This window comes from Thalassophryne amazonica, chromosome 10 (genome assembly GCF_902500255.1).
Source record: "Thalassophryne amazonica chromosome 10, fThaAma1.1, whole genome shotgun sequence".
Classification (NCBI taxonomy): domain Eukaryota; kingdom Metazoa; phylum Chordata; class Actinopteri; order Batrachoidiformes; family Batrachoididae; genus Thalassophryne; species Thalassophryne amazonica.
In genome coordinates, this window is record NC_047112.1 from 91,263,373 (window position 1) to 91,531,846 (window position 268,474).

At 42.4% G+C, this 268,474-nt stretch overlaps 1 protein-coding gene across 2 annotated transcripts; it reads right to left on the bottom strand.

Moving 5' to 3' along the window:
• Positions 1-58,311: 58,311 nt before the first annotated feature.
• kita (KIT proto-oncogene, receptor tyrosine kinase a) lies at positions 58,312-184,181 on the bottom strand. Of its 2 annotated transcripts, none has more exons than XM_034180502.1 (21): positions 183,830-184,181; positions 143,577-143,831; positions 132,467-132,751; positions 132,236-132,375; positions 126,398-126,569; positions 114,352-114,538; positions 104,256-104,371; positions 103,965-104,079; positions 94,142-94,326; positions 87,077-87,183; positions 86,790-86,916; positions 78,934-79,038; positions 74,749-74,859; positions 74,518-74,659; positions 74,264-74,358; positions 74,028-74,158; positions 70,833-70,955; positions 65,391-65,502; positions 65,215-65,314; positions 64,904-65,009; positions 58,312-59,346 (listed from the first exon to the last, which is right to left on the bottom strand). In XM_034180502.1, exons 1-21 carry the CDS (start codon positions 183,882-183,884, stop codon positions 59,164-59,166), a joined length of 2,952 nt encoding a protein of 983 aa, XP_034036393.1. In that variant the 5' UTR covers positions 183,885-184,181; the 3' UTR covers positions 58,312-59,163. The 2 variants fall into 2 exon arrangements, with proteins under 2 accessions (XP_034036393.1, XP_034036392.1); XM_034180501.1 differs by having other exon boundaries at positions 126,398-126,590.
• Between the last annotated feature and the right edge of the window lie 84,293 nt (positions 184,182-268,474).

Genomic DNA, 268,474 nt, shown 5'->3' on the forward strand with positions numbered 1-268,474 from the left:
AGAACATATCAGTCAAGGTTCTGGGTCTTCCTAATCTTGCGTCGTCTTTGATGCTTGTTGTGCCCCTCTTGAGTTCAGCTGACCAGGGTTTAACTGTAGCCTAAGACAGGGTAGCCTCCCCTAATGTCATTATCATGTCCTCATGGATCTCCTTTAGAGACATTACCTTTTTCATGAGATACTGAATCACAGTATTCCCAACAGCTTTGTCCATTTTGCCAATCTGACCACATCCCTACTCACTGAAACAGAGTGTTTGCAACATTGCACCTAGTGAGTCAAACTTTCACACATTCTTAAGACAATGCTGGTTTCTCACAATGCAAAAAATAGAGAACACACATTTTTGGGTCAGGTTCAAAACTTTTCAATTACCACTTGTAGATCAAGTTGTCTTTTTTTAATCAAAGAACACAAAGAGAAATATTCACTCAGTAATTTCAGGCAGACAGCCAGCGAGGTAGGAGCAGTCGCTAAAGTAATATAGAATAAGATCAATTTCAAGCAAACAGCAAGAACTGTAGTAACAAGAAGAAGACAAGAAAGTTTTAGCTCTCCAAGAAATATATAGTTTTTCAGTTTTCATTTTTATTATAAAGGGGATTTGAATTTATATGTATGTGTATGAGTAAAACAGTTCATATTTAACAGCTAGTGGGGTAATAGTTTTTTAAGTTTAGAAGTTTTTCTTCAGTTCTGACAAAATTTTGACATCTCAATGAATGGATAGAACATTAGTTTGAAAAGGAATGAATGGAATGTTTGACAGTGTCACATCTCAGGAAGCATCATGATGAACTTGGAACGTGAAAGGAAACTGGAGCTCAAAATAAACTTAATACCTTGCTTTTGTCAGCCTCACAGCACTAGTTAAATATTTAAAGAGCGAACAGCCTTTTGCCCAGTGGAATGTTCAAGCACACAAAAAGGCTGTGGAAAGTTATCACCTGCAGAGAGCAAGTGACCTAAACCTTCCTGTGTCATTCTTACTGGGTTTAAAGCCGGTCTCCCATTGCCTATTTTTGACACCCAATGTTTTTGGCTTACACCCCCAAATTATATACCCAATTGGGTCATGAAAATAGTTGCATTGTAGAACATAGTAACCAAAAGGGAAGTGTTTGAAGTTGTTCAAAAAAAAATTTGTGACATTGGGACACAGTGTGGCTTCATAAAAGTGAGCAATCTGACATAGTAGGCGCCAATAGTAACTCCCTTCGGCTGCTCCCTTGTTTTTGCACTCAGGGTCGCCACAGCAAATCCAAGGTGGATCTGCATGTTGAACTGGCACAGGTTTTACGCTGGATGCCCTTCCTGATGCAACTCCACATTACATGGAGAAATGTGGCAGGGGTGGGATTTGAACCGGGAACCTTCTGCACTGAAGCCAAGCGCATTAACCACTTGGCCACCAACCCTGCACATAGTATGTGACAATCAGATGTAATATTGTTGAAAAGTAACTGAAAATGGACAATCTGGCAGAATATGTCATAATCGGGGAATTCTGGATTGGTGAGTTGTAGTAAAATAATATTAGTCCCTGTGTCCTCCTGCATTTCTGCATGCAGCAGCCTCTGTTTGCTATTCCTTTGTGAGAGTTTGATCATATCACTCTGTTCCACATCCAGAGCAGCATTAGCTGTTTGGACAAAGCCGGAAGAAGTAGCGTTTTGTGCATTTGCCAGTGTAGTGGCTGTACTCTTCTGCGTTGTGTTGTTACTCTTCCCACTCGCTCCTCTCAGGAGACAAACTCACGATTTCCGGCATGGGAGGCAGACACTCTAACCAGAAGGCCCTGTTGCCAGAGAGTCCTATTAGTGGTTGGGGGGTGAGGTTTACTGATTACTATTGCACAGTGACTCCTGGTGGCCTCCATCACACTCACCCCCCCTAAACTTCACTCCTGTCAGCCATGATAACATAATTTTACAGATACATCTTCTAAATCATGAGGTGGACTGATAATGTATCTGTAATATCATGCTCATTATGGATGCAACACCGTGCTCACAAGTGCTGTGCTGATGTGCATCTCTATGACACGCTGACTTGCAGTGCAGCCGTCTGAATGGGGTCTTACAGCCATGATAACATAATTTTCCAAATACATCTTCTAAATCATGAGGTGGACTAACAATGTATGTATAATATCATGCACATTATGAACGTAATACTGCGCTCACCTGCGCTGCACTGATGTGCATCTCTATGACATGCTGACTTGCAGTGCGCCCATCTGAATGGGGTGTTACAGCCATGATAACATAATATTACAGATACACCTTCTAAATCATGAGGCAGACAGACAATGTATCTGCAATATCATGCTCATTATGGATGCAACACCGTGCTCACAAGTGCTGCACTGATGTCATCTCTATGACATGCTGACTTGCAGTGCAGCTGTCTGAATGGGGTCTTACAGCCATGATAACATAATTTTACAAATACATCTTCTAAATCATGAAGGTGGACTAACAATGTATGTATAATGTCATTCTCATTATGGACGTAACACTGTGTTCACAAGCGCTGCACTGATGAACATCTCTGTGACACACTGACTCGCAGTGTACCCGTCTGAACGGGGTGTTACAGCCATGATAACATATTACGAGGTCTATTAGAAAAGAAACCGACCTTTTTATTTTTTTAAAAAAACTATATCGATTTGAATCACGTCAGACAAGCTTGAACCCTCGTGCGCATGCGTGAGCTTTTTCACGCCTGTCGGTTGCGTCATTCGCCTGTGGGCAGGCTTTGAGTGAGCACTGGTCCACCCCCTCGTCGGAATTTCTTTGTCTGACTTCTTCCTGAGAGACTGGCGCTTTGTTTGATCCAAATTTTTTCAGAAACTGTATGGCACATCCAAGTGGACACCATTCGAGAAATTCAGATGGTTTTCGGTGAAAATTTTAAGGACTGATGAGAGATTATGGAGTGTTACTGTCGCTTTAAGGACTGCCCACGGAGCCGGACGGCGCGCTGCGCCCCGAGCTGCTGTCGTCAGCCTGTTTCGAGCTGAAAACGTCCAAATTTAAGCCTCTGTTGACCCAGGATGTCGTGAGAGAACAGAGAAGTTTCAGAAGAGGTCGGGATCAGCAGTTTATCCGGACATTCCACTGTTAAAGGAAATTTTGGAATGAAAGACGTGCGGACGGATTTGCGCGTCGGCAGCCAGCCGCTCATGGCGCGGCGCCACAGCAAAACACCTCCGTGTTGATAGCCATTCGTAAGATTCAGGCAGTTTTTGATGGCTTTCAGTCGAGTGACTATCCGAGAAATTGTTTAACAGCTGGGCATGTTCAAACTTGTCCTGTAATGCTTCCAACGGAGGTGTTTTGCTGTGGCGGTGCGCGATGAGCGGCTGGGTGGTGAAGCGCGAATCTGTCCGCATGTCTTTCATTACAAAATCTCCTTTAACAGTGGAATGTCCGGATAAACTGCTGATCCCGACCTTTTCCGAAACTTCTCTGTTCTCTCACGACGTCCTGGGTCAACAGAGGCTTAAATTTGGAAGTTTTCAGCTCGAAACAGGCTGACGACAGCGGCTCGGGGTGCGGCGCACCATCCGGCGCCGTGGGCTGTCCTTAAAGCGATAGTAACACTCCTTAATCTCTCATCAGCCGTTAAAATTTTCACTGAAAACCGTCTGAATTTCTCGAATGGTGTCCACTTGGATGTGCCTTACATTTTCTGAAAAAATTTTGATCAAACAAAGCGCCAGTCTGTCAGGAAGAAGTCATACAAAGGAATTCCGACGAGGGGGGTGGACCAGTACTCACTCAAAGCCTGCCCACAGGCGAATGATGCAACCGACAGGCATGAAAAAACTCACGCATGCGAAAGAGGGTTCAAGCTTGTCTGACGCAATCAAACGTGATTCAAATCCATATAGTTTTTGAAAGAAATAAAAAGGTCGGTTTCTTTTCTAATAGACCTCGTACATATACACCTTCTAAATAATGAGGTGGACTGACAATGTATCTGTAATATCATGCTCATTATGGATGCAACACCATGTTCACAAGTGCTGCGCTGACGTGCATCTCTGTGACACACTGACTTGCAATGCAGTCATCTGAATGGGGTCTTACAGCCATGATAGCATAATTTTACAAATACATCTTCTAAATCATGAGGTGGACTAACAATGTACGAGGTTTGTGAGAAAAGTATCCGACCTTTTTATTTTATGCAAAAAATATATGGATTTGATTCATATGTGTTTACGTAGCCAAGCTTGAACCTTTGTGCGCATGCGTGAGATTTACATGCCTGTAGGTTGCGTCATTCGCCTGTGGGCAGGCTTTGAGTGAGCACTGCTCCACCCCTCTCATCGCTGTTTCATTGCGAGGAAATGGCGGAATGATTTGGCTTTTTTTCCATCAGAATTTTTTCAGAAACTGTTAGAGACAGGCAGCTGGAAACCATTCGAAAAATTTATCTGGCTTTTGGTGAAAATTTTATGGGCTTCACAGAGAATAAGGAGTGTGACTACAGCTTTAAGGACGCCCCACAATGGCACACGGTGCGCCATGCTCCGAGCCACCATCGAGAGGCAGAAACCACCACATCATTTCTAAACGGATCGCTGTGTGGAGCCGGGACTGTCGTGTGCAGTTTCTCTGGTTATCACAAGAGCTGGGCATCAGCCATTTTCCGGCAGATTTCACTTTTAACAAGAGATTTTGTCATGGAAAGCCGCGCGGAGGCTTTGCTCATAATGACAGATTCGCTGATGGAGCGAGACAAAGAACACCTCCGTTTCGGAGTGTTAGAGGACAAGTTGGGACATGTCCAGCTCTCCACAATTTCTCTTATACTCACTTGAATGGTAAGCACTGAAAGCCGAGATAGGCTTGTCCCAACTTGTCCTCTAACACTCCAAAATGGAGGTGTTCCTTTGTCTCGCTTCATCAGCGAATTGGTTGTGACACGTGAAGCCTCCGCGCGGCTTTCCATGACAAAATCTCTTGTTAAAGTGAAATCTGCCGGAAAATGGCTGATGTCCAGCTCTTGTGATAACCAGAGAAATTGCACACGACGTTCCCGGCTCCACACAGTGATTCGTTTAGAAATGATGTGGTGGTTTCTGCCTCTCAATGGTGGCTCAGAGAGCGGCGCGCAGTGCGCCATTGTGGGGCGTCCTTAAAGCTGTAGTAACACTCCTTATTCTCTGTGAAGCCCGTAAAATTTTCACCAAAAGCCAGATAAATTTTTCGAATGGTTTCCAGCTGCCTGTCTCTAAGAGTTTCTGAAAACATTCTGATGGAAAAAAAGCCGTAATCATTCCACCATTTCCTCACAATGAAACAACAACGAGAGGGGTGGACCAGTGCTCACTCAAAGCCTGCCCACAGGGGAATTACGCAACCGACAGGCGTGGAAAAACTCACGCATGCGCACAAAGGTTCAAGCTTGGCTGACATAAAAACATATGAATCAAATCCATATATTTTTTGCATAAAATAAAAAGGTCGGATACTTTTCTCACAGACCTCGTATGTATAAGATTATACTCATTATGAACGTAACACTGCGTTCACCTGCGCTGTACTGATGCACGTCTCTGTGACACACTGACTCGCAGTGCTGAACGGGGTGTTACAGCCATGATAACATAATATTACAGATACACCTTCTAAATCATGAGGTGGACTGACAATGTATCTGTAATATCATGCTCATTATGGATGCAACACCGTGTTCACAAGCGCTGCACTGATGTGCATCTCTATGGCATGCTGACTTGCAGTGCACCTGTCTGAATGGGGTGTTACAGCCATGATAACATAATATTACAGATACACCTTCTAAATCATGAGGTGGGCTGACAATGTATCTGTAATATCATGCTCATTATGGATGCAACACCGTGTTCACAAATGCTGCGCTGATGTGCATCTCCATGACATGCTGACTTGCAGTGCAGCCATCTGAACGGGGTGGTACAGCCATGATAATGCAATATTAGAGATACATCTTCTAAATCATGAGGTGGACTAACAATGTATGTATCACATCATTCTCATTATGGAGGTAACACTGCGTTCACAAGCACTGCACTGATGCGCGTCTGTGTGACACACTGAGTCGCAGTGCACCCAACTGAACGGGATGTTACAGCCATGATAACATAATATTACATATACACCTTCTAAATCATGAGGTGGACTGACAATGTATCTGTAATATCATGCTCATTATGGATGCAACACCGTTCTCACAAGTGCTGCGCTGATGTGCATCTCTATGACACGCTGACTTGCAGTGCAATCATCTGAACGGGGTGTTACAGCCATGATAACATAATATTACATATACACCTTCTAAATCATGAGGTGGACTGACAATGTATCTGTAATATCATGCTCATTATGGATGTAACACTGTGCTCACAAGTGCTGCGCTGATGTGCATCTCTATGACACGCTGACTTGCAGTGCAGCAATCTGAACGGGGTGTTACAGCCATGATAACATAATATTACATATACACCTTCTAAATCATGAGGTGGACTGACAATGTATCTGTAATATCATGCTCATTATGGATGCAACACCGTGTTCACAAGTGCTGCACTGATGTGCATCTCCATGACACGCTGACTTGCAGTGCAGCCATCTGAACGGGGTGTTACAGCCATGATAACATAATATTACATATACACCCTATAAATCATGAGGTGGACTGACAATGTATCTGTAATATCATGCTCATTATGGATGCAACACTGTGCTCACAAGTGCTGCGCTGATGTGCATCTCTATGACACGCTGACTTGCAGTGCAGCCATCTGAACGGGGTGTTACAGCCATGATAACATAATATTACATATACACCTTATAAATCATGAGGTGGACTGACAATGTATGTGTAATATCATGCTCATTATGGATGCAACACTGTGCTCACAAGTGCTGCGCTGACGTGCATCTCTATGACACGCGGACTTGCAGTGCAGTCATCTGAACGGGGTGTTACAGCCATGACAACATAATATTAGAGATACATCTTCTAAATCATGACGTGGACTAACAATGTATGTATAATATCATTCTCATTATGGACGTAACGCTGCGTTCACAAGCACTGCACTGATGCGCGTCTCTGTGACACAATGACTCGCAGTGCACCCGTCTGAACGGGGTGTTACAGCCATGATAACATAATATTACATATACACCTTCTAAATCATGAGGTGGACTGACAATGTATCTGTAATATCATGCTCAGTATGGATGCAACACCGTGTTCACAAGTGCTGCACTGATGTGCATCTCCATGACACGCTGACTTGCAGTGCAGCCATCTGAACGGGGTGTTACAGCCATGATAACATAATATTAGAGATACATCTTCTAAATCATGACGTGGACTAACAATGTATGTATAATATCATTCTCATTATGGACGTAACGCTGCGTTCACAAGCACTGCACTGATGCACGTCTCTGTGACACAATGACTCGCAGTGCACCCGTCTGAACGGGGTGTTACAGCCATGATAACATAATATTACATAAACACCTTCTAAATCATGAGGTGGACTGACAATGTATCTGTAATATCATGCTCATTATGGATGCAACACCGTGTTCACAAGTGCTGCACTGATGTGCATCTCCATGACACGCTGACTTGCAGTGCAGCCATCTGAACGGGGTGTTACAGCCATGATAACATAATATTACATATACACCTTCTAAATCATGAGGTGGACTGACAATGTATCTGTAATATCATGCTCATTATGAATGCATCACTGTGTTCACAAGTGTTGCGTTGATGTGCATCTCCATGACATGCTGACTTGCTGTGCTCCCAACTGAACGGGGTGTTACAGCCATGATAACATAATATTACATATACACCTTCTAAATCATGAGGTGGACTGACAATGTATCTGTAATATCATGCTCATTATAGATGCAACACCATGCTCACAAGTGCTGCGCTGATGTGCATCTCTATGACACGCTGACTTACAGTGCAGCCATCTGAACGGGGTGTTACAGCCATGATAACATAATATTAGAGATACATCTTCTAAATCATGAGGTGGACTAACAATGTATGTATAATATCATTCTCATTATGGATGTAACACTGCGTTCACAAGCGCTGTACTGATGCCCTTCTCTGTGACACACTGACTCGCAGTGCAGCCATCTGAATGTGGTGTTACAGCCATGATAACATAATATTACATATACACCTTCTAAATCATGTTCATTATGAATGCATCACTGTGTTCACAAGTGCTGCGTTGATGTGCATCTCCATGACACGCTGACTTGCAGTGCAGCCATCTGAACGGGGTGTTACAGCCACGATAACATAATATTAGAGATACATCTTCTAAATCATGAGGTGGACTAACAATGTATGTATCACATCATTCTCATTATGGATGTAACACTGCGTTCACAAGCGCTGCACTGATGCCCTTCTCTGTGACACACTGACTCGCAGTGCACCCATCTGAACGGGGTGTTACAGCCATGATAACATAATATTACATATACACCTTCTAAATCATGAGGTGGATTATTTAATGCTTCGATCTTAAATTTGATCAATCTATCTTTATTTGTTGGCTATGTACCACAGGCTTTTAAGGTGGCAGTAATTAAACCATTACTTAAAAAGCCATCACTTGACCCAGCTATCTTAGCTAATTATAGGCCAATCTCCAACCTTCCTTTTCTCTCAAAAATTCTTGAAAGGGTAGTTGTAAAACAGCTAACTGATCATCTGCAGAGGAATGGTCTATTTGAAGAGTTTCAGTCAGGTTTTAGAATTCATCATAGTACAGAAACAGCATTAGTGAAGGTTACAAATGATCTTCTTATGGCCTCGGACAGTGGACTCATCTCTGTGCTTGTTCTGTTAGACCTCAGTGCTGCTTTTGATACTGTTGACCATAAAATTTTATTACAGAGATTAGAGCATGCCATAGGTATTAAAGGCACTGCACTGCGGTGGTTTGAATCATATTTGTCTAATAGATTACAATTTGTTCATGTAAATGGGGAATCTTCTTCACAGACTAAAGTTAATTATGGAGTTCCACAAGGTTCTGTGCTAGGACCAATTTTATTCACTTTATATATGCTTCCCTTAGGCAGTATTATTAGACGGTATTGCTTAAATTTTCATTGTTACGCAGATGATACCCAGCTTTATCTATCCATGAAGCCAGAGGACACACACCAATTAGCTAAACTGCAGGATTGTCTTACAGACATAAAGACATGGATGACCTCTAATTTCCTGCTTTTAAACTCAGATAAAACTGAAGTTATTGTACTTGGCCCCACAAATCTTAGAAACATGGAGTCTAACCAGATCCTTACTCTGGATGGCATTACCCTGACCTCTAGTAATACTGTGAGAAATCTTGGAGTCATTTTTGATCAGGATATGTCATTCAAAGCGCATATTAAACAAATATGTAGGACTGCTTTTTTGCATTTACGCAATATCTCTAAAATTAGAAAGGTCTTGTCTCAGAGTGATGCTGAAAAACTAATTCATGCATTTATTTTCCTCTAGGCTGGACTATTGTAATTCATTATTATCAGGTTGTCCTAAAAGTTCCCTAAAAAGCCTTCAGTTAATTCAAAATGCTGCAGCTAGAGTGCTGACGGGGACTGGAAGGAGAGAGCATATCTCACCCATATTGGCCTCTCTTCATTGGCTTCCTGTTAATTCTAGAATAGAATTTAAAATTCTTCTTCTTACTTATAAGGTTTGAATAATCAGGTCCCATCTTATCTTAGGGACCTCGTAGTACCATATCACCCCAATAGAGCGCTTCGCTCTCAGACTGCAGGCTTACTTGTAGTTCCTAGGGTTTGTAAGAGTAGAATGGGAGGCAGAGCCTTCAGCTTTCAGGCTCCTCTCCTGTGGAACCAGCTCCCAATTCAGATCAGGGAGACAGACACCCTCTCTACTTTTAAGATTAGGCTTAAAACTTTCCTTTTTGCTAAAGCTTATAGGTAGGGCTGGATCAGGTGACCCTGAACCATCCCTTAGTTATGCTGCTATAGACGTAGACTGCTGGGGGGTTCCCATGATGCACTGTTTCTTTCTCTTTTTGCAACGTATGCACCACTCTGCATTTAATCATTAGTGATCGATCTCTGCTCCCCTCCACAGCATGTCTTTTTCCTGGTTCTCTCCCTCAGCCCCAACCAGTCCCAGCAGAAGACTGCCCCTCCCTGAGCCTGGTTCCGCTGGAGGTTTCTTCCTGTTAAAAGGGAGTTTTTCCTTCCCACTGTAGCCAAGTGCTTGCTCACAGGGGGTCGTTTTGACCGTTGGGGTTTTACATAATTATTGTATGGCCTTGCCTTACAATATAAAGCGCCTTGGGGCAACTGTTTGTTGTGATTTGGCGCTATATAAAAAAAATTGATTGATTGATTGATTGATTGATTGGACTGACAATGTATCTGTAATATCATGCTCATTATGGATGCAACACCGTGTTCACAAGTGCTGCACTGATGTGCATCTCCATGACACGCTGACTTGCAGTGCAGCCATCTGAACGGGGTGTTACAGCCATGATAACATAATATTACATATACACCTTCTAAATCATGAGGTGGACTGACAATGTATCTGTAATATCATGCTCATTATAGATGCAACACCATGCTCACAAGTGCTGCGCTGATGTGCATCTCTATGACACGCTGACTTACAGTGCAGCCATCTGAACGGGGTGTTACAGCCATGATAACATAATATTAGAGATACATCTTCTAAATCATGAGGTGGACTAACAATGTATGTATAATATCATTCTCATTATGGATGTAACACTGCGTTCACAAGCGCTGTACTGATGCCCTTCTCTGTGACACACTGACTCGCAGTGCAGCCATCTGAATGGGGTGTTACAGCCATGATAACATAATATTACATATACACCTTCTAAATCATGAGGTATGCGCAATGTTCACGTCTAGTTCATTAAATGAATGCACGCCACAGACATTGCACATTACAATATTTCCTTTGTGCACCCCAAATGGAATGGACTGATAGTGCCGTCTGGCATCTCTGTGTGCCATTTGGTATATTCTGATAGGAGCTGACATGCCTGACCATGGCGAATGTCTCTCGAGCGAGATCAGACTGTTCCAAATGCTGTTTTGACGACGTGAGAGCATTTAGACAGCAGTCGATATTTTTCTACTTCGACTGCGCCACAAATATTTTGAAGATGACCAAAACATTCTTTGCAGCCGCATGACCGTGCCCAACTGTTTAAACTGCTCTGAGAATGCTGTCCGATGTTTCCGAATGCACCTCAATACTTCTGGAATGTGGGTTGAATTTTCATTTGGATGATTTGGGCTAATTCGGCCTCGAGTGTGACGGAGGTATTAGTAAAAAGAAGTAGTTTCAAACTGCATTGGAAAACCTATATAAAAATTTGAATATAACATAATTGTTGTGTGGGCCGCCAGAAGAGGAGGTACTGCTGGCCCACCACCAGAGGGCGCCTTGCCTGAAGTGCGGGCTTCAGGCACGAGAGAGCGCCGCCGCCACGGACACAGCCAGGGGTGACAGCTGTCACTCATTATCTCATGACAGCTGTCACCCATCTACACTTCATCATTCCACTCCATAAAAACCGGACGTCATCTCCACCTCGTTGCCGAGATATTATCTACCTGTGAAGGTAATATCCTCAGCCAGAATCTAATTGTGTCTTAGTCTGAATTCATTTTGCAGCTGCTTTCCTGTGGAGTGCCTTATCAGTGAGGTTGGCGTAATCAGCGACGGCTTCGCTTCACACCCCAACCAGATAAGTGTTTAAGACAGGAGCTGCACGAGTGTGTGTGACAGGTGGAGGTGGATTCTCCACCTTTGTTGTTACTGGGTGTGCACGCACCCACATCTTATTGTTTTTGCTCCTCGCCAGCAGTACCAGATCCGACATTCGGAGACAGTGGCCACCTGGGGACTCGGGACTTGGCGGCTCCAGTATTCTCCAGGTTCAGTGGTGGAGGAAATTGTGTGGTTCCGGTTCTTCTCAGGACAGACGTCTTCTATCCTCGAGCCTGCCCACACGTCACCTTTGTGGATTGACTGTTTTCACAAATTCTGTAATCCGCTGTGTTTTGGTTGTGTTCTTTCACAACAGTAAAGTGTTCATATTCGACTCTTTCATTGTCCGTTCATTTACGCCCCCTGTTGTGGGTCCGTGTCACTACACTTTCCCAACAGGATATCTCGGCCAGCGTCATGGATCCCGAGGGGCGTCACCCATCTGTTGAACAGCCAATGGAAGAGCAGGGTGCACAGGCGTCTGCAGGAGGCGTGATTGGTGAGTTGCAGCAAATCCTCACCGCCTTTACCGCTCAGTTGGATCTGATGACCAAGCAAAACGTCATCCTTAATCGCAGGATGGAGGCTCTCACCGCACAGGTGGAAGCATGCTCTCAGGGTGCTGCTGCAGCCTCCTCCTGCCGACCCAGTGCAGAATATAGACGTTCCACTGGTCGTTCAACGACCCCCCCCCCCCACCATCCCCTGAAGCATACATAAGTCCCCCAGAGCCGTACGGAGGTTGTGTGGAGACGTGCGCGGACTTTCTTATGCAGTGTTCGCTCGTCTTTGCACAACGTCCCGTAATGTACGCGTCTGACGCCAGTAAGGTGGCTTATGTAATTAACTTGCTTCGTGGTAAGGCACGCGCTTGGGAGCAAAATTCACGGCTCCTTACCACTTATACTGGGTTTGTGAGGGAGTTCAAAACGGCCTCAACGCTCCGTGTGGCTACAGCTCCCCCTACTGATGAAGCTATGGACACGAGCAGGGCCACATTTAGTTCACCTATTAGACAGAGGAGGCTGGCCCACGGGAAGTGCTTTGTCTGCGGCTCGAGTGAGCATCAGTTTAGAGACTGCCCCAATCGGTTAAACACCAACGCCCGCCCCTAGAAACTGGGCTTAGGGTGGGCCAAGACATTCACGTGGGACACACACATATTTCCACACGACTCCCAGTTACAATCCTTAGCGGGGATTTAACGCTTCAAGCCCCAGCACTGGTGGACACGGGGTCAGAAGGGAATCTGCTAGACAGCAGATGGGGTAGGGAGGTAGGGCTCCCTCTGGTGGTGCTCCCTTTGCCATTGCAGGTGCGGGCACTAGATGGCACCCTTCTCCCTTTAATCACGCACAAGACACAACCTGTAACTCTGGTGGTGTCTGGAAATCATCGGGAGGAGAGTTTTTTGTGACTCCTTCTACCTCCCGCGTGATTTTGGGCTTCCCGTGGATGTTGAAACACAATCCCCGGACTGATTGGCCGTCTGGGGTGGTGGTTCAGTGGAGCGAAACCTGCCATCGGGTGTGTTTAGGTTCCTTGGTTCCTCCCGGTTTACATGCTAAGGAGGAGGTCAAAGTCGCTCCCAATCTGACGGCGGTGCCGGTTGAGTACCATGATCTTGCTGACAACTTCAGCAAGGATCTGGCACTCACCCTTCCCCTGCACTGTCCTTACGATTGTGCCATTGATTTGATTCCAGGCGTGGAGTTCCCGTCCAGCAGGCTGTACAACCTCTCACGACCTGAGCGCGAATCAATGGAGACCTACATCCGGGACTCATTAGCTGGAATTCCACCTCCCTGATGGGTGCAGGTTTCTTTTTTGTGGGCAAGAAAGATGGCGGACTCCGTCCATGCATTGATTACAGGGGGTTGTATGAGATTACGGTTCGCAATCGATACCCATTGCCCTTGTTAGATTCTGTGTTCACCCCCCTGCATGGAGCCAAAATCTTTACAAATTTGGATCTTAGGAATGCGTATCACCTGGTTCGGGTCCGGAAGGGAGACGAGTGGAAGACGGCATTTAACACCCCATTAGGTCATTTTGAGTACCTGGTCATGCCGTTCGGCGTCACTAACGCCCCCGTGACGTTCCAAGCTTTGGTTAATGATGTCTTGCGGGACTTCCTGCACCGATTCATCTTCGTATATCTGGACGATATACTCATCTTTTCTCCGGACCCTGAGACTCATGTCCAGCATGTACGTCAGGTCCTGCAGCGGTTGTTGGAGAACCGGATGTTTGTGAAGGGCGAGAAGTGCGAGTTCCACCATACTTCTTTGTCCTTCCTGGGGTTTATCATCTCCTCCAACTCTGTCGCCCCTGATCCGGCCAAGGTTGCGGCGGTGAGAGATTGGCCCCAACCAACAAGCCGTAGGAAGCTGCAACAGTTCCTCGGCTTTGCAAATTTCTACAGGAGGTTCATTAAGGGCTACAGTCAGGTAGTTAGTCCCCTGACAGCCCTGACCTCTCCAAAAGTCCCCTTCACCTGGTCAGATCGGTGCAAAGCCGCGTTCAAGGAGTTGAAATGACGGTTCTCGACTGCACCAGTTCTGGTGCAGTCCGACCCTGGCCACCAGTTTGTGGTTGAAGTGGATGCCTCTGACTCAGGGATAGGAGCCGTGCTATCCCAGAGCGGAGAGACCGATAAGGTTCTTCACCCATGTGCCTACTTTTCTCGCAGGTTGACCCCGGCTGAACGGAACTATGACGTCGGCAACCGAGAACTCCTTGCGGTGAAAGAGGCTCTTGAGGAGTGGAGACACCTGTTGGAGGGAGCGTCTGTGCCGTTCATGCCGGTCCCATATCGGCCTGGATTTCATCACGGGCCTCCCGCTGTCCCACGGCATGACGACTATCCTCACGATAGTGGACCGATTCTCCAAGGCGGCCCACTTCGTGGCCCTCCCGAAGCTCCCAACGGCTCAGGAGACTGCTGACCTCCTGGTCCACCACGTCGTCCGTCTGCATGGGATACCAACTGACATAGTCTTGGATCGTGGTCCCCAGTTTTCCACTCAAGTCTGGAGGAGTTTCTGCAGAGAACTGGGGGCCACTGTGAGCCTCTCGTCCGGGTACCACCCACAGATGAACGGACAGGCAGAACGGGCCAACCAAGAGTTGGAACAGACCCTCCGCTGTGTGACATCCACGCACCCGATGGCCTGGAGTAACCATCTGGCCTGGATCGAGTATGCACATAACAGTCAGGTGTCTTCTGCCACCGGCCTCTCCCCGTTTGAGGTGTGACTGGGGTACCAGTCCCCATTGTTTCCCGTGGTGAAGGGAGAGGTCGGTGTGCCCTCGGTCCAGGCCCACCTGCGGAGGTGCCGTCGGGTGTGGCGCACCGCCCGTTCTGCCTTGTTGAAGGCCCGGACGAGGGCTAAGACCCATGCAGACCGCCGGCGGTCCCCGGCCCCTGCATATCAGCCCAGGCAGGAGGTGTGGTTACCAACAAAGGACATCCCCCTCCAAGTGGACTCTCCTAAGTTGAAAGACAGGTACATTGGACCATTTAAAATCCTCAAGATCCTCAGCCCTGCTGCAGTGAAGCTCCAACTTCCAGCTTCACTGCGGATCCACCCTATTTTCCATGTGTCCAGACTGAAACCACACCACACCTCACCCCTCTGTGCTCCCGGTCCGGTGCCGCCTCCTGCCTGGATCATTGACGGGGAGCCGGCTTGGACAGTGCGCCGGCTCCTGGACGTCCATCGAATGGGCCGGGGGTTCCAGTATTTGGTGGACTGGGAGTGGTATGGACCCGAAGAACGCTCCTGGGTAAAGAGGAGCTTCATCCTGGACCCGGCCCTCCTGGCCAATTTCTACCGCCGTCACCCGGATAAGCCTGGTCGGGCGCCAGGAGGCGCCCGTTGAGGGGGGGGGTCCTGTTGTGTGGGCCACCAGAAGAGGAGGTACTGCTGGCCCACCACCAGAGGGCGCCCTGCCTGAAGTGTGGGCTTCAGGCACGAGAGGGCGGCGCCACCACGGACACAGCTGGGGGTGACAGCTGTCACTCATTATCTCATGACAGCTGTCACCCATCTACACTTCATCATTCCACTCCATAAAAACCGGACGTCATCTCCACCTTGTTGCCGAGATATCATCTACCTGTGAAGGTAATATCCTTAGCCAGAATCTAATTGTGTCGTAGTCTGAATTCATTTTGCAGCTGCTTTCCTGTGGAGTGCCTTATCAGTGAGGTTGGCGTAATCAGCGACGGCTTCACTTCACACCCCAACCAGATAAGTGTTTAAGACAGAGCTGCACGAGTGTGTGTGAGAGGTGGAGGTGGATTCTCCACCTTTGTTGTTACTGGGTGTGCACGCACCCACATCTTATTGTTTTTGCTCCTCGCCAGCAGTACCAGATCCGACATTCGGAGACGGTGGCCACCTGGGGACTCGGGACTTGGCGGCTCCAGTATTCTCCAGGTTCGGTGGCGGAGGAAATCGTGTGGTTCCGGTTCTTCTCAGGACAGACGTCTTCTATCCTCGAGACTGCCCACACGTCACCTTTGTGGATTGACTGTTTTCACAAATTCTGTAATCCGCTGTGTTTTGGTTGTGCTCTTTCACAACAGTAAAGTGTTCATATTCAACTCTTTCATTGTCCGTTCATTTACGCCTCCTGTTGTGGGTCCGTGTAACTACACTTTCCCAACAATAATAATCACACAATGGAATGATTGCAAGTATAGAACCCAAATCTGTTTTAAAGTCTGAACATCAATCGGTGGCTGGATCTCGCAAATTTGAATGGATTAAAAAAAGAAGCCAAAAACATACTCAGCAATTTCATTTACAAACTGAACTTTAACCATATTTAGTCCTGACTGTGATAAATCCAGATATTTGAGCCAATTATGAGAAAGCAGAGAATTTGTCATAATATCCAATTTTGCACTGATACAAACACTGTCAACAAGGGCACATGAAATGAATAAGCATCTTTTTATTTTACAAGGCTGTTGACATTAGTAATGCGACTGAAATGTAGCTGAAGCTCAACATTCCTTTCCCAAGTTTTTCAACATGCACACACACACACACACACACACACACACACACACACACGCTTTGCATCTTTCACTCATAACCCGATTAGACACACCAAAAGTCTCAAAGGTATTGTTCTTGTTTTTGTCCACAAAAATGATATGACTGTCGAGTTATTACAAAAATTTATTTCTGTTGTTTATCCAAAGATTACAGATAATTTTTTTCATTATTTCGCTGTATTTTTTTGCGGTGGATTCCATGGCAAATGGCAAATATAGTGACTTCATTTCATGAGAGTTTGCAGACAAAACGGATGAAAATGTCAGTGTGTGCATGTTGACATTTTGCTGCTCATACCACATTCATTGGCACCTGGGAGCTCATAACTTCCAATTAACAATTAGGAAATAGTACATCTGAATTTTCTGTGACAGTAAACATAGTGTCTGTAGTGACTCATGGCAAACCACGTAAATGTGCAGTAATCATAATTAATGTTAGTACTGAAAACTGACACGACCATGTTTCTTCTGCTCTGGTGTTAAGACTGTCATACGTAGTGTCATGGTGCCATTCATCCCTCAAACAGCATAGTGTCACAGCATGCAGTTTGAAACACCTTCCCACGTCACCTGTGACATTGCCACAAAAAGATTGTCACTGTGTTTTATCAATGTATTTTTAACCCAGATGGCTCAACATTCCAAATGGTTTTGAAATACAGATATTCTACCCGGCTACACTCACAGTACTAGGGGGTGTAACAATACACTAGTTCCACAATCTGATACATATCACATGATATTTACTCATTTATTCACTCATTTACTGACAACAGTAAAAGAAGTCATTGAAGGGATCTCAAAACCTTTAACATACATCTGTAATTTATCATTTCAAACTGGTTCATTCCCAAATAAGATGAAAATAGCCAGTCATTCCACTGTACAAAACTGGGAAAAAGCATCATTTCAACAACTACAGACCTGATATATTCAATGAAAAGCACAAATTACTCTCCGATAACCAATATGGTTTTAGATCAAACAGTACAACATCATCAGCAATAATTCAAGCAATTGAAGAAATCACAAATGCCATTGAACAAAATAAATATGCAGTTGGAATATTTATTGACATTAAGAAAGCCTTTGACACAATCAACCATGAAATATTAATTAAAAACTGGAAAGATATGGCATCAGAGCTATTGTATCAGACTGGGTTAGAAGCGATTTACAACAGAGACACCAGTTTGTTAAGATAGGTGATGTCAGTTCTGAATAGGGATGGTATTGATAAGATTTTATTGATATCGATGCCATTATCGATTCCGGTTATCGATCTGATTCCTTATCGATTCCCTTATCGATACCTCTTGTGAATTTTCTGTGTACTTAAAGTAGGCTTTACAGGTTTTCTATGTCAACAACATTTTATTGAGTCTTAAAGTAAATAATAAATATGAAATTGGTCACTGGATGCTTGATCTCTGGACATAAAAAATCTGTAGTTTTTGCCAAAAGCATTTGATGTAAACAGCGTTTCGCTTTGAATTTATTAATTACGACTGGACTCTATCGTTCTAACTTGACTCGGCAGAGAGCTGCGCAGCGTTTGGAGCTTTGTGAACAGAACGGAGGACAATCCTCGTTTCTTTCTTGCAACAAGACAGGAGTCCCAGTTAGTGACTTTAATCTGCACAAAAGTGACTCACGATTGACATATTCATGGATGAAAGTGGTGAAAAACAAAAAAAGCTGTAACCCCAAATTACTCCCCACCACCACCCACACGAAAATGTTTGAATTCTAGAAGCCCTGAAATGCAAACTGGGACTATTCCAGACAATAAACTGCAGTGAGTGCAGCATCCATTTAGTGAGAAACCCCCCCCCACAACTTTCCTTATTCAAATTCATTCCAGTAGTATTCTGCTCTTACTAGGATGCAGCAGTTTTCTAGCTTGGCAGATAGTTCTGGAGGAAATCACTGAAGAAATTAACACAATGAAAATATGGTTTGACTGAAATGAATTGTCATTAAACTCAAATAAAACAGGGGTGAAGTGGAGGTGTAAGAGTCACTAGGTGTTCACAGGAAACAGTTATTTATTTATTTATGTTAATTGTTGTTAGTTGGTTTTCTATTTTCTGTAGTGTTTTATTTTATCAGATTCGTTTTGTCTGTTTCTCTAAAATTGTATTGTAGCATTATTAGTTATTATTACTAGTGTTGTTTTTGTTGCTATTATTATTATTATTATTATTATTATTATTATTAATATATAAATAAAATCAATTAAAAAAATATTACAATTTGTAATACATTTGACGCTTTCACAACAAACGCTGAGCCATTAATTATTACACAGAAAACAAATGCACACAAACATGCTGATATGTGAACAGCTTAATGCTAACTTTAACATTGAAAATGCCATAAAAATGCTAGCGCGTTAGCATTGGTCCTGTTTTTAAGTTATAAAATACATCTATTAACAGTTTCAGAAGACCATAACAGGTCGGTTTAACATAAAAAAGGTAAATATTTCTCACAGACATATGCTCTTTAGGGTTTTAGCGGGGAAAAATGAAAATAAAGCGAAATAAAACAAACATCCAACGAAGCAACAGGTCAGATCACTGCTTCATTGCTTCAAAGCTTCAAAGAAGAGTCACGCTGCAGAAATGTAGAGAAATTATAATTTTTCCGACAAACACCCCCCAAAACAATGGCCATTCTGAAGGAAGGATAAGGCAATCGTTAAGCGAAAAGGCTATTGATGTCAGTGGATCGAATCATTTCTTAACAATACCCGAAAAGAACTGGTTCTTGATACACATCCCTAGTTCTGAATGTTGATTGGACATTGTTTGTGGGGTACCACAGGGGTCAGTGTTGGGGCCCAAACTATTTATATTGTATATTAATGATATTTGTAAGGTGTCACAGATACTCAAACTGGTGTTGTTTGCTGATGACACAAATATTTTCTGTTCTGGGGTGAATGTAAAAAATGGTAGAGGAAATCACTGAAGACATGAGCAAAATGAAAATATGGTTTGACTGAAACAAATTGTCATTGAAGTTAAAGAAAACAAAACTAATGTTATTTGGGAACTGCAGAACCAATGACCAAGTATGAATACAGATAGATGGGGTGCAGATTGAAAGGGCTAATGAAAATAAATTCCTTGGGGTAATAATAGATGAGAAAGTCAGCTGGAAACCACACAAATATATACAAACCAAATTATCAAGAAGCATTTCAGTGTTAAACAAAGCAAAACATGTTCTGGATCATAAATCACCCTGCATCTTACACTGTTCCATTGTCTTACCATATATCAATTACTGTGTAGAAATTTTAGGTAATAACTATATGAGTTTAAAGAAATCACAAATTATCCTTCAAAAAAGGGCAATACGGGTCAATCATAATGTCGGCTATCAAGATCATACATCTGTTGTGAAAGCGTAGGAACACGGACCCACAACAGGGGGCGTAAAAGAACGGGCAATGGATAAGCCAAACAGTAACAATTTAATGTTGTAAATTGTGCACAACGGAATACAGACAACAACCAGTTTGGAACTACAGTCAATTACATTGGGTGACGTGTGGGCAGGCTTGAGGATAGGAGACGCCCGTCCAGAACCGAGCCGGATCCCACATGGCCCTCACCGCCAACGGATCTGAAGAACACCGGAGCCGCCAAGTCCTGGGTCCCCAGGTGGTCACCATCTCCAGCTGTCACACCTGGTACTGCTGGCAGAGAACAGAAACAGTACAGGTGAGTGTAAGTACGCACACTTAGTAATCCCACAGTCTGTGTTCTTTTGGGAGGGAGCACCTCCACCTCCAGTCACACACTTGTGCAGCTCCTGTCTAACCACTTATCTGGTTGGGGTGTGAAGCGAAGCCGTCGCTGATCACACCAAACGCCAATCCCACAGATAAGGCAACACCACAGGAAAACGGCTGCAAAGAAGTTCAGACTATTAGTCAGCGTTAAATATAGCAGAGAATATTACCTCCAAGGTAGCTGATTTCTTGGCGAGGAGGTGGAGTTGCAGTCCGGCCTTTATGGTGATGGTGATGAGTTGAATGAGTGACAGCTGGTGCTGATGATGAGTGACAGCTGTCACTCCCAGTGGCTCCGGCGCCCTCTCGTGCTTGAAGCCCGCACTCCAAGCAGGGCGCCATCTGGTGGTGGTGGGCCAGCAGTACCTCCTCTTCAGCGGCCCACACAACACACTCACTCTTCTTAAAATTAGAACTATTAAAATTAACAGACATAGTAAAATTCCAAACAGCACAGATCTTGTACAAGGCAAAAAATGACCTTTTACCAAAAAACGTACAGAAATTGTTTAAGGATCGAGAGGGGGGATATCAATTACGAGGGAAATACAACTTCAAAATGAACAAAATCTGCACAAACAAAACGATGCTGCATTTCATTCTGTGGGGTGAGACTGTGGAACGGTATGAATGAGGAGTTAAAGCAGTGTCCAAACATTCAACAGTTTAAACAAAATATAAAGAATGTGTTTTCATGGGATACAGGGATGAAGTGGAGGTGTTTTACGGATTTTTTTATGTTCATTGTTAGTTGGGTCTAGCGTTTCTGTTGTGTTTTGTCAGGTTACTTATGTCTTTGTCTTTTTTCTAAAATGGTATTGTATCATTGTATCATTATTATTGTTACTATTAGTATTATTGTTGTTGCTATTATTATTATTATCATGATTGTCAATAGTAGTATTTTTAAGGAAACAGGGATTGATATATAGAAAATAAGTATTTGAACACCCTGCGGTTTTGCAAGTTCTCCCACTTAGAAATCATGGAGGGGTCTGAAATTTTCATCTTAGGTGCATGTCCTCTGTGAGAGACATAATCTAAAAATAAAAATCCGGAAATCACAATGTATGATTTTTTAATAATTTATTTGTATGTTACTGCTGCAAATAAGTATTTGAACACCTACCAACCAGGATAGATTTCTGGCTCACACAGACCTGTTAAGTTTTCTTTAAGAAGCCCTCTTATTCTGTACTTTTTACTTGTATTAATTGCACCTGTTTGAACTTGTTACCTGTAATAAAAGACACCTGTTCACACACTCAATCAATCACACTCCAACCTGTTCACCATAACCAAGACCAAAGAGCTGTCTAAGGACACCAGGGACAAAACTGTAGACCTGCACAAGGCTGGGATGGACTACAGGACAACAGGCAAGCAGCTTGGTAGAAGACAACAACTGTTATGATTATTTATTAGAAAGTGGAAGAAACACAAGATGACTGTCAATCTCCCTCGGTCTGGGATTCCATGCAAGATCTCACTTTGTGGGGTAAGGATGATTCTGAGAAAACTCAGAACTACACAGGAGGACCTGGTCAATGACCTGAAGAGAGCTGGGACCACACAAAGATTACATTAGTAACACATGATGCTGTCATGGTTTAAAATTCTGCAGGGCAGCAAGGTCCCCCTGCTCAAGCCAGCACATGTCCGGGCCTGTTTGAAGTTCACCAGTGACCATCTGGATGATCCAGAGGAGGCATGGGAGAAGGTCATATGGTCAGATGAGATCAAAAATAGAGCTTTTTGGAATCAACTCCACTTACCATGTTTAGAGGATGAGAACAACCCCAAGAAAGCCATCCCAACCGTGAAGCATGGGGGTGGAGACATACTTTGGGGGTGCTCTTCTGCAAAGGGGACAGGACGACTGCACCGTATTGAAGGGAGGATGGATGGGGTCATGTATTGTGAGATTTTGGCAAACAACCTCCTTCCCTCAGTAAGAGCATTGAAGATGGGTCATGGCTGGGTCTTCCAGCATGGCAATGACCCCAAACACACAGCCAGGGCAACTAAGGAGGGGTGCCGTAAGAAGCATTTCAAGGTTCTGGAGTGGCCTGGCCAGTCTCCAGACCTGAACTCAATAGAAAATCTTTGGAGGGAGCTGAAACTCCAAACCTGAAAGATTTGGAGAAGATCTGTATGGAGGAGTGGACCAAAATCCCTGCTGCAGTGTGTGGAAACTTGGTCAAGAACTACAGGAAATGTTTGACCTCTGTAATTGCAAACAAAGGCTACTGTACCAAATATTAACATTGATTTTCACAGGTGTTCAAATACTTATTTGCAGCAGTAACATACAAATAAATTATTAAAAAATCATACATTATGATTTCTGGAATTTTTTTTTAGATTATGTCTCTCACAGTGGACATGCACCTAAGATGAAAATTTCAGACCCCTCCATGATTTCTAAGTGGGAGAACTTGCAAAATTGCACGGTGATCAAATACTTATTTTCCTCACTGTAAATCATTTCTTCTCACTCTTTTTTGAATTAACTTTAATATTACGTTGTCTGTTGTTTTATTTTTTCTTTTGTTATGTTCAAAATAAATCTTCAATTCAAAATTCAATATTCCTACTATCATGATGAGAGTCACATCACAATACATAATTATATTACTTTCCCCACTAATTATGTAGAAAGTAATCTGTGGTGAATGTTTTATCATTTTATCAGATTATTTTGTGATCTAAACTGTAATTCTTGACATCTGTTACTTTTTTATATACTTTGAAATAATTTATTCTGCATTCTTTTGCAAGAGGTCATTACTGTATTTCTTCCAAGCAGTAGATGACTTTTCATGGTAACACAAAACCAATTTAAAAAGAAAATGATTCAATACAGGATTCACGATGGCATGATCACAATTCATGATGCATTGTTACACCCCTACGCAGTACCTGTGTAACTTGTTGATGAAAATTATCTTAACTTTCAAAGATGCATGACTGGTATTTATGATTGCAATCTGAGCTAGGGTATGGTCAGTGGTTGACTTCTTGAATATGTATTAACAACATGTATAATTATTACTTATTCATGCATATAATTACTTATACTGTACAGTATTTTGAGGTTTCCATTCAACCCTGTCTGCATTTGGCCACAAATTCTCATCAACATCACATCTTAAGTTTTCTCCGGTGATTCATGCACTCATTCATTTTTTGAATCCACTTATTTCAGTTGGAGGAAGGGGGTGGTGCTGGAATCAACCTCAGCGTTCAGACCAAAATAACACCAAAGACATCAAATCATCACCTTAGTTTACTGGTTAATGTGCAAGTCTCACAACCATACACTTAAGACAGGCAACATCGGGACCCTAAAGACTTGGATGTTCATTCTCCTGCACAGATATTGGCATAGGCAAACACCACTGCCCAGCAGCCCAAGACTCAAGAAGCCAGTGGTGTCCAACGACATTCCAGATGGGGGCAAGAGGGTGCAGGTTTTCTTTGCAGCCACTGACTCCATCAGGTGATTTCACTGATTAACATCAATTTGAGCAAATGGGATGAGTTCATCATTGATTCCACAGATTTTGATGTTACCTCTGCTCTGACATGGGACATCAATAGCTGTTCCCTGTCCAATCACATTTTTTTACCCTAAGATGTGTTTTGCCACACTAAATACAGCTTCATCCACAAAGATGGAAGGTGCACTGTATGCAGTTTGTCTGCTTCCATCACATTACTCTGTAGAAAAAAAGAGTACAGTATTTTCTGTTATGTATAGCTGTGTATGAATATCTTACCTTCATGGACAGATACAGTGCATCCAGAAATTATTCACAGTGCTTCACTGTCTCCACAATTTGTTATGTTACAGCCTTATTCCAAAATGGATGAAATTCATTTTTTCCCTCAAAATTCTACATGCAGTACCCCATAATAACAATGTGAAAAACATTTCTTTGAGTTTTTTGCAAATTTCTTAAAAATATAAAAACTAAGAAATCATATGTATGTAAGTATTCACACCCTTTGGCATGAAGTTCAAAACTGAGCGCAGGTGCATCCAATTTCTACTGATCATCCTTGACATGTTTTTACAGCTTAACTGGAGTGGCCCTGGGGTAAATTCAGTTGATTGGACATGAGTTGGAAAGGCACACACCTGTCCACATATAAGGTCCCACAGTTGACAGTGCATGTCAGACCACAAACCAAGCATGAAATCAAAGGAATTGTCTGTAGACCTCTGAGACAGGATTGTCTCGAGGCACAAATCTGGGGTAGAGTACAGAAACATTTCTGCTGCTTTGAATGTCCCTATGAATTTTTTTTTTATTTATATAGCACAAAATAACAACAGAGTTGCATCAAAGCGCTTCACACAGGTAAGGTCTAACCTTACTAACCCCCAGAGCAACAGTGGTAAGGAAAAACTCCCTCTGAGGAAGAAACCTCAAGCAGACCAGACTCAAAGGGGTGACCCTCTGCTTGGGCCATGCTACAAACATAAATTACAGAACAATTCACAGAATAATTCACGGACGAATATACAAGAAATGCTATTGGCGCACAGGACAGGAGGGTCACCAACACAAATACAACTCCCATCTCTGGATGGAGCTGCACCTTAAACAGAGAGAAAAAACAGAATCAGGCATCAGAAAGACAAAAAATACTGTATAATTTGCCAGCATTAAACAACAAGAAAAAAAGAAGAAATACTAAAGTGATCGCCGGCCACTAGCCCTAAACTTCACTAAAAGACCCAGAATTTAGGTAAAGTTGAGGCCGCAGCCCGCTCTAATTACTAATAAATGAATTAAAAGAGTAAAAAGCGTAAAACAAAACTGTACAAGTATGCTAGCCATATGAAAGGGAAAATAAGCGTGTCTTAATACTGGACTTGAAAATCTCCACAGAATCTGACTGTTTTATTGATGCAGGGAGATCATTCCAAAGAACAGGGGCACGATAAGAGAAAGCTCTGTGACCCGAAGACGTCTTATTCACCTTAGGGACACAAAGTAGTCCTGCACCCTGAGAACGTAAAGCCCGGGCCGGTGCCAGTCCGTGAATAATTTTATAGGTTAGTAGCAGAACCTTAAAATCTGATCTCACTGGGACAGGAAGCCAGTGAATGGATGCCAAAATGGGTGTAATGTGGTTGTACTTTTTGCTTTCTGTCAAAAGTCTGGCTGCAGCATTTTGAACCAATTGGAGACCCCTAATGCTAGACTGCGGTAAACCAGAAAATAGAACATTGAGTAGTCCAATCTAGAAGAGATAAATGCATGGATCAGGGTCTCAGCATCAGCCATAGACAGGATGGGATGAATCTTCGCTATATTTCGCAGGTGAAGAAAGCAGTCCGAGTAATATTTCTAATGTGGAGGCCAAAGGACAATGTAGGATCAAAAATTACCCCAAGGTTCCTCACTTTGTCAGTGTGATCTATAACACACAAGCCGAGACTGAGCGTTAAGTGGTCAAATTGATGCCGATGTCTCACTGGACCAAAAACCATCATTTCAGTCTTATCAGAGTTTAAAAGTAGGACGTTTCCAGACATCCAACTTCTCACTGCTGCAAGGCAATCTTCTAAGGATTTTATGTGAATGAGATTACCAGCGGTTATCAGCATGTATAACTGAGTATCATCTGCATAGCAGTGAAAGGTAATCCCAAAACGCCACAATATGTGCCCAAGGGGTGCTATATAAAGGGAGAAAAGCAGGGGGCCTAAGACAGACCCCTGTGGAATCCCAAATTTCATGTCACTAAGGTTAGAGGTAGTGGACGTTACAAGATTTGTCAGCATGCCTAGTGAGATACTATCAAATTCTGTAAATCTAGATAATACCTCAGTAGTGGTGCCCACCTCAATAGCAGGGTGTAGTGGCTGGGTTAAGGCATGCCGGGATATGTTTAACCTGATGTCTTCTATTTTCTTCCCAAAGTAGTCCAGGAAATCTTGTGCTGTAAAAGGAGAGCGAACTGCAGGTGGTTGTCCATGCATAAGTGTTGCCACTGTGTCAAACAAGAACTTTGAGTTATGCTTGTTTTGTTGATCAAATCAGAGTAGTAAGTCCGCTTTGTAGCCAATAATGCATGCTTATAGTCTAAGATAGCATCACGCCACGCAAGGTGAAATACTTCTAATTTTGAACAACGCCATTTCCATTCTAAACCTCTTGCTTTATGCTTGAGGTCACGCAGATAATCATTGAACCAAGGTGACTGTGATTATTTTAACACAGGTGGTGCAATCATGTCAAGTGTCATTTTGAGCATTGAGTTTAAACTATCCACAAGTCTGTCTACTGACTGGGTATTTGTCAAATGTGAAGCTAAGACATCAGGCAGTCTGGCTTCGAGTTGAGTCTTAGTTGAGGAGTTGATGCATCACCGTAATGATATATAAGGTTGTTGTTCCACTCAACACGGCAGCGAAACTGTAAACTTAATAAGTGAGTGATCAGACACCACTGATGTAAGAGGCATGGTGTCAATATTCATGACAGCAATACCATGTGCGAGAACCAGATCCAGGGTATTTCCACTAATGTGCGTTGAATCCCGAATGCATTGCAGAAATCCTAATGCATCCACAATTTCCAAAAATGATTTGCAGAGGGGATCAGAAGGCTTATTTATATGAATGTTAAGTCACCAATGATCAGAATGTTATCTACACTAGTTGACAAGTTAGAGATGAACGCACCAAATTCATTAAGAATTCAGAATATGGGCCAGGAGGCCTATATACAGTGATGACTGATTTTTATTCTTCTGACCTTGGCAATGTGTAATATCCTGAGCAGAGCGGAGAATCAGATGCCCAAACGAGTTATATTTGTAACCCCCAACAGCTAATAAGCTAAACCTAGATTTATAAATAAGAGCAACACCCCCGCCTTGCTTTGCATCACGAGGGATGTGACTAAATGTATATGCTGGTGGGCAGGCCTTATTTAAGGGGAGGACAACTGTAGGTTTAAGCCAGGTTTCACATAGCCCAATCATATCTAAGTGATGATCAATAATTAGATCATTGATCAACAATGATTTTGAGGACAGTGATCTTATGTTAATGAGACCCAGTCTAAGGACCTCAGTGGGGTTGATAGTTGAACTGTTTGGGTTTAGGGGTGGTTCCAGAGTAGCATATATCAGATGCCATGAAGTAGGTTTTGGTTTGAGACATTCCATGAGTGTTGTAGGTAACAGACATGAAATCTTTGCTATTGCTTGAACAACCACTGGGCCATCCTCAATTTCATCATCATCCAATATAGTAATGGGTATTAAGTTTGGAAAGCATATCCCTCTATGATTTTTATGGACACGACTACGGAAGCAGGCCACAGTCTCAACTTGTTGAAATTCCCTCCCTGGCAAATAAACTGCACTATCACCATAGTGGATTTTCTGCACTAATTTCCCCGCTAAGTTAATGGATTCCACACCCACATTTGTCATAAGCCTTGCAGGGTCTCTAATCACCTGTTCCGTAGCCTGCTGTAGATTCCTAACGTTACCCTCCCTGTAGAGCTCTATCTATGTTCGCAGAAAAGATGGTGGCGCCTTCCCCAGTAGGGTGGAGGCCGTCCGGCATCAGCAAGCCACGGTGGCCCCAGAACGAAGGCCAGTTATCAATAAAGCTAAAGCCTTGCTGTCTACAAAACTGCGCCAGCCACCTATTTAACAATGTCAGTCTGCTAAACGCCTCATCAGTAGCCCGGGAGGGGAGGGGACCAGAGACTATTAATCGATGCCGACACATGTTTCTGGCAAGGTCACAAGTCCTCTCTATGTCCATTTTTGTGACTTCTGAGTGCTTCATCCTTATATCATTGGTGCCAATGTGAATAACTATGTGACTATATCTTATGCCATGTTCCTTCATCTGTCTTCCCTTCTGCAGCGTCACCACCCTAAGATGAGATGCAGTGTTGGGAGCTCTGGCCCCAGGAATACATTTAACATCAGCAGGCATCTGTAAACTGACTGTGCGGGTGATAGAATCCCCTATCACTAAAGTCCGGTGTTTCAGCCTGGAGACAGGAGTGGAAGTCACTTGTGGGCTCAGAGAATCCACATAAGGCAAATCCAAGGGGTAGAACCAATTCACAGTTCGCACTGGCAAGTGTGAGCGAAGTGCCACAACCGGGCACCAAGCCCTACGGGGCTTCCTCCGCCTAGCCACAGTCCGAAAGCCATCCTCCACAGCCGGCATTTCTAAGCTGATGCTAATGGGCTCGCTAGCTGGTCCAACACTAACCTCATCTGGAGTGCCTGTAACATCTAACTCCACTGAGCTAATAAGTTGCTCTAACTTACGGACACGGCTCTCTAAGAGAGTCACCCTATCTTCCAACATCACGCAGGATTTACAGAGGGTGTAAAGTAGGATTTGTAGTGTACTTTGTGCACTAAGAAATTCAAGGATGTAGCCAAGCAAACACGAGCTAACCAATAATGGATAAGCTAACCACTCGTAAGGCTCACACAGACGCAAATAAATGAATTAAAATTCACAGCAGTTACACTGAAAAACTAACAGAAGTATTAAACAGGTAAAAAAGCAGCAGCCATAAAAATAACGATGGGGGAGGGGAGGAGTCAACCTAGCTAAAGTAAGTCCCTTCGGCTGCTCCCTTGTTTGCACTCGGGGTCGCCACAGCAAATCCAAGGTGGATCTGCATGTTGAATTGGCACAGGTTTTACGCCGGATGCCCTTCCTGACGCAACTCCACATTACATGGAGAAATGTGGCAGGGGTGGGATTTGAACCCAGAACCTTCTGCACTGAAACCAAGCGCATTAACCACTTGGCAAACCTAGCTAGCGAGAAAAAAAAAACACTCCTAAAATTAACACAAGAGTAAAGTACTAAGCTAAAATTCACAAGTTACACTAAACAGTTAATTAACTAACAAAAGTATAAAAAATGAAATGAAAAAATGATGACGGGTCTGAAATAGCTAACACAAGCTAACCGCTAGCGAAAATGCTAGCTGCTCCTAAGATTTTACACAGGAGTAAAATAATTACTTAAAATTCACAGCAGTTCGACTGAAAAACGAACAGAAGTATTAAACGGGTAAAAAAGAAACAGCTATAAAAGTAACGATGCGGGAGGGGAGGAGTCAACCTTTTCAGTGACAGGAACTGGGGGACTAGTCAGAATTGAGGGAAAGATGTACAGAGACGTCCTGGATGAAAACCTGCTCCAGAGCACTCTTGACTGTTATGTGTCGACGCGGGTTGAGGAGCGGACCTGCGTCCGACGGAACCCAGCGCTAAAATAACCAGAAAGCGGTTCCAATAACAAAAACAATTTATTTTTTTCACCCTCTGGTGCATAATAAAGTGTAGAAACTAAAACAGCGTCATTCTGGTGGAGGGAAGGCTGGCACGCTCTCCAGTGCCCAAAAGGATCGAAGCCCGGCGCTTCTGGACTCACTTTACCGCCAAACACCCCCCAGGTGGACACGACAAACCGACTCTCTGCGAAGGATAGAAGAGGTGAGGTAAGTCAGCAGTTACAAGCAATATCCTTCAAAAGGCACACACTATCAGCAACACATTCAGGTCTGTATTTAAGCTTTATGTAAATGAGCAGCTTCTCACAACAGGTGGAGGATCAGTTGTCCGCACGCCACCGCAGTGAGAAGCGAGCTGCACAATTCTCATCACAATTCAAATATACTGCGTAACAAAATACCAAGTTACTATCAACAAGTAGTCAAACAATTAATCACCTCTGATGTGTGCTGACAGCATGTGTCCCTCACCCTTCCTGCTTCACAGGCACGATGTGTCAAACCCAGGCGCGGTCCTCAGCGTCTCACAAACGAACATCACAAGGTCGAGTTCCCGACAATTCTGCTTGAATCACACATGGCTTAAATGCAGAACGCCATCTCATTATCTGCTTCAGCTGAAAGTCTTTAAGGCTGCACGTGAGCACCATCCACAGGTGCTGCACATAATGTTGATGAGGGTGAAGGACTCTTCTGCCAGCACCTTCTCCACAGACAAATCAGTTTTCATACCACCTGGAGAGCAAAGAAAAGAAAAGAACACCAAAATGTCCAGCCACACCCCCCAACACACAACATTGACCTCAGACTGGGGCGACATTTCATCTTTCAGCAGGACAGTGACCCAAAGCCCACAGCCAACATATCAAAGGAGTAGTAGTAGGCATCCTTCCATCTTGGTAGATGATGGTAGTGCTCTGGAATTAGGTCCGTTGGCAACCTCTTGTATGGCTTTGGAGACCAATCCTGGTGTGGCAGTCATGACTACAGTTTGGACATACAAAGCCAAAGGAGTTCTGGGGTTGCTGTTTCTCTTTTTGTTTCTGTCTTCTTGATTCTACCTGTTTCTTCCATTTTCTCTGGCCCATTGCTAGACCCACCCTAACTGTATAGCGCCATCTATTGCGGTCTGCTGCAATCTTTTCCCAGCTGACTGGGTCTATTGCAGTTAGCCTCAGGTCCTGTTTGCAAACATCTCTAATGCAATGCTGGTCGTCCTACTGGCCGTTTTCCTGAAGCCAATTCACCAAACAGGATGTCCTTCGGGATGCGCCCATCCTTCATTTGGTATACATGCCCCAGCCAGCGTCGATGTCCCTGGCAAAGAAGAAGGTGGATACTTAGGGAGCAAGAACGTTCCAAAACAAAGGTGTAGGGTACTCTGTCCCTCCGGGAAATCCCAAGAATGTGCCTCAAGCAAGGTGAAAGCTTTCAAGGTGGTTTTCTTGTCTGGCATATGTGGTCCAAGACTCACTACCATACAGAAGAGTGCTTAGAACGCATGAATGATACACTTTACGTTTTGTGTTAAGTGTTAGATGTTATTGTTCCACACTCTCTTTCCGAGTTGAGTCATCACATTGGCAGCCCTGGCTATCCGTCTGTCAATTTCCTTGTCTAAACACAGGTTGTTTGTGACTGTTGAACCAAGATATGTAAAGTGATGTAAAGCACTTCAAGCGCTTCTGTGCCTATGGTGATGGCGGGTGGCTGGGGGACATCCTGACCCATGACTACTGTTTTCTTAATACTGATGGTCAGTGCAAATTCCCTGCAGGCATGAGCGAACTAGTTGAGCATCTGCTGCAGCTCATGCTCAACGTGTGCGGCCAGCGCTGCGTCATTGGCAAATAGCCGATCTCTCATTAGCACTGTGCGGACCTTGGTCTTGGCTCTCAATCAGGCCAGGTTAAACAGTTTCCCATCACTGCGGGTGTGTAGGTGGACACCCTGTGTGGAGTGACCAAATGCAAAGTTCAGCAGCAGAGAGAAGAAAATTCCGAACACAGTCGGGGCCAAGACACACCCTTGTATCACACCAGATGGAATTGCAAAGGGTTTGGAGGTTTCCCTGTCAAAACTGACCACACCCTGCATGTCCTCATGAAAGGAGATGATGATGCTAAGCAGCTGTGGGGGACAACTGATCTTCTGCAGTAGTTGAAACAGGCCTCTCCTGCTGACAAGGTCAAAGCCTTTGTAAAGGCGATGTATAATGGCCTCTGCTGCTCACAACACTTCTCTTGAAACTGACGCATGGAGAAAATCATGTCTGTGGTGGACCTGTTGGCATGGAACCCGCGTTGGGATTCCAGGTAGACCAGGTCAGCCAGTACCTGAAGCTGGGTAAGGACCACTTTGGCGAAGACTGTTCCCATAATGCTTAGTGGAGAGATGCCCCTGTAGCTGAGGCAGTCAGTGCGATCTCCTTTATTCTTATACAGAGTGATGATCTTGGAGTTATGCATTGACTGAGGTACTTTGCCCTCTTTCCAGCAATGACATAATAGCTAATATAGTGGTTTTGACAGGACAGGTTTCCCATGCTTTATAATCTCAGCTGGGATACTGTCTTCACCCGGGGCTTTCCCACTTGACATGGAGTCAATGGCTTTGCTCAACTCTTTAATGGTAGGTTCAGCATCCAGCTCTACAATAACAGGTAAGAGAGATTGAGAGATTAGATTTTTTGTTGATTAGAGGATTACGAATATCCTTCGCACTGTCAAAGGCAACCCATGGCATCCCGCTGTACGTCAATTTAGCAGGGACGTATCACCCATAAACTGCTGTCTTCCAGTTTATTACTCACCCCCAAGAATGGGTGCTAGCCTGGGCAGGTTTATGGAGAACCTGCACTGCCCAAGAATACAACACGACCCCCCTCTCGGCCTCTCCGACATGGTCCAAGGTAAAGCGAGGTGTGACAAGGCATTGGTTTGGCTGCACGAGTTGCCGGAAAGACGTCAGAGTTTGACAGTCGACTGCATTACGTAACCTAATCCGGATTTTCTGTCTGGGTTTACTTCCATAGCCTTACCCAGGATTGAGTATAGCCATAAGGCAGATGAGGTTTTTGAATTAGGGTTTACCTTCCCCTAGATGGACTGCCATCCAAGGCTGACGAGCTCCGTCTACCCGTGCTATTTGCACATAGCTGGGGGTCTGGTTCGCAGACATCAGGGTATGTCCACACACTGGTGGGCCATGCATGCCGTGCTTCTGGTGGCCAGACCTCCTCTGAGTTTCCTGCAGTTTAGCCTGGGGCCTTACGGTGCCCAGTTTCCTCCTGTAGCCGTGAGGAGGCATTGCATAGGACTTGCTGTGGAGAGGCTATGTACTGGCAGGAGAGACTTACGCACTTGGCTGTCTTTTCGCAGTCCTGCAAGCAGCTCCGCTAACCAGCAGTGAGGGCTGAAAGCGAGAGGTGGCAAGCACACTAATGCTACGCCTACACACTAGACACATCACACAGCCATTTACAGACACACAGCCATTTACAGACAAAGGAGTGGCTTCAGGACAACTCTGTGAATGTCCTTGAGTGGCCCAGCCAGAGCCCAGACCTGAATCCATTTGAACCTCTCTGGAGACATCTGAAAATGGCTGTGCACCGATGCTCCCCATCCAACCTCATGGAGCTTGAGAGGCATCAGACCCTCGTTGTTGTTGCACTTGTAATGACAATTACAATAAATCTCATCCATCCATCATCCATCCATTATCTTCCGATAAATTTAGTTCTGATAACTTTCAGTCCGATAACATTTTCTTTGCTGGTAAGGTTTAACATTTGCAAACCCTAAAATCAAACATTTTAGTCCCTTTATGGTGTGTTTATAGCCACTGAGCAGACTAGGTGCCTGTCGCTTGCTGATGACGTCTTCATTAAGCGCAACGCAGGGAGCATTGTGGGTAGTGTAGTTCAGGTTCACTTTGGAAGTTACAGTGACTTGTCCACTCGACACAAAAACAAAACAGACTAATTTTAACATTATTTTATTTTATTTCTTTGTGGCTGTAATTTAATTGCCAAGACTCAGTGGGGGAGAGGAGCTCTCATGGTGCAGCTGTGTGTACAGAGGGAGGGACTTTTCTTCATGTTTAGACACTGTTTTGGATTTTAAAAAAGGACGCTTTGTGTGGATTATTTACTCAGATGAATCCCACTAAAACTAACAGGTAAGAATTTATTTTTTACTATGTGTATTTTACTCTGACAATCAATGCATTAATGGTGTATTTTGATTGTTTAAGCTGCATGGCTCAAAGCGTGTGAAAAATGCAGCAGCTTTTAGTTCGTAAATGACGGTGTATTTAATACTGAGAAAAACTGTGACTTCTAATACTGTGTTTTACTGCTTTTGAAACATGATGACAGTGTTTGGGGTTTTATTTTTTGTTTTTTCATTTTTCATGTGTTCTTTGTGTTTGTGATCCTTGAATTTACCCAGCAGCCCCTGTTGTGCTTAAAATGAAACTGGTTTGTCAGAAGCTGACAGTGTAATCTGATTTGGCCGTGTCAGAATCAATACTGATAGTTATCGGTCATCTGGAATAAAGATAATTTTTTTAGCCGTTTATCGGTTTATCGTCATAAAAGATAACTTTTCAGTTATCTGATTAATGGTTATCGAAGTTAACTTTGTGGTTAGCTGTGCCCACCACTGGCTGCATGGATACAGGACGATGTATTTGAAATGCAAAAAATGCAAAAAAAAAAAAAAAAAAAAAAAAGAAGAAAATCAGGAAAAATTACTCTGAAAAACAGAAAAACTCAGAAAACAGAAATAATTATTCCAAAAAACACACAAAAATAAATTACTCAGAAAAACAGAAATAATTACTCTGAAAAACAAACCAAACAATAAATTTATCAAGTGAATGCAATACAGTTCCATAGTTGTGAGTAGAATTTTGAGGGGAAAAATGAATTTACTCCATTTTCGAATAAGGCTGTAACAAACTTTGGAAAAGGTGAAGCACTGTGAATACTTTCTGGATGGACTGTAGATTCTGGACTTTTTTCACAAGTTCACTGTTTCTTTCCTACAGTATACACCTGCTTCATCCATCTGAAGGACTCTGGTAATGTTGTTGTGCTCACCGTATTCACAATCCCAAAAGTGATATTGTCTGCCTGCACTCTGTCCAGATTTTCCTGCAGTTTTATTGCACTGTTGGTAATTACCATATCAATGCTGGCAATTTTCCACACATCTCATGATTTTCTGCCTCTCCCTCTTGTGGGAAACAGCCTTTGTGCGCTATTAAAAAAGTGAAGCGCTGCAAATACGTTCCGGATGCACTGTATATACAGTGTTAAGCAGGTGGTGGAATATGAATGAGAAAATGAACGCATTTTGTCTGAAAGCAATGAAACATGGTTCAGATTTTGCTCCACACAGATCTCTGGCATGCTGCATTTATGCATCGATAATTTTTTATTATTATTTTTAATTATATATATATATATATATATATATATATATATATATATATATATATATATATATATATATATATATATATATATATATATATATATATATATATATATATATATATATATATATATTCGCAGTGGCATTGCGGCAACCATCTGCTGCCGCACCGAGTGACCTTCTCTCCTCTCTGGGACTTTAGATTGTGACCTGTGAAAAGCACCACTGGGGAACAGAATGTCAGTGACAGGAGGAAGTGCAGTAAACTTTAGATAAAATTTAATGCGCAATCAACCTCCTCACCCTCACCCGTCCTATGTACCGCTGCAGTCTGTGCATCCCCCCCCACCCTTTGGGTTTGATAGCCGGCACACTGGGGTACATGTTTCCTGAACAGCTTGAGCAAATGTGGGAAGTGGTGATGACCCGCAAAGTGGCCCATATGTGGCACCCATCTTGTCCTCATTCTCACCCCGGCACTTTGTTAACTGCTAAAAGCTCAAAATAAATGTAGAACTGCATGAAATGGAACACACAGATCTGTGACTGTCAAAAAAACCTAATCTCAAATGCCTCTTTAATGACATTTTGTGAGACAAATGTAAGAACTGATGTGGGCTAATTTGTGAAATCTCCCTGCTTGGACGTGACTGAATCTACAATAATTCAACTAAATCAGCACATAGCTGGAAGTGAAACCTCCTCCAGGGCGGTTTAGGGGAGGTGATGGTCTAGTAGGGGAGGTGATGGTCCAGTGGTTAAGCGTTGGACTTGAGACCAGATGATCCTTGGTTCAAATCCTAGTCTGACCGGAAAATCACTAAGGGCCCTTGGGTTTGTGCCTGAATCCCCTAGTGGCTCCCGGTGTGTAGTGGGCGCCTTGTATGGCAGCACATTGACATCGGGGTGAATGTGAGGCATTATTGTAAAGCGTTTTGAGCATCTGATGCAGATGGAAAAGCGCTATATAAATGCAGTCCATTTACCATTTACTTCCTCAAATACAGCAACATGACCGGGATGTCAACAGTTTACAGCTCTTATTAAGATCAGCTTTTGTTTTACAAATTCCTCGAAATCTAAATAACAAATGCCCCATAATGTAATCATGAAGAATTCAGAAAGAGAAGGATCCAGAAGCTACATCCAAATTTGAACATGAGAATGAATCCACGCCAGAATGAGTTCGATTCTTTCTCATGTTCAAAATGTTGATACCACCAGATTCAGTGGTTAACTGTCCTGATCTGTCTGAGAAGTGCCTCCTCTAGACAGATTTATCGACATATTCACCGACATGAAAATGTTCATGTATTCATCCCCTGAATTGTCTAAAGAAAACTGGCTGTAAAAGTAATGATTTAGTTGTGTTGTGCTTAATAAGGGTGTGTATAATTGTGCATGTTGTTGTTTTGACTTTTATATTTTATTCGTCATGTTGTAGAGATTAGTTATTGTTGTGAGTTTAAAGCCCCTTTTACACTTGACCAACGCAGAGTTGCTTAATGCGGCGTACTGACTACAGTGAACTTAGGCAGCCTACGTGGCAATACGCTGAGGGACATAAAGGGGTCCGCGAAATGGATGCAAAATATTAAACATATTTAATTTTTTCGTGGACTTTGGACGCAGTGCTCAACACAAGTCTATGCAACACTCCGCTAATGTACAACATGCCTCCACAATTATACGCAACCCTACGCCAGTTCGGTAAAAAATCCTTTAGGTTTTTTGATCAGTACATACCCGCATTGCTAGATTTTATTCATCCTGCTGGACTCTGCTGAACTTTGCTGGCAGTGAAGAAGAGGCGGGCCATGGTTACAAAATGGGGGATTTTCAAGTTGCCGCTAGACCAGCGCCTATGCACATACGTGATGACATCACAACTCTGTCCAGTTAGGGAGATGCGGTTTCTTTCAACAACAACAACTGTCAAGAAACTTGTGGTCACTGTTTGGAGTTGTGTGGAGGTAGAAATAGCCTTTTGAATGCTTGAATAATGATGTCAGAAAGAAAGAAAATCAAAGAAATCAAATAATACTGAAAATATGTTCATTGCGCCCAGAATATTGGTATTTTGGTCGTTGAACTTTCCTAGCAATGAATGCAAAGCCCCAGTCGACGGACGCCAAAGCCAAAATGAAACAACAAATCTGAACTTAAGTTGACTTTCGGAGACCGGCGACCAGCTTCGATGGGTCAGCCACTCCATGAGACATCAAAACAACCGATTGGTTAGCTGCTCCGTGAGGCATCAAAACATCCAATCAGTTAGCTGCTCTGTGAAGTGTCATAATGTCCGATTGGTCAGCTGCTCTGTGAGGCGTCATAACGTCCAATTGGTTAGCTGCTCCGTGAGGCATCAAAACATCCAATCAGTTAGCTGCTCTGTGAAGTGTCATAATGTCCGATTGGTCAGCTGCTCTGTGAGGCGTCATAACGTCCAATTGGTCAGCCGCTCCGTGAGGGATCATAACATCCGATCGGTTAGCCGCTCTGTGAGGCATCATAACATCCGATCAGTTAGCCGCTCCATAAGGCGTCATAACAACCGATCGGTTAGCCGCTCTGTGAAGCATCAGAACATCCGATCGGTTAGCCACTCCATGAGGCGTCATAACAACCGATCGGTTAGCCGCTCTGTGAAGCATCAGAACAACCGATCGGTCAGCCGCTGTGTGAGGCGTCATAAAAAACGAATGGTCAGCCGTTCCAAGAGGAGTCATAACATCCGATGGGTTAGCTGCTACGTGAGGCGTCATAACAAGCTGTTGTTTCTAATGACGCCAAACACGCGAGCGAGAGGCTCCCTAACCGTAAGTCTCGGTTTCAAGATGGTGGCATAACTTGAAAAGTGTCCATTCAAGATTACATTATTCAGACATGTGCTCAAGGGTTCACAAACTTTAAGAATCACTATAAGTAAGGCCTGTCTGAGAACTGCAGGAATAATTAGCAGGAAAGCAGTGTGCAAGTACTTTCTGCTGCCTCACAATATAATTGCACCAACACTGCACCTGAACACACCTGATTTTGAGATAAACATACCTATGACTGCTCAAAGTGCAAAAGTAAACTTATTTAAAGAAGCTGGGCAGCGGGTGTGAAAATGACTTTTTCATTGATACCAAGCAGTGACACTGTGCGCTGCATCAGCCTGTATAGAAGATTGGGCCTATGAGGTTATTACATGGTATCTTACTGAAAAGTAAGATACAGCCACTGCATAATGCAGAAACAGACTTTATTGTGTGATCGAGTCCTGCACAGTTTAATGGTCTCTAAATATTTTATTAGGACAATATTTTAATTTCTGGGAATACAAGAAGTTAGTGTATTGACAAACGACAGGCAGTTATGTTTCCATCCACAGAAACGGTCTCTCGTCTTTGTACTGGTTATAGTAAACCATCGTATCTGTTTCCTTCACAATAAAGCCTAAAAAAAAGGAAGATGTTTTGGATTAAACTGCCACCTTTGCTGCTCACAACATCGGAAGGACAGTGCCACTCTTTTCAAATTTACGATTGCAACAGGTAACCACAGAAAGTTGAGCAACTGCAGCCACCAAAAATTTACAGGGGAGCTGTTGTGTAAAACCGAGGGGTCACATGGACACGTTTGCACAGATATTTCCTCTGATTAGTAGAACACACAAGGGACAAACAGAGTCACCTTTGGACTATGTTTGCACCTTTTAACAGACAGGATTATAATAATTTTATTGTTATCATTATGAATAGGAGCAGAGCAGCACAGTGGCTTAGTGGTTAGCACTGTTGCCTCACAGCGACAAGGTCACGGGATCGATTTCCACCTGTGGCCTTTCTGTGTGGAACTTGCATGTTCTCTCCATGTTTGTGTGGGTTCTCTTAACCCGCCTGCAGTGCTGCTTTTATGGAGCGCTTCTCTGTGAAAATATCAAGTAAAATAAATAAAATGAAACAGGCACACCAGCCAGAGTGAAAGTAAGATTATTCAATTATTTCCAGACCAAGTTGACCCACCAAATTGAGAGAAAAAACATTTCCATTCTATAAATTTGCTCACAGAATATCTCAGGATTAAAAACCTGATGTGAAGAAAAACCAGAGGCTAATTAAAAAGGGATAAATTGAGACTTATGAAAGTGAAACTTCTAATTGAATCACCAAAGGAATGGTGCGATATTTATCACGACAAAGCATTCAGGCAGTTAAACTGAAGTCACTACTTTACAGAATACAGATAGACACAAAAAATGAATGGATGACTGATAACTTTCTTAAACTAAACATTGACAAAACTCAAGCCATCCTCATCGGTACCCCACATCAAACCCAGTCCTCCTCCCTCACCAGTATTCCCACTCTCTGCCACAACATTCCCCTGTCCACCTCCGTCACCAACCTTGGAGTCAGATTTGACCCACATCTCACCTTTGACACCCACATCCGCCACCTATGCAAAATCTCCTTCAATTACCTCAAAAACATAGCCAAGCTCTGCCCCTCCCTTTCCCAACCAGATGCTGAGAGGTTGGTCCATGCTTTTGTCTCCTCCAGGTTGGACTATTGCAATGCCCTCCTCATCGGGACCCCTGGTAAAAACCTGCAAAAGCTGCAGCACATCCAGAACTGTGCTGCCCGGGTCCTGACGAGGAGGTGCAAGTATGACCACATCACCCCTGTCCTCAGATCCCTCCACTGGCTGCCCATCAAATACAGAATAGAGTACAAACTCTGCCTCCTGACTTATCAGTGCATGCACAGAACCGCCCCTGCCTACCTCAGTGAACTCCTCACCCCACACACCACCTCAAGATCTCTCCGCTCCACCACCTCCTCACACTGCCTTCACCAACCCAGGACCAGACTCTCCATCATGGGAGACAGGGCCTTCCAGGCAGTGGCCCCTCGGCTCTGGAACTCCCTCCCAGAGACCCTGAGGGCCCCACAAAGTGTGGAGGCCTTTAAAAAAGGCCTAAAGACATTGTTATTTCAAAAGGCCTTTTAGATATCTTATCGTTTGAAATGGTTTTTGAAATCTGTTTTAATTCTGTTTTTAAATCCTTGCTGTAGCACTTTGAGATTTCTTTGAAATGTAAGGTGCAATACAAATAAAATGTATTATTATTATTATTATTATTATTAAAAAATAAATCATTTTCTAACCTTTTAGTCATTTCCCCACATCATTTATATTACACATAATACACACTGATGAAAGCTCACTTCACACTTTATTATTATTTATTTTTTATTTATTTAACCTTTATTTAACCAGCTGATACTTCTTTGTCAGCTTGTCACTGTACCCGAATGCTGCACAAAACAGCATTTTTAAGTTCACTTTAACTTAAGTTTAAAGCAGCACCTCAACGATTTCTATTTAATCTAAAGCCTGACGACGCGGAATAACGCTAAGCAAGATGGCGGCTGCCTGGTAACTGCTCACAGGCTGCATCCGTCATCAAGTGGATTAACCCTCTGGAGTCCGATGGCATTTTTTTGGACAGTTCACTCGTCTGGCATAAATCTTTTATTATTGCTGTTAACAGCTCTCCCTGCATCCAACAATCAAGTTTTATGTCTCTTTTTTTCAGGACAACCTGTGCTTTCAGAATATACACTCAACAAAAATATAAACGCAACACTTTTGGTTTTGCTCCCATTTTGTATGAGATGAACTCAAAGATCTAAAACTTTTTCCACATACACAATATCACCATTTCCCTCAAATATTGTTCACAAACCAGTCTAAATCTGTGATAGTGAGCACGTCTCCTTTGCTGAGATAATCCATCCCACCTCAGAGGTGTGCCATATCAAGATGCTGATTAGACACCATGATTAGTGCACAGGTGTGCCTTAGACTGCCCACAATAAAAGGCCACTCTGAAAGGTGCAGTTTTGTTTTGTTGTGGGGGGGGATACTAGTCAGTATCTGGTGTGACCACCATTTGCCTCATGCAGTGCAACACGTCTCCTTCGCATAGAGTTGATCAGGTTGTCAATTGTGGCCTGTGGAATGTTGGTCCACTCCTCTTCAATGGCTGTGCGAAGTTGCTGGATATTGGCAGGAACTGGTACACGCTGTCGTATACGCCGGTCCAGAGCATCCCAAACATGCTCAATGGGTGACATGTCCGGTGAGTATGCCGGCCATGCAAGAACTGGGACATTTTCAGCTTCCAAGAATTGTATACAGATCCTTGCAACATGGGGCCATGCATTATCCTGCTGCAACATGAGGTGATGTTCTTGGATGTATAGCACAACAATGGGCCTCAGGATCTCATCACAGTATCTCTGTGCATTCAAAATACCATCAATAAAATGCAGACACCTGCCCATACCATAACCCCACCGCCACCATGGGCCACTCGATCCACAACATTGACATCAGAAAACCGCTCACCCACATGACGCCACACACGCTGTCTGCCATCTGCCCTGAACAGTGTGAACCGGGATTCATCTGTGAAGAGAAGACCTCTCCAACGTGCCAAACGCCAGCGAATGTGAGCATTTGCCCACTCAAGTCGGTTACAACAACGAACTGGAGTCAGGTCGAGACCCCGATGAGGATGACGAGCATGCAGATGAGATTCCCTGAGACGGTTTCTAACAGTTTGTGCAGAAATTCTTTGGTTATGCAAACCGATTGTTTTAGCAGCTGTCCGAGTGGCTGGTCTCAGACGATCTTGGAGGTGAACATGCTGGATGTGGAGGTCCTGAGCTGGTGTGGTTACACGTGGTCTGCGGTTGTGAGGCTGGTTGGATGTACTGCCAAATTCTCTGAAACGCCTTTGGAGACGCCTTATGGTAGAGAAATGAACATTCAATACACGAGCAACAGCTCTGGTTGACATTCCTGCTGTCAGCATGCCAATTGCACGCTCCCTCAAATCTTGCGACATTTGTGGCATTGTGCTGTGTGATAAAACTGCACCTTTCAGAGTGGCCTTTTATTGTGGACAGTCTAAGGCACACCTGTGCACTAATCATGGTGTCTAATCAGCATCTTGGTATGGCACACCTGTGAGGTGGGATGGATTATCTCAGCAAAGGAGAAGTGCTCACTATCTCAGATTTAGACTGGTTTGTGAACAATATTTGAGGGAAATGGTGATATTGTGTATGTGGAAAAAGTTTTAGATCTTTGAGTTCATCTCATACAAAATGGGAGCAAAACCAAAAGTGTTGCGTTTATATTTTTGTTGAGTGTATATGTTTTTGTTGTGTTTTATAAGTGTAATAAAGGTTTACAATCAAAAACAGGCAAGGAAAAAATAAAGCGAAACATAATTTTCCACACACATTTATTCAAAACACACAGCAAACTATAATAAACAACTGTTTTGACACTTTATAATGGTAATTTGAGGTATTGTGTGAAAGACTGTACAACAAAAAGCATCAAAGAATGAACACAAATGCACATTTTGAACAATATATACAAAATGGTCCATGCGTTTTGTTATTTTGATATGATAAACAGTGCTTTACGCAGAGAAAGCAACAGAGTTATCCAGTAACATTCACATGCAAACTAGTGGAGCAATCCTGATAGTTACACACTCTTTGTTTGAGCACGTGAGATTGTCATCAGAGGCTCTCCGTCTGCTCCTGCTTTCAATGATAGCTGTGTGTAATGGCGCAGGGCGCATTGGAATAGTATGTACTCATTGGAGCACCCAGGGGGCTATTCAAACGGGCCAACTAGTAACATATCACTCCTGAAAATGATCTTTGGCTTTTCACGTGAGGTGAATCTGCCCTACAATTGGATTTTGGAAAACCATGTGACGGTGAACCTATTCAGATTGGACACTCACATTGCGCACGTCATCGCACAGCTTCTATGAGGAGTACAAAGATGGCTAATGGCTGGCTCGAAAGTCCGCAGAGTTAACTTTTCAGCGAAAAAAAGTACATTTCTATCTTATATCATTAAAAAGTTATTTATAATTTAGTAAAGCTTGGTCTTAGCCATCATATACGATGGCGTCGGCCCCAGAGGGTTAAATAGAAATCAGTGATAAGGCTTCACAACCAACTGTATTGGCTTATGTGTCTTTAAATCAGTTTGCATGGTAAAAGATGCCAACATGTCCCAAAATAGGATGTTCACTGGTCTTTACCGGTATGGGGATGAGGTGGTCAAGTGGTTGGTGCGCTTGGTTTCAGTGCGGAGAGTTGCCATGTAATCTCCATGCAATGTGGAGCTGCGTCAGGAAGGGCATCCATAAAACTTCTGTCAAATCAACATGCAGACCCACTGTGGATATTCTGTGGTGACCCCGAGTGGAAAAACAAGGGAGCAGCTGAACTTTACCTGTATCAATCAGAACTCAGATTTACAATACTGATGATGAGTGATTCCATTAAGTATATGCTTGCCATGCTAATTGCAGTTTTTTTTAAATGGTTCATAAGCTGTTTTTTAGATGACATCCAAATGTTTGGATGAGATGACTGTCATATAAAGAATAATGACTACAGTAAAAAGAAATGCCATTGCAAATAAAACTCAAGCGTGCCTGCTTCAACACAAACACAGTCATATTAATTTTATGTTTCAGTGCACTGCACATCAGTTAGCCCTCAGGAAAGCTGGTCATACTTGCGCATGCAGTAAGATAAATGACACTTTTTTAAAGCAGTGGTGAATGAAGGGAAGTCTGTTCATTTCCCAAAGAACTGACATGTTGAAAGCATTCACACCGCTTCACTATGTCAACATTTTATGTTACAGCCTTATTCCAAAATGGAGTGAATTCATTTTTTCCCTCAAAAGTCCACTCACAACACCCCATATGACAACATGAAAAATGTTTTTTTTTTTTTTTGCAAATTTATTACAAATAAAAAAACTAAGAAAACACATGTACATAAGTATTTACACCCTTTGTTCAATACTTTGTTGATGCACCTTAGGCAGCAATGACAGCCTCAATTCTACCTGTAAGTGCTGGTCACTCTGCCATACAGACCTAATTGGTGGATTGCCAATTTTCCTTTTCTGACTTTATTGATACATAATTCAACTATTTCCTGGCAGTTATTATACTGCATGTTTGGGTGAGTCAAATATTCATTGTTTAGGCATGTTTAAAGTATGCTCAGTCTTCATACAGTCTCAAGTTTACGCACAAATTACTACAAAAGTCCATCTTGCAGTTTTTCTATTTTTACCTTTGACAAGTAGGTAACATTGATCTGTTAGGTTGTCAGCAAGCTATTGCCAGAATAGATAAATGGATTTTAGGGACATTTGTTGGAGAGGTTGGTGAAGTAAAATTTGGGATTTTGAGGGTGACTGGGCTTATTTTGTCTAAAATGTGCAAAAAAGTGTCAGATCAGTTGATTTCCCAGGAGGTTTTTCTTTGTTTTATTTGACTACTAGGTAATAGTAGCCATGGGAGTCAAGACAATAAGGGTTATGATATTCTTCTTTTGACTCCAGTTAAATCGGATTGAAAATCAAATTCCTTGACCTCGATATTTGCCCAAATTAATTATTTTAAGGTAATTTCAGGATCAAACTTCATTGACAAAATTTGGTAGAAATCAATAAAAAGACCTGTGTGTAGTAACCCAACAAACAGGTGATTGACCTTTGGAAAGTTAGACCTTGCTGGGTAGAGGTGGGCGGATCGATCCTAATATTGATAATATCGATACCAATGCTGGTATCGATATTGAACTATCCTCGTGTAAAAAGATCGGTACTCAAGCTTTTTTCTCTCCCGCATGCACTGACGGCTGAGCACGCAGATTCATCACAGTCTACTCTCTGTCTGTAAGAGCAGCACTGTGCTGTGTGACACAACACGGAGCAGCGCACCCTTGTCAGCCCTCCACCTCAGGAGATTTTGTTTTAAGTTGTGTTGAGTGCTATTTTTTAAACAAAAATGTTGATTGTAATAATAAAGTATTTTGTTGTCACGTACAATGTTTGGCGAAATTCTATCCTAGGTCTTTTGGATCCTTTGGATCTATGAAGCTTAAATATGAAAAAGTATCAGTATCGGTATTGATAACGGCGATACTGGGCCTGTATTTACTCGGTATCGTATCAATACCAAAATTCCTGGTATTTCCCACCTCTATTGCTGGGCAATTCTAAAACTCACCTCCATCTGTGTGCCATGGTTGGTGAATATCAGAGTGAAAACCTAAATTCTGATCTTCGGCCCCACTGACCTTGACTGTTGCAGAATCAAATCCCCTGAGAGCAATTTTAGGGTTGACTGCCATCCATATATTAAAGTTGGTGATAGTCAAATGACCTGGGAGGAGTAGGGTAATAGACAGACAGACAAACATCGTTCAAATTATAGTATGACAAAGATTTATTCCCCTCCAGAAGAGAGTCCCAACACACAACAAATTTTGCAGACCTAAATCAACTGTGTCTGAGTGTACTTGGTCATATACTCAAATTACTGTTAAATTAACTCTCTTGAAGCTGACTACCTCTCATAATATTGGGTTGATTGTGTAGATTCACTAGGGTGTATTCAGGTTTATTATACCAACAACCTGTTATCTAAAACATGTTCTTTAATTTCTTTTAAACTGCACAATGTTGCTTTTCTTTTCTTTTTACTTTTTTTAATTTACATTTTACACAATTTCTCAAAAATGAATCTTTTTATGTACTCGTATCTTGATGAATCCTGACACTTTTTGATGATTCAGAAAAGTTTCCGAATGTGTTGCAATGGAAATGACATTCAGGCAGGGATGATGTTATTGAAATTGCTATAATGGAATAAATGAAGTTCTAAATGATTCTTCAGTTTGTCAGTTAATTCATCCATAACAATGATGGACCAGGCTTGGACAGTGGATCAACATGCAGAGTATTTTCAATCACTCGTGGGTGTTTTTGCAGTTGAGAAATATTGCGAAGCTCTTGTCATTGTGTCGCAAGTGGAGATGGAGATATAGATACTGTACATGCTTTACTTTCAAGTCATCTTGATGATTGGAACTACCTCTTCACTTGCTTGAAGAAAACTTGCTTGGATTGTTTAAAAGTTGTCAAAATACTGCTGCTGAACTCTACAGTACACCAGGTCCTTCAAGAGGTTGCACGTGACACCAATTTTAATTGTTCTTCACTGGCTCCCAGTTAAGTTCAGAATCCAATTTAAAGTCCCAGTGATCACATACTGAACTGGACATAGTCAGGGTCCTGCTATATTGCTGTAGCCTGATGTCACAGGTGTCTTCAGTCTTCACTCAGGGAGAGGAGGAGTAACAGGAAGACAGAGGATGAGAAGGAGAGGAACAGTAGTAGCCAATAAACTAGTATTGATCAGTATGTGTGGTATTTATATTTATATTTGCAAACTTTTTTTTCACTTTTGATACTCTGTGTGCTTCTTACCCTATGTGCTGTTATATAATGCTGCTCTCTATTTCCCTATGGGAGTCTTCCCAAGGGATCAGTAAAGTTCTATCTAATCTAATCAGTTCTCCGACCAGGGTCTGCTGATTATTTCAAGCAGGGTTTGAATTACATTGTGGCTTTTGGGAAATCCTATTTTCCGGTGAACACCATGACTTCCCAAGATGCATAGAGATGCATACATAAGTGCACGGTTGATTAAACATTCTTAACGACTGCCGACAGTTAATACCGCCAGGGACATTTTGTTTAGGCACAATAACAACATAAGAATCATCCAACAAGTATAATAATTTAATCAGAGCAAACAAAATATATAGCAGATAGACACCTTTCTTCTCATACACAGTCCTTGATGGAAAACACATAGCTTACACAATAAAAACATGGAAAATTATTGAGCTGACTAATCCACATCTTTTCCCACAGTGAAATAAAACAGTGTCTGCTAACCTAATCCACAAAAGTAGTTATTTTTTTTAGAGCTCCCATAAACGTCTCTATGGAGGCTTTCCTGAGAGTTTGGTCATTTTCAGAGGAATCAAGCACACCTTAGTTCCCCCGTTATACAAAGGATGATTCCAAGAACAAAGTGACCAGCCAAAGGTGACTATCCATTTGAGCTCCTCAACTTTGAAATACTCTCTCATAGGTTTTAAGATATGTGGACACTGTGGACACTTTTACAAAGCAGTAAAAGACCTACTTTTTGAGGTGGACTTTGTGTAATTTATTTTATCTACTGTGTACTATGTTTTATTTCTGCTTTTTTTTTTTTTTTTAAATGTAAGTCCCTTTAGCTGTTCCCTCGCTTTCACTCAGGGTCACCACAGCAAATCTGAGGTAGATCTGCATGGTAAATTGGCACAAGTTTCACACCAGATGCCCATCCAGACGCATCTCCACATTACATGAAGAAGTGTAGCAAGGGTGGGGTTTGAACCGGGAACTTTCTATGCTAAAACCAATTGCACTAACCACTGCCATCATCTTTGACCATTGCTTTATTTCCAACACAGTGCAGCTTGGAATTTACAATCATTCACTGTACACTCAAAATAACAACAAAATGACAATCAAAATGAAATCTTACTAAAATTAGATATTTTATTTCAAGGCAACATATATTTATTTTTTGATTGCTAAGAATTTTCATCTTACAGTTTTTGTACTATTTTGTTCCTTATTCGTTGTCTTATTTTAAGTCAAGCTGTACTAGATTTAAGATAAATTACTTACCTACCTATATTGAGAAAGCAATTCATAGACATTCTCCTTGTTTTAAGTCTAAACAAATTTCGGAATGATCGCGGTAAGAAAAGGCATTTTAATGAGTGTGAGCTACAGATGGACTGGAGAAAATGAAGTAATGAAGTGGAGATATGCATTTATTTGGTACCCTGTCAACCACAATAAACATGAAACGGAAGCAGCGCACATACTCGGAAGTAAAAGAAATAAGAGGTGCTCCGCGGCTGACAGTGTGTGACATCCACAACTTTACACAGGCATGTATTGCCTTTATAGCAATATGTGTGCAATCAATAGCTCAGATTACATTCTAGAAACTGGCTCTCACTGTAAATTGTGCTTTAATGTTGGCCTGTTCAATAGCATTGTATGGGAATGTGATGTACCTGGATGACATTCAGATGATTCCATCCCACACACCTGGTATGGCTCAGCTCAAGGTTGACGGGCACACTTCTGACTGATCGGCCAGCTCTTGCTGGAATGTCCCTGTTGCCAGGAACCCCCAGCATGGTCAGCATCTGTGTGGGCACAGAAAACCTCTGGCTCCTTGCCATATTGTTCTGTAAGGCCGGCCGCAGTTCTGTGCACAACTCCAGTAACACTGGCCGTGGTAATCAAAATCAGCCTATGAGCCAATTATCATTATTTGCAAGTAAATCCTTGAGTCCCCTGAATACAGAATACAGAATACAATACAACACACTGACCTCGGGTTGCACCATTTGCAAGGTCCTTTGACAATGCTAATGCAGCCACTGTTAATGCCATTTCCTTCATTACTTTGTGCATGCTTTTATATCCACCCATATAATTACAAACACATGGGTGTGTTAATTGTTCACAAGTGTGTCTTTGGTGTGCACATCACTCTGATGACTTCTTGTTTTCACATTGTTAGGTTTCCCAGGATCATCTCTACAACAGCGGAACAATAGCTGTAGAAAAGTGAGTATGCAGCCATGAACTGCACATTTGCACAGTCATTTCACTTTTGATACATCTGAACGTTAGAAGGATGTATGCCACGTTTTTCAGGGCTGTGAAAACTCTGCGGATCTCAATTCAATCTCAGTCTCAATTTATTTATAAAGCACTTTAAAATGCATACCAACAACCAAAGCACTGTACACAACAAGAACAGGCAAGTTAAAATAAATAAATAAATAAATAAATAAATAAATAAATAAACCACAGTTAAAATCAGAAACACTAAAAAAAAAAAAAAAAACTGACTCTCAGAGTCTCTCTACACCCAAAGCGATCAAAAGGAATGATGTGATTATTAACCATCAGATGATGAAGCAAAATATTTTAAATCATTCTGAAGTCAGTTTTAAACAGAAACGAGGCCGTTTTAAGCAGAAACGCGGTGATAATCTATGAATCGCTTCTGACTCGTGCAGTGAAGGTGCAGTGAATGCAGGGGGATCGATTTTAGGGGGGACCGCTGGGTCGGCGACACTGGGCTTTTGGTGGTTGGTGCATTGGCGTTCTGCTTCTTCACAAGAACAAACCCAGATAGTCTAACTGCTCATTCACTTAACTGCGGCACTTGAGACGCGCCAGCTGAAACAACACAAAGCTCAGAAAATCATCTGTAAATTCAAGTTATTTTTGTTGAGTCTTGGTGGATGCATGTGCTCTCCAAGTGCCTCTTCCTCAGTCTGACTAATAAACATTTTCATTCAACTGCTCTCCTTCAATGGTGGGATTTCCTGCCTGTCTCTTATCAGTTCGATGCTTAAACAATGGCTCCTGCCCACGCACATTTGTGTCAGTGTGGCTGCAGTTATGTTGTCCTCCCCGTGGCTTTCCCCGTATGACCAGATGTCCCTTTGTGGACCAGAGCCAAAGAACTGAATACACAACAGCAAGAGTCATGAACTAAACCTCTATTTTTCAGTGACGTGTACGATGATCTTCATGAATTGTGACAACCTCCCGAGGGAAGTATTTGAACACGGAGGTTGCTGGCACTGTGCTCGGAAAAATAAAACTGATGTCATACTTGGGTGCACTGCCATGTAGAACTCGAATTGCACTGTGATGATGCAAACACTGGGAAAAAAGCTCATATTTTCAACTCAATATGCACATTTTTATTTACACTGACACATGAAATAACACCAAATATACACAATAGCACTAAAGCCTCAGATTTAATAAATAAGTACTGTAGCAAAATGCAAGATAGCTGAAATTTTGAAAGGGATTGTGATGACTCATGCAGAAATGTCACCTCTGATTTGACTTTTGATTAATGGTTGTTTTGGCCTTTTGGGCTCTGTGATTAATTAGCCAAAACAGAAGCATGAACCAAAAGGACAACTCTGTTTTTAAGTTACCACGGTGACACAAAGAGCTTTTCTGCTTTTAACTACAGTTGAAAATCTGTGAACACATAACAAAATACAGCATCATACAATTCTGTATCAATGTACCACGTCTTCATTGAGATAAATGTCTTCAAAAGCATTGTTACTTTACAATATGCGCATGTGGATATGTACAAAGACAAAGTGGTAAGACTGTGGGGTTTTTAGGAGCCTAAACTATTAGATTAATTCTTAGCAGTGGCACCTCTTAACAGTAAGTTTGTGAATTCTGCAATCGCACGCACGCACACACAGAAGGAGGACTGCTGGGAAACGGTCTACTGACTGGAGAACAATGAGATGACCAAGCGTCCGAACAGTGAGCCTTGAGGACTTTCTGTTTTCCTCTAGCTTGTGTATCCAGGAAACACTGCAGTCCACGGCAGGCATGGCATTTCCATCAAATATCACCATGCTGATGATCTACAGCAGTGCAAAACACAAGCTCCAGCCGGCTTTCAGACAAAATACACAAATCCCTGTTTCTCTGCTCTTCACAAACAGATACAAGGTGAAAAATGTGGTGAAATAGTATCTCATAAATGGCAGTACCTGTTTGATGTTTGTAAACAAAGATTATACACTGGAGAAAAAAAAGACATACAAACCTAAAAATTATTTACAACTTTACAACTCCAGCACTATGACACAAAAATGTGAAAGTACACACCTGCATCACCTGCTTATTAACAATAAGTTCAGATGGAAGTAAATGTGATGTCTGCTTTCAGGGACCATACTGACCATTTTGCATGTTGGAGCCCAATATTGTGCAAAAGTGTTATGCACATTTAATGTGAAATACACTCAACAAAAATATAAACGCAACACTTTTGGTTTTGCTCCCATTTTGTATGAGATGAACTCAAAGATCTAAAACTTTTTCCACATACACAATATCACCATTTCCCTCAAATATTGTTCACAAACCAGTCTAAATCTGTGATAGTGAGCACTTCTCCTTTGCTGAGATAATCCATCCCACCTCACAGGTGTGCCATATCAAGATGCTGATTAGACACCATGATTAGTGCACAGGTGTGCCTTAGACTGCCCACAATAAAGGCCACTCTGAAAGGTGCAGTTTTATCACACAGCACAATGCCACAGATGTCGCGAGATTTGAGGGAGCGTGCAATTGGCATGCTGACAGCAGGAATGTCAACCAGAGCTGTTGCTCGTGTATTGAATGTTCATTTCTCTACTATAAGCCGTCTCCAAAGGCGTTTCAGAGAATTTGGCAGTACATCCAACCAGCCTCACAACCACAGACCACGTGTAACCACACCAGCCCAGGACCTCCACATCCAGCATGTTCACCTCCAAGATCGTCTGAGACCAGCCACTCGGACAGCTGCTGAAACAATCGGTTTGCATAACCAAAGAATTTCTGCACAAACTGTCAGAAACCGTCTCAGGGAAGCTCATCTGCATGCTCGTCGTCCTCATCAGGGTCTCGACCTGGCTCCAGTTCGTCGTCGTAACCGACTTGAGTGGGCAAATGCTCACATTTGCTGGCGTTTGGCACGTTGGAGAGGTGTTCTCTTCACAGATGATGTGAAGGAGATGTGTTGCACACTGCATGAGGCAAATGGTGGTCACACCAGATACTGACTGGTATCCCCCCCCAATAAAACAAAACTGCACCTTTCAGAGTGGCCTTTTATTGTGGACAGTCTAAGGCACACCTGTGCACTAATCATGGTGTCTAATCAGCATCTTGGTATGGCACACCTGTGAGGTGGGATGGATTATCTCAGCAAAGGAGAAGTGCTCACTATCACAGATTTAGACTGGTTTGTGAACAATATTTGAGGGAAATGGTGATATTGTGTATGTGGAAAAGGTTTTAGATCTTTGAGTTCATCTCATACAAAATGGGAGCAAAACCAAAAGTGTTGCATTTATATTTTTGTTGAGTATATATTTATTATTTTTAAAGCTTAAATACAGTGAATCTAGAGCAGGGGTGGGCAGCCTGTTCCAGAAAGAGCCAAGAGGGTGCAGGTTTTCTTTACAACCACTGACTCCACCAGGTGATTTCATTGATTAATATCACTTTGAGCAGATGGAATCAGTTAATCAATTTTTCACAACCTTTGCCATGGAGCTCAAAATTGAGCTCAGGTGTCTTTTGTTTCCACTGATCATCCTTGAGCTGTTTCTACAGCTTAATTGGAGTCCAAATGGGTCAACTTCAGTTGATTAGACATAAATTGGAAAGGCACACACCTGTCTACAAATAAGGTTCCACAGTTGACAGTGCATGTCAGAGCACAAACCAAGCATGAAGTCAAAGCCCGCGGTGGCCAAGAACCCAATGGTTCTTGACAGGATTGTCTTGAGGCACCAATCTGGGGAAGGGTACAGAAACATTTCTATTGCTTTGAAGGTTCCAATGAGAACAGTGGCCGCCATCATCTGTAAGTGGAAGAAAGCCAGATCCACCAGGACTTTTCCTAGTGATGGCTGCCCATCTAAACTGACTGATTGGGCAGAGAAGGGCCTTAGTCAGGGAGGTGACCAAGAACCCGATGGTCACTCTGTTAGAGCTCCAACATTCCTCTGTGGAGAGAAGAGAACCTTCCAGAAGGAGATCCATCTCTGCAGCAATCCACCAATCAGGCCTGTATGGTAGAGTAGCCAGACGAAAGCCACTCCTTAGTAAAAGGCACATGGCAGCCAACCTGGAGTTTGCCAAAAGGCACCTGAAGGACTCAACAACTACGAGAAACATGTCATGTTTGGAGGAAACCAGGCACCATCCGTACAGTGAAGCATGGTGGTGGCAGCATCATGCTGCGGGAATGTTTTTCAGCAGCAGGAACTGGGAGACTAGTCAGGATTGAGAGAAAGATGAAGCCAGCAATGTACAGAGAGATCCTGGATGAAAATCTGCTCCAGAGCGCTCTTGACCTCAGACTGGGTCAACAGTTGTATCAAAGTGTGCATTGGGTTTCAGCAGGACAATGACTCTAAGCGCAGAGCCAAAGGAGTGGCTTCAGGACAACTCTGTGAATGTCCTTGAGTGGCCCAGCCAGAGCCCAGACCTGAATCCGATTGAACATCTCTGCAGAGATCTGAAAATGGCTGTGCACCGACGCTCCCCATGCAACTTGATGGGGCTTGAGAGATGCTGCAAAGAGGAATGGACAAAACTGCCCAAAGATAGGTGCGCCAGTCTTGTGGCATCATATTCAAGAAGACTTGAGGCTGTAATTGCTGCCAAAGGTGCATCAACAAAGTACTGAGCAAAGGATGTGAATACTTATGTACACATGTTTTTAGTTTATTTTTAATAAATTTGCAAAAATAAAAAAAAATGAAAAAACCCCAACTGTTTCATGTTGTCATTATGGGGTATTGTGAGTAGAATTTTGAAGGATGAGTAAATTTACTTCATTTTGGGATAAGGCTGTAACATAAAAAATGTGGAAAAAATACTGCTGTGCTGTGAATACTTTCCAGATGCACTGTATGTGTGCACTTTTTACCTTTTAAAATGTAATTTATTTTATACATCATCAGTTATTTTAAATGGTCATTGGCAATGCACAATATAAGAAAAATCTTGTTGAAATATTAAAACATGAGGCTTCTGCTTGATAACTGACATTCATTTTCTGAACCTGCTTATTCCAATTATGGGTCACTGGGGCAATGACAGACCGCCAGTCTATGGCAAGGCTTGATAACAAATTGCTTTGTTTGGACATTTCAGCTTGGGTTGTTGGCAGATTCATTTCTTTGGTCAGTACTGTGTAAAATTGGCCACTATTGTCTGAACCATAGATCTGATACTGCGACTCAAATTTATTTTTTCTACCATCTGTAGATGGGTTCAAGAATCCATAACAGCAAGCAAATGATGGCATTTTTTTAATAACAGCATCGGAAATGCACCACTGGGAAATGTTTTCTTATCAATCTGCACTGCCAAATGAACTGAAACAATGAACGTAAATGACTTTTAAAATTCTCACATCAAATGGCAAATGGAGTGCATTTAAATGGACTGCATTTCGATAGCGCTTTTCCGTCTGTATCAGAAGCTCAAAGTGCTTCCCTCACATTCACCCATTAACATACACTCTCACACTAATGTCCGGGTGTTGCCATGCAAGGTGCTCACTACACACCGGAAGCAATTTAGGGATTAAGGACCTTGCCCAAGGGCCCTTAGTGATGTTCCAGCCTGACGGGGTTTTGAACCAAGTATACTATGGTCTCAAGCCTGTTGTTTAACCGCTAGACCATCACCTCCCCACAAGTCACGTTTTGGAGCATGTGCTTGTGCCGCATTAGTCTGCGGTATCAGCATGGGGATAGACTAGTGGTCTGCCTGGGTCAGTGCCAAACAGTACCCAGGGTGGTTCTGTTGTGTTGTGGGTGATGTGTCACACCAGTGACCTTGACCTCACACTTGATTCCAGTTATGTGGCTTTGAAAACAACTGCCAGTACGATATTGTGTATAGTGATTCTTAAATTGGGCTACAACCTTAAAATAGTTATTAGTTACTTAGTATGGTCCCAAAATGGGCAGGATGGTCCTTTATCTATCATTACCTCAAGACATGTATATACAGTAGTGTTCAGAATAATAGTAGTGCTATGTGACTAAAAAGATTAATCCAGGGTTTGAGTATATTTCTTATTGTTACATGGGAAACAAGGTACCAATAGATTCAGTAGATTCTCACAAATCCAACAAGACCAAGCATTCATGATATGCACACTCTTAAGGTTATGAAATTGGGCTATTAGTAAAAAAAGTAGAAAAGGGGGTGTTCACAATAACAGTACTGTGGTATTCAGTCAGTGAGTTTGTCAGTTTTGTGGAACAAACAGGTGTGAATCAGGTGTCCCCTATTTAAGGATGAAGCCAGCACCTGTTGAACATGCTTTTCTCTTTGAAAGCCTGAGGAAAATGGGGCGTTCAAGATATTGTTCAGAAGAACAGCGTAGTTTTATTAAAAAGTTGATTGAAGAGGGGAAAACTTATATGCAGGTGCAAAAAATTATAGGCTGTTCATCTACACTCAACAAAAATATAAACGCAACACTTTTGGTTTTGCTCCCATTTTGTATGAGATGAACTCAAAGATCTAAAACTTTTTCCACATACACAATATCACCATTTCCCTCAAATATTGTTCACAAACCAGTCGAAATCTGTGATAGTGAGCACTTCTCCTTTGCTGAGATAATCCATCCCACCTCACAGGTGTGCCATATCAAGATGCTGATTAGACACCATGATTAGTGCACAGGTGTGCCTTAGACTGTCCACAATAAAAGGCCACTCTGAAAGGTGCAGTTTTGTTTTATTGAGGGGGGATACCAGTCAGTATCTGGTGTGACCACCATTTGCCTCATGCAGTGCAACACATCTCCTTCACATAGAGTTGATCAGGTTGTCAATTGTGGCCTGTGGAATGTTGGTCCACTCCTCTTCAATGGCTGTGCGAAGTTGCTGGATATTGGCAGTAACTGGTACACACTGTCGTATACGCCAGTCCAGAGCATCCCAAGCATGCTCAATGGGTGACATGTCCGGTGAGTATGCCGGCCATGCAAGAACTGGGACATTTTCAGCTTCCAAGAATTGTGTACAGATCCTTGCAACATGGGGCCGTGCATTATCCTGCTGCAACATGAGGTGATGTTCTTGGATGTATGGCACAACAATGGGCCTCAGGATCTCGTCACAGTATCTCTGTGCATTCAGAATGCCATCAATAAAATGCACCTGTGTGCTTTGTCCATGTCAGACGCCTGCCCATACCATAACCCCACCGCCACCATGGGACACTCGATCCACAACATTGACATCAGAAAACCGCTCACCCACACAATGCTACACACGCTGTCTGCCATCTGCCCTGGACAGTGTGAACTGGGATTCATCCGTGAAGAGAACACCTCTCCAACGTGCCAAACGCCAGCGAATGTGAGCATTTGCCCACTCAAGTCGGTTACGACTACGAACTGGAGTCAGGTCGAGACCCCGATGAGGACAACAAGCATGCAGATGAGCTTCCCTGAGACGGTTTCTGACAGTTTGTGTAGAAATTCTTTGGTTATGCAAACCGATTGTTTCAGCAGCTGTCCGAGTGGCTGGTCTCAGACAATCTTGGAGGTGAACATGCTGGATGTGGAGGTCCTGGGCTGGTGTGGTTACACGTGGTCTGCGGTTGTGAGGCTGGTTGGATGTACTGCCAAATTCTCTGAAACACCTTTTGAGACGGCTTATGGTAGAGAAATGAACATTCAATACACGAGCAACAGCTCTGGTTGACATTCCTGCTGTCAGCATGCCAATTGCACGCGTCCTCAAATCTTGCGACATCTGTGGCATTGTGCTGTGTGATAAAACTGCACCTTTCAGAGTGGCCTTTTATTGTGGGCAGTCTAAGGCACACCTGTGCACTAATCATGGTGTCTAATCAGCATCTTGATATGGCACACCTGTGAGGTGGGATGGATTATCTCAGCAAAGGAGAAGTGCTCACTATCACAGATTTCGACTGGTTTGTGAACAATATTTGAGGGAAATGGTGATATTGTGTATGTGGAAAAAGTTTTAGATCTTTGAGTTCATCTCATACAAAATGGGAGCAAAACCAAAAGTGTTGTGTTTATATTTTTGTTGAGTATACAATGATCTCCAATGCTTTAAAATTGACCAAAAAAAAAACAAAAAAAAAACAGAGATGTGTGGAAGAAAAAGGAAAACAACCATCAAAATGGATTGAATAATAACCAGAATGGCAAAGGCTCACCCACTGATCAGCTCCAGGATGACCAAAGACAGTCTGGAGTTAGCTGTAAGTGCTGTGACAGTTAGAAGACACCTGTGTGAAGCTAATTTATTTGCAAGAATCCCTCGCAAAGTCACTCTGTTAAATAAAAGACATGCACAGAAGAGGTTACAATTTGCCAAAGAACACATCAACTGGCCTAAAGAGAAATGGAGGAATATTTTGTGGACTGATGAGAGTAAAATTGTTCTTTTTGGGTCCAAGGGCCACAGACAGTTTGTGAGACGACCCCCAAACTCTGAATTCAAGCCACAGTTCACAGTGAAGACAGTGAAGCATGGTGGTGCAAGCATCATGATATGGGCATGTTTCTCCTACTATGGTGTTGGGCCTATATATATCGCATACCAGGTATCATGGATCAGTTTGAATATGTCAAAATACTTGAAGAGGTCATGTTGCCTTATGCTGAAGAGGACATGCCCTTGAAATGGGTGTTTCAACAAGACAATGACCCCAAGCACACTAGTAAACGAGCAAAATCTTGGTTCCAAACCAACAAAATTAATGCCACGCAGATGTGAAGAAATCATGAAAAACTGTGGTTATACAACTAAATACTAGTTTAGTGATTCACAGGATTGCTAAAAAAGCAGTTTGAATATAATAGTTTTGAGTTTGTAGCATCAACAGCAGATGCTACTATTATTGTGAACACCCCCTTTTCTACTTTTTTTTTACTAATAGCCCAATTTCATAGCCTTAAGAGTGTGCATATCATGAATGCTTGTTCTTGTTGGATTTGTAAGAATCTACTGAATCTACTGGAACCTTGTTTCCCATGTAACAATAAGAAATATACTCAAAACCTGGATTCATCTTTTTAGTCACATAGAACTATTATTATTCTGAACACTACTGTATACAGTGATTAAGCACTTAAATGAGAAGTCAACGTACCATGTTTGTTTGCGATCAACTTGTGAAGACGACTGTACTATATGTTTAAATTAAGCATGAGCTGACTGATTTTTGTCTCTATGTGATAATCAGATCTGGTGAAGACAGTTTGTTGCCCTGTAGGTAGCAACATCTAACATAAAAGAAGCAGACTTGTATTTACTAGTCAACTTAAAGCACTTATGGACTCTAATAGCTTATTAACCAGTATCTCAATACCTTAATTTAAATTGGCCCCCAAATGTATCTCCCTCACATGAACACAGAACTGAACAGATGAAAATAATACTGACATTAAAAGTGTAAAAAAGAAAGGAAGAAACTAAAGCTGCATTACATGGTGTGTATAACAATCTGAAATTCAAGTGCCTCAAGTGCTTTTCCCCCAATCAACTGCAACAGTAATTCATCAACTCTGCACCCCCTCCCCCTGAAAAAATCCCCTGAAATGATCATGCCAGAAAACAACAATGAATAGTACAAAATGTAAAAAGAAAAAAATCTTAAAAAAAAATAATAAAACAGAAATGTTTCAGTTACACATGGAGTGCCACAAAACAACAGGTTTATGAAATGTTTAGGAAAAAGAAAACCACAAATGAGATTGTAAAAAGTAACAATGCGCCCAAAAATCAGTTTAGACAACTGTTTGTTGTCTCTTCACCCACCATGTGCCTGAATAGTTCTTTCATGTGAGTAATGAGTTCATCCAGTATTCTTCCCTGTGACTAGTAGGCAATAAGAATGATAACAGGTGTCCTTCCTCCTTCCTGACAGCGGATGTTATTTTCCACTCCGCTCGTAGCATTACGACAACAAATACCACTGGTATCAAAGAAGTGGGTGGGTGTAGTGGTTGAATGATTTGTAGCAGAATATTACAGGCACTTTTTGAGGCAGCCAGACAGGTCGGGTGGGTCCTTACACCCGCTGGGATCTGAGGGTTGTCCCCTCAAGGTAGACCTCATGGTGAACCAGTAAGGGCTGGGTGGCAGTACTGTTACTGCCGGTTGAGTTACCATGGTGAAACGAAGCGATCTGTGGACTCTGCTCCTCCCTGGGCCTGGGTGTCACAGGAACTCGGGAGCTGAAGTTCAGATAAATCTGCAGAAAATGACAATATATAATATATAAGTATATCTTCACGCTTCACAATTTTCTTCCCCATGAACCTTTGGTGTTTTAAAGAATCATATTTTCAGATGGAGAAGAAGAACAAAAAAAATAAATAAATACACCAAACAAACAAACAAAAAACAACTCAGCAGTAGTTCCTACACTGACATTAACTTCCATTCCATCGCAGACAGTATAAACCAAAGATATTTCATGTTTTTTGCCGGAAAACTAATTTCACTGGTCATATACATCCATTCCTGCATTTAAGGCCTGCAGCACATTCCAAAAAGTTGGAACAGGGGCAATTTGGGTGTAGAAATGATGTTATTTCAAACAGTTGATCTCAACATGTGATTATAATCAATATTTGATATAAAATAGTATCCAAAAAAAGGCTGTCAACTATCCATCCATCCATCCATCCATCCATTTTCTTCCGCTTTATCCAGAGTCGGGTCGCGGGGGCAGCAGCTCAAGCAAAGCCGCCCAGACCTCCCGAGCCACACACACCTCCCACAGCTTCTCCGGGGGAACCCCAAGGCGTTCTCAAGCCAGCCGAGAGATGTAGTCCCTCCAGCGTGTCCTGGGTCTTCCCCGGGGCCTCCTCCCAGTGGGATGTGCCCGGAACACCTCCCCAGCGAGGAGTCCAGGGGGCATCCGGAAAAGATGCCCGAGCCACCTCAACTGACTCCTTTCGACGTGGAGGAGCAGCGGCTCGACTCCGAGCTTCTCCCGAGTGACCGAGCTCCTCATCCTATCTCTAAGGGAGCACCCAGCCACCCTGCGGAGGAAACTCATCTCGGCCGCTTGTACTCGCGATCTCGTTCTTTCGGTCATGAGCCAAATCTCATGACCATAGGTGAGGATCGGAACGTAGATCGATCGGTAAATCGAGAGCTTTGCCCCCCTACTCAGCTCTCTCTTCACCATGACGGTCCGATACAGCAACCGCATCACTGCAGATGCTGCACCAATCCGTCTATCGATCTCACGCTCCATCCGTCCCTCACTCGTGAACAAGACCCCGAGATACTTAAACTCCTCCACTTGAGGCAAGGACACTCCGCCGACCTGAAGAGGGCAAAGCACCTTTTTCCAGTCGAGAACCATGGCCTCGGATTTGGAGGTGCTGATTTTCATCCCGAACGCTTCACACTCGCTGCAAACCGCCCCAGTGCACTGAGGCTGTCAACTATTGCATGAGAAAATTATTGAGATGTTTAAAAACAATATTCCTCAAAGAAAGCTTGGAAAGGATTTGCATGTTTCGCCCTCGACAGTGCATAATATAATTAAATGAGTGAAGGAATCTGGAAGAATTCAATGTGTAAATGAATCTCTGATTGCTCAAACAGTAATCAAGAACCATCATTCATCAATAGCTGATATAGCCACGAGGGCAAGGCATTACTTTGGGAAAGATTTGTCAAGCACTACAATATGGAGTTACATTAACAAATGCCACTTAAAACATTACTGTGCAAAAAAAAAAAAAAAAAAGAAGCCTTATGTTAACCTTGATCAGAAGTGGTGTCAACTTCTCTGGGGTCTGATGCTTCGTCGGATCATCACAAGGTGGAAACGTGTATTGTGGTCAGACAAATTAGTATTCTAGATTTTTTTTTTTTTTTTTTTTGGAAGAAATGGACACTGTGTGCTCCAGACTAAAAAAAAAGCATCATCCAGACTATTATTAACAAGCGGTCCAAAAGCCAGGGTCTGTCATGGTATGAGGTTGTCTCCGTGTCCTTGGCACAGGTAATTGACAGTTCTTGTGGGCATTAACGCAGAAGAGTACATTAAGATGTACATAAGACAACAACCACCTTGAGGCAACCTTGTGATTTTGCACTATATAAATGAAAATAAACTGAAATCGAAAACTGAAGATTTTACAGTGACAAGTGCTGCCTTCAAGATGACATCATGTCAGGCATCTCAAGCCGTATTTCAACAAGACAATGCAAATCCACATTCTGCACACATTTTAAAGGCATGGCTGTGGAAAAAGACAGTACAAATACTGGACTGGCCTACCTGCAGTCCTGAACTGTCAACGAAAGAGAATGTGTTTAGAATTTTGAAATTGAAAAAAAAAAATCTGCAATGATGACCCTGTCCTGCTGCAGACCTTAAGACACCTTTGCCAGAAGAATGGGACAAAATTAAAGATGAAACACTTCATTGCTTGGTATCCTCAATACCAACATGTGAGAAGGAATGGCAACATTACAAAATGGTAAATGATTCAATGTCCCAACTATTTGTTGAATGTGTTGCAAACCTTAAATTTAGAATAGATGTAGTATATAAACAAATGAAATGAAGCTGATCACACAAAACATGAAATATCTCAGGTTCATACTGTCTGCAGTGAAACAGAAGTGTGTGCGGATGTGTTTGTGTGTATGCATATATGTGTGTGTGTGTTACCATTTACATTTTCACAATGAATATCTGATGTGTACAATGGCTGATGGGGCCACAACACTTCCAAATTAAGACACCAGCAAATGCAGAAAACACTTGCATCAATTTAACAATAGGTAGTTGTATAAAAAAGAAAAAAAAAAACCCACCTTGCATTGCAAACATATAGAATACAAACTTATCTTAAATAATTTACCAGGAACAACAGACATAACAGGAGCGAAGAGAGAGAGACACAACGCAGTAAATTACTGCATGCTTTGAAGTACATAAAACAACCAAATAGTAACACTATTCCTGATCAGAGTGTCAAAAGACATATAGGCCAGGGATCTGAACAAACAACTGCATGAATCTTTTTAATAATTACCTAAATGACATGTTTTCTCCTGCGAGATAGGAGGAGACACAAAATGAATGTATCTCTATTATTGTATGCGCATAAATTCTCAGTGTTTTGTGGGTGTAGGCGGGACTGGTCAGGCACATTGCGGGAACGGGCAGGAGTGTAACACACACATTGCGGGAGCGGGCAGTAACAGTCCAAAATTCAGCAGGAGCAGGACAGAGAAAATAGTCCTGTGCAAGGTAACTCAGGGTATCCCGGACACCCTCACACATACACAACAGTGGAAGATACAGATACCACTCCTTCCAGACAGTGCACCTGTTCATTCTTTCTTTCTTTTGACTGCTCCAGTTCAGAGTGTCAACAGCACATCATTTGTCACCACCTCGCCTCACTTTGTTATGGAACTCTGAATTTATTATTTCCAAACGTACACCTATAACCTGTAGCTTTTGGCTGCAAGTGAGTGTGTTACGTGTGGAACTCGGAGACATCAGCTGCACGTGTGTGTATATGTGTGCCTGCCCTGCACGTATTTACCTCTGGGCCTGTACATAATATACAACTAAAACTGTCACATGCCTCGATGAAATATGAAACACATTGCAAGAGTTTTGAGCATGCTGGAGCTCTTTACAGCATACATATTGCAATACCACCTGTGTTTTTATTTGAACCTGAGGTAATACACATTCCTGTCAGGCACAGACAAACACTGACAGTGTGTGGCAGCTGGCAACAGCCTTGTGGTTAATAGTCAATGTTTTCTGAACAGGTCCAAAAGTGTGAAGACCCTGCACCTGTTGTGATTTCACTGTGATGTTGATTGCATGGGATGAGCAACTTATAGTTATTTACAGCATTCCTTCACTCATTTTCTGAACCTGCTTAGTACTGTTCAGGGTCATGGGTGGGTTGGGGGTGGGGTGGCATTGAGCGAGATATTTTCCAGACAGGCTGCATGGCCGACACACATCAACAGACAAACAGTCACAGCTATGGACAATTTCAGAGTTCCCAGTTCACTCACCCTGAATGTCTTTGTTTGTTGGAGGGGGCTGTGGCACCCGGCTAACAGTGCTCACCAGTGATATACATCCTGCCTATTTATTTGAAGTATGTTTATCCCCAATAAATAGTCAAAAAGTAATGATTTACTTAGATCCCAGATAATGAGTCTTAAATTGCGTGGGCTTTCCAAACTTTTGTGCATTGGGATGAAAAGAGATTTGCAGGCGATTTACTAACACTAATTGCACAATTAACAGTGGGTAGTAACATGATGTAGACATCATTGTGTAAATAAGGAATTGGTGTGTATTTAATGCCCTTAAGCGCAAAATAAAATTCATTCAGCCACTTGCAAGCATGTGCTTTGTGCTTCCTTTTGGAGAAACTCTGCCACATAACTAAGTGTGTTCATGTGCTGGCAAGTCAAAAAAAAAAAAAAAAAAACAACAACAAATTCCTATTTCAAGCTTTTAAGCAAAGTGGTGGATTGCACAAAGACAACTGTGGGCAACAGTGGACGCACAGCGGTCTGTGTGCGCCCTGTGGCACAGAAAGCTGTGCATCGTCCCACACAAACTCCGTGCTGCTGGAACAACAGTCTGCCAAGTGTAATCAGTTAATGCCAAGGTTTCAAACACTCAAAATACAGACAGCACCAGCACCCACTAAATTTCCTTTTGACCTTGATAAATCTTACTGCATGTGAAAAATTAATGTATTTGCATGTTCCCTTTCACAGTTTTGCCCACTTGGGTGGACAAATCCAAAATTGCATATTCATGAAGGCAAATATGCTAAATGGACAATACGTGCTATTTTTACCCAAGGCCATCAAAATCTGGCCATCGGGTATTGCAAAGACTTTGCGTCCATCCGTCCATCTGTGCTCAGCATAAGTCCAGTCCTATTACTGCCCCAGTCTTTGAATTCACAGGGAACATTCTTATTTACACAGACCTTGGACAAGTTCAAAGGTGGCTAATCTTGAGCTATTGTAAGATGTCAAAAGGTCACATGCTGTTTCCTATTTTTATGCTATGAATCATGCAAATCCATTTTGGGGGAGGGGTTACTGCCAATCAGAGTAGAGAGGCACTGTGATGTCACTGGCTGGTCTCTCTCTGGCTGCTAATTTAACATGGTGGATCTGCTGCCAAACCACTGCGTTTGTGTGTAAATATAACATGTTTCTCATATATTGTGTAAAAGCTAGAGAGAAATAAGCACTGTAACCCGATAACACCTCTGGAGTGATTTACAAGACATTTCACAAACGTTAGCGTGCATCACACGCAGTCAAAGGTAACTTCCGCGTGTGATGTGGCCTGCCGCAGTGACAGGCCCACTGAAGGCATGATGGATGAATGCCAGCCTGCACCCCGGAGCGCTGGATGACCCCTGCCTGTGGCTTAAATGCTTGTGTGGTCATCTCAACAATTTTTTTTTTGCTTTGATTTCCTGTTTTCTGTTTCTTCACCTTTGTAAAGCTTTGTAAAAACCTTGTAATGGTTAGAATGGCCTAAGCAGTGGGTCACCCCTTTGAGTCTGATCTGCTTAAGGTTTCTTCCTCAGTATCATCAGAGGGAGTTTTTCCTTGCCACTGTCACCTGTGTGCTTGCTCTAGGGGTTGGTTTAGTCAAACCTTACTTGCGTTAAGTGCCTTGAAGCAGCTCATTTAGTTTTTTTTTTTTTTTTTTTTACAGAATTTGAACATTGTGTAGGAGAAGATTTCATTGAGGGTATGAATCCTACATGTTTAGTTGTATCTGACAGCTGTTCTTCGATCCTTTTGACAACCTTCCTGAAGGGGGGTCTCTTGAAGGGGTCAGCATCCCAGCATGATCTCATAACTTCATACCTGCAAAGCAGCATATGAAACACAAAATATTTATGTGCACTTCCATTTTTGGTTCTTTTTATGTGTGTTCTGTTCTCAGTTACCATGTTTCATCTTTCAGCACTGCCTTCTAAAGGCCAGATGGAACACGATGAAAGCTGCTTTTGCAAACCCCCACATTCCTATCTTCTTTTATCTGTCTTATCAAACTTCAACATGGACTCACATGTCACTTGGTGCAAACTCTGGAGCATCCATCCTGTATCCTTCTTTTATCATCTTGTAGAACTTGGCATCCACAGGCATGCCAGGATAAGGACTGTTTCCTGTGTTCATTGGAGAGGTTCACTTATATTACTTCTTAAAACACATGTTCAGACACACATGTGAAGGTATACAAACCTAGTGAGAAGATTTCCCAAAGTAGAATGCCATAGGACCACACGTCACTCTCAAAAGTGTAGACGCACTCGAAGATGCTTTCTGGAGACATCCATTTCACAGGCAGCCGGGCCTAAGATAAAAGCCCTCAGTGAATGTTGACAAATGCACTCAGTCGCAACTCAACTCATGACTTCACCCGGCGATTTTCTGCTGCTGTAAGCACCAAACCCATTTTTACCCGAAATATTTCCATCGGGTATTGCGACGGCCTTGTGTTCATCCGTCCATCCGTCTGTCTGTCTGTCTGTGCTCAGCATAAGTCCAGTCTTCAAATTCACAAGGAACATTCTTGGGACAAAGACCTTGGGCAAGTTCAAAGATGGCTAACCTTGACCTATTTTAAGAGGTTAAAAGGTCACATTCTGTTTCCTTTTTTTATGCTCATACTGCATTTTGGTATTGCATTATATTTGATGTTTCCAAACTCAGAGTTGCAAAGAGAATTTTGAATCTGAGCTCAGCCCTGCAGCATTTATGAAATGATGATTACTCAGCTGTCATATCACTCATCACAGCACTGTGACCTGTAATGTCTCCACATGTGTCAGCCCATCAGCTGTCAGTCATCCCACGTCAGCAGGGTTGTAATTTGTCATGTACACATACAAGTACTTGTCTGTTACAAGCCTAAAAAGACAAACAAATTCTAAGAATAACCAGCTACTATTTCAGGCTAGTAATTTAACTTCATTACTCTAAATGAATCACAATATATAAATAGATATGGTTTTGTGATTTTTTAACATTTACAAGCTAATTTGAACAGAGTCAGAAAAGGGCTTGTTTGTAAAAGTTCATAAAAAAAGAACAGCTAAAATGTTGCTGTAGATGTATAATCAAGATGGGTATTACAGTATGTTATCTGACTGAATTCATGATTTCTCTTCTTGAATTTTTTTTTTTTTGCTAGATATGTTGAGCCATCTTCAACAATGCAGATGGTCATAGTAGAACTACATCAACATAAACCAGGCTGTTAGGTACAAAATTAGAAGCACCATCTACTCTACATGAGATATAAGTGATAATTTCTACTTCTAAGGGCTGTTGAGCTACAGCCAGAACTCAGAAAATAAGATAGATTGCCTCATTTGGATTTTATGCATCTATCACAAAAACATTCTTGGTGCAACACCTACTTCTCAAGAGTACACAGAGTAAATGTCACATTCAGTAAAACTCCCATCACCCATAGGCTGATTGATGCAGAATGGCGTCAGAATCACACATCCACCCACAGTCGGAAAGTATCGAGGTGCAGTCTGAAGACAGACGGACGGCAGTCTCAGAGCAGTCTACATAGTTGGTCCCATTCGCTCAGCTGTCCCGAGTGTGTTGCACAGTTCAAAACACTCTTGGCACCGTCGAGATGGGACGCCCATATGATGGCGGTCTATGTGCAGTTTGTGCGCCATCTGACCGCAATCTACATATTCTGACGCCGTCATAACAGCATTTGAAATGATCTGATCGCGGTTGATTGAACTTAGACATGGATTGGTCACGGCAAAGCCTGCCAGCATGTCCTGCTTCTACCACGTATGTCCACCTCCACTGGACTCCGGCCAGGGAGGGCAAAGGAAATGTTGATATGTAATAACAATGGGTTCACACCCATTGTACATTCATCATGTGCAATGGGTATGAACAGTGCGCAATCTGAAAGCACTGTGTGCTACTGCAGGTCAATGTGCCACACAGCTGAACAGGCTGTTATATCCATAATGGACCTTATAGTACAGATATATTTCCATTCCTTCCCATGGGTGACATAAATAATGTGAAATATTGTGTTCATCATGTCTGTGACACCACAGACAGGTGCACCTCACCGCTGTCTCATGCACATCAATGCATGTGTCAGAAGCTTGCAGCTGAATGGATCTCACCGCTGTAATATACATAATATTACATGATCACCATCTAACTCTGCAGGAGATATGACGTGGGACTGTTTCATCAGACCATGACAAGATTAATAAACATGAATCTCACCTCCTCCTTCACAGCGCAGGGCGGACAGGAGCCAAGGACCACAGCCTGTGGTGAAAACCCTCTCACCTGGCTGTGCTGTGTGCTGGAACCAACCACGGCAGAAATAAATCCCATGTGACATGCCGCACCAACTGGATAGCACAGTGTACAGAACTGTGTTGTGCTGCGTATGCTGGAACGGCCAATAAAACCCCCCCCCAAAAATTAAAGTTCACTGTATTGGCTGCGTCTTCACTGTATTGGCTGCGTCTGACGAATGTTGCGCACATGGGGAACATTGGCTCACTGCCAGCAAAGTTTAGCAGCAAACGGAATCCAGTGGGATGAGTAAATTTTAGTAATGCCAGTATATACTGATTAAAAAAAAAAAACCTAAGTTGGTATTTCACTAGACTGGAGGAGGAGGAGGCGATCAATGACAGTGAAGGGGCAAAACGTTCAGCACCCCCTCTTTTCCTTCAGCTCTGTTTGACAGAAGCGGGTTTCAGAACTGTCATGTTCTTGTGCTTTGTCAGCCTTTTGTGTGCGCACTCTGCATGCAGCGCTCCTGAGCTCGTGTGCATGTGCATCCCACGCACATGCGCAGTGGCTCATTCAGCCATTATGAACACACACACACACACACACACAGAGCTGAGTGATCATTTCATCATTTGATCACCTGTTGTACACACACACACACGCATGTGTGATCTCCTGCTGTGAGGTCAGTGAGCGCTGGGAAAGAGAGGACGAACGAAGATGTGATTGCATGGGAGTGACTGCGTGACAGCACCAGTGCTGGCTTTGACACATATGACGTGAGTCTGGTCCATAGGTTGGTTGTACGCCGGTGTCCAGTAACGGCAGGTCCTGTGCAAAGGGAGGACACAGCGTTGGCTCCCACTCCGGCCCTGTGTTTGCCATCCAGACGTTTGGACATCGGGCAGTCTTCAGCACTTTTTATGGCCATCTGACAGCAGTCTGTGTCATCTAACTGTTGTCTAAATATGCTTTGGATGCGATCGTGCAGGTGTGGACGAGGCAGTCTGGACGGGATCCACCCACAGTCTGCACGCCTCTTTCTCTCCCAACTGCGTCCAGATTATGGTCATTTTTGCCTTGTCGGCCTGTTTTCTGTGCATTCTAACTATGTGTGACGGGGGTCTAAGACTGAAACAATTGAAGTTCTGAAAAGGTCATGTTCTTCTCATTACTACGGAATATGAACTGAAATTCATTTCTGGGTGCATGCACTGGTTCTGCATGTCACTGTACCTACCACACCACAGAACTGCTCTGGGTCCTGAATGGAAACCACCTAGGCAGAAAAAAGATGCACCTCCACCTCTCAAAACCATCTATCTTTCACAGCAAGGTGAAACGTGAGCATTCTGTTGGCCTTCTCCAATATCTACGGTCCTCAATAATTAGGCACCTGCATGCTGAAGTGTGCACGCAGATAACATGTGGCCAAAACGTCTTAGCTGGCATTCCTTCACTATGTAAGTGATACTCCTCATCTTAGTCTCCCTAAATAACCATTTGTTTAACACAAAGTCATTCCAGCTATAGCAAAAGATCCTCCAAAGACATCTAAACCAAACATGCCACCTTAGATCACTGGCTAGCATACAAGTCTCACAATTATATAGTAAGACAGGAAGCACAAGGACTCTAAAGACTTGGGTCTTAGTTCTTCTGCAAAGATGTCTTGACTCCATGACTGTCCCTGCAGTTTGACACTTGCACCACAACCATATATATATATATATATATATATATATATATATATATATATATATATATATATATATATATATATATATATATATATATATATATATATATATATATATATATATATATATACACTCCACATGAGGAACTGATGAGATATAACCAGCCCTAACAAAAAGTCTGTCAATTATTATGTAAATGCTGCAACATCTACTCCACATAAAGAACTTTGCAGCATTCAGTACTTATGAGATATAGTGATTTTCAAAAACATCAGGATCCCCTCATTACTATAGATATTTATACACCTTGAGACATATTTTGTTAATAGTAATTGTGTAACATGGACTGATGTTGAGAAATCATTATTATGCAAATTATTGCAGATATTGGGTGACACATCTTAACAGTTGACTGTTTAGCTCAGGTGTGATATGGCCAATTATCTAAAATGAGGTTCTGCTCATTACTATGCAGATTTATGCAAACATCGTTTTGCTTATGTTACACTTTTACTCCACAGGAGTGACTCATGGTGTAAATATGTACATTGGTGAGATACTGTATAGCTCGAACTTACTTCAAAAAGATCCTTTCATTGTTATTTCAAATATCAAGTGGCACACCTGTTCCACAATCTATCCAACAAGAGGTATCAAAGGAAGGGGACTTACTTTATAGACCTAGAGGTACACTGGTACTGGTGCTTATCCCCAGGTTACATAGCATGACCACTACTTATCACAGGTGTGATATATACAGCCAAGACTCCATCATGGAACTCCTTTCCTTATTATCCAGATTTATAGAAACATCACGTGGTGCTTTGTTCACACCTGTATGTGTCACATTCAGAAAGCTAAGATTATTCTAAATATTTTGATATGCAACACATGGGCATTACACTATATGTACCTTAATAGGGAAGTTACTGAAGCTATAGTAAAATCAAGAAAAGGCCCTTGGACCCGAGATGGTCCATTGTGATGTACGATAGTATACTAATGCACATAGTTGTCTGGATAGAGTGTAAGTGCATCATAGTCCCTGCCTATGTGAGGCTCATCTAAATACTGCACTGTGCACACAACAGAAAAACTCTGTCATTGATTTTAGACCAGGTTTTAGCTGATCTACGGTGCAATCACTTTCTGCTACAACAAAATACAAAGTATGGGCTCTGCCTGACCACCTCATTTTGAGACCAGCATACCCATGACCGTACAGACTTACTGACTTGGCTGACCATTTTGTGTCCCTAAAATGCTGCCAATCTGCTGCAAATGTGATCACCCTTTGGACATGATGGAGTTCTGCACTTTCTACCTTTGTCATTCAGGTTCCAGTGAATGATAACAACCTATAAGGATGGAGTATAATTGGACAGATCAATGCCCACAGGTCAAGTCAGGTCCACCACTTCACAAAATGGCTTTGGGTGTTGACTGGAAACCACACAGGTAGATCATCAGTATGTCTTTATCTAATAATGAATAAACAAGTATCTAGCTGTTGCAACAAGCTGATATGTGGGTGTCCCTTTGACCTGATCCAGCCTCTCGAATCCTCATCACTCTGGCACTTGCATGCTAAATCATGCTTTGGGAAGCATCCTACATGTACTTTGTACTGTATACGTGGTTAGACAAGCATCTCAAATTCACAAGGTGCATAGTCTTGACTTACGTTGCCTTTGACCACATAGTTGGAGTCTGTGGTGATGTCCCGAGCCAGGCCAAAATCACAAATCTTTGCGACACTTCCTTCAGTTAGTAGTATGTTTCTGGCTGCAAGGTCTCTGTGGATACACTGAAAAACAAAGTGAATGAACAAAGTGAGCTATAAATCTGTGTCTGAAGGCATGTCTCCTGTTCTGATGATATGTGATAACTCAGTAATGCAACATAGGAGCAAGAACTGTGCAAAACAAACTGTGACACTGATATATGAGATTACTCGCCACAGGATCTTCTTGCCGAGACAGCCAATAAATTTTTCAAGCTCATGCTCAAACATGCATTTTAGATCCATTTACCAGCTGTGGAAACATGACCCCATGCCTTGTGGTAAAGCAGAAAAAACCTGCCATTTGTGCAAATTCATATTACGTTAAAACCGTATCCCGGGGTATTTAAAAATAGCAATGTATCCCTTTACATGCTGTCATTAAAAAAATCTGTGCAATGTCCGTTAACTCTGAGCTGGAGCTAACAAAAGCTGTTTTATGGGGGGGAGAAAGTCCAAGCTGCTGCGAACAGACGCTGTTTTAGCGAGGACAGAAATTCAGAGCTGCCGCTAAGGGTAGTATCTCACTGGGCTGCAACAGCTTGCGAATGGCATTTTGGGCATTTCATTTACGGGGATTCACCATCCCCTGGCATAAGCCGCAGGACATCACTCGTGTGTTGCTTAATGTTTGAACTGTTAAAAAAATCTGTGTGACAAGGTTCCTTGCCAAATAGTCAAGTGTGTTATGTGTCGGACGCAGCCCGGAGAACCGACCAGCGTTTGAAGGACCCAGTATAAAATAAGCAGAGCACGGTACAAAGGATAACAGAGTTTAATAAACATAACAGTGATGTGAAAAAATACAAACAAATAAGTGCGCGGTCTGGCGTGGCGGATTTGCGGTGCGCTCCCAGCAGCGCCAACGGTCCGGAGCCAGAACCAATTCGGACCCAAGGACCCCGCCGACACCCCCCAGGTGGCCGCGACAAACCGAGTCTGTGAAAGAAGGAATCATTATGTGAGTCCACACTCAACACACAGAGAGAACGCTCAAAGGTGCACAAACAGCAAACACTTCCTGGCTTAATTACTAATCAGCTTCCCACCCTGCAGGCATGGAACATCCAGTTCACAAAACTCCACTGCAGTGGAAGCTGATTACACGACCAACATACAGCTCAATATAATAAGGTGTGAGGGACACCACATTTACTGACTGTATAAATGTTAGTCACAAAATCTAACGTACCTCAGGAAGTGTGCTGACGAGCGTGAGACCTCACCCCCTCCTCTTTCACAGACCATGCATCAAACCTGGACGTTCTCTGCATCCACTGATGATGAGATGGCTCTTGAGACGACGATCTCACCCGTCTGGTCACAAGGTCGAGTCTCTGGCAAATACACACTGTGTACTCCAGTCTTAAATGCCACCATGTTCCAATCCATGTAGATGAACCACAGCTGTGAGTCCTGATGAGCCGCAGGTGATCAGCCTCAGGTGATCAGGGTGAGGTCCTGATAAACTCAGCTACACAGCCACTCAGTCCCAAATGCAAGCCACCTGGAAGGAAAAACAAAAGACAGGACAAAAGACAAACAAAAAGGCAGCCAGGCCCCCCCAGCCATACAACAAAGTGAGCGTCACAAACCCTTCTGAATGTAGTCTCCACTAGGGATGAGTGAGTACACCACTATCTGTGTGTATCTGTTCAACCGTCTAAATGATCTGTATCTGTATCCGTACTCGGTGTGGGCAGGGCCTAAACCGGAAATGGGCGTGACTTAACTGGAAATGGGTTTGGCTTAGATCTGTACATTATTTTAAGTCTGAAATTGATCTGGATTGATTAGAAGTTGCTATATTTATTGTTTATTTGAAAAATATTTACAGAACAGCCTCAAAATTGAGATTCAAATCAGTGATTTTGATCACAAAAGTAAGAGAACTATTTACAGAACAAGTTTTTTATGAACTCAGAACATGATTTTCTTTTAATGTATAAATGAATATTTAAAGCGCAGCCTCAGAATTGGCTTTCAATGTTTTTGATCACAATAGTAAAGGAACTATTTTACAGAACAAGTCTTTTATAAACTCAGACCATGAATATAGAACATGAATAACAGAACAGCCTCAGAATTGACATTCAGTGTAGTAGGAAATTATGAACTACTAAGTATGCATGAACATGAGTTGTCATACTCAACACAACACAACTTTTTTTTTTAATTTTATGATCAAACTGTGATTTTTTTTTTCAATACACTGTGCAATGTTGATGTCTAGTTCACAAAATTAATGCGTGCTAGAGATTTTGAACATTTCAAAAGCTTCAAAGTCTCAAAGTTACAAGAACTGGGAAGACAACATAACAAACAAGAGCAATCTGAGATTTCTGATGTCCGCCGAGGGTTGATGAGGACTCAAAGTAAAAGATATGTGATTCACATCATGACCCAGACTTTACCTGGATCCAGATTCTACAACACAATGCAATAATTGCATCCTGATCCAGAATGGTCCAACTGATGAAGATGTTGCAATCTGATATTTAATTCACAAGCTGAAACAAAATGGTGTCTTCCTGATCTTGGTTTTACATTGTGATGTCATATGTTTCTGCTGCAGAACCTGCATATTGATCCGGATCACTCCCAACATCCAACACTAACAGGGCCTGCCTTTGAACAATAGCCACATGTGATTTAAATTTTGTCAAGATCCATCAAGCAGATTTGAAATGATCCTCAAAATGGTGAAAAAAAGAAATGATCCACAATCAGGATCTTGATCCTGCTCCATTCCAAAATTTAATGGAGTCTTCCATGGCCTAATATCTATCTGTGGTAAAAATTTCATCAAGATCCATGCAGTAGTTTTCATGTAATCCTTAATAGCCTATAAAGTGAAATCCTGATACTGAATCCGGATCTGGATCCGGATCACCTCCAAAATTTAATAGACTCTTCCATGGCCTAATATCTATTTGTGGTGAAAAATCTGTTAAAATCTGTGCAGAAGTTTTGATGTAATCCAGCTAACAGACAGACAGACAAATAAATAAATAAATGAATAAATGCCAAACGATGTGGCGGACATAATGACACGTACAAAGTATGTCAGTTTAGATAAAATCTGCACATGCTCACATTTTTGGATGCTAGGAACTCCATGCCTTTGGCCACTTGGTAGGAAAAACTGAGAAGGTCATCTATGTCCAGAGACAGACCGTCTTCATTGAACATTTCACTCTCAACATCAGCTTCCATGTGCAACCCACCTGCGAGGATAAATTAATCATTTAAAAGGTTTATTCAAAAAGAAAGGTCCTTTTTTGGCAGCAGTCATTTAACAGACAGAATCACTGAATGAATGGCTGGCTTGCCTTTGCGTTGCGAGCGTCTCTTTTCTGAGGATGAGCTAAATGGGGATCTGCCAGCAACAGAAGGCCTCATGGTCATATAGCCGTCCCTGCTGTCACTGCGAAGAGGAAAGGAGCAGTCAGGTTTCAGCTGAGGCACGCCGTTGTCCAAATACACACCTCCTACACACGTTCTGGTTGTAAATACGAGTACTCTCTTGTCTTTTCCACAAACAAAAACTTATATCCCTCCTTGGTAAACAGAAAAAGAACCTGACCAAGCTGTGATTCTCTGTGGCATCACGTTGCAGTAGTGGCCGCTTTCTTCTAGCTTAGAGCAGATGAACGATTCTCTCTTTCGTCTCAGAAAGTTTAGGAGGTCCCCAAAGCAACAGTACTCAGTAATCACCAGTGTGGGCCCTGCAAACAAGCGACGGTCAAGACGATCACCTTCCTAAACACGGCAAAATCTAAAAGTGTGCTGAACAATGTGCAGAACATAACCACACCTCCAACAGTGCACGCTCCCAGGAGGTTCACAATGTTCATGTGATTCCCCAGATAACTGAGGACTTTTAGCTCGGACATTAGCGCCTCTTTCTCCGTGGCGTGAGCACTCGCTGTGGAAAAATGTCAGCACAAGATCAATACTTTGCTTTTTTTTTAAACAGATTGATTGATTAATCATCCAGATCACCATTAATAGCCCCGTCACACTACAGCACGAATGAGCCCGAATGGCACATGAATGAGGATTCGACCAACATTTGGGCAAATTCGAGGTGCATTCACAAGTCTCATACAGCGTTCTTACACCAGTCGGCACATTCATGCAACCAGAACACATGCACTCTGCATTTGTGGTGCGTCCGTGAAGGAAACCATATTGAACGGCGGTTGAAGTGCAGTCGTATCGCAATCTGACTGCAGTCGTAAGCATTCGCAGAGTATTCGAGGGTTGGAATCCTGGTCGAATGTCTCGATTGTGCTTGAATGCACCATTCCATCAGACTAGATGCTGAATGAGGCTGAATGCCAGACGATTAGACATCCAAACTACATTCGGACAAATCTGAGGGGCATTCAAATTCCACGGACTTCATTCTTGAGTGCATCCCACACACTCGGCACATTCACATGCCCAGCCTGAATGTAGAGCACATGCACACCACTGTCGAGGAGCACTCGAGATGGGGAAAGTTAAATGACCATCCAAGTGCAGTCTGACTGCAGTCTCAGCATTCGAAACATTTGAACGGAGTTGGCCGACATATGGAAAAGGTCAATCAATACAGAACCCGGCTGAATGCCTTGGATGTGGCACGGATGAGCCAGAATGCACCTGACTGCCCCGACATTGTCCCAAGTGGGGCCGAATGCAACACCGATGCGAGCTGAATGTCCCGAGTGGCCCCTCAATGCAACACGACTGCGAGCCGAGTGGCTCCCCCAGTGCAACAGAAGTGAGATCCAAATCACCTGAGTGGCCCCCCATTGCAACACGGATGAGGTGGGAACCACCCGCCTGGGTGTAGACTGTGGTTGGACCACAGAGACTGCAACATCGAATAGTACTGAAAGGCGGAACGTTGGCACGCCACCAAGTGTCTGCAATGAATACTACTTGATCAACTGCCACGAGGGAGAGAGAGAGAGAGAGAGAGAGAGAGAGAGAGAGAGAGAGAGAGAGAGAGAGAGAGAGAGCTGCTGCACTCCGAATGTGTGCAAATCAGGCGAGGCAGCTTTAGCCCACATTCTGGGTATTCGCATGGCAATCATACACGGCTGGCCGAATATTTGTCCCTCCCGACTGCATCTCAAATTTTGGCTTGTTTGCCCATTTGGGCTGATTCGATTTCATTCGTATTCATTCGTGCCAAGTCTGATGGGGCCCTAATATTAGATAACAGTGCACAAGTCAAAATCACAATCTGTGAAATCTTAGCCCCATTTCATCAATATGCAACAAAGTGAAGGCATAGTTTTGTTTTTTTTGTGTGTGTGTGTGTTTTTTTTTTTAATAATAATAAAGAAAAATAAGCAAACTCCATACCTGCCAGTTTGGTAATCCTACTGCAAATATTGGTTGACCTTAAAGGGGATTTCTGGAATCATACAACTTAGGCTTTATTTTTTTTTTGGGGGACAAAATGAAATTAATTCACACGCCAGTGCCGGCGTTATAGGAGGGCACAAGGTGACAAAGACTAAGTAAAGGTAGATTTTAATTTTATGATGACGTTTTGTGATGCCCTTTGACCTGGTCAATATTCTGTCTGTGGTAGTTTTGCAAACATCAGTGGCAGTTCAGACTTTTTATTTTAAATAGTGCCAATGAAAAAAATGACAAATATCTATTAATGATCTATAATGATATCATATAGAATGATATCTATAATGATTTCAGTGCATTAGCACTGCTCAGTAGAGGTGGGCGATACCGGGAATTTTGGCATTGATCCGATACCAAGTAAATACAGGCGCAGTATCACCGATATCGATACCGATACGTTTTCATATTTAAGCTTCATAGATCCAAAGGATCCAAAAGACCTAGGATAGAATTTCACCAAAAATTGTACGTGAAAACAAAATACTTTATTATCACAATCAACATTTTTGTTTAAAAAATATCACTCAACACAACTTAAAACAAAATCTTCTGAGGTAGAGGGCCGACAAACCACAATACAAGGGTGCGCTGCTCCGTGTTGTGTGACACAGTGCAGCGCTGCTCTTACGTGCGCAGCAGTCAATGCGTGCGGGACAGAAAAAAAAAGCTTGAGTATCGATCTTTTTACACAAGGATCATTCAACATCAATACCAGCATTGGTATCAATATTATCGATATTAGGATCGGTCCGCCCACATCTAGTGCTCAGATCAGCTCTTGTGGTTGTTCAAAAATGTGAAGAATAAGTTCCATTCATTTATCGCTGTTGTTCAATTCCACACGTAAGTTAAATCTGCTTAAATAACTGCCAATGAAATATATAAAATTTGTTTCTGATGTATAAATTAGTAGATTTTTGACACTGGCTCCTTCAAGCCTCACTGACAATAAAACACAGCCAGAGACATCTGAAATGTGTAAAACTGTGTAATATAAAAATAATGAATGTTTATGAGTTCAATGGTATGATCTTTCACCGAATTAAATATTTGTTCCATTGAAAGAATGGAAAAACATTAATTATTTGTTTTATTTAACTGCAAAAATAGATCCTTGTCATTTGATATTTTATTAATTTATAAAAAACAGAAAAGGGACTTACATTTTGGTGGGTCACTGATGCTTTGAGTTCAAAGGTCCAACACAAATTTTAAATAGGAGTCCAGAATTGTTCTCAGTCAACTTGTAAAAAACAATACTGATGATGTAGTCCATGATGGCACTGTAGTGCTGAATTCAATACAGACTGCCGTCTACTTTCCTCACTCCAGCAAAAAATTGCGTCAGACATTTGTCCAGCTTTTCATCGTAACTTCATCCTAACAGCTCTTCATGCTTCCAGACAACTTACGACTTGGTGGATTTGTTTTTTTGTGTGTGTGTGTATGTGTGTTAGAAGAATTCACACCGTCAATTAGCTCCTTCAAATTGTCGTCCACCAACAAAACAAACTCCACCATGTTTAGCTAAACGCCGCGCCCAGTAGTGTGAGCATGCGCGGTGGTCAGGGCATGCAATAGCACATTTCATATAGCACCAAAATTGGATGCTAAAAATGAACTATTGCACAGTCAATGAAACACAACTGGTACAAATAATCCATGCCATGTGACGTACAACCCGCCAATCAAATGACAAGGATCCACTCAACTGTTGTATAAAAATCATGATGTTTTACAAACAGGATTTAAAGTACAACTAGCAGATTTGAAAATGAAAATAGTCTTGATCAATTATTAATATGATCAATTATTAAAGGGGTTATATTGTGCAAAATCACTTTTTATCTACCTTTTACATTTTCTTGCATTTGATGTTTAATGTTCAATGTCTCCAAAATCACATAATTCTCTGTGTTTTCATAGACATTCTCCTGGTATAACTTGCAAAGGTAACCCCTACCATCATACCGCCAAATGCCCTAAATTTGGCTCCCAAAGTCAAACACCGTATGTTGTTATACATTTGAGCTTGGGTGACCTTGAAAGGTCAAACTCAAGGACATAACTTTAAGTTTGGAGTCCATAGATATTAAACATGATAGGAGGACTTGTGAGTTAGTCAAGGATAAAGTGTTTACATTTTGGACAGAAATGATTAGATATTAAAGCCACAGAGAACCAGTATTATGGTATCACTGTATCACAAAGAATGAATTCACATTTTCTGAGGTTCCCTTCTAATTTCATGTTTTTATCTTCATTACTGAACACGAGAATGTCTAAACATGAACCCAACTCAAAATTTAAAAAGTTTTTTTTTTTTTTTTTTTTCCTGTCAGTTAGCACAAAGTAAACAACTCTTTACTTTTAGGCAGGAAATGCTCCAAAACACCCAGAGGTCACAACAGTTATAAGCAACTACTGGAGGTGCGTGAGAAGTATTTTAATCCAGCTGCAGTATTGAAATAAGTAAAATATGCTTAAATTAGGCTCAACACCTACAAGCAAAGAATACATACATGCATTCACAGTTGCACACATCCATCACATGTTCAACTAGAGCCATTATAGTGCTTACATTTGAGCATTTTCACAGCAACCGTCATGACTGAATCAGCTTTGGAGAGACCGTATGCAGTAGCTTCCACCACTTTACCAAATGCACCCGATCCCAGCGTCTTTCCTGTCGACAAAAGAGACACAGATCTGTTATTCATTATCCTGTTTCTCTTCTCAAAACTGCCGCCATGGCAGCATTCCTAGGATAACACCAGTTTTAGCCCATGGGCTGTGTACATTAGGAGCAGGACACACCGGATCCTGTTTAAGGAGGTTTGTCAAAAAACAAAAACCCACTTAGAATATGTCAATACTGTTATATTTGCAGTAAGGGAGTAGAGCTTTTGACTCTTGATCATATCATCTGTGGAACCAGTTAGTCAGCAATGACCACAGACATGCTTAAAACCTGCTGTGTCCAAATATAGTCAGCATTAAGTGCACTGAATGTGATGGTGTCATGATTGTGTCAAATCCCAATTTCCAGCATTTCCCAGTAAAGCTCAATTCGCGTCGCCAGTAAAGCTCAATTCGCGACCGTATAACCAGCATGCACATCCGCAAATCATCAGACACAACAGGGTTATTCCCTAATTATACTGGATTATGGTATTACTTTAGTCAAAGGCATTGAGTCCTATTTACCATTTGGCACAAACAGTGCAACACAAGTTACTGGTAGTGTGCAACCAATGCATTTGTGATTTTATTGCCCAGTATCCACTCCCTGTAAATGACAAGTGCACTTGTGCTCATCCGTGCACACGTGGGCATGTTGAGGTGTGGTCAGGTGCAGTGCAGGTGGATTATTATTGTCTGGAAGAAGAAAGTGACTGTGCCATAATAAAGCAAAAACCTGTTTAAAAGCCAAGTGCAGTGTATCTACTGTATTTCAATGGTACAATATTCATACACATTTTACATAAGCAGGTTCACGATGGACACATAGTACATACAGAATATTGTACAGACATTTTTACACAATAAAACTGAAATTAAAACACCATTCAATGAAACAAAACCAAACATGCATGGAACTGCTAACCCCTCTGTCACGCACTCTCATTCTCACGCTGTATCTTCATGCACGCACTCCAAGTGGGGTGTTGTCTTCCAGCAGGCATTTTTCTGACCTGGTACAGCTTCATGGTCTCTCTCTCTCTCTCTCTCTCTCTCTCTCTCTCTCTCTCTCTCACTCTACACAGAGCAGTTGAAGGATTTCTCCTCCACTCCTTTCACCTCTAACCTGCGATTTGTTCATGTGTATGTTTTAACATTTTGTTTGTTTTCTTTCTCCACTTTGGTTAATTTTTTTCTCTTTCACATTTTTGCTGTGACAATTCCACGCTAGCTCCTTTCCTCTACTCCTCTTCCTGTTCCCTGTGTTCACAGTACCTGGGTACTTTTGATTTCATGCTCTCACCGCTCCTGTGTCGGCGCACTGCACCCCTGCTTTCCACTTTGCACTAATTAGCTGTTTTGTTTATAAGCAGGTCACTTTTCAATACTCCTCTCTAGATGGTAGCGACTTGATTTGGGTGCTCTCTGCAAGTCCCTTGTGTGCAGTATTTGTTTTTTTGACCACAGCCTGTTTTTCTTGGACTTTGACTTGAGCCTGCTGTACTTTCACCTGTGTTTTCTGGATTGTAGAGTTTGCAATTTGGACACACTTTTGGACTCTATTGGATCAAGCTTTGGACAGCTTTGCCTCGCCAACAGAGATGTGCTTGAACTATTTGGAACTGTCTGAATCCTCCTTTCTAATAAAGTGGATTTTTTTTTATCTTAAAGCTATAGGACCTTTCAAATTTCACAAAACTGAGAAAATTTAGTTTCTACCGCAATCGAAGCATTATACTCACTCACTCATCTTCAACTGCTTTTCCGGGTTCAGGTCGTGGGGGCAACAGCTCCAGCAGGGGACCCCAAACTTCCCTTTCCCGGGTCACATTGACCACCTCTGACTGGAGGATCCCGAGGTGTTCCCAGGCCAATTTTGGAGATATAATCTGTCCTGGGTCTTCCCTGGGGTCTCCTCCCAGATGGATGTGCCTGGAACACCTCTCTAAGGAGCCGCCCAGGAGGGATCCTTACCAGATGCCTGAACCACCTCTGCTGGCTCCTTTCAATGCGAAGGAGCAGTGGCTCTACTCTGAGCTCCCCATGGATGACCGAACTTCTCACCCTATCTCTAATGCTGCTGCTGAAATTTGAATTTTAGCTGACTTGGTGTCAGCAATCAAACTGAATGGGGTGCAGCAGGGTTTAATTGTGCGCACGCTTCTTCCTCCACCGGACTGGAGGAGGTGCAGAGATGTCTGGCTGCATGTGAGCCTCCTCTCGCTCCTCTGGTTGCTCAGACTCGTTCTCCCGCTCATCGGTTACAACAGCAGGTGGAACACCTGCAGGAGCGTCCTGAGGAGCTTCAGCAGGAACTGTGGACCGACAATTGGAGCCGAGTTTAATTGTGCGCACGTGACAGAAAACTGATTTGTCGTGCCGCGCAGTGAAATGTGACGCCACGTTACAAGTCGTGTCAAAACTTGACAGTTTCTGTGTCACTTCGTAATAACGCGTGACAGTTTGGGCTCCAAGAACCATCACAGGAACCACTATGAACGTTGTCACGTTCTATTAAGGATCAATACTCATCAAGACGGATCAATACGCTCAGTTGCGACCTCCACGACGTGAGACGAAATGAGGGTGGTGTGTGACATTTGTGGAAGATTTTTTGACAGGCAAAAACATGCTCCACGAATATCAAGAATATCACGCACTAACACGCACTATTAAGAAACCTATTCAGATGCGTTACGTCACGTTAAGAATGTCAGGAATGTGTCATGAATGACAGAAAAATGACATTCGTAACGCGTCTTGCTTATATGTAAACGCACCTTAAGGGAGACACCAGCCAACCTCCTGAGGAAGCCAATTTTGGCCACTTGTACCCGTGATCTAGTTCTTTCAGTCATGACCCAACCCTCATGACCATAGGTGAGAGTAGGAACAAAGATTGTCCATTAGATTGAGAGCTTTGCCTTTTGGCTTCCTTTTCATCACAACAGTACGGTAGAGCGAGTGCAATACCCCCCCCCCCCACTGCACCGATTCTCTGGGGCAAGGCTTTATTCCCTACCCGGAGTTAACAATCCATCAGTTTCCTGCTGAGAACCATGGCCTCAGATTTAGAACTGAAAGAATGTAAAAACATTAATCATTTGTTTTATATAATGGCTAAAATAGATCCTTGTCATTTTATATTATATTAATTTACGAACAGAAAAGGGACTTACATTTTGGTGTGTGTTATTGGTGCTTTGATGTTAACAGTCCAACACGAACTCTAAATAGGAGTCCAAAATTGTTCTCAGTGAACTTGCAAAAAAACATGATGTAGTCTCCATGATGCCACCTGTTTCTTCGTTGAATTTTTTTGTTCCAGCTTTCACCGAATTAAATATTTGTTCCATTGAAAGAATGCAAAAACATTCATTATTTGTTTTATAAAAAGACTAAAATCGATCCTTGTCATTTTATATTATATTAATTTATAAACAACACAAAAGGGGCTTACATTTTGGTACCTCCTCAGTGCAGCAAAAAAAAAAGTCAAAAATTAATCCAGCTTTGGTGTATCACTGCTACTTTGACATCAACAATCCAACACCTTTAAATAGGAGTCCAAAAATAATTCTGACGATGAAGTCCGCCATGCTGTGCATCAAATCATCGTCCGTCAGCAAAACAAACTCCGCCATGTTTGTTTTAAAACTGTCGCCCGGCTTGTGTGAGCATGTGCGTGGTGCGCGATGCGCGCTCACACAACCGGGAAAGCGCTTATGCACGCGTGTACTACAGCGTGAAGCAAAAAAAAAAAAAAAAAAAATCACGTCAGATGGCTTACAGCACAGTGGATTTGTTTTGTATGTGTGTGTGTGTGTGTGTGCGTGACATACAAAGCACCAATCAAATGACAAGGATCCACTCAGTCGTTATATAATATCTTCTCTTAGTGCCATGCCATCACCACTTCACCTGCTGCACTTTTGCTGTGTGTGTGTGTGTGTGTGTGCAGTATCATGTTGGTAACATTCCTATATACACAAACAGTCCACATATCAAATGACAAACTGTTTAATGAGAAATATTCTGCTCCATAAATCTCACAAACGTGCTGTTTAGTTTTTGTAAGCGTTTGCTTCTTCCTGCACCTTTTCGAGCATTGTTTCTTGGTTGACACATTTTTTCTTGTTAATTATTGTTCTTCTTTTTAGTGTTTTTTTTAAATTTCAATTTCAATTTATTTTCATTTATATAGTGCCAAATCACAACAGAGTTGCCTCAAAGCGCTTCACACAGGTAAGGTCTAACCTTACCAACCCCCAGAGCCAGGGGCGTAGGTTTGCATATGGACCATAGGGACAAGTCACAACCAATATTTTGGGATGGCAAAATAGTCCCTACCAATATTTAGAATTTTTTTTATATAACAAAATCATTCACTATTTTTTTGCGAACTCGATACTATAATTTTAGTCGTCACGTTTTGTGTTTTCGACGTGCCAGAGTGACAGGGTTACCCATGTTGCAATTTCATTAGCTCACGTTCTTCTCACATGGACGTAAACAAAGTGCATCTCATGGCAGGCAGTGCTTCATTTGTAAAGTGGGAGGTCCCGGAGCGCAGAGGATGGGTGGCTCCGGTGCAGTGTTGCCAGATGTACGATAATTATCGTATTTGTACGATAGTTTTGCCCTCTGTACGATGTACGATCAATAAATGTACGATCAATAAATGTACGATCAATAATGGGAAAAAATCCAATATGTACGATAATTTCAGTTGGTTGCCCAAACACGCATCTCTCTCTGACACCCAAGAATCATTTTGCAGGTGTTGCACTCAGGCGGCATCAAATGCTGGCTTTGGGCGACCGGGACAGTCATTTGAAAGCCCGCCCCCTCTCCATACAAAGTAATGAGTTCCCATCCAATCTCTGCAGGACAGGACAGGAAGATTCCCCAACCAATATCTTTTTTTTTTCTCGAAACTTTATTTCAACAAATGCAATAACAAATGAACAAAACACAAGAGCAAAGAGATATACAAGAAGAATAAAAAAAAGTTAAAGTTCCTTATGGAGGTGTCAACATTTTTTTCTGTGTTCAACAAAATCTGCACAAGTGTCCATGGCATCGGATGACGACAGCCACCTCGAGGTTGAATTTGACTCTTTCTAGTCTGGTAATTAACACGTTTGTGTCCCTTCACAGAAAAATAAATCTTTCTAGTCTGGTAGTGCATTTGCTTGTGCATTTGCGTTCTTTTTGTGCCATAGTTTCCCCATTACTATAATTACTGTTTAAAAATGTGACATAAAATTCTTTGTAAATTAAAAAAAAAAAACCGCTAAAATAGCTACGTTGTATGCGTTTTGTTTGTGTACGATAATTTCTCCCAAAATACGATAATTTTGAGGTTTTGGTACGATAGTTTCATATTTCATATCTGGCAACACTGCTCCGGTGCAGAAAAACAAGGGCGGGGCTTGTGAACAATGCTGTGCGCCACACTTAAAATAAACTGCACACCCACACAAACACGCACACACACCTTCACAAATGACACTAACACCCTGCCTTTTCCTCAAAAATTACTACATTTATGTTTGCTGTCTGTACTTTTCTGTCACTTTTGCGCTCTTTTTCATACTTTTCCCTCGTTTCAAAAGTCACCGAACGCACTTTACCGTAATATATGCAACATATAGCATACTGTTGGAAAGCACGGGTTCTTGGCTTGCTGTCAGTGTTGAAATTTTTCAGCGTGAGGGCTTACATGAGAACTTACGGTAATGAGAATCAGCGGCGCACTAGTGTGAAACTTCCGTGTTTTTCCTCTGCGTTATGACATCACAGGCTTACGTTTACCGTAATACACCCTATATATCATTGTAAAGCCCTTTTTTTTGTTGGCAAATTAGGTTGCCAGATACCTACAACTGCATTATTGATGAAGAGAATAGATTATACATCTTGGTTGCAAAAACTTTTTTTTTTTGTTAGCTCCACAAGTATTTTTTTTGTTGTCTTGTTCTCTCAGGTGTAGGCCTATAGAATAGATTCGTGATTTTGGGTGCAATTTTGTTATTTAAGCTATTTGTTTGTCTGCCTACACACTTAATAATGTAAATAAAGTGTTAAATTATTCAGCATTATGTCGTCATATGTTATGTATTATGCTGTACTTGTGCGTCTAATGGTATGAGTGGGTTAGGGGGTGGTGGTGGTGGGCAGGGGGGCGGGGGGGTGGTATTGTCCCTACCAAAGCTGAGACCAAACCTACGCCCTTGCCCAGAGCAACAGTGGTAAGGAAAAACTCCCTCTGAGGAAGAAACCTCAAGCAGACCAGACTCAAAGGGGTGACCCTATGCTTGGGCCATGTTACAAAACATAAATTATAGAACAATTCACAGAACAATTCACTGACGAATATACAAGAAATGGAATTGGTGCAAAGGAGAGGAGGATCGCCAACACGAACACAACTCCCATCTCTGGATGGAGCTGCACCTTAAACAGAGAGAAAAAACAGAATCAGGCATCAGAAAGACAAGAAATACTGTATAATTTGTCAGCATTAAACAACAAGAAAAACAGAGAAATACTAAGGTGATCACCTTAGTATTGTATTAGTATAAATTTGAAATAAATTCATTCACTCATTCGTTAAGATGAGTGTGAGTATGTTTTCATAAAGTAAATACAATGAAAACAATCAATCAAACAGATGTATATTTCAGAAGGACGCTCACTGGAGCACACAGAACATTTTTAGACTTTCATAATAAAGGTGCAAAATGTAATACAAAATCTTCAGCGTCTGTCTTCATTTTTGCAAACCAACAAATCATACTCTGTGATGTTGAGGTGTTTTCATGATACTGTGGGTGAATGGATTCTGTATCGCACAGCATGTCTTTTTGGAAGCATTTTTCTTCCAGTGCCAACTTTTCTTGGAAACGGGATTGTAGAAAATAAGAGTTTCTTTGTAATTTTCTTCTTTTAAAATTACACCTCATATCAACTATGAACAAATTTGCAGTGTGTGCAAGTGGATGCCAATCACGCTCAAATTTTTTGGACAAGTAACAATCCTGAATCCTTCTGGGATAAGAATTGTTTAATATTTAGAAGGATTCTTTCTTACGATATTATCAGATGCTCCATTTTGGCTGTTAATCAGATGGTGTTCTACTCAAACAACACATTTGTCTGTAAGAAACTGGTCACCAAAGTCTCAATCAAAGGAACCAGTAGGAGCTTTAACCTACAGCAAAATTGCGGAGGAAGAATTTTTCTTTCACAGAAACTCACCTTTACACCGAGCACAAAATGAAATCTTTAATCAAAACTGGAAGAACTAAATTTTCTTTCTTGTAAATGGCCGTGACACGGTCTCTTCACAATAATATTTCTAGTCCTATGATGAGGAACACTGATGTGGACATTTGTTTTATCGCTACCAACTGGCAGAAGAAGGCAGAGGTCATGGGATCTGCCTGTCTGTTTGTGTACAAGATATTTAATAAAAAAAACATGGATTTCAACACAATTTTGTGAGGATAAGAGCAAAGAGTTGACTAAATGTTGGTGGTGATCTGGCTCACTTTATGACCTCACAAAGAAGTAAAGAGTTCTACCCTCCCCTCTGTTTGGCCATTATTGAGGGATGCACTACTACTACTACTACTACCTACTAGGTTACAGGTGTAACACTTTTGCTTGAACAACTTTTTTCAGTTTAATTTAAAAAGCCTTTAAAATTAAATTAAAAACACAATTTGCATTGACTGCAAGGATTCTTACCAAAGCGCAAGTTTTTTCGAGGAAATTCCCATTGGTGGTCATATGGTAGCTGGGTGGGGTCAATATACACATAATTATTTCCATGGATACCTTCGATGACTTTCCACTGTATTTGGTATTTGGGTTTCTGGTATGAGAAGGTACACAAAAACACACAAAGTCATACATTACTGTGAAAAATGAGCTCACGATTCACAGTCCCATATAATTTATTTGACATGTCAATCCTGATGGAGGAGGATGTGAAGTTGTGCCATGTGGAAAATGTTCGTACTTGCATGTCTTACCTGCATGTACTTATAGAAGAGCATGATGAGGACAAGACAGAGGATGACTGCCACTGACACAGAGCCAATCAGCAGGGGGGTGAAGAGATCATGTGGTACAGTTTTTTCTGTAGAGTAAACAGAGAGATTGAAAAGCCTGAGCAAATCAGAAAAGACATAATTTAGGAAACTCCATCTCAAAAAAACTCATACATTTTAGTTTTTTGCATTAAAACATTCATTGTCTTGGGCTTTTATATGTTTTTACTGGGACATTGTCCCATGGTGAACCACAGGTTCCAAATGTGGTCATTTTCACTATATACGGAGGACAGCTGACTTTTGGGGAAAATTTGTTTACAGTTATACTACATTGTTTTAAGTATTGACATAGAAAATTTCGTTGGCTTTAATGAATGTCTTCATTGAAGGTATAATCTGCAGTTGTGTTAAATTTTCTAAAATGAATTGTTGTCTTCAATAAGCTTTTCTGAAGCTGCTTAACCTGTACAATATTCCATGTAAAGAAATGACAAATAATTGAAGCTTTATATTTTCACTCTGACAGTGTGCACATTACATCAAATTTATTTATTTTTTTATTTTTGGCCTGTGTGAGACACTGTTCAGACACAATTCTGCTGTTTTGTCCAGAGAGTGAACATATTAATTCTGGGTTCAGAGGTCACATGCATATACAGAAAATGTCCAGATTTGAATCTGCTGTCTGGGATATTAGAGGATGGATTGGACAGACTGATGAAGCAGCAACCTCACAGACTTTTATTTTGAAATACAGGCTCTTATTGTGGAAGTGCTTATTGGTCGGATATCTTGCTGTTTTCACAATGCGAATCCTGATGGAAAAAAAATACATAAATTTCCCAAAGGACTGGATTTCAGTTGATGCTCCGGATACCCTTTGATTATATGGATTGCTTTATGACATCAAATCACAGACAAAAACAAATGCTTTTTATAGAAATATTTTTTGATGAAGATGGTGATATACTGTACATAAAATTCTTTAAATTCTTTTGGTGATATATATATATATATATATATATATATATATATATATATATATATATATATATATTCTCAGAAACCATGCAATTTGGTAACATGCCCTATATTTCATGAATTTCAGAGTTTTCACAAAGAAAAGTCTATATTTTTCCCTAAATCCAAAATAAAAAATAAAAAAATCCACAAAGAAGAACTGCGACCAGTGCTTAGAGGAATCACACAAAAAGAAGTAAAATCAGAAACTGAAGGACAAGCATTTTGTTTGATTTTAACAGTTTTCACCACAGAAATTTCCCTTAAATTTACAACTTTTAAAACTTTGGCGAGGAAGAAACAGTGGATCAATGAAGCAAACAAAACCACCAGAATCAAAATCCATTAAGAACTGAAGAAGGGCTTTCTATTATTTGTAAAAAGCTGGACAGATGATTTGCCATAACAAAATTAGCTCATTGGACCCATAAGGATTGATGGATCCAGATGAGGCACATCTGGAAGAAGACAAAGTTGCAGTTCCTTTACCGGGTGCTTGAGGCTGTCCCCAAAAGAAAGCAGGATCCCATTCAAGTCCATGTTAAAATAACCAACTTTAGAGCAGAAATTAACATGTTAACAGCCCCGTGTTAACAACCCCAGTTTACTTCCCTGTGTTTACTGTATGGGGGATGAATTTTTTGTAACATCTTAAGCAATGAAGTTATGCATAATTAGGGGCAAAGTCATTTTGAGTGACAGCTGTTGAGCCAACTCTCATGGCATCTTTAGCTCAGATGCAATCTGATACGGCTGCTAGCTGTTGTGGAAGGTTGTCTGTCATTTTGTGCATTGTATTACAAATACCTGGAAAAATATTGCTTGCTGTGTGGTGAAATGTTCTAATGGACCATGTAAGACGTCCCTGCTGCTATATTCCGGCTGAGGGAAATTTTGTTGTATTTAATGTTGTAGGGGAAACCGGGGCATGGTGAATCATGGGCACAGTGAATCAGTAGATATATCTGCAAAACGACATATACATTTGCAGCAGTTATGCCATATTTTTATGCATAAAGACACCCCCCTTATAAATTAGTGTTTTGTTTTTGGATACATTAAGGGTAAAACAAGTGAAGTCAGTTTTTTCCTATCAAAAGTAAATTTTATGGATGTCAGTGTCTTTGTATTTATTTTTCACATCAGAGGAAAAGTGGCCCAAAAAATTGTTATTAGTTAGAAGACTACCCCATGCAACTGATGAGCATGTGTTATGTCTTCTCCAGACTATCATGACTCATGTGTGTCTCATGCACCCGGGGCACAGTGAATCAGTCTGGAAAGTGATTTACTAAGTCCCAGTATCAAGTGGATGACAAATATTACTTGTTGAAGCTTATACATTTATTTTTCCATGAATTATTTCTATAATTTGTGTATATAAACAACTGTTTTCATGTTTGAACAGAAATTCTGACAGTTGTATTTATAATAGTTTCTAAAGGACTTATATCACTATATAAGACACTCACACATTACATAGCTGGTTTGCTGGATTACAGTTTGTAATCTGTATAATCATGTGTTTTTTTCATTATATTCTAAGTTGATTCACTGTGTCCCATGAATTGGTGTCGGCGGCACAGTGAATCAAAAATTTTTAAATTGATTTTAAACACCTGTAAATTACACTTGGGGAGAAATAAATAACACAGCCTTATAAACAATAACTTGCTGTATTAAATTCACAATGGAATGACCTAAACCTATGCATAATGTGTTTATGCTGCCACAAAACAACATTTCTGATCCACTGTGCCCTGGTTTCCCCTATGCTCATGGCGCTAGCATTTTTAGCAGCTCAGTAGCTTTATCTGTTAGGTCCTGTTAATGAATGTTTACTGAGAAAATAAGCAGCTCATTACTTTTAATACCTACATAAAAGCAAACTGTTATGAGAATCACCACACAGTCCCCAAAAATATGATTTAATAAATACGTCAAACTAATGTTAGCCTGTTAGCTTAGCTGGTTCAGACTTGAAAATAAGGGTGTGCTCAGGCTTCTTTTGTCATACAATGAGTCACCCACGCACCACATCATTATCCATTCATGGCTTCATCGTGACATTGCCAGAGTCAGTGTGGCAGCTGCTTCGACATGAAAATGGCCATATATGAGCTTCATATTGGCTCTTACAAGTCTCTATAGAAATCGAAGAGGTGACATTACACAGAGTTTATCTAGTATATATACAATCCATCAATGGACCTTTAGTCTGGATGAGCAAAAACCTGAAGAAGGACCCTGGTCTTTCCTGAAATATAAGATAAGCAATGCCACATTTGTTTTATTCTATTTTATCACAGAAAATTTATGTCTACATTAAACAAAGACCTGTATTGAATTGCATCGGATTGCACCAAATCGAACTGTTCCATAATAGATATGTACTGGGTCGTTTTATATGCAGACTGCTATCTTGCATCCATCCACCAACTTATCTGAAAACTGGTCGAGGGTGAGAATTTATGCAGAGTCCATTAATCTGTGTTTTCGATGTTCTTCACTATTTTGTATCCAGTTATATAGATTTTGTTTTCACTTTGCTATGAAATATATATATATATATATATATATATATATATATATATATATATATATATATATATATATATATATATATTTTTTTTTTTTTTTTTTTTGATCAGGATATGTCATTCAAAGCGCATATTAAACAAATATGTAGGACTGCTTTTTTGCATTTACGCAATATCTCTAAAATCAGAAAGGTCTTGTCTCAGAGTGATGCTGAAAAACTAATTCATGCATTTATTTTCTCTAGGCTGGACTATTGTAATTCATTATTATCAGGTTGTCCTAAAAGTTCCCTGAAAAGCCTTCAGTTAATTCAAAATGCTGCAGCTAGAGTACTGACGGGGACTAGAAGGAGAGAGCATATCTCACCCATATTGGCCTCTCTTCATTGGCTTCCTGTTAATTTTAGAATAGAATTTAAAATTCTTCTTCTTACTTATAAGGTTTTGAATAATCAGGTCCCATCTTATCTTAGGGACCTCGTAGTACCATATCACCCCAATAGAGCGCTTCGCTCTCAGACTGCAGGCTTACTTGTAGTTCCTAGGGTTTCTAAGAGTAGAATGGGAGGCAGAGCCTTCAGCTTTCAGGCTCCTCTCCTGTGGAACCAGCTCCCAATTCAGATCAGGGAGACAGACACCCTCTCTACTTTTAAGATTAGGCTTAAAACTTTCCTTTTTGCTAAAGCTTATAGTTAGGGCTGGATCAGGTGACCCTGAACCATCCCTTAGTTATGCTGCTATAGACGTAGACTGCTGGGGGGTTCCCATGATGCACTGTTTCTTTCTCTTTTTGCTCTGTATGCACCACTCTGCATTTAATCATTAGTGATCGATCTCTGCTCCCCTCCACAGCATGTCTTTTTCCTGGTTCTCTCCCTCAGCCCCAACCAGTCCCAGCAGAAGACTGCCCCTCCCTGAGCCTGGTTCTGCTGGAGGTTTCTTCCTGTTAAAAGGGAGTTTTTCCTTCCCACTGTAGCCAAGTGCTTGCTCACAGGGGGTCGTTTTGACCGTTGGGGTTTTACATAATTATTGTATGGCCTTGCCTTACAATATAAAGCGCCTTGGGGCAACTGTTTGTTGTGATTTGGCGCTATATAAAAAAATTGATTGATTGATTGATATATATATATATATATATATATATATATATATATATATACTATAATCAAGACATTTGGTGAGGTAATACCTTTTACCTCAATAATTCTGTTTATTTAACTTTATGACACAACAGAAAGATACAAAAGAAAAAAGGGATGAGAACTTTTGTAGGCACTTTAAGTCTTTGCTTTGTTTGCAATATCTCGACATTATCTCTTTGTTGATTAAAATACCCAAATGTCTTGACTGCATGCTTTTCCTCGGGGCGCTGTTGCTCTTCCAGCTGTGCTGTTGAGTAATTATATGTAATCAGTGTTCTGTTCTTTTGTGTTTGGCTGTCACGCCTTATTGTTTTGCTCCTCGGTACACTGGGGAGTAATAAGCTGTTTAGAGATAAGAAGCTTTCTCTCTACTTCAAATCTGAGAATGCAGAGTCTGCAGGAACTAATCCCCTGTAAACCTGTCAGTGGTTCCTAAAGCCCCATGCATTCTCTGCTGCAGCTCGCTGACACCTCCGAGCTTCCCACAACCCCGCAGCTCCAAACAGCGCCAGCCCTCCTCCTGCGCTCCACGCTCAGCGCCTCCGCCTGCTCTGCTGTTACTCTGTGAAGCACAAAAATCCTGGCCGCGCGCTCCCAGCGGCCTGTCCTGTCTGCCTGCAGATGCTCTCTTCACCAGACCTGCACACATGGCCGTTGTGGCCACAGTTACCACAACATGAGCCCACGTGTGCAAGCTGAAGCAACTTCGCTTTGCTTCCACCGTTTTGAGGACGTTGTGCAACAGATGGGGGAAGTCGTGATAACAGAGCAGATTTGCGCTCATAAAGTAAACAACAGAGCGCGGCTAATTCCTCTCTGTAAATGACAATGTCTAAGCCAATCGTTTGTGAAGATATCTCACCTTTCTCATGTTTGCAAAACATTACAGGAGATTATACGGTGTAGCCTCTAATTTGAAGGCTACAATCCTGGTGCAATGTCTGCAGAATCAGGTCCATAACTATTTGGACAGATACAATTTTTGTAATTTTGTGTCTGTGGGCTGAAACAATTGAGTTGAAATGAAACAATCACAACAATCAATGTGCTTATATTGTGGAGGTTCAGCTTTAATTCAGGGTGTTGAACAAAAATATCACATGAACCTTTTAAGAATTGCAGCCATTTTTCTCCACAGTTCTTCCATTTTCAGAGCCAATAGGTAATTGGACAAATGAAATATTATGATTCTTTTCATACAGATGATTGCTTTTACAGCCAGTTTTCTTTAGACAAATCAGAGAATGGATACATGGACATTTCCAAGTCACTGAAGAAATCTTGGACTTCATTTACATCAACTTTTAAGAAATACAAACATCATGGTACTGCACAGTAAATCTGTCTGGAGAAGACAGACACTCCAAAACCGAATGGCTGCGCAAGAAAGAGACTAGTGAAGGATGCCATCAAGACACCTAAACAAGTCCTGCAAGTGCACAGTGTAACTTTTGCCGGTTGCACACAACTATGCACAGTTTCATGCTGGAGTAGCACAGAAACAGATTTTCAACCAACAAAACATATCAACTCTTGGCTTGAGTCTCCCATACGCCTTCTGGTGAATTGTAGCTGAAATTTCATGTCTTAATTTTACGAAATTCCTTCACTGTTCCACTTATGAAGCTGAATAATTGGTGAGGCAACATGCACAAGCACAGACACATGTAATTGCTTCAGAGCTGTCATAGGTGTCACAGAGTCACAGGTGTCTTTGGTGGCTTCCCTCACCTGTCTCATGACTCTCCTTATTGTATGGTCACTCCAGACAGACTCAGCGTACAGTACCATAGAGGTTGCATTTCTTAATGACTGAAGTTAAGGAAGTCCAAGACATATTTACTGACTTGAAATTTTTCAGGTATCCATCCTCTAACTGCTGTAAAAGTAACATTGTTATTTTTAATTTGTCCAGTCATTTATTATACCTAAAAATGGCTGATTCCTGAATGACTGCGATATTTTTGTTAACCCGCTGGAATTAAAGCTGAAAAGCTGTCCTGTGTATTGATTATTTGATCTCAACTCCATTGTGAAGGAGTTGAGGCTCAGCTACAAAAATGTTTGCATCACTGTCCAAATATTTATGGACCTAGCTGTGGATTTGTGTGAATGCAGAGTACTTGACATCCAGTGATGCGGAATCTTTAACGTCAGGCTAATGAAAGTGGGATCAGACGTGTATACACAACAGGAGATTAGTGATGGATAAAAGAGATTTTCCTATATATCAAGTCAAAACGTGAGACACATTGGCACCAAAACCTCCCTTCATACCACATGAACAACTTTACACAACCTGTGTATGAACCTCTGAGTGTGTCCTCCTGCTGAGCACTCACCGCTGATAGAGAACAGTGTGTAGGCCTGCTCTCCTTCCACCGTCGCCACACATTCCAGAGTACTGAAACGACCTTTGCTGACGTTGACCCGACTCTCCACCTCCGTCTTCCCAAATAAAGGCCTGAACAGTGTGACAGTGACGACATCATGCTCCTCCTGGGAGCCGTTCACCTGCTGGGAGCACCTGCAGGCAAGAGATTAGATCCGGTTGACAAAGGGCTGGTGGGATCATCAAGCTGTCGTTTGTGTCGGGAGATCGTGACCTCTCGGCTCACACTCCTTCACTAAAGAATAAGGTGTGTGAAGTTAACTAGGGGTGTCAGAAAAAATCGATTCACGTCCGAATCACGATTCTTATTATTACGATTCTGAATCCAAAATGTCCAAGAATCGATTTTAAAAAGCATTTTTTTAAACGTTTTCTTGTTTACTCGCTGCGTGTACTATTTGTCAAGCAACGGCTTCCGTACTACAGCGTCCCCACGAGGGGAGGGTCCAGCGTGCTTCAAACATTCGTGAGCTGCAGAGATCAGTGGCTGTAGCTTATCATGGCGGACGAAGAGCTAATTCAGCCAGCACCGTCTTTGCTGAAGGCAAATGTTTGGGCGCATTTTAGATTTTATTATTTGCTGCGTAAGAAGGAGCTTGACATGACTTATGCAGTGTGCAAAATCTGCAAAATGAAAGTCAAGTACTTCAGAAACACTTCAAATCCACAAGCCCCACGCTACGCCATCACCCGGAGCTAAAAGAGGGGAGCAGCGGTCTCTGCCGACTACTGACCAGTGCTTCGCTAAACTTCCAGCAAAACTCTGAACGAGCAAAGCAGATAAGTAAATTTACATCTAGAATCACTTGAATAACCTTGTAAAGCTGCATTTTCTTAAAAAAAAAAACATTTTTAAAATAATATAACTATTTCTCAGAGCTCTTTGAATCGAAAATCGATTCTGAATCGAATTGTTACCCCAAGAATCAGAATCGAATTGAATCGTGAGTTTCCTTTGTGCCTTTTTTGCGCAATTGTGTCTCTGCCTCCTCTCCACCAGTCACGCGTCAGTGAGATTCTATCCTTACTGTATCCTCTTGAGACCCAGCATTGCGTTTTTGTCCATTGTAAGGGACAAGAGTTTCATAGCTTCATTCCAAAATAATTATTCAGTTACTACTTTATCTCCCTGTCCACTGCAAATTATAGTTAATAAAAAATACACAAAAGTGTTTCTGACAGCTTTCACCCAAGGCAATTATTTAATGCAAAATATCAAAAATAGCAACACTTTTATTTTTCTGTCTCAGGAGGGTATGGTTCTGAGACTTGGATGCAACCAAGTGACAATTTCAATTTATTTTCATTTATATAGCACCAAATCACAACAACCTTACCAACCCCCAGAGCAAGCACACAGGTGACAGCGGTAAAGAAAAACTCCCTCTGATGATTTGAGGAAGAAACCTCAAGCAGACCAAACTCAAAGGGGTGACCTTCAGATTCGGCCATGCTCCCGACACAATTTACAAAACGACTATACAGAAAATTTTGCCAGTGTACAGGACAGGAGGGTTGCAGAAACAGACACCACACCCATCTCTGGATGGAGCCACACCTCAAACAGGAAGAAAAATAAAACAGAATCAGGCATCGAAAAGACAACAAATACAGTATAATTTGTCAGCATTAAGCAACAAGAAAAACAGAAGAAAAACTAAGGTGATCGCCGGCCACTAGCCCTAAACTTCACTAAAAGACACAGAATTTAGATAAAGTTGAAGCCGCAGCCTGCTCCATGTGACATTAGGTAATGACTGGATTTGTTTGGTTCTATTGGCAATATTGTCAAACATCTTGTGCAAATGTCTTCCAGTCATTTTGCATAAATAAATATTGTTCACGGTTTACTGTTTCAGTACTCTGGCAAAATAATTTCCTTTGGGGAAAATAAAGTTGATGTCATCTTGTCCAGCATAAAGGTGCCTGAGTGATGAGACCATAGTAGCTGGAGAAGCCAAAGGAGATGCCCACGCGTCACCTGGCTACAGCAGCTAGTTAGTTATTTTCAAGAGGTGGGAATGAATGAACTGCCTGACTGGATGGTTGCCATCCAGGATTCTGTGGTGTCTTGAATGTGGCAATAAATGGCACTAGACTCCCAGACTTAACATGAGTTGACATGATTTAAAAATGCATAAAATAGCAATAAAAGTACAAAAAAGGACATGTTTAATTTTACAAGTTTGAGGCCAAGGAAGTTAAAATCTTAGCCAGAGAAAAGAAATGGTTTGAGAGGAGAGTGAAGGAGGCACTGTATGTGAAACAGTTGAAACCCAGCCTTAACCGGGGAGGGGGTCTGAGACATGCTTTATCCCCTGTTTATAATGGGGTACTCAGGTCAAAGCAGTTTCAGTCTTTCGTTCATGGTAATGAGTCATTCACGTCATCAGAGTCGTCATGAGAGGCGTCAGTCCCATCGTTAGGAGGGACAGCTGCCCTGTCATTAGGAGGGTGCTATCTAGAGCACAATAGGTGCTAATTAGAGCAATTGTTAGTCACTAGCTTATAGCAGTCTGCCTCTCGGTAGGAGGGGTCTGGTTAGGTTTAAAACTCCAGCCTTTGCTGGCTTCGGTTATTCTTCTCTACAAGAGTCAAGACAGACTACCAGAGCAAGAAATTTAGCTGAGGAAGCTTCTGCGATTAGAAGCAAAACATCCTCGCGTCAAGCAACCCAGTCCAAGTCGAAGATTCAAACTTCTCTACTATGGAAACCACCTGGACAACCAAGAGCCTTCACAGAAACTTTACATGTTTAATTTAAAATAATGTGATATTTACTGTTAAAAAAAATCAGTATTTTTATGGCAATCCAGCTGTCAGAATATTATCCTTATTCGGGGTTTTCACGTATCCCATAATCCCTTGCGTGCCAGAGAGTCGCTGCAGTCAAAACAACATAAAAATCCATATGATGACAATTGTAAATGAATATTACACTACAAAAATGTAATTTTTTGATGCTTTTCGTCACATTAATAAGAGACTGCTGCATGATACCCTGAAAACTTGCTAAAACAATTATAACAAATAATCTGTGTCTGCTACGTTTAATCTGAGTGGAATTTAATAAGTGCAAACCGAATTTCAGACATATTATATATATTAGTCTGGAACAAAGAGGACAAACAGTGTTGTAAAGAACAATAATCAAGACGTTAAAGAGCAAACTTCACTTTCCCCCAGAACGACATGATCAGGAAGCGATTGTAGCTCACAGCAGCTCTCATTGAAAATAACGGAGAGACAGCCTGTGATTCTCACATGTTTACATAAAATAAACACTATAACAACGTCTATAAACCCAGAGAATATATTCACGAGAGTTTTAGGCACAACATAAAAATAGTTTTATGTTGCGATGTTAATGGTGTTGTCCGGTTAAAGTGCAGCGTGATCAGAGCATCTCAATGCAGTTCTCAGTGTTACTGAGCTCTCGCTGTGCAGCGACCTCTCTGAGGTTTTGTGGGATTTGAAACCTGAAAAGCCTCAATGGAGACTTTTTTTTTCTCCAGTGCAGATATCAGGAATAGAACCTACCAACCCTTTGGTTAATGGGCAACCCAGGCTACAGTCACCACAACCCACAGCAAATTTGTCATAAAACCCAAACCATTGCCTTAACTAGAAGAGCTCTCAACAACCACATACCTCTAACAATAAACAAAGACGGTCCTCACAACTTTACTGTTCCCATCTATTCTGAATGAACATTTCCTTCAACTGTGAATATTATATCTCTCTTTGATGTCAGAAGCAGATTTACTTTGATGCCATCATAAGACAGGAAGAGTAGGATGTCATAAAACAAGAAAATGAGGTTTGTTTGGTGCCTTTTCATGTCATTATAATGTTATTTCATGATGTCTTCAATGACCATAAATGGAACCTGACATTCTTACTTTATCATTTCATAACAACAAAAACAATGAAAATGAAAAACTAAATAAGGAAATAAATTCAGGGTCACATCTCTGTATCTAGATGTGGGTCTGGGTAACAGTTAAACGACAAGCTAGAAGTAAGAAGATTACAAATCTACCAAGAGCTGCAGAAATTACTCAATGATTCATTTAATTTGACAAAGGACCAGGTTTAATTTAAAACAAATTAAAACTGTTGTCTCCCTGCTGGGAATAAGCTGAAGGGATTTAGGATTTGAAATGAGTACATTTGTACAGAAAGACCTGACCCCTTTTCTGAGACAATCATATAGTTAAACAATCAAGAAATCAAATAAGTTAATTAGTTCAAAAAACATAGCCAAGGCACTCTGTATAGCCCGATCAATGTTGGGTGCAAGAGACGTACATACATACAGGGGGAGGATGAATGCAAGATGACCATATTAAAATGCTTACAATATACTCAGGATATACTATATATATATATATATATATATATATATATATATATATATATCTATAGCTATATATATAGATATAGATATAGATATAGTGCATCCAGAAAGTGTTCGCAGCATTTCACTTCTTCCACATTTTATGTTACAGCCTTATGAAATTAATTTTTCCCTCAAAATTCTACACACAGTACCCCATAATGACAATGTGAAAAAGGTGGGTTTTTGAGAGAGATTTTTGCAAATTTATTGAAAATAAAAAAGTAAAAAAAAATCACATGTACATAGGTATTCACAGCCTTTGCCATGAAGCGCAAAATTGAGCTCAGGTGCATCCTGTTTCCACTGATCATCCTTGAGATGTTTCTGCAGTTTAATTAGAGTCCACCTGTGGCAAATTCAGTTGACCTTTCATGATTTGGAAAGGCACACACCTGTCTACATATAAGGTCCCACAGTCGACAGTACATGCACTGTCAACTGTGTGGGACTTATTTGTTCTCTGACATGCATCTCGCTAGCTTGTTAGCTTGCTAGGTACGGTTGGCTTATTAACGACTAATTTAGCTCTTCTAACTATAACTAGTTTCTTTTCGTTATTTACAATTTTATTTTACATGGTGTAAATTTTTAATGATTCATCGGTTTATGTGTTCTTTTTAAAAAATATCAACATATAGTACCTTAGTTCTTAGGTTTCCATTTGATAGCATATAGATTATGCTTTTTAATTTCCTATAGTATGCTAGCAGAGTTACTTTAGATAGATACCAATACACATTACATCATAGCTTCTGTTTCTATAATAAAATACCAGATTTATAGCTTAGTCTACTAACTCTAATTTAATTTTACTACTAGTCTACATACTAAATTACCTATACTACAATCTTTTCCTGTATTAATATTTAGGTTTTAATACCTACTCCTGTATATTACTGTATATAGTACCATATTTATTGTATATGTTGTTTATTACCTTTAATATTTAAATAAAAGTTATATATATATGATGTCTTATCTTTCTTATGTCTTATTATTGTATATACTTTTTTCTTGAGTTGCTTGGGTGGGTAGGGAGAGTTCCCATGGGATAAAAAAGCTTTTCAACCTACCATCCCTGGTTCTCAAGACCAGGCACCTAAGTGGCTCTACACTACTCTTTTCTACTCTTCTATTTTACTCTTCCTTTTTAGATATTTAGATATACCTTAGTATACTAGCATAGTTTCACCTTAGAATTAATATACGTAATATATAAGATATACCTTACTGAATTTTCATGCATGTCAGAGAACAAACCAAGCATGAAGTCAAAGGAATTATCTCTGGACCTCTGAGACAGGATTGGGGAGGTCCACAGATTGGGGAAGGGTACAGCAACATTTCTGCTAATTGAAAGTCCCAATAAGCGCAGTAGCCTCCATCATCCATAAATGGAAGAAGTTGGGATCCACTTCTGCTTCCTAGGGCTGGCCACACGTCTAAACTGAGTGATCGGGGGAGAAGGGCCTTAGACAGAGAGGTGATCAAGAACCTAGTGGTCACTCTGTCAAAGTTCCAGCAATTCTCAGTGGAGAGAAGAGAACCTTCAAGAAGGACAACTGTCTCTGCAGCAATCCAGGCCTGTATGGTACAGTGGGCAGACGGAAGCCACTCCTTAATAAAAGGCACATGGTAGTCCACCTGGAGTTTGTCAAAGGGCACCTGAAAGACTCAGACCATGAGAAACAAAATTCTCTGGTCTGATGAGACAAAGATTGAACTCTTTGGTGTGAATGCCAGGCGTCATGTTTGGAGGAAACCAGGCACCATCCTTACAGTGAAGCATGGTGGTGGCAGCATCATGCTGTGGGGATGTTTTTCAGCGGCAGGAACTGGGAGACTAGTCAGAATTGAGGGAAAGATGAATGCAGCAATGTTCAGAGACATCCTGGATGAAAACCTGCTCCAGAGTGCTCTTGACCTCAGACTGGGGCAACGGTTCATCTTTTAGTGGGACAATGACCCAAAGCACACAACAAAGATATCAAAGGAGTGGCTTCAGGACAACTCTGTGAATTACTTGAGTGGCCCAGCCAGAGCCCAGACCTGAATCCGACTGGACATCTTTGGAGAGATCTGAAAATAGCTGTGCACCAACGCTCCCCATCCAACATGATGGAGTTTGAGACCAGCTGCAAAGAGGAATGGACAAAACTGTCCAAAGATAGGTCATCATAGTCAGGCTGTAATTGTTGGCAAAGGTGCAACAAAGTATTGAACAATGGGTGTGAAAACTTATGTACCTGTGATTTCTTAGTTTTTTGTTTTTAATATATTTTCAAAAAAAGCAACCCTTTTTCATGTTGTCAGTGTGGAGTTTTCTGAGTTTTGGAATAAGGCTCTAACATATAGGTGTCAAACTGCTTCCAGAAAGGGCCAAGTGGTGCAGGTTTTCTTTGTCACCACCAACGCCACCAGGTGATTTCATTGATGGACTCTTCACATCTGCTCAAAGTGATGTTAATCACTTAAATAAAACCTGCACCCTCTTGGACCTTTCTGGAATCAGGTTGACACCTGTAAATGGTAAATGAACTGCATTTATATAGCAACATTTAAATATTGTGTAATAAGCCAATTCAGCATCTCAGTCTGCACTCAGTCTTATGTATTCACATGAGAAATGCCCCTGCCCGTTAAGAAAGACTGTAAGTGTTTACTGACATTTAATGTTGATGGTTGTCAGTTGACAATTCCCAATCCATTACAACTGCTGTTGTTTGGGAAAACAAGACATCGACAACAAGCAAATGCCCCCCTGCATGTATGTAGATATTAATGAGTATCTCATGTGGAAAGACAAGCAAAATTTGCATGGCCATGCAACACAGACTATACAGACTGAGACCTGTTCATTTCTAGTTATTTTTACATATAGAGTCTATATTCTCTATAGCGGTTTTATATACCATGTATATATGTAGCGGCTGCACTTTGCGTTGTGTCGTTATGACTCCGCCCATTCGCTCCCCTTGGGACGCGAACTCACAATCCTTGGCATGGAAGTCAGACTCTCTAACCAGAAGGCTAAAACCCAGGGCTCTGACCTTGTGACCAGAGAATCCTTTTGAGCTGTTGGAAGTGAGGTTTACTAACTACATATGCACAGCGACACCTGCTGGCCTCCATTACATATAAAAGTAATGATAACCAGTGCACTGTACTTCACGCTATGACACGCTATGACTCATTACATGACTCATGAGCGCCTTGGGGCAACTGTTTGTTGTGATTTGGCGCTATATAAGAAAAAAGTTGATTGATTGATTGATTACATCTCTCTGGTAGTATACTGTAATATAGACTAGGGTTGAGCCGGATACTCGTTTCAGATGAGTATCTGGTACGGATAAAGCATTTTTAATGAGCATGAGCATGATCCAAATAAAACTCATCAATATCTGTGCTCGTGCTGAAGGAAAATTCTCGTTGGCTAACTCACTGTCTTCACTCTCTGTGATTGCCCAGTCACACACAGCGCCCGCCCCTCCCTACACAGACGCATCTCACTGCAGCTTCTCACACACACAGACAGGATCTCTCTCTGTGTTTGGCTGGATTCTGCCTCATGTTGCTCTGTCAGTACTTTTTAAAAGTTTTCTTCAGCTCGCCTCTTTTTCGGTTTGTCTGATATTTAAAGTTACTTGAACTTGTTTCGTATCATACGAGGTGCATTTGACAAGACAGAGATGAAAACGGCTCATGTCGTGTCAGTCACTGCCTCCACTCTGGTCGGGTTATTTATTTATTTATTTATTTTTTAACCATTTGTTTGCTCTTCGTTTTGTTGGTGATATAAAGTCAGTTGGAAAACTTTGCTCCTACTGAACATGGTGCTTTTGAGAAGAATACAGTGAACAAGGCTGACATATTATTTCCCTGTTTGCCATCACTGGATGTTTGCATGAATCACTAAGTTCACACAGATCATTAAAACAAGAAAGTCTTACAGACACTAACACATACACACATATATTTGAACACACAAAGTAGCCTATATTAATGTTTTTAGTGTATATAGCTGCATGCAGTATCTGACACTTTCTCACTGCAGTTCATAAAAATAAATTGGTCAGTCGAACAACCTCTCTCCCTCTCATACAGTCACACACACATGCACACACAGACACACATGCACACACAGACAGACCGTCATGCGCACATAGACACACACACACACATACACCTTAATCAATATTATTTAACTTTGTGTGGGAAAAAAAATGCCAAGAACGTTAGGTCGTAAAATAAATAAATAATTGAAAAAAAAAATCACCGTTTCATCATAAAATTAAAAAAATGAAAGTTGTGTTGAGTATGACAACTCTCGTTCATGCATACTTAGTAGTTCATACTTTCCTACTACACTGAATGTCAATTCTGAGGCTGTTCTGTTATTCATTCATACACTTACGAATATTCATGGTCTGAGTTTATAAAAAACTTGTTCCGTAAAATAGTTCCTTTACTATTGTGATCAAAAACATTGAATCTCAGTTCTGAAGCTGTTCTGTAAATATTCATTTATACACTTAAGAATATTCATGTTCTGAGTTTATAAAAAAAACTTGTTCTGTAAACAGTTCTCTTACTTTTGTGATCAAAATCATTGATTTGAATCTCAATTTTGAGGCTGTTCTGTAAATAGTTTTCAAATAAACAATAAATACAGCAACTTCTGATCAATCCATATCAATTTCAGACTTAAAATGATTTACTGATTTAAGCCCCAGCCATTGTGGGTTAGGCCCCGCCCACTACGAGTACAGATACGGATCCAGATAATTTAGATGGCTGAACAGGTACAGATACAGATACAGATACAGATAGTGGTGTACTTGTTCATCCCTAATGGAAACATTACATTATTGAATATTTGGTTGGGTTTATTTAGATATGTAATAGATTAAAGTAAAAATAATTCTAACTTACTAATTTCGTCCACTCAGCACGTCCTGTGTAGGACGTATGTCGGATCACAAGTGCGATGTGCGGTGTCTTGTTCCCACTCATGTACTGGACCCTCCACAGAACAATGTGGACCCGGCATGCTGCTTTAACGCTGCTTAAAGCTGCTAATTTAACTTTAAGAGCAAGATATAAATAGATCACCCACTCAGGAAATGCAGCTTCCATGCTTTGTTTACTAAATTGGGTAAGCGTGAACAAGATGCGTGTTGATAATGTTGATTTGGCTTATTATTTGAAGTGTATGTAATGTGCATAAAAATGATTTATCACTTCACAACTGAAGAGTTTCTTCACTGACATTTTGTTTTTGTTGGATGTTTGGACATTTCTCTACTGCTGTTTCTAATGTTTTTGTAGAAGTGGAAATAAAAGCCCGTGCCTTTTGTTCTGAGCTCACCTGACATATGGCTGCTCACAGTAATACCAGGTGATCAGGGGGGCAGGAAACCCCTCCGCTACACAGCGCACCTGTCCATCCACTGGGCCCTCATGAGATACAATCTCAGGTTTACCTAACAAACACAGGTAAATGTCAGAGTAAGTCAGCCGGCACATGAATCGAAGGCACTGTTCTTCATCCTGACTTGGTAAAATAAGGTCAGTGACACTTCAGCATGTCCGTCACCAACGTTTAAATCAGTCTGGGCTAATGATTATGAATTACAAATACAATGACAGCACAACTTACTGATCACAAAGATGGTAAATGTCTGATTTACTGATGCTTCTCCGTTGGAGGCTTGGAAGGTGTAAACTCCACTCTCGGATATTTTCAGTCGCACCAGCCTCAGTTCGCTGCTGTATCTGAAAATGCAAAATCCAAACAAACAAAAAAGTCAAGTTTTAGTACATCTGCTCGCTGCAATTCCAAAGCTCAAATGAACACTGCAATTATGATCTTGTCATCAGATTCATACCAGAGCTGAAACAGCGAATTGAGTTAATCGATTATTAAAATAGTTGTCAACTAATTTAGTCATCGATTAGTTGCTAAATAACTTTGTTTTACCGCAAATGTTTCGTTTCTTCCACATAATCAACCGAGCCTTGCTTTGACTCTTGAACCAATGAAGGAGTGCTTCGAGCTGCTGCGGTTTCATTTATTTTATTTCGCTTTATCTTAATTTTTCCCCACTAAAACCCTAAAGAGCATATGTCTGTGAGGAATATTTACCCTTTTTATGTTAAACTGACCTGTTATGGTCTTCTGAAACAGTTGATAGATGTATTTTATGCTAACGCCGATGCTAACGCATTAGAATGTCTATGGGGTTTTCAGTGTTAAAGTTAGCATTAAGCTGTTGGCATTTCAGAATGTTTATGCATTTTTCTGTATAATAATTAATGGCTCAGCGTTTGTTGTCGTAAAAGAGTCAAATGTATTACAAATTATAATATTTTTTAATTTATTTTAATTTATATATTAATAATAATAGGAACAATAATAATAGTAATAATAACGAATAATTTCAATTCAATTCAATCAATTTTTTTATATAGCGCCAAATCACAACAAACAGTTTCCCCAAGGCGCTTTATATTGTAAGGCAAGGCCATACAATAATTATGTAAAACCCCAACGGTCAAAACGACCCCCTGTGAGCAAGCACTTGGCTACAGTGGGAAGGAAAAACTCCCTTTTAACAGGAAGAAACCTCCAGCAGAACCAGGCTCAGGGAGGGGCAGTCTTCTGCTGGGACTGGTTGGGGCTGAGGGAGAGAACCAGGAAAAAGACATGCTGTGGAGGGGAGCAGAGATCGATCACTAATGATTAAATGCAGAGTGGTGCATACAGAGCAAAAAGAGAAAGAAACAGTGCATCATGGGAACCCCCCAGCAGTCTACGTCTATAGCAGCATAACTAAGGGATGGTTCAGGGTCACCTGATCCAGCCCTAACTATAAGCTTTAGCAAAAAGGAAAGTTTTAAGCCTAATCTTAAAAGTAGAGAGGGTGTCTGTCTCCCTGATCTGAATTGGGAGCTGGTTCCACAGGAGAGGAGCCTGAAAGCTGAAGGCTCTGCCTCCCATTCTACTCTTAGAAACCCTAGGAACTACAAGTAAGCCTGCAGTCTGAGAGCGAAGCGCTCTATTGGGGTGATATGGTACTACGAGGTCCCTAAGATAAGATGGGACCTGATTATTCAAAACCTTATAAGTAAGAAGAAGAATTTTAAATTCTATTCTAGAATTAACAGGAAGCCAATGAAAAGAGGCCTATATGGGTGAGATATGCTCTCTCCTTCTAGTCCCCGTCAGTACTCTAGCTGCAGCATTTTGAATTAACTGAAGGCTTTTTAGGGAACTTTTAGGACAACCTGATAACAATGAATTACAATAGTCCAGCCTAGAGGAAATAAATGCATGAATTAGTTTTTCAGCATCACTCTGAGACAAGACCTTTCTGATTTTAGAGATATTGCGTAAATGCAAAAAAGCAGTCCTACATATTTGTTTAATATGCGCTTTGAATGACATATCCTGATCAAAAATGACTCCAAGATTTCTCACAGTATTACTAGAGGTCAGGGTAATGCCATCCAGAGAAAGGATCTGGTTAGACACCATGTTTCTAAGATTTGTGGGGCCAAGTACAATAACTTCAGTTTTATCTGAGTTTAAAAGCAGGAAATTAGAGGTCATCCATGTCTTTATGTCTGTAAAACAATCCTGCAGTTTAGCTAATTGGTGTGTGTCCTCTGGCTTCATGGATAGTGTTAAGGATTTTATATATATATATATATATATATATGTTATCACTGTTAAACATTTGTACCTTTGTCTTCTTTCTTATGAAAACGTTATTGTGCTGTTATGCACCTGTCTTAAAAGTAACCCTGAGAATGTATTTGTTATTCAACTCTGTTTTAGCATGCTGGGGTCAATCTGAACTGGGAATGAAGAGCTGGATGTACTTATTATTATTATACAACTTGTTTTTGTAGCCGCTAACGACTGGGAGTAAAAGAACTGAAGGTTGATTTGACTGTTGTGATGTGATGCTTAGTGTGAAGACCAGGACACTCCAGGCAGATGCACAACAGCTGATAACTGCAACAGACGAACGGGATGTGCTGACCTTCGACGATAAGAGTAAAAGAAAGAAACTGTTTTTCCTTACAGCTGCACTTATTGACGTATGTGTTTATGTTACGGGAAGAAACTTGTCTTGCGTCATCCTTCCCCCACCCTTAGGACAAGTTTTATGATGTAATGAGGGCTTCTCTAATAAAAAGAGCGGGAGCACAGGCCAGACTTTAGTGTAGCCTTGGTGTACAGCCTGGCTGCACTCCGCGCGTGATTAATTTGACTTTCTGTCTCACTGGTGTTTCTTGACTCTGTTTGTCTTATCAAAGGTTAAGAATGTTTGGAGGAGAAAATACCCAACAGATAGATAAAGCTGGGTATCATCTGCGTAACAATGAAAATTTAAGCAATACCGTCTAATAATACTGCCTAAGGGAAGCATGTATAAAGTGAATAAAATTGGTCCTAGCACAGAACCTTGTGGAACTCCATAATTAACTTTAGTCTGTGAAGAAGATTCCCCATTTACATGAACAAATTGTAATCTATTAGACAAATATGATTCAAACCACCGCAGCGCAGTGCCTTTAATACCTATGGCATGCTCTAATCTCTGTAATAAAACTTTATGGTCAACAGTATCAAAAGCAGCACTGAGGTCTAACAGAACAAGCACAGAGATGAGTCCACTGTCCGAGGCCATAAGAAGATCATTTGTAACCTTCACTAATGCTGTTTCTGTACTATGATGAATTCTAAAACCTGACTGAAACTCTTCAAATAGACCATTCCTCTGCAGATGATCAGTTAGCTGTTTTACAACTACCCTTTCAAGAATTTTTGAGAGAAAAGGAAGGTTGGAGATTGGCCTATAATTAGCTAAGATAGCTGGGTCAAGTGATGGCTTTTTAAGTAATGGTTTAATTACTGCCACCTTAAAAGCCTGTGGTACATAGCCAACTAACAAAGATAGATTGATCATATTTAAGATCGAAGCATTAAATAATGGTAGGGCTTCCTTGAGCAGCCTGGTAGGAATGGGGTCTAATAAACATGTTGATGGTTTGGATGAAGTAACTAATGAAAATAACTCAGACAGAACAATCGGAGAGAAAGAGTCTAACCAAATACCGGCATCACTGAAAGCAGCCAAAGATAACGATACGTCTTTGGGATGGTTATGAGTAATTTTTTCTCTAATAGTTAAAATTTTGTTAGCAAAGAAAGTCATGAAGTCATTACTAGTTAAAGTTAATGGAATACTCAGCTCAATAGAGCTCTGACTCTTTGTCAGCCTGGCTACAGTGCTGAAAAGAAACCTGGGGTTGTTCTTATTTTCTTCAATTAGTGATGAGTAGAAAGATGTCCTAGCTTTACGGAGGGCTTTTTTTTATAGAGCAACAGTCTCTTTTTCCAGGCTAAGTGAAGATCTTCTAAATTAGTGAGACGCCATTTCCTCTCCAACTTACGGGTTATCTGCTTTAAGCTACGAGTTTGTGAGTTATACCACGGAGTCAGGCACTTCTGATTTAAAGCTCTCTTTTTAGAGGAGCTACAGCATCCAAAGTTGTCTTCAATGAGGATGTAAAACTATTGATGAGATACTCTATCTCACTTACAGAGTTTAGGTAGCTACTCTGCACTGTGTTGGTATATGGCATTAGAGAACATAAAGAAGGAATCATATCCTTAAACCTTGTTACAGCGCTTTCTGAAAGACTTCTAGTGTAATGAAACTTATTCCCCACTGCTGGGTAGTCCATCAGAGTAAATGTAAATGTTATTAAGAAATGATCAGACAGAAGGGAGTTTTCAGGGAATACTGTTAAGTCTTCTATTTCCATACCATAAGTCAGAACAAGATCTAAGATATGATTAAAGTGGTGGGTGGACTCATTTACTTTTTGAGCAAAGCCAATAGAGCCTAATAATAGATTAAATGCAGTGTTGAGGCTGTCATTCTCAGCATCTGTGTGGATGTTAAAATCGCCCACTATAATTATCTTATCTGAGCTAAGCACTAAGTCAGACAAAAGGTCTGAAAATTCACAGAGAAACTCACAGTAACGACCAGGTGGACGATAGATAATAACAAATAAAACTGGTTTTTGGGACTTCCAATTTGGATGGACAAGACTAAGAGTCAAGCTTTCAAATGAATTAAAGCTCTGTCTGGGTTTTTGATTAATTAATAAGCTGGAATGGAAGATTGCTGCTAATCCTCCGCCCCGGCCCGTGCTACGAGCATTCTGACAGTTAGTGTGACTCGGGGGTGTTGACTCATTTAAACTAACATATTCATCCTGCTGTAACCAGGTTTCTGTAAGGCAGAATAAATCAATATGTTGATCAATTATTATATCATTTACCAACAGGGACTTAGAAGAGAGAGACCTAATGTTTAATAGACCACATTTAACTGTTTTAGTCTGTGGTGCAGTTGAAGGTGCTATATTATTTTTTCTTTTTGAATTTTTATGCTTAAATAGATTTTTGCTGGTTATTGGTAGTCTGGGAGCAGGCACCGTCTCTACGGGGATGGGGTAATGAGGGGATGGCAGGGGGAGAGAAGCTGCAGAGAGGTGTGTAAGACTACAACTCTGCTTCCTGGTCCCAACCCTGGATAATCACGGTTTGGAGGATTTAAGAAAATTGGCCAGATTTCTAGAAATGAGAGCTGCTCCATCCAAAGTGGGATGGATGCCGTCTCTCCTAACAAGACCAGGTTTTCCCCAGAAGCTTTGCCAATTATCTATGAAGCCCACCTCATTTTTTGGACACCACTCAGACAGCCAGCAATTCAAGGAGAACATGCGGCTAAACATGTCACTCCCAGTCTGATTGGGGAGGGGCCCAGAGAAAACTACAGAGTCCGACATTGTTTTTGCAAAGTTACACACCGATTTAATGTTAATTTTAGTGACCTCCGATTGGCGTAACCGGGTGTCATTACTGCCGACGTGAATTACAATCTTACCAAATTTACGCTTAGCCTTAGCCGGCAGTTTCAAATTTCCTTCAATGTCGCCTGCTCTGGCCCCCGGAAGACAATTGACTATGGTTGCTGGTGTCGCTAACTTCACATTTCGCAAAACAGAGTCGCCAATAACCAGAGTTTGATCCTCGGCGGGTGTGTCGCCGGGTGGGGAAAAACGGTTAGAGATGTGAACGGGTTGGCGGTGTACACGGGGCTTCTGTTTAGGGCTACGCCTCCTCCTCACAGTCACCCAGTCAGCCTGCTTTCCCGGCTGCTCGGGATCTGCCAGGGGGTAACTAACGGCGGCTAAGCTACCTTGGTCCACACCGACTACAGGGGCCTGGTTAGCTGTAGAATTTTCCACGGTGCGGAGCCGAGTCTCCAATTCGCCCAGCCTGGCCTCCAAAGCTACGAATAAGCTACACTTATTACAAGTACCGTTACTGCTAAAGGAGGCCGAGGAATAACTAAACATTTCACACCCAGAGCAGAAAAGTGCAGGAGAGACAGGAGAAGCCGCCATGCTAAATCGGCTAAGAGCTAGTAGCTACGCTAAGCTAGCGGATTCCTAAAAACACGCAAAGTGAATAATGTGTAAATAATTTAGAGGTGATGTGTCATTGTGAAATGACCACATAGTTTACAAGTTATACAGAGCATGTTACACATATAATGTGTCAGGCTACAGTTTTTGATTTAGGTTTTATGGTTAACTGGTTATGCTAATTGCTCATTTGCAGCAACAAAAATACTTCTTTTTTCACCATATATTTTATAACATTTATATGTTTCAATGTTTTATGGCAACTCAGCACTTTGATAAAGCAATGCCATTTGAAATAATTATTTTTGTTCTTTATTATAAACTGTTTTATTCTTTATTATTTTATATTTCAACAGCCAAGGGACATTTGACGATTTGTTGATTTTCAAGTATTTTAAGTTTTAAAATAATGTTCTGTTGTTAAATAAAGTGATGGAAGGAGAGAAAAATTATTTCCCTGGCACATTTAAAAAAAAATTCCCCTCTAATCCGATTAATCGATTAATCGTGTTGAAACCCCATCAGATTCATCGATGATCCAAATAATCGTTTGTTGCACAGTAAAAAGTGTTTACCAGAAGAACACAGAGAGAGAGAGAAAAAAGCAAATTGTTGGCCATCAAATTGACTAAAACACATGAAACTGGCAATTTATGGCAGATCCGTGATAAACACAACTGGAAGCTAAGGCATTGTACCAATAGCGCAGCACAGTCTTGTTTGAACCCTGCGGGATTTGACCACTTCTGGGGACAGTTCATCCCTTTGCACAATACAAACACAGCATAACTTCACACGGAAAAATGGTGTACTGTTTCGTTTTTGTCTGCAATCACCGAAGCAGTTGTGAAAAGTGCAGTTTCTTATGGTTCCCAGTGGAGAAGGGAAGATGAGGCAAATGGGAGACGTCGTGTCGGTAAGTGTTAGCCTACACAGCTAACCAGAGTAGCTACGTTCTCTTGCCTGCACAACCGCCTCGACATGTTTGTGCTCCGGGTCGTAAACAAACCGCAACACGTCCTCTTTACATCGGATCATCACTTTTTCTTTGCATTTTCACTTTTTTTACTGTGTAATTTATCCCAAAAACTCAGACAGGGCTGCCCCCAGATGTAGGATTATTGCGTCATATGCGCCATATTTTAACCCTTTAGCGCTCGTCCTCAAACGAGACTGCGCTGCCCATTTGGTGAGTCTGATATACTAGGCCCACTCAGTGACCCCGCGCCCACCCCAAATCATGTAAACAAATACATCAAAACATCATCATGATTGTTTCCCTGCAACTAATAATAGTGACAATAAAATTATTGTTCTAACAAATCAGTTCTCTGAATACTTGGCAGTGATATTGCTGAGTCAGCTAGATAATCTCACAGCATGACAAATAATGAACATTAGCAATTCATTTTTAAAAAAAAATCACCGGGGCTGGTGAAGACTGTGGATGAACGTCATATTACACTCAGAAATGATGGTGTTAACACCAGCCAAGTGCTAATTTAACATTAGCACTTGGCTGGTGTTAAAGTACAATTGTAACTGTAATTGTACAGTTGTAATTGTTAACTGACAATTACAACTTTACCCACACTGGAGGATCTTCATGGCTCTTACTGTCTCAGGAGAGCCAACACCATCCGAAAGGACTCATCCCACCCTGGCCACTCTCCATTTGAGCGACTGCCATCAGGCAGATGGTACAGGGCCATGAAAGCAAGAACAAATAGACTGAAAAACAATTTCTACACAACTGCTGTTAGAGCTTTGAATGCCACTGGAACCAGACAGACATGCCACATGCCACACTTGAAATCAGTGCAATATTTGTAAAATGTGCAATATCCACTGCCACTGAAATATCCACAGTTTTGTACATATGCAATCTCTTTTATGCTACTACGTTCTTATACGTTTTTTGTTTTTAATTTGTGTTCTGGACATACCTCTTTCATTCAGTTAAATGTTATGATAATTTTTTCTTGTCTTCTGCAAACCTTTAAAGTCTGCACGTGGTTTACTCAGGTTAATATTTGCACTGAAAGGCTTGCACCTTACCTTTCATTGTACTGGTTACAGTAAGGATCAAGAATCTGTATCTGTATGACTAGACATAATTACATCCTTGAAAGTATTCACAGCTCTGTACTTTTTCCACATTTTTTTATGTTACAGCGACAAAAAATTTCTTCACAATTCTACACACAAACCCCATAATGACAATGTAAATATAGTTTTTTTTGATAATTTATTTAATAATAATAATAATAATAATAATAATAATAATAATAATAATAATAATAAAAAACAAGAAATCACACGTACATTAGAATTCACGGGTTTTGCTATGATGCTCAAACTTGAACTCAGGTGCATCCTGTTTCTAGTGATCATCCTTCAGATGTTTCTACAGTTTAATTGGAGTCCATCTGGGGTAAATATATTTGACTGGACATAATTTGGAAAGGTACACACCTGTCTGCATATAAGGTCCCACAGTTGACAGTGCATGTCAGAGCACAAACCAAGCATGAAGTCAAAGGAATTGTCTGTAGACCTCCGAGACAGGATTGTCTCGAGGCACAAATTTGGAGAAGGGTACAGAAACATTTCTGCTGCTTTGATGGTCCCAATGAGCACAGTGGCCTCCATCATCTGTAAGTGGAAGACGTTTGGATCCACCAGGACTCTTCCAAGAGCTGGCCTCCCGTATAAACTGAGTGATGGTGGGAGAAGGGCCTTTGTCAGGGAGATAACCAAGAACCTGATGGTCACTCTATCAGAGCTCCAGCATTCCTCTGTGGAGAGAAGAAAACCTTCCAGAAGGACAACCATCTCTGCAGCAATCCACCAATCAGGTCTGTGTGGTAGAGTTTCCAGACGGAAGCTACTCTTTAGTAAAAGGCACATGGCAGCCCATATGGAGTTTGCCAAAAGGCACCTGAAAGACTCAGACCATGAGAAAAAAAATTCTCTGGTATGATGAGACAGAGATTGAACTCTTTGGCATGAATGCCAGACGTCATGTTTGGAGGAAACCAGGCACCATCCCTGGGAGACTTGTCAGAATTGAGGGGAAGATGAATACAGCAATGTACAGAGACATCCTGGATGAAAACCTGCTCCAGAGCGCTCTTGACCTCAGACTGGATTGACGGTTCATCTTTCAGCAGGACAATGCACCAAAGCACACAGCCAAGATATCGAAGGAGTGGCTTCAGGACAACTGTGTGAATGTCCTTGAGTTGCCCAGCCAGAGCCCAGACCAGAATCTGATTGAACATCTCTGGAGAGATCTGAAAATGGCTGTGCACTGACGCTCCCCAGCCAACCTCATGGAGCTTGAGAAGTGCTGCAAAGAGGAATGAACAAAACTGTCCAAAAATAGGTGCACCAAACTTATATCTTTTTCCTGGTTCTCTCCCTCAGCCCCAACCAGTCCCAGCAGAAGACTGCCCCTCCCTGAGCCTGGTTCTGCTGGAGGTTTCTTCCTGTTAAAAGGGAGTTTTTCCTTCCCACTGTAGCCAAGTGCTTGCTCACAGGGGGTCGTTTTGACCGTTGGGGTTTTACATAATTATTGTATGGCCTTGCCTTACAATATAAAGCGCCTTGGGGCAACTGTTTGTTGTGATTTGGCGCTATATAAAAAAATTGATTGATTGATTGATTGATATTCAAGAAGACTTGAGGCTGTAATTGCTGTTAAAGATGCATCAACAAAATATTGAGCAAAGCCTGTGAATACTTATGTACATGTGATTTCTTAGTTTGTTATTTTTAATACATTTGCAAAAAAAAAAAAAAAAAAAAAAACTTTTTCATGATGTCATTTTGGGGTATGTACAAAATGCACAAAACACCCTGAGGTCATGAAGGGCCAAGTACAAGTTTATTGCAGCCTTTTGAAGTCTCATGCTGAACACGCTGCCTTTTGAAATATCCAACACGTCTGTCTGCAGCAGGGAGGTATTCCTGCAGGTGTTGAATTATGGTTTCTTTTAGTATGAAAGACATTCAAGTTCTGACAGTTTTTGCCAATTCTAAAAGGAAGGCCTGAAGCATTCTGGTTCTTAGGCACATGTCTCAGTTAAGTGTGACAACTGCAGCTGTTGTACCGACTTCTCCTCTGACCTATAACAACCTCCAAAACAAACATTCTAAATTCCATTGTGGGGACATAATAAATACATTTATAGTAAAGGCAGGGATTAAGTGAGTGTCCATGTGTGATGTCACACCTGTATTCATGACCATTGGTGGTGATCACATGGTCAGTGGTGTTTCTTAGCTCAAGGCCTGTGAAGCTCCAGGATGACAGGTGCGGTTTTGGATAAGCCATCATGTCAACACTGAGGGACAAACTGTCTCCTGAACGGACATGGATGGTGCTATTGCTTGTGGCTGTTATGTTGATGAATCCATTTTCTGGAAAAAAAAACAAAAACAAAAACAAAAAAACTTTCAGGATTTGCGGATGTAAAATGAAGTTTATACTTTAGCGTCTATCACATGTATACATTTTTTTAAACTGTTAACCTTCAAGAACTATAAAGCCTATTTCAAATTTGCAACCAATATGAAGAATTAGGAAAGCAGGAGTGGTGGCCAAGTGGTTAATGCGCTTGGTTTCAGTGCAGAAGGTTCTGGGTTCAAATCCCACCCCTGCCACATTTCTCCATATAATGTGGAGTTGCGTCAGGAAGGGCATCCGGAGTAAAACTTGTGCCAATTCAACATGCAGATCCACCTTGGATTTGCTATGGCGACCCCAAGTGCAAAACAAGGGAACAGCCGAAGGGACTTACTTTTTATGAAGAATTAGGAAGCATTTTATGTTACTAAAAACCTTTTTCTAAACCAGGGGTTGAAAAGTTGATCATGAATGAAAAACACCCATTATCACATTTGAAGTTACCACTAGAAATGTTCAAATAAACTGTGAATAACTACAGTGGGTCACACAGGGAAAAATGTACATACTAACGGTAAAAAACACCACTTCCTAAAACTGTTCTTTCTTAGGACATGGATTTTGTCTACCCACTTCATGTGAATGTCCTTAGAAAACATGTATGAAATAGACATGTGTGACAAAGCAGGACAAATGAAAACTCTAAATAAAATATGGCTGTTACACATTAGCTTAAATGCTAATTACTGTACTGCTAATGTGTAGCACTTTGAGTTCAATATCAAAACAACAGTGTGCACATAAAGAGATTATTTTTTTATTAGCAAGATGGAAATGAAAAGGAGACACAGGCATTGACTGACACATGGAAATATAAGATTTTTATAGTTTGTGGATAAACATCAAACTTTCAATGTGTAATGAAGCTGGATGTAATTTCACTTCTTTGAACACTTGCACATCAGTCTGCTATTATTGTCTGAATCTTGAGGCTGCTATTTTCATGTGAGGCAACAGTTTCATATTTAATTCATGTAAATTTCCAGAGGCGAGTTTGGAAGCAGGTAACTGAAATCTTTGCATTTGTCACATTCAAATGTCAAATTACAGTATTGTGGCAGTAAAGCCATGTGACATGTTTCAGAATTCCCATATTCACTTTATTTCTCAATGGTAGATGTTTTAATTTAGTCTCATGCAAGATGTGATGTTTGTTTGGAAAACTTTCATGACCTCTGGTCATGAAATAAAGTAAAATGTTGAAGTTAAAAACTGGTTCCTCCCCTCTTTGGAATTTAGTTTAATATACAGTGGATCAATATAAAAGTCAAATTGCTGATACTTGAAGCAGTCTTGTGAATCAATTTAAATGAACAGCATGTTCTCCAATTCCAGTAATTAAAAGAAAAAAAAAATACAGTTAAAACAAGGCTTTGAACTGGTTTGTGGAACGAAATTGAAAAACAGAAACTTTTGGTATTTTGCTGTGAATGAAAATAAAACCAGAAACGTCATTTTTTTTTTTAATTTTCTGGAACAGAATCATTATTTTAAAATAACAGTAACCGGTTAATACAGTTATTTTTGTTGCTGTTGTTCTTGCAAAGGTTTCCATTTACAATGACCTCATGAGGTTCACTTCCTGTTGTTCACTTATTTTGGTGGTTGTTCGTGGGACAAACGCACCCAGAGCAGGAAACATCTATAGACTTCTTTAAAAACACTGAGTTTATTTGCATTATTCTGCAAAGGTGACATGTGGCGTCTCGTTACGTGAAATTCTACATGGCACGATATGTGTTTCCCAGCTGCTTAGTGATGGCGGGGCGGTCAGGTGCAGCTTTGACTGTAGCTCATCGCCGTGCGCTCTGATGCAGTTTGTTTTTATTTTTCCACATGTCGTCATCGTTTGCGGAAACGCGTGCAGCACCGTGCCTTGCACATGGGTGATTGGAGCACATATGACAATATGTGTCCCCCAGCTTTGCCTTAGGCTGACGCCGTGGCTGTAATATGGCGTGGCAGGACCGCAACTGGCTGTGAGCGGTGGTCAGCCCCCTCCCTACGTGATTTCAAATGTCATCCAACCCATAACGTGATTACATGTCAATCACAGTCCCCTTACAAACGCATAGCTGTAGTGAGTGTGTGCACGTGTGACCATGTCAATCAATACATCATCGACACGTGACACGCCCACCTTCCCATTGCAGCAACACACTCACATAGATGGAGTCACGGCTCCAGGCTGTGGGGCAATTGAGCCGGCCACGCTGATTTTTCTGTGAGGCTGTCAGTCAAGCTGTCACATAATGGATGGACCGTGGACATTGCGATCGCGTATCACGTGACATGCCTGTCCAGTCGGCTGGCAGACTGGCGCTGTGACACGAAGCCGGGTTGAATTCTTATTTGCATCTCTGTTGTGGTGGTGTGGGTTTGCGATATGCCATGGTGTTCCACAGCTGTCAGCTGTGCCATTATGGACATGACAGCCATGCAGTAGTGCCTGCACACCCAACACCATTTGTGTTGCTTGGCAACATACTCGTGGGGCACTGAGAAAATGTGGGGCCATTTGCACAGCCAGCTCGAAAGTGGTCGCCTGCTCTCTATTTTTGTGAGGACAGCGTGAATGGCCCCGAATTTTCTAAGTGCCCCTCAAGTGGTGTTGGATGTTCATGGGTGGCACCTGCACTCGTCCGGCATTCGATGACATTCGGCCGCTGGTGTGAAGACTGTCTCGATCGCAACATTCGGCCACGGTTCGACATGGCCGATGAGTTTGTGCAGCTTCTTGGCCGCAGTATGATATATCCGACCTGCCCTGGGAATGCTGCGAACACGATCACATGGCAGTGCAACCTCATCTTCCCGCCGTTCAAATGTGTTTCCGGCGTGAGCGGCACGTGAATATAGAATCCCAGAGACAACTGATCATCAATCAATCAATCAATCAATTTTTTTATATAGCGCCAAATCACAACAAACAGTTGCCCCAAGGCGCTTTATATTGTAAGGCAAGGCCATACAATAATTATGTAAAACCCCAACGGTCAAAACGACCCCCTGTGAGCAAGCACTTGGCTACAGTGGGAAGGAAAAACTCCCTTTTAACAGGAAGAAACCTCCAGCAGAACCAGGCTCAGGGAGGGGCAGTCTTCTGCTGGGACTGGTTGGGGCTGAGGGAGAGAACCAGGAAAAAGACATGCTGTGGAGGGGAGCAGAGATCGATCACTAATGATTAAATGCAGAGTGGTGCATACAGAGCAAAAAGAGAAAGAAACAATGCATCATGGGAACCCCCCAGCAGTCTATGTCTATAGCAGCATAACTAAGGGATGGTTCATGGTCACCTGATCCAGCCCTAACTATAAGCTTTAGCAAAAAGGAAAGTTTTAAGCCTAATCTTAAAAGTAGAGAGGGTGTCTGTCTCCCTGATCTGAATTGGGAGCTGGTTCCACAGGAGAGGAGCCTGAAAGCTGAAGGCTCTGCCTCCCATTCTACTCTTACAAACCCTAGGAACTACAAGTAAGCCTGCAGTCTGAGAGCGAAGCGCTCTATTGGGGTGATATGGTACTACGAGGTCCCTAAGATAAGATGGGACCTGATTATTCAAAACCTTATAAGTAAGAAGAAGAATTTTAAATTCTATTCTAGAATTAACAGGAAGCCAATGAAGAGAGGCCAATATGGGTGAGATATGCTCTCTCCTTCTAGTCCCCGTCAGTACTCTAGCTGCAGCATTTTGAATTAACTGAAGGCTTTTTAGGGAACTTTTAGGACAACCTGATAATAATGAATTACAATAGTCCAGCCTAGAGGAAATAAATGCATGAATTAGTTTTTCAGCATCACTCTGAGACAAGACCTTTCTGATTTTAGAGATATTGCGTAAATGCAAAAAAGCAGTCCTACATATTTGTTTAATATGCGCTTTGAATGACATATCCTGATCAAAAATGACTCCAAGATTTCTCACAGTATTACTAGAGGTCAGGGTAATGCCATCCAGAGTAAGGATCTGGTTAGACACCATGTTTCTAAGATTTGTGGGGCTAAGTACAATACCTTCAGTTTTATCTGAGTTTAAAAGCAGGAAATTAGAGGTCATCCATGTCTTTATGTCTGTAAGACAATCCTGCAGTTTAGCTAATTGGTGTGTGTCCTCTGGCTTCATGGATAGATAAAGCTGGGTATCATCTGCGTAACAATGAAAATTTAAGCAATACTGTCTAATAATACTGCCTAAGGGAAGCATGTATAAAGTGAATAAAATTGGTCCTAGCACAGAACCTTGTGGAACTCCATAATTAACTTTAGTCTGTGAAGAAGATTCCCCATTTACATGAACAAATTGTAATCTATTAGACAAATATGATTCAAACCACCGCAGCGCAGTGCCTTTAATACCTATGGCATGCTCTAATCTCTGTAATAAAATTTTATGGTCAACAGTATCAAAAGCAGCACTGAGGTCTAACAGAACAAGCACAGAGATGAGTCCACTGTCCGAGGCCATAAGAAGACCATTTGTAACCTTCACTAATGCTGTTTCTGTACTATGATGAATTCTAAAACCTGACTGAAACTCTTCAAATAGACCATTCCTCTGCAGATGATCAGTTAGCTGTTTTACAACTACCCTTTCAAGAATTTTTGAGAGAAAAGGAAGGTTGGAGATTGGCCTATAATTAGCTAAGACAGCTGGGTCAAGTGATGGCTTTTCAAGTAATGGTTTAATTACTGCCACCTTAAAAGCCTGTGGTACATAGCCAACTAACAAAGATAGATTGATCATATTTAAGATCGAAGCATTAAATAATGGTAGGGCTTCCTTGAGCAGCCTGGTAGGAATGGGGTCTAATAAACATGTTGATGGTTTGGATGAAGTAACTAATGAAAATAACTCAGACAGAACAATCGGAGAGAAAGAGTCTAACCAAATACCGGCATCACTGAAAGCAGCCAAAGATAACGATACGTCTTTGGGATGGTTATGAGTAATTTTTTCTCTAATAGTTAAAATTTTGTTAGCAAAGAAAGTCATGAAGTCATTACTAGTTAAAGTCAATGGAATACTCAGCTCAATAGAGCTCTGACTCTTTGTCAGCCTGGCTACAGTGCTGAAAAGAAACCTGGGGTTGTTCTTATTTTCTTCAATTAGTGATGAGTAGAAAGATGTCCTAGCTTTACGGAGGGCTTTTTTATAGAGCAACAGACTCTTTTTCCAGGCTAAGTGAAGATCTTCTAAATTAGTGAGACGCCATTTCCTCTCCAACTTACGGGTTATCTGCTTTAAGCTACGAGTTTGTGAGTTATACCACGGAGTCAGGCACTTCTGATTTAAAGCTCTCTTTTTCAGAGGAGCTACAGCATCCAAAGTTGTCTTCAATGAGGATGTAAAACTATTGACGAGATACTCTATCTCACTTATAGAGTTTAGGTAGCTACTCTGCACTGTGTTGGTATATGGCATTAGAGAACATAAAGAAGGAATCATATCCTTAAACCTAGTTACAGCGCTTTCTGAAAGACTTCTAGTGTAATGAAACTTATTCCCCACTGCTGGGTAGTCCATCAGAGTAAATGTAAATGTTATTAAGAAATGATCAGACAGAAGGGAGTTTTCAGGGAATACTGTTAAGTCTTCTATTTCCATACCATAAGTCAGAACAAGATCTAAGATATGATTAAAGTGGTGGGTGGACTCATTTACTTTTTGAGCAAAGCCAATAGAGTCTAATAATAGATTAAATGCAGTGTTGAGGCTGTCATTCTCAGCATCTGTGTGGATGTTAAAATCGCCCACTATAATTATCTTATCTGAGCTAAGCACTAAGTCAGACAAAAGGTCTGAAAATTCACAGAGAAACTCACAGTAACGACCAGGTGGACGATAGATAATAACAAATAAAACTGGTTTTTGGGACTTCCAATTTGGATGGACAAGACTAAGAGTCAAGCTTTCAAATGAATTGAAGCTCTGTCTGGGTTTTTAATTAATTAATAAGCTGGAATGGAAGATTGCTGCTAATCCTCCGCCCCGGCCCGTGCTACGAGCATTCTGACAGTTAGTGTGACTCAGGGGTGTTGACTCATTTAAACTAACATATTCATCCTGCTGTAACCAGGTTTCTGTAAGGCAGAATAAATCAATATGTTGATCAATTATTATATCATTTACCAACAGGGACTTAGAAGAGAGAGACCTAATGTTTAATAGACCACATTTAACTATTTTAGTCTGTGGTGCAGTTGAAGGTGCTATATTATTTTTTCTTTTTGAATTTTTATGCTTAAATATATTTTTGCTGGTTATTGGTAGTCTGGGAGCAGGCACCGTCTCTACGGGGATGGGGTAATGAGGGGATGGCAGGGGGAGAGAAGCTGCAGAGAGGTGTGTAAGACTACAACTCTGCTTCCTGGTCCCAACCCTGGATAGTCACGGTTTGGAGGATTTAAGAAAATTGGCCAGATTTCTAGAAATGAGAGCTGCTCCATCCAAAGTGGGATGGATGCCGTCTCTCCTAACAAGACCAGGTTTTCCCCAGAAGCTTTGCCAATTATCTATGAAGCCCACCTCATGTTTTGGACACCACTCAGACAGCCAGCAATTCAAGGAGAACATGCGGCTAAACATGTCACTCCTGGTCTAATTGGGGAGGGGCCCAGAGAAAACTACAGAGTCCGACATTGTTTTTGCAAAGTTACACACCGATTTAATGTTAATTTTAGTGACCTCCGATTGGCGTAACCGGGTGTCATTACTGCCGACGTGAATTACAATCTTACCAAATTATGCTTAGCCTTAGCCAGCAGTTTCAAATTTCCTTCAATGTCGCCTGCTCTGGCCCCCGGAAGACAATTGACTATGGTTGCTGGTGTCACTAACTTCACATTTCTCAAAACAGAGTCGCCAATAACCAGAGTTTGATCCTCGGCGGGTGTGTCGTCGAGTGGGGAAAAACGGTTAGAGATGTGAACGGGTTGGCGGTGTACACGGGGCTTCTGTTTAGGGCTACGCCTCCTCCTCACAGTCACCCAGTCAGCCTGCTTTCCCGGCTGCTCGGGATCTGCCAGGGGGTAACTAACGGCGGCTAAGCTACCTTGGTCCACACCGACTACAGGGGCCTGGTTAGCTGTAGAATTTTCCACGGTGCGGAGCCGAGTCTCCAATTCGCCCAGCCTGGCCTCCAAAGCTACGAATAAGCTACACTTATTGCAAGTACCGTTACTGCTAAAGGAGGCCGAGGAATAACTAAACATTTCACACCCAGAGCAGAAAAGTGCGGGAGAGACAGGAGAAGCCGCCATGCTAAATCGGCTAAGAGCTAGTAGCTACGCTAAGCTAGCGGATTCCTAAAAACACGCAAAGTAAATAATGTGTAAATAATTTAGAGGTGATTCAGCAGAAGGAGTGCTTTAATTAAGGCACGTAAAGATTACACTGGGAAACAAATCGTAATCTAGATAACTAGATCAATCTAACTGCGCAGATTAAACAGCTAACAGATACAGCAAAACACCGCTGTGCTCCGGAACAGGAAGTGATACAATACCGCATCATAAAGACATCACAATCTGCCAAGGCCAGCAACAAACATTTCGAGCTTATCTGTGTTCCAATGCAGGAAGTAACTGGCTGTGGGACCCCTGCAGTAGGTGTCTGTGGGACTCTTACCATAGGTGTCTGTGAGACTCTTACAATAGGTGTCTTTGGGACTTTTACAGTAGGTGTCTTTGGGACTCTTACCATAGGTGTCTTTGGGACTTTTACAGTAGGTGTCTTTGTGACTCTTACCATAGGTGTCTTTGGGACTCTTACCACAGGTGTCTTTGGGACTCTTACCATAGGTGTCTGTGAGACTCTTACAATAGGTGTCTTTGGGACTTTTACAGTTGGTGTCTTAGGTACTTTTACAATAGGTGTCTTTGAGACTTTTACGGTAGGTGTCTTTGGGACTCTTACCATAGGTCTCTGTGGGACTTTTACAGTAGATGTCTTTGGGACTCTTACGACAGGTGTCTTTGGGACTTTTACAGTAGTTGTTTTTGGGACTCTTACCATAGGTGTCTTTGGGACTATTATCATAGGAGTCTTTGGGACTTTTACAACAGGTGTCTTTGGGACTTTACAGTAGGTGTCTTAGGGACTCTTACCATAGGTGTCTTTGGGACTCTTACCACAGGTGTCTTTGGGACTCTTACCATAGGTGTATTTGGGACTTTTACAAATGGTGTTTTTGGGACTTTCACAATAGGTGTCTTTGGGACTTTTACAGTAGGTGTCTTTGGGACTCTTACCATAGGTGTCTTTGGGACTTTTACAGTAGTTGTCTTTGGGACTCTTACCATAGGTGTCTATGGGACTCTTACAGTAGGTGTCTTTGGGACTCTTAGCATAGGTGTCTTAGGGACTTTTACAACAGGTGTCTTTGGGACTTTTACAGTAGGTGTCTTGGGGACTCTTACCATAGGTGTCTTTGGGACTCTTACCACAGGTGTCTTTGGGACTTTTACAGTTGAAGTCTTTAGGACATTTACAGTAGGTGTTTTTGGGACTTTCACCATAGCTGTCTTTAGGACTTTTACAGTAGGTGTCTTTGGGACTCTTACCAAAGGTGTCTGTGGGACTTTTACAGTAGGTGTCTTTGGGACTCTTACAATAGGTGTTTTTGGGACTTTTACAATAGGTGTCTTTGGGACTTTTACAGTAGGTGTCTGTGGGACTTTTACAGTAGGTGTCTTTGGGACTCTTACCATAGGTGTCTTTGTGACTTTTACAGGTGGTGTCTTTGGGACTTTTAAGGTTATTGTCTTTGGGACTCTTACCATAGGTGTCTTTGGGACTTTTACAGTAGGTGTCTTTGGGACGCTTACCATAGGTGTCTTTGGGACGTTTACAGTTGGTGTCTTTGGGACTTTAAAATAGGTGTCTTTGGGACTTTCACAGTAGATGTCTTTGGGACTCTTACCACAGGTGTCTTTGGGACTTTGACAGTAGGTGTCTTAGGGACGTTTAAAATAGGCGTCTTTGGGAGTTTTACAGTAGATGTCTTTGGGACTCTTACAGTAGGTGTCTTTGGGACTCCTGCATTCGGTGTCTTTGGGAATCTTACAGTTGGTGTCTTTGGGACTTTTACAGTAGGTGTCTTTGGGACTCTTACGGTATGTATCTTTGGACTCCTGCAGTAGGTGACTTTGGGACTTTTACAGTAGGTGTCTTCAGGACTCTTACCATAAGTGTCTTTGGGACTTTTACAGTTTGTGTCTTTGGGACTTTTGCAGTAGGTGTCTTTGGGACTCTTACAGTAGGTGTCTTTGGGACTCTTATCATAGGTGCCTTTGGGACTATTATCATAGGTGTCTTTGGGACTTTTACAATAGGTGTCTTTGGGACTCTTACAATAGGTGTCTTTGGGACTTTTACAGTAGGTGTCTTTGGGACTCTTACCACAGGTGTCTTTTGGGACTCTTACCATAGGTGTCTTTGGGACTTTTACCATAGGTGTCTGTGGGACTTTTACAGTAGATGTCTTGGGGACTCTTACCATACTTGTCTTTGGGACGCTTACCATAGGTGTGTTTGGGACTTTTACCATAGGTGTCTTTGGGACTTTTACAGTTGGTGTCTTTGGGACTTTTACAGTAGGTATATTTGGGACTCTTATGGTTGGTCTCTCTGGGACTCCTGCAGTAGGTGTCTGTGGGACTCTTACAATAGGTGTCTTTGGGACTATTGCCACAGGTGACTTTGTGACTTTTACAGTAGGTGTCTTTGGGACTCTTACCATAGGTGTCTTTGGGACTTTTACCGTTGGTGTCTTTGGGACTCTTACCATAGGTGTCTTTGGGACTTTTACAGTAGGTGTCTTTGGGACTCTTGCAGTAGGTGTCTTTGGGACTCTTACCATAGGTGTCTTTGGGACTATTATCATAGGTGTCTATGGGACTCTTACAATAGGTGTCTTTGGGACTTTTACAGTAGGTGTCTTTGGGACTCTTACCATAGGTGTCTTTGGGACTATTATCATAGATGTCTTTGGGACGTTTACAGTAGGTGTCTTTGGGATTCTTACAGTATGTATCTTTGGACACCTGCAGTAGGTGTCTGTGGGACTCTTACAATAGGTGTCTTTGGGACTATTACCATAGGTGACTTTGTGACTTTTACATTAGGTGTCTTTGGGACTCTTACCACAGGTGTCTTTGGGACTTTTACAGTAATTGTCTTTGGGACTCTTGCAGTAGGTGTCTTTGGGACTCTTACCATAGGTGTCTTTTGGACTATTATCATAGGTGTCTTTGGGACTTTTACAATAGATGTCTTTGGGACTTTTACAGGAGGTGTCTTTGGGACTTTTACAATAGATGTCTTTGGGACTTTTACAGGAGGTGTCTTTGGGACCTTTACAGTAGGTGTCTTTGGGACTCTTACGGTAGGTATCTTTGGGACTCTTACGGTAGGTATCTTTGGACTCGTGCTTTTCCCTACATTGTGGTAACACTGATCAGCCAAAAACTAGGCAAACTCCTGATACACCTTCTCGTTTCGGTAAGCCACGTCCAACTCTCTTTGGATCCTCTCGTCAGCCACCAAACACAGGAATGTCTGCACCTCATTGACAGACCACGGTGTGGTTGAATGCATAGTCATCATGTAAAACTTGCTTGAAATGAATGAAAAAGAACGGTCGCTGTAACGTTGTTGCAGTTTGATTCTTGTGTCGGACATCACGCTCGTGACTCTTCCAGTGACTTCACTCTCTGACCAATCAGTGGGTGGCAATCTGTTGATGTTACATTTTAGTGCTATGGGCTATGGATAATGGAAAAAGCCCAATTAGTCAGTTTTGGGATACAGTGCTTTACAGCTATTGTAGGTAATTTGGCGGTCAAGAGGATTAAATTTCAGGAAATTTACTTTTGAATGACACAGCTTGACCTCTGTGGATTATCGGCTACAAGTGAAAAGAAATTCTGTGACTTTTTTCAGATTGGCTGTCATATTGCACTTTTAAATAAGGTAGTGGATATTTTTCCGTGACCGGAAGAGAACTTAGTTTAGCGATTTGTCTGGAACACGCTGTGATTGGTCATGCGAGATGATGTCATCATGTGGCCCACTTTAGCAGGTCACTGTACTGGGGGAGCTACGACCACTACCTTTGCACCCCCAGGACTAAACCAAACGAACTGTTTCAGGGTCCTTAGATGAACCCAAAACACAATCAGGATGTTCCCAAAAATAAAAACTGGCCTCAAGCCAGTTATCCAAGATGGCCACCAAAATAGGGTTTTTTTTTTTCCACTAAAACACCTTTACACAACATATAAACAACTTAAATATCACAGAGATTCAATGGGAAGACCATTGCAGGTCACAGCAAACTCATTTTTGCCTAAACTAAATTCATTCATGGGTTTAGGATTCAAAATGGCGTCCAAAATGGCCACCAACAGACCCTTATCATTAAAATACATAATAGACTTAATAATGACAGAAATCATTGGTGTTTTAGTGAAAAAAACCCTATTTTGGTGGCCATCTTGGACACCATCTTGGATAGCTCCCCTAGTACTGGGTTTTTAAAATATTTTCATGACTCTTTTTCAAAAAAATTGCTATTTGTACCCTAACCTTAACTCCCCCAGCCCCCCCCCCCTCCCCTTCACATCACTCTCTTGTGATCCCATCGCAGCATGTTCTGGATAAATACCCAAAGTAAGTCCTCTTCTGGTCACAGAAGAATATCCACTTCATTTAAATGACGATCACATAGGACTGAACATATCTGCGTGAGGGAATTCTGACATGTTACATTTTGCAACATTCAAACCATGTCAATAAAATCTGCTCATGCACTTACCATAAACATCTAGCCACACTGACTGTGAACTGTTCCCCTTCTCATTCTGAGCCTCACAGTGGTACCATCCTGCATCTTGCGGCCTGACTGCGGCGATGTGCAGGGTGGCGCTGCGCACATGAGTGAAGGGCTCCGTCAGGATGCGTGAAGCACTGTCAACCTTTGCTGGTTGCTGTGGATACCAGACGGCACCCTGTCAACGCCCAGAGATCTCTAGAGATTAAACCCGCCTGTCTGTCCTTGCCAAGCACTCAAACACAGACACACATGCACCAGCATGCATGCACACGGCGGCTGACACACAGACAGCGGTCCGCTGCTTCGAGCCAAACCGCTGAAGCTCACACAACAAAATGTTGGAACCCCTCTCACAAGAACAAACAGCGACACTGTTGAGTCTGACAACACTGAAGGAGCATCACTCACATTCTATTATATAAAGTCTCATGGAAAAATCAAGCTGAAATTCAATTTGCTCTTCCAAATAAGATCCAGTGCTGAACTTTCTGGATGATTCATCAACATTTGAAATAATGAAAAGTGTCTTTGTTATTTTTGCCATGCGGATCAGAGCTTGACTGTTCTCAGAACTCTACTGTTTTATTTTTGGAATAACAGATGAGCAGGTATGAAATGTTCTCACGTGGGGAAGTTCTTTTGGCAGCGGGATTTTGTGTCCTGTGTAATTATCACTGCAGCTGGCTACAACTCAGCTTTTCTTATGTGGTTTTAAGAGGACACATTTTAATCAGTTAAAAGTTGGCTTTTGTGTGACAGATGGAAAAATACCAACAGTGGCGGGTCCAAAACATAATTACAGCTGATAATTGGTAGTTGGTGAGTCATAACTTTGAAGTACTTACAGACTAAACAAGTAGTCAAGTTATTGATTTGTCAAGAATCATAAAATTGGCAACAGTTTTGATAACTGCTTTAATCATTTAAAAGGGTGTAAGAGTAATATTTAATTTATCTTTTAAAGTTACATATTGTTTGCTGGACATGTGCACCGCTTGCTGGACACACGCACAGGGCTGACTGAACACATCGGGCCAGCAGATGTAGACATGATAAGCGCACACTGTACTAGATTATGGTGATGTTGTGTATATGTGTGCTTCAACCAGATGTGTGCTTCAACCTCTGAGATTTATCACTGGTTGTAGCTGCCTCACTCACCACTGTGAGTTGTATGCTAATGCTGGTATGCATTCCTTGAATCTAACAGCCCTGTCACACCTTGAAGATTTAGCCAGCGTATAAACACTGGCACACGCCGGTGTCTAATAAGTTATGGGTAAGTTTTTGTATACATTAAGAACAAATTGAAGCATGTTGATATACGTCGTAATACAGTGAGTACATTGAAAAATTTTGGGCATGCACAATATTTTCGATGTATGCCAGCTTGTGGCTCATACATTCCTCATATGCAGGCCATAAATTGCATTTAAGTTATACGACGGTTGACACACGATTCTTTTAAGTTACTCATAAGTCAAAATATGGCCATTGATGCTGTCCATTGATTGGCTCAACAACTGAAAGATGCAGTCATGCGAACAGTTCAGACTGTTTCAAACATTAAAACCATTCACACACAGAGTAAATATAAAGTCTCAATCTAACCTGTTCATTTTAGTCGGATTCATCATCACAGCCTGACAAAAACGTACCCACATAAAGCGTCCTGATTTTGGAAAATGGTGTCTGAAAATACTTTAGTTCCTTGCCGTGGCTGAAGAAACGTAGCATTTTTAAAGTTTTGTCTGCTCCTGGTGCCTTTCCCAGCCTGAACCAGAGGACATAGGTGCTTTGTGCCACAGCAAGACAAGTAACTTTTTTAAAAGCTGAAAGAGGCACAGCGCCTCATTCATTTATGCCAGCATTTGCCACAGTCGACTCTTCAGCATTCTGCACTGATGAAAATAAATTCCATGATCCACCAAGACAAAAATAAAATAAAATAAAATTTCAAAAAATGTTAAACAACTCTGTTTGGCCTCCGTGTGGAGTGGCGAGACAGCACGACAGCGGATGTGCACTCGATGATGTGTTCATCAAAATTACGTGTTCCACCTGCCAAACAAAAGGGTTCTGCCAGCATTGGAAATGTAAACAAAGCCAGACTTAACTGTTCTGACCCGTACCATACTGGTCCAGACCGCTAGGTGGAAACAGGGCTGTCAGCATATGCTGGCTAAATCATCATGGTGTGACAGCTGCATAATGTATTCAATGTATCGAGCGTATTTGGCGCATTTTTCATACGTTGGTGTACGCTGGCTAAATCATCAAGGTGTGACAGCGCCCTAAGGTGATACACATACTGGATGACTCTAGTTTACAAGGCTCTTATTAGGTTGGTTCCTATTTATATATGCAGTTTTCTTCTGTGAACTGAAAGCTGTTATGCTCGACACTCAAATGATATTTTGTGGGTTTTTTGTACCTCGAGTTGGAACTGAAACAGGAAAGAAAGCTTTCAGTTTTCTGCTCCCTCTGCTTGGAATGTCCTCCAGTCTGAACTGAAACTGTCAGGGCTGATTTCTCTGAAAGCTTTCCACTCTACTTTAACAAACCGATAACAGAAATGTTTTGAACAGTGCCTGTGTTTTAAATCATAAACCGTCATTTAAAAAAAAAAAACTCATATATTGTTACTGTAACTGAAACTTTTGGATTTTATTTGTTGATTGCTTGCATTTTACATATTTTAATGGTCATCTTGTTGCTGTTGTCGTCTATCTTGTCTATTACAACGTGTGCTGCTGCCTTTCTTGGCCAGGTCACCCTTGCGAAAGAGGTCTCAATCTCAATGGGTTTTTATCTGCTTAAATAAAGGTTTAATGATTTCTTTTGTCCAAACTGCACCAAATAACTTTTTATACTGTATGTTGTCCAATGTATGATTATTTGTCAATCTTCCTTATTCTTGGAATTTAACGGTTCTCACAATTCAGATGACAAGCTGAGGGCTTCCTGCAAAAATCCACTGTTCACTTCTCCGTCTGTGCTCATCAGATGATTTCTTTTGACCAAACTGCATCAAATAACACCCAATATGTTGCCCAATTCACATTTATTTGTCCATCTTGCTTATTTTAGAATTTAAAAATCCTTATGTTCAGTAATAGCACACAGTGTGGTGTGCACATGTGCTACTCTGTTGTTAAAGTCACACCCAGGGAAACGCTATGATAAAAAGTAGGGCCTACATATAGAAAAAAAAGTGCAGCTTGTTCGCTGTTTCACAGTTGTGAATCTCATGCCATCTCGAGGTCCATGACTCATGCGAGAGGTCAGTTTCAGCAGCGTTCTGGTTCAGGGCACAATGTAAACAAACCTTGTGCAATATGGACAACAAGACAACATCCGGGCACGGCAGAAGTCCATCACAGGTGCTACACCTCCTCTAGATAACCCTCTTAACTTGGGAGAACGTGTCATCATCATAATCGCACGTGAACTCACTGAAGCAACCTCATCCATATCCTCGTTAGCCATTGTTTACATGCGCTGTGAGATGCCGGAACTCTGCTAGTGCTGTGGTGCATTCTGGGAAGTGCAGGGGGGCGGCCAGGGGGATTATGGGAAACCTTGAAGTACTGAATACTACAGTGGAAATTATACTCTGAAAAATACATTACATCTAACGTGTAACAAATGAAATTGTGAATTTATTCATCATAGGTCATTGACTGGTGGATGAGTTGAAAAATGATTAGTGGACACAGAACTGACTAAAGTTGTTCAGGGTTACAATTGGCTTTTCAACAATGTACATCAGACCTGGGCATTCTACAGCCCCCTATTCTATGTTTGTGTTTAATGACTGCACATTTAAGAGCACTTAAAGCACAAAAAAGTCTTGCAAAAAGTTCATTTTATTTAGCCTAATAGATTATAATTGGTACTGAATTAAGTAAAAGCCCTACAAAAGCTGTCCCCTTAAATGTGTTTATCCTGAAGTGGTTCAATAATAAAGGCTTTCAATGGTTCATCCAGAAAGTATTCACAGCGCTTCACTTTTTCCAAATTTTATGATGTTACAGCCTTATTCCAAAGTGGAGTAAATTCTAGGACATTCACAGAGTTGTCCTGAAGCCACTCTGTTGATATCTTGGCTGTGTGCTTAGGTTCATTGTCCTGCTGAAAAATGAACTGTCACCACAGTCTGAGGTCAAGAGTGCTCTGGAGCAGGTTTTCATCCAAGTAGGTTTTCATCCAGGATGTCTCTGTACATTGCTGCATTCATCTTTCCCTCAATCCTGACTAGTCTCCCACTTCCTGCTGCTGAATAACATCCCCACATGATGCTGCCACCACCATGCTTCACTGTAGGGATGGTACCTGGTTTCCTCCAAACATGACACCTGGCATTCAGGCCAAAGAGTTCAATCTTTGTCTCATAAGACCAGAGAATTTTGTTTTGATGGTCTGTCCATGTGCCTTTTACTAAGGAGTGGCTTCCGTCTGGCCACTCTATCATATAGGTCCGAATGGCGATTGCTGCAGAGATGGTTGTTCTTCTGGAAGGTTCTCCTCTCTCCACGTAGGAATGCTGGAGTGCTAAAAGAGTGACCATTAGGCTCTTGGTTACCTCCCTGATTAAGGCCCTTTTTCCCCGATCACTCGGTTAGGATGGACGACCAGCTCTAGGCAGGATCCTGGTGGATCTGAACGTCTTCCATTTATGGATGATGGAGGCCACCGTGCTCATTGGGACCTTCAAAGCAGCAGAAATGTGCCTCGAGACAATCCTGTCCCGGAGGTCTACAGAAAAATTCCTTTGACTTCATGCACTGTCAACTGTGGGACCTTATATGTAGACAGGTGTGTGCCCTTCCAAATCATGTCCAATCAACTGAATTTACCTCCGATGGACTCCAGTTAAGCTGTGGAAAGATGTCAAGGAGGATCAATGGAAACAGGATGCACCTGAGCTCAATTTTGAGCTTCATCACAAATGCTGTGAATAATTCTATACATGTGATCTCTTACTTTTTTATTTTTAATACATTTGGAATAATAATAATAATAATAATAATAATAATAATAATAATAATAATAATAATAATAAACTTTCACACTGTCGTTATGGGGTATTGTGTGTAGGATTTTAGGAAAAAAAAAACAATTTCATCCATTGTGGAATAACGCTGGCTGTGAATACTTTCCAGATGCACCGTATAATGATGGCTGCATTAGAAAAGAGTGGTAATGGTTAGTGATTGAAATATAATCTTGTTCAGCAGGAGAACAATTTGCTGTTTTCTTAGCTGCCTGCACCTTGTTTTACCTTAAAATGATAGTACGCGATCGCAAAACGGTTTCTAAAAGGTAGATGATAAACGGCTTTTGATTTTGTTGTAAAAAAGAAGAAGAAAAGACCTGAAAAATGGCAAATGAGGTGGATGACTAAAAGCAGAATGGTAGTAGCATTTTGTATGAAGTTGACTCAATGCTGGTCTGAAAAAAATGGTTTGTTCACTCTTGTTTTGGGGAATTTTGATAGTATAAAATATATAATATTGGTGTGTTTACTAAGCCTACTTCATTTTTTTCATTGTTTAATCACTGTCACAACTTGTCAAAACAATACAATTGACTGCTTTTTAGAGAGATAAAATTAATTTGGAACAGAATTAGGTTCAGTATATTGGTCCGGCTCACCACAATCAACTCATGTGGCCCCTTGGGAAAACTAAATGCCCAGCCCTGATGTACATCAAGAGTTTTATTCCCTAATCACTCAGAGAAACAGTGACAAAATGACAAACACATACAGTGGAAACTTCAACAACACAGGGAAAAGGGAAGGGAGAAGGATCTCACCGAGCCGGGAGGACAGACCCACTTCAATTTGATCTCTCCATTGGCATTAGTGGTGGTACAGGTAAGGGAGAGATCCTCATTCTGGGTCAGAATCACCCTTTTGGGTGTTTGCATCTCAATCACAGGAGGACCCTTAGGAACTGTAAGGAAATAACCCAATTCTTTGTGAGTTTGTCACAATCTGTCTTTGAGCATGGCTGATACAGTGCATCATATGACAAGCACATTCACCTGGTTTCACTGTTAGAGTGTAGTCATGTGATCTGACATAGTCCTCCCTGAGGCTTCCTGTGCACACATAACAATCCTCATAAGCCTTTTGTGTGTTGTTGATGCTAATGCCTTGCTGCAGGTCTGCAGTGTACTGCAGACCAGAGGCCAGAGCTCTCCCAGAACATGTTTCAAGGCGCAGGTTCAGCAGTGTTGGATCAGTTGCCAGGCAAGGAATCAAAGCAGCATGTCCCACACGGGCAAGGATGCTGAACACCAATGGTTTTCTGAAAGGATTGTCAGGATCTGCCAAAAAAACAAAAAACAAAAAATGAAATCACACAGGAAAGATGGTGTCAGATATCTATAAAATGGAGCTGAAATTTCAACGTGATAATTTTTGCAAAACAAAGCTATCCTGTTTAACATCATGTGAGATGCTCATTACTGTCCCTCTGATCTGGAGGATTAGAAGACGGAGCTTTATCACATATTACAACAAAAATCTGCCCTATACTCGTAAATCAGCCCTCATGAGATACAAGAAAAAATAGGGCTGATAAATCATACACTTTTCCTATCAATATTAGTGCCCTGGAAACTGTGGCAACAAAGTCAGGGCAATACAAATCTTAAAAAAGTGTGATACAAAAAAAGACTTAAAAATACCAGGCTTTGTATCACCCCACTTTTCATCCAATCAGGCACCCTCATTTTTCAGCCCCACCAATGACACACGCCCATTTTGTGTTATCCTGGTGACAAATGCAGGACCTAATGCAGGATCCAGATCATTTCATTCAACCAAGATGTCTGATCAAGGTGAGAGAGTTTTAAGCTGCGTTTACACATAACGACAGGAAGTCACGAATGCCACGAAGTATACATTCTTGACCACTGATCACGAGTTTTATGATTCGGGGCAGAGGTATCAGGTGTCCTCAGGAACTGCTGCAACCTGTTACCACGTGTTACGATTAATGGCACGTGTTGCTGGAGAATTATCAGCAACCATTACACACAGTCAAGAATAATGTTCCATGTTGTTGCACGCTATCGCGCATCGTTAAGTTCTGTCAGGTTTTGAATGAGGTAAATTGTCTCCACACACACACCCCCATATTCATCCAACCGTCAGTTGCTGAACAATTCAGATTGCTCCTGTTTGCTCCTCAAAATCCACAGCAGAAGAACTTTGTGACTGCATGCTTATTTGGGCTCTGTGCCACGCAGGAGGAGGAGGCAGAGAGAGCCAGATGTGTGGCTCCACATGGCTCTCGTCTCGCTTGTTTTCCCAAACATCAGGCACACGCAGCAGGTGGAACACCTGCAAGAGCATGCTGAGGAGTATTGGAACAAAACCTTTAGCCAACTTGGCATCACTGTCCTTCTTTAGCATACTGCAGCAATGAGACTGAATGCGGTGCAGCAGGGATTAATTGTGTGCACGTCAGAGAAGAACACTGTCACGCTTTATTAAGGATCACCACTAATCAAGATGGATGAACGCGCTCAGTTGCGACCTTCACGACATGAGGCGAAATGAGGGTGGTGCGTCACATTTGTGGAAGATTTTTTGACAGCCAAAAACATGCTCCACAAAAATCATGAATATCATAAACCAACAAGCACTATTAAGAAACCTATTCAGATGTGTTAAGTCATGTTAAGAATGTCAGGAATGTGCCAAGAATGATGCAAATATGACATTCATAACGTGTCTTGCCTATGTGTAAACGCAACATTACCCTCCCTAGCAGGGAGAATTCTACAACTTGAGTCTCATACTTAAGTTGTGAGACATCAAGAAGTTAGTGAAGAGGACAGTCATGACTTAATAGAGAGACATAAGAACAAGAACAGGGGAAATGGGAAAATGAACAGTGATGTGAACTTGTTCACTGAATGGTTGAGTGGAACCAAAGAGAAGAGAGGACTTCTTGTTCTTTCTCCAGTGGAACTTGACAAACGGGGTTGATGATAATTATATGGTTCTTGTTCTTTTTTTTCTTGTAATATGTGATAAATATCTTATCAAATCAAATCAAATCAATTTTATTTATATAGCGCCAAATCACAACAAACAGTTGCCCCAAGGCGCTTTATATTGTAAGGCAAAGCCATACAATAATTCCGGAAAAACCCCAATGGTCAAAATAACCCCCTGTGAGCAAGCACTTGGCGACAGTGGGAAGGAAAAACGCCCTTTTAACAGGAAGAAACCTCCAGCAGAACCAGGCTCAGGGAGGGGCAGTCTTCTGCTGGGACTGGTTGGGGCTGAGGGAGAGAACCAGGAGGGGAGCAGAGATCAATCACTAATGATTAAATGCAGAGTGGTGCATACAGAGCAAAAAGAGAAAGAAACACTCAGTGCATCATGGGAACCCCCCAGCAGTCTAAGTCTATAGCAGCATAACTAAGGTTCAGGGTGGTTCAGGGTCACCTGATCCAGCCCTAACTATAAGCTTTAGCAAAAAGGAAAGTTTTAAGCCTAATCTTAAAAGTAGAGAGGGTGTCTGTCTCCCTGATCCGAATTGGGAGCTAGTTCCACAGGAGAGGAGCCTGAAAGCTGAAGGCTCTGCCTCCCATTCTACTCTTACAAACCCTAGGAACTACAAGTAAGCCTGCAGTCTGAGAGCAAAGCGCTCTATTGGCGTGATATGGTACTATGAGGTCCCTAAGATAAGATGGGACCTGATTATTCAAAACCTTATAAGTAAGAAGAAGAATTTTAAATTCTATTCTAGAATTAACAGGAAGCCAATGAAGAGAGGCCAATATGGGTGAGATATGCTCTCTCCTTCTAGTCTCTGTCAGTACTCTAGCTGCAACATTTTGAATTAACTGAAGGCTTTTCAGGGAACTTTTAGGACAACCTGATAATAATGAATTACAATAGTCCAGCCTAGAGGAAATAAATGCATGAATTAGTTTTTCAGCATCACTCTGAGATAAGACCTTTCTAATTTTAGAGATATCGTGCAAATGCAAAAAAGCAGTCCTACATATTTGTTTAATATGCGCATTGAATGACATATCCTGATCAAAAATGACTCCAAGATTTCTCACAGTATTACTAGAGGTCAGGGTAATGCCATCCAGAGTAAGGATCTGGTTAGACACCATGTTTCTAAGATTTGTGGGGCCAAGTACAATAACTTCAGTTTTATCTGAGTTTAAAAGCAGGAAATTAGAGGTCATCCATGTGTTTATGTCTGTAAGACAATCCTGCAGTTTAGGTAATTTGTCTGTGTCCTCTGACTTCATGGATAGATAAAGCTGGGTATCATCTGCGTAACAATGAAAATTTAAGCAATGCTGTCTAATAATACTACCTAAGGGAAACATGTATAAAGTGAATAAAATTGGTCCTAGCACAGAACCTTATGGAACTGTTATGTGTCGGACGCAGCCCGGAGAACCGACCAGCGTTTGAAGGACCCACTATGAAATAAGCAGAGCACGGTACAAAGGATAACAAAATTTAATGACATAACAGTGATGTGGAAAAGAACAAACAAATAAGTGCGCGGTCTGCAAGGTGATAATACGGTGCGCTCCCAGCTGCACAAACGGTCCAGAGCCAGAAACAGTTCGGACCCAAGGACCCCGCCGACACCCCCCAGGTGGCCGCGACAAACCGAGTCTGTGAAAGAAGAAATCATCATGTGAGTCCACACTCCACACACAGAGAGACCACTCAAAGGTGTACATAAACAGCAAACACTTCCTGGCTTAATTACTAATCAGCTTCCCACCCTGCAGGTATGGAACACCCTGTTCACATACTCAAACTGCAGTGGAAGCTGATTAAACAACTAACATAACAGCTCAATATAATAAGGTGTGAGGGACACCACATTTATTGACTGTACTAATGTTAGTCACAAAACCTAACGTACCTCAGGAAGTGTGCTGACGAGCGTGAGACCTCACCCCCTCCTCTTTCACAGACCATGGCATCAAACCTGGACGTTCTCTGCATCCATAATGATGAGATGGCTCTCAAGACAACGATCTCACCCGTCTGGTCACAAGGTCGAGTCTCTGGCAAATACACACTGTGTACTCCAGACTTAAATGCCACCATGCTCCAATCCGTGTAGATGCACCACAGCTGTGAGTCCTGACGAGCTGCACTTGATCAGCCTCAGGTGATCAGGGTGAGGTCCTGAAAACTCAGCCACACAGCCACTCAGTCCTAAACGCGTACCACCTGGAAGGAAAAACAAAAGACAGCACAGAAGACAGAAACAAAAGGTAGCCAGGCCCCCCCAGCCATACAACAGGAACTCCATAATTAACCATAGTCTGTGAAGAAGATTCCCCATTTACATGAACAAATAGTAATCTATTAGATAAATATGATTCAAACCACCGCAGCGCAGTGCCTTTAATACCTATGGCATGCTCTAATCTCTGTAATAAAATTTTATGGTCAACAGTATCAAAAGCAGCACTGAGGTCTAACAGAACAAGCACAGAGATGAGTCCACTGTCTGAGGCCATAAGAAGATCATTTGTAACCTTCACTAATGCTGTTTCTGTACTATGATGAATTCTAAAACCTGACTGAAACTCTTCAAATAGACCATTCCTCTGCAGATGATCAGTTAGCTGTTTTACAACTACCCTTTCAAGAATTTTTGAGAGAAAAGGAAGGTTGGAGATTGGCCTATAATTAGCTAAGACAGCTGGGTCAAGTGATGGCTTTTCAAGTAATGGTTTAATTACTGCCACCTTAAAAGCCTGTGGTACATAGCCAACTAATAAAGACAGATTGATCATATTTAAGATCGAAGCATTAATTAATGGTAGGGCTTCCTTGAGCAGCCTGGTAGGAATGGGGTCTAATAGACATGTTGACGGTTTGGAGGAAGTAACTAATGAAAATAACTCAGACAGAACAATCGGAAAGAAAGAGTCTAACCAAATACCGGCATCACTGAAAGCAGCCAAAGATAACGATATGTCTTATTACATGTCTGTTTATGTGTCACGCCTTGCATCATGCCCCGTTGGCCTTTATGGCAGTAACTTCTGGCCATACAGCAGTTACAGTGTGACTGTCCGTGTGAGTGCTTCGCTGCTCTGCTCCATCACCACTTACATACGAGGTCTGTCCGTAAAGTATAGGTCCTTTTTATTTTTTTCAAAAACTATATGGATTTCATTCATATGTTTTTACATCAGACATGCTTGAACCCTCGTGCGCATGCGTGAGTTTTTCCACGCCTGTCGGTGACGTCATTCGCCTGTGATCACTCCTTGTGGGAGGAGTCGTCCAGCCCCTCGTCGGAATTCCTTTGTCTGAGAAGTTGCTGAGAGATTGGCGCTTTGTTTGATCAAAATTTTTTCTAAACCTGTGAGACACATCGAAGTGGACATGGTTCGAAAAATTAAGCTGGTTTCCAGTGAAAATTTTAACAGCTGATGAGAGATTTTGAGGTGATTCTGTCGCTTTAAGGACTTTTCACGGTGCGAGACGTTGCACAGCACTCTCAGGCAGCGTCATCAGCCTGTTTCAAGCTTAAAACCTCCACATTTCAGGCTCTATTGATCCAGGACGTCGTGAGAGAACAGAGAAGTTTCAGAAGAAATCGGTTTCAGCATTTTATCCGGATATTCCACTGTTAAGGAGATTTTTTTAATGAAAGACGTGCGGGCGGATTGCAGCGTCGGCTCGCAGCCGCCGCGACGCTCCGCCACAGGAAAAACACCTCTGTTGGAAGCCTTGAGGACAAGTTGGAACATGTCCAGCTGATAAACAATTTCTCATATACTCACTCCACTGAAAGCCATCAAAAGCCAACTGGATTTTAACAAATGGTTATCAACACGGAGGTGTTTTTCCTGTGCCGCCGCACCGCGTCGGCTGCGTCCCGACGCGCGGACCCGTCCGTACGTCTTTCATTAAAAAAATCTCCTTTAACAGTGGAATATCCGGATAAAATGCTGAAACCGACTTCTTCTGAAACTTCTCTGTTCTCTCACGACGTCCTGGATCAATAGAGCCTGAAATGTGGAGGTTTTAAGCTTGAAACAGGCTGATGACGCTGCCTGAGAGCGCTGCGCGACGTCTCGCACCGTGAAAAGTCCTTAAAGCGACAGAACCACCTCAAAATCTCTCATCAGCTGTTAAAATTTTCACTGAAAACCAGCTTAATTTTTCGAACCATGTCCACTTCGATGTGTCTCACAGGTTTACAAAAAATTTTGATCAAACAAAGCGCCAGTCTCTCAGCAACTTCTCAGACAAAGGAATTCCGACGAGGGGCTGGACGACTCCTCCCACAAGGAGTGCTCACAGGCGAATGACGTCACCGACAGGCGTGGAAAAACTCACGCATGCGCACAAGGGTTCAAGCATGTCTGACGTAAAAACATATGAATGAAATCCATATAGTTTTTGAAAAAAATAAATAGGACCTATACTTTACGGACAGCCCTCGTAAAGTAGATGTTTATGTGCCTAATTAAGTCTAATCTGTTTGTGTGAATAGAGTGCAACTGCGCTTCATAATGATAATCACGCTGTTCCACTTAACCCCCTGAGTCATATTCAATTTTACAGAATTCTGGACACGAGGGCTCATGTGCTAGAAGAGCATCAGCGCGTTTTAATAAACTGAAACCTGTGACCCCCCCTAAAGCCACAAAGAAGTCCACAATATCTGAAGCAGCTTCCCAAACAGCAGTTGCATGTGGCTTTAAAAGTGGACACATGTGGAGTGAACACTCAGCACCTGACATAAGCCTGCAGTGATGGCATAACTCCAAGAGGATGTGGGTCTACATGAGGAGAAAACACAGTTAATCTCAGTCAGTAAACAGACACAGTGTCAACTGTACCTGTCCAGGGCAAACAGTCAAGCACCTTCACATGCAAATACACCCACACATTGTGCACTGCTCCCCGTCTCTGTAGTTAGAAATTTTGCTGCCTCCTTCCTTCTAGATTTCAGTCCTCACACATTTACACGTTGATACACTTGCATGCAGATATTATGAAACTGAAAATTTCACAACCTTAGCTACATGAAAAGATTCCAAGCATTCAGGCATCTTAATGCCTGTTTACTTTAGATGATTGTGTCATATTTTTGACAAATTGCTGAAATGGAAATACGTGGGTATCAATAGGGCACCTATAGTAGATCTCTAAATGATCTCAATTGAATATGATTACTTACATTACAAGATTGCTGGTAATATTAATTTTCTATAATCTATGGAGGACAGCAGTATGATATAATGCACCAGTTATCACCTTCTATAAGTGACACTGCATACAAACAAGACCACGCTTGTATTAAGGTCCTGATTTACTAAAATTTTGCATGTGTAAAATAGGGTGGCCAGATGTCCTTTTTGCCACAAATTGAGATGGTTTCCAGCATTGTTATTGACAGTCTGGCTTCAGTTTTGATGTGCGTGTTTTAAAAATGTATGTTTAAGCCAGACTGTCAATAACAACGCTGGAAACCATCTCAATCTGTGGCAAAAAGGAGGACATCTGGCCACCCTAGTGTAAAAACATGTGAAAACACAAACTGCACTCGCAAATACGTGTGCGCGCTGAGTCATTAACAATGTGCAATGAGGATTGTGTTGGTCAAATGTGCAAAATAGCACATATGGTCAATTAGGCACATCTGCCTTCATGAATACGCAATATGAGGTTCGTCCACCTGAGTGTGCAAAATTGTGGGAGGAAACATGGTAAAAGGGAAATTTAGCAGGTGCTGATAGTGTCTGTTTTTTGTGAGTTTGTAATGATGCCATTAACTGATTGTGCTTGACAGTTTGCTGTTACAACACAGGGGCTGCACAGAATTAAAAAAATAAATAAATATATATATATATATATATATATATATATATATATATATATATATATATATATACGAGGGGTGTTAGAAAAGTATCTGACCTTTTTGTTTTTTTCAAAAACCATATGGATTTGAATCATGTGTGATTGCGTCAACCAAGCTTGAACCTTCGTGCGCATGCGTGAGTTTTTTCACGCCTATCGGTTGCGTCATTCGCCTGTGAGCAGGCTTTGAGTGAGCACTGGTCCACCCCTCTCGTCGTTAAGGAAATGGCAGAATGATTTGGAGCTTTGCTGCATCAATTTTTTCCTGAAACTGTGAGAGACCTCCAGGTGGACACCATTCGGAAAATTCAGATGACTTTCAGGGATGATTTTATGGTGATTACACAGATTAAGGAGTGCTCCAGCCGGTTTAAAGACTGCCCACAGCGTCTGAGAGCGCGGCGCACACCGAGCGCCGATCGACAGGCTGACACCCCGCTGAAACAACCAGATCATTTCCAACGTGAAGGCTTTGTTGATCCGGGACGTCGTCTGACTTTCAGAAGGCGTGGACATCAGCACTTTTTTGGCACATTCCACTGTTACAGGAGTTTTTTTCATGGAAAAAGAAGTGGATGAATGTGCCACCGTGCCCCTCATGGCGCAGGACAAAACCACCTCCGTGTTGGTCTCAGGACGGCTTTTAGGTGGCTTTCAGACGGCTTCCGGTTGCTTTTCAGTCATGTGAATATCCGAGAAATTGAGCATGAGCTGGACATGCCCAACATGTCCTGTGAGGCTTCATCACGGCATTGCTTTGCGCCTCTGCCGCGACGCGCAGAATTCCTCCGCACGTCTGTCTCAATGTGCCGAAAAAGTGCTGATGTCCACATCTTCCGCAATTCCTGTGCTAGTCAAACGACATACCGGATCAAGACAGCGTTCAGTTTAGAAATAAACGGCACATTCCACTGTTACAGGAAAATTTTTCATGGAAAGAGGAGCGAGAAATTGTGGATGTGCATGGACATGCCAGAACATGTCCTGTGAGGCTTCATCACGGTGTTGCTTTGCGCCATGCGGCCACCGCCACGACGCGCAAAGCCTCCGCTCCTCTTTCCATGACAAAAACTCCTGTAACAGTGGAATGTGCCGTTCATTTCCAAACTGGACGCTGTGTTTTATCCGGGACGTCGTCTGACTAGCACAGGAAATGTGAAAAGACGTGGACATCAGCACTTTTTTGGCACATTGAGACAGACGTGCGGAGGAATTCTGCGCGTCGCGGCGGTGCCGCATGGCGCAAAGCAACGCCGTGATGAAGCCTCACAGGACATGTTCTGGCATGTCCAGACACATCCACAATTTCTCGGATAATGATTCAACTGAAAAACCACCGACAGCTGTCTGAACGCCATCTCAAAGCCGTCCTGTGAGACCAAAACGGAGGTGGTTTTGTCTCATTCCAGCAGCGAATCCATCGTGACACGCGAAGCCTCCGCTCGGCTTTCCATGACAAAATCTGTTAAAAGTGAAATTTGCCAGAAAATGGTTGATGTCCAGCTCTTGTGATAACCAGAGAAACTGCACACATGATGGTCACGGATCCATACAGCCATCCGTTTAGAAAGAAATGGTCGTTCAGCCTGTCGATGGCGGCTTCGGAGCGTGGCGCGACATCAGCCGCTGGGGGCCGTCCTTAAAGCGACAGTAACACTCCGTAATCTCTTTGAAGCTCATAAAATTTTCACCAAAAACCATCTGAATTTCTCGAATGGTGTCCACTTGGATGTGCGTCACAGTTTCTGAAAAAAGTTTGATCAAGCAAAGCGGCAGTCTCTGAGCCATTCCTAAACAATGAAAAAAAACGACGAGAGGGGTGGACCACTCCTCACTCAAAGCCTGCTCACAGGCGAATGAGGCAACCGACAGGCGTGACAAAACTCACGCATGCGCACGAAGGTTCAAGCTTGGCTGACGCAGTCACACGTGATTCAAATCCATATGGTTTTTGAAAAAAAATAATAAGGTCGGATACTTTTCTAACAGAACTCGTGTATATATATATATATATATATATATATATATATATATATATATATATATATATATATATATATATATATATATATATATATATATATATATATATATATATATATATATATATGAAATGTTGGTCATATTGAACGTTATTTCGTGTTTTTTCTTTAAGAATGACTGTTTCCAGGTATAATGGATAGACGAGTAACAGATGCACATATCAGAGTCTGTGTGGGAGATCACAGCTGTGCACAAAGGTCACACAGTGCTTGAACATAATACAAACATATATGTAAAAACAATCTCTGATTTCAGACATTTAATTTCTGTTACATCCATGATATATTAACAAACTGGTGAATAATTATGATGTGTTCTGCTGATGAAAGAGAGAACTGTGTGCACAGCTGTCTTTGTGCATTTCACTGGTGGTACTTTAATGTAAACTTCCACTGAGTATTCAATATCTGCCTTTGTTGTTCATTGTTGAATACATTTTGACCAAAAAATAAATAAAAATAAAATAAAATAAAATAAAAAATTCTATTTTAGCTGTTTTACCTAATAGAAGTGTCTCTTTCATGTCTCTTTCACCATTGAAACACATTTTATGTGGTACCTGTGTACAGCTGAAATTTTGATTTTATTCTGTTGTTTACTTTACTAAACTAATTTATTTTGGCTTCTCCCAATTTATTGTATTTTTTAGATTAGATTAGATTAGATTAGATATAATTTTATTAATCCCTTGGGAAGACTCCATCTGGGAAATTGAGATCCAGCAGCATTGTATAGCAACACAGAGGGCAAGAAGCACACAGAGCACCTTTTACACAGGGTTACAATGGTGGATGCAGTATAGAATCACATTTAGATTTGGAACCACAGCAGCTAGCGGCCACTGGGGGTGGCCTCCATTCGCAGTTGGACACAGCACAAAGCTGTCACTTACAGCGACCATGCCTCTAAATATTATTTAACTTTATTGCTTAAAATAGTTTGAATGGGTGAAAATATACGACTTTCCCATGACGGGACACCAGTCTAATTCAGATTACTTCCCCAGACAAGGTTGGTACCCATTTGAATGGGAAATTGAGACAATGCAGATTAGGTGTCTTGTTCAAAGACACAGACAGGTAGTATGAGCAGGATTCAAACCCAGGTTTACATATTGGCAGGCCAGCTCCTTACCCAAAGATAAGAGTTGTGAAAAATGAATTCATTCTTTAAATACACATAATCTACTGCATGACAGATCTGTGCAGCTACCTTTCACAAAAATGTAGATAGATGATTGCTTTCCAGAGCTCTCTTCTAGGCAGATGTAGCGCCCCATGTGAACAGGTAGAGCCTTGGGGATGTGCAGTGTGGACATTCCATCACTTCGTTTCTCTCCCCGCACTTTTTGCCGATCGTCCCGCTGCCACCGCATCACTTTATCACCCTGACAAAACAGGTTGAAGGGTGCGTTGAGATGGATGGCAAGGAAGGGGCCACCGGGCGTGATCGTGGGCTTGGTATCACCTATAAGTAAAACAGCAGTGAAATGAATAGTACAATTAAAAATGTGATAAGCAACTTTTGTTATATTGCAATGAGCCAAATGTCTGTCATAGTTTGAAAAGATGGGTTACTGATTATATTCTGTTCTCATAAGAGCCCATTTAAAATAAGTAAATACAAAAGTCCCTTCGGCTGCTCCCTTGTTTGCATTCGGGGTCACCGCAGCAAATCCAAGGTGGATCTGCATATTGAACTGGCACAGGTTTTACACTGGACGCCCTTCCTGACGCAACTCCACATTACATGGAGAAATGTGGCAGGGGTGGGATTTGAACCAAGAGCCTTCTGAACTGAAACCAAGCGCATTAACCACTTGGCCACCACCCCTGCTGGCCACCACCCCTGCTGGCCACCACCCCTTTTTTCTATATTTATTTACTTATTTAAAATAAGTAAATAAATATAGAAAAAATGAGTTTGGATAATTATTAAGGAGAATTTTGTGAATTTATGAAATATATGCCATTTCTGAAACATAGGCTTCTCATCTGATAACTTTTATAAAGTTCCAATGTGAAAAATGGAAATAAGGTAAATTGATTATTCAATCATCAAACATACATCTCTCTCTCTCTCTCTCTCTATTTCATTTCATTTACTTAGCAAAATAGAAATCATAATTTGCAATATATATATATATATATATATATATATATATATATTTCATTTTCATTTCATTTACTTAGCAAAATAGAAATCATAATTTGCAATATATATATATATATATATATATATATATATATATATATATATATTTAATTTTCATTTTATTTATTTAGCACAATAGAAATCACAATTTGCAATATATATATATATATATATATATATATATATATATATATATATATATACGAGGTCTGTGAGAAAAGTAATGGACCTTTGTATTTTTTTCAAAAACTATATGGATTTGAATCATGTGCGATTACATCAGACAAGCTTGAACCCTCGTGGGCATGCGAGAATTTTTTTCACGCCTGTCGGTTACGTCATTCGCCTGTGGGCAGGCTTTGAGTGAGCACTGGTCCACCCCTCCCGTCGGAATTCCTTTGTCTGACAACTTCCTGAGAGACTGGCGCTGTGCTTTATCAAAATTTTTTCAGAACCTGTGAGGCACATCGAAGTGGACACCATTCGAGAAATTCAGCTGGTTTTCGGTGAAAATTGTAAGGGCTGATGAGAGATTATGGAGTGTTACTGTCACTTTAAGGACATCCCACGGAGCGGGACATCACGCAGCGCTCCGAGGCGCCGTCGTCAGCCTGTTTCGAGCTGAAACAGATACTCACTCAACTGAAAGCCATCAAAAGCCGACTGGTTTTTACAAATGGTTATCAACACGGAGGTGTTTTTCCTGTGCCGACGCGCCAATCCATCCGCATGTCTTTCATTACAAAATCTCCTTTAACAGTGGAATGTCCGGATAAACTGCTGATCCCGAGCTCTTCTGAAACTTCTCTGTTCTCTCACAACGTCCTGGGTCAACAGAGGCTTAAATTTGGAGGTTTTCAGCTCGAAACAGGCTGACGACGGCGCCTCGGAGCGTGGCGCGACGTCCCGCTCCATGGGAAGTCCTTAAAGTGACAGTAACACTCCATAATCTCTCATCAGCCGTTAAAATTTTCAACGAAAACCAGCTGAATTTCTCGAATGGTGTCCATTTCGATGTGCCTCACAGGTTCTGAAAAAATTTTGATAAAGCAAAGCGCCAGTCTCTCAGGAAGTTGTCAGACAGAGGGATTCCGACGGGAGGGGTGGACCAGTGCTCACTCAAAGCCTGCCCACAGGCGAATAACGTAACCGACAGGCGTGAAAAAACTCACGCATGCGCACAAGGGTTCAAGGTTGGCTGATGTATTCGCATGTGATTCAAATCCATATAGTTTTTGAAAAAACTAAAAAGGTCCGCTTCTTTTCTCACAGACCGTGTATACAGTGCCTTCCAAAAGTACTGGAGCACTTGATATTTCACATAATTTAATTTGATTATGCCATTTCAAATACAAACTAGAGCATCACACACTCACAGAGTGCAAACGTCCACCAACACTAGTTTTCAATTCCACAAATGTTTACCTTGGAAATAATTTTCAAGGTCAAAGTCCTGTTAGAAGTGGCTTTTCATGAGCTAAAACATACATACAAAACATAGATCAAAATGGGCTTTCTTTTCAATGTTAAAATCAAATATCCGCTAAATCCATAATACGAATCACTTGAGGATCAAACTTAGTCTATTCATTGAGAGTGTCAGTTTGCACCTCCCTGTCACAAATGAGACTGATTGAGACACTTTTGATTGAGATATAATGCAAAATGTACATCAAATGGGCTTTTCATTATTAAATTCAAATGTCCACAAAATCCACAATCCGGATCACCTCTGGATCAAACTTTGTCAGGCAATACTGAGTGTCAGTCTGTACCTCACTTTCAAATATGAGAATAATTAGAGCATGTTTGATTAAGATATAATGTAAAATATACATTAAATTAAAGGTTTTCAATGTTAAATTTAAATGGATGAAGTGGTATAGGGGAGGATTTTCTTAAAAAGAAGAACTGAAAATTCAGTTACAATTTGCCAGAACGTACATCTGTGATGCAAGCCTAGATTTGATGTTTTGGTGAAAGAAAATCCTTCTCTGCTCCACTTCATCATGAAGCTGTATAACTGGGATACAAAATGCAAAACATGTCTCTTTTACTATGAAGCCAAGGTCAAGGATGAACACTATGAAAACAGTAAGTTAATAGGACTAATATTTTTGGAGAAATTAGCGAAAATAGCTAACAAGAGTGAACAATGCATGTTGTGCTGCAATGCACCACTGAAGTTCAGGATTTTTAGGGGTTTAAATGTTGTTATTGTGGTTCATGTTATTTTAACAGTGTTGTTCGTGTTATTGATTTATTGTGTTCTTGCAGTTCAATTGGTTTAGTCCGTTTTAGTTAAGTGTCGTGTTTCCATTAACATGAGTGAGAAGTGTAGTGTGTTTGATGTCTTCCAGCACCATCTCTGTTTGTGGGTATGTAAAAATAAAAGCACCTGCTTGTGGCAGAATGCAGAAAAGACAAAAAGCTATGTGTGTTTGTGTGTGTGGTGTGTGTGTGTGTGTGTGTGTGTGTGTGTGGTGTGTGTGTGTGTGTGTGTGTGTGTGTGTGTGTGTGTGTGTGTGTGTGTGTGTGTGTGCGTGCGTGTGTATAACTTCAATCACGGAAAACTGTGGAGAGCTGACATTTGCCATTTGGTATGCTTATGTATTTTGGGTCAAGGATGAATGCCGCCAAAATGGAACATTGACAGGACTAATATTTTTGGAGAAACTATGGATATTAGCTAACAACACTGAACAATGGACGCTGATAATTACATTCTGTACTCACAGGCCATTCCAGCAGGGGGTGGAAAATCATCTATATATTAAAAGTGTGGGTGTGTGCATGCCTGCATGATTTTATTTAGCAAGTTCAATGTAAGTACATAATTATAAATACATTAAAAATATATGGATGACACAAGAAATTGAATACACTTATTTTCATTGTGGTACATTTAAAAATCAAATGACAAAATAGAAGTAATAAGTAATATTGTAATTTATATTGTAACTTGAATCTCTTTGTTCTAAGTGCTAAAAACTGGTTCAACCCAGTTCAACATGCACATTTAGACAAATAACAGATTAAAGTATACCAAACTAAGAATATAACCATTTAAGCGAAGTAATTACTTAATATCAAAACAAATAGCAAAAAAACCCAAAACAAAATAATATACAAACATACAAATATATCTAACATCATAATCCATCATGAAATTATTTCCAACACATTCTTTAACAGCTCAGTCATACATGCATGTGTGTGGCTTTCATTCACTAATTCTGAATTTTATACACCCCCACCCCCAAGCCTTGATTGGAATAAGTGGTTGTAGAGACTGATTTTATAGAAAAAAGGTGCATTGATAATTGTTTTTAATTGAACTGCATCCCTCTGAATCATGAGTGCATCAAATGGGAGTTTCCTAGAGCTTACCACCACTAGTCAACCTGAAATAACAACAGTGGTTTAGATCTAAACATTCAGACATGGCATGAAAAATTCCAGTTTGTGCAGAATGGTGCAGCCAAAGCCCTTCCATACTTTGGAGGATGCATGTTTGCATCTGAACCCTTCACAAATTCAGTGACTTGGAAATTACAAAAAACTGTCACTGTCAAAGTAATTATGGACTTGACTGCATCTGAATATTCTGTTTATTTATTTATTTTTTCCAGCCTAATTATGGTCTCCTTCATTTGTATCAAAACCTCTTTGAACCTCATACTGGGAGTTGCAATAAACAGCTACAGTTACCAAATGCAAATTTAACATAGAATTAACTCCAGACCATTTACCTGCTTAATATGCCAAGGAATAATAAGGGAACAGACCACACCTGGCCATGAAACTCCTTGTCAGCCAGTTGTCCTATTATTTCTGGCATCTGAAAGTTGATTAATTGAATTTAATGGTCAATTTTGATTATATAGCATTTTCAAAAACATCAAATTGCTGAACATTTGGAAATACAAACATACATGAAGAACAATTTTTAAAAAAGCACATCAATTATAGTATTGGCATGTATAAAATTGTATATTAAATTAAAAATAACCAATTTTCATAACTATAAACATATAACATTTTTTCTGTCATATCATATAAGACAGAAAAAAAGGTGAGTTCAGATTAAAAACATTCAACAGACTCAGACTGTTTGTTGTCAGCAAGCAACCTATTCCACAACATAGGGGCACAGTAATCAAAGGAACGACACTCTGCCAACTTCACCTTCAGAATAAAGAATTAAATCTGCATCCAGACTGCAGGGCATGTGATTGCACATAAGAGTTATGTTTAGTGAAGTAAGCAGGTACACACTGATTCAGTAGTTTATGCCATCAACAAAACTTTGACTCTCCTCTTGTGTCCACAAGAAAACAGTCTAGGAGACCAAAACAACAGTGATGTGATTGAACTGCCTCTTTCTACTCATGACTGTTGCTGGTGTATTGTAAATCATCTGAAAACATCTTTTACACTTTTGGGGAAGTCCAAATTAATATGCTACACTAATGAAGATGGAAGGGCACAAAAGCATGAACCAGTGTTGTAGCATCACCTAATTAGTGAATTATGCTATCTATATACATAAATGGCTGCTTTTGTCTTTCTGTCTGTCCAGAATAGGCTCTAAAACTACAAAAGGTGAACTCCCCAAAGTTACATATTCTGAACCACCATGACATGGGCTACAACCTGGTACTATTAAAATAATAATAATAATAATAATAATAATATTAAGACAACAATATTAACAATAATCTGATACATACGAGGTCTCTTAGATAATAAACCGACCCTTTTATTTTTTTTTAAACTATATGGATTTGAATGACATGCGATTACACCAATCATGCTTGAACCCTCGTGCGCATGCGTGAGTTTTTTCACGCGTGTCGGTGACGTCATTTCCCTGTGGGCAGGCCTTGAGTGAGATGTGGTCCCGCCCTCTCGGCTGAATTCCTTTGTTTCACACGCTGCTCGAGACGGCGCGCGTTGCTTTATCAAAATTTTTTCTGGACCTGTGAGGAATATCCGAGTGGACACTATTCGAGAAATTAAGCTGGTTTTCTGTGAAAAGTTTAACGGCTGATGAGAGATTATGGGGTGTTTCTGTCAGTGTAAGGACTTCCCACGGAGCGGGACGTCCTGCAGCGCTTCCAGGCGCTGTCGTCGGCCTGTTTCGAGCTGAAAACATCCTAATTTAAGGCTTAATTCACCCAGGACATCGTGAGAGAACAGAGAAGATTCAGAAGAGGCCGGCATGAGGAATTTATGCGGACATTCCACTGTTTAAGGACATTTTTTTAATGAAAGACATACGCGCAAATTCGCCGAGTCGTTTCCGTGATGACTCGGCAAATCTGTGTGCGCCGCGACAGGAAAAACACCTCCGTGTTGAAAACCATTTGTAGAATTCAGGCGGCTTTTAATAGCTTTCAACAAGTGAGTAACTGAGAAATTGTTTAACAGCTTGGGCATGTTCCAACTTGCCCGTTAAGATTTCCAACGGAGGTGTTTTTCCTGCCGCGACCCCCCGCGGTCGGGTCCAGCCCGACATGCGACTCTTCCCGCACATTCTTTCATTACAAAATGACCGTTAACAATGGAATGTCCGAATAAACTCCTCATGCCGACTTCTTCTGAAAGTTCTCTGTTCTCTGACGACTTACTGCGTCAACAGAGCCTGAAATGTGGAAGTTTTCAACTTGAAACGGCGAGACGCTGCCGCCTCGAAGCGCAGATCGCCGTCATGCGCCGTGGACCATCCTTAAAGCGACACTACCAGACCAAAATCTCTCATCAGCCGTTAAAATTTTTACCGAAAACCAGCTGAATTTATTGAATGGTGTCCACTCAGTTGTGCCTTACAGTTTTGAAAAATTTTTTATCAAACAAAGCAACAGTCTCTGAGCCATTCCTAAACAATGAAAAAAATCGACGAGCGGGTGGACGACTCCTCACTCAAAGACTGCCCACAGGCGAATGACGTAACCGACAGGCGTGAAAAAACTCTCGCATGCCCACGAGGGTTCAAGCATGTCTGTTGTAATCACACGTGATTCAAATCCATATGGTTTTTGAAAAAAATAATAAGGTCGGATACTTTTCTAATAGACCTCGTACAGTTGAACCATATGTACCTCAGTGGCAGTTGTACTCCAGCACAAATCTCTCAGCTTTAATAGCATGAGCATACATGAAACCTTCACCGGTGTGTCGTGCATGCCTGTACAACCGTGCGTCCCTCACAACAGCAGCTGGACTGTTTTGCGGTTCCCCATTTCGTCTTTGGTTCGCGGATCTTCTTCCCGGTTTCTGCGTCTTTCACGTTATGTGTGAAGGGGCCCTTAGTTTGTACAGGGGTGAAAAATTAAAGTTGCTATAATTTTGGTAAATGGTGATGCAAATTATTGGTTAATTGGGTTTTAAAAAGGAATAGTTTGCACCATGTATCATGCTAGGTTATCATGTTACAGGGTAACATATGTCACATGTCAAAGAATCCAATGGATGTTGATATTGTTTGATCTTTACTTTGGGGACCAAGCACTCAACAAAGTCAAAACTATCCCATTTATTAATCCTATTAGCACAACCAATAATTTGTACCACTTTTTTTTTTACCAAAATTGGAGCAATTTTAACTTTTGTCCCCTGTATAAACTGAAATTGACCTTTGTCACCATTCCTGCTGTTTTTACCCCATAACTCCATAATATTCAGTCATAGATAGTCCGAACTATAACTTTTTGGAATCTTTGTAAACAGACAAATAATGTGGTTTATTTTTCAATATGATTGGAGCATTTTTAAATTTTGACCCCTGTGTAATTCTTCAATTGAAGAATTACACAGCTGCCTATTGAAAATTTATGTGACGCGTCAGGCACGTCAACAACTAACACTATTTTCCACTCAAATGCACCTAAACTCTCTTTCTGAGGACCACATGATGTGAAAACACAATAAAACTTTCTTACCTGTAAATCTGGTCATGTTTCCTGCGTAAGTAAATGTTATCCATTCTTTGTGCCCAAACGCCAAGGCAGGGATGAATCCAGATGGAATGGGGGCGTGGGGCAGGGATGTGCCCCCCCACAACACCCCTAGATTAAAGGTCCAGTTTTGAAGTCGTTTTTTTACTACAACTACTAATACTACTTATAATAATAATTTCGACAAGTAAAATGTTTACAGAGAATTTAAATGTTAGAAAAAATTTAATAGTTACATTTATAAACAATGTTGGTTAGAAATTTCAAGTTTTACTGTTACAGTGCTGTCAACAGTTAAATATGAGGTCAAGAAAGAGGTCTTTATTTTACTTTTTATAAAACAAGTATTTATTTTCATTGAAGTCAAGAAAGGATGACTATAAAGTGAGTTTTGGCAAAACAAGTATCATTATCATGTTGAGGTGGCTGTTGTGTGGGCCGCTGAAGAGGAGGTACTGCTGGCCCACCACCACCAGAGGGCGCCCTGCCTGGAGTGCGGGCTCCAGGCACCAGAGGGCGCCGCCGCCCCACAGGAGCAGCCTCGGTAACAGCTGTCACCCATCACCTGAGACAGCTGACGGCAATTATCACTGGGGTATATCAGCAGGACGGCATCTCCACCTCATCGCCGAGATATCGTTCTACCTGGAAGGTAATAATCTCAGCTGACTGCTTGACAGTAACCTTTGTGATTTTTGTGAGTGATTGCAGACTTTTTTCTCCAACGAGAGGTGGAGGTAGCTTCCCTGCCGTACAGGTTGCTGGGTGCAAACGCGCCCACGTTTAATTGTGTTCTTGTTCCTCGCCAGCAGTACCAGGTCCGACACGCGGAGGCAGTGGCCACCTGGGAGTTCGGAACTTGGCGGCTCCAGTATTCCCGGGGTCCTGTGGCGGAGGAAACCGTGTGGTTCCGGTTCTACTTTGGAGAGGCGTCTCCTATCTTCGAGCCTGCCCACACGACACCATTGTTGTAATTTGTTGTGTTTGTTGTGCACGTTCGCAACAGTAAAGTGTTGTTATTTGACCTATTCCATTGTCCGTTCATTTGCGCCCCCTGTTGTGGGTCCGTGTTCCTACACTTTCCCAACAGGATATCTCGGCCAGCGTCATGGATCCCGAGGGGCGTCAACCGGCTGTTGAACGGCCAATGGGAGAACAAGGCGCACAGGCGTCCGCAGGAGGGGTAATCGGTGAGTTGCAGCGGATCCTCACCGCTTTCACGACTCGGTTAGACTTGATGGCCGAGCAGAACGCCCTCCTGAACCGCAGGGTGGAGGCTCTCGCCGCGCAGGTGGAAGCGTGCCCTCCGGGCGCCGCTGCGGCTCTCCCTCCCGTAGACCCTGTGCGTGACAGCGACGTTCCACTGGTTGTCCAACGACCCCCCCCACCATCCCCTGAAGCATACATAAGTCCCCCAGAGCCGTACGGAGGCTGTGTGGAGACGTGCGCGGATTTCCTTATGCAGTGTTCGCTCGTCTTCGCACAGCGTCCCGTCATGTACGCGACCGACGCTAGCAAAGTAGCTTATGTGATAAATCTGCTTCGTGGTGAGGCACGCGCTTGGGCTACAGCGCTCTGGGAGCAAAGTTCACGGCTCCTTCTGACATATGATGGGTTTGTGAGGGAGCTCAGAACAGTGTTCGATCACCCTAATAGAGGAGAGACCGCTTCAGCCGTGCTGCTGTCAATGAGACAGGGGCGCCGGAGCGCAGCTGCCTATGCAGTCGACTTCCGCATCGCGGCTGCGAGGTCCGGCTGGAATAGCACTGCCCTCCGCGCCGCCTTCGTAAACGGACTGTCATTGGTCCTCAAGGAGCACCTGGTGGCTAAGGACGAACCGCGGGATTTGGATGGGCTTATCGATCTTGTCATACGATTAGACAATTGGTTAAATGAGCGCCGTCGGGAACGAGACGAAGGGCGTGGCCAGGCACGCGTCGTCCCTCTCCCTTCCGGTTCCAACCGCGTTCCGCCCTCCCCACGCTCCACGGCCCCTGCGCTCCGTGCGATCACAGCTCCCCCTGCTGACGAAGCTATGGACACGAGTAGGGCAACATTTAGGGCACCGGTCACACAAAGGAGGCTGGCCCGCGGAGCGTGTTTTGTTTGTGGCTCGATTGAGCATCAGGTAAGAGACTGCCCCGAGCGGTTAAACACCAACACCCGCCCCTAGACACTGGGCTAGGGGGGGGCCGAGACGTTCACGTGGGACACACCCACATCGCCACACGGGCTCAGAAGGGAATTTGCTTGATAGCAAATGGGCCAGGGAGATAGGGTTCCCTCTGGTGGCGCTTACCTCGCCTGTGCAGGTACGGGCACTAGATGGCTCCCTACTCCCTCCAATCACCCACAAGACACCACCAGTAACTCTGGTGGTGTCGGGGAATCACCGGGAGGAGATCGAGTTTTTTGTAACTCCGGCCACCTCCCGTGTGATTTTAGGTTTTCCCTGGATGTTGAAACACAATCCCCGGATCGATTGGCCGTCCGGGGTAGTGGTCCAGTGGAGCGAGACCTGCCATCGGGTATGTTTAGGTTCCTCGGTTCCTCCCGGTTCCCAGGCCAGGGAGGAGGTCAGAGCCCCGCCCAATCTAGGGACGGTGCCGGTGCAGTACCATGACCTTGCGGAGGTGTTCAGCAAGGATCTGGCACTCACCCTTCCCCCGCACCGCCCGTATGATTGTGCCATTGATTTGGTTCCAGGCGTTGAGTTCCCGTCCAGCAGGCTGTACAACCTCTCACGACCTGAACGCGAATCAATGGAGACCTACATCCGGGACTCTTTGGCTGCCGGGTTGATCCGGAATTCCACCTCCCCGATGGGTGCGGGTTTCTTTTTTGTGGGGAAAAAGGATGGCGGATTATGTCCATGCATTGATTACAGGGGGCTGAACGAAATCACGGTTCGTAACCGATACCCCTTACCCTTGTTGGATTCGGTGTTCACGCCCCTGCATGGAGCCAAGATATTCACCAAGCTTGATCTTAGGAATGCGTATCACCTGGTTCGGATCCGGAAGGGAGACGAGTGGAAGACGGCATTTAACACCCCGTTAGGTCATTTTGAGTACCTGGTCATGCCGTTTGGTCTTACAAATGCTCCCGCGATGTTCCAAGCATTGGTTAATGATGTCTTGCGGGACTTCCTGCACCGATTCGTCTTCGTATATTTAGACGACATACTCATCTTTTCTCCGGATCCTGAGACCCATGTCCGACATGTACGTCAGGTCCTGCAGTGGTTATTGGAGAACCGGCTGTTTGTTAAGGGCGAGAAGTGTGAGTTTCACCGCACCTCTTTGTCCTTCCTGGGGTTCATCATCTCCCCCAACTCCGTCGCTCCTGATCCGGCCAAGGTTGCAGCGGTGAGAGACTGGCCCCAACCCACAAGCCGTAGGAAGCTGCAACAGTTCCTCGGCTTTGCGAATTTCTACAGGAGGTTCATTAAGGGCTACAGCCAGGTTGCTAGCCCCCTGACAGCCCTGACCTCACCAAAAGTCCCCTTCACCTGGTCGGATCGTTGCGATGCCGCGTTCAAGGAGTTGAAACGGCGCTTCTCGTCTGCACCCGTTCTGGTGCAGCCCGATCCTAGTCGCCAGTTAGTGGTTGAAGTGGATGCCTCGGACTCAGGGATAGGAGCTGTGCTGTCCCAGAGTGGGAAGACTGATAAGGTCCTTCATCCGTGTGCCTATTTTTCCCGCAGGTTGACCCCGGCTGAACGGAACTATGACGTCGGCAACCGAGAACTCCTTGTGGTGAAAGAGGCTCTTGAAGAGTGGAGACACCTGTTGGAGGGAACGTCCGTGCCATTCACGGTTTTCACTGACCACCGGAACCTGGAATATATCAGGACCGCCAAGCGGCTGAATCCCAGGCAAGCCCGCTGGTCACTGTTCTTCGGCCGTTTTGACTTCCGCATCACCTACCGGCCTGGGACCAAGAACCAGAAGTCGGATGCCTTGTCCCGGGTACACGAAGACGAGGTCAAAGCGGAGTTGTCGGATCCACCGGAACCCATCATCCCGGAGTCCACTATCGTGGCCACCCTCACCTGGGACGTAGAGAGAACCGTCCGGGAGGCCCTGGCACGAAGCCCGGACCCCGGGACTGGACCAAAGAACAGACTTTACGTCCCACCAGAGGCAAGGGCTGCAGTCCTGGACTTCTGTCACGGCTCTAAGCTCTCCTGTCACCCAGGGGTGCGAAGAACCGTGGCAGTTGTCCGGCAGCGCTTCTGGTGGGCGTCCCTGGAGGCCGACGTCCGGGACTATATCCAGGCCTGTACCACCTGTGCCAGGGGCAAGGCCGACCATCGCAAGGCTCCGGGACTGCTACAGCCGCTGCCCGTGCCTCATCGCCCCTGGTCCCACATCGGCCTGGATTTTGTCACGGGCCTCCCGCCGCCCCAGGGAAACACCGTGATCCTCACGATAGTGGACCGATTCTCCAAGGCGGCCCACTTCGTGGCCCTCCCGAAGCTCCCTACGGCCCAGGAGACAGCGGACCTCCTGGTCCACCACGTCGTCCGCCTGCATGGGATACCATCAGACATCGTCTCCGATCGCGGTCCCCAGTTCTCCTCGCATGTCTGGAGGAGCTTTTGCCGGGAACTGGGGGCCACGGTCAGTCTCTCGTCCGGGTATCACCCCCAGACCAACGGGCAAGCAGAGCGGGCCAATCAAGAAATGGAGCAAACACTGCGTTGTGTGACAGCCGCGCACCCGGCGGCCTGGAGTACTCATCTGGCCTGGATCGAGTACGCCCACAACAGTCAAGTGTCATCAGCCACCGGCCTCTCCCCCTTTGAGGTGTGTTTGGGGTATCAGCCCCCGTTGTTCCCGGTGGTTGAGGGGGAGGTCGGTGTGCCCTCGGTCCAGGCCCACCTGCGGAAGTGCCGTCGGGTGTGGCGCGCCGCCCGTTCTGCTTTGTTGAAGGCCCGGATGAGGGCGAAGACCCATGCAGACCGGCGGCGGACCCCGGCCCCTACGTATCGCCCCGGGCAGGAAGTGTGGTTGTCCACAAAGGACATCCCACTACAAGTGGCCTCCCCTAAACTACAGGACAGGTACATAGGACCGTTTAAAATCCTCAAGGTCATCAATCCCGCCGCAGTGAGGCTTCAGCTTCCAGCCTCACTGCGGATCCATCCTGTGTTTCATGTGTCGAAGCTCAAGCCCCATCACACCTCGCCCCTCTGTACACCCGGTCCGGCACCACCTCCTGCCCGGATCATCGATGGCGAGCCGGCTTGGACAGTGCGCCGGTTGTTGGACGTCCGTCGGATGGGCCGGGGCTTTCAATATCTGGTGGACTGGGAGGGGTATGGTCCCGAAGAACGCTCCTGGGTGAAGAAGAGCTTCATCCTGGACCCGGCCCTCCTGGCCGACTTCTACCGTCGCCACCCGGACAAGCCCGGTCGGGCGCCAGGAGGCGCCCGTTGAGGGGGGGGTCCTGTTGTGTGGGCCGCTGAAGAGGAGGTACTGCTGGCCCACCACCACCAGAGGGCGCCCTGCCTGGAGTGCGGGCTCCAGGCACCAGAGGGCGCCGCCCCCCCACAGGAGCAGCCTCGGTAACAGCTGTCACCCATCACCTGAGACAGCTGACGGCAATTATCACTGGGGTATATCAGCAGGACGGCATCTCCACCTCATCGCCGAGATATCGTTCTACCTGGAAGGTAATAATCTCAGCTGACTGCTTGACAGTAACCTTTGTGATTTTTGTGAGTGATTGCAGACTTTTTTCTCCAACGAGAGGTGGAGGTAGCTTCCCTGCCGTACAGGTTGCTGGGTGCAAATGCGCCCACGTTTAATTGTGTTCTTGTTCCTCGCCAGCAGTACCAGGTCCGACACGCGGAGGCAGTGGCCACCTGGGAGTTCGGAACTTGGCGGCTCCAGTATTCCCGGGGTCCTGTGGCGGAGGAAACCGTGTGGTTCCGGTTCTACTTTGGAGAGGCGTCTCCTATCTTCGAGCCTGCCCACACGACACCTTTGTGAATTGAACTTTGTCCATTGTTGTAATTTGTTGTGTTTGTTGTGCACGTTCGCAACAGTAAAGTGTTGCTATTTGACCTATTCCATTGTCCGTTCATTTGCGCCCCCTGTTGTGGGTCCGTGTTCCTACACTTTCCCAACAGTGGCAGAGGGTTGTTGTCGGCAGCTGGGGAAAGTAACTAAAAAAGTAACTAGTAATCTAACTTAGTTACTTTTCCAACTGAGTAATCAGTAAAGTAACTAAGTTACTTTTTCAAGGAGTAATCAGTAATCAGTAATTGGATTACTTTTTCAAAGTAACTGTGGCAACACTGACTGTAATGTGCTTTTCATTTCAATGTTTCCTGTCATTTGGCCTTATGCAGTACTGTGATTATACAGTATTTTACTACATGCAAGTGTTGGATCCAGACATTCTATATTGTATTACTTGCAGTATCTACACTGCTTAGTGTGTTGTAAATTTTTGTTTGAAAACAATGTATTAACTGTTGGAATAAACCAGGGGTGGGCAACCTGTTCCAGAAAGAGCCATGAGGGTGCAGGTTTTCTTTGCAGCCACTGACTCCACTAGGTGATTTCACTGATTAACTGATTCCATCTGCTCAAAGTGATATTAATCAGTAAAATCACCTGGTGGAGTCAGTGGCTGCAAAGAAAACCTGCACCCTCATGGCTCTTTCTGGAACAGGTTGCCCACCCCTGGAATAAACTCACTGTGTGTCCTGAACACTGTTGTTCTCAAATGTTTGATATAGAGTGTAATGACTATTTAGTATTAGTATTCTTATTTTTACTGACTGTGAGTATGATTGAAGACATGTTTGGATATTAAGCACAGTTCGAACTGTTTTGAGGCAATAATTTGATTATGCAAGAGAATTCAATGACTGCGTTTACATGCAGCCAATAACCCTTTCATAACCCTTTCATAACCGGAATATTACCAATAACCCGGTTGCGCACGGCCATGTAAACACCTGCAAAAACCCAAATATGCTTATATTCTGGTTTTTAAAAACCCGAATAAGACCCCTGGGTTACTCCTTTTCTAACCCGAATATCAGTTCATATAAACGTGCATTGGGATATCCCCATAGAAAGGAACATTAATTTGTGTTCTGCGCATGTCCTATCTTCAAGGAATCTTGGTCTTTTGAGTACGGCAACTACTTGTATGCGGCGCGCGCAACCCACCGGACACCACAGAAGCAAAGGTAAACAGCGCATTATGTTCTGCGTCCTTATCGGGCCAGTCACGGCACCGGTCAGCATCACCGCGATTGCTCTCACTGCCTCTGATGCTTTTACTGAGTCTGCGGGCTCGGTAAACGCCGCAGTGGGCCACTCACACCGCCCCCTCTCTGTTGTGCGGAGCTACGCCAAGTCTGGCAACAGGTCCAGAGACTACGCTCGCTGTTTTGATGCGGTGCGCTCCGGCATTTGCGGAAAAATCCACAGCGCCGCAGGGTGTCGGTATACCGCAGCCGCGGAGCTCCATGACTTGGATTATTTGCGGGTCCCGCATCCATACCCCCGGAGGCAGTGAGCGAAGGGAGAGCACGCGTATTGTGTTCTGCGTGTGTCTGTTTATAATCTTCTCGCCCAGAAGAAAAAAGAGAGTGTTTACACAGGCAAGAAAAGTGAAAAAATGTTAATGCCTGTTTGAGAAAAGTGTATAAAGTGTGTAGTGAGGGGTTTTACAGCCTAAAAACATCTATAATAATTGTAAAAAATAACGCTGACTACTTCGCGGATTTCGCCTATTGCAGGTTATTTTTAGAACGTAACTCTCACGATAAACGAGGGACCACTGTACTTCATTAGTATCGTGAAAGTCATGAATATAATGTCTTACTGACGGTAGAAAATACAGAGATAGTGACATTTAACAGAAGGTGGCCGAAAAGTTACGCGAAGCAGGATTTGCACGAACGCCAGACCAAATCAAGCACCGGTGGAAGATGTGCGTCGCTGTTTAGATGGGGATATTCCAAATGTATACAGGAGTAACTCTGTCTGCTTAAGCATGTAAACGGGTTATTGCTAATGATTCAGAAACCGGAATATTGACCTTAACCCGGATATTAACAGCATGTAAACATAGACATTGGTTTTGTGAAGCATTAAGGTTTTGTGTTTACAGTTTGGAGAAAAAAGTTGCAAGGTTTCACGAAATTTGTTTTAGCAGTTGTGAAATACAGAGGAACAGTAGTAGTAGCCAGTAAACCAGTAGCGAGCTGTGTTTATATTTGCACATTGTTTCTATATCACTTTTGATGCTCTGTGTGCTTCTTACCCTGTGTGTTGCTGGATCATTGCTGCTGGAACCTCAATTTTCCTGAGGGAGACCCAAGAAATTAATCAAATTGTATCTACTCTAATACTCTACTGTACTGTATTGTGTTATGGACATCCTGCTGCACTCTAAATTTCCTTTTTAAGGATAAATAAAGTGAAACTTGAACTTGAACTGTAACACAATATTTATGTTTGTGATCTTTTTGTATCTTTTTTAAAAAATGTGAGCTATTGTCTTTTTTCATTAAGGGTGTGATCTTATATTTTGTGACCTTTTGTCTTGAATCGTATCTGTGGCTTTCTAATTCTTTTTGAAAACCCAATGTATTTACTATAGTAATAAACTTATTGTTTTCCCAGACTATGTGTCCTGAACACTGTATTCTCAAATGCTTGATGTAGTAGTGTTCTTATTTTTACTGACTGTGCCTATGATTGAGCACATTTAGGTACTGAGCACAGTTCAAACTGTTCTGTGTTGTGTGTTGGGGGGGGGGCGTGGCTGGATGTTTTGGTGTTCTTTTCTTTTCTTTGCTCTCCAGGTGGCATGAGGGCTGATTTGTCTGTGAAGAAGGTGCTGGCTGAAGAGTCTTCACCCTCATTAACATCATGGAAAGCATGATGTGCACGTGAGCAGTGGTGCTCACGTGCAACCTGGACGACTTGCAGCTGAAGCAGATAATTGGATGGCGTTCTGCATTTAAGTCATGTGTGATTCAAGCAGAACTGCCAGGAACTCGACCTTGTGACGTTCGTTTGTGAGACGCTGAGGACCGCGCCTGGGTCTTGACACATCGAGCCCGTGAAGCAGGGAGGGGTGAGGACACATGCTGTCAGCACACACGAAAGGTAATTAAGTGTTTAAGTAATTGTTGATAGTAACTTGGTGTTTTGTTACACAGTATACTGGAATTGTGAAGAGAATTGTGCAGTTTGCTTCTCACTGCTGTGGCGTGAAGGATAAGTGATCCTCCACTTGTTGTGAGAAGCTGCTCATTTGCATAAAGTAAAAAAAAAAGGACACTGACCTGAGTGTGTTGCTGATAGCGTGTGTTTATTGGAAGATATAGTTGTATCTGTTGCCTTACCTCACCTTCTCTTTGCTTCACAGAGAATCAGTTTGTCGTGTCCACCTGGGGGGTGTTTGGCGGTGGTAGGAAGTCCAGGAGCGCCGGCTTTAATCCTTGCGGGCGCTAGAGAGCGAGCCACGAATCACTCCACCAGAGGGATGTTGTTTTTATGTTTTTACACTTTTAAGCACAGGTGAATAATAAATAGTTTCTGTTTGGAACCGCTTTCTGGTTATTTTTAGCGCTGGGTCCTGTCTGACGCAGGTCCGCTCCTCAACCCGCGTCGACACATAACAGTAGTTCCCGGCCATTCCATAATGGACCCAGCGGCAGAGGCGGTTCCTTTTGCCGAAAAGATTCAAGAACACTTGGAGAAAATATGGGAGCAAGCACAGCATCTCGCAAATCAAATTAAACAAACAGACGCCCGTGTTACGGAGCTTGCAGCTCAAAGCGTTCCGCTTCCTGCAGCGCCAGCTGCGGCATCATCGATACCAGGGCAGATAACTCCGTCACCCAGAGATTCGGTGTTTGAACCGATCATTTGTCATCCGGAGCCTTATGCGGGAGACGTCGAAGCTTGTGCTTCGTTTCTGATGCAATGTTCTCTGGTTTTTGCTCAGCGACCGGCTTCCTTCTCTTCTGATGGAAGCCGTGTTTCGTATGTGACAAATTTGCTCCGAGGTGACGCCTTAGCTTGGGTCACAGCGTTGTGGAGTAGCAACTCGCCATTGTTAGGGTCCTTTAAGGATTTCTCCCGGGAGTTCCGACTGGTTTTTGACCATCCGGTGAAAACGAATACCGTTGCTCAACGGTTGCTGAATCTCAGGCAGGGGAGGCGGAGTGCGGCGGAATATTCCGTGGATTTCCGGATTTTTTCTGCTCAATCAGGTTGGAATGCCACAGCATTACGGGGCGTGTTTGTAGACGGGTTAAATGAGTCATTAAAAGACGAGCTGGCGGTCCGTGATGAGCCAAACGATTTAGACGAGCTAATATCGTTGGTGATTCGTCTAGATGATCGGATGAAGGAGAGTGGACGCGAGAGAGGACGCCCATCAGAGCGTTTTTTTTTGTCTCGGGGCTTTCCCCGACACAAAGCTGGGCCGCCTCTTCTTCGCCCCACTGAGGCTCCTCCGACGGGACCTCCGGCTTCTCCTATTGACGAGCCCATGCAGCTCGGACAAGTCGAGATTCCTGTATTGCCCCGACACGTAAGCGTCAAGAGAAATAATGGTGACGTAACTCCAAGTGTTCTGGGACAGGCAAAAAGAACCCACATAAAAAAAAAAAAAAAAAATTCTAGCACAAGTAAATGTTTTGTTTTCTTTAATCAGGGGTTATACTTGTTTGGGGAGGTAGGGGCGTATCTGGTGGAGTGATAGGCGGTTAGAAGCCCGCCTGGGCTCACTTACTTGTCAATTTTGTATGTGTTTTTAGATATTTTCTGTTTGGGTTGTTGGGTCGTTTTGTTTTGTTGTTTTTATTTCTCTACATTCCTAACCCCAACCTCACTTGCCCTTAGACCGCTTGTCTTGTGGGTTGTGGGGTGGTGCAGGTGGTGCATGCTGAGCATTCTCAGAAGACCTCTGCACCTAGGGGGGGGGGGTGTTAGAGGCGTTCTTTTTAGTTTGGTTAGGGCCCGGTTCCACTCCAGCCTCGGTGAGCCTTTGTACCGATTGTCATGGGGTTGCCGGGGTGTGGTGCAGCGGAGACATGCCTCAGTCGGAGGGGTGGGCCGATCTGTTGCCGTTTGCCATTTCGGTAGTTCCACCCCTCCCGAGTGGCTGGGGTATGGTCGAGTTGGGGCACCGGACGTATTTCCGGTTCTCCGCTGCGCCTTGGGGTTGGAGCTGGGTTAGTTTTTACCTGTTCCCTTCTCCGGCTTAACATTTTGAGCCGTTCGCCAAAATAGAGCCGCCGAAGGGCTCTGGGGGGGACCTGGGGTCTTTCGGGGTGCCGGGGAGGGTAACAGGGTTTATGGTCATTTTATATTCCCCCGGGGTTGTTTTGGTTGTCCTCCGGGGGTTGGTTTTTGGTTTTATTTTGTTTCCTTCCGGGTTCCGCCTCCAGGGTTGATGGGACGGTCCTCTGGGGGGGAATTGGCTTGGGACCGACCGGCCAAGTGTGACCGGATCTGGGGTTCCGGGGTTGTGGGGAGGGTACCTCCTGGGGTTGATGATACGGTCCCCTGGGGGGCACCGTTTTACTCCATGTAGACCTGGGGACCTTTGTGGGATTACGGTTTTGGCTGTTCCTCCTGGAACTGGCAATGAAGGCCTTCTGAGGGGGGGTTGGGCTCTGCAGGTCATTCTGGGGGGGTTGTTTGTTATGTTTCTTTTATGCATTTACGTTTGTACTGTGTTTGTGGGACTGTGTTGGGTTTTTGTGTTTGGGAGTTTTTCTTTTCCTCCCGGGGTTTGATGGGACGGTCCCCTGGGGAGGTTTTGGGTGGGTTTTATGTTTTTTTTGTGTGAGTGGACTTGTTCTGGGGACTGTTTTGGGGCTTTTGTTGATTCCAGCCGGCCTTCCAGCTGCGGTGCCTGTCTTGCCGTCTGCTTCCTGACGTGGACCCCGGAGGGAGGTGCTGTTCTCGGGCCTGGTCTGTTCGGTCGCCGGGAGGCTTCCCGTTGATGGGGGGGGGTACTGTTGTGTGTTGGGGGGGCGTGGCTGGATGTTTTGGTGTTCTTTTCTTTTCTTTGCTCTCCAGGTGGCATGAGGGCTGATTTGTCTGTGAAGAAGGTGCTGGCTGAAGAGTCTTCACCCTCATTAACATCATGGAAAGCACCTGTGAGTGGTGCTCACGTGCAACCTGGACGACTTGCAGCTGAAGCAGATAATTGGATGGCGTTCTGCATTTAAGTCATGTGTGATTCAAGCAGAACTGCCGGGAACTCGACCTTGTGACGTTCGTTTGTGAGACGCTGAGGACCGCGCCTGGGTCTTGACACATCGAGCCCGTGAAGCAGGGAGGGGTGAGGACACATGCTGTCAGCACACACGAAAGGTAATTAAGTGTTTAAGTAATTGTTGATAGTAACTTGGTGTTTTGTTACACAGTATACTGGAATTGTGAAGAGAATTGTGCAGTTTGCTTCTCACTGCTGTGGCGTGAAGGATAAGTGATCCTCCACTTGTTGTGAGAAGCTGCTCATTTGCATAAAGTAAAAAAAAAAAGGACACTGACCTGAGTGTGTTGCTGATTATTGGAAGATATAGTTGTATCTGTTGCCTTACCTCACCTTCTCTTTGCTTCACAGAGAATCAGTTTGTCGTGTCCACCTGGGGGGTGTTTGGCGGTGGTAGGAAGTCCAGGAGCGCCGGCTTTAATCCTTGCGGGCGCTGGAGAGCGAGCCACGAATCACTCCACCAGAGGGATGTTGTTTTTATGTTTTTACACTTTTAAGCACAGGTGAATAATAAATAGTTTCTGTTTGGAACCGCTTTCTGGTTATTTTTAGCGCTGGGTCCTGTCTGACGCAGGTCCGCTCCTCAACCCGCGTCGACACATAACATTCTGAGGCAATTATTTGATTATGCAAGTGGATTCAAAGGTTCTGTGAATCTAGCTTGAGCATTTGTGTTTTGTGTTTACAGTTTTGAGAAAAGGGTGCAAGGGTTCACGAAATGTGTTTTAGCAATCGTGAAATACTGTAAATAACTAACAGGATCAACAAGGGGTAAAAACTGCCCCCTATTGGCAATATATTGAACCATTTGTCTACACTTTTCTAGTAAGTATTTCATGTTGAAAGAACTCAACTACTACATATTATTCACTGTACAAACCCAAATCACAAAAAGTTGGAACATTAGGAAAAATGAAAAATAAATAAATAATTTACCAAGTTATTTTCATGGACCTTTATTTATATTTCATTGCAAACATTTAGTACTGTAAATTTATTGTAAAATGGGGGACAACCTACCACTAAATGCAATAGTTTTATTTATTATTGTATTTTTCTGTATAATTAGATGAAATTCTGGAACGTTTCATCACTGTTGATGCAAAGTTACATAATTTTTAAGGCATACAAAATGATTTATTTGCTCTCCTAAAGCTGAATGTATACATTATATGAACATTATATTTCTTTGTTCAAGATAATAAAAATTACAGACCTCTTCATTCTTTGTAGGTGGTAAAACTTGCAAATTCGATAGTTGATCAAATACTTATTTGTCTCACTCTATTGCACGAAAGCAAAAGCATGTTCCATTGTGCTTCTTAAAGAATATCTTAATATTTTTTTTCCTGTTACTGTATCACAACTGTAACTGCACAGATGCTTAAATAAATATCCATAGCAGTTGACTGCCCTGAGATATTAAAGTACATGTTGCACGTTATTTAACATCCCAGTTAGCAAAACAACATCAAAGTATTCATGAATTAATTTTTTTTTTTTTTTTTTTTTTTTTTGCCAGCTTGCACTCGGCCGAGACGGACACATTTTTCTCTTCTCCCTCCCTCCTTATCTTTCCTGCTTCTGTGGCGTGTTGTCTGTGAGGCTGCAGCTTTGCTCTTCTGGAAAATGACAAAAATGGATCTGTTAAAGTGGCCTCTGAACGCAATTGACACTATTTTTTCCACAAGACATTCGGGGGTGGAGGACCTGACCTGTCCTGCCGGGACGCATGTGATGGGTTACGTGATGGACTTATGGAGGAGATGGCAGGTCATGTGTCTTTACACGCTTTCTGTGGAGGACATCGAAGATGTGTATATATTTGGCTTGGTGGTGACCGGCTTTCTGCTGTGTGGAGCGGGCATGGTGCTGGTTTACCGGAAAATTAAGAAAGTGGAGGCAGCACTAATTGGGCCGTCCAGGCTGCCCTACATGATTGATTCGATTGGGAAGGCAGTGGCTGCGCAGTCGGCGGGTGTTAACCGCACGCTGGAAAACATCTCGGGCAGGATTGCAGCTCTGGAAACCCGCTTTGACCGTCAGTAAAGACCACATCCTACATTCAGATGTATTGAGAGCCACTCTGTTCTCAGAACTGTGGAATCTTTCAGGCGTCTGCTAATCTGGATATTCATTTGGCTTCCCCAAACACAGCTGCACTTCAAGGCCGCTGTGATAAAAAACCTCCTCAAGAAGATCAACACTTAAGCCTTGTTCCCTGGTCATCCCCCTCCCCTCAGCTTCTCCAGCTCTGACGTTGACTGTGGACAGTGGACTGTTCAGGGCTGAGCCCCTCCCCCTTCCAGGATTGTCGGACAAGGCCGTTGATGGCACCTAATAGGCTGCCTCCGGAGTGTTCTGATAAACTGGACCCTCAAATCTCGGTTGTCATCCTGCATCTTTGTTTGCCTGTGTGATTATTGTTTTTCTGTGCTGATGGGTTTTTTTTTTCCTCATTGCTGCTGTGTAACGCAGTGGCTATGAGGGTTTTTTCTCTTTCTTCCCTTGTGTGTGCTTTTTTATATGTGTTTATGTACAGGGCCGGCCTATGTGTGTTGTGTGTTATGTGTGTGTCATTTGTTATGGGTCGGTCTTGGTTTGCTCAGCCCTGCTGTTGACCAAGGCAGGGATGTACATCTGGAGCTGGTCCCCGGGCACCTAATGGCAACTTCTGCTCCTAATTGGCAATTAGGATGGGTTAAATGCAGTAGACACATTTCATTGTGCAGGGAACATGTTCTTTTGTGCATATAACAATAAAATTCTTTTGAATCCTTTGAATCCTTGAATGTAAGTGTATCCGTGCACATGCGGTTATATTTAGTGGTCGCTGATGTATTTTATTGGTAATTATTCCTCTCACTCGGCGAGTTAAGAGGTTCATTTCCGGAAAACGTCTTACTCTGCATTTCTCAGGATGTGACGTACATTTTAGGGAAAGCAGAAACATATCAATGGCTGCTACATGTGATAACGAAGCTTCTGAGCTTTCATTCAAAAGTGATGGCTCGGATTTACATAGAATGCACAGAGAGGACACGACACACTTTATCACAAAACTCTTAATTTTTTCAGTCTGTCAAATTTTCTTGCTCCTGGTGGCTTGAAGATTTGGCCATGGGGGTCAGAGGACAGTCTCAAGTGTGGGAAGTGTTGTTTTAATCACTCTCCCATTAGCATTTCAGATGGACTGACACCTGTAATTGCAAGTCTTTTCCAGGGCTAGTCTGGTAAAGAGGTCAAGAAGAGGGGCTCTTTATGCTATGCGTGTCTCATCTCACAGCATGTCTGATAGAATTCCACTTTCAATTTAATGTCAGAGATGCTGGACCACCACATGGATGTATTATCCCACTCTTTGTATTTGAACAGACCTTGATGTCCATCATGTATTTCACCTAGTATGTTAGCTCTCAAAGTGGATGGGATAAGCATACGACAGCCCCTTGTGACAATCCCATTATACTCTGACGGTTCACATTTTTCACAATAGCTCGTGGATCACCTTGCTGAGAATAATATCTTTGAGCCACTGCAATGTTCATTTAGAACATGTTATTCCACAGAGACGGCTCTCACTAAAGTGGCAAATGATCTGCTTGCAATGGATTCAGACGCCACTACGGTCCCGATGCTGTTAGAGCTTAGAGCTGGGTTTGATATGGTGGATCATCATATTCTACTCAATAGGCTGGAGAATAATTTTTGGGATTACTGTGAATGTCCTTGCATGGTTGGCATTATACTAATCAGTTGTTCTCATTGTGTCTTGTACAACAACACTACCTCTAATCTTGGTGACATGAAATATGGGGTTCTGCAGGGGTCCAATTTAGGGCCCCTGTTATTCGCCCTTCATATAGCACCCCTTGAGCAGATACATCTTGTGCGATTACCTATCATTGCAATACTGCAATAGCAGGGGTGGTGGCCAAGTGGTTAATGCACTTGGTTTCAGTTCAGAAGGCTCTGGGTTCAAATCCCACCCCTGCCACATTTCTCCATGTAATGTGGAGTTGCATCAGGAAGGGCATCTGGCGTAAAACCTGTGCCAATTCAACATGCAGATCCACCTTGGATTTGCTGTGGCGACCCCGAGTGCAAACAAGGGAGCAGCCGAAGGGACTTACTTACTATCATTGCAATACTGATGATGCTCAATTATACATGCCAATAACTGCTGGTAATCTCATACACATAATATCCTTAAAGGACTGCACTGCGTCAGTGAAAAGCTGGATGTTCAGGAATTTCTCACTTTTAAACTTTGACAAGACTGAAATGATATTTCTTGGTCCAGCGAGACATCGGCATCAGTTTGACCAGCTAACGCTTAACCTAGGCTTGTGTATCATACATCACACTGATGAAGTGATGAACCTTGGGGTGATTTTTTTAGCCCAAGTTGTCCTTTGATCTACACTTTAAAGATATTACGAGGACTACTTTCTTCCACCTGTGAAATATAGTGAAGATTTGTCCCATCCAGTCGATGGCTAATGCAGAGACCCTGATTCATGCATTTGTTTTTTGTTTTTTTTCTAGACTGAAGTACTGCAATGTTCTATTTTCTGGTTTACTGCAGTCCAGCATTAAAGCTGGGGTGGGTAACTCTGTTCAGAAACACTTTTTGTTATATTGGGTGAAATGGTCCATCTATCGTAACCGTAGTCAATACATTATATATTCAGAAAAAGGAAAGAAAAAAATCAGATGTCTGTAACAGCTGTAGGATCGATAAAACTCCGACCAGTATAACCCCCACGGTGCGCTCTCAAAAAACCAATCAGATGTCTTCATGTCTAGCTCTTCCTGCTCATGTCACCAGACTCAACGCCCCCCTCTGTCCCTTCCTCCTGCGCGTGTGCACACTCATCTCGTTTCACTGAAGAAGGCCCCTGCCCCGCTGAGTCCCACAGTCAGATGCGTGTTCAAGTTTGTGGGGGTGTGGCTTTCATCAGAGCACTGACGGGGGAGGGGGTGGAACCTAGAGGAGGTGCTACTTTCAAATGTTTCTAGCTCTCTTTCTAGCTCTCCAGGACTACCAACTCTAGCTTTAAGGGCATCCAATTAGTTTAAAATACTGCTGCCAGACCATTTTGGCGTCTCTTTACTGGCTTCATGTCTGTGTGATGTCAGATTATAAGGTTCTGCTATTGACATAAAATTATTCACAGACTAGCACCTCCTTAGTTAGCTGACCTAATTAAACCCTCTGGGGTCCGAGGGTATTTTCTGGACAGTTCACTCGCCTGGCATAAATGTTTTATTATTGCTGTTATTATTGCTGTTAACAGCCCTCCCTGCAGCTATCCCTGCATGCAGTTTTATGTCTCTTTTTTTCATAATATATATGCTTTTGTTGTGTATTATAAGTGTAATAAAGGTTTACAATTAGAAATAAGAAAGAAAAAAAAAAGAAAAATAATTTTCCACACACATTTATTCAAAATACACAGCAAACTATAATAAACAACTGTTTTGACACTTTATAAAGGTAATTTGAGGTCTTCTGTGAAAGCCTGTACAACAAAAATGTTCAAACAATAAACACAAATGCACATTTTGAACAATATATACAAAATGGTCTATGCATTTTGTTTGTCTCATCTCAAAGCAATTTCTGTCTGCTATTACACAAAGGTTACATCACAAACTTCTACTTCTACTGTGTTTTGGAGTGTTCTGTGGTGCTCCTAAAGCAGCTTTCAGTCACACTTTGGCCCAATTTGGCTCCTTACAGTCTGAGGAGCGGCCCTCCTCCTCGCTCCATTGATATGGTAAACAGTGCTTTACGCGGAGAAAGCAACAGAGTTATCCAGTAACATTCACATGCAAACTAGTGGAGCAATCCTGATAGTTACACACTCTTTGTTTGAGCACATGAGATTGTCATCAGAGGCTCTCCCTCTGCTCTGTCTGCTCACTTTCACTGATCGCTGTGCGTAATGGCACAGGGCGCATTGGAATAGTATGTACTCACTGGAGCACCCAGGGGGTTATTCAAATGGGCCAACTAGTAACATATCACTCCTGAAAACAATCTTTGGCTTTTCACGTGAGGTAAATCTGCCCTACGATTGGATTTTGGAAAACTATGTACCGGTGAACCAATTCCGATTGGACACTCACATTGCGCACGTCATCACACAGCTTCTATGAGGAGTACAAAGATGGCCGATGGCTGGCTCGAAAGTCCGCGGAGTTAACCTTTCAGCAAAAAAAAAAAAAGTAAGTTTCTATCTCATATCATTAAAAAGTTATTTATAATTTAGTAAAGCTTGGTCTTAGCTGTTGTATACGACGGCGTCGACCCCAGAGGATTAAACCTTATGTACCGGCCTGGGCTCTGCATTCTCAGGGTGCAGGAATACTTTGTGTCCCTACGGTGAATAAAAGGTCTGTGGGCCACAGAGCCTTCTCTTATTGTGCACCGGTTTTGTGGAATGATCTCCCTATGGAGATAAAACAGTCTCATTCTGTAGAGATATTCACGTTTAGACTTAAGACACATTTATTGTCTTATATTGTGTTGAGTCATGGGGAAACACTTACAAATCAAATACCAATCCAATATTCCTTTTGCAAAAACGAGCCATACGAATCATCTGCAATAAACAATATCGTGAACCAACTCATTTTCTATTTGTGTCTTTAAATTTATTAAAATTCATAGATTTAGTCGATTACATTACAATTCAAACTTTATTTCGAGCAAAAAACCAAGCCTTACCGAGACATGTCCAGAGTCTGTTCCGATTGAGGGAATCCAGATATAGTTTAAGAGGTTGTGCAATTTTTATGAAACCACCAGTAAGAACAAATGTAAAGGGTTTTTGTGTGTCTGTGGTTGGGGTGAGGAAATGGAACAAATGTTCAACAGAGGTTAGAATGAGTAGTACCTTAGTAAGATTTAAGAAACTACTCAAAAAGAACATCATGTCAAAGTATCATAAAGAAGCAAATATAATTTGATTTATATGGAATGTTCAATTTATAAGTGGGACTTATTGTATATTTGAATGTGTGGGTATGTATATGCGTATGTAGCTATACAGATATGGGTAGGTGTATATGTATATGTATATAAGTGACTGTGTATATGTATGTATATATTTATGTTTGTAAAGTATATACATATGTATATAGGTATATATGGCACAGCCCAAGCAGAGGGTCACCCCCAAGAGCCTGGTCTGCTTGAGGTTTCTTCCTTATAGGGAGTTTTTCCTCACCACAGTTGCCTAGTGCTTGCTCTGGGGGTTGGTAAGGTTAGTCCTTACTGGCGTAAAGTGCCTTGATTCGACTTTCTTGTGATCTGGTACTATATAAATATAATTATAAGTGAATAGTATATTGATGTGTATGTCTGTGTGTCGACATGTAGTAGTGAATTTGTATTTATGTAAATATGACTGATAAGAATTGTTGGACTTGTACTAGCAGGGGTGGGTGCTAATAAGCTTTGCTTCAGCCCACACCCTTTCGGACTCACTAGTTTTGTCTGTGTTTGTTTGTGGAATTGTTCATTTTTTTCTATTTGAATATTTTGTGTGCCGAATAAAAAACTTTGTCACTTTGTCACTATTCTGCCTTCCATATGGCTAGCACTGGCATAGTACGGAACTATCCTTTTAAATTAATTTTATTAGTAATGGAACAGGTCTTGGCCTCAACTTTATCTAAATTCTGGGTCTGTTAGCTAGTGGTCTTGATTCTCTCCAGGACTTTGCTTAGATGCTGGTCATGCTGTTCTACAGTGTTACCGTACACAAGTATATTGTACATGTAGACTTCTACTCCCTCAAGACCATTGAGGGTCTCGGCCATCTTTCACTTGACGTTCTCTGGAGCACTTGTGTTGTTTGAACGAGTATCTCACGAAGGGCGTTATGAACATGGTTAATCTGCTGCTTTCTGGAACTATAGGTATCTGCCAAAACCCCGAGGCGGCATCCAATGATCTAAACATGGTGGCTCCACTCAGCTTTGCAGTGATGTCCTCAGGAGTTGGAAGGATGTACCTCTCTGTTTTTACAGTCTCATTTAATCATTTTAGGTCAACACAGATGCACACTTTGCCACTCCGCCTTGGGACTGGCACCAATGGAGCACACCAGTCATTTGGCTCTATCACTTTCTCAGTGACGCCGTACTCCTCCATACGCTGTATTTCCTCTTTTACTTTCTGTATGAGAGGTAAGGGGACTCTATGTGCACTGCATATGGCTCAGTGTTCTCTTTTAGGTGTATTTTAACAGGCTCTGTCTTAAGAGTCCTCTGCTCACCAACAGCTTTGGGCACTTCCTCTATGCACTTGACTAGACCAACTGTGCATGTTTTGTCTCTGCTTAGCAGGTTATTAGCAGTCTGGCTTTGAATGACATACACTGGGAATGAGTAGTCTTTGTCTTTCTATTTGGCATTGGCCTGAATCTTCCTCATCCAATTTAGCTGACCACCAGGATTGTTCATTGTGGAATGTTTGTCTGCATCAGTCTTTGCTCAAGGACTAACGTGTTAAATATGCCTTCTTCCATCATGTTTAAGTCACCCTCTGTATCAATTTTAAATTTAACTGGTGTTGCACCAGTAACAATCTGTACAGTCCATTCATCACTCTCTCTGTTAGAGTCTGTGACAGCTCCTAGGAAGTATGGCATCTGTGATACAGTATCTGCCTTTATCACCTCACTCATTGATTTTCTGTGACATATTCTTTTCCAGTGATCCACCTTTTTGCATTTGTTGCATGTAGATTTCTTGGCAGGGCATTTCTCTTGACTTCTGTGCTTTATTTTTCTGCATCTTCCACATTTTGATTCTGTTTATTCCCCACTTTCTTTTTATTTTTCCACTGCTGTCTTCTTTTGTATAAAGGTTTAGCACGTGCAAGTTCCTGCACCGCCGCACTAGCATCCCCTTGCTGGTGCACCTGTGTAGTCACCTCCTCAGACTAGCACACTACCTGAATAGTCTGGGGTAACGTGAGTGTTTTGTCCAACTGTAGTTTACAGGAGAGCTCCTTGTTGTGAATTCACACAGCTATTCTGTCTCGAATGTGCTCCTCTTTGTGTGTCCAAAAGTCACAATGTTCTGACAGATCATAAAGACCTCTAATAAACATTTCTGCTTTCTCATTGGCCCCTGTACTCTCTGGTGGAAACAGGCACAGCAGAGGACCCTCCTATTGAGTTTGTGACCAATTTTCCGGGAGGAATTTTTTAATGCAGATTCTTGGAGAGTGGACCAAAATAAGATATTTTAGCTGGGGTATCTTTCTCAAAAGTGTGGGCTAACTCCACCAGGGGGCATTATTCAAAATTGTTGCCAAAAATCTATGATGTACCTTATTTTCACTTCTGACTGGCCTAGAATATTCATCTTGGTGTCTAAATGTATGTTTTGAAGGTCCAGGAATTCATTTCTGCCCTAAAAAGTAATTTATATGGAACACCAGAGGCAAAAATCCAAGATGGCTGCCATAATGGCTACCGTAAATAGGAAAACGGGTATTATGCTCCTATTTGATACTAATAGGGCATGTAATACATCAACTACAGGGTTTTTCAGAGTGTTTAGTCCAATTTTGTATGTTACAAAGCTCTAACATGTCTGTATATTGAGATATTCAAGATGGTGTCCAAAATGGCTACCACATATGGCCAGATGGCTACAGTTATTTCCCCCCCCCCCATGAGTGATAAAAGCACATGTTTTGTGACAAGTTTGGCATGTATCAATGAACATGAAGTGGATAGTCATACTTAAAAGTAAAAGTCTCATTTCATTTCAACCATTGATGTCTTTCACATACAATAATGTGTAACACCAAGTTCATAGCACATAAAATGTAACAATCTAGATAGAAATGTAACAAATTTATAATAACAAACAAGATTTATACAATCTCATTATCAATATGTCAGGTTCAGAGTCCTCCAAGAATCAGGTAAAATCATCATTAAAAAACAGTCAAACATCCTTTGTGTCACTGTAATCATCGTCTCCATCACTTTCATCAGACGTGTCATATTCAACAACGTCCTGCAAGTATCCCAGAAGGTCTTTGGGTAGGTATAATGCCCCCTGGTGGAGTTAGCCCACACTTTTGAGAACGATACCCAGCTAAAATCTCTTATTTTGGTCCAGTCTCCAAGAATCTGCATTAAAAAATTGCTCCCGGAAAATTGGTCACAAACTCAATAGGAGGGTCCTCTACTAGCATGCTCATGAATTATGTTACTTTTGATATTGAATAACTCGTCATATTTTCTCAACACAAAATCAAATGTCTTCTGGTCTGCTTCCTCCGGAAAAGCTAAAAAAGTCTTAAAGTTGTTTTCAGCCTCTGGATCCATGGCATATATTAAAGAACTGACTTGGACCTCACTGTCATCTTTCTTCAGCTTTGTAGCCAAGCGGAAGCGATGGAAATGCTGCTTCCATTTTCCCCACTCAGGTGGGCAGTTACCTGTAAATTCTCCAGATGATTAAACGTCGCCATTTTCTCGAAGCCGTCACCAGCTTCTGACACCTGGTAAAAGTAAGTGATGTCCACACGCTACTTTCAGCTTAAATAAGAATTTCTTTAATTAGACAGGAGCAGCAATAAATGGGCGCAGAACTTAACACAGCAGCAGCAAAACAGGCAGACACAGAGTGCAAGTCACCATAAAAAAATAACAGTCCCACTTTATGGTACCTGTTGTAATATGTAGTCCTTTTATACATGGCAGTCTATATGTGACACATATATAGCAGAGTGGACTTTACATATTTAAGCTTGGAAATCATTCTACAAGTGCGTGAGTGCCCTGTTCAGTTTTTTTTTTTTTTTTGCCTTTTGTATTTTGTTCTCCTCAATGGAGCTGGTAGGCTTTATTTTAATTTTATTTTGAGAGAGTCTGTCAGATTTTGGATATTGATGTGTGCACAGTCTTTTCTCTGTAATAGAGCAACGCTCTGTTTTAACCCTGTTATAGCCTCTACCATGAACATATCCGCACACACGAACGTCTCAGCTGTTTTTCAGGCTGTCTGATCACACAGATGTATTTCTTTGATTTTTTACAGTTATATCGATGACAACACTTAGTACAAATGTGGTCAAAAATTGCGCATGAAGTGCGCATGAAGCAAGAATCGTATGCAATATATGTAAAATCGTAGCTGCTTCCAATGCCTCGTACACCTGTTGCTACAACTATTTGTGCACACCAGTGGCTGAAAGACAGAGTGTGCGCTGTGAGAGCCCATCGAACCCTTTCATGGCAGGTGTCGGCCAAATTCCAGGTGACACGCATGAACATCTAACACCACTTGTTTGACACTTAGAAAATGTGTGGCCATTTGCACTATTAGCACAACAACAGTCAGCAGGCAATCACTGTCGAGCTGGATGTGAAATTTGTCTAAGTGCCCCCATGACTGTGGAGTTACCAAGTACACGTGTGGCGTGCTAGAGTGTCAGCTCCCCCACAACACGTGTGCATGTGTTTTGCATGCTCCCCACCACCGCCCCCCCCAACACATGTGTGTGTGTGGTTTGCGCAACCCCCGCAAGTGAGGCACCTCTCATCTGATCCCAGAGTGACATCTTGGTCTGTGCGCTGACAGGACAGGGGGCGTGGCTGGCTGCCAACAGCTGGAAATGTCCTGGAAATTATAAATCTCTCATTAACTTCTGGATCTGTTCCTAAATGTTTCAAGTCTGCAGTGACTAAACCATTACTTAAGAAATCCAATCTCGACCCTAGTGTATTGAAAAATTATAGGCCGATATCAAATCTATCATTTTGTTCTAAAATCCTGGAAAAAATGGTTTTGCAACAGCTCGTGGACTACCTCACTGAGAATAATCTTTTTGAGCCACTGCAGTCTGCTTTTAGAAAATATCACTCCACAGAAACAGCACTTACTAAAGTAGTGAATGACCTTTTGCGAGCAATGGACTCAGATATCGCTACAGTCTTGGTGCTGTTGGATCTTAGTGCTGCGTTTAATACTGTGGATCATCAGATTTTACTCAGTAGGCTGGAGAATCACTTTGGGATTACTGGAACTGCTCTTGCATGGTTGACGTCATACCTGTCCAGTCGTTCTTACTGTGTATTGTGTAATGGCACCTTCTCTGATCGTAGGGACAAGAAGTTTGGAGTTTCGCAGGGATCCATTTTAGGCCCCCTGTTTTTTTCCCTTTATGTAGCACCCCTTGGGAATATACTGCGGTGCTTTGGGATTACCTTTCATTGCTATGCTGATGATACTCAGTTGTACATGCCAATAACTGCTGGTAATCTCATTCACATAAAATCTTTGGAAGATTGCCTTGTATCAGTAAGAAGTTGGATGTCTAGTAACTTCCTACTTTTAAATCCTGTCTATGGCTGATGCTGAGACTTTAATTCATGCATTTGTCTCTTCTAGATTGGACTATTGTAATGCTGTATTTTCTGGCTTACCGCAGTCCAGGATTAGGGGTCTTCAACTGGTTCAAAATGCTGCTGCCAGACTTTTGACACAAAGCAGAAGGTTTGACCACATTACGCCCATTTTGGCGTCCCTGCACTGGCTACCAGTTGCTGCAAGATCGGATTTTAAAGTACTGTTATTAGTTTATAAAATTGTTCATGGACTTGCACCTCCCTATCTGGCTGACCTGGTAAGCCCCTATGTACCGGCTCGGGCCCTGCGTTCTCAGGGTGCAGGACTTCTGTGTGTTCCCAGGGTGATTAAAAAGTCTGCTGGTCACAGAGCTTCCTACCGTGCTCCAGCTCTGTGGAATGATCTCCCGGCACACATTCAGCAGTCTCATACTGTGGAGACTTTTAAGTCACGTATAAATACTCATTTGTTTCCCCTGTTTTATCATTAGTGTTATGATGTGTTTTTATTCTTGTATTCTTTTATGGTCATCTTTTTATTGTGTTTTAAATTTTTAATTCAGTTTTTTTGTTGTTGTTGTTTTATGTTGTGTGAAGTGCCTTGAGATGAGTTCGACGTGAATTGGCGCTACATAAATTAATACATTTGAAATTTGAATTTGATTTGTTGAGATATCTCTGGTCCTGGACATCACAGCTGCAGAGCACACCCCGTGTTTTGATGGACACGCATAAGTGTGTGCTTGCTGTAATCAAATGGAAATACATAAAAACATATATTGTTTTTGTGACGGGCTGGAGAAAAGGACCGTCAGTTCATGTGGATACGCAGAAGATGATCTGAATGTCACGCCTGTCTGACAGGACACGCGTGTTGGGCCATGAGGGCTGTGAGCAGTGCAAAATTGCAAAAAATTGCAAAATTGCACCCCCTTTTATGTATTATATATATGAACTCACTGTTATTCACTAATTATACAGCTGGTTTTTATTTCATTTTCCTCCATATCAGCGGCGCAATGTGGTGCAGCTGCTTGCACTATGTTCCTACTCACACGACACCGTCGCATGCACAACACCGTCGCACCAGGATTGTGCAGCCTGCCCATCACCTCAGTGTTTTCATGGTTCACTCATACGAGTTGTTACGCAGTGAGTCGCCCTGATTTGTGCTTATTCATACTATGTGTATAGGAGCCCTTATAAGCATGCATAAAGCTGAGCCACTAGCAGAGATTGTTTTTAACAGGCTGTGTTCATGACTAATGGGTGTGCACGCACATGAAGTCTTCTCACAGTGGAGAGAGGCTGCTGCTTTTACCATGTCTGCATCAAAATCACTTAAAAATGAGTCATCATAGCGCAACATCACACTTATGTAAACTTTGCAGTTAATCTGTTCTGATTGTTAGCAGCTACATTCCATTCAAGCGCATGCTGGAACGTTTTCCTCAAAGCTACGCAAATGCTGTGGGAAACACTCAGAAAAAAACGAGTACTCATGAGTACTTTATTTTCGGCAGTCTCTGTAGCTGTTTGGTACCAATGCCATAAACTTTGAAACCAGTCACAGAAGTGCACAAAGTAATCCCAGAGTATCATCAGATACTCACTAACAGCCTAGATCTAAATTGTTATGATTTGGTGTGACATGTCCTTTAAGCCACAGGGGGTGGCACACTTTCACTGTCCCTTCATGAATAATTAAATAAACAAGACTTGAAACGACTCCCAGCCATTTGTGTTAATGATGTGTATGCTTACCAGATCATTGACTGTGGATGGACAAATGAAAGAATCAAGCAACACAAACGTGTCAATGGCTATCGATGTTTACTGACTACAGAATTTGGAAGTATCGAAAGGAGGTAATGACTTTGTTTACATACAACCAGTGTTGTCACAGTTACTTTGAAGTTACTTTATTACTTACTTTATACAGTTACTTCATTCTTAGCTTTCTACAGTTACTTTATTAGCAGCTGCTGACAACTTGTCGGCAGCTGCTAAATGTAACTAATAAGGCAACTAGTAATCTAACTTGGTTACCTTTAACACTGAGTAATCAGCAAAGTAACTAATCAGCAAAGTACCTAATAGTTCCTTTTCTTTGTACTCAATCTTAAAAATAGTCAAATTAGGTTACTAGTTACTCTATTATTTACATTCAGCACCTGGTGACAAGGTGTCCGCAGCTGCTGTTTTTTTACTCATGGTTAGTGGTTGGGTGAAGCCATTTATTGTGTGTAACAACAGAAACTACCCCAAAAAAACCCTGATCAAAAGTTTACATACACTCAAAAAACAACATGGGTATCGTTGGTTTTTATGTTACATGAACGTAAGTCTAACATGTAGCTTCTACGATATAAAATCCAGTTTTATGGGTGAACACATTCAAATCATGTAGTTTTAACATAACATTCAGCAACTTAAAATTTAACTTGCTCAGTTTCAGTAAAGATAATAAAATTATGTAAAGCATTTCCACCCACGAAAAAAATCATTAACATAGCCAGAAACAATTTTGCTGAGTGGCCTAAATGTAAATTTGCTGGGTCAACATGATGAATTTGCATTACTGTTACTTACCATGGATTAGGCCAACTAGATTTGTAAGGGTAAATGTAACAACAAAAAACAGTAAGTCCCTTTGGCTGCTCACTTGTTTGCACTTGGGGTCGCCACACCAAATCCAAGGTGGATCTGTAGAAATTGTGCTGATCCAACACAACAAAGTTAAGTTGATGTGTAATTGTACTATTTTAAAAGTAGGTGTAACTACTTATAGGGCAGGGGTGGTGGCCACGTGGTCAATGCACTTGATTTCAGTACAAAAGGTTCCCGGTTCAAACCCCACCCCTGCCACATTTCGCCATGTAATGTGGAGTTGCATCCGAAAGAGCATCTGGTGTAAAACCTGTGCAAATTCAACATGCAGATTTGCTGCAGTGACCCCGAGCGCAAACAAAGGTCACTCAGCAAAATTGTTTCTGGCTACATTAACACATTTTACTTGGGTGGAAATACTTTACATAATTTTTTTTATGTTCACTGAGTAAGTTTTTTTTTGTGTACCCCTGGTCTTGCCCCCATATAACTGTTGATACAAAATGCAAAGCTGACACACCTTTGGCACCATGTACTCCACATGCAGGACCCAAGGTGCAAATGTGAACCATGTCTTGTTCAGCCCTAGTGAGATACAACCAGAACTCCAAAACAAATGACCCTTATTAAATGCAACATTATGCAAATATAACAATCTTGTGGAAACATGTACTCTGCATGAGGTGCCCATAGTAGCGCAGTACTACTGAGATATAGTAAACCCAAGAAGAAGAAGCAGAGCATTGATTTGTCATTGTATATACATGAATAGGTTTACATACAACAGAATTTGTCCTTTGTCCTATTTACAGTTAGACAAATCCAAGTATTGAGAGACAAGGACAGCCAGGGACCAACTTCATGTGTACAGACACAGCCTTGGACAAGGACAGAGAAAGGTGAATGAATCCAATTTTGGTGTTTTGTTCTTAAACGGTCACATTAACCTCATTTGTATGCACATTTGTGCAAAACACACCTCTAAAGCCTAATCAGCTCATCTGTGTACTACTACCTCTGTTAATATTACAAGTTACATTGTTAGCAGCTATCGTAATTTAGCTGACATTACTTCCACACCACACGAACCACAACATTCCACAGCGAGGCAATGAACCAGTCATATTTTTTAACAGTCACATCCAACCCACCCATGAAGAAAAACCCCTGCCCAGTCCACAAATATCTGTTTTAAAAACACCTGAACCAGGGTCTAGGGTTAGGCTGTTAGCTGCTTGTTCGGTAACTCTAACATAGGCCGTGTTTGAGTTTCATTCTTCCCACCCAGATCACAGAAGGTCTTGCCCAGGCTCCACCCCTTTACGTAGTTTTGGGTTTGCCAAGTAAGCACTGCCAAGGTACTGTTTATGATTGATTAAACAGTATAGAACAGTGGTTCCCAAAGTGGGGACCAGAGGTACAGCAAGGGGTGTGTGGTGAGGCAAACAATGAGGGATATCTATCTGTCTATCTGTCTGTCTGTCTGTCTGTCTGTCAATGTCAAGGCTCAAATTGGAAGCTGGCCCAATCCAGATTGGAATTCCAATCTGGGCCGGCCTGGATGTGAATTCAGATCTGGGCTGGCCCAATTACAGATTGGGCCGGCCAAGATTAGAATCCTATTCTTGGCCAGCCTAGAAAGGAATCTTCACTTTTTTTCCTACGGATTCTGATCTGGACCAGCCCGGATCAGAATTGTGATCTGGTCTGGCCCAGATTGAAATTTTGACACCAACCTGGCCCATATTGGAATTCTGATCTTGGCCACCCCAGATTGGAATTTGACTTGCTGGCCCAGATCAGACTCTTGGAATTATTATTATTCACATGAGGTGAACTGTTGATGCACCAGTGCTTGAACTTTGCACCATATGGACACTTTTCTCCTTTGGTCAGTGTTAAAGCTGCTATGATTTGCTCAGTCCAGTCTCACGTTTTTTTTTTTCGTGCTCCTGTCATGAAATGATTCAAATTTTCATGACAGGGATATTTTTAAACTCACTATTACTAACCCTACTCCTACACCCAACCCTAACCTTAACCATAACCTAACCCTACTCCTTCCCCTAACCATAACCCCCCCCCCCCCCCCCCACTTCACTTTTAATTTTGTGCAGCCATCATGGCTTTTTGTGACAATATCACGAACCAATAGATTAATGTATATTTCTTGCTGCTGAATCACGACATGCCGTGAAACTGGGTTGGATTTGCTTGTACTGATCATCGCTGGCAAAGACCTTGCCTTTGTTCTTGGGACAGAGTGAGGCAGAGTGGTTGTCTAACAGCTGGTGTGTTGCTCCATGGTGGACAGCAAGTGAACTGACCATGACATGTGTGCCTTGAATTTACATACTATCAAGACTCCACTGTTTCACACACAAGTCACACCTAGTGGCTTTATAGGTTTGATCAAAAGTTTTCTGTTCTCACATCTTTCCCAGGTACTAAATGGACTGCATTTATATAGCGCTTTTCCATCTGTATTAGAAGCTCAAAGCACTTTACAATTATGCCTCACATTCACCCCAATGTCAGGGTCCTGCCAAACAAGGCGCTCGCTACACACCGGGAGCAATAGGGGATTAAAGGCCTTGCCCAAGGGCCCTTAGTGATTTTCCAGTCAGGTAGGGATTTGAACCCATGATCTTCTGGACTCAAGCCCAACACCTTAACCACTAGACAATCACATAATGCATAGAAATGCATAATCCTCAGCTTTATGTATTTAGTATTAATAAAATATAATTACTCTAAATCAATAATAATGACAGTATTTATTTAAAATACATAAAGTATATTGTTTGAATTGCATAATAATTATGTTACCTATGCCATTTATCTTGTATAGGTAACAGAATTATTATGCAATTCAAACAATATACTATATGAGGATTATGCATTTCAAATAAATAGGATTTATTACACTAATGAATATGCATCATGTAAAGTTTATTTGGTAGGTTTGTATTAAAATTATCTAAAAAAGTAAATGGGAATTTGTCATGTAATAAAATTACATAAATCTTAAAAGTTAGGGTTAAATATTTCTGTGAGTGTAATAACCCTTTAATATACGATCTACTAAAAACAGTTGATGGTAAGTATGTACTCAGAGTATACAACTGCTACTGTGTTTCTGAGTTCTCAAATAGTGATGGACTATAAGCATTTCTGGAGAGGACGGGTTTTGACAGAGTTACACCCCAATATTAATTAATTAGGTGCACATCCTTTTGTGCCATCACAGATAGTGATTAGCTCTTTCAAAAAAAACAAACAACAAAAAAAAAAAGAGATTATTCACAAAACACTGATGCTTGAGTTTGAAATGCACTCTATTTGTGAAGGGGACATTTTTGACCGACAAGACATTTTATTTTTGAATGCCTATTTCAACTCGTTTCCCCACTGGGCAATGATCCCGGGAGTTATACAGCAGGCTTTGATAGGGAACTTAGTCCATTTAATGGTTACCTACTAAATAAATAATAATTCTGGCAGCCCATCAAAATTAGACATCATGGAAATGATACAGATATTTTGGTTAAAACTGGTATAATTCGAGTTCTGCTGGTAAACAAATGGGGATATTAAACCAAATGACCACTGCAGCTGATAGACCAGTACACTAAACTGTGTTGGTCATTTCCACCAAACTTTATCTTTAAAATCCACCCTGATTATAAAACAGCCCATATACTGTTTCCAACCATTTGCTATGGTCACTCCATCTACAAAATATAAGGTGCAACACAAGACTGATAGTACAAACTCATTTATAACAGGAAAATTGCAATGAACATAACCAAATCTCATTGTGCGCAGTTATTGGAAAACAAATGAACACATAAAAATGAGGTATAGATGAGAATCCCAAAGAAAGAGTGTGTCATCTGTGTGTATGTCAATAGAGCATCTCAGGCATTCGGTCAAGCATTCAGACTATTTAGAGAGATAATTTGTGCATGTGCTTTACATGCTGACATCAATAGGCCTATTTGTGCACAAAACAAACAGATTCAGCATCTTTTACCCTCCAAAACAGCTACACTATAGTTCATGTGACTACATGGGGTCAAATGTGGGTGTTTTATGAGAAAATTCAAGCCCTCTAGCTCACAAACGTGGAGGCTGAAGGAAAAGTGTGACAACTGTCCCTGTCTCCCCTAGAATAGAATAGAATAGAATAGAATAGAATAGAATAGAATAGAATAGAATAGAATAGAATAGAGCCTTTATTGTCATTGTACATATACATACAACAAAATTTGTCTTCTGCATTTAACCCACCATAATAAAAGTTAGACACAATCCAACCAGTAGGAACAGTGGGCAGCAGAGCAAGCTGCAAAAACAAACAAACAAACAAACAAAAAACAGTTTTATCCAAATTTAGAAGACACAGACTATAATAAGAAGAGGAATTCCAGGCTGTATTATGTGGAAAAAATATGGATAAATTCCAGAGATCAATTTTTTTTAATCAAACAAAAAGGCGCAGCAGACAAAAAATGGAACAAAAAAGCAGTTCGATAAAATTTTATATATGCAATGCAAAATATAGCAACCAGTGAAAAACACCGCGCGCGTAAATGTGCAGTAAAGTGACATCTGTTATCCAAATGCGCTCGTCAGTTTTTGGAAGCGCATTTGCCCCATTTCTTTCCAATGAATAAGGAAGCGCCAGTATCACCATAACGAACCCCAAGTCCACGACCAAAACTGAATCTGATTTATCCATCACCACGTTTCATGCGCTGTTGATTACTTTTTATTTTATTTGCGAATGGCGCAATTCTCTACTTAAAACATGAATTATTTACGTGCGTCTTTGGCGAGCTGGAGGATCCACTATCCTCACTGGGTTTCTGTGACTTCAGGTGTCATTTGGCTTTGGCTCAAAAAGAATAAAGAAAACAGCAGCGGAGCGGATCGTAACTTAGTGCTGCGAAACAAATGGCTTACTGCGCTCGCAGGACAAATTAGGGTGCTGAATCGCCACAACAACCAATATAATTCCTTTGTTACTGTGCCAAATAAGGAACAGCGGACAACATGGAATGATCAGACTTACCTGGATGGAAGGGTAACTGCAAAAAGACAAAAAGCAGCATCCAGTGATATTCCATAGTTGTTATTCCATGGGTCTAAGGTGAGCCAGAGCCTCTGTGCGCAAAGTAGCTCTACTTTTTGCGCCAAGTGCGTCGGAGTTGGTGGGAAGTTGACGGAGAGCGCTGATAGAGGCGCACTTACAAGTCTTTAAAGGCGCAGATGCTCAGCACAGGTCGCAGCAGCAGCAATCGACGCCGATGTGCAAACATGCTGTTGTCCCTCAGCGCGCAGAGGGCTCCGGGGCGCGAAGCACATATCACTGACTGACTGCGCCGGCGACATCATGTTTATAGGAGCCTGTGGTGGAGCCTGTTGGACACAGGGGGAGGTGTTTGGGACGGGATGCGCACACACAGCCTGACGTCTTTCAGCTCCGTGAGCTCACTTGTCATGTTAGAGCCAATGCACGCACACAGTGGCGGTTCTACACCGAATTAATCCCCGGGCGAGACGCCCTCCGAGCCCCCCTCCCCAAACAATACACAAAGAGCCATTTTTTTTATTATTATTATTATAACAACAGGGGCACATTCACCTCCAACTGCCAAAAGACAATGAGGAAATTATGCACAAAACCGTATACGTTATCAGAACTTAAATGCATATACACTATATATATATATATATATATATATATATATATATATATATATATATATATATATATATATATATATATATATATATAAAGGAAGTGGCTATTCGTACAGCCGCTATGTCGATTACTCTCATTTGGCTATTCGCTCGGCAAGACTCTGGTGGTAAAACTTGTAACTACTTAAACATACTGCATTAAATGAGAGTTATGGACAGGCCGTTCGAATAGGGTCGGCCTTTTGCCACCAGCGTCTTGCCGTGCGAATAGTGAAATGAGAGTTATGGACATGGTCAAAAAAAAAAAAAAAAAATCAGCAAAATTAAAAAATATTAAGGGAGTTAAGACATCTTGAGTACAGTATGTTTGTTTATACAAGTAGTTCCAAGTTTTGCCACCTGAGTCTTGCCGTGCAAATAGTGAAATGTGGACATGGCCGAATAAAAAAAAAAAAACATCATCAAAATCGAAAAATATTAAAGGAGTTATGACATCTTGAATGCAGTACGTTTGTTTATAAAAGTAGTTCCAAGTTTTGCCACCAGAGTCTTGCCGTGCGAATAGCTAAATGAGAGTTATGTCCATATATATATATATTTGCCACTTTTATATATGGCCGTGGCTATTCGTATGGCGGCCATACGATATATATATATATATATATATATATATATATATATATATATATACGTGTGTGTGTGTGTGTAAAATCTAACTCATCATTCAGATGGGAATAAAGATATGTATTTTTAATAAAAAATTATGTTGAGGCAGGTTTAACACAAACAGAGAGAGACAGAATGAGAGAGGGAGAGAGACTTTATGTCTGTCACTTTATCTATGTAATATAACACATATTATAGGATATTTTTACACCAAAAGCACAATTTTTACTATTATTTCACTCCCACATCTCCTGTTAACACATTTATTTACTGTAGAATGTTGTTAACTGTATGTACATCTCTTTCATGTGGTATTTTTATTTGTTGCCCTGTGTAACACTTGCTTTGACAATGTAAAGGTAAGTTTCTCATGTCGAAAAAGCTCCACTGAAATGAAAATGAGAGAGAGTGAGAGAAGTAGTTAAAAAGGAAAACTGTTTAGTGTTAGCCTCCATGAGTTCAAAAATGATGTGAAAAGGGGAGAAAAGGGAGATTTTTCATGTTTTGTGTCTGCTGTAATGCCCTCGAGCAAGGCACAGTGTGTTTTCTGCAGAAGACTTTAAGACAAGTTGAAGAGTACATGCTGAGGTCATTGACATGTCATTCAGATGGGAAAAAAAGATATGTATTTTCAATAAAAATGATGTTGAAGCAAGTTTAACAAGCATAGTGTTGCAATAATGACATCCGTGTGTTGTGAGTAAGGTTGGTTAATTTAGGGTTCTGCATAGGACGGACAATTATACTGTCATACAAAGATGACACGTTCTGTCTGCCACCCGAAGTACTTCTTCCGCATTTGCAACAGAGTGTGATATTACACTCATGGACACTAATTATAACCATTAACACATACACATAAATTACATAGTACAGGATGGAAGTTCTAGTCTAGCTTTCCTATTTTGCTTAAACTTAGGCACAATGGGTTTCTACATTCACACACAGAGAAACCACATGGTTGTTCTCATTATCCAGCAACAGTTAGCTTCGCTTAGCTTAGCTGTTACATTCATCCTCTCTAACCACATCCCACCAGTGGTGGGCACAGTTCTGCTAATCTGCTAACTGCTAATTATCAAAGCTAACATTTTCATTAGTGGATTAGCTTTCCAGCTAACATTGAAAACCATCAGCAGCCCAATTAGCTTCCGATAAATTTAGTTCTGATAACTTTTAGACTGCTAACATATTTTTGCAGACAGTGAATAAAGCTTGATAGTTAAAACATTTGTAAAATCTGAAATCAAAGATTTTAGTGCCTGTCTTTATGTTTTGTAGCAGACAGAGAGCCATGAATGGTGGAGCTGTATCCTCTGCAGGCAGAGAAGAGCTAACTACCAGAGAGAAAGAAAGAGAGAGGGAGGGAAGAATAAAAAAGATCATTTCTCTTCACACCATACAGACCTGCTGGTCATTTCACTGGAGTCTTGCACAGGCAGACCGTTTTGACTTATGGTTATAATTTTAAACAAATTAATTCCGGATAAATTAACATCATGTCTGTTGTTTAACAGAGTGAAAATATCAGCTATATGTTTTGATTTTAAAGTAATGCACTAATTTTAAAGACACACAAGCCGCATTGCATTATATGTACATTAGTTTCCTGGTGTCAGTGGTCGGCTGGTCAGTATACCACACAGTTACTGAAACATGTGGTGAGTTTTACAAATAAATCTGTATTTGTAAATATGCAATTTTTTTCATTTCTAAAAAAAAGGCAATTTGAAAACTGAAAGTTCTGTTTGTTAAGTCCATCACTTTGAGCGAATGCGTGGCTGCTCACACTGCCATGAACACTGCCATCTACTCGCAGCAGATGGCAGTGATCAGGGCAGTGTGCCACACATAGCTGATATTTTCACTTTGTGAAATGACAGACGTGATGTTAATTTCAATAACTTGTCCGGAATTAGTTTGCTTAAAATTAAAACCATAAGTCAAAACTGTCTGCCTGTGCAAGACTCCAGTGAAAGGACCGGCTGGTCTGTATAGTGTGAAGAGAAACCACCCCCCACTTTCTTCTCTTCTCTTTTGCTGAGAGAATAGGGAAGTCAATACTGAAAGTTATCTGTTTAGCTTTTATCTGTTACTTCCGCTAAAATTTTTAGGGATTTATTGGTTTAGCTTTATTCCCACGATTATCCAAAGCTCCCGTTCTCACTGTACTTCCCAAATCTTATTACCTAATTCATGTAAGCTCATCTGCAAAAGATGGAAATGTATATTATAAAGATGACACGTTTTGTCCTGCTTCCAATTCTAGTGCTCGAAGTACTTCTTCGGCACTCGCAACATAGGTGGAAGTGGTGCTCACCTGGGTAGTTACTCCCCCTAGTGTCAAGATAGGCCTACTACTCCATTTCTATAATGCCCAACAACACAGGTCTAGAACGTATAACTATAGCAATTCAATGAAAAGGAACAATAAGATATATGACAGGAAATAGAAGAATGAACTAGATTATATAAACAAAAATGGAAGGTGGCTTCTCCTTATCCGTATAATAGCAAAAAGGCTAAGACACATAAGAGTTATACCACCAGTTAACATGAGTCCTTCATTCATGACATGGATACCTGAGAGGTAGGTCTGTGAGTATACACTCCAATATCAGATTGCTTGTAAAGGGATATTGGTTTGTTTGAAACACTAAGCAAAATTAAGAAGTGAGAAGATTGTTGATGGTGAATATATGTAATTATCCATGATAGTAGCAAGTAGCAGTTCTGTCATGATGCCTGGAGAGAATTTGAACATACCACATGTAACAAAATATAGGGCTTGTAACTTTAAATGATTTAACTGCTTCAGTTAACTGGTTAGGAGGAGCTTTAGACATACACCTATGTTTTTCTTTAAAAAGTACATTTAACAAGTTTTCAGAAGCAACAAACTCATACATACAAACATGAGACATTAAGACACACATGGACACACACACAGAGACTCCTGGTCGATGAACACTGTAAATTAACAAACAAACACATACACACACCTTCATGAAAATGATGAAGTTGGCTTCCATACCACACGGCTGACTTTATTTTTGTCTGTTGAGATCTGAAGGGAATCTGTACAGATTGAACTCCTTGTTATGTCTGTGAATCCAAATGCAAAACAATCCGGCATTTTCAGCAAATAAATAAATAAATAAGTAAACTCGATAAGCACATAGCTTAACAGCAAACGTGAATTTGGCTCCAAGAATACACCACGAGTCATGTGACCATTTTCTCATCATATCCCTATTAGGGATGTGAATCTCATCACTGACAATGATTTGATACACATCTCGATACACTACCAGCGATACGATACATATAGCAATATGATTCACCACTGTTCCCGGTTCGATTTGATATGTATCTGATGGCGATTCAATCTCTCACAATGCAATACGATGCGATTCAACATGATGCAAAGAAATTATACCAACATTTATAAGAAGAAGCTGCAATTCAGTATGGTACTATGGTATTCTTCATCTTCTTCTGATTCTACTAGAGGCAGAGGATTTGTTTTACTCCTTATAAGCACAAAATTTACCAGATTCAACATTAAGGAACAGGAATCAGTTCTCTGAAATTTGGAACCAACAGTAAGACAACGTCACTCTCAATACGTGACTTAAAGTGAGTCACTCATTGACAGAGAACTGCTTTGGCAAAAGTAATTTGAGATACTTTCTTATCAGTTTTGCCAAAGCTTGGTTTACAATCTGCGGCCGCATTGATACCGTTTAGCAGCACGGCATTCTTTAGAGCCCCTTCACCTTTAACACGACTGAAGGTGACTAGCACACGAAGGAGGAATTGCATGTCATTTGTGAAAAATTGCAGCCGCCTTCAACGCCTCATACACCTGTCGCTACAACTATTCGCGCACACCATCGGCCGAAAGACAGAGAGTGCCCTATGAGAGCCAATTCGATCCTTCTTGTGGCAGGTGTCGGCCAAATTCCAGGTGACACACATGAACATCCAACACAAGTTGCAGAGCACTTAGGAAATGTGGGGCCATTTGCAGTATCAACACAAAAATAGTGAGCAGAAGATCACTTTTGGGCTGATGTCAAATTTGTCTAAGTGCCCCCATGACTGTGGCGTTCGGCATGCTTCGTGCAAAGCAACACACGTGGGGTCTCAGAGTGTCAGCTCCCCCTCAACACATGTGCCTTGCATGCGTGTGTATTGTGCATGTGTTGCGGCCCCACACCTGCTCTCCTCATCCTCAAAACATGTGCCATGTGTGGGGTGGGGGGTGGGGTGGGGTGCACACTTGCATGAACTGCTGATTTGTATGTACAGATGGGGAACGGCCAGCCACGTCTGAGTGCTCAGAGCACAGCAAGCCGCCTCCCAACTGATCACTGACCAGAGACTGGAGCTGGAAATGACAGTGACATGACAGTGCACATGATGTGTCGCATTAAAGACACGGAGACCACAGCCAGGACAGGTATATTAATAAGTACTACAATAACTTACTTACACAATTACATGACACATAACTGAAAAAAATGATTGCGTAACACAGAAACAGAGTGGTGTGTGTGCACTGAACTGACAGGGGGCGTGGCTGCCGACAGTAGCAGCTGTTGAGATCTTTGGTTCTGGACATTACAGCTGGGGAACACGTACTGTGTTTATGATGGATATGCCCTTACAACTGTCCACTGTGACGCACATGTGTCTGCTTGCTGTCCTCACGTGGAAATACATAAAAACATATATCACTGTTGTCTGTGTCAGCCCCTCGCAAGTTGTCTCACAGGATGTGCACATTCTGAGTCGCAGAGAGGACGTGATTAGGGGTACGAGCTGCCCTCCTGACAATTTGGCGAGGGAGTTCATTGAGGCAATTTTTTTGGTTTGTTCAAAAATCAAGCTACACGTGGGCACTGCTCCTTGACTGAGGTAAGGAGATGGAGAACAGCCGCAAACCATGCTCCCACCGAACTGCCCCGAATTTCCTCGTGGATACTGTTAACTGGACGTGCAGCCCAGTCAGATACTACCCTGAGTGAAACAAGGGAGAAGCAGAAGGGACTTACTTTTACTTAGGGTACTATCTCACTGGGCTGCGACTGTTGGAGAGTAACTTACTTTTACTTAGGGTACTATCTCACTGGGCTGCGACTGTTGGAGAGTAGTTGGAGACACAAATTTGCAAAAAAAAAAACCCCACGTGAATTGTGTGTTTTTCTATGCTCCAGCCCTCCTGTAATCCTTGACTGGAGTAAACAGATATCAAAAATGAATGAATGAATAATAACAAATACACTAAAAAAAAAAAAAAAAAACAACAACAAGGGTGTGTGTTACATGAACCTAAGTCTAACATATAGCAGCTATGACATAAAATCAAGTTTTATAGTTGAACACTTTCAAATCATGTAGTTTTAACATAACATGCAACAACTTAAAAGTTACATTGCTCAGTGAACATAATAAAATTATGGACAGTATTCCCACTCAAGTAAAATGTGTTAACTTAGCCAGAAACAATTTTGCTGAGTGACCTAAATGTTTGTTGGGTCACCATAGTGAATATGGTTTAGTGTTACTTAATTACCATGGGTCAGGTCAACTAGAATTGTAAGGGTAAATGTAACAAAAAAAGTAAGTGCCTTCGGCTGTTCCCTTGTTTGCACTCGGGGTCACCACAGGAAATTCGAAGTGGATCTGCATGTTGAATTGGCACAGGTTTTATGGCAGATGCCCTTCCTGTACTATTTTAAACAGCAGTTGTAACTACCCTAATTAATTAGGCAACTCCTAATTATATCAAACAAGTTTAAATGGCCCAAGGAAATTACATCATTGTGTTGTATTTATCCTTAGAGGGCAGGGGTGGTGGCCAAGTGGTTAGTGCACTTGGTTTCAATGCGGAAGGTACCTGGTTCAAACCCCACCCCTGTCACACTGTAATGTGGAGTTGTGTAAGGAAGGGCATTTCTTTAGAGGAAAACTCTTTATCTATATCACTCCACCATGAAACAGTGTAACTTTTGGGGCAGATTCACAAGACCGTAATGTCCATTTACTGATTTCAGTAGTCCTGTAGCCATCCCACAGAATTATGGTTTGTTCGTTATGTCTTCATTATGTTGAGAACATGAAGTCTCTGGGACTGATAGATCACAGCAGGACCATTGAAAGCACAATGGACATGATAGTTTCATGGAATTGCCTGCTGCTTACAAGGACAGGGTGTGGCAGAAACTAGTAGTTTTTGTGCCTTTGTTGGGAAGGAAAGGTTTACCATAACTGTTGTGGGTTTTGACAAGGACCCAATGCTGAGAACCACAACAAAAGGTAGTTTTAACAGGTTTTATTGTCCAGCAATGACAGTTCAAAACATACTTCAGTAACCAGAATGTCTCTTACTCCAGAGTCCAAGATGGAAGAAAAACAAAACAGGAATCCAAAATGGCAGCCAAGTTCTGTAAGGTGGAATCAAAACCACAGAGACGAGGATGCTACAGAGCAGGGTGGAACCTAATACTGTCTGGCAATGAGGAAATGTTCTAAAGGCAGTTGTAAAGGATGCCAAAACAAGTAAACATGGAAGTGCAGAGACACATGAACATGGAAACCACAAACTAGGAAGGTAAACTGAACATGCTGAAGGGCCCCTTTCACCTGCTGCTACATTTCCCATGCCACTGCCCCCAGGATGCACGTGGGAGGCAGAAGAGGCTCAGAGGCAAAATCACCAGGATCAAATAGGCACTGGGTTTCTTATTACAGCTACCAGGCTTAAGTGAGAGTAAATTTGATCTGGTGAAGAACAATGCCTACCATGCATGGCAAGACTTCAGCCTGTGGACAGATTTGAGATACTGTAAGTTCTTGTGGTCAGTCCAAACTATAAAAAAGGCTGACTGGCACACTCCTGCCAGTGACCCGGCTTCTCTAGTACTACCTTTGTGACTAGGAGTTCCCAGTTCTCTGCATTCCAGTTGCACTTGGCCAGGAACAGCTTATTAGAAAAAAATGCCTCAGTGTGCATCTTGCTGTCATGTTGCCAACCACTGGGAAATACTTGCCCTTGTGCCCAGTGGTGGGCACAGTTCAGCTAATCTGATAACCGATCATTAACAAAGCTAATGTTTTTGAGAGCATATTAGCTTTTCAGATAACTTTTAAAACCATCATCGGACCAATTATCTTCCGATAAATTTCGTTCCGATAACATTCATTCCGGTAACTTTTTCTTTTTTGCTGGTAAAGTGAGCAAAGTTTAACATTCAAAACTGTTTGTAAACCCTAAAATCAAACATTTTAATCTGTCCGTTGTGTATTTGTGGCTGTCGCTTGGTGATGACGTCATCATTAAGCACAAAACGTGATTGGCCGGTCGACGCAGGGAGCATTGTGGGTAGTGTAGTTCAGGTTCACTTTGGATGTTACAGTGAGTGTTACCGTCCGCTCGACGTGGAAACAAAACGGTCTAATTTTAACATTATTTTATTTTATTTCTTTGTGGCTGACGGCATAATTTAATCGCCAAGACTCGGTGAGAGAGAGGAGATCTCACGGTGCAGCTGTGTTACAGAGGGACGTTTCTTAGACACTGTTTTGGATAATCAGGACGCTTTATGTGGATTATTTCTTCAGAATTTAATGAACCCCACTGAAACTAACAGATAAGAATTTATATTAACTACACAGTAAAATCACCAGTGTAAAACTAACACTGACAGTGTTTAATTTACACTGTCAGTGTACATATGGTGCTACTCTGGTCAGAGTGGGACCATATGTTCACTATCAGTGTTAATTTAACACTGGTGATTTTACTGTGTACGTGTCTTTTACTCTGCAAATCAATGGACGTATTTCGGTTGTTTAAGCCGCAGGGTTGAAAGCATGTGAAAAATCAGCAGCTTTTAGTTCATAAATACGGTGTATATAATACAGAGATAAACTGTGACTTCTAATACTGTGTTTTACTGCTTTTGAAAGATGATGACAGTGTTTGGGGTTTTATTTTTTTATTTTTTTCATTTTTGTGCATTCTTTTTGTGTTTGTTTCTTAAAGTGAAACTGGTGAAACAGTGTAATCTGATTTGGCCGCGTCCGAATCAATACTAAAAGTTATCAGTTATCTGTAATAAAGATAAATATTTTTGCAGTTTATTGGTTTAGCGTCATAAAAGATAACTTTTCACTTATTGGATTACTTGTTATAGAAGCTAAGCCCACTCAGCCCACCACTGTTCATGCCCACCTTGGAGGTATCAACCTTCACAATGAAGTGGAGGGCTGGATCCGGCATGGTCAGTATGAGAGCAGTGATCAACCCGGCCTTAAGCTACTGACAGGATTCCTGTTGAACAGAAGACCAGAGAAACTTGACATTGGTAGAAGTTACCCAGTGGAGTGGTGCTACAATAGAGCTGTAATTCCATATGAAATGCCTCTAAAAATAATGAAACCCTAGGAACCGGAGCTGTTTGTGTGTTTGTGTGATTCAAGTACTGGTCTCTTCTTCGCCTGAGCTGGATCTATGCCCACCTTGGCAGGAGAATGAAAAAACCTAGAAAGGAGACAGAGGGCTGTGAAAAATCCATTTTTCAACTTTCACAGTGTTAACTGTACCCGGTTTTTATTGTAACACTGTCCTTTACAAAGTACAAAGTCAAACTATTTCACACTTTAAATTTAATCAAAGTCACAGTGGAAAAACAGGCCTGGATTCTCAAGAACTTCTCTCTTGCAGGAAATCCGTCCATTCAGAACCTCGAACAATGGACTAAAACAATTTTTATAATGCACAACATGGGTGTGACAAAGGCAGATTTTATTTCACAAAATCCTTTCCATATTGGTCCCCGTGGGCATTCAAGGGAGGTCCAACCCCTTGCCCATAACCTGCCTGATAATGGGACATATGATTTATATTGTAACTCGAATCTCTTTGTTCTAAGTGGTAAAACCGGTTCAACTTGCACATTTAAACAAATAACAGACTAAAATTATATCAAACTAAGAATATAACCATTTAAGAAAAATAATTACTTAATATAAAAACAAATAGCAAATTAAAGAAAATAACAAAATAATAGATAAAGACACAAATACGTATATCTAACAACAGACAATTGATTTTCCCACAAATGCTGCAAACTTATCTTATATTCTTGAGAAGATCAGGTTGTTCTCCAGTGTGTGATCATCTTAGAGAACCTTCGCTGGAGGGAAATTAAATCACACTTTATCTATATACATAAATGGCTACTTTTGTCTTTCTGTCTGTCCGGAATAGGCTCTAAAACTACAAAAGGTGAACTCCCCAAAGTTACATATTCTGAACCACCATGACATGGGCTACAACCTGATACTATTTTCAAACAAAAAAACTAACATTAAGACAACAATATTAACAATAATCTGATACATACAGTTGAACCATATGTACCTCAGTGGCAGTTGTACTCCAGCACAAATCTCTCAGCTTTAATAGCTGGCCGCTGGCCCTATGCATATATGCAGGAGCTCAGTAGCCTGCCTACTGCTATAAACAGAGCCCAGACTCCTGGGCTATCTGCTGCTGGCTGCTGGCTAGCACACATAACGTGGGTGTGCATGCCAGCTTGGTTGTATAACCAAGCAGATTCAAATATCCCCCTTGATATGAATGCATCCTTTCTCTGCACATGCTGCACGTGGGTGCTACAAACCTGTTTGACTCTCCTTGAAAAGATTTGAACAACTCTACAAACTTTAGTGTTTTCAGACCTGTTTATAGCAAAAACAAATGTGAGTATTCTGTCATTTACTGACTAATCATATACTGAACATTTTGATTGTAAGAATATAAATACACAATTCAATACAAAGTAACTTTCTTCCATGTGCTTTGTTATCCCCATACTCCCCTCTACCAATATTACACCCATGATATTTGACACCATGTGTGAATGAGTAGATATGCCATCCTACTTAAAAATAGTCCTTCAATCTGGTTTCATCATTATGGCAATATGCACCCTCAAATTGAGATTTTTCTGTACCTAATGGCCAATACTGTGTTATGTTTATCAACTTCAAAATAAATACAGGGTAAACTCTTCATAATGCTGTCCCCAGGAACAAGGATTTAGACCTGCAGATAAGGTGCCAGCTCAGAGATGTAGATGGGTTCTCCCCATGCCAGGCATTGGTGGCTGAGGGGGGTCAATCCACATAAATTTTGATAAAACTTATACACAATCACTATGATATAATACTTATCAGAATACAGCCTATTCCTTCTTGGAATGAAGGTTTTCACTCTTAGCAGAGAGCTTTCAACCACAGGCTGTAAATTAAACTTTAAAAGTTTACTGGATAAAATATCAAGCTTAGTCTTTTCTTGCAATTTGTACATGTATTTCTAAACATTTGCACATTTTTAAAAAATAAAGGTGTAGAGTGTACATGATGTGTATCACTTGCCTAGCGTTGATCATAATGTATCAGGCAAACGCATGTTTTCTGTATCACAATGGCACTCTGCAGATCATTTGAAAAAGTGATGTAGTTCTAACTGCTGATGGGGCAGCACCCTTTCAATCAGCCAGTAAGCGGGCATAGAGCCTGTGTTCTCCAATGGCGCGTTGTATATAGGCTGCTCATTATGATGTAAATATCATAAATTAAATTTTGTTATTTATCAACTCTTCACTACCTGCTGTCCTGTTATAATAGTGCACTAGCTTCGGGGTTGATCTAATAGTTTTGGTATGTTGATGTTTCATGGCTCAAACTGTTTTTAGTGGTCAAACCTCTTTTTTTACAATTGAAAAGATTGTTTGTTCTCTAAATATACCAATGAATGCATAACTTTAAGAAATATGCAAGGCAACATTTACACCATTTAAAGATGGAATGCCTCAAAGTGTGCAAAAAGAAACCACTACTTTTGCTGATAATGTGGTGGGCCTGAATATGGCAGAACCTGTGATCTTCCACAGTTAGTTAGTCAGACGCTCCAGAGTTGGTAACCCCAATCAGCTGTATATCCACTTTCCTGACAGAAGGACAAGGAACATTGTCTACCAAGAGGCTCTTCAGAACTATTGGTCAGTAAAAGCTACATTTAAATATATATTCAACATCTCACATCCAAAATTAACATTTGCTTAAAAGCCATTTTATTTTTGTAGCATTCTTATAAACTAGATTTGCAATGTAAATGTAAAGGTCATAACATCAATTCTGATTAATGATTATGAGCATACTTGATCTGCAATATAAAGTCTGAAGAACTTCATTGTTGTTTCTTGCATGCAGCAAAATTCAGTTTTCTCTCTTGGTTTGGGGATTCCACCTATTTTGGGTTTTTAGTTCAAACCTTTGCCTATTCAGACTACATATATACTTATAAGATATCTACAATTATGACAAAATATAAACTTTGGAATATTTTGTAGATTATATCTTAAACAGGTTAACCTGGGCAACGCCGGGTACCCCAGCTAGTTTTGTATAAAATTGTCTTACTCTTTCCTTTAGACTCACTGGGGCTCATGTATTCCATGACACCAGGTAAACAAACACAAAAATGTTAAGCATATCTCTGAAAACATCATTAACCAGGCTTTGGAATACCACCAAGGCATTGGACAGGTGGAAGGGCATCATCAAGTGTTCATAACGCTCACTTGAATTGTTGAAGGCACTCCTCCATTTATCACCTTCAGTTATTTGTACCAGAAGCTACATGTTCCTGTGATACAATTTTATGTAGACTTTCATACCCTGTAACTGTTCAAATGTAGTCTTCTTTAAAGGCAGATGATTTCTGACAGTACATCATTCAAACCATGATAATCAGTACAGGATCATGGTGTATTGTCTGTATTCTCAAGGAAGAAGAAACTGGTTCTAGTTGGTGAGGAGGCGGGGTGGATTAATCATACCACCAACACTTCCTGAATGTACCTGTTCATAGCCTGGAGCTCTGGTCGTGACAGGGCGTATAATCAACCGCTGTGTAGTGCTGCTTCGAGTAAGAGTTTTTGGCACAATCATAAGGATGATGAGAAAGTAGAGACATGAATGTTCTGTTGCTAAATAACTCCTTCAAGTGCATTCAGAGAGATATGATGGGTTCACTGCCAGCTGCTGCAATCCAGTCTGAGGAGGAATCTTTCACAGTACCTATGTATTGTGAGTGCTGATTATTGCGGATATGTACATCACCTTGTTGGGGATCCTGCAAATTCTGAGCCAATTTTTTTTGCAAAAAATCAACATAAGCTACAAAGAAGTCCTGCTGACAATAATGCTTGTGTTCAATGAGTACTCACAGAGCAAGGATGGGGACAATCTCTGACTTCTTAGTGAAGCCAGAGTGGTCCAATCGCTAAGCAGCAAGTAACTGGTACCGAACTGAGACGATGATGATAAAGTACTACAGTATATCTGTGAAGTTTGTGGCTTAGTGGTTAGTACTGTTGCCTCATAGCAAGAAGGTTGTGGGATTGCATCCCACCTGGGGCCTTTCTGCTTGGCGTTTGCATGTTCTCCCTGTGTTTACATGGGTTCCCTCCAGGTGTTCTGGCTTCCTCCCACTTTGAAAAACATGCATGTTAGGTGGATTGTAAACTTTAAATTGAGTGCAGGCATGCATAAATGTCTTTGTCTCTGCCCCTGCAACAGACTGGCATCCTCTCCAGGGTGTACTCTGTCTCATACACTCCACTTACTGCTGGGACAGGCTCCAGCCCTCCCCTGAACCTTAATTGGAGTAAACAGGTATAGGAAATGGATGGATGGAAAATGGTAGGATTAATGAGCTGTGGCTTGAGCCTTTGCCTGAAAATTCAAGTGGCATTTAAATATTTAATGTAAACATTTGTGTTCATTGGTGGATCAATCCAAGCCCGGCCTATTGTTGTGTGGGCCGCCAGAAGAGGAGGTACTGCTGGCCCACCACCAGTGGGCGCCCTGCCTGAAGTGCGGGCTTCAGGCACGAGAGGGCGCTGCCGCCACGGACACAGCCGGGGGTGACAGCTGTCACTCATTATCTCATGACAGCTGTCACCCATCTACACTTCATCATACTACTCCATAAAACCCAGACGTCATCTCCACCTCGTTGCCGAGATATCATCTACCTGTGAAGGTAATATCCTCAGCCAGAAACTAATTGTGTCTTAGTCTGAATTCATTTTGCAGCTGCTTTCCTGTGGAGTGCCTTATCAGTGAGGTTGGTGTAATCAGCGACGGCTTCGCTTCACACCCCAGCCAGATAAGTGTTGAGACAGGAGCTGCACGAGTGTGTGTGAGAGGTGGAGGTGGAATCTCCACCATTGTTGTTACTGGGTGTACACACACCCACTTCTTATTGTTTCTGCTCCTCGCCAGCAGTACCAGATCTGACATTCGGAGACGGTGGCCACCTGGGGACTCGGGACTTGGTGGCTCCAGTATTCTCCAGGTTCGGTGGCGGAGGAAATCGTGTGGTTCCGGTTCTTCTCAGGACAGACGTCTTCTATCCTCGAGCCTGCCCACACGTCACCGTTGTGGATTGACTGTTTGTAAAATTCTGTATTCCTCTGTATTGTGGTTGTGCTCATTCACAACAGTAAAGTGTTCATATTTGACTCTTTCATTGTCCGTTCATTTACGCCCCCTGTTGTGGGTCCGTGTCACTACACTTTCCCAACACCTATGCTGAAATAACGCTGTGTGCTATGCATATCATTCACAGATCACTGACACAATAAAGTGTCTCTTACACTATAACGGATTGAGGTTACATGAGTGAAGTATAAAAAATTTTGATATCCAGTTGTGTCTATTTTTGTCCTGTACAAGTCCTTTTCTCATTTGTTATGTGTTCCTTATCAGCTGTTGTATGGCGAGTCCATTAGAAAATTTTGTGCATGCTCAAAACTTTGAGTGGACATCAGATGGAGAGCTTTCCTGGTGGTTACATGTTTTTTTTACTGTTTTGTCTTTGCCCTTTGTCTTTTGGCCAAAGGGTGTGAATTCAGCACCAGTGGGGAGAGAGGACATTTTCTAATGCAGCAACATGCAGTGTGGCTGTTCATTTAACCAAGGTCAGACTGGAAAAAAAAAACTGTGCGGCTGTGTGCGTTTTTATCGGGGCATCAGAGTGCACGCAGCGGATTTTCTTGGTGAGAAGGCATCACAGAGAAAGAAGGTTGTTTACTGCCCTCACTGTTGCTGCCATACTGGCACAGTGGAGAAGGTGCTGTCAGCACAACGCACAAATGTAGTGAGGAAGTCATGATCCCTGAGCTATCCGGGCTGTACTCATAGTTGCATTCAGACCTCTGTGAATTCTGGCTCCCCCCCCTGCACGCATATATCTCAGTCCAGAAAATTGTTCTGCTGTCAGTGCAAATGTGATGTGTCCATCACAGCCCCAAAACTGGAGACCAATGGGTTAAGCAGTATTTGCCACTGGACAAATTATTTCAATCGGTTACTAATCAATTTACTCAATCTCTCACAGTGTGACTACACCTGTATGAAAATATAGCAGTGACAACCTTTCATCCATCCTGATCTTTTTACCAACTTTTAATTCCAAAGTTGTACCAGAAGGACTGGAAACATAGTAGCCAGTTGTTTCAGTTGTTGTGGGCAATGTGTCATCTGGGAACATTGGAGCTGATGAACTTAAGCCATTTATTTGCTCCTGCTCGCTCTTCACTCAGAGTGGTGTGGTCAGCAAAAGGCACAAAATAAGTTTTTTTTCTTTTGGTTTGTTTTTGTCTTGACATTTCTTGATTGCATAATTTCAGTCAATATCTGTGGGGGCGCAGACAAAAGCTCACAAGACTAAAGCTAACACCCTTACTGAGAACAGACAAAAGCTCACATCACAAAATTTTTGTTATTCTGGTCATTATATACAACAATTTACATATCACATGATATTATACATATCAAATATCACAAATTCTAGACATCACATGAACTCGAACAAATTCATTTGAGTCGGATGCAGTGCCCCACTGCACTGATTAAGTCAGCCATACACCTACGCTCAGCTGCAAAGTCCTGGTAGAGGGTCTGGTGGCGCTTGAGAAGCTCAACATAGGACTGTCGCTTTCACTTCTTGATCGGCTGCCCTCTAGTGTGTTGCTAAGGCGTAGTCCTTACCAAGCCCATCCCATGCATTTCAGAATGAGGGGTGGTGATGCCCAATGAGGTGGCAGAAGTATTCCAGCCCTCGCATGCATTGTTCATTCCATCTCCTCCCTCCAGGATGACCTGATGCACGTTCCACATGGGGATGCCAACACCAAAAAATATTTAAAGCATTTTACTTACTTCAATCACATACATCCAGTCCAGTAAATTGAAGGGATGATGCTCAATCACAAATCTGGAGGTTGTGTGACTTTTTGACCTGAGAAAACGCCTTATATTCAAATAAATGACCCAATAGCATTGTGAGATTGAAATTGTAATTCTGCAACAGTGGGTCTTGTACCCTGAAGTGTGAACTAAGGTGTGGAAGGTGAGAACAATTCCAGAAGATTAACTCATTAAATGTGCAAATTGAAGAGAAAGAGTGTGGTACAGTTTTTCTGAACTGCATTTCCTGAACCAAATTCACAGTGGCCTGAACTCACTCTTATGGATAAACCTTATAGTCCATGAGCCAGTCATGAATTTTGACCTAATTGGTACCACTTAAGGGGAAACAACGACACTTAGAATCCAGCCTCAGTGTATCATGGCCTACACAAAAATATATGATAACCATCCCAGGGTGGTAGCTGTAGCCAGGTGAAGAATTACAGACGTCAAACTTTAAAAATGCTCCAATCCTGTTGAAAACTATATCACATTATTTGTCTTATCATAACCATTCCGAAAAGGTATAGTTTGGATGGAATGTTCTGGAGTTATGGGGTCAAAACAGCAAAAATGGTGATAAAGGTCAATTTCATTTTGTACAGGGGTCAAAAGTTAAAGTTGCTCCAATTTCAGCAAATAATGATGCAAATTATTGGTTGAAATAAAAGGATCAATAAATGGAATAGTTTTGACTGTGTTGAATGCTTTGTCTCCAAAGTAAAGGTTAAACAAGGTCAATATCCATTGAATTCTATGACATTTGGCATATGTTACCCTGTGACATGATAACTAAGCATGACAGATGGTGCAAACTATTCCTTTTTAGAACCCTATTAACCCAAACAATAATTTGCATATTTTTTTTACTGAAATTGGAGCAACTTTAATATTTGACCCCTGTACAAACTGAAATTGACCTTTGTCAAGTGTTGTTTTTTCCAGCTGTCATGTGGTGATGAGAGACAGCTGTCATTCCCGGCTGCTCCCGTGAGGCGGCTGTGCCCTCTCGTGCCTGAAGCCCGCACTTCAGGCAGGGCGCCCTCTGGTGGTGGGCCAGCAGTACCTCCTCTTCAGCAGCCCACACAACAGGACCCCCCCCAACAGGCACCTCCTGGCGCCCGACCAGGCTTGTCGGGGTGTCGAGAGTAGAAGTCGGCCAGGAGGGCCGGGTCCAGGATGAAGCTCCTCTTCACCCAGGAGCGTTCCTCAGGTCCATATCCCTCCCAGTCCACCAAGTACTGGAACCCCCGGCCCTTCCGACGGACGTCCAGGAGCCGGCGGACCGTCCAAGCCGGCTCCCCGTCGATGATCCGGGCAGGAGGCGGCACCGGTCCGGGAGCACAGAGGGGTGAGGTATGGTGTGGTTTGAGTCTGGAAACGTGGAATACCGGGTGGATCCGCAGTGAAGCTGGGAGTTGGAGCTTCACTACGGCCGGACTGAGGACTTTGAGGATCTTGAAGGGGCCAATGTACCTGTCCTTCAGTTTCGGGGAGTCCACCTGGAGAGGAATGTCCTTTGTAGATAACCACACCTCCTGCCCGGGCTGGTATGCAGGGGCCGGGGAACGCCGGCGGTCTGCATGGGCCTTAGCCCTCGTCCGGGCCTTCAACAAGGCAGAACGGGCAGTGCGCCACACCCGACGGCATCTTCTCAGGTGGGCCTGGACCGAGGGCACACCGACCTCTCCCTCCACCACGGGAAACAATGGGGGCTGGTACCCCAGGCACACCTCAAACGGGGAGAGGCCGGTGGCAGAAGACACCTGGCTGTTATGAGCATACTCGATCCAGGCCAGATGGTTGCTCCAGGCCATCGGGTGCGCGGATGTCACACAGCGGAGGGTCTGTTCAAGTTCCTGGTTGGCCCGCTCTGCCTGTCCATTCGTCTGTGGGTGATACCCGGACAAGAGGCTCACGGTGGCCCCCAGTTCTCTGCAGAAACTCCTCCAGACCTGTGAGGAGAACTGAGGACCACGATCCGAGACAATGTCAGTTGGTATCCCATGCAGACGGACGACGTGGTGGACCAGGAGGTCTGCGGTCTCCTGGGCCGTTGGGAGCTTCAGGAGGGCCACGAAGTGGGCAGCCTTGGAGAATTGGTCCACTATTGTGAGGACAGTCATCATGCCCTGGGACGGCGGGAGGCCCATGACAAAATCCAGGCCGATGTGGGACCAGGGGCGACGAGGCACCGGAAGTGGTTGAAGGAGTCCTTGAGTCTTAGTGTGGTCTGCCTTGCCCCTGGCACAGGTGGTACAGGCCTGGATATATTCCCGGACGTCGGCTTCCATAGACACCCACCAGAAGCGCTGCCGGACCACTGCCGCGGTTCTTCGCACCCCTGGCTGACAGGAGAGCTTGGAACCGTGACAGAAGTCCAAGACAGCAGCTCTGGCCTCTGGTGGGATGTACAAACTGTTCTTCGGACCGGTTCCTGGGTCCGGGCTCCGTGCCAGGGCCTCCCGGACGGTCTTCTCCACGTCCCAGGTGAGGGTGGCCACGATAGTGGACTCAGGAATGATGGGCTCCGGTGGATCCGACAGCCCTGTTTTGACTTCGTCTTTGTGTACCCGGGACAAGGCATCCAATCTCTGGTTCTTGGTCCCGGGGCGATAGGTGATCCAGAAGTCAAAACGCCCGAAGAACAGTGACCAGCGGGCTTGCATGGGGTTCAGCTGCTTGGCGGTCCTGATATACTCCAGGTTCCGATGGTCTGTGAAAACAGTGAATGGCTCCGAAGCTCCCTCCAACAGGTGTCTCCACTTCTCAAGAGCCTCTTTCACCGCAAGGAGTTCTCGATTGCCCACGTCATAGTTCCGTTCAGTCGGGGTCAACCTGCGAGAAAAGTAGGCACAAGGGTGAAGAACCTTATCGGACTCCCCGCTCTGGGACAGCACGGCTCCTATCCCTCAGTCAGATGCGTCCACTTCAACCACAAACTGGCGGCAAGGATCGGGCTGCACCAGAACTGGTGCAGTCGAAAACCGACATTTCAACTCCCTAAACGCGGCTTCGCACCGATCCGACCAGGTGAAGGGGACTTTTGGGGAGGTCAGGGCTGTCAGGGGACTATTAACCTGACTGTAGCCCTTAATGAACCTCCTGTAGAAATTTGCAAAGCCGAGGAACTGTTGCAGTTTCCTACGGCTTGTGGGTTGGGGCCAATCTCTCACCGCCGCAATCTTGGCCGGATCAGGGGCGACGGAGTTGGAGGAGATGATGAACCCCAGGAAGGACAAAGAAGTGCGGTGGAACTCACACTTCTCGCCCTTCACAAACAGCCGGTTCTCCAACAACCGCTGCAGGACCTGACGTACATGCTGGACATGGGTCTCAGGATCCGGGGAAAAGATGAGTATATCGTCCAGATATACAAAGACGAATCGGTGCAGGAAGTCCTGCAAGACGTCATTTACCAAAGCTTGGAATGTCACGGGCGCGTTAGTGAGGCCGAACGGCATGACCAGGTACTCAAAGTGACCTAACGGGGTGTTAAATGCTGTCTTCCACTCGTCTCCTTTCCGGATCTGAACCAGGTGATACGCATTCCTAAGATCTAATTTGGTGAAAATTTGGGCTCCATGCAGGGGTGTGAACACTGAATCCAACAGGGGCAAAGGGTATTGATTGCGAACCATAATCTCGTTCAGCCCTCTGTAATCAATGCATGGACGGAGTCCGCCGTCTTTCTTGCCCACAAAAAAGAAACCAGCACCCATCGGGGAGGTGGAGTTCCGGATCAGCCCGGCAGCTAATGAGTCCCAGATGTAGGTCTCCATAGATTCGCGCTCAGGACGTGAGAGGTTGTACAGCCTGCTGGACGGGTACTCAATGCCCGGGATCAAATCAATGGCACAATCATAGGGACGGTGCGGGGGAAGGGTGAGCGCCAGATCTTTGCTGAAAACGTCAGCAAGATCGTGGTACTCAATCGGCACCGCCGTCAGATTGGGGGGGACTTTAACCTCCTCATTAGCAATTAAACCGGGGGGAACCGAGGATCCTAAACACTCCCGGTGGCAGGTTTCGCGCCACTAAGCCACAACCCCAGATGGCCAATCAATCCGGGGATTGTGTTTTACCATCCACGGGAAGCCCAAAATCATGCGGGAGGTAGAAGGAGTAATAAAAAACTCAGTCTCCTCCCGATGATTCCCAGACACCACCAGAGTTACTGGTTGTGTCTTGTGCGTGATTAAAGGGAGAAGGGTGCCATCTAGCTCCCGCACCTTCAATGGTGAAGGAAGCGCCACCAGAGGGAGCCCTACCTCCGTTGCCCATCTGCTGTCCAGCGGATTCCCTTCTGACCCCGTGTCCACCAGTGCTGGGGCTTGAAGGGTTAAATCCCCGCTCAGGATCGTAACTGGGAGACGTGTAGAAATACGTGTATGATCCACGTGAATGTCTTGGCCCACCCTTAACCCAGTTTTTAAGGTCGGGCATTTGTGTTTAACCGCTTGGGGCAGCCTCTCTGCAGATGCTCACTTGAGCCGCAGAAAAAGCACTCCTCGCGGGCCAGTCTCCTCTGTCTGTTAGATGATCTTAATTTGGCCCTGCTCATGTCCATAGCATCGTCAGCAGGGGGAGCTGTTGCCACACGGAGTACCGAGGCTGTGGAGCGTGGGGAGGGCGGAACCTTTTCGGACTCGGAAGGGAGAGGGACGGCGCGTGCCCGGCCACGTCCTTTGTCTCGCTCCCGACGGCGTTCTTCTAACCGATTGTCTAATCGTATAACTAGATCAATAAGCCCGTCCAAATCCCGCGGCTCATCCTTAGCCACCAGTGCTCCTTCAGGACCGATGACAGTCCGTTTATGAAGGCGGCGCGGAGCGCAGTCGTATTCCAGCCAGACCTCGCAGCCGCGATGCGGAAGTCGACTGCATATTCAGCTGCCCTCCGACGCCCCTGTCTCATAGACAGCAGCACGGTTGAAGCGATCTCGCCTCTGTTAGTGTGATCAAAAACCGTTCTGAATTCCCTCACAAACCCAGTATAAGAGGTAAGGAGCCGTGAATTCTGCTCCAAAAGTGCCGTAGCCCAAGCGCGTGCCTCACCTCAAAGCAAATTAATCACATAAGCCACCCTACTGGAGTCTGACGCGTACATCACGGGATGCTGTGCAAAGACGAGCGAACACTGCATCAAGAAGTCTGCGCACGTCTCCACACAACCTCCGTACGGCTCTGGGGGACTTATGTATGCTTCAGGGGATGGTGGGGGGGGGGGGGGTCGTTGAATGACCATTGGTACGTCTATATTCGGAACCAGGTCAGCAGGAGGAGGAGCTGCAGCAGCGCCCTAAGCGTGCGCTTCCACCTGCGCGGTGAGAGCCTCCATCCTGCGGTTGAGGATGACATTCTGCTCGATCATCAGATCCAACCGAGCAGTAAAGGCGGTGAGGATTTGCTGCAACTCACCAATCACGCCTCCTGCAGACACCTGTGCACCCTGCTCTCCTATTGGTTGTCCAACAGATGGTTGACGCCCCTCGGGATCCATGACGTTGGCCGAGATATCCTGTTGGGAAAGTGTAATGACACGGACCCACAACAGGGGGTGTAAATGAATGGACAATGAATGAGCCGAAAATAGAACACTTTACTGTTGTGAATGTGCACAACGAAATACAGACGATTACAGAATTTTGTATGTAGTCAATCTACAAAGGTGACGTGTGGGCAGGCTTGAGGATAGAAGACGTCTGTCCATAGAGGAGCCGGAACCCACACGATTTCCACCGCCACCGAACCCGCAGAATACTGGAGCCGCCAAGTCCCGAGTCCCCAGGTGGTCACCGTCTCTGGCTGTCGGATCTCGTACTGCTGACAGGAAGCAGAAACAATCAAGGGTGGGTGTGAGCACACACCCAGCAAACAGTCAGCAAAAACAGTCTTTAGTTTCACACGGAGGGAATACCTCCACCTCCAATCCAGAAACTCGGCACGTGCAGTATTAGTGAGTTTACTTATCGAAGTTTGGCGTGGGGAGCGAAAACGTTAGCTATCCACGAACCACAAACCCAGCCTCCAGCTGCAAGCACTCACAGAAATGACTGCAAACGATACAGAAGCAAAACTGTATGAGCACGACTCAAAAAACGGCTGAGCAGTTTACCTTCTTGGCTTGAAGATATCTCGGCAGGGAGGTGGAGTTGCTGCCCGGCCTTTATGCAGATGGTGATGAGGTGGTGATGAGTGACAGCTGTCAGGTGGTGATGAGAGACAGCTGTCATTCCCGGCTGCTCCCGTGAGGAGGCTGCGTCCTCTCGTGCCTGCAGCCCGCACTTCAGGCAGGGCGCCCTCTGGTGGTGGGCCAGCAGTACCTCCTCTTCAGCAGCTCACAACATTTCTGTTTGAAAACACAGTCTATTAACTGTGGGAATAAACTCACTATGTGTCCTGAACACTGTTGTTCTCAAATGTTTGCTGTAGAGTCTAATGACTACTTGGTATTCTTATTTTTACTGTGAGTATGATTGAACACAAGTTTGGATATTGAGCACAGTTTGAACGGTTCTATTCAATTTATTTTCATTTATACAACCCCCGGCAATAATTATGGAATCACCGGCCTCGGAGGATGTTCATTCAGTTGTTTAATTTTGTAGAAAAAAGCAGATCACAGACATGACACAAAACTAAAGTCATTTCAAATGGCAACTTTCTGGCTTTAAGAAACACTATAAGAAATCAAGAAAAAAAGATTGTGGCAGTCAGTAACGGTTACTTTTTTAGACCAAGCAGAGGGAAAAAAATATGGACTCACTCAATTCTGTGGAATAAATTATGGAATCACCCTGTAAATTTTCATCTCCAAAACTAACACCTGCATCAAATCAGATCTGCTCATTAGTCTGCATCTAAAAAGGAGTGATCACACCTTGGAGAGCTGTTGCACCAAGTGGACTGACATGAATCATGGCTCCAATGGACTGACATGAATCATGGCTCCAACACGAGAGATGTCAATTGAAACAAAGGAGAGGATTATCAAACTCTTAAAAGGGTAAATCATCACGCAATGTTGCAAAAGATGTTGGTTGTTCACAGTCAGCTGTGTCTAAACTCTGGACCAAATACAAACAACATGGGAAGGTTGTTAAAGGCAAACATACTGGTAGACCAAGGAAGACATCAAAGCGTCAAGGCAGAAAACTTAAAGCAATATGTCTCAAAAATCGAAAATGCACAACAAAACAAATGAGGAACGAATGGGAGGAAACTGGAGTCAACGTCTGTGACCGAACTGTAAGAAACCGCCTAAAGGAAATGGGATTTACATACAGAAAAGCTAAACGAAAACCATCATTAACATCTAAACAGAAAAAAACAAGGTTACAATGGGCTAAGGAAAAGCAGTCGTGGACTGTGGATGACTGGATGAAAGTCATATTCAGTGATGAATCTCGAATCTGCATTGGGCAAGGTGATGATGCTGGAACTTTTGTTTGGTGCCTTTCCAATGAGATTTATAAAGATGACTGCCTGAAGAGAACATGTAAATTTCCACAGTCATTGATGATATGGGGCTGCATGTCAGGTAAAGGCACTGGGGAGATGGCTGTCATTACATCATCAATAAATGCACAAGTTTACGTTGATATTTTGGACACTTTTCTTATCCCATCAATTGAAAGGATGTTTGGGGATGATGAAATCATTTTTCAAGATGATAATGCATCTTGCCATAGAGCAAAAACTGTGAAAACATTCCTTGCAAAAAGACACATAGGGTCAATGTCATGGCCTGCAAATAGTCCGGATCTTAATCCAATTGAAAATCTTTGGTGGAAGTTGAAGAAAATGGTCCATGACAAGGCTCCAACCTGCAAAGCTGATCTGGCAACAGCAATCAGAGAAAGTTGGAGCCAGATTGATGAAGAGTACTGTTTGTCACTCATTAAGTCCATGCCTCAGAGACTGCAAGCTGTTATAAAAGCCAGAGGTGGTGCAACAAAATACTAGTGATGTGTTGGAGCGTTCTTTTGTTTTTCATGATTCCATATTTTTTTTCCTCAGAAATGAGTGATTCCATATTTTTTTCTCTCTGCTGGGTCTAAAAAAGTAACCGTTACTGACTGCCACAATTTTTTTTTCCTGATTTCTTATAGTGTTTCTTAAAGCCAGAAAGTTGCCATTTGAAATGACTTTAGTTTTGTGTCATGTCTGTGATCTGCTTTTTTTCTACAAAATTAAACAACTGAATGAACATCCTCCGAGGCCGGTGATTCCATCATTTTTGCCAGGGGTTGTATAGCGCCAAATCACAACAGAGTTGCCTCAGAGTGCTTCACACAGGTAAGGTCTAACCTTACCAACCCCCAGAGCAACAATGGTAAGGATAAACTCCCTCTGTGGAAGAAACCTCAAGCAGACCAGACTCAAAGGGGTGACCCTCTGCTTGGGCCATGCTACAAACATAAATTACAGAACAATTCACAGAACAATTCACAGACAAATATACAAGAAATGCTATTGGTGCACAGGACAGGAGGATCACCAACACGAATACAACTCCCATCTCTGGATGGAGCTGCACCTTAAACAGAGAGAAAAAACAGAATCAGGCATCATTAAGACAAAAAATACTGTATAATTTGCCAGCATTAAACAACAAGAAAAACAGAGACATACTAAGGTGATCGCCGGCCACTAGCCCTAAACTTCACTAAAAGACCCAGAATTTAGGTAAAGTTGAGGCCGCAGCCCGCTCCAATTACTAATAAATAAATTAAAAGAGTAAAAAACGTTAAACAAAACTGTACCAGTATGCTAGCCATATGAAAGGGAAAATAAGTACGTCTTAAATCTGGACTTGAAAATCTCCACAGAATCTGACTGTTTTATTGATGCAGGGAGCTCATTCCACAGAACAGGGGCATGATAAGAGAAAGCTCTGTGACCTGCGCAGACTTCTTATTCACCTTAGGGACACAAAGTAGTCCTGCACCCTGAGAACGTAAAGCCCGGGCTGGTACGTAAGGTTTAATTAGGTCAGCTAGGTAGGGAGGTGCCAGTCCATGAATAATTTTATAGGTTAGTAGCAGAACCTTAAAATCTGATCTCACTGGCACAGGAAGCCAGTGAAGGGATGCCAAAATGGGTGTAAGGTGGTCGAACTTTCTGCTTTGTGTCAAAAATCTGGCTGCAGCATTTTGAACCAATTGGAGACCCCTAATGCTAGACTGCGGTAAACCAGAAAATAGAACATTGCAGTAGTCCAATCTAGAAGAGATAAATGCATGGATCAGGGTCTCAGCATCAGCCATAGACAGGATAGGACGAATCTTCGCTATATTTCGCAGGTGGAAGAAAGCAGTCCTAGTAATATTTCTAATGTGGAGGCCAAAGGACAACAAAGGATCAAAAATTACCCCAAGGTTCCTCACTTTGTCAGTGTGATGTATGGCACACGAGCCGAGGCTGAGCGTTAACTGTTCAAATTGATGCCGATGTCTCACTGGACCAAGAACCATCATTTCAATCTTATCAGAGTTTAAAAGTAGGAAGTTTATGGACATCCAACTTCTCACTGCTGCAAGGCAATCTTCTCAGGATTTTATGTGAACGAGATTACCAGCAGTTATTGGCATGTATAACTGAGTATCATCTGCGTAGCAGTGAATGGTAATCCCAAAACGCCACAATATGTGCCCAAGGCCTATATAAAGGGAGAAAAGCAGGGGGCCTAAGACAGACCCCTGTGGAACCCCAAATTTCATGTCACTAAGGTTAGAGGTAGTGTTACTGTACAAAACACAGTGAGAACGACTGGTCAAGTATGACGTCAGCCATGCAAGGGCACTCCCAGTAATCCCAAAATGATTTTACAGCCTATCAAGTAGAATATGATGATCCACTGTATCAAATGCAGTACTGAGATCTAACAGCAACAGAACCGTAGTGGTGTCCGAATCCATTGTAAGCAGAATATTATTCACCACTTTAATGAGAGCCGTCTCTGTGGAATGATATTTTCTAAAATCACACTGCAGTGGCTCAAGGAGATTATTCTCAGTAAGATAGTCTACAAGCTGCCGTGACACCACTTTGTCCAAGAATTTTAGAGAAAAATGATAGATTTGATATCGGCCGATAGTTTGTCAATACACTAGGGACAAGATTAGGTTTCTTAAGTAATGGTTTAATCACTGCAGATTTGAAACATTTAGGAACAGATCCAGAAGTTAAAGAAAGATTAACAATTTCCAGCACAGTCGGCCCAAGAGTGGGCCACAGGTCCTTAAACAGTTTTGTTGGTATAGGATCAAATAAACAGGTTGTGCTTTTTGTTGACATTACGAGTTTTGTCAACATGCCTAGTGAGATATTATCAAATTCTGTAAATCTAGGCAATACCTCAGTAGTGGTGCCCACCTCAATAGCAGGGTGTAGTGGCTGGGTTAAGGCATGCCGGGATATGTTTAATCTGATGTCTTCTATTTTCTTCCCAAAGTAATCCAGGAAATCTTGTGCTGTAAAAAAAGGAGAGCAAACTACAGGTGGTTGTCCATGAATAAGTGTTGCCACAGTGTCGAACAAGAACTTTGAGTTATGCTTGTTTTTGCTGATCAAATCAGAGTATTAAGTCTGCTTTGTAGCCAAGTCACCAATGATCAGAATGTTATCTACACTAGTTGACAAGTTAGACATGAATGCACCAAATTCATCTACGAATTCAGAATATGGGCCAGGAGGCCTATATACAGTGACAATGTAATACGACTGATTTTTATTCTTCTGACCTTGGCAATGTGTAATATCCTGAGCAGAGCGGAGAATCAGATGCTCAAATGAGTGATATTTGTAACCCCCAACAGCTAATAAGCTAAACCTAGATTTATAAATAAGAGCAACACCCCCGCCTTGCTTCTCATCATGAGGGACGTGACTAAATGTATAAGCTGGTGGGCAGGCCTCAATTAAGGGGAGGACAGCTGTAGGTTTAAGCCAGGTTTCACATAGCCTTGGAGAAAACCCACGCAAACACGGGGAGAACATGCAAACTCCACACAGAAAGGCTACAGGCGGGAATTGAACCCATGACCTTCTTGCTGTGAGGCAACAGTGCTAACCACTAAGCCACCATGCTTCCCTAATCTAATACTGTAACACAATATTTGTTATGTTTATGATCTTTTGTATCTTTTTAAAAAATGTGAGCTTCTGTCTTTTTTTCATTAAGGGTGTGAGCTTATGTCTTGTGACCTTTTTGTCTTGGAATCGTATCTGTGGCATTAAAAATGTTACCTTGCTTGCTTAAAATGTTTTCTATTAGAACTTTATAACATGTTAGACAATTCAATAATACAACGACATTTCCATGAAATGTGGCCTGAAACAAAAGGCTTAACCATAACTATTGTGTGGGTGGATGAATTTGATACTTCAGGTGTTCAGTGAATGTTCACAGCTTTGGAATTTTTGCCCTGAGGCTGAAAACTGTCAGACCTAACCGATTTAAACTGCTGGGAAAACTGCTTATCAAACCTGCAAAATGAAGCTTCACCAAACAATGAGCATAAATAAGCTACTTTGGTCTGTAATTATATTGCTTACAGCTAAAGTCTAATTCACACATTAATGTTTGTACTTATTTCTGGTGGTACTTACAGAATGCAGGTTGCCTTTTTTTTTTTTTTTTACTTCAGAGGAGAGCATAGGTTATTTGATCGAAGTTGTCCCCTTTGTCAGTTTGTGGTTTTGTGGGTTAAATTTTGATCCAAATCTCATTTCTACCATTTTTTCTTTATATTCACATTGAAAAGTTCTCACACTATGACGTCACAAAGCTCCAGTAAAAGAGAGAATTGAAATTTTAAGGTTCTGTTACTAGCCTATAAAATTTTTCACAGACTGGCACCTCCCTACTTAGCTGACCTAATTGAACCCTATGTACCGGCCCGGGTTTTGCGTTCTCAAGGTGCAGGACTACTTTGTGTCCCTAGGGTGAATAAAAAGTCTGCGGGTCACAGAGATTTCTCTTATCGTGATCCTGTTCTGTGGAATGATCTGATCCCTGTGTCAATAAAACAGTCAGATTCTGTAGAGACGTTCAAGTCCAGACTTAAGACGGACTGATTTTCCCTTTTGTATGGCTAGCATACTGGCATAGAATGTTACTGTACTATTTACCCTTTTAAATTCATTTTATTAGTAAACGGAGCGTGCCACGGCCTCAACTTTATCTTAAGTCTGGGTCTTTTACTGAAGCTAAGGACTAGTGGCTGGTGGTCACCTTAGTATTTCTTTTTTTAGTTTTTTTTTTTTGTTTTTCTTGTTGCCTAATGCTGACAAATTATACTGTATTTGTTGTCTTTCAGATGCCTGATTCTGTTTTTTCTCTTAGTTTGAAGTGCGGCCCCATCCAGAGATGGGTGTCGTGTCTGTTTCTAAAACCCTCCTGTCCTGTGCACGGCAACATTTCCTGTATGTTTCTTGTGTGAATTGTTTTGTAATTTGTCTCAGTAGCATGACCCAAGCAGAGGGTCACCCCTTTGAGTCTGGTCTGCTTGAGGCAAAGTGAACGTGAAGAGTGAGCTAACGCTGCGAGCAGCGAGCTAATGCTAAGCTAACAGTGGTGGCTAGCCACCATAAACCGTGACCAGACTCCTGCGGTGGTTGGACATCACCGGGATGTGACTAAGGCTCCTGCGGTGGTTGGACATCACCGGGCTGTGATCGGGCTTTAGCGCTGGTTGAACTTCACTGGGCCATGATCGGGCTTCAGTGCCGGTTGAACTTCACCGGGCTGTGACCAGGCTCCTGCGGCAGTCAAACATCACCGGGCCGTGGTCGTGTTCCAGCGCCGGCCGAACATCACCGGGCCGTGACCAGGCTCCTGCGGCGGTCGAACTTCACTGGGCCGTGATCAGGCTCCAGTGTCGGCGTGCTACAGTCTGGCCAGGATCAGGCCTCACTGCTGGTCTGCGCAGCTGCCAGGTGTCGGACCTGACCGGTTTAGCCTCCAGGCCCAGCAGCGGCTAAACATCGGGACAGGCTCTTCTCTCGTGTGGTGTGGTAACTACTCGAAGGGCTAAGGTAAAACCTTTTTTCTTATCAATTCATCATGCCAAAAAAAAGCCATAAGCGGAGAAGACTTGCACGAAATCAAACAGTTCTTGAAGTTCATGTCAGATGAACTCAGTGGAGTGGTAAAACAACAATCCAAATTGCTTTGTTTACTGAAGGAGGTTTGAGATCTCAGAAAGCAAATGCAAGAGAAGGCCAATAAAATCAATAAAATCGTGGATGAACTCAAGCAATACACTAGAATGGAGGATGTAATTGTAACAGGACTAAATATAAAACATCGGTCATACGCGAGGGCTTCTGCCGTTGGCAATGGTGCCGGTGTCAACGAGGACTCGCAGGAAGAAATTAATTCCCTGGAACATCAAGTCATTAATTTTTTTCTTCAAAGGACATCCACATTAACAATAGTAACATTGCAGACTGCCACTCATTACCAAGAAAACATAATAAGTCTAAACCTGCCATTATTATTCAGTTTGTGAACAGGAAGATCAAGAATGAGTTGCTTCGACAAACAAAAAAGTTATGAGGGACGGATGTGTATGTAAGATTTGCACAAGCTCTGCTACATAACTGAGCATGTTCACGCACTGGAATAAAAAAATGTTATGCTAGACATTTAATTAATTCCATCAAGAGCATTTAGGAAAACTGGTGAATAATTATGCTGCATTCTGCTAGTGGAATGCACTTTGTGCGCTTTATGCACACAGAACAGATGATCACATCAGCTGTGATCATCTCAAATAGACTCGGAGATGTGCATGTTTGTGTTGCAGACAAAGCCAGACATGGGGTGAGTACAAAATTAATGAATTGTTTGATGCATGGAACAAAACAAAACCCAGTTAGTATTCATTACATTTATTCCAAACATCACATATAAAGTGACTCTGAAGTACATCGATGACAGTAATGATCAGGAGTTGCACTAAAATGCTAAAGAATGCACAAAAAAGGAATGAATAAAAAAATAAAACCCCATAATAAAACTGTCATCATCTTTCAAAGCAGGTAAAACACAGTATTAGAAGTCACAGTTTATTACACCGCCATTTACGAACTAAAAGCTGCTGCTTTTTTCACATGCTTTTAACCCTGTGGCTTAAACAACCAAATACGTCCATTAATGCATTGATTGGTAGAGTAAAAGACGCGTAGTAAATGTAAATTCTTACCTGTTAGTTTCAGTGGGATTCATGAAGAAAAAAATCCAAATAAAGCGTGATGATTATCTAAAGCGGTGTCTGAAATGGTGAAGAAAAGTCCCTCTGTAACACAGGTGCGCCGTGAGATCTCATCTCTCCCACTGAGTCTTGACGATTAAATTATCCAGTCAGCCACAAAAAAAAATAAAATAAAATAATTTTTAAATTATCCCATTTTGTTTGTGTTGAGCGGATGGTAACAGCGTAACATCCAAAGTGAACCTGAACTACACTACCCACAATGCTCCCTGCATCGACTGGGCAGTCACGTCTTGCGCTTAATGATGACGTCATCAGCAAGTGACAGGCAGTCTGCCACAAACCACTGATCTTCACACGACAGGGACTAAAATGTTTGATTTTAGGGTTTCCCAATGTTTTTGACAGTTAAACTTTGCTCACTTTACCAGCAAAAAAAAACAAAAAACTGAAAGTTATCAGAACTAAATTTATCGGAAGATAATTGGTCCACTGATGGTTTTTAAACTTATCTGAAAAGCTAATCAGCTAACAAAAACATTAGCTTTGATAATTATTGGTTATCGGTTTAGCTGAACAGTGCCCACCATTGCACAAACCCTTAGTAAATCAGGCTCCCTGTCACAAATGCCACAAAGAAATCCCAAAATTGGGTCACTTTAAAACCTAAACAAACCAAAATGACATGGCATTATAAAAACATTTAAGAATAAGGATTTTTTGATGTGTGTAATTTCTATGAAACAATCCTTCAGTAAAAGTGTCGCTGAATGGTGGAGAATAAATTATTACATCCGCCAATGATGTAATAAAATCATCAGCATTTATTTATTTATTTGTCTGTTTGTCTGTCTCTCTTTTAACAGCATTACGTCAAAACTACTGTACGGATTTTGACAAAATTACCACAGATAGATATTACGCCATGGAAGACTCCTTTAAATTTTGGAGGTGATCTGGATTCAGATCCCAATTCTGGATCAAGATTTCACTTTATATAGGCTTTTAAGGATTATGTCAAAACTACTTCACAGATTCTCACCAGATTTGCGCCACAGAAAGATATTAGGCCATGGAAGACTACACTGAATTTTAGAGGTGATTCGGATCCAGATTCTGGATCAGGATTTCAGGTACAGTTTGGGTCGTGATGTGAATCATATCATTTTTATTTTGAGTCCCCGTCAATCCTTGGCGGATGTCAGAAATCTCAGATTGCTCTGTAATGTGTGACTTCCTAGTCTGTCTCAATGAGGCCCTTTCGTGGTCAAACTTCAAAGTTGCTGAATATACAGGTGCTGGTCTTATAATTAGAATATCATGAAAAAGTTGATTTATTTCAGTAATTCCATTCAAAAAGTGAAACTTGTATATGAGGGCAGGCTGAAAAGTTCTAAGGCTCCCCATGAAGGAGTAATGCATTAACTGCATTATAGTGAGCCTTAGAACTTTTCAAGTGTTTATTTCTTTTAAATTTGATGATTATAACTGACAACTAATGAAAATCTTAAATTCAGTATCAGGAATGAATGTATACATTATACAAGTTTCACTTTTTGAATGGAATTACTGAAATAAATCAACTTTTTCATGATATTCTAATTATATGACCAGTACCTGTAGATAGAAAAAAAAACATGCTTGAAGACATGTTTGGCAAGTTTCTTTTCATTTATTTAAATTGACTATTATTTTAACTCACAGAGATGTGAAATTGGATGACAGCATATACTGTATATTCCTTTTTGTGAAAACAGTATCATCATAAAGTAACCTACGAACTATAAAATCAAGTCTGAATAGAATCCTTAAGAGATTTTGGAAAATCATTTCTCTTAACTTGAATGACACAGAGCAATTGTAAAGGCTCATATGGCTCACACACTGAAACCAAATCTCCAATTACACTACCTCAAAGCATTAACTCCTGTAAAAGATCCATTAATTATCACACATTGATTTTTGCTTTTCCTCATCCACACAAACATGTTCTGGGATAACAGAAAATGATTTATTTTTCTCAGTACTGTGTGCACTGAACATATATTAGCTCATTTTATTATCAAACCCAATGGCCTACATGAACGTGGGTTGACAGAAACTTAAATTTAACATACTGTGCAGGCATTCTTATTAAAAAATTTCCCATTACTTTAAATAAGATAATAAGCTATCAAGTTTAAAAATTTACATTTTTAAATAATGATAACAGAAAGCATGCTTTCATTGTTTTGTCGTGTACTGCCTGGTACACAACAAAACAAAGACAGTTTCAGATAATAACTCAAAATAAAATTACTATATAAACCTGCCATGATACATCTTTTACTTCTAAACTGCACAAGACCATCTAAAAGAACTTATATTTTTTAAAGGTGTAAAATGTTCATGCATTTCACATTAATATTTATTTTTAAATATTTCCTATTTTTTGGCTTTTTTAATTTTTTGAAGCTTTAGGCACTATTAATGTACCCAATGCAATTGAATATTTGCAATGTCTAGATAATAACCACAAAATTTCTAATAAATTTAGCAGATTGCTTAGTGATAACTTGATGGGTCAGAGGACCACTGTGTAACTGCTGTAATTAAAGTATACTGTAATTATTAGTTAAATAGTTATTCATGTTTTCATGATTACTCATGCCATCCCTTATAGAAAAGAAATAGAAAAAACTTACAAGAAGTTACATCAGTTCCTGTAATAAACTTTATATTTGACATGTGTTGTGCTTATAAGTCTCAGTTTGATATTACACATATCTACCAAGGATTCTGTATGTGGAATTACTGTCATATATTGTTCTTTTAAGTTCCCAGTTTATATAAGTCACATATTGTGCAAATTTACTAAGGATCTTATATCTGGTTTGACTGTCACATGCAGTACTTACAAGTTCCAGATAGAACAGATAAAAACTTTATAAAATGTATGCATATCTTTTCCACATGGGATATACTGCAGGTAATATTATTACATTAATAAAAAAAGTGTTCTTAATTAATTTTTGTGATAAGAAATAACAAATCAAGATCTATATGTGTTATATGTGTGCCAACAGAAATAAACAAAGTGGCCAGAGCGAATTTCTAAAATTGGTATAGGATGGATATACAAGTGTATTATCAGGTTTATCAGACAAATATACAAAGATGGCCATATTTCTTCAATCCTTGTACTACTAAAGTACCCATGATTACAAAGTGGGTTGCTAGATTGATGCTCATCCTATTTTGAATGTGTAGTAGATCTTTGTGTTTTCTGTGATGCCTGCCCCTTTACTTTGATTCATTCTGCAGACTCTTCGGACTCGGGTCCCAGTGGTTCCACGGATAATATTACTGATAGCTGTTTTCAACACAGTGTGGTCTGTTGGACTCAGTTGCTCTTGTGAACATTAGATGCTGTGGCCAGCATAAGCAGTTGGTCTGGCTTACTATCTGAGAGCTCTTAGATGTAAATAGAGGACTTCGGAGTGTATATGAAATCAGTTAAGACTGGGGGTAGGTTATCACGGATGCATGACTGACTGCTCTGTCAACTGTCAAGAGAGATTACTATTCAAAATTATTTATTGACAATAATTATAATACTGGGTTCTTGCTGGATACCGAGGTAAAACTTACTTTGAGCCACCAGTGTGTAATCTAAGGCTTTAATTTTCATTCATGGAACGAAAATGAAAACCAAAACCTTTTGGTATTTTGCTAGGAATGAAAACAAAACCAGAAAGTTTGTAGTTTTTTTGTTGTTGTTGTTGTTGTTCCAGAAGAGAGCATCCACCTGTCCTTTATTGTGGTTGTTGCTGGCTGGACAAAATGCTGGCATCTTGTGTTTCACACTGAGAAATGCACCCAGAGCAGACAAACATCGAGGGACTTCTTTTAAAAAAATGTTATTTCAACATGATCATTGACAGTTCAAATGAAAGGTTGAATCTAGGATCATTTAAATATGCACTTCTTTTGAGATTTTTTCTTCCAGGAGATGCTGAAAATGTATCATTAGATACAAAATTAATTTGGTTTCTGGGGCCCCGCAGGCCCCAGACCCCAGCTCCAGTGGGACTGCGTCCCCCAGACCCCCTGCAAATTTTTCTCGGATTTCACAATTTTCATTTCACAGCCCTCTAAGAGGGACTCAGTAGTATTACTTTCACTGTGATGGAATTTGAGCTGCAGCATTGTGGCCATGTGGCACATTGAATCAGTGTTTAGGCCAATGGAGATGGATTGGTTTTCTGCCTGGGTGGGTGCCACGTAGGACCAGAGGCCTTTCCATAGTGTGGTGGATGTGGCGATGTGCAGTTCCAGCACATGCTACCATACCTGACCCTTTATTTGAATTCAAACAGAACACAGTTTGAAATGTGTTGATGGGAAAAACCACCAGGCATCGAGTGGTATTCAGCCAAAGTAGCTGTTGTTCCATGGACAACTCAGAAATAAAACAACAAAAGTAAATTACTATCGTCACTTTGGACGAGAGTTTTTTTTGGACACATTTTAGTTCCCACATCCATAAACAGACCACAGTGTCAAAACTGTATGGATGAAAAATGAGTACTTATCACATGTACTCCAACTTCCCACTTCCTTCAATTTTATAGCCATCACATGAACTTTTTGCCACTCTGCCAAGCAGACAGGCTTATTTTTATGAGCCATAAATCTATCGACATGATAATAACGGACTGCCTGCAGTGAGCATCTCGAAGTCACAAAAGAGGAAGAAGGAGACTTGACCCAACTACACCTTAGCGCTGTTTGGACATATTTACTGCAGGGAAGTACAGCTGTCAGTTAGAGCCACTGACTAAACATCAAGAGTCCCAGAAACAAAGGCTGTGTGCTGCTTAAAGTGAGACACACATCACTCAGATAACAGCACGAGAAATAGCTTGAGAAACATTCATTCAAGCAAATCTGCTTGCATAAGAAAGTAAAACTGACTTTTTCCATGTCCAATTTATTCCAAATTTCTTATTTATTCAAGTTGTTATTCCAGAGTTTCATGGAGGCACAGGTGGTAAAATTGCTTGTGAGAATAGGTTTCAGTTGGGCTCCTGGAGCATTCCCCACAGCCTCTATCTGCTTACACTAATATTGACACAAGCAATGAGCGTACAATGTAAAAACCATGGCAAACAAACACAATCCATTGAGCACTGCACAGCCTTTTTGCACATAGTTCAGTTCAGTTCATCATTTTTATTTGAGCAACAGATTTAGAGGATTGTAAGCAGGCATTAGGTAAGATAGATATATACATGATGCCCAAAAGGATTAGGCTGAAGCAAAGCTTATACACTCCTACATCCGTCTGTACAAATTAAGCAATGGGTAAGTACATAACATAATGCTGTACACTGTACATTACAATCCATTACGTTTTAGTGAAACACCTTTTCAAAGTTGTTAAATCATAATACTCATACAATGGTTGTACATTTGTTGTTGTGTCTCGTCCATAACCAGGCCAATACACTCATCAAGTGCATGTGCCTGTTCATGAATGGAATAAGTGTGTGTAATGTACAGACATCAATCACTTATGATTGTATAGATTTAAAAGAAAGGCAAACATTTCTCTGACAGCTCCTGTTAAGTGCTAGTTATTTCTTTTTCATACAACCCCAATTCCAATGAAGTTGGGACGTTGTGTAAAATGTAATAAAAACGGAATACAATGCTCTGCAAATCCTCTTCAACCTATATTCAATTGAATACACCACAAAGACAAGATATTTAATGTTCAAACTGATAAACTTTATTGTTTTTGTACAAATATTTGCTCATGGATGCCTGCAACACATTTCAAAAAAGCTGGGACAGTGGTATGTTTACCACTGTGTTACATCACCTTTCCTTCTAACAACACTCAATAAGCATTTGGGAACTGAGGACACTTAATTGTGTGTCATGATTGGGTATAAAAGGAGCATCCCCAAAAGGCTCAGCCATTCACAAGCAAAGATGGGGCGAGGATCACCACTTTGTGAACAAATGAGTGAAAAAAATAGTCCAACAGTTTAAGAACAATGTTTCTCAACGTTCAATTGCAAGGAATTTAGGGATTCCATCATTTACAGTCCATAATATAATCAGAAGATTCAGAGAATCTGGAGAACTTTCTACATGTAAGCAGCAAGGCCGAAAACCAACATTGAATGGCCGTGACTTCTGATCCCTCAGGCGGCACTGCATTAAAAACCGACATCATTGCGTAAAGGATCTTACCGCGTGGGCTCAGGAACACTTCAGAAAACCATTGTCAGTTAACACAGTTCATCGCTACATCTACAAATGCAAGTTAAAACTCTACCATGCAAAGTGAAAGCCATAAATCAACAACATCCAGAAACGCTGCCACCTTCTCTGGGCCTGAGCTCATTTGAAATGGACAGACACAAAGTGGAAAAGTATGATTGTTCTCATGAGTCCACATTTCAAATTGTTTTGTGTTAGTGCACACGGCATGCGCAACTTACACATCTACAATGGCACCATCAATGCTGAAAGGTACATCCAGGTTTTGGAGCAACACATGCTGCCCCCATACAATGTCTTTTTCAGGGACGTCCCTGCTTATTTCAGCAAGACAATGCCAAGCCACATTCCGCATGTGTTACAACAGCGTGGCTTCGTAGTAAAAGAGTGCGGGTACTAGACTGGCCTGCCTGCAGTCCAGACCTGAGGCCCATTGAAAATGTGTGGTGCATTATGAAGTCCAAAATACAACAACGGAGACCCCGGACTGTTGAAAAACTGAAGTCGTACATCAAGCAAGAATGGGAAAGAATTCCACCTACAAAGCTTCAACAATTAATGTCTTCAGTTCCCAAACACTTATTGAGTGTTGTTAGAAGGAAAGGTGATGTAGCACAGTGGTAAACATACCACTGTCCCAGCTTTTTTGAAACGTGTTGCAGGCAACCATTTCAAATGAGCAAATATTTGCACAAAAACAATACAGTTTATCAGTTTGAACATTAAATATCTTGTCTTTGTGGTGTATTCAATTGAATATAGGCTGAAGAGGATTTGCAAATCATTGTATTCTGTTTTTATTTACATTTTACACAACATCCCAACATCATTGGAATTGGGGTTGTATTTCAATAATAAGGATTCTTTATAAACCTTTTAAAAGTGTGGCAGATTCTTACAAAGTTTGGCATTTGCTTCTAAGCTATTCCTTATTTCCACTTCCCATCTAGAAATACACATGCTTTTAAAGTAGTTCAGAAGAGCTGTTTTTTAGAATTTGTCTGGTCTCTCAAATCATACTGGTCACTTTTTAAAAACATGTTTAGAATACTTTGAGGATGTGACTTTTCATTTAATTCTCATTTAAAATATTGAATTTGTCCAGAAATGAGTCTAATCATGCAGTATAGAGCTTTTCTAAAACTTTGGAAGAATTGATATAGGCCTATAATTAGACAATTGATTACGGCCACCATTTTTATAAATGGGAATAACTTTGATTTGATCAGAAACTAAGTAGTATCTGGTATCACCACCATCTGTCTCATGCTATGTGATTATTGTCTTTCACACAGAGTTCATTCATTCATCCATTTTCTGCAACTTGTCTGGATCTGGGTTGCAGTGGCAGTAGACCAAGAAGCTCAAACATTTCCCATTCCTTTGTCAAGTCCTCAAACTCTTCAGGGGAGTGTATGAGGCACATTCCCCAGCCAGTTGGGAGATATAATCCCTATATCATGTTGTGGGTCTGACCTGGGCCTCCTACCAATTTAGATGTGCCTGGAAGACCTCCCTAGGGAGACAACCAACAGCTCTATGCTGTATATTCAAGGTTCTCCCTCATCCTTGAGTGCAGAGGTGGGACAAAGTCATTGTCGTGTCATTCTCAACTCATCAATCTGCAAGTCTCAAGTCAAGTCTCAAGTCAGCTTGCAAACAATTTGTTTTCATTATGACTTGAGACTTGACTTGGGACTTGCTGATTCATGACTTGAGAGTGACTTGAAGGTGACTTCAGCCCACCTCATCTTGAGTGTAAGCCCAGATATCTGATGGAGAATTCTTATTTCCGCCACTTGTATCCAAGACTTTGTTCTTTCAGTCATTACTCAAAGCTCATGACCATAAGTGAAGATTGGAGCATAAATCTGACTGGCCTTCTGGTTCAGCTCTTTGTTCACCACAACGGTCCAGTACAGTATCTGAAGACCATCAGATACAGACGCCAATCCATCTGGTGATCTCATGTGCCATTTTACAGACACTCGCAAACAAGATCCTAAGATACTTGAACTCCTCCACTTGAGGCAATAACTCTCCCATGACCCAGAGGGGGCAATTTGTCCTTTTCCAACAGAGGACCTTGGTCTCAGATTTGCACGTGTTGATCCTCATCCCAGTTGCATCACACTGTGTCCACTGGACACAGTGGACATCTGGTCACTGTCTGATGAAGTCAACGAACCACATCATACCACAAAAAAAAAGCAGATTTAATTCTGACGTCACCAAAATGGACACCCTCCATGCCTTGAATATGCCTTGAAATCATATCCGTGAAAATCACGGACAACACCCACTTGGAACAAGTCTGATGAGATGCTGAGAATGGCCTTTTCCATTTCCACAAAGCACAGGTAGACTAGTTGGGTGTACTGCCAAGCTCCCTCTAATATTTGTGTGAAAGTAAACAGTTGGTCCATCCTTCCATAACTAGGATAGAACCCGTCTTACTTATCCTGAATCTGAATTTTGATTTGTGATTCCTCTGTAATTACAACACACTCTGTGTCCTAAAAGATGACAGCTCACAGATAATCAGGTTATTGAATGTGACCTGTTGGTCTACTCCTCTTCAGTGGTTGTGCAGAGTTTCTGGATATTGGCAGGAATGTGCCGTCATACAATGTTGATACAAAGCATGCCAAACATGCTCAATGGAAAGTTTTCAGCTTCCATGAATTGTGTGCAGATCTCTGCAATATGGAGTTGTGCATCATCATGCCACAGGAAGATGTCATCATAGTATCTCCCTCACTCACTCATCTTCAACCACTTGCTCCAATTATGGGGCATGGGGGACTGGAGCCTATCCCAGCAGTCATAGGGCGTGATGCACCTGGACGCCAATCTGTCACAGGGCCACGTATAGACAAGACAACAACCTTCACACCCTCACACATACCTATGGACAATTTAAAGTTTCTAATCCACCTAACCTGCATAATTTTGTATGTGGGAGGAAGCCGGAGCACCCTTAGGGAACCCACGCAAACATGGGGAGAACACGTAAACTCCACACAGACAGGCCACAGGTGGGAATCATTCCGATGACCTTCTTGCTGTGAGGCAATAGTGCTAACCACTAAGCCACTGTGCTGCCATCATAGTATCTCTGTACCTTCACATTGCCATCAATCAATCAACTGCATTACTTGTCCATTGCATACGCCCACCCATAACACCACCACTACCAATGAGCCACTCTGTTCACAGCGTTGACATCAGCTCTCCACATCAAAGATGAGTATTTGCCCAGTCAAGTTGATTATGTAGATGAACTGCAGTTAGGTCACTAACTGGTCACTTAAATGTTTTTTTAATGAGATGGTTTCTGATAGTTTGTGCAAATGATTTTTTTTCATAGACAACTGTTGCAACAGCTGGTTTGCACGAGTGGTTGGTCTCAGACAGTCTCTCTGTATAGAAGCTGGGGATGTGGTGCTTCTTGGCTATCGTGGTTACACATACTCTGTGGATATGAAGCTTGTTGCATTTACTAGCCAAACTGTCTGAAATAAGCAGATGGTAGTAAAATGAGCAATGAGTTCAAGGCCAATAGCTCTGGTGGGCATCCCTGTAGTCAGCATGCCAATTGTGCAGCCCCTTAAAGTTTGTCACATCTGTAGCATTGTATTGTATGATAAAACTGCATTTTAGAGTGGTCTTTGAATGTTATCAGTTCAAGGCATATCTGGGCGATAATCAGGGTGTTTAATCTGCATGTTGATACCCAACACCTGCCAGGTGGACTCTGTAGCAACCTACATGGAGGACCCAGTGGTGGGCACAATTCAGCTAATACGATGACTGACATTTATCAAAGCTCATGTTTTTGCTAGTGGATTATCTTCCGATAAATTTATTTCTGATAACTTTCAGTCCGCTAACATTTTTGCTGGTAAAGTGAGCAAAGTTTAACAGTCAAAAACGTTTGTAAACCCTAAAATCAAACATTTTAGTCTGTCTGTTGTGTGTTTGTGGCTGTCGCTGGCTGATGATGTCATCATTAAGCGCAAAACGTGATTGCCCGGATGACGCAGGGAGTTTTCAGGAAAAAAATTGTGGCAGTCAGTAACAGTTACTTTTTTAGACTAAGCAGAGGGAAAAAAATATGGAATCACTCAATTTTGAGGAAAAAATTATGGAATCATGAAAAACAAAAGAACGCTCCAACACATCACTAGTATTTTGTTGCACCACCTCTGGCTTTTATAACAGCTTGCAGTCTCTGAGGCATGGACTTAATGAGTGACAAACACTACTCTTCATCAATCTGGCTCCAACTTTCTCTGATTGCTGTTGCCAGATCAGCTTTGCAGGTTGGAGCCTTGTCATGGACCATTTTCTTCAACTTCCACCAAAGATTTTCAATTGGATTAAGATCCGGACTATTTGCAGGCCATGACATTGATCCTATGTGTCTTTTTGCAAGGAATGTTTTCACAGTTTTTGCTCTATGGCAAGATGCATTATCATCCTGAAAAATGATTTCATCATCCCCAAACATCCTTTCAATTGATGGGATAAGAAAAGTGTCCAAAATATCAACGTAAACTTATGCATTTATTGATGATGTAATGACAGCCATCTCCGCAGTGCCTTTACCTGACATGCAGCCCCATATCATCAATGACTGTGGAAATTTACATGTTCTCTTCAGGCAGTCATCTTTATAAATCTCATTGGAACAGCACCAAACAAAAGTTCCAGCATCATCACCTTGCCCAATGCAGATTCAGGATTCATCACTGAATATGACTTTCATCCAGTCATCCACAGTCCACGATTGCTTTTCCTTAGCCCATTGTAACCTTGTTTTTTTTCTGTTTAGGTGTTAATGATGGTTTTCGTTTAGCTTTTCTGTATGTAAATCCCATTTGCTTTAGGCGGTTTCTTACAGTTCGGTCACAGACGTTGACTCCAGTGTCCTTCCATTCGTTCCTCATTTGTTTTGTTGTGCATTTTCGATTTTTGAGACATATTGCTTTAAGTTTTCTGTCTTGACGCTTTGATGTCGTCCTTTGTCTACCAGTATGTTTGCCTTTAACAACCTTCCCATGTTGTTTGTATTTGGTCCAGAGTTTAGACACAACTGACTGTGAACAACCAACATCTTTTGCAACATTGTGTGATGATTTACCCTCTTTTAAGAGTTTAATAATCCTCTCCTTTGTTTCAATTGACATCTCTCGTGTTGGAGCCATGATTCATGTCAGTCCACTTGGTGCAACAGCTCTCCAAGGTGTGGTCACTCCTTTTTAGATGCAGACTAATGAGCAGATCTGATTTGATGCAGGTGATAGTTTTGGGGATGAAAATTTACAGAGTGATTCTATAATTTATTCCTCAGAAGTGAGTGATTCCATATTTTTTTCCCTCTGCTTGGTATAAAAAAGTAACCGTTACTGACTGCCACAATTTTTTTTCTTGATTTCTTATAGTGTTTCTTAAAGCCAGAAAGTTGCCATTTGAACATCCTCCGAGGCCGGTGATTCCATAATTAATGCCAGGGGTTGTATTTTTCTTCAGAATTTAATGAATCCCACTGCAACTAACAAGTAAGAATTTATATTTACTGTGTGTCTTTTACTCTGCCAATCAATGTATTAATGGACGTATTTCGGCTGTTAAAGCCCCAGGGTTCAAAGCGTGTGAAAAAAAAAGCAACAGCTTTTTAGTTCGTGTATATAATACCGAGATAAACTGTGACTTCTAATACTGTGTTTTACTGCTTTTGAAAGATGATGACAGTATTTGGGGTTTTATTTTTTTATTCATTCATTTTTGTGCATTCTTTTTGTGTTTGTGATCCTTGAATTTACCCAGCAGCCCCTGCAGCGTTTAAAGTGAAACTCGTTTATCAGAAGCCGACAGTGTAATCTGATGTGGCTGCGTCCGAATCAATTCTAAAAGTTACCGGTTATCGGTTATCTGTACTAAAGATAACATTTTTAGCAGTTTATCGGTTTAGTGTCATAAAAAATAACTTTTCAGTTATCAAAGCTAACTTTTTGGTTAGCTGTGCCCACCACTGGGAGGACCCCAAGACAAAGAACCATAACAGTGGTAGATGAAAGCTGGTTTACTGACCACAATTCAGCCAGACTGTGTCTGTGTACTTAATAGCACCAGTTCACAGAGAGCAACACCAACAGTTCTCAGCATGGGAGATGATAGGAATGGTTGTTTATGCAGGGATGGGTGAGGAACACAGGAGATCTGTTGGGAAAGTGTAGGAACACGGACCCACAACAGGGGGCGCAAATGAACGGACAATGGAGGAAGTCAAATAACAACACTTTACTGTTGTGAATGAGCACAACAAACACAGCAGATTACAATAATAGTCAATGAAGTCAATTCACAAAAATGTGTCGCGTGGGCAGGCTCGAAGATAAGAGACGTCTGTCCAAAGCAGAACCGGAACCACACGATTTCCTCCGCCACCGAACCCCGGGAATACTGGAGCCGCCAAGTCCCGAACTCCCAGGTGGCCACTGCCTCCGCTTGTCGGATCTGGTACTGCTGGCGAGGAACAAAAACAGTTAGATGTGGGTGCGTCTGCACCCAGCAACACGTATGGTGGAAAACCACCTCCACCTCTCGTCGGAAAAAAGGAAACAAAATATCTGCTATCCAACACACAAAGTAACAGGTATTCCTGTCAGGAAGACAACAAAGTCGGCTGAGTACGTTACCTCCTCGGTAGAGCGATATCTCGGCAAAGAGGTGGAGATGTCGTCCTGCTGATATACCACTGCTGATCAGATGATTGGTGACAGCTGTTGTAGGTGATAAGTGACAGCTGTCACCCCGGCTGCTCCTGTGAGGCGGCAGCGCCCTCTGGTGCCTGGAGCCCGCACTCCAGACAGGGCGCCCTCTGGTGGTGGTGGGCCAGCAGTACCTCCTCTTCAGCGGCCCACACAACAAGATCTGTCCAACAGGCAACAGCCTCTTTAGAGGGAGCAGCAGAAGAGTTATACAAAAGTACAAGCAGAGCGTCAATGAACAGAAATCAATCATACTGTACCAAGTGACCAAATTCTGAATCAGCAGGCAAAGGCAAAGCTCAGGAAACATGGAATGGCAGTGTGGGCCGATATCACAGAGGCAAACACTGGGAAATAACACAAGAGAGCAGCCATAAAGCAAGACAATCTGGCGAGGATGTAACACATTGTGAGAGGTTATAAAGGCCAGCAAACAATTAATTGCACAAGTGCCAAAGTGCTCAAAACCAGAAACCAGTAACATGAAGTAAGCTACAAGGAGTAAACACAGAGGTGTTCGAGTAAAAACACCGGACATAATCTTAACATGAGGAAGAATTACGAGAGAACACAGAGATAATCTAACATGTGGGAGGAGAACTAACACGTTGGAGAATCACTAGAGAACAATCAAATCACATGACATACTAATACACAGAAATAACACAGAGACCAGAATCAAACACCAGAAACATGACTTACGGCATTATTTTATAGATGAAGTGCTCACAAATATGAATTAAATTTATTTTTTTGACAAACTTTGAGAGAAATCAGACAGGAATATGCATAGAAGAAGTCAGATCTTTTCCTTCAACGCTTGAAAATTGGAGCAAAATTTAAAATGTTTCAGTTATATCTTCTTTATGTATGGCACTTTCACAGAACAAGCGTCTTGTTTTCTTTGTAATTGAGGGGTGTTTAAGAAATATGAACATCTTTATTTGACAGCCACATGTGGACCAGGCAAGCAGCAGATGTTTGATTGCATGTGGCAAGCAGTCACAAGGGCAGATCAAAGAAAGACAGCGTGGTGGTTTCGTGGTTAGCACTGATGCCTCTCAGCAAGAAGGTCGCTGGTCACTTCCTGTCCTTTCTATATGGAGTTTGCATGCTGTCTGTGTTGGTTTCCTCCCATAATTAAAAACATAAAAAACATGCTTGATGTGAGATTGGCTGGAGAATTGGCGCAGCAGGGGAGGTATTGCATTCGCTCTACTGTACTGTTGTGACGAAAAGGGAGCTGAACCAGAAGATGAAGCTCTCGATCTACTGGTCAATCTATGTTCCTACTCTCACCTATGGTCCTGAGGGTTGGGTCATGACTGAAAGAACTCAATTGTGGGTGCAAGCAGTGGCTGTTGTCTCCCTTACAGATAGGGTGAGAAGCTCAGTCAGAGTAGAGCCGCTGCTCCTTCACTTTGAAAGGAGCCAGCTAAGGTGGCTCAGGCATCTGGTAAGGATGCCCCCTGGGCGCCTCCCTAGGGAGTTTTTCCAGGCACGTCCATCTGGAAGGAGACCCCAGGGAAGACCCAAGACTAGGTGGAGAGATTATATCTCCACACTGGCCTAGGAACGCCTCGGGATCCCCCAGTTAGAGGTGGTCAATGTGGCCCTGGAAAGGGAAGTCTGGGGTCCCCTGCTGGAGCTGTTGCACCCACCACCCAATCCCGGATAAGCGGTTTCTCTATTTACCTAATAATTCAAACCCTGATCCATAAAATCATTAAATGGGAAATGTCAAAATTATCAAATTATCTAACAGGCTGTGACACTGTCAGCAGCTTCAGCAGCTAAAGAACGGTTCAGCCATGGAAAATGATCAGGCTGCAGTGGCCTGGGATGTCTCGGGGAAATCACAAGCACAAGTCCAGCCTTGTTTGAGTCTGTAGAAGCATTTATTGGAGCACTGTATGATGCCAAAGCTGCCACAACCGACATGAATACTTTAAGGTACAAGTTGTTCTGCCAGAAGCAGGCAAGAAATGAAGCTCTACGAGGGTCAGCCTTGACCAACATGTGAGGAGAGCTAACTACCAGGCATACATCTGGAAGCATGTGATGGAGCCTCTGCCAAGTCGGTGCAGTTCTGTTGGAAATGGATGGGAAGAAGAAAATGGTATACTCACCCCCACCCCCCTCCTAATGACCGCTGCACCTGCTGCATTAATTGCACTCACCAAATGTGGTTGTTCTGCAGGCTGTTCGAGAAACTGCAAATGCAAGAAGCACGGATTATCATGCACAGAGACATGCAGTTGTTCAAAGAGTGGATCCTGTGAGAACATCCAATCTGAAGAATTGACACTTCCCAGTGACTCAGATGAGGATTCAGACTAAGTGAATTTGATTTTGCTGGTACATGATTTGTTACACAACCAGTTAGTTGTTAATAGTACATAATTCTGTTTTTACAGTAGTTTTTCAGTGGACATTCAACTTCTACTGGTACTGCAGCATTACCCATAGGCAGCACATGCAGCCAGTGGGTTTGTTCTAAGTAGTATATAAGACTGTAACTAGTTAATCTGTGAACACTTATCTTCTTGTACTGCGACATTACCCATAGGTTGCACCTGTTACAAGTAGGTACATATACCAAATTGCTAGTTGTTTAAAAATGTCTTATGTAACTGTAGTAGCTCAAGTAACAAATGTTTCATAGTTTTTATGTTGAGTCATAAGATAATACTGTGTAATATCATATAATTGTGCACAGAAATTTCTTTAGATATTATATAGCAACAATTACACATAATGTTATGTTGCATGACTTGTAAATCTTCAAGGCTATGTTACATGATTGTTATATAGTCTTATATTGTCTGGTTTGAGCTTAAAATTATATTTATAATGTACAGATATAATTCTGGTATAGGTTGTGCATGAACATGTGAGTGGGACTTTTTAATTTGCTGTTCGGGAACAGTTATACCCATTTAATGCTTCAGATGTACATTTTTTTTAAATCTGCCACGAACACATGTACAAAACCCTAATACAATCCTGGCTATTTAATGCAATGCCAAGAGCAATAATGCTCCCATAGTTGGTATAAATAGAAAGCTGAGATTCTAAGAAATATTTTGCAGTTTAAACTGTGTTTCTATCTGTAACAGAAAAAAAATTATATACCTAAAACATACAGCAGGTGTCTGACAAAACCGCAAAAAATTCTAGGAAAGTATAGCAATAACTTCTCACTGAAAATGAAAATTGTGAAACAATGTAGCATTTATTAGTATACAACATTGCACTAGGACACATTATCCAGTTTGAAAGCATTTGGGTTTTGCTATATGGAATATTTTTCATTCTGTAGCTGCGATTGTGAATTTTATTGAAATTTTGCTCACACTGGCACAAATTACCCCATTGTGGGGTTATCCACCTGTGTAGACAAGTAAACCCACCCTTTCTAGGTACAAGTTTGGGTACCCTATCACTGTAAAAGGTCCAACTAAATCTACTCAAAAATGTTTTTAAAAATCACATTTCAGGAATTGTGAGCACTTCTCCTTTGCCGAGATAATCCGTCCCACTTCACAGGTGTGCCATATAAAGATGCTGATTAGACAGCATGATTACCGCACAGGTGTGCCTTAGGCTGGCCACAATAAAAGGCCACTCTGAAATGTGCAGTTTTATCACACAGCACAATGCCACAGATGTCACAAGTTTTGAGGGAGCATGAAATTGGCATGCTGACTGCAGGAATGTCCACCAGAGCTGCTGACAATGAATTGGATGTTCATTTCTCTATCATAAGCCACACCAGGCAAGGAGCTACACATCCAGCATTTTCACCTCCAAGATTGTCTGAGACCATCCACCTGGACAGCCGCTGCTACACTCGGTTTGCAGAACCAAAGAATTTCTGTACAAACTATCAGAAACCACCTCAGGGAAGCTCATGTGCATGCTCGTCGCCCTCATCAGGGTCTCGACCTGCATGCAGTCTGTTGTCGTAACCGACTTGAGTGGGCAAATGCTCACATTCGATGGCATCTGGCTGCTGATCAGCTCGATGCAAAGGAGATGTGTTCCACTACATGAGGCAAATGGTGGTCACACCAGATACTGACTGGTTTTCTGACCCCCCCCCCCCCCCAGTAAAGCCAAACTGCACATTTCAGAGTGGCCTTTTATTGTGTCCAGCCAGTCTTTTGTGTATATAGAAAATGTTTTAGATGTTTAAGTTCACATCATGAGCATCGTCTTCCTTATAATTTGCAGTTGTTTAATGGGTATCCCAGTGCAAACTATACAATGCTCATACGGCCGAGAATATTTTAGCATTACATTATATTTTGATCCTACAAATATTCTGACCTGACCTGGGAAAAACAAAACAGATGCAGCAATTAATGATAAAGAATAGTACATAAAGTGTGTACTTCAGTATTATGACAAACAACCATAGGCAAAAAATTGGTGATATGATGTGGATTATGTTTAGAATAAATATGCTGTGTATTTATTACTAGGGGGATGACTAAATTCATCCTACAATCCTTCAAACATTCGGCACCACCAATGTGAGAATTACACAACAGTTTCACTTGGAGTGCTGTTTTATGTTTATCATTACTGTGGTTTCTGTCAGATTTAGTATCATTTATTGTTTAAATCACATGTCCTGTACTGCAGAGAAGAGAAAAACATCAACATATTCTTCAATAATACTAGTAATATTTGATACATTTCCACTGGGCATATTTCTTTCCATCAGCAATATGTGTTTAACAAGGTTAACATTTCGATTATTGTCAGTTCATGCTGCAAATTTGTTTTTCTGCCATCTGAAAGAACACAGCGTCCTGTTTGTTCATCACCCACAGCTAGTTCTTTGTAAAGTAAGTCCCTTCAGCTGCTCTCTTGTCCCCCCCTCCACTCGGGGTCGCCACAACAGATCCAGGGTGGATCTGCATGTTGATTTGACACACCTTTCACACCGGATGCCTTTCCTGACACAACTCCACGTTACATGGAGAAATGTAGCAGGGGTGGGGTTTGAACTGGGAACCTGCTGCACTGAAGTCAAGTGCAATAACTACTTGGCCGTCACCCCTGCCTACAGCTCATTCTTTGTAAATGAGGAAAACAGAGTTGATTTTCTACTTTTTCACCTGCAATCGTTCATTTGTCAATAATATATTATGATCAGTAGTGTTGAGTGATGCTCGTAAAATTTGAGAGACATGATCAACAAGGTCTTTGCTTGAACTGTTGGGCTTCTTACTTTGAATTAGTGCAGCAGATAACTGAAACAATCTTTCACATGGTGATACAAGCATCAGGTTTGGCATGAAAGTTCTCCATAAATCCATAAATCAGCATTTGGACTGCATTTATATAACGCTTTTCCATTTGAATCAGACACTCAAAGCACTTTACACATCAATGCCTCACATTCACCCCGAAGTCAGGGCGCTGCCATGCAAGGTGCTCACTACACACTGGGAGCAATTAGAGGATTAAGGACCTTACCCAACAGCCCTTAGTGATTTTTCGGTCAGGCTGGGATTTGAACCGAGGATCCTCTGGTCTCAAGCCCAACACTTAGCCACTAGACCGTCACCTCCCCTGTATAGGAGTTAAAAGTTAAAGTTGCTCCAGTTTTGGTAAAAAGTGGGTAAATTATTAGTTGCACTAATAGGATCAATAAATGAAAAGCTTGGTTTGCAAAGAAAATGTCAAACATGATCATATAACTATAAATGATGCAGCAATATAATTGGATAAAACACTAAAGAATAAATAGCAATACACCCTTTTCGTGGACGGGTAATTTTTTTCATACCACCCAAGTAAAACCTACAAAATGAATGTCACCTTGGTAATCAGCCAATCCGGACAGCGGAGCGGCGCCACGACGAAGAGGCACTGTCAAAGGAACTATGAATACTAGTGAGTCACTATTAATATTTTCTTACGTGTCCAACCTCGTAGGTTGATCGTTAAAATTAAATTCATTAGTTCTAAAAGCCATCATAATTATTTATAGGAAAACGTTCTATTTTTTTCTACTAAGGTTTGAACTTTGAGTGTTTACACAGGAGAGAAAAGTGAGAAAATGTTAATGCCTGTTTGAGAAAAGTGTATAAAGTGTGTAGTGAGGTGGTTTACAGCCTTAAAACATCTATAATAATTGTAAAAAATAACGCTTCGGCCTCAGGGTGTATGGTTTTCTTCAGGGTGTATAAAGCCATATTCATTGGTAAACAACTTGATAACAATTTTATCATATACCTATAAATGATAAATGTTGTATGGTTTTCTGAAGGGTGTAAAAAGCCGTATTCATTGGTAAACAACTTGATAACGATTTTATCATATACAGTGGTCCCTCGTTTATCGCGGGAGTTCCGTTCTAAAAATAACCCACGATAGGCAAAATCCGCAAAGTAATCAGCGTTATTTTTTACCCTGTAATGTGACAACTGACCATGATACATGGTACAAACTATTCCTTTTTAAAACACTATTAAACTGACCGCCTTATGGACACTTTTGGCCCTCTGTGGATTAAAGATCCAAAATAAATTCAGACTTGTGCACCCAAATCTTTTTTTTAAGTCATTAATGATGTATGCTGTATAAGTATGCCGCCCTGGCAAATACATCATTAAAAGCTAAAAATTACCATGGCACTCATGCCCATTGGGAGTGTATGTAAACATCTGGCCACAACTGCATATGAATGAGTTTGCATTCTGTATGTCTCACCATGATAGTGAAGCAGATAAGTATGATTTCTGGCCAGAATTGTTCACTTGGTGATGCAAGCATCAAATTTGGCATGAATGTTCTTCATAAATCAGTGTTTGAGGAAAAAAGTGCTGGCCACTTGAAAATCCAATATGGCGGCCAATGAAGAATTACACGGGGTCAAATTCTAAAAATGCTCCAATCATATTGAAAAGTATAACACATTATTTGTCTGATCATAAATATTCCAAAAAGGTATAGTTTGGACTATCTATGTCTGACTGTTATGGAGTTATGGGGTAAAAACAGCAAGAATGGTGACAAAGGTCAGTTTCAGTTTGTATAGGGGTCAAAAGATAAAGTTGCATCAATTTTTGTAAAATGTGATGCAAATTATTGGTTGAGTTAATAGGGTTGGGTAATAGGGTCATGCTCAGTTGTCACGTTACAGGGTAACATCTGTCACATGCCATAGAATCCAGTGGACGTCGACATTGTTTGACATTTACTTTGCAAACCAAGCATTCAACACAGTCAAAACTATTCCATTTATTAATCCTATTAGTTCAACCAATAATTTGCACCACGTTTTACCAAAATTGGAGCAACTTTAACTTTTGACCCCTGTACAAACTAAAACTGACCTTTGTCACCATTCTTTTTATCCCATAACTCCAGAACATTCAGTCATAGATCATCCAAACTATACCTTTTTGCAATCTTTGTGACCAGACGTGGACCAGTGGTATAGCTTTCAATATGATTGGAGCATTTTTAGATTTTGACCCCTGTGCAATTCTTCATTGACCCCTACCTGGCCGCCATATTGGATTTTCAAGTAGCCAGCACTTTTTCCTCAAACACTGATTTATGAAGAACATTCATGTCAAATCTGATGCTTTCATCACCAAGTGAAGGATTGTTTCATTTATCTGCTGCACTATGAATGCTTCATGAGAATGAGCAGAAAATATGACCCTTTGTCAAAATCAGTCAGCTACTTTTTGAACTGTTGTTTTGTTTTGTTTTTTTGATTGGGTGCTTTGGACACTTTGTTAAGATTTTCCCTAAGCTGAATCATTAAAGCTGTAGCAAAATGAAGGCTCAGACCCATTTTCTCAAAACAAACATGTTTAGTTAATGCCAATCATTTGAATATGTTTGCTTTGTGCCACATCAGAGCCTCATGGTGGCCATTTGTTGAACATGTTTGTGAGCCAAATACACTGAAGAGGTTATTTCTGTCCATCTAAAATATAAAAAAGCACATCTTCCCCAATATGCCTGAGGCTCCCGGAGACCACCAGAACAAACCATTTTTACTGATCACATGAATACAAGTCATTCAGCCCCACGCTGCAGTACATAAAGCGCATGACTGAGCTATATTGGCTCAACAGCCTGCGAGCAAATATATGTATCCACATGTTAACGCACCTGCTAACAACATTTGTGGAAACTGGCCGGCTTCCCGGGACACAACAATAAGGCAGAAGTTATAAATCTGAGAAATGAGGAACAGAAAAAAGTGTGTGTGTGGGGGGGGCAAAAACAAACAAATGCAGCTTTGTCCAAATGCTCTAAGGGTCCCGCTGGGAGATAGAGTGGAGTTAATTGACGCTGCCAACGCCACGGGTGATGTTACTTTTAAAATATTGGGAACTAGGGCTAAGAGGACATGCTCATCGACTTGTTTTTCTGTTTTCTTTCTTTCTTTCTTTCTTTCTACAGCAGTTAAAAATACTCACCAACCTGGAGCTTCATTCTCCACGAGGTTTCACACAGAAATAAAGCTTTTCATTTTAGCACCAATAACTTCACTCAGAGTTAAGAAATGACTGTAATATGAGACAATTGGAGCATGTAAATGTTTAAATAACCGCTCATGGTTAGAGTGGCTGAGTGGAACTGAATAACAGAGTATCTTGTGTCCTCAATGATCACCAAGTGGTGCTTCTCAAACCTGAGCACCATTTCCCAAAATAAACCGAAGGCAAACTGAACTTGAGCGACATGGTTCATGTTCTGGGAAACACAGTTTCAAATGTTTTCTTTTCAAATTACTTGTATGCAAATTAATTATTTATGAATTTCAAACCTTACAAAAGTATCCAACAGTGTCTGCAATGAGAGAAGCTGCAAATTATGAAATTCGAGTCAATAATATATAAGTAAGAAAGCATATGCTTTCAAAACTAATTTGTAGAATTGATATTTTGAGTTTATAGATATTATAGAATCCGACATCCGAACACGTCCGTGAACATCCACAGAGGCACGCATGTCCGCAGCCAGGATTTTTGAGCAGCTCAAAAATCCTGATGCGGATGAGATCCGCATCACTGCCTGAACACATACTGAAGACATACACAGGACATACACAATCAACGCGCCGCATATCAGCTCTCATCCGCTGATATCCAAAACCGACGGGTTGGCGCAGCTTGGCGGCGGACCGGGACAGCATGCAAAACAGATATAACGCGTGCCCAGCACTGCCACATCACGGTCGCAAATGGTATGTCGCGCATGCAGACAGAGTGGGCACGGATGAAGCAAGTGCATCACGGCCACTGTGCATCCGATACATCGGATGCATTACAAAACACATAAATGCCGGCCAGCACCAGCCCAGCTGTGGATACTGATCCTGGCAGGCCCGTTTGCGCTTCCTTTGTGTCCGCGATGCAAATGCGGCGCATGCGCGCCACCACCGCAGTTCCTGCCACACATGTGCACTGCGTCCCCATTGCAGCTGTTGTGCTGCCGTGTTCGTCGCTCTGTGTCCGATCCCTCTCCTCTATCCATGCGTTTTATACATCCGTGTTTGGCTGTTGTGTTTCCGCAATGGCCGCGATACGTTCCACTACATTTACCAGCTGTGCCTCTCATGGGGCGCCTCTGCGGTCGCCTTCGCTTCTGTTCCCTGTTATATCCGCTTTTCTTCCTCATATATTCGCTGTGCACTCATGATGTCTACGTAATCCACCCCGGGACATTTGTCATTTCTGCCCACCTTTGTTGCGGATGCTCAGCTTTTGTCTCTTTATTTCATGCGCAAATCCTGCTAATCGCCAGTGGGACAGGGCCCTTAAACTTTATGTGTCTGCAGTCAAATATATCTTGTAATGTTAAAAAGAATTGATGAAATAGGTCAAATTGAACTGCTGGGAGACACTCCAGCAACCTTAACCCTTAACTGGAACAAGCATGTATAGAAAATGGATGGATACCTGGATCAAATTAAACATTTTTAAGCAGATTCAGATTACAAATACAATTTATTCAACTCTTCTTTAGCCCAAAGACTACCATATCTTTTCATAGGTAGCATCTACAGGCAGTACTGCCAAACCTTCACCCTTCAATACCAATTGTTGGCAATGTGAAAGTTATGTTATGTATTCAGTGCCTTTATTCCCATTTGGATACTTTGTTAGGAAGATTAAAAAAAATTCAAAAGATTTCCATGAAAGCTAATTTAATGGCAGTGGTGGAATATAACGAAGTACAGATACTTCGTTGCAGTACTTAAGTACTTTTTTTTTTTTTTACGTATCTGTACTTTTCTTCAGCAGAATAAATAGTGCATACTTTTGACGTATACTCAGTTACATTTTGCAACGGGTATTTGTTCTTTCTACTCTGCTACATTTCTTCTCTTTTACTTGTCTCATTTTGCCAAACTTATACTAACCGTTTCCATAGCTTGTAAACAAATCCACTGCAATTTGCAGTAAGTTAGTGTTTGTTATATAGCATAATGCACGTCTGAAGAGGGAAGAGTACCGCTTTAAGTGATTTGACCTCAGTGTTTGTGTCTCTCACACAACTTTTTTTGTTTGTTTGTTTATTGTAAACTGAAGTATAAAATCTTTAACAATGTTTAATTGAAATGCAATAAATCTTTTAAAGATGTGTAACCAGTGTTCTTTGTTTGATTTTGCTTAATGATATTTAATTCTACAGATCATCTTTTACTATATCCAGAATTGTAAGTCATAATGTAACACAGATCGTAAGCATAATGACATTATTCTAAAATGAGCTTAATTATGCAAGTACTTTTACTTTTAATACTTAAAAGTACATACAAAAGCAGGTAATATTTACTTTTACTTAAGTAGTGTTGTCTGACCATTCATATTCACATTCATGCTGTTCATGGATCTGTATCTAATCACACTGCTTTAACAGTACTCATACTGAGTGAAAGTAGATAAACATCTAAATCGCACATACAGTGGGACCGCATTACAAGTGGTTCAAATTAATTAAAAACATAAATCAAATTTAGCATGTAAACACCACTCAGACAAGATCAGATGTGATTGTTGAGGCTGTTCTCATATCAGTCACACCACCACAGATCAGATTCAAATCAGATCAATGACCATATAGACGAATTAAAAAAAAATATAACACCAAGTTATTACTCTATAAAAATGCAGGTTTAGTGACATACAATAAAAAATAGTCTGTTTCAAAGTCAGCTGAGCTGGACGTGTGACTGCAGACAAATTTTCAAAACATAATCCATTGACCTCAGCATACACTCTCTGGCTGTGCCAGCAGCATGTTCGTAGTGGGATGGACCCTCTTTTGTCTCATCTGATTAAAATCTTTGTAGAATAGATTCAGTAAGATGCTGTAAACATAATGCTGATGCTGAAAAGATTTTGGTCCATATTGACATTAAAAAAAAAAATCATCTACCAGCAACCAGAATTGTTGATCCAAGATGGGATGGTTCCATGCTTTCTAGTTGTTTAAACCAAATTACAACTCTAGATAAGTTGATGCTAATTAAAATAAATTATCTTTTTCAAGTCTTCCACTATCCAATTTTGATGAGCTCGTACCCACTGTAGCTTCTGTTTTCTGTTATCAGTTGACAGGAGTGACACCCAGGGTGGAGCCCATCTGCTTCAAGTTTTGATGTGGTCTGTGTTCAGACATATATTCATACCTTGTTGTAACAGGTGGTTATTGAGTTACTCTGTGATTTTCCATCTGCTTGAACCAGTCCCTTCTTCTCAGATCTCTATATCAATAGGTCATTTTCACACAAAGAACCCCCACACATTTAATGGAAACACAGTGACTCTTACATTTACTTTGACTTCTGTTTCCTTGCAGACAGTGTGAACTCAAGATATTACATGTTTTGTGTGGTCAACTTCATCCATTCCTGCATTTTCAGCCTGCAACACATTCCAAACAAAAGTTGGGAGTGGGGTAATTTAGGGCTACTAATGATATATAAATAACTAGAAGCACTCAGAGAGTGCAAACCTCCGCCAAGGCCATGGGGTCACTGACGCCATAACATCTACACGCCGTGGAATCATTGAACCTAAAAAAGTCTAACAATGATGTTTGCTCAGTAGTAAAAAAGTTTCATCTGCTGTGACTGGATAGCATATAGCATGATATTGATATTGCATGTGCTTATAGACAAAAACAAATAAGAGAAAAAGTTCAATTTATTATTCAACTAAACTGCAAATATATGAAATTTTTTAACATTTATGAAACACTTCTTTAAATAAATAACAGTAAATTCTGAAATAGAACTATTTTTTAAGTGTTGCATGTGCACCTTCTATATATTCAGTGAAGTGCACCGAAGCAGAATATATGCGACAGTAAGGTGCTGATGTCAGCCTCTGGGTTTTCTGGATCCTAGGCGTGATTCATCAACACCTGGGACTGGGTTTTGCACCTTGTGTACTTTGTTCAGTGATGTGCACCGAACCACAACTTAACCACTGCTGAGTATACTGCTGACTCATCACTTTGCTTTTGCTAAGTGAAGTATTCTGGATAGTGATATTCATTGCCACTAAAATATAATAATGCCAAATGATAGTCCTTCATCTAATAGATTCATTGTGCTCCCCAGCCCTGTATAGTTTGTCATGAGGGATTTCCTCTTTGCAGTGTGTTGTATTTGACATCATTTACAAACAAGGCCATAGGGTCACTGACCCTAAAGAGATTCCCTCCTTGGCACAGTGATCTATTCAACAATTCAGTGTTACAACCAAAACTATGATACATACACTTTTCTTTCCTTTATATTTGACATCCTTGACCATGAAAACATACCACTAGAACTTGGAATCACTTTTATGTCTTTATTAGTTCAAAGGTTATTGTATAAAAACGGTTTTTCGGTAATGGCGGTTTTCTTCTGGATCTAGCTCCATAACATTTGAAGCTACATCAAATCTGATGACACCTTACTGAATCAGTACAGATTCAGCTACAACAGCTACTACAAACTTTGTTGTTTGATAGAACATTTGACTGTGTTACACGCTAATTTTTTTTCAAGCCTTTCTGCCTTGTTTTTGTGGAGTTAGAAACTAGAATGTCAAATACCCCCTATCCCGCAATGGTGAAGAATCCTTTAAAAAATTCCTGGATCCGGATCGTGATCCGGATCACCACTAAAATTAATCACTTGTTCCTCTTGTCATTTCCAACCACTCCACAAAATTTCATCAAAATCCGTTCAAAACATTTTGAGTTATCCTGCTGACAAACAGCCAGACAAACAAACAAACTTGACCGAAAACATAACCTCCTTGGCGGAGGTAATAATGTTATTTCAAATCAGTGATTCAGTTTAATTTATTTTATTTGAATAGCGCCAAATGACAACAAAGCTGCCTCAAGGCACTTCACATGTGTAAAGTCTAATTTACTAATCCCCCTGAGCAAGCACACAGGTGACACTGGTAAGGAAAAACTCCTTCTGGTGATAATGAGGAAGACACCTCAAAAGACCAGATCCAGAGGGGTGACCCACTGTTTAAGCTATTCTAACAGTTACAAGATTTTAACAAAAGAGTTTCTTTACAAACAGAAGAAACAGAAGGTCAACTAAAACAAATTAATTAATTGAAAATACAGTGGAGCCCATCTTGTGTCTCGAATACATAGGCGCCCATGTCCAGGACCGGTAGGGTGCAAGGCAGGACCTTCATTCATTGGCACAACAGGGCATTGGTGTTGTCAGTGCCTAGTACAGGGAGAAAAAGAGCAGAATCAGTTGGCTGGAAATGACTGCACATGAGGAATTCATTCACCAGCAGTAAATCAACAGGAAAGCAAAGAGATTGTTAAGGTGGTTGCTGGGAGATAGCCTGTGCTTCACTAAAGCCTCGGTCCCACAGAATAATAAGCCATGAATAATGAGCCACGCATGGGGTGTGTAGTAATTATTCAAAGAATGACCACTTTTTCATCTATCACGTATCCACTACTAGGCACCTCTATGTGCCTCTCTGTACCCTGCTTGTGCCACATAGCAGCCTCTAGTGAGCCACGACTGAACCGGGTCATTACAGCCTCGAATGCTCATATCAGCCATACTAAGCCCCCTATGAACCATTCAGTGCCGTGTGCGCGACATTGGTGCACGAACGCACATTTGGTCCTACCCTCTGCCCCTCCCACACTTGTTTCCTCATGAAGCAGGAAAAAGAGGGAATAAAAGCATCCAAGATGAAACAGTCTCTGTGATTCCAGAAACGATTAGGTTTGTCAGAAAATGATTGTATCCGCTACAAAATAGTTAGTTTATATCCAGCGACCAAGAGCACAGAACAGGTGGAATTGTGTGTGCAAGAGGGCAGCCGCTCCAAAAATCCCTCTGAGGCCCTGGCATAGCTGCTAGGCGCTGGGATAATGGGCTTTTAGCAGCCTTGTAAGCACCATCACATCTGTAAAATCCTCATTAGTCGTTGTAGTAACTCGTACACAAACTGCCTGTTGCTAAATTTTGAACATTTTGAAATTAGCACCACGCTCAGAGATGAGCCTTGTTAACCAAAGATTATCCCTCTAAGAGCCACTCAGAGCCAACATTCTCCCATGATAGTTGACTAAACCCTCTCATAGCAAAAAAAAAAAAAAAAAAAACATGCTGCGTGGCTCATTATTCATCCTTCATTATTTGGTGGGACCAGGTCTTAACAGATCCAGAAATTAGATGTACTAAGGCAGAGACATCCAGCTTTTCAATGAAGCAAGGCAATCCTCTAAAGTCTTCATGTGTATGAGATTACCAGTAGTTGTTGGCATGTATACAACTTAGTATCATCAGCATAGCAGTGAAAAGTAATCCCATAACATCACGGTATATACACAAGGGGTGCTATATAAAGGGAGAAAAGCAGAGGGCCTAAGACGGATCCGCGTGGAACCCCGTATTTCATCGGAACAAGGTTTGAGGTGACATTATTGTAACAGTGAGAGCAGCTGGTTAGGTAGGAGGTCAACTATACAAGGACATTTCCAAAAATCCTAAGTAATACTCCAATCTATCGAGCAGAATACTGTGATCCACCTTGCTGAATGCAATGCTAATGCAGCCTATTTAACCTCCATAAAACTTAACTATTTCATACCCCATGTAACAACTTCAATCTGTTTGTCTGTTTCTCCTTTGCACATTGTTTCTATGGCACAATGCACATTTTATTTGCACATTTTTATTTGTACATTTTTATTGTGAATTATTTAGTGTTTAGTGTTCATTTATATATGGTTGTACAGAGAGAGTACAGTTCAAACTGGAAGTCAGATTCCTTGTATTTTTGAAAGCACTTGGTGAATAAAGGCTATTCTGATTTCTGATTCTAAGTTCTAAGTGTAAGAACTGTGGTGGTGTCTGAATCCATAGTGAGCAGAAGATCATTTATGACTTCAGTAAGGGCCCCGTCACACTAGAGCATGAATGACTACGAATTCCATAGGTATCAGCCGAATGGGAAAAACAGCCAATATCTGAGCCACATTCGTACAGGACAAACATTCATACAGCCATGTATGAATGCCTTACAAATACCCAGAATGGGTATCGAAGCTGTCTCAAAGAATTCGCACACATTTGGAGTGCAGCAGCTCCCGAATCCAGGTTGACTACCCAGAGTACAGGTCGAATGCAGACACAACACAGCACGTGCAAAACAAATAAAAACAGAATAAAATAAAAAAAGACAAAGATAAAAAAAACAGCACAAAACTCCACAATCAATCAATCAATCAATCAATCAATTTTATTTTATATAGCACCAAATCACAACAAACAGTTGCCCCAAGGCGCTTACATTGTAAGGCAAGGCCATACAATAATTACGTAAAAACACCCAACGGTCAAAACGACCCCCTGTGAGCAAGCACTTGGCGACAGTGGGAAGGAAAAACTCCCTTTTAACAGGAAGAAACCTCCAGCAGAACCAGGCTCAGGGAGGGGCAGTCTTCCTGCTAGGACTGGTTGGGGCCGAGGGAGAGAACCAGGAAAAAGACATGCTGTGGAGGGGGAGCAGAGATCGATCACTAATGATTAAATGCAGAGTGGTGCATACAGAGCAACAAGAGAAAGAAACACTCAGTGCATCATGGGAAACCCCCCAGCAGTCTAAGTCTATAGCGCATAACTAAGGGATGGTTCAGGGTCACCTGATCCAGCCCTAACTTTAAGCTTTAGCAAAAAGGAAAGTTTTAAGCCTAATGTTAAAAGTAGAGAGGGTGTCTGTCTCCCTGATCTGAATTGGGAGCTGTTCCACAGGAGAGGAGCCTGAAAGCTGAAGGCTCTGCCTCCCATTCTACTCTTACAAACCCTAGGAACTACAAGTAAGCCTGCAGTCTGAGAGCGAAGCGCTCTATGGGGTGATATGGTACTACGAGGTCCCTAAGATAAGATGGGACCTGATTATTCAAAACCTTATAAGTAAGAAGAAGAATTTTAAATTCTATTCTAGAATTAACAGGAAGCCAATGAGAGAGGCCATATGGGTGAGATATGCTCTCTCCTTCTAGTCCCATAGTACTCTAGCTGCAGCATTTTGAATTAACTGAAGGCTTTTCAGGGAACTTTTAGGACAACCTGATAATAATGAATACAATAGTCCAGCCTAGAGGAAATAAGCATGAATTAAGTTTTCAGCATCACTCTGAGACAAGACCTTTCTAATTTTCAAGATATTGCGTAAATGCAAAAAAGCAGTCCTACATATTTGTTTAATATGCGCTTTGAATGACATATCCTGATCAAAAATGACTCCAAGATTTCTCACAGTATTACTAGAGGTCAGGGTAATGCCATCCAGAGTAAGGATCTGGTTAGACACCATGTTTCTAAGATTTGTGGGGCCAAGTACAATAACTTCAGTTTTATCTGAGTTTAAAAGCAGGAAATTAGAGGTCATCCATGTCTTTATGTCTGTAAGACAATCCTGCAGTTTAGCTAATTGGTGTGTGTCCTCTGGCTTATCATAGATAAAGCTTAGTATCATCTGCGTAACAATGAAAATTTAAGCAATGCCGTCTAAAAATACTGCCTAAGGGAAGCATGTATAAAGTGAATAAAATTGGTCCTAGCACAGAACCTTGTGGAACTCCATAATTAACCTTAGTCTGTGAAGAAGATTCCCCATTTACATGAACAAATTGTAATCTATTAGATAAATATGATTCAAACCACCGCAGCGCAGTGCCTTTAATACCTATGGCATGCTGTAATCTCTGTAGTAAAATTTTATGGTCAACAGTATCAAAAGCAGCACTGAGGTCTAACAGAACAAGCACAGAGATGAGTCCACTGTCTGAGGCCATAAGAAGATCATTTGTAACCTTCACTAATTGTTGGGAAAGTGTAGGTACACGGACCCACAACAGGGGGCGCAAATGAACGGACAATGGAGGAAGTCAAATAACAACACTTTACTGTTGTGAATGGGCACAACAAACACAACAGATTACAACAATAGACAAAAAGCCAAATCACAAAAGGTGTCGTGTGGGCAGGCTCGAAGATAGAAGACGTCTGTCCAAAGTAGAACCGGAACCACACGATTTCCTCCGCCACCAGACCCCGGGAATACTGGAGCCGCCAAGTCCCGAACTCCCAGGTGGCCACTGCCTCCGCGTGTCGGACCTGGTACTGCTGGCGAGGAACAAAAAAAAAAAACAATTAAATGTGGGCGCGTTTGCACCCAGCAATCCACACGGCAGGAAAACTACCTCCACCTCTCGTTGGAAAAAGAGTCTGCTATACAAAAGTCACAAAAGGTTACTGTCAAAAGATCTCACAATCAGCTGAGAACGTTACCTTCCAGGTAGAGCGATATCTCGGCAAAGAGGTGGAGACGTCGTCCTGCTGATGTACCCCTGCTGATCAGGTGATTGGTAACAGCTCTTGCAGGTGATGCGTGACAGCTGTCACCCTGGCTGCTCCTGTGAGGCGGCTGCGCCCTCTGGTGCCTGGAGCCCGCACTCCAGACAGGGCGCCCTCTGGTGGTGGGCCAGCAGTACCTCCTCTTCTGGCGGCCCACACAACAGGACCCCCCCCTCAACGGGCGCCTCCTGGCGCCCGACCAGGCTTGTCCGGGTGGCGGCGGTAGAAATCGGCCAGGAGGGCCGGGTCCAGGATGAAGCTCCTCTTCACCCAGGAGCATTCTTCGGGACCGTACCCCTCCCAGTCCACCAAATACTGGAAGCCCCGGCCCATCCTACAGACATCCAAGAGCCGGCGTACAGTCCAAGCCGGCTCGGCCATCGATGATCCGGGCAGGAGGCGGCGCCGGACCCGGAGTACAGAGGGGTGAGGTGTGATGCGGTTTGACTCGGGACACATGAAACACAGGATGGATCCGCAGTGAGGCCGGAAGCTGAAGCCTCACTGCGGCTGGACTGATGACCTTAAGGATATTGAAGGGGCCGATGTAACGGTCCTGTAGCTTGGGGGAGTCCACTTGAGGGGAATGTCCTTTGTGGATAACGACACCTCCTGCCCTGGCCGATACGCAGGGGCCGGGGTCCGCCGACGGTCTGCATGGGCTTTTGCCTCGTCCGGCCTTTAGCAAAGCAGAACGGGCGGCACGCCACACCCGACGGCACTTCCGTAGGTGGGCCTGGACCGAGGGCACACCAACCTCTCCCTCAACCACCGGAAACAACGGGGGGCTGATACCCCAGACACACCTCAAAAGGGGAGAGGCGGTGGCTGAAGACACCTGGCTGTTATGGGCATACTCGATCCAGGCCAAATGGGTACTCCAGGCCGCCGGGTGCGCGGCAGGTCACGCAGCGCAAGGCCTGTTCCACCTCCTGGTTTTACCCGTTCTGCTTGCCCGTTGGTCTGAGGGTGGTACCCGGATGAGAGACTCACCGTGGCCCCCAGTTCCCGGCAGAAGCTCCTCCAGACTTGCGAGGAGAACTGGGGACCGCGATCGGAGACAATGTCAGTGGAATCCCATGCAGCCGGACGACGTGGTGGACCAGGAGGTCCGCTGTCTCCTGGGCTGTTGGGAGCTTCGGGAGGGCCACGAAGTGGGCCGCCTTGGAGAATCGGTCCACTATCGTGAGGATGGTGGTGTTACCCTGGGATGGCGGGAGGCCCGTGACAAAATCCAGGCTGAGTGGGACAGGGGCGATCAATCAATCAATCAATCAATCAATTTTTTTTTATATAGCGATGAGGCACAGGCAGCGCTGGAGTAGTCCTGATGCCTGCGATGGTCAGCCTTGCCCCTGGCGCAGGTGGTGCAGGCCTGGATATAATCCCGGACGTCGGCCTCTAGGGACACCCACCAGAAGCGCTGCCGGACAACTGCCACGGTTCTTCGCACCCCTGGATGACAGGAGAGCTTGGAGCCGTGACAGAAGTCCAGGACTGTAGCCCTAGCTCTGGTGGGACGTATAGTTTGTTCTTCGGCCAGTTCCGGGGTCCGGGCTTCGTGCCAGGGCCTCCCGGATGGTTCTCTCTACGTCCCAGGTGAGGGTGGCCACGATAGTGGACTCCGGGATGATGGGTTCCGGTGGATCCGACAACTCCGCTTTGACTTCAATCTTCATGTACCCGGGACAAGGCATCCGATCTCTGGTTTTTGGTCCCAGGACGGTAGGTGATCCGGAAGTCAAAACGGCCGAAGAACAGTGACCAGCGGGCTTGCCTGGGGTTCAGCCGCTTGGCGGTCCTGATATCTCCAGGTTCCGGTGGTCAGTGAAAACCGTGAACTGGCACGGACGTTCCCTCCAACAGATGTCTCCACTCTTCAAGAGCCTCTTTCACCGCAAGGAGTTCTCGATTGCCGACGTCATAGTTCCGTTCGGCCGGGGTCAACCTGCGGGAAAAATAGGCACACGGGGAAGGACCTTATCGGCCTCTCCGCTCTGGGAAAGCACAGCTCCTATCCCTGAGTCCGAGGCGTCCACTTCAACCACTAACTGGCGACTAGGATCAGGCTGCACCAGAACGGGTGCAGACGAGAAGCGCCAGTTTTCAACTCCTTGAACGCGGCATCGCAACGATCCGACCAGGTGAAGGGGACTTTTGGTGAGGTCAGGGCTGTCAGGGGGCTACATACCTGACTGTAGCCCTTAATGAACCTCCTGTAAGAAATTTGCAAAGCCGAGGAACTGTTTCAGCTTCCTACGGCTAGTGGGTTGGGGCCAGTCTCTCACCGCCGCAACCTGGCCGGATCAGGAGCGACGGAGTTGGGGAGATGATAAACCCCAGGAAGGACAAAGATGTGCGGTGAAACTCACACTCTCTCGCCCTTCACAAACAGCCGGTTCTCCAACAACCGCTGCAGGACCTGACGTACATGCCGGACATGAGTCTCAGGATCCGGAGAAAAGATGAGTATATCGTCTAGATATACGAAGACGAATCGGTGCAGGAAATCCCGCAAGACATCATTAACTAATGCTTGGAACGTCGCGGGGGCGTTTGTGAGGCCGAACGGCATGACCAGGTACTCAAAGTGACCTAAGGGGGTGTTAAATGCCGTCTCCACTCGTCTCCCTTCCGGATCCGAACCAGGTGATACGCATTTCTAAGATCTAGCTTAGTGAATATTTGGGCTCCATGCAGGGGCGTGAACACTGAATCCAACAGGGGCAACGGGTATCGATTACGAACCGTGATTTCGTTCAGCCCCCTATAATCAATGCATGGACGAAGTCCCGCCGTCTTTTTTACCACCCCACCCAAAAAAGAAACCTGCACCCATCGGGGAGGTGGAATTCCGGATCAACCCGGCGGCTAAAGAGTCCCGGATGTAGGTCTCCATTGATTCGCGGTCAGGTCATGAGAGGTTGTACAGCCTGCTGGACGGGAGCTCAACGCCTGGAACCAAATCAATGGCACAATCGTACGGACGGTGGGGGGGAAGGGTGAGCGCCAGATCCTTACTGAACACATCCACAAGGTCATGGTACTCCACCGGCACCGTCCCTAGATTGGGCGGGACTCTGACCTCCTCCTTAGCCTGGGAACCGGGAGGAACCGAGGAACCTAAACATGCCCAATGGCAGGTCTCGCTCCACTGAACCACTACCCCAGACGGCCAATCGATCCAGGGATTGTGTTTTAACATCCAGGGGAACCCTAGAATCACACAGGAGGTGGCAGGAGTCACAAAAAACTGGTGGTGTCTTATGTGTGATTAGAGGGAGTAGGGAGCCATCTAGTGCCCGCACCTGCACAGGCGAGGTAAGTGCCACCAGAGGGAGCCCTATCTCCCTGGCCCATCTGCTGTCTAACAGATTCCCTTCAGAGCCTGTGTCCACCAGTGCTGGGGCCTTCAGGGTTAAATCCTCATAAGGATTGTCACTGGGAGTCGTGTGGCAATATGGGTATGTCCCACGTGAATGTTTTGGCCCACCCCTAACCCAGTGTCTAGGGGCGGGCGTTGGTGTTTAACCGCTCGGGGCAGTCCCTCACTTGATGCTCTATTGAGCCACAAACAAAGCACGCTCCACGGGCCAGCCTCCTCTGTCTATCTGGTGCCCTAAATGTGGCCCTGCTCGTGTCCATAGCTTCGTCAGCAGGGGCAGCTGTCACCACACGGAGCGTAGAGGCCGTGGAGCGTGGGGAGGGTGGAACTCGGTCGGAACCGGAAGGGAGAAGGGACGGCGCGTGCCCGGCCACGCCCTTCGTCTCGTTCCCGACGGCGTGTCTTCTAACCGATTGTCTAATCGTATAACGAGATCAATAAGCCCGTCTAAATCCCGCGGTTCGTCCTTGGCCACCAGGTGCTCCTTCAGGACCAACGATAGTCCGTTTACGAAGGCGGCGCGGAGGGCAGTGCTATTCCAGCCGGACCTCGCAGCTGCGATGCGGAAGTCGACTGCATAAGCAGCTGCGCTCCGGCGCCCCTGTCTCATTGACAGCAGCACGGCTGAAGCGGTCTCTCCTCTATTTGGGTGATTGAACACTGTTCTGAACTCCCTCACAAACCCATCATATGTCAGAAGGAGCCGTGAATTTTGCTCCCAGAGCGCTGTAGCCCAAGCGCGTGCCTCGCCGCGAAGCAGATTAATCACATAAGCTATCTTACTAGCATCAGTCGCGTACATGACGGGACGTTGTGCGAAGACGAGCGACACTGCATAAGAAAGTCCGCGCATGTCTCCACACAACCCCCGTACGGTTCTGAGGGCTTATGTATGCTTCAGGGGAAGGGGGAGGGGTCGTTGAACGACCTGTGGAACGTCGCTATTGCGCACAGGATCGACAGGAGGGGGAGCCGCAGCAGCGCCTGAGGGCGCGCTTCCACCTGCGCGGCGAGAGCCTCCACCCTGCGGTTAAGGAGGACGTTCTGCTCGGTCATCAGATTCAGCCAAGCCGTAAAAAGCGGTGAGGATTCGCTGCAACTCACCGATCATTCCTCCTGCAGACGCCTGTGCGCCCTGATCTTCCATTGGCCGTTCAACGCCGGTGACGCCCCTCGGGGTCCATGACGTTGGCCGAGATATCCTGTTGGGAAAGTGTAGGTACACGAACCCACAACAGGGGGTGCAAATGAACGGACAATGGAGGAAGTCAAATAACAACACTTTACTGTTGTGAATGGGCACAACAAACACAACAGATTACAACAATAGACAAAAAGCCAAATCACAAAGGTGTCGTGTGGGCAGACCGAAGATAGAAGACGTCTGTCCAAAGTAGACCGGAACCACACGATTTCCTCCGCCACCAGACCCCGGGAATACTGGAGCCGCCAAGTCCCGAACTCCCAGGTGGCCACTGCCTCCGCGTGTCGGACCTGGTACTGCTGGCGAGGAAACAAAAAAAAACAATTAAATGTGGGCACGTTTGCACCCAGCAATCCCACGGCAGGAAAACTACCTCCACCTCTCGTTGGAAAAAGAGTCTGCTATACAAAAGTCACAAAAGGTTACTGTCAAAAGATCCACAATCAGCTGAGAACGTTACCTTCCAGGTAAGCGATATCTCGGCAAAGAGGTGGAGACGTCGTCCTGCTGATGTACCCCTGCTGATCAGGTGATTGGTAACAGCTGTGCAGGTGATGCGTGACAGCTGTCACCCTGGCTGCTCCTGTGAGGCAGCTGCCCCTCTTGTGCCTGGAGCCCGCACTCCAGACAGGGCGCCCTCTGGTGGTGGGGCCAGCAGTACCTCCTCTTCTGGCGGCCCACACAACACTAATGCGGTTCGGTACTATGATGAATTCTAAAACCTGACTGAAACTCTTCAAGTAACTAATGAAAATAACTCAGACAGACAATCGGGAGAGAAGAGTCTAACCAAATACCAGCATCACTGAAAGCAGCCAAGATAACGATACATCTTTGGGATGGTTATGAGTAATTTTTCTCTAATAGTGTAAAATTTATTAGCAAAGAAAGTCATGAAGTCATTACTAGTTAAAGTTAAAGAATACTCGGCTCAATAGAGCTCTGACTCTTTGTCAGCCTGGCTACAGTGCTGAAAAGAAAACCTGGGGTTGTTCTTATTTTCTTCAAATTAGTGATGAGTAGTAAGATGTCCTAGCTTTACGAGGGATTTTTATAGAGCAACAGACTCTTTTTCCAGGCTAAGTGAAGATATTCTAAATTAGTGAGATGCCATTTCCTCTCCAACGTACGGGTTATCTGCTTTAAGCTGCGAGTGTTGTGAGTTATACCACGGAGTCAGGCACTTCTGATTTAAAGCTCTCTTTTTCAGAGGAGCTACAGCATCCAAAGATGTCTTCAATGAGGATGTAAAACTATTGACGAGATACTCTATCTCACTTACAGAGTTTAGGTAGCTACTCTGCACTGTGTTGGTATATGCATTAGAGAACATAAAGAAGGAATCATATCCTTAAACCTAGTTACAGTGCTTTCTGAAAGACTTCTAGTGTAATGAAACTTATTCCCCACTGCTGGGTAGTCCACAGAGTAATGTAAATGTTATTAAGAAATGATCAGACAGAAGGGAGTTTTCAGGGAATACTGTTAAGTCTTCAATTTCCATACCATAAGTCAGAACAAGATCTAAAATATGATTAAAGTGGTGGGTGGACTCATTTACATTTGAGCAAAGCCAATTGAGTCTAATAATAGATTAAATGCAGTGGCTGAGGCTGTCATTCTCAGCATCTGTGTGGATGTTAAATCACCCACTATAATTATCTTATCTGAGCTAAGCACTAAGTCAGACAAAAGGTCTTAAAATTCACAGAGAAACTCACAGTAACGACCAGGTGGACGATAGATAATAACAAATAAAACTGGTTTTTGGGACTTCCAATTTGGATGGACAAGACTAAGAGTCAAAATTAAAGCTCTGTCTGGGTTTTTGATTAATTAATAAGCTGGAATGGAAGATTGCTGCTAATCCTCTGCCTCGGCCCATGCTACGAGCATTCTGGCAGTTAGTGTGAGTCGGGGGTGTTGACTCATTTAAACTAACATATTCATCCTGCTGTAACCAGGTTTCTGTAAGGCAGAATAAATCAATATGTTGATCAATTATTATATCATTTACTAACAGGACTTAGAAGAGAGAGACCTAATGTTTAATAGACCACATTTAACTGTTTTTAGTCTGAATTACAATCTTACCAAATTTACGCTTAGCCTTAGCCAGCAGTTTCAAATTTCCTTCAATGTCGCCTGCTCTGGCCCCCGGAAGACAATTGACTATGGTGCTGGTGTCGCTACCTTCACATTTCTCAAAACAAGTCGTCAATAACCAGAGTTTGATCCTCGGCGGTGTGGTCATCGAGTGGGGAAAAACGGTTAGAAATGTGAACGGGTTGGCGGTGTACACGGGGCTTCTGTTTAGGGCTACAGCTTTCCTCCTCACAGTCACCCAGTCGGCCTGCTTTCCTGGCTGCTCGGGATCTGCCAGAGGGAAACTAACGGCGGCTAAGCTATCTTGGTCCGCACCGACTACAGGGCCTGGCTAGCTGTAGAATTTTCCACGGTGCGGAGCCGAGTCTCCAATTCGCCCAGCCTGGCCTCCAAAGCTACGAATAAGCTACACTTATTACAAGTACCATTACTGCTAAAGGAGGCCGAGGAATAACTAAACATTTCACACCCAGAGCAGAAAAGTGCAGGAGAGACAGGAGAAGCCGCCATGCTAAACCGGCTAAGAGCTAGTAGCTGCGCTAAGCTAGTGGATTCCTAAAAACACACAGAGTGAATTATGTGTAAATAATTTAGAGGCGATTCAGCAGAGGGAGTGCTTTAGTTAAGGCACGTGAAGATTACACTGTGAACCAAATCATTATCTAGTTAACTAGATCAATCTAACTGCACAGATTAAACAGCTAACAGATACAGCAAAACACCGCTGTGCTCCGGAACAGGAAGTGATACAATACTGCAGTGAGAGCCAACCACCAGTAGAGGCAATGCTGGCAGAACACAGCAGGAATATTCAGAATGCCCCTCCAGTGCCACACATGCCACCTGAGGTCTGGGTGGAAGACAAGCAAGGGGAGGGGCATGGCAGAGGGAGTGTTGTGGTCCACATTTCTTAAGACCTGCAGTGTCCCACTGCTGGATGTCAAATGACATCCAACCTATGAACTGATTCCATGTCGGTTCATGGGTTGAATATCCCCCCCTTGCACTCATGCCATCTCTCTCTTTCTCTCTCTCTCTCTCTCTCTGGACATCAGCTGTTTAGTGGACAGGCGGACACCCTGCTGATGAGAAGGGTTCACACACAAGCGGTAAAGTGATCAGATGATACGTATGCACACCAGTGGTGGGCACAGTTCTGCTAATCTGCTAACTGCTAATTAGTGAAGCTAACTTTCTTGTTAGTGGATTATCTTATTTCAAAAACCATCAGTGGACCAATTAGCCTCCGATAAATTTAGTTCTGATAACTTTTAGACCGCTTACATTTTTTTTTTTTTTTACCTAGTAACAGTGAAAAACATTCATAAATCCTGTTGGCTTCTGTCTGCTATGTATTTTGCAGCAGTGAGGCAGCTGAGAGGAGCTGAGCTCTACCCCAGCAGAAGGAGCCTGGCTGCCAAGCTGCCACAAATAAACAAGTCATTTTCCTTTCATTTTAACATTTAGCACACACAGATGCCCAAAGGGATTATGGGTAAACTAAGCTGTTTCCCACTGCCTTCCAGTAGATGGGTAAAAAATGCACAGAACACTGCCATCTACTAGCGCCTGTTTATCTCACACAATTTAACAAACAGATTTTTTTCATTTGTAAAAAATGGCATTTGCAAAACTGAAAGGTCTGTTTGTTAAGTTATAATTCGAGAACCATGAGATTTAACCGGGTGTGTGGATGATGCAGCCTGTCACTTGCGCAGCACTTTGATCAGCTGTTATAAGTACACACGCGCACAGCGCTTCGATCAGATGTTCTGACCACCACACACACACTCACACACTCACACTCACACACACACACACACACACACACACACACACACACACACACACACACACACACACACACACACACACACACACACACACACACACACACACACACACACCGGGTGTATGGATGATCCAGCCTGCCATTTGTGCAGCACTTTGATCAGCTGTTATGAGCACATGTATGCGCAGCAGAGTGAACATGTGTTCCAGCTTTACACATGTGCAGTGGTTTGAGCATGTGCGAGCAGATGGACGTGTGCGGTCTGATCTAGAGGGCCGCATTGGGATTGGGTCCTACGGGACCCAATGCAAATCTGGCACAAGCAGGTGGCCAGAACTTCACTGCAGGGAGGAGCGGGCTGTTAAAAAAAACACTGCCGGAACAGAAGCAACAGGATGACTCAGGTTATCTATTTTCTTTTCAAAGTAATCTAAGAAATCTCAAGCAGTAAATGGAGAGCTGGTGTTAGACAAAGGGAAAATGGCCACATAACCACAGTATTACTGTACATCTGTGTGTAGTACATCATTCTGCTGAGTGAATATTCAATGCATTCATCAGAATGATGTGCTGCACTTAGTACTTGTGGACATTGGTGTTTTTGGCTGAATTTTGTTGCGCTGCTGATGTGCTGAAAACACCACACGTAGCACCTGCTCTCAGGTTGTGCACATATTATTCTGCTTTAAATCCGATTTGGGTTCACTGGGACAAACTGTTGTGGCGGTGGAGTGCATGGTGCTACATGGTGGTACATGGTGGTACATGGTGCATCCCATCTCCACAACACCTAGGCAAATTAAAATGAAATTAGTGCATTTATCTGAGGCGTCAATGTGATTGCAGAGTTTGGAAGATGAGTTTTTAAAAGCAGAGATTGCCATTTCTTGTGAGCACAACAAACATTTAATTGCATAACAGTTGCAGACTTTGGAATTAAAAAGTGAGGTCAGATGTGGATAGAGATTGTTGCCAGCTGTCTCAAACAATTACTCAATTTTCTGTCTTCCTTTTGTTTACCCCTTTTTTCCTGTTTTTTGATCATTGGTTTATGTTACATTAATCACTGGTTTTATTTTCTGTTTTTCATAATTTAGTCATGTGTTGTCTGCCATTATAATTTCTGTTCAGCCATTGTTATCTTGTTGTTCACTTTTCAGTATTTCCTTTGTTCTTTTCGTATGGATGTTTCATTTGACCCTTGGACCCTTGGTAGATTTTAGGTTTGTCTCACTCACTGCCCATTTCACACTGCACTCTCTTGTCTTTCCTCATCTTTGTTCTTATTTCTCCATGCCCCGTTTTGGTTGTGTCTTTGTTTCATTCGTCACTTCACTCTCTTGTTTCTCACCAGTTGTTTCTCTTCTTTGTCTCATCTGACCACGCCCCTTCCTGAAGACTTCCGGCACCTGTGTCACGTTTGTTCTTGATTATAGCCATATATTTAAGTCTCATGTGTTTTGTCAGTTTTTGCTATTTTGTTGTGATCAATTTATCCTCATCCAGCCTTTTGCCATAATCCTGTTTTTTTTTTTTTTTGCCTTGCCATGTATTGACCTCGCTTTTTTCGGATCTCGCTTTTGCCTCAGCCCTGGTTACATTGTCTCTCCGTGTTATTGAACCCTGCTTGTTTTTTTTACCACGCCATTTGTCTTGCCCTGCCTGTACCTCTGCATCGCTGCCTGTCTGCCTGTGTACCGAACCGCTGCCTGCGTGCCCCCTTTTTACTCCTGCATTTTGTGTCCACCCACTTTCTGAGCCATGCCACTTCATGCTGTGACAAATACAGCTTTAACAAAGGATTATGGAAAGTGCTTGTTCCTCAAATAACATTTTTTCTTTACATTTTTCGGAGGCACATAACAAATTACTACCCACTTGTGGAACTAGGGAATGTCCTAATATAAGGACTAATATGGCGTAAATGTAACCATTGTTTTACAAGTATCTTCTATTTGGCTGAGATTCTTGGCATCACATTCTGGATATTCTTCAGCATCCAGCAAGGTTTACTTTTGTTGTTGTTTAGCACCTTGGTGGATATTATGTTATGACTAGCATGTTGCCTTTGGGGATCCACGGGCTCTAGATTGGGTAGTGTTTATGAAATAGGTAGCTGACATTTTTCAAGGGTGGTAATAAATTAAGCAATGAGTTGGAATGGCGTGTTAGTCCAGAATGTTTTTAGAACCTTAGACCTCAACAATTTTAGAAGAACAACTCAGCTCTTTTATTTCCTGTTAATGATGTAAGTTTAATGTTAGTTTACTGTCTTAATGTGTGTGTCAATTGTTTAGGTTGTTGTTATACACACCTATTATTATTATTATTATTATTATATTATTATTATTATTATATTATTATTATTATTATTATTATTATTATTATATTATTATTATTATGGTATTATTACTTCTATTTTGTCATTTGATTGTTAAATGGACCACAACGGAAATAAGTTTTCATTTCTTGTGTCATCCATGTATTTACAATTAATGCACTTACACTCGCACTTTTGATAAAAAAAATTGGTTTACTGCCCCCTGCTGGAAAGGCATGTGAGTCCAAAATGTAATTAGTAATGTTAGCTAATATTCATAGGTATTAATATTATTAAAGCTACAACTATTAGTCTTATCAGTGCTTTGTTTTGGCAGCATTCATCCTTGACCCAAAATACATAAGAATACCAAACAGTATGTCAGCTGTGCTCTGTTTGCCCCTGAGCAAAGTTGCACGCATGCATGCACAGCTGTTTGTCTTTACCGCATGCAGGTGCTTCTAATTTTAGACACAAAAAGAGTAGAGATCAAACACAATACATATTTCACTCATGGTGTCATCAACATGACACTGAACTCACTCATGGTAACGGCAACATACTTAACTAAAGTGACTAAACCAACTGAACAACAAAATCACAGTAAGTCAATAACACGAACAACACTGTAAACCAATATGAACCACAATAATATTTAAAACCCTTAAACCCCAAACTCCCATGTTGCATTGCAGCACAACAGTCACTGTTTACTGGTTCCATAAAATTGCTAATTTCTCCAAAAATATTAGTCCGAGCAACTGTCCATTTCTGCAGTGTTCATCCTTGACCTAAAATACATAAGCATACCAAAAGGCCAATCTCAGCTCTCCCCGTTTTTTGTGTGATCAAAGACACACACACACACACACACACACACACACACACACACACACACACACACACACACACACACACACACACACACACACACACACACACACACACACACACACACACACACACACACACACACACACACACAATAAGGCACTTAATAATTAAATTGAAATTGAATGCAACAGGTGAATTTCAATATGTAGCTGCCAAAGGATGTGAATCTGTTACAATGAAAACCCAGAGGTGAAGAAGCAATAATGTAAATCCTGGAATATTCTAGGAATTTTCAGCATCAGTGGATACATACAGTTGTATGCAAAAATTTGGGCACCCCTGATTTTCCCTTATATGTCATTGGTTGTCTGGATCAGAAATTTCAGTTAAATATACCATATAGCAGACAAACACACTGATATTTGAGAAGTGAAATGAAGTTTCTAGTATTCACAGAAAGTGTGCAGTAATTATTTGAACAAAATTAGGCAGGTGCATAAATTTGGGCACCCTTGTCATTTTATTAATTTGAATACATTTAGCACTAATTACTGGAACACAAAACTGGTTTGGTAAGCTCATTGACCCTTGACCTCTTTACACAGGTGAATCCAATCATGAGAAAGGGTATTTAAGGTAGCCATTTACAAATGTTTCTCTCCTCTTTGCATCTCTTCTAATGAGCGGCAACATGAGACCCTCTAAACAACTCTCAAATGACTTCAGACAACTTTACTGATCCCTACAAGGGCAATTATGTTTACACTCCAATTACATCAGACAAGATACAGCAATTAATCCACAATTATTACTTGTTTACCGTAATCATGGCACACATCAAAATTAAAGAAAACACATATACATTTGACATGGTTTGTGTGCTCTAAACTTCAAGCAGTCCCTCATCAGCTTGGGACTCTGACGAGGGCAGTCACATCTCCTCCGCTCTCCTTTATCTCTACTCTCTGCTTTAACCCTCAAGTCCCTACTTCACCAGACTGTGAATTCCTCAAATTATATTGGATACTGGTTCTATTGGACTATTATTGGATTAACCATGGAATTGATCTGCTGGTCTCTAAACGCTATTGACACCATCTTTTCTACAAGAAGGTCAGGACTGGGGGATCCTACCTGCCCAGATGGAACGCATCCTGCGGGCTATGTTCTCGATTCCTGGGGGTCTTGGTGTATTGCATGCTTTGTGCCTTTTTCCGTTGAGGATGTCCAGGATTTATTCATATTTGGTCTTATGGTAGCAGGGCTGGCACTTTCTGGCTTATTTGCTGCCCTGATCTATCGGAAAATTGGCAAGACGGTGGCATCAAGAACGATGGCCCCTCGCTTGTCCGTCATGATTAACGAGGTGGGCAAGGCATTGCATTCTCAGACTGTGTTGACTCTTGAACTCAGACGCAAATTGGATGACATCTTGGAGCAGATGCATGCCTTGCAGATGAAGTTGAAGATTTTGGAGGCCAGGGAATATTCTTAATTCATAATTGGGATTTGGTTGTTCAAGTGGAACTGTAAAATGTGTTTTTCACTGCTGAAACCACAACACGGTAGGCTTATCAAGCCTGAAGGACAAATTGCCCGACTGTTTTCCTCCAGAGGAATGTCTTCAGGCCTGGTGATTATTTTGGCTCCTTTCTTCTTATCTCAACCCACAAAGACAATAAACTGTTTTTCATAGGACTGAAGCATGCTCCACTCCCTCTCCCCACCCCCCTTCTACTCCCATCACACACCCCCGCTCCTGGCTTCAGCTCACGTCACCTCCCTTCTCTTCTTTGGGGGCGGCGCCATTTTAGCTGCTGCTGGTCCCTGTTCCCCCCCAAGCTGACGGTGGCACAACTCAGGGTTGCTGCGCGACCTTCACCCACTTACCTCAATTCGGATAATGGACTGCTTCAAATTTAGTGCACATAAACAATGTCAAATGTGTATGTGCTGTTCTTAATTCTGATGTGTGCCATTATTACAGTAAACAAGTAATAATTGTGGACTAATTGCTCTCTGAGGTAACTGGAGTGTAAACATAATTTCTCCACTGTGAGATCAATAAAGTATATCTCATCAGGCAAAGTGGGTGAAGGCTGCAGCAGGAGGGGCCCGCGCTGCCCAGCACAGTACTAGGCACAGTACTAGTTAAGGCCCGAAGTGGTAGGCCAAGAAAAATCTCAGATAAACTGAAGCAAAGGATTGTGAGAACAGTCATAGTCAACCCACAGACCTGCTCCAACAACCTACAACATGATCTTGCTGTAGATAGTGTCTCTGCATTGTTCAACTGCAGTGCACTTTGCACAAAGAGATCCTGTAATGCAGAGGAAGCCTTTTCTGCATACACACCACAAAAGAGTCGCTTGAGGTATGCTAAAGCACATTTGGAAAAGCCAGCTTCATTTTGGAATAAGGTGCTGTGGACTGATGAAACTAAAATTGAGTTATTTGGACATAACAAGGGGCAGTATGCATGGCTGAAAAAGAACACAGCATTCCAAGAAAAACACTTGCTACCTACAGTAAAATTTGAAGGTGGTTCCATCATGCTGTGGGGCTGTGTGGCCAGTGCAGGTACTGAAAATCTTGTTAAAGTTGAGGGTCACATGGATTCCAGTCAATATCAGCAGATTCTTGAGAACAATGTTCAAGAATCAGTGACAAAGTTGAAGTTGCGCCGGGGCTGGATCTTTCAACAAGACGACTCTAAACACTGCTGAAAAGTTACTAAGGCATTCATGCAGAAGAACAAATACAACATTCTGGAATGGCCATCTCAGTCCCCAGACCTGAATATTATTGAAAATCTGTGGTGTGATTTTAAGCGGGCTGTCCATGCTCGGAAACCAACAAACCGGACTGAACTGGAGATGTTTTGTAAAGAAGACTGGTCCAAAATACCTTCAACCAGAATCCAGACTCTCATTGGAAGCTATAGGAAGCGTTTACAGGCTGTGATTTCTGCAAAACGAGGATCTACTAAATATTGATGTATTTTTTTTCTGTTGGGATGCCCAAATTTATGCACCTGCCTAATTTTGTTTAAAGAATTATTGCACAATTTCTGTAAATCCTATAAACTTCATTCATGTCACTTCTCAAATATCACTGTTTGTCTGCTATATGACATATTTAACCGAAATTGCTGATGATTTATAAAGGAAAATCATGGAAATCATTACTTTTACATACAGCTGTATATGTGCCCTATGAATGTTCTTCTAATTATACTGTTTTGCTGTTAGGTGTAAATTCACAACATCTAACACAGCAAAATGTGACTGAAGCCCATGAATTTTTTTTTTTGAGATATTAAAAAAGGAAAGAAAGAAAAAAAAAAAGCAGCAAGGATGTGTGTCTGTACTGTCCCAGCCTGGAGCTCTCTCATATGATTACTGAAAGCAAACTCTTCATGGGTCATGGGTTTTCATGTTTTCCTGACTTGAAGCAAGTGCTGAACAATGGGGCTTATGTGCTGTGAGCCCTCAAAGATCAGGGGGTTTGTTGGCCTGTCTCACCTATGTAAATGTAGTATATAGTATGCTGTGTCGTATGACAAAGTTTGAACTCCTGAAAGCCTGTTTATGTCATTGTGGTGTTGAGTCTTTATTTCCCTGCCTTGGCATTGCAAATCAATGGCAGTCTCTCTTCCTGAGATGGTGTTTTAATCTAGATATGATACCAGCAATACACACACGGCCCCACACACAGTGACTTGAAATCAGACACCAGCCTTGAGGCCAAATCTTTTCTGCGAATGGTGGCCAGCTCTAAACCTGTTGTCCCAGAGGAATGCAGTACGCAGACCACACGGACGGCAACAAGGCGTCAAGTTTCACAACGGAGACTGATGTTACATATCAAACAAACCAAATAGATTGCTAATCTAATTGTCTCACACTCACTCGCACAGCCAAATATATTAAAATCAGATTCCCTCTCACTTTCACAAAGTAAAACATAACACAATCAAATTTGCCTCTATCTCCTTCATCAGGTATGATCGGGTAAAGTCTCACTGAGTCTTTGTGAATTGTTAAACAAATCCTTATTTGTCTGGTTTAATAAAATTTTTGATTGATTTGCAATAAGCACCGTATTATTGGCGGGCCTCTTGTTTACACAATGTGCACTAGGCAGGCAATAACATTTCAAAGGGTAAATTGTTTTTATAGATAAGTATGGTAAACCAGAAGCAATCATATGATGTGTGTTGTATTATTCCATGCTTTCTTTGCCCTGTAGCTGTTTTCCACTCCAGGTTTGTTTCAGTGTTCTCTGTTTGACCTAGCATGGCCACAAACCTGCCGGGTAGCAACCATCCCAAGCAGGTCAACGCGCTCGCCTGAGCAATGAGGAAAACACTTAGAACCAAATCACCAACGCAATAAATCACTCATTTTAGTCTATCCATCTATCTATCTATCTATGCACACACACACATATATATATATATATATATATATATATATATATATATATATATATATATATATATATATATATATATATATATATATATATATATATATATATATATGCACACACACACACACACACACACACACACACACACACACACACACACACACACACACACACACACACACACACACACACACACACACATATCTTCAACCACTTATCCATGATTGGGTAAAGGGGCTGAGCCTATCCCAGCAGCTTTATATACATTATATATGTATATATATATATATATTTGATTTTGGTCTGGTAGTGTCGCCGTAAGGACGGCCCACGGCGCCTGACGGCGATCTGCGCTTGAAGGCGGCAGCGTCTCGCCGTTTCAAGTTGAAAACTTCCACATTTCAGGCTCTGTTGATCCAGGAAGTCATCAGAGAACAGAGAACTTTCAGAAGAAGTCGGCATGAGGAGTTTATTCGGACATTCCATTGTTAACGGACAGTTTGTAATGAAAGAACGTGCGGGCAGAGTCGCATGTCGGGCCGGACCCGACCGCGGGGGGTCGCGATAGGAAAAACACCTCCGTTGGAAACCTTAACGGGCAAGTTGGAACATGCCCAAGCTGTTAAACAATTTCTCAGTTACTCACTTGTTGAAAGCCATCAAAAGCCGCCTGAATTTTACAAATGGTTTTCAACATGACGGTGTTTTTCCTGTCGCGGCGCACACAGATTTGCTGAGTCGTCACGGAAACGACTCGGCGAATTTGCGCACACGTCTTTCATTAAAAAATGTCCTTAAACAGTGGAATGTCCGCATAAAGTCCTCATGCCGGCCTCTTCTGAATCTTCTCTGTTCTCTCACGACGTCCTGGGTGAATTAAGCCTTAAATTAGGATGTTTTCAGGTCGAAACAGGCCGACGACGGCGCCTGGAAGCGCTGCATGACGTTCTGCTCTGTGGGAAGTCCTTACAGCGACAGAAACACCCCATAATCTCTCATCAGCCATTAAACCTTTCACCGAAAACCAGCTTAATTTCTCGAATAGTGTCCACTCGGATATTCCTCACAGGTCCAGAAAAAATGTTGATAAAGCAACGCGCGCCGTCTCCAGCAGCGTGTGAAACAAAGGAATTCAGCTGAGAGGGCGGGACCACATCTCACTCAAGGCCTGCCCACAGGGAAATGATGTCACCGACACGTGAAAAAACTCACGCATGCGCATGAGGGTTCAAGCATGATTGGTGTAATCACACGTCATTCAAATCCATATAGTTAAAAAAAATAAAAGGGTTGGTTTATTATCTAATAGACCTCGTATTTAGCAGGTGGAAGAAAGCAACCCTCGTAATATTTCTAATGTAGAGATCAAAGGACAATGTAGGATCAAAAATTACCCCAAGGTTCCTTACTTTGTCAGTGTGATGTATGACACATGAGCCAAGGCTCAGCATGAACTGGTCAAATTGATGCTGATGTTTCACTGGACCAAGAACCATCATTTCAGTCTTATCAGAGTTTAAAAGTAGGACGTTTCTAGACATCCAACTTCTCACGATGTAAGGCAATCTTCTAAGGATTTTATGTGAATGAGATTACCAGCAGATATTGGCCTGTATAACTGAGTATCATCAGCATAGCAGTAAAAGGTAATCCCAAAATGTCACAATATGTGCCCTAGGGGTGCTATATAAAGGGAGAAAAGCAGGGGGCCTAAGATGGACCCCTGTGGAACCCCAAATTTCATGTCACTGAGGTTAGACTTAGCGTTACTGTACAAAGCACAGTAAGAACAACTGGTCAAGTATGACATAAAGCATGCAAGGGCACTCCCAGTAATTCCAAAATGATTTTCCAGCCTATCAAGTAGAATATGATGATCCAAGGTATCAAATACAGCCCTGAGATCTAACAGCACCAGAACCGTTGTGGTGTCTGAATCCATTACAAGCAGAAGATCATTCACCACTTTAGTGAGTGCTGTCTCTGTGAAATATTTTCAGTGGCTCAAAGAGATTATTCTCATTAAGATGGTTCACGAGCTGCCATGACACCACTTTTTCCAGAATTTTAGAGCAAAATGATAGGTTTGATATTGGCCAATAGTTTTTCAATACACTGGTGTCAAGAACCATCCATCCATTTTCTTCCACTGTATCTGGAGTGGGGTCACGGGGGCAGCAGCTCAAGCAATGCCACCCAGACCTCCCGATCCACACACACCTCCCCCAGCCACCTTGTGGAGGAAACTCATCTCTGCCGCTTGTACTCGCGATGGCGTTCTTTTGGTCATGAGCCAAATCTCATGACCATAGGTGAGGGTCAGAACGTAGATTGATCTGTAAATCGAGAGCTTTGCCCCCCTACTCAGCTCTCTCTTCACGACGACAGTCCGATACAGCGACCGCATCACCGATCTGTCTGACTGACGCTGCACCGAACTGTCTGTCAATCTCACGCTCCATCCGTCCCTTGCTTTTGAACAAGACCCCGACATACTTAAACTCCTCCACTTGAGGCAAGGACACTCCACTGACCTGAAGAGGGCAAGGAACCTTTTTCCAGTCGAGAACCATGGCCTCGGATTTGGAGGTGCTGATCTTTATCTTCACACTCGGCTGCAAACCGCCCCAGTGCATGCTGAAGGTCCTGATTTGACGAAGCCAACAGAACCACATCATCCGCAAACAGCAAAGATGAGATTCTGTGGTTCCCAAACCAGACCCCCTCTACACCCTGGCTGCACCTACAAATTCTGTCCATAAAGATAATGAACAGAACCAGTGACAAAGGGCAGCCCTGGCGGAGGAAAACGTGCACTGGAAACAGGTTTGACTTACTACCAGCAATGTGATCCAAGCTCCTGCTGTGGTCATACAGGGACCAGATAGCCCTTAGCAAAGCACCCCGGACCCTGTACTCCCGGAGCACCCCCCACAGGGTGCCACGAGGGACACAGTCAAATGCCTTCTCCAGATCCACAAAGCACATGTGGACTGGCTGGGCAAACTCCCATGAACCTTCGAGCACCCGATGGAGTGTGTAGAGCTGGTCCAGTGTGCCGCGACCAGGATGAAAACCACACTGCTCCTCCTGAATCTGAGGTTTGACTATCGGTTGAATTCTTCTCTCCAGTACTCTGGAATAGACCTTACCGGGGAGGCTGAGGAGTGTGATCCCCCTGTTGTTGGAATACACCCTCTGGTCCCCCTTCTTAAACTGAGGGACCACCACCCCAGTCTACCAATCCAGAGGCACTGTCCCTGACCGCAATGCGATGTTGCAGAGGCATGTCAACCAAGACAGTCCCACAACATCCAGAGACTTAAGGTACTCAGGACAGATTTCATCCACCCCAGGAGCCTTGCCACCGAGGAGCTTTCTAAGCACCTCTGTGACTTTGGCCTGGGTGATTTATGAGTCCGCCTCTGAGTCCCCAGTCTCTGCTTCCTCTTCAGAAGATGTGACAATGGGATTGAGGAGATCTTCAAAGCATTCCTTCCACCTCCTGACAACATCCCCAGTCAGGGTCAACAGCTCTGCACCCACACTGTAGACAGTGTCGGTGGAGAGCTGCTTCCGCCTCCTGAGGCATTGGACAGTTTGCCAGAATTTCTTCGAGGCCGAATGATAGTCCTCCTCCATGGCCTCCCAGAACTCCTTCTAGATCCCGTGTTTTTGCCTCTGTGACCACGCGGGCTGCAGCACGCTTGGCCTGTCAGCTGCCTCTGGGGTCCCACTTACCAACAAAGACAAGTAGGATTCCTTCTTCAGCTTGACAGCATCCCTTACTTCTGGCATCTACCACCGGGTTCAGGATTGCCGCCACAACAGGCACCAGAGACCTTGTGACCACAGCTACGAGCGGCCACATCAACAATGGAGGTGGAGAACATGGTCCACTCGGACTCCATGTCTCCAACCTCCCCTGGGATCTGGGAGAAGCTCTCCTGGAGGTGGGAGTTGAAGACCTCCTTGACACAGGGTTCCGCCAGTCATTCCCGGCAGACTGTCACGATACGTTTGGGCCTGCCAGGTCTGACCAGCTTCCTCCCCTCCCAGCGGATCTAACTCATCACCAGGTGGTGATCGGTCAACAGCTCAGCCCCTCTCTTCACCCAAGTGTCCGAGACACGTGGCTGAAGGTCAGATGATATGACTACAAAGTCAATCATCGACTTCCAGCTCAGGGTGTCCTGGTGCCACATGCACGTATGGTCACCCTTGTGCTTGAACATGGTGTTCGTGATAGCCAAACTGTGACTAGCACAGAAGTCCAACAACTGAACACCACTCTGGTTCAGATCACGTCCCTCCAGGTCTCACTATCGGTGCCCACGTGGGTGTTGAAATTCCACAGGAGAACAATGGAGTCCCCAGTTGGAGCACTATCTAGTACCCCTCCCAGGGACTCCAAGAAGGTTGGGTACTCTGCACTGCTGCTCGGCCCGTAGGCCAAGACAACAATGAGAGACCTGCCCACGACCCGAAGGCGTTGGAACGCGACCCTCTCATTCACTGGAATGAACTCCAACACATGGCAACTGAGCTGGGAAGCAATAAGCAATGCTACCCCAGCTCTCCGCCTCTCCCCGTGGGCAACGCCAGAAAAGTGGAGCATCCAGCCCCTCTCCAGGAGTTGGGTACCAGAGCCCAAGCTGTGCATGGAGGTGAGCCGGACTATCTCTAGTCGGCACCAGGTGCTCACGCACGAGCCCAAACCCCAGGCTTGGCTGCAGGGTGGGGCCCCGGCTCCGCCATACCGGGCAATGTCTCGGTCCTTGATTTTGTACTGGTCATGGGATCTTCTGAACTGGCCTTAGTCTGACCCATCACCTAGGACCTGTTTGCCTTGGGAGACCCTACCAGGGGCACAAAGCCCCCTACAACATAGCTCCTAGGATCATCCGGGTACGCAAACTCCGCCACCACGATAAGGTGGCAGTTCGAGGGGGAGGGTGTCAAGATTAGATTTATTAAGTAATGGTTTAATCGCTGCAGATTTGAAACATTTAGGAACAGATCCAGAAGTTAAAGAATGATTAATAATTTCCGGCACAGTCGGCCCAAGAGTGGGTCACAGGTCCTTAAACAGTTTTGTTGGTATAGGATCAAATAAACAGGTTGTACTTTTTTGCTGATGTTACGAGTTTCATCAGCATGCCTAGAGAGATACTCTCAAAGTCTGTAATTCTAGGTAATACCTCAGTAATGGTGCCCAACAGGGCAGGGTGTAGTGGATGGGTTATGGCATGCTGGGATATGTTTAACCTAATGTCTTCTATTTTCTTCTGAAAGTAATCCAGGAAATCTTGTGTTGTAAAAGAAGAGGGAACTACAGGTGGTTGTCCATGAATAAGTGTGGCCACTGTCTCGAACAAGAACTTTGAGTTATGCTTGTTTTTGTTGATCAAATCAGAGTAATAGGTCAGTTTTGTAGCCAGTAATGCTGGCTTATAATCTAAGATAGCATCACACCACGCAAGGTGGAATACTTCTAATTTTGAACTATGCCATTTCCGTTCTAGACCTCTAGCCTTATGCTTCAGGTCACGCAGGTAATCATTGAACCAAGGTGACTATGTTTTGGGGGAGTACGGTTTTAATTAAAAAAGATGGCACAATCACGTCAAGTGTCGTATTAAACTATCCTCAAGACTGTCTACTGATTGGGTATTTGTCAAATGTGAAGCTAAGACATCAAGCAGTCTGGCTTTGAGTTCAGTCTTAGTTGAGGAGTTGATGCATGACCGTAGTGATATACGAGGTCTGTTAGAAAACTATCCGACCTTTTTATTTTTTGCAAAAACTATATGGATTTGAATCATGTGGGCTTGCATCAGCCAAGCTTGAACATTCATGCGCATGCATGAGTTTTTTCACGCCTGTCGTGAGAGGAACGGAGGAATTCGCCACGGAGCAGCTAATGGCACGGGACAAAAGCACCTCTGTGTTGGTCTCACAGGACATGTTGTAACATGCCCAGCTCTTGCACCATTCGGAAGATTCAGATGGCTTTCGGTGGCTTTTCAGTCGTGTGACTATCCGAGAAATTGTGGACGAGCTGGACATGCCACAACATGTCCTGTGAGGCTTCATCACGGCGTTGCATTTTGTTCTCCGCCATTAGCGGCGCCGTCCCAAATTCCTCTGCACGTCTTTTCATTACAAAAGCTCCTGTAACAGTGGAATGTGCCGAAAAAGTGCTATGTCCACATCTTCTGCCATTTCTCTGGTCGTCAGACGATGTCCCGGATCAACACAGCGTTAACTTTGGAAATGATTTGGTCGTTTCAGCCTGTCGATCGCCGCTTGGAGCGTGGCGCGCCCTCTGCCATTGTGCGCCGTCTTTAAACCGGTTGTAACACTCCTTAATCTGTGTGATCCCCATAGAATCATTCCTGAAAGCTGTCTGAATCTTCCGAATGGTTTCCACCTGGCTGTCTCTCACAGTTTCTGGAAAAATTTGATGCAGCAAAGCTCCAAATCATTCAGACATTTTCCTCACAATGAAAATCCGACGAGGGGGGTGGACCACTGCTCACTCAAAGTGTGTTCACAGGTGAATAACGCAACCAATAGGCGTGAAAAAACTCATGCATGCGCACGAAGGTTCAAGCTTGGCTGATGCAAGCGCACATGATTCAAATCCATATAGTTTTTGCAAAAAATAAAAAGGTCGGATAGTTTTCTAACAGACCTCGTATAAGGTTGTTCCTTATACGAGGTCGTATAAGGTTGTGATCAGCTCCATGTGATCA

What these genes read in the sequence shown, in the direction of transcription:
- kita (XM_034180501.1), bottom strand. Translation starts at nt 183,884, where the DNA reads ATGGAATATCACTGGATGCTGCTTTTTGTCTTTTTGCAGTTACCCTTC. An exon ending in GGGTCTGTCCTCCCGGCTCG is followed by an intron (nt 126,591 to 132,235) that starts GTGAGATCCTTC and finishes GGGCGTTGACAG; the next exon opens with GGTGCCGTCTGGTATCCACA. An exon ending in TTGGGAAATCTTCTCACTAG is followed by an intron (nt 65,315 to 65,390) that starts GTTTGTATACCT and finishes CAATGAACACAG; the next exon opens with GAAACAGTCCTTATCCTGGC.